The 288358-nt window shown below is 46.9% G+C and overlaps 2 protein-coding genes across 3 annotated transcripts; both read right to left on the minus strand.

The window, feature by feature from the left end:
* Positions 1 to 43023: 43023 nt before the first annotated feature.
* On the minus strand, positions 43024 to 56411 carry HSPB8 (heat shock protein family B (small) member 8). 2 transcript variants are annotated; one of them, XM_045506387.2, is made up of 4 exons: positions 56259 to 56411; positions 55645 to 56024; positions 49445 to 49508; positions 43024 to 44058 (listed from the first exon to the last, which is right to left on the minus strand). In XM_045506387.2, the coding sequence occupies exons 2-4, from the start codon at positions 56009 to 56011 to the stop codon at positions 43899 to 43901; spliced, it is 591 nt and encodes a 196-aa protein (XP_045362343.1). In that variant the 5' UTR covers positions 56012 to 56024; positions 56259 to 56411; the 3' UTR covers positions 43024 to 43898. The 2 variants fall into 2 exon arrangements, with proteins under 2 accessions (XP_045362343.1, XP_074212880.1); XM_074356779.1 differs by having other exon boundaries at positions 56172 to 56390.
* Positions 56412 to 68997: 12586 nt separating this feature from the next.
* SRRM4 (serine/arginine repetitive matrix 4) lies at positions 68998 to 215443 on the minus strand. Its single transcript, XM_010969559.3, has 15 exons — positions 215217 to 215443; positions 111541 to 111687; positions 108274 to 108360; positions 105864 to 105935; positions 102995 to 103021; positions 102140 to 102190; positions 98892 to 98990; positions 95662 to 95818; positions 82341 to 82645; positions 80754 to 80957; positions 77829 to 77939; positions 77136 to 77276; positions 73686 to 75394; positions 71233 to 73468; positions 68998 to 70871 (listed from the first exon to the last, which is right to left on the minus strand). Exons 1-13 carry the CDS (start codon positions 215345 to 215347, stop codon positions 75109 to 75111), a joined length of 1818 nt encoding a protein of 605 aa, XP_010967861.2. The 5' UTR covers positions 215348 to 215443; the 3' UTR covers positions 68998 to 70871; positions 71233 to 73468; positions 73686 to 75108.
* Between the last annotated feature and the right edge of the window lie 72915 nt (positions 215444 to 288358).

Raw genomic sequence — 288358 nt, forward strand, 5'->3', positions numbered from 1 at the left:
TTTGGGGAAGAACTAACAATAGGTACGTTGTAAATAAAAAACAAGAGGCAATTACTATCTCCAGGAAAAATAAAAGGTTAGAAAAGAAAGAACATGTAATCATTGTACAATACTTAGCTAAGGAATGGACATTATTTACATGGTTCTAATAATGCTAACACTAAATGCTGGTTTAAACAAAAATTGAGATAGTGTATGGAACATCCTATGTGAAATGTATGGGGAGGGAGAGAGAAACTAGGGTGGGGGTGTCATTACATAAGAGAATTAAATTCTTATCTTCCATAATAGAAATATAATAGATACTGCTTACAATTGACAACCCAATAAATAGCAGTATTAGTATGTTACTTAAAATATGGAGATAAATACCAGAAAAGACATCCCCAAATAGTGAACGTATTGCAGAACTGGGGAGTGACAATGTATGAAGAAGTGGAGGGGACTGCTGAAATTTTGTTATAACTTTTATAATAAAATTTGGCTTTTAGTTATATACATGTATTATTTTTTGTCAAAATAAAAAAATAATTTAATTTAAAAATATCCCCTCCAGCCGTTGTAGAGACCAGAGACTGGGGGGGGGGGGGCAGGGAATGGAAGGAGAGGAACCAATATCATCACTCTGAGTATTTTACTTTGCCAAGAAAAAGGTATAATCTCTGAGCTTTAGTTTTTGTTGTTATTGTCTTTGTAGCTTTATTACTCAACTGGGAGATGGACATTACAGAATGTATTAATTTGCTTTTTTAACAGGCTCCGTATTCTGCCACCTCGTTCAAATCTGGGATCCTGCCATTAAGGAGTTTTCTCCTCTGTTACACTTCTCTCCCATTCAGCAAAGACGCCTGCACTGTGAGCAGGAGGAATTGAAATTCCACTCATGTGTCTCTCCTCAGTTCGGTCTGATTTTCAGAAATTGCAGTAAATCAGTGGCACTGAAAATTGCCCAGTTTTTTCCGGGGGTGTTGGTTTGGCTTGATGAGAAAGCAAAAACAAATGGAGTTTATAAATGTAACTAATCAGGAAGTCAAAGAGAGGTTAAGCCTAATGGATTAATCAAGTTCCTCCGGGAAGTGAGAAGAAAAAGGTGGGAGGGAGGGAAGGAGGGAGGGAAGAAGGGGGTGATGGGGCAGGCTTTTGTCCAGACTGATTTAATAAGTCCTCCACTGGAGTCAGCTCTTGAATGTCTGGGGCTTTTTTTTTTTTTTTTTCCTCTCTCTCTCTCTCTGTCCGTCCTTTCTCATTAGTGAGTGGAGAGCCACCCACTAGCAGTCTGGTGTGCTGAGTAGAGAGAACAGGGGACAGGGAACTAGAAGATTTTGGCTGTGATTTCGGATTCTGCCACTTACTAGTTGTGTGACCTTAGAGATGCTCCTTCCCTCTTGGAGCTGATATTATGCTCATCTGTAAAATGAGGTAAGTATTCCAATTTTCCCAAATTATAAGGCTTGTAAAGGTCAACAGAGGTAACAGAGTATCAGAGTCAGAACTGGAGAGGAAGAGGGCAGACTGACCAGCACTCACAAGGACCTTGAAAAGGGAGGCACATGTCCTGGGTTTAGAGAGCAAAGGGGTCAGTGGTATTAGAGGAAGCTGGCGGTCAGGGCTGGAATGTGAAAATCAGTGCAGATGACATTAAGGATTTTCATCTTTACCTTGAGAGCTATGAGAAGACCTTGAACAATTTGAAAGATGGCAAGGAAGTTCGAGATGATCAGATCTGTGTTTTGAGATTATTCAATTCTACATATTCTTCATATGGACAAGTGACTCTCAAACCTCTGGCTCTTGTCCAAGCCTTTTTCCTAAGTTTCATACTTGTATATTCAACTATTCAACCTATTGGACAACTCTCATAGTTGTTCCCCCAGGCACTCAAACTCAGCATGTCCTAAACTGAATTCATTATCTTCTTCCCCAAATCTGACTACCCTCTACAACCCCCTCCACCTTCATCTCTTTGTCAGTGGAATCTGTGGCAGAAACTGCTAGTTGCCTCCTAATAACCATTCTCCTTTCTTAGTAACAGAATCTTGAGCAATCTGCCTAGGAAATCACAGTATCACCCCATTTCCCAGCCTCCCCACAGCTAGTTGTGGCTATGTGACTGAGTTCCAGCTGATAAGATATAAGCAGCAGCTCTGCTTCCAGGAAATCTCTTTAAAGGGGCTCCATTTTGTACTTCCACTTGTTCTCCTTCTTATATCCTGAAATGCAGGTGTAATGGCTGGAACTCCTGCAGCCATTTTGTGCCCTGAGGACAGAACTACTGTGACAGGGGGGTAGAATAGATACAAAGAATCATGCTCTCTAAATATTGAAGAAGTACCAAACAGCCTTGGACTTCCTACTTTCTCTACTTTCATCTAAGAAAGATTCTTCTTTCTTGTGTAAGCACTATATTTTTGAGTTTCCTGTTACTCACAGTTGTACCTAATTCTAAGTGACAGCCAGAGTCCTGGGATTTCTTCCCTACATCTAATCTTGTACCAAGCTCTGTCTCCCAGCTATCCTGGCTCCAATCCTCTCTCTTTTATTATTCTTGTTTGAACCACATCATCTCCTACCAGTATGACTGCAATACCTTCCTGACTCCCTGCTTTTAACCTACCCCCACTGAAACCCACACCCAAAGAATTTCCATGTTTTCCTTAAGTTATCTTTCTAAAACTCAAAATAGCCTTGTTACTTCTGAAGAATCATGGAATTACAGATGCTTAAAATAGAGACCTTAAGAGGCCCTTAGAGGTCATTTCATCTGGATTTGTGAAGTTTGTTTGGCTTGATGAAAAAGGAAAATCAAATGGAGTTTTCCACGGGGCCTTTGGCAATAACATATAAACTATTCCATATATAAAATATACAAGCACACATTTCTGGAGGAGACGCAAAATTGTCAGCACCTTCTCCCAGGTGTTCACCAAAAGCTAACAATCTCTAAGTCTGACCTCCTCATTTTACAGATGGGGAAACAGGCCCACAGAAGTTAAGTGACATGTCCATGGTCACAGAGAGATTCAATGGCAGAGCTGGAACATATCCTCCTGTTCTTTTTTCCAAACAAGGGTTACCAAGCGGCAGCCAGTATGGATGCAGAGGCCTCCTACCTCTCTCCTTGAGGACTGAGTGTCCATTTTCACTCAGACTACTTAGATGAGACTCACATTGATGATGAGGGCCAGGGTGTGATTTGTACCAGTGAATACAAGGACTCTTAGCAGAGTTATTAATTACATACATTTCTGTTTACAGGAGAATAATACTCTTAGCCCCATTAAGCACCATTATCAATGCATGATCTAGTAATTTCAACATAATGAAATTAATATATTTCAGAGGAATGGAAGGAAATATCTATATGTGCCACAAATGGGATTATTCTGAGCTAGGAAGTCCTTGAGTCAGCAGTAACTGTTCTGATTTTCACCACACCTACTTGGTACAGTGCTTTACACTTCACTTATCATTTTCACATACTTTATTATCTTCTTTTATTCTTCCAGAAATTTGGAAAGGGAGTAGGACAGAGAAAACAGTGTACCAATTGGGAATATGTTGGTTGCAAGCAACAGAAAATACAAGCTCCAACAGCTTAAGGAAAAAAGAAATTGGGAGGGATGGTAAGATTGTTGGCTCAAGTAACTGAATTGCCCTGGAATATTCTGCTTCAGGAATGGTTTGATCCAGGAGTCTATGCTATCACTAAGGCTCTGGCTTTGTTTCTGGACGATTCTCTCTGCTGCTGTGTCGGCTTCACCTTCAGGTTGACTCACAGTGGACCCCTGTTCTCACATGTTCACGTCACAAAGTCCAAAAGGGAAACAGATGGGTTCATGTGGCAGGTTTCCCAGAGGGCAGAGCATTTGTCTGTCCCAGAAACCTTAGAAAACCTCTCCTCACATCTTATTGGTGTGAAATGGGTCAGGTGCCCACCCCTCAACCAATCATAATGGATGACGGATATAGGTACTTACTGATTTGAACCAATCGGGGCCCACTCTAGCACTGAGGGCAGGATCAATCCTGCCAGAAAATGACAGAGCTAAAGATGGTAGGGGTGGAGTCACCTGCAGGAAAATGTAAGTGAATGCTCTTGGTGGAAAGAGGGAGGTGGTTTGGAGAAACAACCTACAGTGTCCATTGCACGATGGGTGGGAGAGGTGAAAAGGCAGTGCCCAAACGACACACAGATTCTGACCCGTAGAACAAAGACATAAATTCAGGGTTTTTGTGTCAAATCTTGTACCAGCAACACCAGCTTCTCTAGAAACCTGAAGAATTTCCCTACCAACGTTTATACTTATCCACCCGCTCAGTTCTCAGGAAAACATTGGAAAATTCATGACGATCGTGCTGAGCCAAAAACTTCCTGCCCACGCCCAAACAAAACACAGAGCCCCAACTCCAGATAATAAAGGAAATGAGAGTGTACTTGGCATTGTCCTGAGGAGTAGGAATTCTCTTCAGTGTTGTCACGGGAAGTAGCTGGACAGAAGCAAGTTCCATTTATTTGTATCATGACCCCACCCTCTTAGAAGTCAAGTTGACTGAGGTTTAAGGTCAGCAAGTCAATTTTTTAGGTGGCAAATCAAATCACAGTGACTGCCACCTCCCCATCCCACTGCTTCTTCCAGGATTCCAATTCATTTTAACAAGAGTCACCTATGACTCCAGGGCCTGGAACTGGCCAATAATACATCAAACTTCCTATGAGGTAGGCAATACTGGTATTTCTGTTTTATGAATGAGGGCATTTCGACCCAGGTAGCTACAGCATTTCCTCCAAAGCCAGTGTATTATAAAAACTCAGCCTTTCCCTCCTGGGTGTATTCTTAACTACGCACACAGGATGCTTCATTTCTGACACTTCTGGACATCAGATGTGTGTGGGTTTCTCCCAATTCTCCATGGCACCCACTGGGCGCCCTACAATTTAACTCAACCTAACACTGTCTACATGGAAATAGTGTCGATCCCGCAAGTAAAGGTGCAGTCCCACAAGACTGTTCCTACCCACTTCGATGCCAGTCAACAAGTAGGTTTCCAGGTTACCCAGAACTTCGGTCAGACTTGGCTATGAATCAGAGGTTCCCATGACTCTAGTTGGCTAGAGCAGCTCACAGAACTCAGGAAAACACGTATTTACCAGCTTATTAAAGGGTATGATCAAGGATAGAGATGAACAGTCAGATGAAGAGATATACAGATGGACAAAGTCTGATAGAGCCTGGAGGGAGAGAGTGTCTGTCCCCATGGAGCTGGGGTGTGTCATCACAGGACGTGGCTGTGTTCACCAACTTGGGAGTTCCCCCAGATTCCATACTATTGGGATTTTGATGGAGCCTTCATCACGTAGGCATGACTCATCATTAACTCCATTTCCAGCCCCTCTCTTCTCTCTGGAGAAAGGGGTGGGGGGCTAAAAGTCCCAAGCTTCTAATTATAGCTTGGTCTTTTTGGTGACCTGTCCCCAACCAGAGTCGCCTCATTAGAACAGAAGATGCTCCTAGTTTTCTTATCACTTAGGAAACTACAAGGGTTTTAGGAGCTTCTGTGCCAGGAACCAGGGGCAGAGACCAACATCTGTTTTCTAGCATCTCACACTCAGCTAATAAGTGTTGAAGGCACTTCATGTGTGACTCCCACATGCCACCGTCTTCTGCAGGCACTCGATGCAAGGACACACTGTGGTCTCATTTGGAAGCATGTGGAAGATGTTGGGTTGGACAGTTCTCTCCTGCCTGGATTTGACATCAGAGCCCCTTCCCCATCACCCATCACTCACATCTGGGAATAAAAGCCTTGACTGAAAGGCTTGTAACAGGGCCCCCTGCTCAGGATACAGAAAGTACCAACAGGAAGCATCTGCTCAGGAAACATCAGTGCTTCTGTTGATTGCAACAGACAAATGGAAAAGCTCCCCGAGTGCAGGGGACATTCCGAGCTGAGGGGATTGTGGTGTTATCAGCCACATCCTGCACAGCTAGAAATGGGAGAACTCGGGAGATGGGACCCTCTTGGTCTGAATAACAACCAATCGCTGATAAATACTGTCCTGTGGAGACCCTTGGAGGAGCGCCTGGGGTGTTTTGTCAAATGAGTAATTGAATTCTCTCTGGGAAGAAGCAAGCATGGCTTGGCTAACCCGTTTTTGGGTGGTGGTCCCCAGGTCAACTTAAGGCAGAAAAGCCAAACCCATGGGGCATTTTGACGTGTGCGCGCTTGTGAGCACTCTGACTGCGTATAGTTTTATGTGTACGCTGGATCGCATCACAGAAAGACTGCTCGTTTCACGCACAACTTTTCAGAAGTCTCCCTGAAACCCTGATTTCCCTCCAGGTACGTCAAACAGAATTTGAATCACAAAATCAATTGGGGTTGATTTGTCTACAGACTTCCTTCGTCTTCTCCTCCTCCCTCCTCTCTCCCATCCTTTCACTTAACAAACTTCAGCTGAGCCCATTAGGGGCCGGATCCTGTGCTGGCTGTTAGGAAGTCAGAGATGAACAAAGCTTGGTCTGGAGGGTGGGGAGAGGTGGTTTACAGCAGTGGCTTTTAAACAGGAATGATTTCCTCCCCCTTGCCGAAGGGGACACTGGGAAAAGTCTGAAGGCATTTTTGGTTGTCAGAACTGGGGAGGGAATGGGGGCGCTGCTGGCATCCAGTGGGTGGAGGCCAGGGATGCTCTCAACATCTGAGAATATGCAGAACCAGCCAGAACAAAGGATCATCCAGCCCAAAATGTCAGCGGTGCCGAGGTTGAGAAATTGGATCTTTAATATGAAAGAAAGAATGAGACTCACTATTCATTCCCGGCTCTGCCTGTTGCTGTCAGAAGACCTGAAGCGAGTCTGTTGGCCAAGTCCCGTGACCTCTTTGAGTCTCAGTTTTCCATCTGTCGGAGGGGATGAACATAGTTCCCTCTTAGTAATGATGGAAGAGTGTCTGGGCATGAATCAAGCTGTTTAGTACCTGGCACAGAGCAGGTAGCTAAGAAAGAACAGCCACTTGGCTTCTAGGGTCTACAAGCTACTGGCGGGTCCTGGTGAAATTCCAAAGGTACATTTATTTATTCTGAAAGGAAACACAAAGGGATTGCCACTCTCTCTTCCCTTCCTGATATCATCATGACCTATAGCTAGACACGGATTTGTGCATTGAATGGTTTAACGCCCCAGCCCCTGGTTGACCACCAACTCCATCAAGGTAGGGACTGTGTCTTCTGTTGTCCCTTTCTGTATTCCCAGCACCCAACAGCATCTGGCCAGATGGTATCTGTTCACTGATTGGAGCCAGAGGGTCTGAGCTGAAATCCTGGCTTCTCCACTCACTGGCTGTGTGACCCTGGGCTAGTTACTTAACCTTTCTGTGCCTCACTTTCCTCCTCTGTAGAGTGGGGATAGTGTCTACCACAAAAGTTGCAGTGTGGGTTAAATAAGCTACCATGTACGTCTAGGGCCTGGCACCTGGTTAGCGATGCTAAGAGTTTATTGTTGTTATTACCATTATTGCTTTGTTGTTGTTTTTAATCTAGTGAATGCCACTCTGTCACCAGATACCAGCACACAGGGGTAGACCCGCCTCTGCCTTTGGGAAGTGTCTATTTCTGTGAATCGTTTGGAGAAAGATCTAAGTGTGCAGAGAAGCTGGCAGCTCATCTAAGCAGAAAAGTAGAAACCAAAGTGATTTCTTGTGGGAGTTTCACAGGGGCCCCCTGGGTCACCAAACAGCCCCTCTCTCTCACCTGGAAGAAATGAGAATTGATTGGAAGCTTGTCCCATCTGAAAAGGTCTGTTGGCTGTCAGAAACGGTATCTGAATGTTGTCAAGGATGCTGTTGGTATTTGGTCCAGGAAGCAAGTGGTTCAGGATGATTCGCTGCTCCAGGAAGTGAGCCAGACTCTGTGGAGACACAGAATGAGGTCCCAGACACCTGCTGGACTACACTGCTCCCCCGTGTAGCGGGAAGAGAGGAGAACCAAGGCGCGGATAGGGACTGATAAATAATGAGAGGAGACCCAGAAGGAACCAAACCAGGGGGTAAGGGGAGGCTGGGAATAGGGGGCAAAGGATGAGAGGGGATCATAAAAGGAGGAAGAGAGGTTTAGAGCTCCGAAGACTGAGAGCAACTGCAAAGATAATACCAGTTGCCGGGAACTGAGTGCCTGCTGTGTGCCGCGTACTTTCCACACCCGCACTCAGGTCGTGCTCCTGATGACACTAACCCACGTGTGTCAGACCTCATCAATCTGTGGCTGATAAAAAGCTCACACTTTTTGTATTCATCCGTACACTTACTCATTCACTCAACAAACATTCACTGAGTACCTAGCATATGGCGGGCACGGTCCTAGGCACCAGGGACTCAGCAGAAAAGCAGACAGACCATCAGACCATACTTCCTGCCTTCAAGGAGAGGACATTCTCCTGGGCTGAGGGTCAGTCAACAGTAACAATTATTTCTAGCCTGTCAGGTGGTGAGGAGGGCCAGGAGGGAAAGAAAGCATGGGATGGGGATGGTGAGTGTAGGGGTAGGGCAAGGTTGCAGTTTTAAGAGCGGTCAGGAAAAGCCTTTTTGCAAAGGTGACATTTAAGCAATGACCTGAAAAAGGCTGTATATGAGTTCCAGTGTCGGGTGCAGCCGAGGTGACAGCAGAGAACGTTGCATACAACATCCAGCAATTCTTGTCCATCAGCCTGGTGTCCGAGAACTGAATGCCAGGAAATAGCATCAGATTCCACGGGTTGAGAGTTCAGTCCCACAAGACCCCCAACCCCACTTCAGATGCCAGTCGAAAGCTTCAGTTGTTACCTGTACCCATGACTCACTGGTTATAAATCAGAGGTTTCCACGCCCTCCTCCTCAGATTCGATTCATTCCCTAGAGTGGCTTAAAGAACTCAGAACTCACTCCCTGGGTGCCAGTGTTTGACACGGGGTAAATACTCCATATATGACACTGGCTGTTGCTGGGTGGGCAAAGGAATTTGAGTACAGAAACAAACTGGAGAATTCTGCCTCAAGTCCCCTTTGCCTGCAGCATCGGTTTTAGGGGACAGGGGGAGCTCTTAAGGATCTGGATGTGGGTGCTCTGTCTCCAAAAGAGTTGACAGAACTCCTCAAACCACCTGATCCTTTAGTTTCTCCAAATGCAGGAATGTAAAACCCTCCCTGCTTGCTAAAGACTTGGCAATTTCATTTTCTCAAACAAGGGCAAAGCCTGCTCTTCAACTCCAATGCCTATGGGTGACGTATAATACTCTAAACACTTTTCTAGGTGATGAAAGTAATCGAGTTTCTCAAAAAAACCCAAAAAAGTGAGGTTCCTGATGGAAGTAGGGAAGGGGTGGGCATGTTTTGATGATAAACTAGAGTACCTGAAATCCTTGTGAACGAGGGGGAGGGTGGTCGGTCTCCCACCATCTATCCACTCACCAGACTGGAGTTGCCTGGAAATTCGGGGATCTTGAGCTATTATCTCAACAGACTAAACTCACCGAGGCAAGAGAACCACACCTTTGAAAACTTCTTTTTCCCAGAGGACCTTGAAAATAGAGGCTTGTGGTAGAGACAGGCAGATTCCTGTCAATACTAACAGCTCATGTTTATTGAGTACTTCCCTATTCCAGGAACCACACTAAGGGGATAATAATCACGATCGCAGTAAATCCTCAAAACAAAACAAAACCTAACCCAGATGGTAAGTACTACCACTAGTATTTATTATTATGACCCTTTAATAGAAGATAAAATGAAAGCTCAAAGAGGTTGAATAATTCAGCCCAAAGTCGCGGAGTTCTTAGACAATAGAGGGGATTTGAATCCAGGTATGTGTGACTCCGTTCCATTGTTCTGACACTATGCTGACCTTGGGGTCAACTAGATTTGGGTCAGAGCGCCGGCCTTCTCTTACCAGGTGTGTGACCTTCAACAAGTCACTTAACCTCTCTGAGCCTTCCTTCCCTTCCCTTTGGAAAAAGTATAATAAAACATCTGAATGGTTGAGAGGTGAAAAAAGATACAGAAAGTGCCTGGCTTTGTGTCTGTCAATAGAGACGCTTGATCTTGCCAACTCTTACTAACAATTCATTGAAAGAATGAAGATTTCCCCTCCTTAGCATGCAGAGAGTTAACTTGGAACCTCGGGCCGTCAGCACTTCTCTGATCTTGGCACTAATTAGGTACAGACATAATTTTGCCTCTGTCACGTATAATGAAAACGATTGTACAGAAATGAGATTTCTCATATGTGTTATGAGAGTTTTCTTCTTCTTTGAAAAGACTACCTCACTTTCCCCCACTTTTCATTTCCCACTTTCCTTGCCAGATAATCAAATACAGAAGTGATATTAACCTCCCAACCACTTCAATCAAAATGCACATCCCAAATTTGAAAACAATTAAAAAACCTATTATCTTAGATTTAATGTTCTCTGGTTTTGTGTCTATTTTCTGCCGCGGTGTGAATGGCAGGTAATGTTCTCACAGTAGGTGCCTTCTAGAAAAGCGACGTCTCCTCCTCTGCTTGTCAGTCCCGCGGCTCCCCTCCCGGCACAGGCCATATTAAAAACCCACATGCCCTGGTGTACTTTTGTCATGTACAAATGCATTCAAATAATTGATTGGTTTAATGAGTTCTCCATCTGTCTCTTTTTCTTTCTTGACTCAGGAGTGGGTTTCAGAGAGAGGAAGGGACAGACCCCCTCTTGGGAGGTCATGCACTGAAAGATGGGAGACTCCCTGGCTTGGCTCTGTTGCCCTGGGGTTCCACACCCCCTGATGACGTTCGAAATGGTTTCCCCACGGAAGAGCATGCCCTGAAGTGTGTTACGGTGCTGTGGTGGCTGCAAAGAAAACAGGACCCCTAGACATAGCTCAAGAGAAAGAGGACACCTCAGTCACTCCTTGTGACTTAAGTTGGGGTCAAACAACAAGTATGGAGCTCCTGTTGTATACCAAGACACCATGCCAAACAGTAGAGATACTGAATCTACCAGATCTTGAAGACTATTAAAACAAAAAACAACTCCTTGAGATTCCTCAAAAAACTAAAAATAGACTTACCATATGATCCATCAGTACCACTCCTGGGCATATACCTGGAAAGAACTCAAATTCGAAAAGATACATGCACCCCTAAGTTCATAGCAGCACTATTTACAATAGCCAAGACATGGGAGCAACCTAAATGTCCATCAGCAGATACTGGATAAAGGAGTTGTGGTATATTTATACAATGGAATAATACTCAGCCATAAAAAAGAATAAAGTAACACCACTGGCAGCAACATGGATGGACCTGGAGATCGTCATTCTAAATGAAGTAAGCCGGAAAGAGAAAGAAAAATACCATATGATTTCACCCAGATGTACAATCTAGAAAAAAATACAGTAATGAACTCATCTACAAAACAGAAACAGACTCAGACATAGTAAACAAGCTTACGGTTAAAGGGGGAAGGAGGTGGGGGTGGGAAGGGATAAATTGGGTTTTTGAGATTTGCAAATACTACTATATATAAAATAGATAAAAAATAAATTTCTTCTGTATAACACACGGAACTATATTCAATATCTTGTAGTAACCTATTATGAAAACCAATATATGTATGTATACATATGACTGAAACATTATGCTGTACACCAGAAATTGACACATTGTAACTGACTATACTTCAATTTAAAAAAATAAAAATAAAATAAAAAAAACTCCTTGGATCAGACACATTCATAAACTACTGGTGGAAATACAAATTTTTGCAATCCTCCTGAAATATAATTTAACAATATCTATCAAAAGATTTAAGAGATATGCATGCCCATTCACCCAGCAATCAGCCTTCTAATCACTTATGATAAGGTGATAATCACTTACGTGTGGAAGGAATTGGCTATGGCTATGTTCTTTGCAACATTTCTAAAAGCAAAGGGAAAAGACCCTTGAAAAATCTAATTGTCCAATGACAAGGAACTACATAAATGAATGGCATAGCCTTAGAATGCAACACTATGAAATCATTTAAAAGCATATTCGAGAAAAATATATATATTACATATATTAAATATCTATTAGAAGTCTATGACTGAATTTTGTTAAAGAAACTAGACAGAATACCATATGTCATGATCTAAACTTTATGGGAAAAAAAATACGTGGCTATGACTGCACGGGGGAAAAAAAAGACTGGAAGGAAATGTGTTACTCTGAGAAAATGAGATTCAGGGTTCTTTTCATACTCTCTGAGCTTTTTCTGCTGCAGTATTTTTCCTCCAGTGATAACACATTACTTCTTCTGTTCAGAAAAGAAAAAGTTGTTTCCAAAAGGGAGACCTGGAAACTATAGCCGGAAGTAAAGTGAGAACATCTGGGAATTAAAGCAGGTCTGGGGACTAGCTCCACAGGCATGACTCCTTTTCTCTGTAGGCTCACTCCGCTCTCTCCTGAATCCCTGTGCCTTCTGCTAACCCATGGTTCTGCTTCTTGAAAACCTTGTCCTGCTCTGGGTCCATCAGAGCCTCACTGACCGGAGGTCAGCCTCCACACCCCCGCTACTTCAATGGCAACTTCTGGCCACCTAGGTGTCTTGAGTATTCCGTGGTCCAGTCCTCGTCCAGGAATACTCACAGTACACCTAGTCCAGGCAGTCCACCCCAGGGAGATGATAGGGAAAGCTTCCTGGGCACCCCATGTTGCAGCTAATGCTCTAGCCCCTTCTGGCTGTCTCCATGTAGTTAACCCCAGTCCTCTCCCTGGGTCTGTCCTCTGAAGCCCAAGTTTCAGCACCAGACCTCAGATGTGTCTGGGGCCAGGAACTGCAGCGAGGTGGCCCGGACCCTGTGTGCTGGTCTCCTTCTGTCCTGCCTGCTGCATTAGAGCTATGGCCAATGCTCCAGTAAGACCATACCCTACTTGGTCTCTTGGCCTTTGCATATTCTGTTCCTTTTTCCTGAAACACTTTTCCATACCTTGTTCTGTATTAACAACTCACCCATTCACACTCTTCCTATAAAAAGAGATTCTGTAAAACTGGGTCATGTGTTCCTTTAGGGCCCCCAGCTCCCTGTACTTATTTATCCATTTCATAGCATCTTGCAAACTGTATTAGAGTTTATGCCGCCATTGCCTCTCCTTACTACTCCATTAAGTCGCAATGATTGTCATCACGTTCCAGGTGATGAAACAGAATTAGGACAGTGGAGTGTGTTAGTCAGGGTTCTCCAGAGAAACAGAACCAAGAGGAAATATAGATATCATAAAGAGCTGATTCGCAGAATTATGGAGGCTGAGAAGTCCCCAAACATGCAGCTGGCAAGCTGGAAACCCCAGAGAGCGCATGTACAGTTCCAGGCTGAGTCTGATAGCCTGAGAACCAGGAGAGCCAGGGATGCACAGCCAGCCCCCAAAATGTTACACTCGAGGCCCAAGAGCTGGTATTTCAGTTCAAGTTCAAAGGCTGGAGAAGACCAATATCCCACCTCAAATGGTTTGGCCAACGGGCAGGTGAACAGACCCTGGGTGCAGGAGCCCAGCCACACACCGCCACCTTGAACAGGGCAGCTGGCACCGGATCTAGACTTTTCTTCCCCAGATGCACAGGGGCTTGCTGGGTCTGCTGTGCCAAGTGGTAGAGTTGTTCAGGGGATTTGTATCCTTTTTCTTTTCCTTTCTCTCTTTCAATCTCATCAGCTGTCGCTCCTCCGCTCACAGGAGGCAGATTCTGAGCCTCAGACAGGTGTTGATATTGACAGAAGGGGCCCCACAGCCCAGCAGGGGATACGGTTTCAGGAGAGAGGCTGAGCCAGCTCAACAGGATGGCTGCTCAGCACCCTTCGGCAGCCCCAGTTACTTGGTTCTGAGCAGTGTGAATATGGATCAGTTAGAGGAAGGGGGCTCACCTGGATTAGGTGGGTTTTGTTTTTTTTTTTTAACACAGAGACAGTATCAAAGACAACTCCAAGGTCACTAGTTGCATAGTCAGAAAAACCATCTCTGCCCTTTGCTACCCATGTGACCTTGGGCAAGGGCATTCACCACTCTGAACCTCAGTTTCCTTATCTATAAAATGAACATCATGATAATCAATGACTCAAAAGTAACCTCTCTCTTAGGGTTACGGTGGGGCTCCCAGGAGATGCTCTTCATGAAGCACTTGGCACAGTGCCTGGGACGTGAAGGGTCCTGAGATGGGTCTATTATTATCTCCATTAGTCTTTCTGGCTCTGCCTTCTGTGGTTTGCAGAGATTCTAATGTGGACCCTTTGGTTCATTTAATAACAACTAGCATTTATGGGGTGCTTATGCTGTCTCAGATTCTATGCTGCTTGCTTTATTTGTATTAATTTATTAAATCCTTATGCCAACCTCTTAGGAGTGTATTTTTACACCCCTCCTCATTTTACAGATGAGAAAACAGAGGCACGTAGGGTTAAGTAGCTTTCCCAAGGCTATAGCTGGTGAAGACCATGCTGGGATTTGAACCACGAAACTCTAACTCCTGAGAGGCTCTGATCATATCTTTCCCAGCCTCCTAGTTTTGTAGTTCATGAAACTGAGGCCCAGAGAGGCTGAGGGTCTAGCCAGAGGTTGCACAGCAAGTCAGGGGCAGAATCAGGGCTGGAACCTGATGCCAAACCCAGAGGGGTTTTCATTCCCCTACAACCCTTCGCTACCAGTGCTAAGATTTCCAAGGCTCTTACTCAATATATTTGTCAACATCTGCAACCAATTTCCTAGGCACAGACAGGCAGGAGCCCTGGGCAAAGTCTCTTTCCTTTTATCCTCTCTTTATCTTCTACTGCAGGTGAGCAGCTCACTTAAGTCTTATACTCGCCAGCCAGCTCCCTAGAGCTCTGGTGGAATAATTCATGCAAACATCTTACTCTCAGGGCCATCTGCATTCAAGAGAGCTGCTGGGAGTGGGCAACGCTTAACCCAAAGTAATGAATTCCTAGTGGCAGGATTTAAGGCAACTGTGCTGGAGATGTTTCACGGTGGGGCTTGGATCTCACTGGCACCCCTAAACCACACTAATGATTTATTCTCTCTGGTTTTATTCATTCAGTGATTTGGTCAACTTGCTGGTCACTTTCAAGGACCAGGGACTTTGCTTGGTGTTGGCAATACAAAAGTAAAGATGGGTGAGGGATTGTCCCCACCTTTGGGGAAGGGAACAGATGACTATAGTTGTGATGGTGCATGTTATGTGATGATGCCATGGAAACGCATACCTCACTACCTGGGCCCATCAGGGTAGGCTTCCTGGAGGAGGTGTCATGAATTGAGTTTTGAAGAACTGATACAATGTCGTCTCTTCCACTAGAAACTGAGCTCCGTGAGAGGAGGGGCTTTTGGTGCTTTTTTTTCACTGCTTAGTCCCTAGCAGTTAGAAAATGCCCAGCATTGTAGGTGCTCAATATATATTGGGTAAAAGCATGCAGAGGAAAATAAAGACCCAGGAAAGGAATCCAGGCAGAAGGAACAGGCTGTGGAAAGGCATGAGATGCAACAGGGCAGAGCACATTTGGGGATGGCAGGACGCTCACTGTGGCTTTAGCACAGGATGTGTAGGGGGGATAGATGAGCCAAGGCTGACGATCAGAATGTGAAAGACCTTGAAACCCTAGGCTGAATTTGGACCTGTGAATGGACTTGGCCCTGAAAACAATGGGAGGTTACGGATGGGTTTTAAGTAGGGAGGTGGCAGGATCACCTGTGCTTTAGAAAGATCATCCTGTCTGTTGTGTGGAGAAGAAAACGGGGGTGAAGGAGAGATGGGGTGTCAGAAGCCCAGAGTAGCATCTGTTCAACTAGTCTGCATGAGCACTCCTAGCAAGAAGGCCGCACTTGACTGAAGGGGTGCACATGGGGCGGCTATCGAGGCTGGAGGGAAATCTGGTCCCTGCTGCACCTTCCCCGACCTCCCACTGGAAGGCACGTGGGCCTGCGGAAGGCCCTTCACCATCCCACCAAAAGAAACTTCCCCTTGTTAAAATTCTGGGCCATGGGGCCTTGTATTAAAGCTGATATTAAGCCATAAAATGTAATATGTTATGACACCATAAAATGCAGTGTAATTGCTATAAAACCATAAAATGTAATGTAACAGGCGCCATGTCCATTACGCCGCTTCGCAGTCTAAAACAGTTAGCGTCCACTCTGCTTTCAGACACACAGACAATTCCTATTCATTGCCACCTCTGGAGGAAGGTACGGGATAATCAACCCAGATAAGCCTGAACTGTAAGGCCAGCGCCGAGGCAGGATGCAGTGTGGTGTAGAGGCCATCCCCAGGCTTTGTAGTAAGACAGAACTCGGGTTCCAACTTTGTCCAATAATGTCTAGATCAGGACCCCGAAGAGCTGAGCCGAGGATGGGGACTCAGGCTAGGTTTCTCTTGTAATCACATCTGCCTAGCTCCTGCAGGAGGATCGTGAAGCCACATCCAGGTCTGGCCTGGGAGTTGGAGAAGGAAAAAGAGGACCTCTGGCTGGAGATGGAAGAGCCACGGGCCGGTCTATTGCCCACAAGCCCCCAGCAAGGTGAACCACTGGATCCCTGACCACAGGTGTGAGCTGCAGCCACGCCCGAACTTACGTTGAGCCTCCGAGCACTGACCGGGCTGGCTGCTGCTTCCCACCCACCTTCCAAACTCACCCAAATTTCTCTTGTGGCCCAGTCGAACGCACAACCCTCCAGGGGAGGTAATTTTGGGAAAAGGTTTCAATTTAGCTAAGAGGACATGATGTCAAGTGACTGGGAAGGGAAGGCAGAGGGAGTCGGAGTGGCTTCACAGCTGGTGAGCGCTACGGAAGGGGAAGGGGGGCTGTGGGTGCTCCCCCAGTGGGGGCTAAGGTTGTCTAGGAGCTCAGGAAAAATAGAAGTGATGGGTAAGCTGAAGATTTAGCCAGGCAAGACGGGTGTGGTAGAAGAAACTGGTGGAGGAGAGAGAGAGAGAAAAGAAGAAGGAGGAGGAGGAAGGGAGAAGAGGGGGAGGTGGGGAGGGGAAGAAGGATGAGAGGGTGGAGGGAAGGAAGGAGAAGCTGATTAAGAGAGAAGGGCACAAACAGGAAGAGCTGATGAAAGAAGGAAGCAAAGAGACTATGAGAGAGAGGGACAGAGGGATTGGAGAGAATTAGGATTATAAGAGCACGTGTTTAGAATACAGAAAAGAAGGATGGTGTGAGGTGGGCTGGAAAAATAAGCAGAGACCAATAACATATAAATACACAGAGATCAACACACACATCTATGTAACCTGTATTGTATACACTTAACAGCTCACCCACTCAACACACAAGACGCCTCCACGTCTGTCCATCCAGAGACCTGCACACAAACACATGTCACTCCCTACCAATTCCCCTCCATCCCCTCATGCCCCAGGAGGCAGCAGAGGTTCCTTCCAGTCAGATCCCAAGCAGGGTCTTAGAGGATGTTCCCCAGGATCCCGTGTGTGGTGTTCCCCCCACTCGCTCAGCTGGTGGTGGGGCGGGTGACCACAGCCATCCCACGGCAGGGACCCCTCCTCAGGGGAGAAGTGGTCCTTCTGACAGGACAGCAGAGCCTGACCGTGCCAAGCTTGGGCTTGGCTTCTGAGGGCTTCAAGAGGAGCCCTTGTTTCCGCTGCATTTTACAACTCACTTCACGATGTTATTAATGAATGTAACAGGCCCATAAAAGCGGGGAGGATATGAGGCAGCAGAATGTCCCCGCTGTGAATTCTGGTGAGGCGCCCAAAGAATCACCGAGCGGGAAGGACACAGAGCCGGAGGCCAGGGAAGGGTGGTTGGGAGATGGGGTTTGAGAGCAAAAAAGAACAGAATGGACAACCCAAGGACCACTCCCCTCCACCTCCACTCCCCCTATGGCTTAGCTGTCTGCGTGTGCCTGAGCACACGCTTGTGAGCAAAAGCCACGCGCACGCACACCTAAGGATGCCTGTTGGGTAAATACCTGTGTCCAAGTAAACAGGAGAGGGAATCTAAAACCCCAGGAGCAGACGCTCAGGTTTTCTCAGGCTAGGGGAAGACATTTTCTCCTGCACCACTCTGCCCCCTGCTATCTGTGTATTGAGGGCATTTTTGGGGGGAAGGGAGAATCACCACCAAATTTACTGTGGGACAAATGAAAGGAAAATCATGATTTCAACATTTCTGCTAATTCTTAGTGTGCAGATGGAGACCTGGGCTAGATGCGTCTTTCTTTTGTGAGAATGTACCATCAAGAATTTTGAATAATGCCGAGGATGGTCCTGGAGCTTGGAGAATTCGGAAGATATTCATTTGCTTAACAAAATAAAATCATACTTTGCAGATATCCTCTGGCGGAGGAAGTTGGCAAAGTAGGTAGATTGGGGGAGTGAGAATGCATAAATAGAAAAGCATCAGGCAAAGGACGGAAGGTGGAAGTCAGTCTGTGAGAAGTTCCCTAGTGAAGGAGCCTTCAGGATGGAGAGGGTGCGTGTTACATTTTAAGTTGTTTCCTATTCCACACTGTGCTGGAATTCACTCCTGATATCCCTAAATCTTCCCTAAAAGTCTGTGCATTAGTTGAGGTAAAGGTTAAGCTGCTGTAACAAAGAACCCCCAACTGCAGTGGATTAAAAGAGACATTTATTTCTTATTTGTGAAGGAAGGCGAGCGGTCTGGTATAGGTCAGACTCTGCTCTTCATCCTTGCTCAGGGACCCAGTTTCTTTCCCCAGCCTTGTCCTCCTCTGCATGGTTAGGCTGCCTCCAACCACATCTCTCTGCCTTTGGATAAAAGGGAAGGGAGAAAAAGAACACCACGCACAATTTTCTTTTAAGCGAATGTGGCTCTATGTAACACATTGCTTTTGCTCACCTTCCATTGGTGAATTCCATCTTGCCCCAGAGGAGGCTGGGAAATGTAGTCCCATAAATCCATTTAATAGATTTCTTAATCTATTAAACACAATTTTGTGCCACTATGCTCACCCAGTTTTGAATTTGTATTACCACAAAAAACTTTATCTTAGTGGTTGACTTTCAGTCCATTCTGAAAGCAACATCCAGAAGTGCTGCAAAAACATATTGTTTTCTGATCAAAATTCTCTAGTGGCCTCCCATATGCTCCAAGTAAAAGCCAGTTTTTAGACCACATACCAAGCTCTGTATGATTCCCAGCCCCACCCACTTCTGACCTCAGCTCTTATGACAGACCCCTTGCTTACTCCCTCCAGCTTCTGTCTTCTTCAAACATGCCTACCTCAGGGCCTTTGCACTTGCTGAATCCTCCGTCTGAAACACTCTTTCCCAAGATATGCATGTCATGTGGCTTATACTGCCACTTTCTCATCCAGGGCCTTCCCTGACCCCACCCCATTTATATGGCAATTCCGTCCCTTGATATATAACAATGATGTGTTTGTGTGCACATGTGTATGTGTATGGTTTATTTTATTGTCCTTTTCACCCATTAGAATGTAAGCTCCAGGGATGGGGATTTCATATGTGTGGGTGTTCATATGTGACATATGTGCATATCTACAAAAACTGTTACCTTCCTTCCAAGGGCACTCTCCAGGTGGGGGGACTCTAGTCACCAAAGGTGCAGAGGTGGGACCACACAAGGGATCATCAGAGACTCCAAAGAGCTAGCCTCCCTTTTAGGGAGTGGTAAGAGATGAATGCAAAGGAAGGTTTGGGAAGTTCTGCTGTTACTTGGAGCCCAGATGCCCCGCCCAGGGAACGGAAACTTCCCTGGTCCCCCATCCCCTACTTCAGGGCTGGTTCTTTTAAGTTCCAAAGGAGAAAACAAACAAAAGCATTCCCAGCTAGTCCCCAGTTTTCTGACAAGCAGTGTCACAATATTGATGGAGCAATTAGATTTTCTGCTGAACAGACATAAGCCCTAAATAAGGTTCCGGTTAGAGAGCTACTATCTGAGATGCTGCCTGCACCTGCTCTGTCATACGTCATGTATTTCATTAGGCGAACAGAGCCAAGGAAGCTGGAAAAGTTCAGGATCTGAGCACTTTGCATCCTGCAAGAGGGGCCACTGGGGTCCAGCAAAAAGGGCTTTGGATCTGAGCTTCAAAAGCCAGACATCTGGCCAGGAGCAGCAACTCACTGTGTGACTTTGGGCAAGACATTTCCTTTTCCAGGCCTCAGTCACCTAATCTGCAAACCAGTGCGGGAGGGAGAATGTTCACTGGTCCCTAAGGGCTCTTGAATATTTGCAATAGCTTTTTTAATGGAGGGCTTATGATGGGCTGAGCACTTTACTTAGATGATCTCATTTACCCCCAACAAGAATCCTGTGAGGTGAGCATTACTATGCTGTTTTACAAATGTGGAAACCTGAGGCTCAGAGAGGTTAAGTAACTTGTTCCAGGTGACACAGCTACTAAGGGCTGGGTTGGGATTTGAATGTCAGGACGGAGCTTGCAGTCGCAACCATTTTGTTTTAGGTTTCTTACCAACACTCTTGAGGGTTTGGGCTATTTTTAACCTTACAGTCTGGGGGAAGATTATTTATCCAGGGTCGCATACAGTTAGGTCTGCACTGCGAAATGTCAGTCTGATGGCGGGCTTGCTCTCCCAACCCCTGGGCTGTCTTGCCCTTGGGGTGGAATCGTGCGTGGGACTCTGCCGAGGGACTTGATTCTGACAAGACTTGGTGAAAGTTTTATAGACATGTCATCCTGGCGAAAAGTCAGACTGCATCCTGCCTCAAGCTCCTCTTGGCCTCCACTCAGATTCTCTGCAGCTGAAGTCTGCGGAGAGACGGCCAGGCCTGGGGCTCAGAGGCTGCAGCCAAGGTGAACTTGATCTCCTGCTCCCTCCCTAAACAGCTAGGTACGGGGCAAAGCGGGCAGGGCGTCCCTGAGCACCTGCCACTTGCTTTGGGAATCAAACAAACAGAAGAGGCCATGTGGTTGCCTGTGAGCCTGGCTGGAGTGTCAGTGCTGGTCAGGGTGCAGGGAGAAGCGCTCTCATGCTTTCTGTGGGTTTGGCCGCTCTTAAAAATGTCCATGACCTTGTTGAGGAAGGCCTCATTGAATATATAAATATATTTGCATAGAAACAAGACTGAAAGTTTAGCCACTGAGCAGCGGTTGTTTTTGTATGGTGAGGTTTCAAGGATATACGTTTTAAAATTAATAGACAAGTTGGGAGTCATTTCAGAAATACTGAGAAATTGAGTGGGGAGGGATAAATTAGGAGTTCAGGATTTGCAGGTACAAACTACTATATACAGAATAGATAAACAACAAGGTCCTACTGTATAGAACAGGGAACTGTATTCAATATCTTGTCATGGCCTAGGGAGAAGGTATAGCTCAGTGGTAGAGAGCATGCCTAGCATGCATGAGGTCCTAGGTTCACTCCCCAGCACCTCTACTAAATAAATAAACCTAATTACCTCCCTCCATTAAAAAAAATTTAAAAATTAAAAAAAACTTGTCATGGCCTATAATGAAAAAGAATATAAAATGAAAAAGAATATAAAAAGGAATATACATACATATGTTTAAATGAATCACTATGCTGTACACCAGCAATTAACACAACATTGTTAATCGAATATACTTCAATTAAAAAAAAACTGAGTGGAAAGTACAGTGTTCCCATAAGCCTCTCAGTTTGTGATCATTTGTTATGCAGCAACAAATAACTAAGACACAATATAAAACAGGTATCTGACTTCAGATTCACCTCCTCACTTGGCTGCCTCTATTTCCCAGCTCTGTGGTCTTGGGCCAGTTACTTGTTCTCCCAAAGTCCCAGTTTCTTCGTCTACAACAGGGACATCACAATAAGGACATTATTCCTTATTCATAGGTTGCCATGGGGAATGAGAGGGGAAATCAGAGGACCCTCTCAGCATAGCACCTCGATCTTGGAAAGGCTGGGTGGCCATTCAACAAAAGTTATCTTGCTACTGAATGTCATCACATCTGGAAGGGCACGCAGGTGTCACGAGAAAGCAACAAGACACATGGCTCGTATCGAACAAACGGGGAGTCTGGAGATGGAGGCAAAACTCCTTTCAGTCCCCCTAGGATTCCACTCAGATGAGGTCCAGCGGGGTGTGGTCTTCTCTCCCCAGTTTTTCTCCATCTTTTCTCCCCATGTTCATATTCTCTGGCCTCCTCTTTTCCCTCTCCCCTCCCATGTCCCAGCTTTACCCTGGATCAGCACAAAAGAGGACAATTTCAAAATGCAAAACTGCCCTTGAAAGTCCCTTAAGAGGCATCATAGTGTAGAACTACACATTGTCTGTCACAAAGTCTTCCTCCAAAATCAGAGTAGGTGGCTGTTCCTTGGCTTTCTGTTTAGGAATCATGTTGATCTCTTTCCTTCTTTCATTCTTTCCTTTCTTCATTCTTCCCTTCCTTCCCTTCCCCTCCCCTCCCTTCCCTTCCCTCCTTCCTTTCTTTTCTTTCTTTTGTTTTCTTTTCTTCTTTCTCTCTGTCTAAATCTATCAAGTATCTTTCTACATAGACCTATCTATCTGAATGGATATATTATATGCATCTGTGTACCTCTAAACTCTAGAACTACCCTCAGTGTGGCAAAGATGTTCCCATGCTGAGAGATAAGTGGGAAATGACAGCAACAGGAAATTCACTAGACCCACATTGTCTGTCTCCAGCCTATTAACACCGGGGCACCCACTTACTGAGTGGAATAAGGGAGCAAAATTACCAGCATACTTGTGCTGATGTATTTCTCTTTTAACTTTTTTTAAAAAATATTTTTAAACTTTTTGAGGCTCCCACTAATCCTACTGCCTCAATTCAAAGACGCACACTTTTTCTGATTTTAACATTTCTGAAACTGAGATGCATTTTACAGTTTTGTTGTTGGTCAGCCAGCAGGTGTGATGTAATTTCACTCCCTGTGCCCAAGCAAACTTGGTCGTGGCTGTTCAGACTGTCATTACTTCAACCGAGTTATGCATACTGCCCAGCCTCCACATGCTGATTTTAATTGTCACTTAACATGTCCCCAGAGAGATGCTATTATGATGCAATGGCACTGAATGGAAAGTTTCTGCACGCACGGAAAGGCCCCCAAATAGAGCAGTGGGGGTGGAGAGTTGATATTAGTGAAGCAAATCCCTCTCTTTGAGGGAAACATTCCAGCTCCATATTTTCTTGCTGAAAATCTTTCCTGAACACTTAAAAAGGAGGAAAGCACAGTAGATGAAGCTGTATTGCATTTTGTCACGTATCTCAGTGACAAAACCCTTGTCATACACCAAGCCAAGCAGCAAGAGGCAAGAGAAATTGCCAAATCCCTCGGAATAGACGGAAGGAATTTGAAACAAGGAATTAGTTAAGGTGTTGAAAAGGACTTATGAACGCATTGGGTAGTAACTTAGTTGGAAGAGCTTTTAAAAATGTATTTCTTAATTTATACATAAAATAATGATATATCTTAAAATCGACGAAGTTCTACCTTTAGTGAAAGACAGTTGAATTCAAGGTAGTTAAATACATGTGTGCGATGCCAATTTAATGATCAATGAACCCTCCCAGTACAACACAGGTGCGTTATTATATTTTAAAAAACCTCTTGACTACTCTGTCTTTCCAAAAATCTCTTAAGGATTTTTGGAGAATCCTTAAGGAAAGGGAGAAAAGAAACCCCTTGATTCTGACAGTGAAATATATATGCATGTATTTTATGACTATGCAATAATGCAATGCCTACCCATTAATGCCGAAATCTTGGCTCTAGGAATTTACCTTAAGAACAAAAGCATGACTGGGTACATTTAGTTACCAGGATGCTTGTCTCAGGTTTGTTTCCAGGAATGAAAAATTAGAAGCAATTCAGATGTGCATCAATAGGAGTGTGCTTAAATAAACTGTAAGACATCCATATAATGAAAAATAGAGTAGGCAGACATCGAAAATGGAGTCAATGTCTATCAGCAGTGAAGGATGCTCAGAATATATGATAATAGAAAGGAGGATGCAAGCCAAGCTTGACAGCCTTTCGGTAAAATAGTAATCATCATCATCATCAAATAATAAACGTCTCTATATACTTAACACGTGAATGTTGAAGAGAAAGAAACAAATGAAATGCAACAGCAGTTATCTCTTTTTCTGGTTTGAGGAAATGTGGGTGGTTTTTATTTTCTTCTGAGTTTCCTGATTTTCCTTGCATAAAACATTTTTATGGAGTTAAAAAATCTTAAGATTAAGGGGGGAGGAAAGGAATTGATGTAGGTCCTGTGAGAAAAATGAGGAAAACCTGCCAGTGTGAGCTTCCTCTGTGGTGTTTCTTTAGATACAACAGGCTCCTTGCTCCAGGAATGACTTTGCTGGGGGGAAAAAAAAAATCCTAACCAAATGACTAATAAAAGCAAGTATTTTTTTATTCTAATAGGTGAGGTATGAAATATACCTTCCAGTTCCTGAAAAATGTAACTTTACACTTCCCTGCAGGCTTAAATCTGAGCAACTTACTTGGAAAAAAAAGAGTCAGTTAAGCTGAATGAATATTTTTGCCCAAATAATTTTCTGCTGACTTCTGGAATCATAGGTCTTCTTCTTTTTAATTTTTTAATTAGGGAGAAGATAGTTATGATACATGTGAAACAAACCAAGAAGACCGTACATCTATTTAAAAATGTACTTAATTTTTTAACTACTAAGCCGTGGTAAGTACTGTGACACGTGATAGTTGGAGGGAAGGACCACATAGTCCTTCTGGAAAAAGCACTGGCTTTGGACTTGTAAGACTCAAGTTACAGCACAGATTCTAACAACATAACAGTGTGTGAACTTGCATGGAAACTTTTATGAATAATCGGTTTTCACACTTGCAAAACAATCTCCGTAAGACCTTTCATCATCTGACATGGTAAGAAGTCAGATGTTAAGTATTACATGTAATAAGGTATGTGAAGGCATTTTGCATACTGTAAGGTACTATATACTTTCTCAAAAATGTTTCTTGCTTACATATGACGATAAAAAAGTTTGTCAAAGAAAACATGAAATACGAAACTTCACTAAAAACGAAAAAAAATTCAAATCACTAATAATTTTTACCATATAGGAATAGTTATTTCTATTTCAGTGTGGAACTTTCTAGCTTTTCTTCTATGCATTTATGTGTGCATATACATAAAAATCTTTTTAAATTTTAAGGAAAAAAGTAAATATTTTTAGTTCGTTAAACTAAGACGACAGGGGTGGAGTCTCCGGTGTCTGTGTTCGTGTGGGAAGTCAGGGAGAGCTTAGCCGAGTTTCTAAATATCTGCTGCTGGGGTGAATATTTTTTTTTCTTCTGTCTTTATTTTCTATCCGTTCTTGGAGTGAGGAAGCTTTTGTTTTCACCACCAGCAGTCTCCTTCTCAGATGGGGTGTGGATAGTAGAATTCAGAGCAGGGACATGGTGACAAGTGAAAATGGCTCTGTTATGGCCGGAAGGTTTGTGTCCCCCCAAATTCATACCTTGAAGCAGCATTAACCCCAGGTGTGGCTGCATTTAGAGATGGGGCCTCAAAGGAATAATGAAGGTTAAATGAGCTCATAAGGGTGGGGCCCTAATCTGATAGGATTAGCGTCCTTACAAGCTCTCTCCCCCTCTGAGTAAGCCAAGGAAAGGCCAAGTGAAGGTGCAGCCAGAAGGCAGCCCTCTGCAAGCCAGGAAGAGACGATGCACCAGAAACCAAATCTGGGACACCTTGACCTCGGTCTTCCACCTTCCAGAATTCTGAGGAATAAATATGCCTGTTGTTTAAATCATCATCCTGGTTTTGTTATGCCGACGAATATGGGCTCCCTCCATGTGAGGGGCTCCAAGTTCCCCACCTGCTATACAAACAAGAAGCCTCTCTTATACCTTGTTTGACTGAGGGAAGGGAGTCAGGTGGACCTGGGTCCAAATCCTCCTTCTGCCTGGCTGCGTGACCTCAGGCAAGGCCCTTAACATCGCTAAGCCTCAATTTTCTCATCTGTCCAACAGTGCCGAGAGCTGCCAATCTGCCTCATTGGGATGTTGTGAGAATTAAATCAGGGGAGGCACCTGCACCCAACGTGATCAAATCATTCTCCTGCTTAAAAATCTCTTTGGGTGAGGCCACATAACATAGAAATAATGCTGGCAGAATGCCTGGCACACAGTAGGGGCTCAACAGAGATCAGCTCCCTCATACCTAAGGCTTCTTCATGAATTCATTTACTTAATGACTCAGTAAATAATTGTCCTTTGCTGCCTCACTTTTCTCATCTGTCAAAGAGGGATGCTAAAAATAACTATCTGGTTGAACCATGTGAAATTGCTAATATTTGATTGTTTTGGACCCAGGAAAAGTGGCAGTCTCATATGGTGCCACTCAATACCTCCTGGGTCTGTGGTAAGGATTTAAAAAAAAAGTTAAGACCTGTAAAATGATCGTGCAGGAAAATATGAACCCAAATGATGGCCATGATGACAATTATAATGATGATGGTGATGATGATGATGATGCTTATTGGATACAAGGCTTTGAACTATGCCCTGGAGATGTTATGGGAGATAAAATACCATTCTAATCCCTTAAGAAGTTCACAGTCTAGTTGGGGAGAAAAAGAGGCGTGGATGACTCACTGACAGGTGCTTTGATGTTTATCAGCTCTTCCCTGGGGACCATGGACATTGGCTAAGATTCCAGAAGGAAGCAGAGTGCTGGTGGGTGAGGGGAGTTGGGCAGATGAAGACAAAAGTTAGGGCAGGTCAGTATGTTTTAGAGGGAGCATGGGATGTCTTCCAGGTAACCTCACGTCAGTTCCGGCTGCCTCTCTCTGAGGCACTGGTCTAGGGAGAGATGATTATTCTTGAATCACTACCCTACATGCTCAGACCTTCATCCCTGGGGCCCCTCCTGACACCCTCACCTTGATTCTTTGTTCCAGTCTCCCTCTTAGTGCCAAGCATGTTCTGGCAAACCAAACTGAGCATCCTGACTGCCTTGCTTTGCTAACGCTGGTTTCCTCGCCTGGGGTGCTCCCCTGCCTGCAGCCCACAGCAGTCTCCCTCATCTTTGCTTCATAAGGTCTGTCTGTTTTGCCCAACAAACACTCCCACCAGTCTGCTCCTCATTACAGTCCCAGTGTCTAGCAAAGCACATAGGAAACACTCATTACATATCCATTGTAGAATAAAGTATCTATTGTAGAATGAACAGATGAAGATGAATGGGCAACCCGTATTAAGTGCCTGACACATAACACCCCTAGATTCCTGTGCCTTCTGAAATAATCAAATCCAGCCATTCTCAAACTTACTAGTCTCTAGACCTCTTCACACTCTTAAATGAGGATCCTCCCCAAAGTCTGGCACTAAGCCAGCACTTTATGTGATCATCTCTTGGAATCACCCATGTACATCACTCTAGAGTTGGACCTATTTTGACCCTTGTCTACACAAGAGGAAGCTCAGAGAGGTTATATCAGTTGCCTGAGGCCACACAGCCAGGAAGGGGCAGAACTGGGATTCAAAGCCAGAGTTTTGTGTTTGAGTTTTGGCTCTTAGTCCATTATCCCTATTCCTGGAGCTTGTGAGTTGAAAAGAATGAAGAGGACAGGTTTCTCTCAAAATGTGGGCTGCCTTCAGAGCCCAGAGGTTGGGGGGTGCCCTGGAGGGTCAAGGGCAGAGCTGGAAGACCAGGGCTCCAGTCAAAGTTGGAGGCAAATCTTGGTGGACTTTGCCTCCTAGGAGGCACTCTCAATGTCCTCCTCAGTGATCTTTGTGGGACTTTGGCCAATTGACCAAAAATCAATTCCCTGATATATACTTCTTTGAAAAATCAAGTTGCTGATGACCAACTGCTCAAATTAACCAACTCTGCCAATTTTCCAAAGCCTTATTTAAGGAAAATTCTTATCAAATAGAATTAATGAATATCAATATAGTCCTCTTGCAGATAGGCAATAACTTACATTCTTATACATGGGTTATTTTAATATGTTCAATAATACTATTCATTGAATTTATACTTCTTGAATACTCTTATCCCAAAGTTTATTCAGGATATTTTAATTACACTCAAGATTCTGTTTAAGATATTCAAGAATATATTCTTCATTAGAAGGTAGTCATAAGAAATCTAAACAGCCCCATATTTAGCTTCAGACAAATTGAGCTTAAAATGCTGCTGAGAATATATTCACTGAATATTTTCAAGACTAATTTATTAGGAGGACCATATTCATACTCACTGAAAACATTCAAGAAAGCTAGTAAGTAGTCTTTAAGACATTTTTGGCAAATTGAGAAGATTGGTGAGTTGGTGGCCCGGCAATCAGCCAGGTATTGGTCTGAGGCCTCTTGTGTCAACGTGGGGGCCACACTCCTCTCAATTCTGTGGGGGATGTTAGACAGACATGTCTTTTTTTTTTTTTTTTTTTTTAAGTTGCTTCCTGATTTGGATTTTTTTTTTTAACATTTTTTATTGATTTATAATCATTTTACAATGTTGTGTCAAATTCCAGTGTTCAGCACAATTTTTCAGTTATTCATGGACATATACACACTCATTGTCACATTTTTTTCTCTGTGAGTTATCATAACATTTTGTGTATATTTCCCTGTGCTATACAGTGTAGTCTATTCTACAATTTTGAAATCCCAGTCTATCCCTTCCCACCCTCCACCCCCCTGGTAACCACAAGTCTGTATTCTCTGTCTGTGAGTCTATTTCTGTCTTTATGCTTTGTTTTTGTTTGTTTGTTTGTTTTTGTCTTTGTTTTTTAGATTCCACATATGAGCGATCTCATATGGTATTTTTCTTTCTCTTTCTGGCTTACTTCACTTAGAATGACATTCTCCAGGAGCATCCATGTTGCTGCAAATGGCATTATGTTGTCAGTTTTTATGGCTGAGTAGTATTCCATTGTATAAATATACCACATCTTCTTTATCCAGTCACCTGTTGATGGACATTTAGGCTGTTTCCATGTTTTGGCTATTGTAAATAGTGCTTCTATGAACATTGGGGTGCAGGTGTCATCCTGAAGTAGATTTCCTTCTGGATACAAGCCCAGGAGTGGGATTCCTGGGTCATATGGTAAGTCTATTCCTAGTCTTTTGAGGAATCTCCACACTGCTTTCCATAGTGGCTGCACCAAACTGCATTCCCACCAGCAGTGTAGGAGGGTTCCCCTTTCTCCACAGCCTCTCCAGCATTTGTCATTTGTGGATTTTTGAATGACGGCCATTCTGACTGGTGTGAGGTGATACCTCATTGTAGTTTTGATTTGCATTTCTCTGATAATTAGTGATATTGAGCATTTTTTCATGTGCTTTTTGATCATTTGTATGTCTTCCTTGGAGAATTCAGACATGTCTTATTAGAAGGCTGTGAGTTGCATTTGGACTCTCTGAGGACAAGAAAACACTGTTGTGTCCCCGAGTACCACCCCAATGCTTTGGTCACCTTCATGAGAGGAAAAAACAGGAGAGAAAAGGGAGAAGTTGAGACACATTTCCAAGGGCTTTGTAACCACTGAGGAGTTGATCATTTTTACTGAGGAGGATGGTGAGGCTCAGACAGGTGAAGTGATTTGCCCAAGGTCACCTAATTAATCAAGGGAAGAGAGGGGATTTGAACTCAGGCAGTGTAGGAAGTTGAACGTAGGCAGGGTGTGATTTGAACTCAAGTGATTGAATTTCAGAGCCCAGGGTCTTGGCTGTCAGACTGTACATCTCACCACAAAGATGAGCTTCAATGAATCAACAAACGATCGTTGAGGTTGGGACCTCCTAGTGGGGACTGAGTGGATGGGGCATAGCTGAAAGGGAGGAAGAAAGCCAGGAGCTGTAAGGGAATTTGATGGCATACCTGCTTGGATATTACAGGGTCTGTCTAGGTAAAGCAGGAGAAGGAAATAGTGAGTCACAAAGACAGGCCTCTTTTCCTTTCTCTATGCCTTGCAGAAAATAATGGAAATTCTGATGATCTACCTATTTGTTCCATAGTCATGTGGTTGCTTAGAGCTCAGATCTGGCTATACTATGTTCCCTGAAACACAAGGGAAAAAAACAAACAAAACAAAAAAAAGAAAAGAAAAGAAAAGAAAGAAATCTATACACAAAGAACCATGGGAGAACAATGCTAGCCATTGACGTAGGCACTGGCACCGTTTTGCCACAGCAACTTTACAGAAGTTTTCCAAAATATTCACTTCATTCTTTCTTTTGAGGGGAAAATAAAGCTTTTATTTGGTTCTTCATTTTCCAAAGAGGATGCATACCACATTGCTGATAAATCAGAAAATACATATAACCTAAAATAATAAAAATCACTCAAAAATCTTCCTTCCTACTCCAAAAAAAAAAAAAATCATTGGTAATAGTGGGTATATGTATATATATCCCAGGGCTTTGGCTTTTAGGCAATTTTTAAATGGGCTCATCATATTGGACATGTTATTTTGTGACCTAATTCTTTAATTTATCATGATTTTATTAATAAAGTCAATTTCACAGTATGCGGATTCTGTTGATGATTTACTCCCAGGAACCAAAGAGGTAAGAGATGGAGAAGGCTTTGGGGGATATTTGGGGTCCTGGCTGCAGGCTCAGGGGTCCTCCGACAGGACTTAGGAGAGTTTAGGTGAGCGGGTCTCTGAGGAGAGGCCAGTCAGGACTCAGGAGACTTCCAATGGCAAATATTTGGGGAGGCCTTACAGTAATATCCCACCAATGGCGTGAGGCTGTGGGCACGTTCTCTCACCTTCCTAGGCTCTTCTGTCAAGTGGGGTTGTCTTGAGAACTGTGTGACCTGAACCTGCCAAGTGCCCACCCAGCACCTCCTCCTTGTCCCTCTCCACTCTGTTTATCTAACACAGATACCTCCACAGACACAGCAGTATTCTGTAAACCTCCCCCGTCCCCCCAAGGATGACAGATTTTAGGAGCCTTCATTCCACCAATAACATTTTGTCCGGGCACGGCAGAACTTGGCAGGACAGCGTAACCGGGCTGCTCTGAACGCCAGGAACTTAGCTCTCAGGACACGGTGCCCTGGACCTCAGCATCCTTCCCCTTCCCACGGGCTGGCTTTTCCACATTCTCCTCTTCTGCTTCCTGCCTGGTCGCCCTTCCCTAACCCCAGCTGTCTCTTTTTAATTCAGAGTCCCAACCACGGAGAGAAGCTTGATGTGAATGTTACTGCCAGTGATGGTGGGAAGTTGGTGAGACCCTTGGGAGATGACTTGGGCTGGACCACCTTTTGTAGATGTGATTTAAGGCTTGAGAATAATTATAAAGAATAGACACACTCAAAGGGTCATTTTCATACATAACAGAGACTTAACAGTATTTAAATTTTAGCCAGTTAGTGAGATAATGTATATTTAAAAAACCACAATGCCTGGCACATAGTAAGCACTCAGGAGATGCTAACTACTGCTATGATTATGGTCACTTAAAACCGCATAGAAAGCATCAGGACCTTGCATCTGGGTGACCATGAGGAGTCTGAAACAAACACCATTCCTGCAATGAGATGCTCCCTCCCCTGCCCCCAACCTGCCTGGGGCAGAGTGCATGCTGGGAATATTTTCACACCCCATCACCGCCTGAAGACAGCCAGGGTGTCACCAGGCAGATAAATGCGCTCATCTTCTCCCGCTGAAATTGGCACATCCGGTGTGGCACTGCGATGATTTATTTCCCAGTGACAGTTCCGCTCTGGGGTGGAAGTGCCCTGCTTTGCTGAGTGGTCCATTCATTTGTCTTTGTTGGCAGTACAGGCCCGTGGGATCCCCATCCCAGCTCCCACTGATGCCTCATTCCTTCCATATCTCGCCGCTGACACTGAGGAGGCAGGTGTGAGGGGCTGGAAGCATGCTTGCCTTCCTGGCTACAGAAGAGCCCTGTGTGGTCTTTTTCAGATAGGGAGGTCCCCAGGGATGGTCGTGGGGGTGGGGGTGCCAGCTTATGTGGCCTTAAAGAAACCCCATCTCCACGATCATGGCCCCTTCCAAGATGCCACGGGAGCTGGATTGCTCTCGGCTCAAATGCTGTCTCTGCTACTTCTTAGTTGTGTGGCCCCAAGCAAACGGTCTGACCTCTCGGCTCCTCAGGGTCCTCATCGGTTATGGGGGAATAATCACAGCGGCTTCCTGCTCTCTTGTGAGGACGGCATATGTAAAGCACCTGGCACACAGTAACGTGAGCCTGACACATGCAGGAAGCTCTCAACAAAAGCAGCTGTTACTCGCATCTTCATCCTCATTGCCATTCCCCTGGGCTCGGAGCTGGTCCCTGGAGAAGGCAGAGCTTTCTCTTACGCTTATGAAACACCAGAGCTAGAAGCAACTTACAGAGTCAGACAGCTGGGTTGAGGCTCTGACTCTGTAACGCTTTCACACCGTGTGACTGAGAGGCAAGTTACTCTACCTACTTGGACCTTAGTTTCCTCATCTCTAAAATGGAGATAATCAAATGAGATACGTCATGGGAAGTATCTGGCCTTGAGGGTACTCCGTGAAGCTCAGGTTCTTCCACCCCTTCTTGATTGCACGATGCTTAACGATTTACACAGGGAGGTGACAGTCATCATCTGATACGATTCCTAACGTGACACCCACCATCCCTGACTCACAGATGGGGAAACAGGGGCTCAGGGAAGTGCACAAACGTGTCCCAACTCATAATCATCCACTTAACAAGTATTTCCTGAGTGCCTACTGCACACCAGCCACTGTTTTAAGGTACTTCAGATATACTGATGAACGCAACAGGCAAAAAAAAAAAAAAAGAAAGAAAAAGCCCATCCTCATAGAGCTTGCATTCCAGAGATGGGGTGCAGACAATAAACAATGGAAATAATAGATAAACCATATAATATGTTAGAAAGTGACAGGTGCTATGGAAACAGTAGATCATGACAAGAGGGATGAGGAATGATGGATGGAGGGGAGGCAGGTGGCAGTTTTAAAGAGGGTGTTCAGGATGAGCCTTATTGAGAAGGTGACAGCTGAGTAAAAACCTGAGGGAGATGAGGATGTTAGCCATGAAGATGTCTCAGGGCAGGGGAAAGCATTCCAGGCAGAAGGAAGAGCGTGTGCAAAGGCCCTGTGGTATTCACAGAACAGCAAGGAATAGAGAGTGGAAAGGGATGAGGTTGGAGAGGCACAAAGGTATTGGAGTGTGTGTGTTCGGAGAGAGAACCCTTTAGGGCTTTGCAGCCATAATAAGGACTATAGCTCTAAATGAATCAAGGAGCCATAGGAGGGTTTAAATAAACTTGTGCGATGGTCTGGGTAATATTTTCCCAGGATTGCACTAGCTCTTGCAGACAACTTGACGTGGGGTGTTCATCAAATGAACATATAAACAAAATGTGGCCCACCCATACAATGGGATATTACTCAGCCATAAAAAGGAATGAAATTCTGACACCTGCTTCAACAGGGATGGACCTTAAAGCCATGACGCCTAATGAAAGAAGTCAGACACAAAAGGACAAAGATTGTATGATTCCACTTCTATGAAATGAGCAGACATTCACAGAGCCAGAAAGGAGATGAGAGGTTACCAGGAACCAGGGAGAGAAAGGAAAGGCAGGAGTTATTGCTTAATGCCTGCAGGGTTCTATCTGAAATGATAAAAGTTTTGGAAACAGAAAGTAGTGACGGTGACACAAATTGTGAATGTAACTAACATCACTGAACTGTGCACTGGTAAAATTGGTGAAAATGGCAAATTTTGTTACATATTTTACCAAAATCAAAAAGAAATGGACTGTGGAGACAAGGGTAGAAAGAGCCTACATTGGAATGTAGGCCCAGATCAAGGTGGATGCAGGGGAGGAGGAGAAAGGGGCTCAGGAGCGGGGCATACTTGGGAGTTAAGACCAGGTGGGGAGCCTGGGTCTCCTGAACCTTCCCCGGACCCTGGACCACACAGCAAGTGTTCTGTGCTCACCGCAGGCCACCACCCTCCCTGTCTTCCAGTGCTTCCAGCTCCTCATGGCCCTGCCAGGACTGGGTGTCAGATTCCTCCACCCCGTCAGGAGGACATGGCGCTAACTATGTAGAGGGGAGGTTCTGGGCTGATGCCCTCGTGGACGTCAGCACCCCCTTGCCCCACACACACCTCCTGGGTTTGCACCGCCAGTCCTGCCCGGGGCAGCTCAGCTCCAAGTTGGCAGCTCCACCTGTGTTTGCTACATCACCCTGGTTGTCTGGGAGATGAATTCCAAGGTCACGAGCCCAGATTAGGAACCGGGTGGAGCAATGCGGAGCAGATGAGCTCATGAACAACACATCGTTGTTTGCACCCTGGGGACCTTAGTAACCAGAGACACTGGCCCAAATCTTGCTCCTCCGGAATCCAGGAATTGGACAGAGGGAGTTCTGGAGGACCTATCATGGGCTGTGGGCTCAGACAGCCCTGGGTTCAAATCTGCTTCCTAGTTTCTATGTGACCTTGGGCAGATGACTTCCATTCTTTGATTCCTTATTTCCTCCAGTCGGGATGTTATCACCCGCCCACTGAACCTTCTGTAAGAGTTACTTGATAAACAGATGAATGGATGCTGCAAAGCGACAAGTGCTAGACAAGCAAGAGGACTCGTGTGACAGAGGACCTCAGAGTATGAATGATGCTTGGTGACAGGCTGACAAGGACAGAGAGAAATCTAGGAGAGTTCTGGGTTTTCTGGGGGAGGGGCGTGTGCTGATCCATGTACTAAAGTGGGGGAAGGGAGGGAGCGGAGCAGTTTGCAGGAAGAGATTGAATTCTGTCTTGCATACAGGGAGTTTGAGGTGCCCTTGGGTGGAAATGTTTAGAAGAGATTTGGAGCTCCAGAGAGCCGACCTGGACTGGAAAGAGGCACTGGGTGTGCCGGCTTAGATGGCTACTGGGGCTATGCAATGTGTGTGATGATCCCAGGGAGAAGCAAAGGGGGCGTAGGGCAGGATCCTGAGCCCCACTGCATTCCTGGGATGGTTCCAGGAGATGGAGGAGCAAAGGGAGACGTGGGAGGACTTGCCCAAGGTCACAGGAGTTATTTGTTGAGCTGGATTAGAACTCAGGTGTCACTTGATAGGTGGCGTGGGGATGCTTTTCAGCCCACCACCTGTCTTTCTCAAAAAGGATGTGGTATAGCTCATATAACTGAAAGGAACGCTAAGCAGCGAACCCCAGGAAGGACAGGAAGGGGACTGCTCCAGGGATTGCGGGAGTAAGAAAAACGGTCATCTCTTCAGGGCATGGTCGCTGGGATTAATCAGCTTCGGATGTTCCCAGTCCTCCAGTCTCTGCAAAAGGTTCGCATTCTGAGGAGAGACCCTGATTGGCTGAGCCTGGGCCGCGTGCCCACCCTCGGTGCAGGAAGGACAGGGCCCTGTGATGGCAATTCCCAAGGAAACCACACATAATAGCGAGGATGCCCCAAAGAGACATTAAGGGGTTGTGACCAGAGGAAAAGGACATGGAAGCTGCCAGGCAGACGCCACAGGTGTTTCCCACCCCACCCCCGCACAGGGCTCTCAGGAGCTTCCGAAACCAGGTTAAAGGGCATTCCCTGGAGGAGGTTAAGACTTGCGAGTGGATGACTGTGATTGGGCAACCTGATTCATCCGTCACTACCCACTTATACCTGGCAGGATCCCAAAGGGATGCGGCAGAACAGAACAGCTTTAATGAGAAGAGGAAGAGCCTACCGAGATTGTAGCCGTTCAGACTAACTGGGGTGAGGGCGGGGTAGGGGAAGGTAGGTCTACCCTGCCAAAGTGCTTTCTACTTGCCAGGAACTGCTCTAAGTATTTCACATATCTTGACTCATTTACTCCTCAACACAACTCTACAAGGCCCTCTGTCATCACCTCTGTGTCATTGCCAAGGAGACGGCGGCACAAAAAAGTTAAGAAATTTGCTCAGGGACACCTGGCTAATAAATGATGGCACAGAATTCCAACCAGGGCAGTCCTGCTCTGGAATGTGTGCATAACTACCACACTCGACGGCCCCACAAACACCACGTTGCAGGTAGGGAAGTGAAATTTGCATCAGGTAATATGTTATATCAAAGGGTCCCTAATGAGACTCAAATCTCAGATTCAGCAACTAGGTTTATATTTCTCATCTTAAAGGCAATACCTTCTCTAGGCAGACTCTTCAAACAACCCAGTGATGCACAATGGGAAATAAAATAACTTGAACACTCACCTTCTTAAAAAAATAGTGTCACTTTAGAGCAGCTAAACTATAAATGCAAATTTATATATATATATATATATATATATATATATATATTTAAGATGGAACGTCGTATATACTGATGATTTGAGGCCAGCTTTCCCCGTGTTCTGTGACAAGACATCATTGTCTGGAGCATGGTAGTTAATGGCTGCATCCTTTTTCCCATGTAGGCAACGACCATCATTTGTCCAACTAATTCCCTACAGTTGAGCCATTTTGTCATTTCCAATTATCCCCGAGTAGAAATGCCGCAGACACTGCCGGCGATCTGCTCAGATCTCCTCATGTGCCTTTTACATTTCCGAGCAGATCTCCCCTGGCTTCTGGGTACTCTTGTTTGCACGGGTTTGCATCTGTGACTTGTCTTTGCAGAACCACCCTGGGACTCCCGCAGCCACAGGGTCAAAAAGCCTGATGTTTACCTCCTCGCGGGGGAGTTTGCATCCCCCACTTCCGTCCCTAGGGCAGACCTTCGCCAGTGAGTGTTGGTGTTGAGTATTAGAGCTCAGATGTCTTGCCTTGGGCCAGAACAAATTCTGATCCACTCTGTCCCTCTATGGGAGCACTGTCCAACAGCACAGAGCAAAAGTGGTGTCATGCCATTTCCATGGACAGATCACAACAAACTGACCGGGCTTTTGTCTCAGGCTCTCTCTTGGATCACCTGCTCCAAGGGAAGTCAGTTGCTATATCATGAGGACACTCGAGCAGCCTTATGGAGAGACCCACATGCTGAGAGACTTAAGGCCTCCAGCCAATAACCACAAGAGTGTGCCTAGCAGCAGACCCTCCAGCCCCAGGCAAACCTTTAGATGACTGCAGCCTGGCTTACATCTTGATTCAACCTCATGGGAGACCGTAAATCAGAACCACCAGCTAAGCCTCAGCCAAATTCCCAAACCTTAGAAATTGTGGGATCTTAAATGTTTATCGCTTTGTGCCACTCGATGTTAGGCTGATCTGTGAGGCAACAAGAGCGACCAGCTGTATCTTCTCAGAGGTTCACAATGCACATCATCAGATGGAAGAACGGTTAAGTTCTAACCCAGGACTTCCCCAAATTATTTGCCTGCAGAACCCAAACCACTCCCTTTACTTTGTACAAAACTCATTTTGGGAACAGCTAACCTAGTGAGCAGTCTTGGACGTACCCAGAGATTCTCAGTTTCTGGCACTTTGGCAAAGACCTTCTTTGTCCTCCAACAACTGTGTCTGTGCTGGCTTAGATCTGAGGTCTGCGTGGCTGTGTGTGTCTGTGTGTGTGTGTGTGTGTGTGTGTGTGTGTGTGTGTGTGTGTGTGTGTGTGTGTGTCTGAATCACTATTCTGTACACCAGAAACTAATACAACATGGTAAATTGACTATACTTCAATTTAAAAAATACAGCATTCAGATTCCAAAGTTGTATTTGCAAGTTTTTCCTGATTTACAAGAGGTCATTCTTGGGCAGGGGGAGGGGACTGGGCAACTAAGATTACAGAGATGTGGTGTCAGGGTTACCTCTGGATCTCTGACAATGGAGACCGAAACCCCCTCAAAGCCCCTAATTCCCACTCTTCTTCTCCCAAATGGAGACACTGAGAATTGGGAGGCAGCCTCAGTTCCAGGTACAGACCGTGGGTCCTTGGTAGAGCCTGGGTCCAGCCTTGCAGGGTGGGGTTGGTCTGAGCCCACCCGCTGTCCCCTATTCTCTGTGGACTTACTCTGTATCAGCACCTGTGGGCTGAGCACTTTGCACAGCCATGTGTCATCCTCAGGCCTGCTCTGTCTTGCCATCACCCTATTTTGTGGATACAAAAACAAATGCTTGTAGAGGACAAGTGACAAGGTCACTCCCAGGGCAAGCAGAGAGCTGGGATCAGAACTCAGATCCATCATGGCCTTGATGATCTCAGAGCCCACAGAGTCCTGCCCTGGACTCTATCTTCCGTGTTTACCCACATCCAGCCTGAGACCCCTGTGACATCCTCAAAGGCTGAGACTCCCATCTGTCTTGTTCTCCAGGGCCCAGAATGGTACCTGATACACAGTAGCCCTGGGGAAGGGGGGGCTATATTCAAAATCTTTAACAACTGGTAGGACCAGGGCACTGACCATTCAGAGTGACCACGGGTCCAGAGGCAGCTGCTGGTTCCTCGAGGGACTGGGAGAAGACAGAGGGAGGAAGGTGCCTAGGTTATTCAGATGTGGCATGGTTAAAAGATCAGGAGATGACTGCCACTGAAAAGAGAGCTCGTTACACTCACAGATCCCCAGAGGAGGGGCCTAGTTGTCCCACGGGGATCAACCAGGGAAGCACCACGGTTGGTCAGAAGGCAGAGGGGTAGGGTGAAGGGAAAGTGGACAACAGCCTCTACTGCGGTTTCTGTAGGAGGAAACAGGTGAGGCAGGGGAAACAGGCGTAGAATGGGCTGGCTGGAATAATTTCAGTGGGCTCTGGGGCATCGGGGCTGTCCCAGGTTGTTCGGTACCCAACCTTGAATGATGAGGGCAGGTGGAGAGTGGCTCAGAGTGTAAGAGTGTGAAAAAGGATGTGTGTGGAGTGTGGGCTCTGGATGGCTTTTCCCAAGAAAGGGGTGCTCACAGGCTATCTCTGGGAAGGGCAGTCCCTCCAGGGTCAGCAAGGTCCCAGGTGGTCAAGGCATCAGAATAAAAAGATGTGCTCAGTCAAGGCTGGGACACTGTGGGCAGCTCAGAGGCAGTGCTATTTACCAGGTGGGACTTAAGTATCCCAGTATTTGGACACTCAGCACAATTGTACCTGGGCTACAGCTGCATCAGTGTGGAGCCTAAAGACAGACACTCAGTAAATAGACACTGAATTGCTAAACTGGGGGTGGGGCTGGAGTCTCCGCCCCTCGCCTATCGCAGTTATCCTTGGAGAATGACCATGGCAATGCCCTTCTACACGGCAGCCCTTCCCTGTGCCTCAGCAGCCACCAGGTAGCCCACAGCTGCTCCCATCTGGGAGGACTTGGAGCCACTGGTTGGGTGGACTGATCTCACTACAGACAGGGTGATTGAGACAGCCCTCGGCCACCAGAGAGCAGAGCCCACAACAGGCCTTGAGGCTCCCACCCCTTCTGACAACTCCTGGGCCCAGGGCACTGGGCGGGGGGAGAACTCCCAGCAGCCCTACACCCCGCCAGCTCCAGGTATTGGCTCATTTAAGAGACAGTATTGATTTTCACATTAGGATGCACAGCTTGTGAGGCACTGAGATGGGGGTGGAGGAGAAGCCAGCCACTGATTCCCGGAATTTATTTTGAGACACATTAATTTGTTTCTTCCCTTCAAGGTCAAATCAAGTCATCTGTATATATCACCATGGGCAGCGGCTGGCGGGCAGGCAGTCGGGAGGGGGGAACGGGCTGAGGATAAAACTTTCCAGGGGGCCAGGTCAAGGGAGTGGAGCATGGAAGCAGGTTCTGGGTACCCCCATCCCAGAATCATCATCGAAGGGAGTACTCCAGAATAATATTACTCTGTCATTTGGTGGGAGATCTCTGGGGAGGGGCTGAGTCCTCTAATTTGATGACATGGCTCATCTCTTTAAGCTGGAAGCTCTCAGAACTGATGTGAGCTGAGTTTCTGGGGTCTGAGATCATGCTTTTGGTCTAATTTCCAGGGTGACACTCATCATTCATTCATTCATTCATCCATTCAAGACATCTTTATTTTCGGTGGGTGGGCTCTCTTGGGGTCTCCCCATTCAGCAGCCCAGAACTGGAGATCGTAGAAATGAAAGCTTTCATTTTCTCTTTATCTCACCAAGCTCTCAAAGTGGAAAGAAACGGTCACCTGACACCCAGCACAGTGCCTTGCCCTTGGTAGGTACCCACTCAATATTTGTCAAATGTCAAATGAGCTGGGATTTCCCCCTTGACTTGAATGATTTCTCCTCCCGTCCGTGAAAGCCAAGGCGTTAGGATCAGTTTGGTGTTTACGACTGTTATTATTGTTTATTCTGCTACACAAATACCTAAGCTGTTACAGGCTGTGCTGTGTTGGGATGGGGGTCATCGTGAGGGGGCTCTGGCCAGCCTGGTGGGAGTCTAAACTGAGACCCCAAAGAATTAACCAAAGAGGGTGGAGGAGTAGTCGTTGGCGAGAGACAGAACAGTGTATTCAGAGTTCCGGAAGCAAGAGAGAGCCCGCCTGGTTAAAGGAACAGGAGGAAGCTGGGGTAGGGAGCTGAAGGGCGAGGGTAGGGGTTAGGGTAGGTGGAGAGAGGTAACCAGGAGAGATCCCATAATGCCTTGCAAATCTTGCAATGTAGCTTGGACTCAATCCTTTGAACAACAGGGACCCAAAAGACGGTTTTAAAAGGGACATACATACCTTTCGCCTCAGCTCATGTGTATTCTTTTGCCTGTGAGGCACCTCCCCTCTCCTAACCCTGCTTGCTCACGTCTACAATGGCGCTTACCTTCAGTGGAGTGACCCCTCCTCGGATAACTATCTCTGCCCCCACTCCCACCCTGGCAGAGCCCCGAACTGAAATATCCCTTCTCTTCCCACAAGCTGGATGGACTCAACTTAAGACGCACTTACATTTTGCTCTGTTGAGAGAAAGGCAGAACAGGGCAACAGTTAAGAGTGAAGGTCCTGGAGTCAGACTCCCTGGGCCTGTTGCTTATTAGGTGAGTGATTTGAGGCAGTGCACTTAATCCTTCCATGCCTTAGTTTCTTTATCTGTAAAATGGAAGTAAGAGTTTAACCTACCTCACGCAACAAGCAGGACCCTAAAGGGCCTCCCCACCGCCCACCATGCCCTCCACCTGCCTCTTGTTTGTAGTAAAACTTTGGCCTCCCAGGCTTTCCCTGAGTGCCACAGAACAAATTTAATGAGAGAAGTAAGAAAAGACAGAAACAAAGGAAAACAGTCAAGCAAGATACAATAATAGTTTAGCCATTAAAGTCAAGGACTTTCAGTTCTTTCTCAAGGGCTATAGATAATATTCTGGCCCAAACCCTCTGGGCTGTTTTGCAGACACTGAACCCTCCACCAGGTGGAAGAAGTTAACTGTACGCCGCTCACAAGACCCCAGATGGGCTGGAACCAGGTTGGTGATGTTAACTCCTGATTACCTCACCACTAACCAATTAGAACGTCCATGACCTTATCACAAGCCCCACAAAGCCCCCTCCCTCAGCCTGTCTTTAAAAATCTTTCTCTAAAAGCCATGGTGGAGTTCAGGCCTCTTGAACACTGACTGTCTGGACTCCCTGCAGTAAACGCTGCATTTTCCTTCACCACAACCCCGTATCAGTAAATGGGCTTTACTACAAGTTTGGTCTGGTAACACTGATAGGATTTAGGGTAATTAAAGCTATTAATACACATAAAGCACTTATGCCGGGGTCTGGCACACAGTTTAGCGAGTGCCAGGCTTTCTATTACCTGCCCGCCTGTTACTGGTGTGCGGGCAACTCCTGGGCAGGAATGGCGGCTCACCGTTTGCTACAGGCTGGCTCTGAGCACAGGACCAAAATAAGCCAGTGCTCAGGCAATATTCACTGACTTCCGCTGTAATTTGGGGGGTTTGGAGGTGCTCTGAAAAAAGCAACCCTGCAACGCCTCACTAACCCTTCCAAAAGCAAACATCTAGGTGCGAGTTCTACGGTCACCACAGAACTTACCCCAAGCCACTTCTCCGAGACGCGGCTTCTTCATTGCAAACTTAGCATCGGCTTCGCGGGCTGCTGCTGTGAGGATGAAATGGGATTGGCTCCAGGGATGGAGCATGTGACCCAAGCCTGACCAATCAACGCACTGATTTCTTGGGCTGTGATTCGCTCCGGGATGGTCATGTGACCCAAGCCGGTCCAATAAGAATGACTCCCGGGAATACAGCAGAAGCGATGGGGAAAGACTGGCTTTTCTCGCAGGGGAGTGGAATGTGGGAGGACGTGGGGCTGTAGTGATTGCAGCTGTCCTGGGACCACGGGGACACGTGGATCATGGAGGGCTAGGAGCAGCGGAGGTTGGGGGATGACAGGGAGGCTGGGGGTGGACCCAACACCGCAGGACGAGGAGACAGAAACAGTTCTATGAACTGTTACCAGCGTTTATCCCGGACTTCTCAGCTGTGTCCAAGAAATACCCTTTTTTGCTTAAGTCGGTGTGAGTGGGGTTTCCTAGCACTTAGCACATAAATGGTTCTAACTGATGCCCTGTGCCAACAGCCCTGCTCCCTCCCATCCTGCGTTCAGGGTTCTGGGCTCCCCAGAAGCATGAGTGTGTGGCAGCCACTGCATTGTTAACTGCCCTCAAGGCTGCTACTTCCCTTCCCTCCTACCTAACAGAACCTTGTTTTTTCAGGCAGCAATGTTCCTGGCCTCAAAGGACAAATCAACATTGGTCTAAGCCCATCCCTTTCCCTTTGCCAGGAATTGGCTTCAGGGTACACATGACACAGAAGACCCAGTTTTAGTCAATGAAATAAAAGAAAGAAATCTGCTGAGGGAGAGCTCCTGGCAAAGATCTTACTGAGAGAAAGCCAGGCGAGAAGATTTTTTCACCCTTGCCTTCTCTTGGACCTTGTCATATGAGGCTGAGATGCTTCAGCTCCTGCAGCCATCGTGCAAACATGGGGACAGAACTTGTAGACTTGTCAGAGGGGCAGAGGAAAAAGATAGAAAGACTCTGGGTTCTGGTGGCATAACAGCTGAAAAAGTAATTTTGAAATCACTCATATCTGTACTTCTGATAAAGTTAGACAGATGTTTGTATCATTTAAGCCACTATGCACTGGGCATTATTATTGGCAGCCACAAGCATCCCTTATTGATATTGCATATGCATTTAGTTCCCATCAAAACAACACACAAGGCTAAGAACATCAGCTCCTTTATTATTGTTGTTGTTGTTGTTATTATTATTATTATTATTAACTATTATTTTTTCCTAAACAACAGCACAATTCAAATAACAATGACACACACGTCCCACCCATATAAATAATACCACTAGTCTGCCTGCCAGGCTGTCTGGCCTTTGCTTGGTTCCTGGTGGAGCTGTCTGGTGACAGCCCCCTCTGTAAAAATCCCGACTTGGACATAGGAGACATGAGAAAGGGGGGACTATAGTCAGAGAATAAACTAAGGGGCTTCCAGAGTCCTTGGGGAGTGCCAGCTTGGGAACGTGCTATAAATGCCTGGGTGTAGGGCAGAAGGCACTGTTTGTTTTCATGTGGCTTTTGGATCAATCCCACGTGGGGATGTAAGACCTGTCTATAGCCCTCTGTAAACCAGGGCTGCAAAAACACAATGGAGTGAGCTACTGGGCTCCATCAACAAAACCACAGAGCAGGCATGGACATTGGGAGCCCAGCATGGGAATCTGGGTGATGGGGAGGTCCCCAGAGAAAAGCAACTCTTGCATTAGCTGCAAGGTAAGATACAATGTGAAATGTTATGTCCCCTTTTATCTGTTTGGCAACTATAGAATGTGCAGCATTTTCATCACAATAGAAAAGGTAAACTCTCAGCATTTTGGCCTAGTGCAACCGAGCCTGACCTGCCAATTGCTCCATCTTGCAGGAAAAAAAAACTAGTAGTACACTATCCAGGGAATCTGGTCAATACACCCTGACCCCCCCCCAAATTTTAGTCACACTAAATCTATGAATTCAGCTAAAGTAATGTAGTCTGGAATCAGAGATGCCCTGGGGTTGAGGAGGGAACAAGAAAGGACCAAGACTGAGGTCTCAGGTACAAGTGACTTCCTGGCTGTCTTGGGGAAGCTCATTGTTGAAACTGCTCTCTCCAAATGGTGAGTAAGGGGGGACCTGGGGAGCTTCGATGATCAGCAGGCCTTCTGGGGAAAGTGAGGCAAATACGGTCGCAGGATCCACCTCTGCAGGAAGCCTAGGATAAACACAAGATTCAATTTTTATTTTTGTTTACAGCCAAGACATTCTTTTATTCATTCAAAAGAAAAGACTTGTAGGGGGGAGTAATTAGGTTTATTTTTATTTATTAACGGAGGTACTGGGGATTGAACCCAGCACCTCACGTGTGCTAAGCACACACTCTACCACTGAGCTATTCCTTCCACCCAGAAAAGGTTTTTGATAAAAGCTTTAGGGGCATATGATGCTGGGCTTGAACCCTGGCTCTGCCCCCTTTCTATCTGTGTGATCTTGGGAAGGTCACTCAGTTTCTCCGAGCCTGTTTCCTCTTCTGCAAAACAGGGACAATAATATTAAACGTATGCAGTATTTGATGCTCTAGAATGAGATGAAGAATCTGAACATGGTTTGCAAATGGTAAAACAATGGTCCGATGGTAACTTTAAAGGGACCTGTGGGCCCAAGTATTTGGTCCTTGGTTGAGGTCTCAGAAATCGCCACCACCATCAATCATCCCTTTAGAGAACATAAATGTCACAGCAGGTGACACATTTTCATTTGTCACGTGCCTGCCAGAGAGCGCTTTACTACGAAATGCATTGCTGGTGGAAGTGACAGTGGAACAGGCAACTTGACAGATAAAGAGGGTCAGCTGCTCAACGGCTAGACTTCAGATGGCACCTTAGAGATGCTTAGGATGAGCCTTGATTGGGTCACATCTTAAGTATCTCTTAGCAGGTCATAGTTTTGTTCCCAAAACACATTTATAGGCATTACCTGGTTGGAGCTTTATAAAGAACCCAGAATGGTTAATAGGTGGGAATTAATGACTGTTGCACAATACATTTACCAGAGACGTGGGGAAATCAAATACCAGGCTCAGCAAGTGAAAAAGCATCAAAGACGGGGTTCCTGAACCCAAATCTGGTTCTAGCTCTGAAGCTATTTTTATGATTCTGGGATTGTTTGGGGGTGAATGAGGCTATCCGGGGCATGGTTTCATCAACAAACTACTGGAATTGTGAGAACATGTTAATGACCTCGTTAGGATTCCATTATTAATGAAAATAATGAAAACTGCGACCGTCTGAGCACTTTCTATGTGCCAGGTGTTTCACCTGGATCATCTCACTTAGTTGTTAACAATAATCCCATCAGGCAAGCTCTATGACTAGCCCCAATTTACAGATGAGAAGATTGAGGTCAGAGAGGTGAACTGATTTGCCCAAGGTCACACAGCCGGTAAGCAGTAGATGGGGATGGAACTGCAGTCCTGGTCTCCAAACTCAGAGGAGATGCTCATGATGCTCTACTGCCTCCCTGGCACCAGACTTTTGAAAAAAGGTCCGTGGTTGGGAAAATCAGAAGGTTCGATCACCATTGGTCTTTCCACCGGTCCAGGCTGGCTTTGCCTGTTGTAAATGCAGGAATCTTGAGGCAAGAACCAAGATATTGGGTCATGAGCCCATTCCGGTCATGGGAGGGATCCTTCCTGGAGGGGTTGGGGAGTTTTTTTTGCTCTGTCTGAAAAGCAACCTGGAGCTGCATGAACTGCATCTACAAGGTGACTCCTTCCAAATGGGAGTCCCGGAGATGAATGAGGGGTCAGCAGGGAAGGACAGAAGAGAAAGGGGACATGGACAGTTGCCAAGTCAAACTTCTGTAGTAGAGAGACAGCCAAAAGTTTGGACCTCCAGCTCTCTGCTGGGAGTGGGCTGACTCTGTTTAACCCTTTGCACGCCAACCCATGTGATACAATGTGACAGGGCAAGCCACGGTCCACAGCAGGCAGCCCTGAGTTCAAATTCTTCCTCTTCCTGACTGTGTGAATTTGGGCTAGTGAGCTCGCCTCTCCAAACTTACTTCCTTACGGGAAAAGAGGGTTAAAAGAGCATCTATCTCTTAAGGTGGTGTGAGAATTGATGTGGGATGACGAAAGCAAAGGCTTGGCCCAGTACCTGGCATACAGTAAGTGCTCAAAACGAGGCAGCTTCTACATTGCTATTGTAGGCATTGGCCGTACAAGGAGGCATCCTGACCAGCGTGACTATCTTAGCAAGATCATTGAACCATGAAATGTCAGAGCCCAAAAGGATCTCAAATGCCCACAGCAATGCTCTCATGTTCCCCATGGGGAAACTGAGGCCCCGAGATGGGAACAGACTTGTTCAAGGGCTCTCACCAGGTGACCTATGTGTGGAACCCACTCGGTGGGAAAGTTAGTCCTCCTCAATTTTCTTTCTGTCCTTACATTTACATCCAGCTCAAAATCTCAGCTCAGTGTTAACATGCCTTTAACACCTTAGCCTCTGTCTCTGGCTATTTTCCTTTTTTTTTTTTAACAAAGAAAGGGCTGACCCTTTGGCAGGCAATACGATCTAGTGAGAATTTAACCACATTTTGCTTTCAGTGGATTTATTTTATAATTGCCTTCCTCAGTGAACGTTTTACTGATGAGAATTTAACCTTATCAAAAGTGAGTTGATCGAAAAGAAAAAAAAAGTCATAAGCAAATGATAATATGGGAATGTAAGCACAGAAGGCAAAAACGTAGGTGAAGATGGTATGTGAATGATTCATTTTATCCCCCTGAACCAAGTAGGAAGGACATGGGCTTTGAAGGAGAGACCTGTGTTCAAAGCCCAGATCTGCTCGTTCCCTGCTGTGTGACCTTAACTGAATCCCAACATCCTCCGTTTCCTCCTCCGCAAGGTGAGCTCAATGATATCTACTCCATGGGAATCTTTTAAAGATGAAGAATTAAACCTCTAAACCTTTTACCATGGCTCTTAACACACCAGTAAATGGCAGTGTCAGTAAATGGCATATCAGATACCCGGGGAGATGTGGAGCAAAGCCAATAGAACCCTCCCTTGATGACTTCCTGCAGCCCCTGTCCTCTCATCCAAGTTGAGTGTGGAAAAGATCCCCTCCACTGTCTTTGCCCTGCACCCAGCCTGACTGGCAAATCCCAGTACCTCTCCCTTGCTCCCTCATCTGGTCCAAATAGGGCCTTTCACATGGGGATGGATGTGTTGGCAAGAATTTCTTAGCTGTGGCTAAGGCAAACAGCTGGAGCATCCTGTCTGGGAGGAAATCTCCAAGGACCTCAGCCTGGCTGAAGGAGCTTCCCTGTCCTCTAATGACCAGAGTTTTTCCCTGGGAGAGGCAATGAGGTCTCTGAGATTGGGCCGGGGCCATCCCAAACCCCAGTCCTCTCCTGGGTGTCTGGAGTCTGGGCCGGGCCAGGAGCTCCCAGGAGTCCCAGCTGCTCTTGTGTGACTCCAGCTTTGTGGAGTCTTTAATAATATAAGTTCCCACGGACGGAGCACTGAGTCTGTACACTGTGTGAAAAGTTTTACACACATGCTCTCATCCCCCATCATGAGGGGATGAGGGAATACGGGAACGGAAGCTCAGAGCAGTTTCTCTAAGTTATCCACTCAATCATGGAGCTGGCATTTCCTACACCCAGAGGTGAGATTCAAGATATTTAACCACTGGTCCAGCTGGACATCGCCCAACCAGAATGGATGGATACATGCCATAGTGATGGAGGAGGGTCCTAAGGACCCTTTAGTTGTTGGGATGTGGGGAGGTTTGGAGGGTCCCAGGGACAGGGTCAGAATGGCTGGTTGACTGAGGACAGCCTCTGAGGGGCTCCTAGTCCAATATTATAACAACCAGCCCAGCTCGACTGCTGAACAGCAGCCCTGCCTTCAGCAGCTTTAGGCATTTCTATCTGGTCAAGTAACTTCCAGCAAGCTGTTTTCCCAGAGGCCTCAGAGACGCGAAAGCCACGAAAATGGCTGTCTTTCAGAGATGATTAATTTGCTGACTTCTTTCCGGCTCCATCCCTTTCACAGCTTTGCCCTGCCTGTGACTCCATCCTGAGACCTTATTTCAGTCTCTTAAAAGAAACATCAGCTCCCTCCCTCCCTCTCTTCCTCATCTTTCCCTTCTCAGCAAAGTCTGATCTGCCTGCTGTTCCAGGGAGAGGTGCGGGTCTCCGGACGGCAGGCAGGTCAGAGAGCTCAGAGAAAAACAGTTTAGCATTTGCCATTATCAGGAAGTGTCTTTTAAGTACTCTGGAGGCACCGGATGGGTGCAGAATGGGCACATCGGGGGAGAGACAGGAGGACTGCAGGATCCCAGAGCCGAAAGAAGAAAGAAGCCTCAGAATTCAGCTTGGGCAATCTCTCCAGACACACGGACACCTTTGCCAGGGCGATGGGGAGGAGTTAAGATTCAATAACAATAACAATAAAAGTAAGAACAAACCGCCACTTCTGAGGACCCGCTGTGAGCCCATCACTGCCCTGGGATCTCATTTTGTTTCCAGCGGGTAACTCCGCAAGGCTGGAATCAGCATCCAACCCCTTTACAGATGAGGAAAGGGCAGTCCCTGCTCAGAGAATGAACACTGCGAGCTCAGGGTTCAAGGATCTTGTTTGGGGCTGTTCTAAATGCTAATTTTAAGGACCTTGGATGTGTTCTTTCACCTCTGGGAGAGTTGAGTTTCCCCATAACACAAGGAGGGGAGTGTCTCTTCTCCCCACGGCGTTACCTTTGCTGCAAAGGCTAATGCAGTGACAGCTGGGAAAAGACTTTGGAGCTAGAAGTGCACGTGGTGCAGTGATGCTGATTGGGGGAAGGTGTGTCTGTGAGCACCTGGTCATCGGCACCTCTCGACGACTCTCTTCTCCCCACGGGCACTGTCATTAGGGGCTCAGCGTGGCTTTGATGCACTGGCTCAGACTGGTGGTCTTGCTGCTGTTCACGTAATTCCCCAGCCTCAGCCCTCCTCGCCCACCCCCCAGCAAAACCGGCTCTTCCTTTATCCCAATCTCTCAGCCTCAAAACCCTTCTCGTAAGGAAGTATTGATGACGCCAGGACACCTTTCAGCTAAATTCTTATGGATGCTCTAGGGAAGGTGCCCATTCTCCTGGCTGTGGGAGACTTAGAGCAAGCAGCCTTCGAAAGGTTCTAGTGGGGAACTGGGGGCATCAAAAAAGGGTCTTTTTTGATGGTGATGGAGACTCTCTCTCTGCCATGTCGTGTGGGTAGGTGAGTGCCCCAATTTTGGTGAAATTGTGGACTAGCCACTTTGCCTCTCTTATTCTCGAATTCTTCATCTATAAAACGGGGTTGTTAACACCCACCTCGCAGAGCACTGAGCAGATGAGACGACATGATCCATGTGCCCCTGCCCCAACCCCTTCTGGGAACCTACTGCAGGTCTGCTGAGATACCGTCTCCCCTTAGGTGCCAGGGTCCCATTCTCTGCCCCCTGGGAAGTGGGCGTCTTGAAGGAGAGATGCCCAAGAGGGCGAGACCCCAGATCCCAGGTACCCCACCCGCATTCCAGTCCTACCCTGAAATCCAACTGCCAGGTACTTACTGGATTTTCTTTGTGAAGTTCTTGGAAACGATGCCGCCTTCTTGCTGCTTCTCTTCGTGTTTACCTGGAAGGGAGAGGAATGGCACGTGTCAGTATCTGTGTCCCCTGGGCATCATCTAAGACTCGGGCTGGGGTTCGAATCCTGCCCCTGCCTCGCTGTGTGGCTTGGGGCTTGGTCTAGAGGCCCCAGTTGCCTGAGCCTCTGGTCCCACATCTGCTAAGTGGACCCACTTGAAACCACCTCCCAGGCTATTATGAAGATGGAATAAGACAATGGGCCAGTCAGGAGGCCTTGACTGTGGTTTGTAGACGATTATGAGTTAGACTTAGGACACCACAGAAACGACCTCCTGTGTCCCCTTAGATGCTGCCCTGCATCCCCTGAGTCTTGCATCTCATCCTTCTCTCCTCACCAGCCAGGAGAGCCCTGAGGTTAACATCCCAGAATGGGTAATAGGAAAAAAGTGGGGCTAGTCTGCCACCCAGCTGGCTGTGTAACACACAGAGCCCTTGCCCAGCTCTGGGGATGGGCTTCTTCCTCCCTTGGTTACTGATGTGAGAAGTGAGGCCCGGGGATGAGTCCAAGGTCACCCAGCAAGTGCACGGCTGCCCTGAGCTGAGAACCAGCTCTCTCTCTGAACCTAAGCCAAGGGCTCGGTTCAATGCCCCTCGGCCTGTTTTGGCTTCCAGTTAGTTCTTTGAGTCACGTTATCTGTATCTAGTACTGAAAGAACCACCCGGAAATAATGCTTCAATCTGCTAAAAAAATCAAAAATAAAAACCATCCAGACTCTCCAAAGGGGGCTCTCCCTAAGAAATGACACATGGGACACCACAGATGTGAAATCCGACCTGCCCCTCTTCCTCCACGCTGGCAAGCGAGGGCTTTTTTTCTTTCCTTCGGAAGGAAAAATACGAAATTCCAAGAAGGCTTAACCCCAAACTGGCTGTCATCTTGCCATTTATATAACAAATTCTGAGCCTTTTGGCCCCTCCCCATTTTTTTTTTTTTTAACAGACAGAGTGTCTCTAATTTCTCTTTAAACAAATTGGATTAGTGCCCAGCAGAGCCACTGGGCTCCTATTATTAGTCACTCTTCATTTGTGGGGCCACATTCCAGGGCTAAGAACCCTCATTTATTGGAATTCAAAAATTGCACCTCTTTGAGAAGTGATGGAAATGTTAGCTATCTTGATTGTGGTGGTGGTTTCACTGGTGTATACATCTATCAAAATTTATCAACGTGTACGCCTGAAATATGTGTAGTTCACTGTACAGGAACCATACCACAATAAAGGTGTTAAAAAAATAAAGAACCGTCGTTTATACAAGGACACCCTTCCGAGGGGCTTTGGATTCAGACTGGAAATAACCTTGTGTGACAGAGTGTCGTACTGTGGTCCAGATTTTTTTTAAATTTATAGGTGACAATTTATAGGTGACTACCTTATTAATTACTTTTTTATAATTCATTATTCTTTTATTAATAACTTCTTTCGGATTACAAAATAACTGATGTGTATCTTTGAAAATGCAGAAAATAAAGAAAAAAGCAATCAAAACCGTCCATAATTCCATCACCCCAAGGAAACCACATTTTTTGTACACGTTCCAGACTTTCTTCTGTTACTTAGAAATGCATATATGTTCTAGAGTAGCGATGAATATCAGATCAAATGAGATCACATTGTCTGTTACTCCTGAAACTTGTTTTTCTCTCTTGCGGATGCGTTATAATTGTTTTTCCCATATCCCAGAAAATATTCTTTGACAACATGGCTTTTAATGGCTATAGCGGGTACAGAAGTTCATTTAGCCAATCCCCGGCTTTTGGGCACTGAGACGGTATCTGACATTGGAAAGAACCTCACTGTACTGACCGTTCTTGCAGCCAGAGCTTCACCCCTGGCCTGATGACTTCTCTAGGATAAACTCCAAGTTCTAGAATGTCTAAGCCTTGATCTATATTACTAAATTTCCCGTAGGAAAGGCTACATCAATTTAGTCTCCCACCAGCTGGGCAGAAAGGGGTACATTTACAGGAATTCATTTTTAAACTGGAGTGTCTGGCTAACCAGAACATACTATTCCGTGAACGTGCTGCTGCTGGGAGCTCGAAGAGTTTATCTGGACCTGCCAAGTCCAGGAGCACCGGCAGCCTGGCTCTAACACGGGCCGGTGGCCAGAGAAGCACTGTCTGTCCCCGGGTCCCCGCCCCAGAGCATGGGCCTCTGGAGATCTGCCTCCCCTGGGGACAGGCCAGTGCCTCTGACTCAGCTCTTTTGCACACTTGGTGTCCTGGCAATAATAATCGAGGAGGAGACGATGCTGATGGTAATAATAACAATAGCAACCACTTACATGGCGCTTCCTTGGGGTCCGTCAGCGTCTTAAGCACCTGACCGATAGCAACCTTAGTTTTCACAAAAAGCGTAAAAAGCAGGTGCTTTTTTTATTACCATTTTGTGGGTAGGGCAATGGAAGTTCAGAGAGGTGAAGTGATGAGGCCTAGGTCACACAGCTTGGAAGTGCTGAAGCAAAGACTCCAAGGCAGGGACGTGGGTTGGGTTTGGAGTCCCTGCTCTGACGTTTCTCAGCACATCCCTCCTCTATCCTGAGCCTCAGTTCACGCCTCTCTACAATAGCAGCAACAACTTCTTAATCACTGGGTGACTATGAGGCAGTGATGTGAATGAGTCACAGAATTGCTTTCAAAGTTGTAAAGCTACCCTGAGAAGGTTAATGCTTGTGGTGAATTTGGATATTTGGGGAAAGAACGGATCATCAGAAGCTAAACTTCCTGTTCATGCTCTGAAAATAGGGTATTGGGGTTGTGGGGTAAGGATCTCGGAGCAAGGCAGCTCTGTAGAGGGTGGCTTGGGGAGGGGGTTAAACTGGGTGGAAGGGGGCGTGGTTAGAAGGCTCCTATTGAAGCATAATTTGCGTGATATTTGAATACCTATTGACAAGGGCAGCTTCAGGATCATAACTGATTTTTAATTCCTTATTTTGCTTTCCTATCTACCTTGTAAATATTTTATTTTTGAAAACAGCAAAAAGTAATTATTAAGATTCTTTTTTAAAAAAAAAGAATTCATCTGGAGGCCAGGGGAAGCCAGAGGCCCCTCACAGCCCCATTTGCTCAACATGCCAGAGAAATGCAGGTGCCAAGAAGCAGGCATCAGCATTTTGGGGAAAGCTATGGGCCCAGCTAAGGAAAGAAGGTGCTGTTTCCAGGGGAGCACAGCACCCTGGGATTAAGGAGAAGGGGCGGAATAAAGCCTCGGGGCTTTCCAGTCCCTTCCTCTGCCAGCGCCTGGCCCAGTGGCCCATGACAAGAACATTTCTTGGCTGGTGGCTGCAGGGTAGGGGAGGGTGTGTGTGTGAGGCATGATGGAAATCATTTAGTCTAGCATTTTCCAAACACTTCCCTGGAACTGGATGCTTTAATGTGGTCAGATAAGACAGAGCCACCTCTCAGAGATTCATAAACTACACTAGCAAATTCAAGGCTCTGATAAGTCCTGCAGTGAGAAGACCTATTAATAATTTTGTTTCCTCTGGTAACTTCGAAAATCCTGGACTCCTCCACTTCCCTCCATGTATCAGATGCTAGTAATATCATAAAACACACTGTCTGGCAAATACGTATCAACCCTTCATTAGACCAATGGCAAAGCAGAGGCCCAAGAGGTGGTAGGATTTGCCCTGGGCCACTCAGTAAGAAGCAGATCCAGCTATCCTGACTTGGAACTGTCTAAGCAGGCCCGGCTTTGAATTTCAGACGTTGCTATGGAGAAGCAGGTGATCTCAGCAGAGTTACTATCCCCAGGCCTCGGTCTCCTCGTCTGTAAAATGGGCGCAACCCACCTATGTATATTTCCTTGGAAGTCCACGAGGAATCCATGAGCCAAACCGTGTTGGTGTTTAGCACAGCGCCTGTGTCAAAGGTGTGTCGTAATGTGCAATCAGATGGGAGACTGCATCTGACCTCAGACATCCCCTGAAAGCTGCTTTTTAAATGGAGCCCCTGATAGCGATCTGATTTTTAAAATCCCTATCACTAAAGTCTCTGTATGTTCTCTAGGGGGATTTGGATTTTGTCAAGCCGAGATTGCTAAGTGCACAGCTGTGAGGCATTTTCAACCTACAACAGCTTTGTCTGTCTTTGTTTTATGTAACCCCCCGACAAACCCATTTTACAAATGTGGAAATGAGGCTCTGTGACTCACACGCCAAGCCTCTGAATTAGTAAGGTACTTAGCTGGGATCTCAGCCTGCAGCTGCCGGACCCTACTTGTTAAGAAGCACCTTGAAAGGGGGAGAGTGTACAAAGCCCTCCAGGCTGGACAGAGGTCTCCTGGAGGGACCACAGGGTCTGGGAGACCCTCCACCCTGGGGAGGAAGACTCTAGAGTCCTAATTAAAACAAAGATGGCAGGTGTGGTGATAATAATCACCTTGTTCGCAGAGTGCCAGACGGACACTCTGCATTTATCATTATAGATTGTCTGTACATGTTTAATCTTCCCTGCAGCCTTGTTGGGAGGGTACTAGTAGGATCCCCCTTCTTCACATGGGGAAACTGAGGCTCAGAGTGGTGAAGAGCTGTTTCTGTCCATATCCATCCAGAGAATAGTGGTGGTGTGATTTAAACCCAGGTCTCAAAGAGCACCTACGATTGATGATTTATCGGGGCCTTACCATGTGCCCGGCATGTAAATAACAACAACCTTGACAACAGTAATAATACTGATTTCCTGTGTTCCAAGAGCCATGTATGCACTTTACCAGCATCACCTCATTTACGTCAAAAATCCTTAGGCGGTGTAGCCGTTTGAATCCCAATTTCCAGATAAGGAAACAAAGCACAGGAAAGTGGTTTCAGATGCCTGGCTCCCCAGCCAACTCGGAAAGTCCTGGCTGACCCCCTCCACGCAGGCACATGCCGCCCCAGCGTGCCTCCCCGCCCGCCACACCCGCAGGAACCTCTAATGTTTATAATTCTGCCCTTGAAGGCTTTGAAACTCCCCCTGAAGGCTGCTCTGCCGGGGCCTGTCCCTGCCTAGCCTGTTTGCACCGGCTTTATTGATTTTCTGGCCGGTAGAGCCTGCCAGGAACACACTCTTTTTAATGGAGCGTTAATTGGGAGGGCTGGGACAGAAAGCTCGTCCCTGCTGCCCTGCTTAACAGGAACTGAGCCTCTGTCTCCTCTTTCCTTTTCTCCAGAACATTCCCTCTCCCAGGCTGGGATGTGGTGGCAGGAGCCCTGGGCCTGGAGTCATGGGCAGGCCCAGTCTCTAACTGCTGCTGACTCACGGCGTGACCTCGAACAAGCCCCCACCCAGGCCTCAGCCTCCTTGGCTGCAAAATGGGACTAGACACCTCCGCTTCTCAGGGCTGGAGGGAGGGCTCATTGAGAGCAGGAATGTAAAAGGTACACCCTAGCCCTCGGCACCCGGCAGGTGCTCAAGAAATCATCTCTTCACCTCTGGCCTCTCAATTCCCAGACAGCCTGGGTTTGAATCTCTGGTGGTGCCCTCAGGCTAGTTAATTTAACCTCTCTGCGCCTCAGTTTCCTCATCTCTAAAAAGAGGAGGCAGACAGGACCTACCTCTTCTGGTTGTGTTCACTGACATGCTACAGGTAAAGACTATAGAATGGTACCTCGCAGACAGTAATCACTCAACCAAGGTTACCAAGTTGTACCCTTACAATGACATTTATGCCTCGGTTTCCTTACCTGGGACAAGGGCAGGCGTTTCTCTTGAAACCTGTGCTAGTCATTAACAGTCTGATCACACAGCATTAAATACCCCCCTGTCGGACTGTGTTATGATGCTGTGGTGCGCGGACCCCACTTCTCTGTCTTTTCACTCCTTGTCTATTTGTGAAACTTTCATTCTTTATGTTAAATTCTCTCTGTCAAAACATGCGACGTGGTCTCTATTTTCCTGCTGGTTCCCTGGGGGATGCAGTGCCCAAAGGCCCCCCAACAGCTAAGTCAGGTTAAAATTTTTCCTTGAAGCCTGGAGAGGAGAGCTTTTCTGTAAAGAGAACTTTTATGGCCTGCATTCCTGAGCCCTGAAGTCACCTGTGTCGTGCTGTCACAGCATTCCCTCTAAGGGAACATTCTGGTGGCTATTCCAGGGCCGAGGTCTACACCCCCTCCCCAGCTTCTCCTTCCCTCCTCCACTCACCAGACACCTCCACGTATCCATCCTTCGTTTTTACCATCAGCTCCTCCGGCTTAAAGCTGTGCACGTTGACACACACTTTCCAGGGCTCCCCAGGGAAGGGAGGGGGGCTCCTGCCCTCGGCAGGTACCCTAAACCTGCCCCCGGAAGTGGGCCCCCGGTGCACCATCCCTGATCTCAGGGTGCCCGGCCAGGCAGAGGAGATGCGAGGCAGGGCCCAGTCAGGCCAAGGGGCAGTCAAGTCGTCAGGGAAGGGGTCCATGCCAAAGCCATCGTCCAGCAGGCGGGAGGACAGGGATGAGTCTCGGAATGGGTCCCGGCGCAGGCGACTTCCATAAGGGCAGGGGAAGGGCATCTGACCATCAGCCATGGTGGCTGCTGAGCTGGAGGAGAAACAGAGGCTCAGAGAGAGGAAGCCACCTGCCCAAGGTCACACAGCAAGATGATGTGGGTCGGCTGGCCTTCCAAGCTTATTCTGCAGCTTCAGAAAATGCTGAACCATCCACTGCCAAGGACAAGGAGGCACGCACCAGGCTGGGGTCCCAGCCCCTAAGGACACTCCAGCCACCAAAGGCGACCTCTGGCTGGTGGTACAGAATTCTCCAGCACAGCCTCACCGGAGATCAGCCAGCCACCGTCCGCCCAGGCCGTCCAGGCTCTCAGCCAGAGCTGCTGAGGTCCAGAATGGAGCCGGGAGGTTAATAAACCCGGCAACCAGCAGGCCTAGAAACTTCTTGCTTCTCCTGGGCTGGGAGACTCCTATTTATTGCTGCCAGGGACTGGGGGCGGGATTTGCAAGCGCCTCCTGTCACAGGAGTATTCGGAGGCGATGAACCAGCCCCAGAGAATCCGCTGAGGGAACAGCCGGGCTCCCAGGGGGCTGGGAGGGACCTTAACATCCAAGTTCCGCCAGCCTCTCCGGACACTCTCCTCCCCCACTCGGCTCAGCTCCGCCCTCCCTCCAGCTCCTTCTCCGGCAGCCCGCCCCCCGCAGGGCACTAAGGCCCGGCTATTAATAACCCATGCCTGGGTGAGGGCTCAGGTCACCCTCTGCAAATACCTCCCCCAGAGCGAGCTGCATCCTGCCTCCACGCTGGGGACCCGCAGAAGCCCAGGGGAGAGCGGGACCCTGGTGGATGGGCAGGCACCCCTGAGTTGCAATCCCCACTTGCAACTCTACCCCGTACTTAGCCCTCGCTTTCCCTGCCCAGTGAGGGGAGTCACGTTCCTCCCCAGGCAATCTGAGCTGTCAGTTTTCCCACCTTTAAAGTGGACGTAATAGCAGACTCCCCACCGATGTGTCAGGGGGAACACATGAGGTAATCTCCCCTAAAGCACTTAGCAGACCGGCACTTTCAGATGTTCAAGGTTGATTCTCAGTGATACACTGCGCACTAGGGGCCAGACCCGGCTGTAAACGCTCCACAAACACTAACTTCCTTTTTTCCTCCGCAGCGGTCTCGTGAGGTCGGGGTGCTACGACTGTCCCCGTTTTACAGATGACGAAACTGCGTAGGAAGGGTTAAACAATGGTAGCTTCTATTATTATTATGACAGTGATAATGCTAATTACCTAAAGGCAGGTTGTCTGGTTGGAAACACAAAGCCCAGAGAGGACCTGTTTTCTAGACCTCCTTGCCCCTCCCACGTAGCTCGGAGAATGAATTTATAAACAGTTCTTTGACCTCAAGACGCCTTGAGCTTGAGAGCCAGCCTGTGCTCTGCCCCCAGCAGGTGTGCAGTTTGGGGCCCTCCCGGATGGGCTTCAGGCTCTGAGCCCTGTCTTTCTCCTGGGGTGGGGTGGGTGGGGGTGTTAAGGAATCCATTGAGTCATTGCTTGAGAAATACTTTTGGTGTTCAGCAGGGCCCCCATGAGGCACTTTGCTAAAAATAATAGTACGGAGGACCAGAGTCACCATCGGCTACATCTCCTAGGTGCCTGCCACGCGGTGAGACCCTCGCCACTGCCGTGGGGGGTGGGGGGAGTGCCGTCGCCCATTTCGCAGGTGAGAAAACCGAGGCACAGGGCGCAGTCCGTGCGCACCGCTGGGGGCCTGGGTCGGAACCTGCGAGTCTGTGCTGAGGCCCCGGAGGCACCCCCATCCCGAGTAACTGGGGTGAGATCATCAGGCTAGAAGCTTCGGGCTGACGTCACGCCAGGCACCGAGGCTCTCTCTGTAATTAAGGCTGGGGCGAGGCCGGCTGGTTTGGAGCCAGGCGGGGCAGAATCGCAGCAAGGCTCAGAGAAGAAAGCGGGCCCCGCCTGGGAGCTGGGCGGGGGCTGGGAGGGGTTTCTCAGCGGGTGGGACCACATGGCGGGGGTGCGGCTGCGTCCCGAGTGAGTTTATGCGTGGATCTGAGTGGGTGCAGTGGTGTGTGTTTACGTGCTGATGGGGCTGCGCATTCAGGGGCCGGTCTGCTGGTGGGTGTGTTCTAAACGACCCTCCTCCCCCTTCCTCCCAGGCTTTCCTCCCACAGCGCCTGGGGAGGGGGTGGGGAACACACCCTCCACGACCTCATCCACTTTCTCAATTCAAGGGCGCTTGCAGCATCCAGGACCCCGGGAGAGAAGTGGGGCTGAGAAGCTAGAAAGCGGAAACCATCAGCATTTATCCAGCACTTTCCAGGTGCCAGGTTCTGTTCTAAGCACTTTAAATGTAAGTGTATTGACTCAGAATCCTCCCTACAGCCCTGAGAGGAAGGGACTCTTATTATCCCCATTTAACAGATGTGGAGACCGAGGCACAGAGCGAGGCTATGACTTCCCCGTGTCTACACACCCGTTAAGCGGCAGAGGTGGGATATGAACCTCAGAATTTGGGCTTCTGACTCCTCTGCTGCTCTGCCTCTGGTAATCCTAGTCACTACCCACATTGATTGAGCACTGAGTGTGTACCAGGCCCAGCACTTTCCTTCATGACCTCATTGCATCCTCATGGTTCAGAGAGGTGAAGCCACCTGCTCCTGGCCACGCAGCTGGCTAATGAATGAAACCTGAGCCAGTGGGACGTGGGAGCCCACGGTAACAACCGGAATTGGACAATATTGCCCAGGCTTGGTCCAGTGTTCCGTCCGCCTGCCTGCTGTCCCTTTCGCCCTGGATGATGCTTGCTGTGTTTCTGGGTCAGGCCAGCCTTCTGTTTTGGGAATCTGAGCAGGGAGACAGCTGCTGGTCATGCTGACGGGGCCACCTGGAGAGGCGTCAGCGAACACACGTGGAGAGTGGTCAGTAAACCCCAGGGGCTGTCAGCAGGCAGGGGACAATACGGAGTCAGCTCCCAGAAAGGCTAGGGAGGGGAAGGGGCCTCCAGGACGCCTCTGAGGAAAGGAAAGACCCTGATGGAGCCCGAGAGGGGGATGTGAGACCCCAGGTCCCGGAACAAGGGTTCTCTTGGCAGCCACCCTCTTGGAGCTTTCACATGGGAAATGCCACAATTAATCCTCGAACAGACAGCTGACGGGGAGGGTGGCATCGCCCTGGATTCCGGGAACTGGGGCCAGGGAGGAGAGAGAGCAGCCTGAAGTCACACAGGTAATGCCAGCGCCAAGACGCAAGTTTGTCAGCTGCTCGATTCTGTGCTTTTTCTTTCTACTGCAGTAAAAAAAACCCCAGTTCTCTCCCTCCCTGGCCTCCCTTGTGCCCCTTCCCCTGCAGGTCCAGCCATAACGGACTGTGGCAGGGGAGGGGGTCGGGGTGGGTCTGCGAGAGCCAAAGGGAGGGGCCCCGGGGATCCCTCCAAGGCCTGGCTCTCAGGGTGTCATTTTTGTCAGATGTTTTACCTGAAGTTCCAGGGCTTTGGAACTGGGGTTCTGGTGGTGGAGGCAGACCCTGGCGGCCTCCCACATGCACTCAGGCTCCGGGTCCAGGAAGACCCGGCTGGAGTTCCCTCTCTTGGACACCCCCAGAGCCAGCTCATCCAACAGCAAAGAGGGAGTGAGGACGCACATATCTTTTTTCCTTCATTTTCTCACCACTCCCCCCACCTCCCGTGGATGACACTAATGGAATTTCCAGCCCCCTTGGCTCCATGAGGGCAGGACCTTTGGGTATCTCGTTCACAGCAGCATTCCCTGTGCCTAGAAGGGTACCTGGTGCATTATAGGAGCTCATTGTGGCCAAGTAGATGTCTTATGATTACTGTGTCCGAGCTGCCTGGCTCACATACGACAGACTCTACACAGGGCATATTAACTAAAAATTCCTGAGTACTTAGAAGGTGCCAGGCACCAAGCTGAATGCTTTCCAAGCATGTTTTTAGTTAATCTTCACAACAGCCCCCCACTGAGAGGTTTGTACTACCATCACCCCTTTTTTTTTAACAGATGAGGAAACTGAGGTTTAAGGCATGACATAACTTGCCCAAGGCCACCCGCTTGTGGGTTCTGAACCCAGCTGTGTCTGAACTTCAAGCCCAGTGCTTTTTCCGCCGCACACACATCCAAACACTGATGACTGACAAACAAAATGAAGACCAGTTCACAAGTTCCCTCCCTAAATAAGTCTATGCCCTCACAATCCTATGCAGGTAATGTTTGTTTATTAAACTCCAGCCTCCTCCTATTATTGGCTCCAAAATTCTCTCCAAATTGCTTCTGCCCTAACTATCTCTATAAGTAGTTATAATAATCATAATAACAGTAAAAATAGCAAACATTGACATTTTGTACCAGTTGTGTTGTATATATCAACTTACTTAATCCTCACCCAAATTACTCTAAGATCAGTATGATTATCTCCATGCACAGATAACGCTATTGAGGCACAGAGAGGTTAAGTAACATTTTCAAGGTCACACAGTGACTAAGTGGCAGAGCTGATGTTCAGATGCAGGCAGTCTGGCTGCAGAGTCTGTGGCCCTAACCACTAGCTGATTCTGTGAATGACAACAACCAAAACAACAAAACAGAAGTGCTCCCCACCAGGATTCAAGACCTACTATGTGCTAAGCTCTGCTATATGTCCTGTATGTCTTCTCTTTTTTCCATTCTCACAACAGCCCAATGAGGAAGTAGACTATTGTTAACCCCTTTTTAGGTTGAAAAGTCTAAGGCACAGCATCTGATCTGAAGCCTGTACTCTGAGCTGCCCAGTGAGCTATGTCACCTGGTCCCCACTGTGTGCCGGCCAGAGCACCAGCTCTCCAAACCCAGATGGACCCAACAGACTGCAGCTGACTTTCAGGTCATGGTTCACCTTTCCCTCCACCTTCTCACCTTTTTCTCTCAAACCTCTCTCCAGCTCTTCTAGATTTTCTCAGCAGAACAAATGACACCAGGGCACACTGACATTTGGGAGCCTAGAGGCTGCCTGGGACCAGCCAGCCTGGTGTCAACCAGAGGGAGCCTTACGTGACACTGTGAAAGCCGCTCAGAGCCAGCGCAGGTGCTCGTGGGCTCCAGCACCGAGTCTTCCCAGGAGAATGGAGTCAGGGTCAGCTCTCTCCACCCCAGCTAGTGGCTCTCAGGGCCCCTTTACTTATTCCTTTATCAGAACTTCTGACACTTCCTTTTATAACTCAAATAGTTATTCTGAGCCAGAAAACTAATATCTCAACTAACCAGGTTTTTTTAAGAAGTGAGAGTGTCAACATTTACTGCTTATAAAAGACCATAAAACATAGTGGGTAAGAAGGTGAACAGACCCTGTTCTGTTAGCTGTGCTGCTCAGGGCAAGTGTCCTAGCCTCTCTGAGCCTCTGTCTTGCCAGCTGTAGAAAGGGGATAGTAATAGTACCCATCTCCCAGGATAATTGTTGGCACAAAGTGTGAGGGAGACATGGTTGGGGAAGTGGGCACAGGCTAGATGACGTAGGGCCTTGTTGACCCCTCCAAAGAATCAAACTTAGTCCTGAGCGCTTTGAAGATCCATTAACCTGTTTGGATAGGGAGGGTGAGGTGATGAGATGTGAGAATCTAGAAAAATCACCAGCTGCATATGGAGAGTGTATTACAGGGCAAGACTCTGGGGAGACCAGCAAAGAAGATCCAGGGAAGATGGTGGCCTAGGCTAGGTGGTTGGCTGAGGAGAGGCAAAGGGTGGACATAATCCTTGATATATTAAAGGAGCAGAAGCAGTTTGACCACGTGCTTGGATGGGAGGGGAAGAGAGGGTTGCATCAACAGTGTCGCCCAGTTTTTAGACCTGGGCCACCGGGTGGATGTGAGCATGTGAGGACGAGCAGATGCGGGGGAGTGATGAGACGCAGTTTGTTCATTTACTCACTCATTCATTCACTACTTACTTATTAAGTTCTTATGTGTGAAGCACTAGCCTAGGGGGCTGGGGACAAAGCAGTGAATGAAGCAAAAGTCTCTACTCTAGCATTTACCCATAAACGAATAATCAAATCAACAGTTTAAAACCATTTTAGATACTGGAAAGTTTTAGGACAGAAGGAAAGGCTCTTGGCTATCCTTCTGATCTGATTTCCTGCTCCCATCCACCTGCTGCTTCCTGAGCTTAAGTCCCAGTAGCTTCTCTTCTGCCCTTCAGACAGAAGAGCCACACATTTTTCCTGTCCGAGGACCCTCCCACCTGCTGTTTCCACTGCCTGTGACACTCCTCCCCCAGACCTCTGCACCTCTGGCTTCTCACCTCCTTTGTGCCCTTACTTAAATTTCACTCACTCAGCAAACCTCCAACTGCTTGATCTAAAGTCACATTCCCTCCCATTCAGCTGGTTTCTTTTCCTTCATAGCCCTGGCCGCTGGACTGATTGCTACATTATTTGTTTTTCATCTCCCTCTTCCCTCAGAACGAAAGCTTCACGGGGGCTGAGGGTGGGGACTTTTGTCATTTAGGGCTCTGTCACTGACACTTACAACAGTGCCTGGCACGTAGTTGGGAGTCAGTAAAATTTGGGGCACTTGGTAGGTAACAACGCATTCCCTGATGCCACTGTGGTTGGGAAAAGCCACGTGACTAGTTGTGGCCACTGAGCTGTGAGCAGAAGAGACGTCTGTCAATTCCACTTCAAAGCATTTCATGTAATAGTGCAGGACCCTTGGGTGGCTTCCCTTTCCTTCTGCGCTGCGGTCGCCAACACCATCAGTGAGTGGGGTACCCTTGCTGGCCCAGTGGACACAGATAAGAAATAAAAGTTTTTTCTAAAGACTCTGAAATTTAGGGTCTGTTTGTCAGGACCGCATAACCTAGACTACTGTCATTGTTATTCTCCCCCATCCTGTCCTCTTGTGGCTGTTGGTATTGCTTCAAAAGAACTTTCTCGGTGCTCATATCATTCTGAGGGGTAGGTCATTCTAACTCCTCTACCAAGAGACTGGACTGGGAAAGTGGTACCCATTCCTCCCAGCCCGGGATGTTTACACAGAGCGAAGCACTTACGTGGAGGGTAGCTGTGACATCTTTGGGGGAGAGAGAGCTGGAATGTCTGTAATCTTGAAGGCCCCTTTCTCAGATATCTCTGAGGTCAGAGCAGGAGCTGGTTCGACCTGTTGGTGACCATGACATCAGGCAACTGGAAACAGGTTTTTGTTTTGTTTTGTTTTGTTTTGTTTTGTTTGTTTAGGTCCAGAATGACAGCTCTTAGGAGGGCTCGGCCTGAGAGGGTTCTCACGGTTTGTGCTGGGAGGGTGTGGAAGGTTGGAGCCACTGGGGAGGATGCATGGAGATAGACAAGGAGAGATTTAAACAAGATATCGCCGTCTCAGGACCAGCTTGGTTTCACCCTGAATATGAGTTAGGATTAGCTTTAGCTGAGAACAAGAGAGAGTCAAATAACAGTGGCCGAAAGAACAGAGAAGTTTATTTTTTCCTAATATTAAAGTCTAGAGACATTCTGACTGTGCTGGTGTGAAGCCCAGCCCCACAAACTCCTTAGAGACTGAAACCCTTCCGTCTTCTTGCCCCATCTGTATGGGATCCATCCCCAAAGCTGCCTCATTCCAGCCATCAATCATGTCCACCTCCAGCCAGCAAGAAGAAGGAAGGGATGAGGAAGAAGAAAAAAAGCACATAGCAAATCTCTTTTATAGAAATTTCTGGAATCTACCATGCAAAAATTCTGCCTTTTCTTGTTGGCCAAAACTAGCCACATGGCCACCCTAGCTGTAAGGGAGGCAGGGAAGTACAGTCTGTTCTGGGTGGCCATGAACCCAGTTAAAAATTGAGGGGAGGATGTTATTACTATGGATCGAAGGACAATGGCCATCAGGGGGCAACTAGAAACTCTGTCCCATCCAGAGAGAGTAAAGACAGATTTTGCAGATGATTCCTTAAAGGCTTGAAGTTGGGTTCCTTTGAAAAACTGGTGGGAAATATGTACTTCCCGGCACCAAAATGTTGATATTTTCATACACAAAAACTTTACGAGGGATTTCAAATTGTTCACAGACTTGCTGAAGCCCAAGCACAGAGGCCATGGATTCCCTTAGGTGAAGATTGACTTAATCTAATACAGATGGCCAATAGGCGCCTGAAAAGACGCTCAACGTGGCTAATTATCAGAGGAATGCCAATCAACGCTACAAGGAAGCAGCACCTCACACCGGTCACAATGGCCATCATTAAACAGCTTACAGGTGACAAATGCTGGAGAGGGCATGGAGAAAAGAGAACCCTCCTACCCTGTTGGTGGACTGTAAATTGGTGCAGTTGTTATGGAAAACAGTGGGGAGGCTCCTTAAAAAGCTAAAAATAGAGTTGCCGTATGATCCAGCAGTCCCACTCCTGGGAATGTACCCAAAGGAAACAATAATTCAAAAAGACACCTGCACCCCAATGTTCATAGCAGCACTATTTACAATAGCCAGACATGGAAGCAACCTAAACGTCCATCAACAGATGATTGGATAAAGAAGATGTGGTGTATATATATACACAATGAAATACTACTCAGCCATAAAAAGAATAAAATAATGCCATTTGCAGCAACATGGATGGACCTAGAGATTATCATACCAAGTCAGACAGATAAAGACAAATACCAACCAATATCACTTACATATGGAATCTAAAATATGACACAAATGATCTTATTTATGAAACAGAAACAGACTCATAGACATAGAAAATAAACTTACGGTTACCAAAGGGGAAAGGGGGTGGGGGAGGGGGAGGGGTAGTTTAGGAGCTTGGAATTAGCAGATACAAACTAGTATATATAAAACAGATAAACAGCAAGGTCCTACTGTCTAGCACAGGGAACTATATTCAATATCCTGTAATAAACCACAATGAAAAAGAATGTGAAAAAAAAATATATATATATAAAACTGAATCACTTTGCTGTACACCAGAAAGTAACACAATATTGTAAATCAACTATATTTCAATAAAATATATATATATAAAATGACTTAGTCTAGAAATGGGGTTTGAGGCGAAAGAGACTCCAGGGACAAAACAAACTGTGTGTGTGTGTGTGTGTGTGTGTACCCAATCCAGCCCCTTTCCATCTGGCAATATGACTCTATCTGATGTGGTTGCTGTTGTTTATTTTGGTTTTGGATTTGAGATTAGATAGTCAAAGGGACCCAGTGTTACGCCTTGAGAAAGCCTTGGACGAGTTTCACTGGCAGCAGAAAAAAGACCAAAAGAAAAACTGGCACCGGGTCATCTGGCCACAGGTTGGCCGTGGTTGCAGAGCAGTGGAGAGCCGGGAGTCTGAGGGCATGGAAACCCCTGCTGCTCTGGGTGGGAACGTCTGAACAGTGCCCCATGTCTTTCCTCTAGGGGATGGATGTGAGAACCACCCTGGTAGAAAATGTGGGTGAGCGTCAGGGTGGGGAATGTGCGTGGGGAGATCGCCAAGTTCTTAAGAGACTAGATTCTTCTAAGTGGAGGAGGTATTTTTGCAGGGCGGCAGCTGGGAGTGCCTCTCTTGAGAATTCGGTGTTCCAAGTGATGAAAGGTGAGAAGAGAGGCTGTTCGACCTTTTGCCAAGGTGACCTGGGACCCTCCCGGAAACTAAGCATGAGCCTATCTAGGCAACTGGGCCAGCCTACCCACCTCCCAACTTTTTTAGGATCAGTAGCCATGACACTAACTCAATCAGGCACCGGGCTAAGTGGTTTAGACGCATCACCTCTGTTAATTTCCATGGTACCCCTATGAGACCAAGACTTTCATTATCTCCATTGGAAACATGAGGCACCTGAGACTCAGAGAGGTTAAACCACTTACATAGAGACACACAGCAAAGTCAGGCTCAATCCCAGGTTTTTCTGACTCCTAAGTCCTCCCTCTTAGCCTCGGCCTTTAAAAAACACATTTTTTTCAGTCCCAGGAAATATCCACCAGAGCCTCACATGCTGCTGATGAATAGCTGGCACTCATATCTGTCGGCCTCACTCCCAGGGAGGGACACAGCCCCTGGTGGGCACAAGAGATCCTGTGCGGGACCTGTCACTGCTTTGTCACAGTCCTCCTAGCCACATTCCCCACCCCCGACATAAAGTAAAAATTAACCGGCTCAAAAACGCATGGGAAATGGAAGGGTGCAGAGCTGGCAACCCTAAGCAGATTCAATTATTTGACAGCCAGCCAGGGCCAGGGGTGGCACTCCCTGCTGGGCAAAAGGGGAAGGGGATGAGCCAGGCAGATGAGGCTCCTTCCTCGTGGAGATGGCTGCAAACAAGTAAACACACTCACCATGGGAGAGGACTAAGCGCTCTGGAATGAATGTGCAGGGTAGGCGGAGGACAGGCAGGTGGAAGTCATTCCTTGGGTCCTGTACGTGTGCACTCGCCCCTGCCTGGGATCCCTGCCCCTCCCTCCTCCCTCCTCCCTCCTCCCTCCTCCTCTTTCCGAGCCCCCTAGTCTGGGGGTGGGGGGTGGATCTCATTTCCCCAGGAAAGAACCTACATGTCAGTTTCTCTGACGCCTCCCTTGAATCCCCAAGGCAGTTTTAGGTGTCCCTTTGGACTCCCTCTCATTCTAGCGTCTAGCCTCCAGCTGTGCCACTTACTAGCTGTGTGACCTCAGGCCACCAGTCCAGGCCTCCGTTTCTGCATCTGCAATGCTGGCATAAGAATAGTACCTACCTGATTAGGAGTCCTGGGTCCTACACAAGCTGGGGTGGTGCTGCTGCTGTGTTATGAGGACCACGAGGCGGCTTGTACCACCCCGTGGGGTACCAGATCTGGGCGGCAGGAGACATACTCGGTGCCATCTAACTCAGTGGTTCTCAATCCTGGCTTCCTATCAGAGGGCCCTAAGGAGCCTTTACAAGTGCTGTGGTCTGGCGTCCACCCTCGGCAGTTCTTATGTGGGGTGGGTGGGACTCCAGTGTGGGTGGCTCCGGGAAGGTCCCAGGTGATTCTAATGTAGAGCCAGGGTTGGGATCCGCTGGTCTAAGCCCACCTCTTTCAACAGGTGGAGTAACTAGCGCCCAGAGGGGGCTTGACTGACTTAGGTCATGGAGCAAGCTAGCGGACCCTGCCTCTTGGGTCGTTTTATTTTCTGATGTTCCCCCCACCTTCTCTGGTCTGACTGCCTTAGCCCAGTGAAGTGCCGAGCGTGCCCCTGGGGCTGCGGAAGGTGAGGTGCACGCTGCTTCTGCCTCGTCCCTGCCAACCTGGCCGGAAAGAGGCGCCTCTGGAAGAGGGTCCATCTCCCCGGAGACTGGGAGGGGGTGCGGGGCCTGTTCAAGCCAATCTCGGGAAGTACAAACACCAGGATCCCTGTAACTGGGAGCCAGAACACACATAGCAGGGCCAAGACCTCCTTCATGAGTCACCGACGGGTGGCTGGCTGGCGTCACAGGGACCACCTCCTGGCAAATATGCTCTCCCGGAAAAAGTCATCAGAGGCCCTTATGGTGGGAGGGCCAGCTCTGAGCTGAGGGGCTCAAACCATCGGAGGTGGAGAGCTGCCGCAGAAGTGGCCCTGAACCCATGGACCTAGGTTCAAATATCCACTAGCTACGTGGACTTCTATGAGCCTCAACTTTCTGCTCTGTCAAATGGGGCTAAATGGGGTTGTTACGAAGAAAATGAGTTAATGTATGCAAAGGGCTTGGCACATGAGAATTGACTCATAAAAGGCGGCAACAGCAAAAACAACAACAACAATAATAATATTGTTTATTCATGAAGCCTCAAAAGAGGACACTGATTGTTGCCTTAATCAAGCCACTTTGGGAAGACAGAAATCAGTGTGTAGGGGGAAGGGGAGGGAGGGGTGGGCGATGGCACTGGATTTACCCCCAGGGAGGTTTCTCCAGGGAGCTTTTCAAACGTGGGATGGTTGTAACCTGTTTTGTTTGATCTTTCCCCCTTAGCTAATTAATAACCCACTTAGCTGTAAATTAGGGGCTGAAACAGCTTCCCAGGAGGCCTGGGGGTGGGGGTGAGGGTTGGATTGAGACACCTCCTCCTGTCTGGCCCCTGGGATGATGTATATTACCTCTGTGTGTGTCTTTACAATTTTGTTTTGAGCCACAGTGTTTAAAAAAGGAATGAGTTACGAACATTTTAAAAATCAGGAAATTCTATCTAAAAATTCAGGTTCTCCTGAGAAGTTGGGAGACCCCGAGCTGAGATTTCTACCTGGCAATGGTAGAATGGGCTCCTCGGATCGCCAGAGCCCTCACCCTGTCCACTTCCCTCACCTGGCTGCCCCCGTGGGTATTTTCAATCCCTGTCCTCTACGGCAAGAAACTTCCACATTCGACACCGAGAGGCCTCTGCAGGGTCTCAAAGGGCCCCCGTGTTCCAAGCCAGCTGCTTTAGGCTGTTTCATGAGCATCCCTGCCATAGCTCAGCCTCTGGTTAGGAACCAGGAATCACGCTTACTGACAGTCACCGAGTGGTTTCCATGCATCACTTTTTCTTTTTCTTTTTTTTTTTTTGAACCTCCATTCCATGAGTTCCCACAGCTGCCCAGGGAGGTAGCTGTCACTGTCCTCATTCCACAAATATACAAACCAAGCCCCAACTGGGTGTGGTCCTTGCTCCGTGGCACCCTGCTGTAATGGCAGGGTCCAGATTAGACTCCAGGTCTTTGAACTCCCAGTTCAGTGCCCTACACTGAACTTCCTCCTGGGGTCTGGAGTCAGTCTGCCTGGATCCTGTCATCCCTCCGTGGCCCTGGGCAGGTGACTCTGCTCTTCTGGGCCTCAGTTTCCTTCTTGGTAGAAAGGAGGTCCTAATACCTCCACCTAATACAGGGTTGTGCTGAAGATGAAGACAATGCGTGTAACGGGCTTAGGGAAAGGTGGACGTTACTAATGTGTATCTGAAACCAAAATGCTTACAGGTCTGTTTGGAAGAGGGAAGGAGTGAGATGAGCCTTGTGACGACCCGTGGCAGGTACTGCCTGGCTGCTCTCTGTCCCCATCTCCCCGCCCCACTCCCTCCGCTTCTGGGCACCCTACACAGACAGAGGACGCTGGGCTGCGTATGAGAACACCATACCATGGGACCTTTTATTGGAACAGAGACATGTTTCGTACAGGCTGAAAAATCGGAAACCTCGGGAAGGTTATGCTTAGCCGTGGACACCAGATATCAAACAAGCCGTGGCCGCTGTGTCGCTGGGTAGAGGCCAGGGTCCCAAGATGTGGGAGGACAGAGGAGCTTCTCCCCCTCTGTTGAGGGTGTGTGGGCAGAGGCCGGCCGCTCAGGCTGAGCTGGGCTGGTGGTGGGTCCCCTGGTTTGGGGTTTTCCAGGTGCGAGTTCCAGCCCCCGAAGTGGAGAAATGGTCCCTGCGTGCACCAAGCCTCCTGGGCTCATGTGGTAGATTGTACCAGGTCTGTGGCCAATGACTGCTTGAGGAAACAGCTGGGAACTGGGAGAGAAAAAAATCCAGCACAAAGAGAAGTCCTCACAGCCTGGGACCGGCAAGAAAGAGCCACCTAGGAGAGCGCGGGGCACAGATTTGGGCAGATCAGAGCTCAGGGGAGCCCAAGCATGTCAGTTCCCCCTTCCTGGGCCTCAGTTTTCTCATCTGAAAAATGGCAATATGACCTACATCACTGGCTTGTATGAACAATTGTACAAAATATGGCCCGACACGCTACATGGTGGTCCAGAGCACAGTGAAGCCATCCTGGTCTTTCCTCTGATGATGCTGGATGGCTGGGCTTGGAGAGAAGCTTATATATACGGCTTTAACCCAGGCCACAAGAGCTACCAGCTGGCAGCACCCAGAGGTCTCCCACACCCGACTGTAGCACTCAGCAACTCCCCCGGCTCTACAAATGAAGTCCATGCCCTACATTTTTCTTTTCTTCCTTGGGAGACACCCTTCAACCTATAGTCAGTGGAAGACACAAAGGACCCTACATCTGACAGTTTGGAACTCCCAGCATCAGAGTTAGAACCCCCTCCTCTCCAGTGTAAGTCAAGCCCCATTTTACAGACGATAAGACTGAGGCCCAAGATCCTCTCCATTTCACCCAGACACACACACACACACACACACACACAGGCAAGAGAATCGTGAAGGAATGCTGTTCCAGTCTCTTTGGCTCAGCTTGTTAGAAGATGAGGCATAGCTTTTCTTGGCCAGAGGAAAGGAATTATAATTTTCGTGCTCTTTCTCTCTCTCTCTTCTTTTTTCAAGGAGTTGTGATTTTTTAATAGAAGTTAGTTCGTGCACAGGCATTTTATTCCTCAATTAATTTCCATCGAAATGAGGTTTTCCCGGAGATAACCAGTGTTTTAGTTCCATTTGAGCTTAATTTGTATGACTGAAGCCTCCGTTTCTGCCAATTCCAATTTGCTGGGTGATTCTAACCCTCATTACGTGGGCAATAAATGCCCCCACTGCAGCCAGCCACACCCGGAGCGGAGAGATGGACCCATTTCCAATAGCAATTGAAGGGAAGAGGTGGGGGGGGAGGTCCCTCTCCTCTCCCAATTTCACTCAATAAATAGGAAATAAATTATTAAACAAGCCACGTTCTGATGAGGGGGTCCCCCCCATCATGGTATTTACAATGCAAAACCACTACCACCAAAACAAAACAAAACAAAACAAATCTAAAAAGAAAGAAAGAAAGAAAGAAAGAAAGAAAGAAAGAAAGAAAGAAAGAAAGAAAGAAAGAAAGAAAGAAAGAAAGAAAGAAAGAAAGAAAGAAAGAAAATTAACTCAAAACAACAGCCACAGAGGGTAGATGACAACTCCATCAAGGTCGCCGGCTCGTGGGTGCAGAAGGGGGAAGGAAGAGGTTGCAATACAACATTGCTTGATGATGCTGTTATCGACTGTAATTTCCCAGCTGGACACAGTTGATCAATGGAGGAGAGGGTGTGGTTTGACGAATCCTGTTTTGTTTTGAATCAGACAAAATTTTCTATTCAGCTGGAGAAGAAAAAAAATGAGGGCGAGACACATGCACGTGCAACTGTTTTGAATAGTCGTGGGAAGGAATACAGCAGAAGAGAAGATTAAAGCGGGACTTGAGAAAAGAAGAAACGGGCTTTCAAACCGCTGGGAGCCCCCCAAACGTTATCCTGTTCAAGCAAAGCCTTTTGGGAAGGAGGAGGGGTCTGGACACCTGAAGGGACAGGGGCTCTCTGGGACTGAGACCCTCGAGGCTTTCAAACATCTTAATATTCTTTTGCTTCTGAAAGACTGACTTCCCTTCGGACAAGGGGAGAGAGGGAGCTAGGAATGCAGTCAAACCTGGATGAAGAAGAACGTTCCTGGGTGGGGGCTTGAATTAGCTTTTCTGAATCAACTGGAGTTCACATTGTTGCTTTTCCGTGTTACTCTCAAGATTGAGAACCTCCTAAAAATGTCTGTGGATGTTTTCCTTTTTTCTCTGAAGTCTCAGTGAACTCGCTCTGTCTCTGAAGAACTGCCCAGGCCTTGGGTTAACATTCTGGGTTGTATCTCAAAAACTCCTCCACTTCTGAAAGGGGGAGACTTTGGTCCAGAAAAGGGGGGCAGCTTTCCCAGCTCCACTCACCTGGGAAACACCCAGGAAGATCGAAGGGCTGCATGTTGCTCGACCTCAAGCCACATCTCCCTCCCATTTTCCATACTGGTTTTAGAAACAGGTCCTCACCATGAGCAGTTTTCAGGTGATCTGTCTCACTCCCTGGGAGCAGGAGCGTAATGGGGCGGAAGTGGGCGGAGGAACAGTAGTGCCAGGGATCGGGGGTTCTGGTTAAACAAGGTTACCAGTGCCCCAACGAGAGTTTTATTTTTGGATGGGGGGGGGGAGAAGGAAATGTAAAGGAAATTATAGAAACACACCAAGTGACAGGGAGGGACAGAGATCCCCCCCCCCCCCCCAGGAGGCATGTAAGCTCTTGCACACTCTGCCCAGGCTACAGGCACTCCCTCGATCGGGCTGCTTGGGTGAAGGCAGAGTAAAGTCACATTGCCAGGGAAACAACCAGGAATGTTGCAAAAGTCTCACCAAACCCAAAGCTGGTCCAGGCAAACTGGCCGTTTCAAGGCAGTAGATCATGACTTTGGAAAGGGCAGGAGCCGTCGCCAGCCAGCAGTCAGAAGACACTGCTAGTTGGTCAGAGAGGCAAGACTGGTGAAGACTTCAGGATCCTGGTTCCCAAGACAGGTTCCGAAATGACCTTCTCGGTGGTGGTGGTGGTGGGGGGAGAACCTCTGGCTGCTCCTTTCATCTTGTTTGTTTTCTTTTCTCATTTCAAAATAGCTATGTACTCTCTCCCGAGATCATGGCAAAAGGCTTCAGCTTTGGGTTCGTGTATCTCTCTCCCAGGATGGGTGATATCTGGTCACAAGGCAGGTGTGTCCACAGAAGAGCCTTGAGATCTCAGAAGGGAGAAATTAGCTAAGGGAGAGTCAGAAGCATGTGTAGCTTGCATCAAACCAATGAGGTATGCTCAAAAAAGCAAATGATCTCGCCCACTGATATATACTCTGGAACAAGTGTGAGATTAAGATGTGCACATCTTGTGCCTCCCTAAAGGCCTTTCTGCAACTTTTGCCTTAGATGCTAACTTTAGACTCCAAACCCCACATGAGCTGTGACTCCATTGTGTCCGTTCAGCACCTTAGCACATAAGCCTCTTGGCTGTTCGCACGTTTTTGATACGTCACGTTTTTGATACATCAGTCAGGGAGCTGGTGCGCCAGATGCTGGGATGCAGACCTGAACTTCACTGGATGTGGACTGAGTCACGAACTGAAGTGCTTCTGGTCCACCTCCAGGACGTCCCGGGGTTAGAGCCCTGTGGGTCTCGCCTTTAAGGAAAAGGGCCAACATCCCCACCCACATCCAACCTCTCAAATCCCATCCATAGAGACGTGAGGAAGACAAAAGAGAGTTGCACAAAAATCATCTGGGAGTCCTCCCTCCTCCCCAACCACACAAACACACATACGCACACGCTCTCCATATAAATAAATAAATAGTTGAATACTGCTAATGGCAACCGAGGGAGAGAGAGAAAGAGAGAGAGGTTACATAAATAAATAAATAAAGATAAATAAATAAAATAAATAAGAGGTTTGCTAGGAGCGCCAGGCAAAGCGGTCCCCTGGAGTTGCTCGAAGGAAGGCAGTCTGGGTAGGAGGCTCTCAGGCCTCTCACTGCTGTCCTGCTAAGGAGGCTCTGTGGCTCCGGAAAGCCTTTGTCTCCATGAAGGGAGACTGGATTCCAGTCTGGGTTCCTGGGTGGGGAAGAGGGTTATTTACAGTTGCTGTACATGCCCCCCCAGGGCACCGGCCCCGTCCCAGGCACCTGCCATCAGGCCTTCTGCGGCGACAGCACTGGCATCCATTAGTCTTGGCGGGGGAGGTGGGGCCCAGGTCTGGGCCAGAGAGCATCATGGAAAGACCAGGTCCTCCACTGCTGCCGGCACCTGGTTCTGCTCTCCCGATGGAGGAGGAACTTTCTCGGTGGCTGCAGGGCAGCCTCTGGTCCTAGGGGCTGATGTGATGGGAAAGACCAAGGAGGGGGAATGTCGCTGCTTCCAAGAAAAAGGATTTTTTTTCACATGTTTCCCCCCTGGGGTGTAAGGTATAAAGAATGTTTGGTCCCTGCTTCCCAAAGCCCCAGGATCCAAAGCTGGGAGCTGTCCTCTCTCGCTCTCTCTCCCTCCCTGCCCTGTCCTGGCTGCTGTTGCCACCACAAACTTGAAACTCACCCGCAAGGCCCCGGAAAGCCAGTCAGCTGGTGAGGGGGATGCCCAAGAGTTTATTTTAAGGATTTTCTCCCTCATGCCCCTGTTCTCAGTGCCTTCCGTGGATGAAGCAGCTGGTGGTATTTGTGTTTTAGAGATCAGCTTACCCTCACTGCCCAGCCCTGGGGAGGGCGGGGAGGTGGGAAGTGGGGTGAGGCAGAAATGAAGGCGGGGCTTTCCCAGGCTGCTAGGAAACTCTGGAACCAGTGGGAGCTACAGAACATTCAAGCCCCTTTCCCCCCAGACTCTCTAGATTTGGATCTTTCCCCCCAAACCTGAGCTGCTGTGCCCCATTCTGGCAAAATTCCTGAGAGGCAAAGGGGATGACTTAGGCTCAGGGTGGGTGGGTGGGTGGGTGCTTGGCTGCACTGGGTAGGCTCCAGGGCGTGGCAGTCTGGGCCATGGGGAGGGGGCAGGCAGGCGCCAACCGGAGGGTAAGGCCAGACTGGCTGGCGCTGGGGCTGGCAGCTGGCCATGGCACTGAGGAATGTGCAGCAGATGGTCCCGTGGAATTAAGTGGGTGCCAGCTAATGGGGCTGAGGCAAATTTGGGAAGTGGGGCTACAGACCAAGCTGTCCTAACCGTCCACTGTGTCCTTTCTCAGAGGTCACAGGGCCCCTGTGAACAGCCAAAAGGCATTTTGTGTAAGTCGTGTGACGGCCTCTCCATGGCTAGGAACTGCTGGGCTCTTCTTCCTGGAGATGCTGAGACACTGGGAGCAGCAGATTGACCCCCCTCCTTTCTGCTTCTGTGACTGGAGAGTCCATCCCCCATCTCCCGACACCTCCCACCAACTGAAATGTCCATGTCCCCTGCTCTAGGACCCAACAGCCGTCCAGCTTTTGCTCCGGCCTAAGTGGGGAAGTGAAAGGCCTGGGCCCCTCTTCTGGGCCAGAGCTGTCCCTGGCCTCCTCTCATCTCCGTCCCCTACCCCTTTGGGGGTCCATACACGTGCAGCCAGGAGACTGGATGAGGGGAGAATGAGGGCAGATGTGACGAATTACCACTGGCCTTTGAATGCCTCCTGCGAGCAGTGGGTTAGAAGAACTCTCTACATTTTCCTGGCCAGGCCCAAACTTTTGAATCATGGGCCCATTGCTTCTTACAAACCTTTGAGGTTTTTTTGGTGCCAACAGAAGGTGGTTCTGCCCATAAGCTCAGGCCTGAACTGAACCCCAGGGTGGTGCGGTGGAGGCTCTCAGCAGCTCGACATAGAGGCTGAAGCCCTGATACCCTCTTTTTCTCCTCCCCAGGAGCGCAGGAAGGACGGGGCCCGGGAGCCCTCAATGTCTGTCACCAGGGAGAATGCAGGGTGGGCAGGGAGTAGGGGAGGCTGGCAGAGAGAAAGGGGCCCCTGCAGGCAGTTGGCTCAAAGGAGGGCCGGTGCTTAGCGCCTCGTGCTGGAGTAGCTGTCCGCAGAGCTGTAGCTCCCGCTGCGACTCCGGCTGCGGCCGCGGCTGCGGCTGCGGGAGCCCAGGCTGGGGCTGCGGGAGCTGCAGCTGCTGCTCGTGCGGGTCCGGCTACGGCTGCGGCTGCGGCCGCGGCTGCGGCTGCGGGAGTAGCTCCGGCTGGCTGAGCGGCTGCTGCTGCTGCTGTACCAGGAGGAGGTGCTGCTGAGGCCACTGGACGAAGAGGGGCTGGGCCGGTAGTAGGGGATGGGGCGTTTCCGGGCACTGCAGAGACCAGAGGGAGAATGCATGAGGGCAAGACTCCTCCCAGCCTCAACCCAGGGAGCACCAGCATCGTCCCAAGAGGCACTTCCCAGTCCCTTAGGAAAAAAATTTCCCCTTAGACTTCTCTTGTGGTCCTGAGAACATCAAGGTGGTCTCAGTCTAGGGCTGGTATGCTTTAAGTGATAGTCTCCCTTTTTTAACACAGCGAGGCTGGGCTCAGAGAGACCCTCCAGCTGGCAACAAAATCTACATCTAAACTTTAATCATAGTTTTGTTTTGCTATTTTTACTTTTACTAGGATATTCTATATATGGCAAATGGCTGATTTTCCATTTCCTGTAGAGAATCAAGTTTCCTTTAGAAATAAATGTATGGACCTCTAAAAAGGGGCATTTCTATTTAAAGAAAATTAAGTAAATAGTACACTTAATAAGCAGAGGAGGCACACGTGGTGGGTGACTGAAGTCTGGGAAACTCTGAATGGGTTCATCCATACGTACTACTTGGGGCTGAGGAAGGAAACCAGAGTCTTCTGGAAATGCCACTCTCTTTATCTCAGCCTTCCTCCAAGTTCACCCCAAGGACACCTCTGAAAGTTAAGGCAGTGGGTGTAGGGACTCCCTTCTGTGCTAGGCCAATGCAGGGTATTGTGTGAGACATCTGAGTAGATGACACCGTCACCCTGTCTCACTGTCTTTTTCCTCCTCCTGGTCACCTCCAGGGAGGAAGCACTGGGCAGCCAGGTTCCCCCTTTCTTTGTGGGACTCTGGACTGAGTGACCCTTGGAGAGCCAGGAGGAAGGCCAACTGATTGTCAAGAGCCATTTTTAAGGCAGCACTCAGCCATTCTCTCCATTTCAAAGCCTGAGAAATTTGTTTCCACTCAGACCTCAGGCTTCTCTTCTAGGCTCTTCTCATCTAAGACCCCACGCGTTATAGACACCTTTTCCACCTAGTATGACCATTCAGTCCCTCACGATGGCACACAGTGGGTTCTGGTGCATTCATATCTTTGTCCCCTTTCATTTCGTCCTTGTGATACTCCTGGGAGTTATTTCCTCCAATAGTTCATGGGTGAGGAAACTGAGATTCTGGGAGGTGAAGAGACTTCCCCAGCTCACCTGGAAAGTGGCACAGCCAGGACTCCACTCCACGGCATGCGTTCTCCCTTACCCACCAGGCCTCCTTCCAAGTCCTTCTGGCACCTAAACAGCGCTGTCTGCCCCTTTACACTTGGTTCTCGGTATAATTACACATGGGTCTTCTTAAGCCTTGCATCTGGGCGTGTGGGTCTGAAGGTGGAGGTCTGTGGCCATTGCCTGGCTCCACCCAGAGTCCAAGTCCGGTTCTATTCCTTGCTTTGGCCCCCGCTTCCAGGCCAGACCTCAGTCTATGGCCCAGCTCTGCCTCCCTGGCCCCAGCCGCATCCATTTTCCGGCCACACCTTTCCCGCCACTCCGGATTCCTCAGGCTGCTCCCCACCCCCTCCACACAGCAATCCCACTCTAGCCCCGCCCCACCCCGTCCTAGGCCATGCCCGCTTCTCCCAGGCTGGTGTTCGGGGTGTTCATTCAGACAGAGGCTTCGAACAGAAACCTCTTTTCAATGGTTGGGGAGGTCCCTGAGTTCCCACAATACTGAAATCCAGCCCTAAGGAGGCCTGGGTAGAGCTTGAGGCCGGAACGTGTGGGAAGAGGGCGGCAGTGAAGGTGGAGACGGTACCCCGGCCCACCTGGCCTCACCTCGTTATCCTCCGCGCCTCCAGGTGGCTCGGGGAGTCTCTCCGGCGCTTCCGCATGGGCGAGTAGGACCGGCGTCTCCGACGAGCTCGCTCGCGCTCCCGCTGCTGCGAGTCCTTCTCGCTGTACTTGGGGTCCCGCTCCCTGAAGGGGTGCGGTGAGGGGGCGTTACTAGCGAATTGGTGTGGGCTGGCTTTTCCGTGTGAGCGAGTGGGAGAGGGGCACTCACTTCTAACCTGTACCCTCCACCCGTCTGTAGCAGGGGATGCGGTCTGCGTGGGGCTGAGGTGAGGGGGTGCGGCTGGGCATGTGTCAGGGCGTCGGCCTTTGAAGGTGGGTATTGCAGGCGTGAGGATGAGAAAGTTAGGTGGGCCCAGGTGCAGAGTAAGAATCAGAACACAGGGATGAGGGGTCGTTTTAGGTGTGTGAAGAGGCGCAGAGCTGGGGATGTGAATTCTGACGTGTGGCTGTCGGAATATTTAGAGTGAGGACATTAGGACTCCAAAGATGTGGTTCGGGCCTCACTGCCATTCCCAATAGGACAAAGGGAACCACTAGGGTGCTTAATCATCTCCCCATCCGTAGGGCTTGACTTGCGAGGAAAGGGCGGGGCTTGGGAAATGCTCCAGAGAGGCGAGTCGGCGAGGCGGAGCCTAGCCCGAGGGGCGGGGTCAGTCCCGGGGGGCGGGGCGGTACCTGCTGGGGCTATAGCGGGAGTAGCTGGGGCTGCGGCGGGATCGAGAGCTTCTGCCAGGCGGGCTCCTCTTGCCAGACTTGGAGGAGTAGCTGGGAGAGCGTGAGGAGGACCTGGAGGTGGGGAGACAGCCTCTGCCGAGCCTGCTGAGCTCCGCAAGGGTCGTCCTGTCTGTCTAGCGTTGTATTCAACCGGTCCCCAGGCCTTTTTATTTCTGGAGGCCAGGCACAGGAACCAAGCCCTTACCTGAGAATGAAATCCCCTCCCTTTTGGATGGTTAATAATAATACGACAGCTTCCTCCTGTTGAGTTCTTACCATCCTGCCCACTCACAGGCTGTGTGACCTTGGGCAGGTGATGTCTCTGTGCCTTTGTTTTCTGATCTGTAAAATGGGCGTGATGGTACTTACCCTATAGAATTGTAAATTGTCAGTAAACTAGGGTAAATCATTTAGCATCTTGGCACAGAGCCAGCACACAGGAAATGTTAGCTATGATTGTTAGATATTTACTATGTGCCAGACTTTGAACTAATGTTTTGTGTGTATTACCTCCTTTAATCCTCAGCAGATCCTAGGATTAGGTACTGTGATCAATCCCATTCTATACATGGGAAACAGAGGCACAGAAAGGTGATGTAATTTGTTCAAGGTCACTCAGCTGGTAAGGGATTTGAACCCAGGTCTGTTTGGCTACAAAGTGCTCCTGACGTCTGCTAGACTATGTTGTTGTGCATCCAAATTACTATTGCAGTCTTCTTCCCTCTCTGCTAATGCCTCCCACTTTTAGAAAACTACTCCCTTGGTTTCTCTACCGGTTTCCCAGGAGTGTCTACCCTTCTTTCTCCAATAGTTTCATCTCACATATGCTATTTGATCGGGTAGTAGTTACTGCCAGGACTGGGAGGGATTACATGGCCACGTGCTCAGTGGGAAAGAGGGCTGTGATGGATTAGCAATGTCTGCTATGGGCACAAGAATGAGCAGGAGGGACACTCTCTCATGCTCTGTTTTTGTCAGCTTTCCCTCCCAGGAACACTAGCAAAATTTTCCTATCTACTCCTTTCAATCTGAAAAGAATTCTTGCTATCAACTGCCCTCACCTAGGTGTTCCTGAGTCTTCTCCTGCTTTCTTAGGTGATCATAATAACTATGCCCATTAAATACTGCCCTGGGACTCTGTTCTTACATGCTGCCCAGGGTGATGAAAGGAGTCTGGACAAGGAGCAGCTCCTCCAATCTTAGTGCCCTGGGACAGTGGCTATGGCCCCTCGAAAATTTGCTTTTGCCAACCTGCTCTTTGGCTATACATTGAGAGATGTTATAAAAAGAGTCAAGATGAAACATATTTTTGGACACATTGAAAGGATATCAGGCATGTTTATCCCCTACACCACATAGTGTCCCTTTTCTGTGGAGCCATAGGAGGCAGTTTTCATACTTAAAAATCAGAAATAACTGCTCTTCCAAGCAACTGGTTTCCAATTCTATCTTTTTTGTTAACAATGTAACGGGGCAATCTCCCTTTTTGCTTTGTCTGCCGGGGAGCTCTGAGTCACATTTGCAGCCCACCTCCAGAGCAACTCTAGTCATCCCTTGGTATCTATAGGGGATTGGTTCCAGGAGCCCCCGAGGATACCAAAATCTGCAGATGCTCAAGGCCTTATATATAATGGTACAGTATAATGAACATATTGGCCTTTCATAACCAGGGATGTGAAACCCACAGATACAGAAGGTTGTACAGAATGGTAGGACAGGCCTCTGGCACTTAACCTTCCTCCTGATTTAATTTTATTTCTCTCCTATTTTTCCCTGTTAACTTAATTTGCTCTTCTATTTATACATCTACCATGTTGAATATTTCTGGCAGCTTCCTTGCCTCCTTATTTGAAATGAACTGGCTTTGAAGTAATCACCTAAGTAAGCAACTCTTTTTCGATTGCATGGTTGCAAAAGAGGAACAGCCAGGGCGCTGTTGGAAAATTCCTGTTTATAGAGGGAAGCTGGACTCCATGAAGCCATGAGCTGATTAGATTGGATGGAATCTTCCAATTCCTGAGATCTCACATCTCTGCATTCTGCTATATCATTATTCCAGTTGGGAAAATCAAGCAATAACCAATGGTTATTGGAATTGAGTGGTAAAATGCAAAAATGGGCACAATCCTTCTCTCTGTATCCATGCTCCTTGTGATGTGACATTGCAGCTCCTTCCATTAAGAGGAGCACCCCTTGCTTCTATCTGGGTTGTGATCTTGTGACTTGCTCTGGCTAAGACAGTGGCAGAAGAAGTCATGTCTGTTCCAATCCTAGGAATCCCTGCATACTACTGCTCTCTCCTGGAGCCTTGTCATCACCATGTGAATAAGCCCAGACAAGCCTGTTGGAATACGTGAGGCCACATGGAGAGAAATGAATCAGCCGGGGACATCCAAACCAGGCAGCCCCCAACCAACCACCAGCTGATGGAGGAAACAGGCATGAGTTCAGAAGAACCACTCTGCTGAGCCCAGCCCAAACCACTGGCGCACAGAATCAGAAACGAAGTAACTACTTATTGTTAAGGATGCTGAGTTTGGGGGTGATTTTTATGCCCTGGAAGATAACTGATGCACATGAGCTCATCCTCATGCCAATAAAAACAATCAAAATTGATATTATGTTCCAAGAACTGATCTAAATGTTTTATAGTCCTCAGAACAATCCTTCAGGGTAAATATTGTTATGGTTTTCAGGTTTTCATTTTGCAGGCAAGGAAATAAGGCTCAGAGAGGTTAACTGACGCACAAGGCCACCAGCTAGTGGCTAGTAATGGACAGAATGGGTCTTCACACTGAAGTCTGTCTTGAAAGGACATCTCCAGTCACTCTAACTAGCTCCCTGAGGAGGGAAGTGCTGCAGGGCCAAGGTCAGAAGTGCGCTTACCTTTTCCCAGAGGAGGTGGATCGGCTCCTGGTGTACCTGGGGGAGGCCCGGGGGTTTGGGGATCGGGAGGAGTGACTGGAGGAGTGGCTGCTGGCGTAGGAAGAGCTGCGGGAGCACCCTCTCATGGGGGAGCTCCGGGCTGTGGATGGAACCAAACTGGACTTCTTCACCTCGGTGCATTCCAGACATGGTGACTGAAATCCTCTGCAAGGGGGGAGAACGTATGTTAGCACTGGGTGCCCGCTGGTCTGGGGGCATCTTGAGCTGATACTCACCTCCCTACCTTTGGGAGGTAAGTCTGGTTGGGGGACCTCCAGTGTGTTATCACAGCCCCCAGCCTCAATGCCTCTCCCAACCCTAGACGGCTCAGCTGGTTTTATAATTTTGCCTCTTGCTCCCCCAGACACTGAGCTCCTTGGGACCAGGACTCATGTCTCTCTGGACACTGTTTCCCAGCACCTAGGACAGAGCCTGATACACACATCCTAGGTCATCCATAAACAGCTGTGGAATAAACATGTCGAGCCTCTAAGTGTCCTGGGCGCTTCACAAGCATCATCTCATTTAATCCTCCCAACAACGTTATGAGGTTGGCACTTAATATCCTTTATTTACAGAGAAGACTCAGAAGGGCTAGCTACCTGCGCAAGGCCACCCAGAGTCTCAAACTCCCATCTGTCCAGCTCCAAAGCCCATGTCCCTGCTACCGTGCCAGCCCCTGCCTTCACCGTTTAGGGACCCCCTGATTTAGAGCTGCCGTCTCTTCCATTCCGCCCTCTGCTCATAGCTGACAAGACATAAATAGCCATGGATTTAAAGATCATTTCTATTTCAAAGTGAAAGGCTGGGTCTGAATTATTTAATTTGGCTGTCCACGTAGATCAAATTAAACAGGGAACTGCTCATGCCATGCAGGCTTAATGCCGGTTCTGGAGATAGATTTGTGTTTTAGTCCTGGTGCGCCAGCATCTCATTAACTGAGTTTCTTAACTACGCGGAGCCTCAGTTTTCCCATTAGCTAAAAAAGAGGTATAATAGTACTAGTCCCGTAAGGCTTTATAAGGAGTTTAGGAAGATTATCTAAGGAAAGCATTTGGCATAGTACTGAGCATTTAGTCAGGGCTCCGTAAATAGTAGCTGCTATTATTATTGTTGTTGTTGTTGTTGTTGTTGTTGTTGTTGTTATTGCTGTTCTCAGTACTTCCCGCAGATTGCTCTGAAATATATCAGTACATATCTGGGAGTATCACTGCCTGTTTCTGGAGACACTGATGTTTGCTCTGATCCAGCCCTGGCTCCCAGCCAAGCTTGGGTGTGACCTGAGCCAAGGATGTCTGGAGACAGGCAAACCCAAGGTCAGGTCCATGTGGGGATGCCAAGCTGTTTGTGCAGGACTGAAGCGGGCTATGTGTTGTGGACCAAAGGTGCTGTGCCCTGGAAGAAACTTTTAACTGCTTTAGTGCTAAGCCTTTGACCAGCTTCCTGAAACTGTGGCCGGTACGAACACACTACGTGTGTGGTGCACAGCGCCGGACTGACATGGCGGCGCCCAGGCGGGACCCCCTCCTCCTGCCCAGGCGCACTGACCTTGACTCTCTGCCCCTGCTGGTGGGGGAGAGGTTCTCCAAAGTGGCCCCCTTGTTCTGGGGTGAGGAGGTGGTGAAGGAGTTCCCTGAATCCGAGGTGTTGCCGCTGTTGGGGTCCTGGCTCTTGTTCAGGCCCCCACTGGGGCTCCCCTTCTCCGGACCCCGCGACCTGGCTGAGCTGATTTGCGTGGAGGGTGGCGAGGAGGTGTCGTTGCCTGAGTCGTACTCCTGGGAGCGTCCTCGGGAGGTGGTGAGCGGGCTGGCTGTTTTGGTCAAAAGGTCAACAGCAGACCCCGACCCAGTGATCTGAAAGCAAAAACACCCATTGGACCCGGCTGAGCGCCGGGCCTGTGGGCTGTGTCTAAAAAACCAAGAAATGTTTACCATCATGATGCACTGTAACGAAAGGAAAGAGAGGAGAGGAAAGAAGAGACGCCAAAAAACAAAAGCACAAATTCCTGAAAGAATACCACAGAAAGGAGATCTTTTTTTTTTTTTACCCCCTACTAGGATAACTGGAAGGTTTAGGTATCATGCAGAGAAAAAGCATGCGATCCAGATTAAACAAAAGAAAAAGGAAATTATACAAAATTTAATTTCTAATGAATTAACTCAAACAAAAGAGACAACTTAAGAGAAAGGGGGGGGGTGTAAACACCCTTAATCTAAAACAATAATAAAAATAAACAAAGAGGGTGGGGGAAAGAAAGGAGACTATGGGCCTGAAAAAATATATCTTGGAACTTAAAAACAAAATGAAACAAAAAAGGAGATAAAGCCAAAATTTTAAATATCAACCAAATCCTCAACGAATTTGACTTTTCTTTGTTTAAAGAAAAAGTCGCCTGAATAGAACCCTGAACAAATATCACATGGGGAAAAGAAATGAAATAAAGATGAGAGGTTTTTATTTATTTTTTTAATATAAAGTCAAGGTCATAAAATAATATTTTAGTAGTTTTCAACTAAAGGGGAAAAGAAAGGTGGGGGGACAAAAAAAAATGGAAGTCAAATTGTCTGACTGAAAACAAATGAAAAAAAAGCTCTCTACAGATTTTTGCGTGTGTCCTTTTCCCCCTGGAGAAGGTAGCTAAGGCTCTTGATTGGCTTCTAATAAATTCTCTCATGTCTTTGCGGATTATATCCACTTACCAAGCAAGAACTCCTCCTTTAGTAGGTAGGTAAGGTGTAAGAGAAAGGGAAGAGCGGGCAAGGTGAGTCCATCATTAGAGTCGCAAATGACAAGAAAAAACACACACCTTTCTGTACATCCTCACACTTGGCCCTGAGCTTTGGGTTTTGCCTTTTCAGTGTTCTTGACAGGTGAAGCATCACTTCCGGTTGGTTTCCTCAGTCAGGGGACCTCAAGCCATCAACGCTAACCTCGTCAGTCCCTTCACACCCAAGCTGGATCAAGAAACCCTTGCTGAAAACGCAAATGGCGGCTGGAGTTGGCATCTATCTTAAGGTGTCAAGACCAGGGATGGGGGGGAAGGACAGACACAGGGAGGGTGTGCTTCCAACAAATGGCTCTGGGGGGGCTTTTGGGGTGATTGGGAATGAGGAGGGGTCTCCAGGATCCTGTGTGGGGCTGATCTAGGACAGATCAAGGAACAAAGGAGGTGATGGAGAGCCAGCCCTCGGGAAGGCTACAGTGGATTTAGAAGCACAATGGATGGTTTTCTTTAAACATTCAGACCAGTCTTCTGGCTGGGATGACATAGAGGGTTTGGTTCTGGTCCCCACCAACAGTACCACAGAAGAGGGACCTCTGCGCTGGGTGTCCTCCAGCGATAACCATCTCCAGGGGGTGAGAAATTTGTGGGGCTAAGAAGGCACCACTTGGAAACTACACCCCCCCGGCACCGAGATTACTCTCTGGGTACCTGAAATCCCATCATTCTGTTCAAATGGCCCCTGAGCCCGCTTCCAGGCTCATCCTTGGATCTGTTCTCCCAGGGGTAGACCATGCTTCAAGTGCGCACATCCCTAGGGGCAAGCATGGCCATGTGAACAGAACTTGGGTGTTTGGGCTGAGGTGTCCACGTGCACGTGTGGGAGGGAGGTCCATCACCCTGTTGGAGGGTGCAGGATGCGGGGCAGGGGAGAAAGGGAGGGGCCAGGGCTCCAGGGCAGATTCTCCCCACACTGCCATGTTGTGGCCTGGCACTCAAGGGGTCTGAGATTCTAAATCTAAATCTGACCTTCCAGATCATTTCAAAAGTATGTTTGCCAAGATAAGGGGACGTATGTCATCTAAAGTTTGCTGGCTTGATTTATAAACATTTATAGCTATAGTATGTGGCCCTCTTAGACGCTTGTCCCAGGCCCTACAAACGTGAGTGCGGTCTCACCATCAAAAGCCTGCTTCCCCCAGCCCAGTTTCTCCCGTGCTCCTTGGGCCTAAAGAAGGGGGCTTTTTGGGCTTTCTTAAGGAATTTTTTCTGCCTTCTCAGCAGTCGTTCATGAGGGGGAGATACAGAAACACCACAACTGTGAGAATGACCGAGACGATGCCACCAGCTCAGGACGTCAGTTCCTGGAGCTGGGGAGGCGGGATTTCCTTTGTGGATTCTCCCAGGAGGCTCTGCACACAGACAAGGTGACGATCCAGCTTTACCAGGTTCCACCCAGCACAGTTACCACTGTTTCTGCTTGGCAATCTGCCTAGCTTTGCTGTGGGACAAGGGACTTCAAAATGACGTTGCCCAAGTAGGGTTTTCTAGAGTGAGACTTCTTTAAAAATTAAGGTAAAGGCCCTTTGTCCCGTTCAGCTCCTTTTGGTCTTCCCGTTTGCAGGTTGGATACCATATTTTTCCCACCTCTGGGAGTTCGGTGGCAACATGTGCATTTCCATCGCCTCTGTCGGGAGAATGAGGAAGCATCATGCCAGACAGTTGGACCCTGGGACCTGGGATCTCAGGCTGGGGCTTGATCTGGGGATGGGCTCATGGAAGCTTTGCCTCAGAGATGGTGAATGTTTCGTAGCCAGTATATCACGAGTGAATGAGGCAAGCCGTCCTGGAGGGAACCAGGCTGGACTATAACTCGAGTGAATGGGCCTATGAGTATGATGATTTCCATTATCTTGTGGCTGGCTGGCTGGCTAGCCCCTAGGCTAGGCCGTTCCCACCTTGACTACTAATTTCACAGCATGTGCCCTGTTGCACCATGGGTCCCCAGGGGCCAGGATGTCCTGAGCAGAAGGCTGCTCGGGGCTAGTGGATATAGAAGGGGATTTTGCCTTTTTCACGTCCTCAATCCCACACTCTGAGCTCATGGGGCCACTTTCAGAGTGTCCCTACCTGACTGTGACTACTCTCCACATGTAACTTGTGTGATTTGAATTGAAAACTCCATAAAACATCGTGCTTTTCCATCATCACTGGCAAACAGAGACAAAGGTACTAATGAAATATTCTCCTTGCGTTGATCCTGGTGCCTGAAAATACCATCTTCTCCTGCTTGTTCAGAAGTCTCATTTCTTTGGATGGATCTAAATTCTTTGACATTTGTGACAATGCCCTTTACAAACCAGCCCTGCATCCTCCACAGACCTCATCTCTTCCATACACCTCCTGGCCCCCCACAGCCTTAAGCCAATTGACTGGATAAAGTTCTCTTGGTTCCGCCATTACAGCTTGCTCTCCCAACCCCAGGCCATTTGCACATGCCACCCCCCCATCTAGAACATTTCCTCCCTCTTCCTCACTTCACATGGCTAAAGTTACTCACCCTCCAGTTTATATATCACCTCCTCTAGAAAGTCCTTTCTGAGCCCCAGGCCAGGATAGCATAAATCTCTTTCTTCCATTTATTCTTTCATTCATTCACTCATTCAAAAATGAGTGGCTTCTGTTTGCCACAGTACTGTTACTCCCTGAGGTAACTGCTTGTTTTACCGCCTGCCTCTGCATCTGGGTGAGAGCTTGTTGAAGGTAGAGACCATGCATGACTGGTTCAGTGCTCTACCCACCAGTACCTGGCACAGAGAAGGTGCTCAGTAAATCTTGCTGAATGAACAAAGCTGCTTAGAAGTTTGAGCTTGGAAGCCTGGACCCATCCTAACTTAACTCATTGGTGGAGATAGCTGGGTGACCAGGCCTTGTTGGGGTCCAACAGAGTGAATGCCAACTTGGGAAATTAAATGGATTTTAAAGGAGGAACTGGCCTCCAGCACACTCAAGATAATTCTAGGAAAGTAGGTGGGCCCCTGGCTGGAAAATTGGGGTCTTGAGAGCAGCTCAGGGCTGGGTATGTGAGCCAGAGAGAACCTCTAGGATCAAGTTTTGTGTCCTGGCCTGTGGCAGAGAGCAGGCTCTTCCTCCCAGCCCTCCTCAGACCTAGGGCCCTCCGAGAAAGCACACGGGGGCACCATCAACAGATACTCAAGTTCCAGGCTAAGGTGAGACGTTCCAGACCTGAGGACCCTTACAGAGGAGCCAAGCGGTGCTGCGTCTCCTTCCCGCCTTTGCCACCCTCAGCTGTTTCGGGAGTTCAGGTTAAAAGATGCACTGGGTCTGGCCACTTGCACATCACAGGGCTGCTGGCCCACACAGTGACTTTGTTCTGACGCTACAAAGGTCTCCTCCTGGATCAGGAATTAGGAAACAGCACCCCCTCTGGCCAATGAGAAAAAAGACAACACCTTTATGTGGGCTGAAGCCGCCCCAAGTCAGTTTTCTCAGCTGCATTGACAAAGGGAAGGTAGGTGGGGTTTAACTCTAAAGCCAGTCACCCCTGTACGGGGCACAACCAGCAGAACATAACATCCCAAGCAGGTGCTGGGTATGCAAATCTTCTCACTCTGTTTGACTTGCTTAAAGGATTATTTTGAGGGTCGGGGCGAGAGGTGGTGGCCTGATGACATTCACTCCAGCTTCTCCCAGCTGAGCTCTACTTGGTTTTGTTTTGACAAGTCTTGACGGTCTGTGTCTATATTTCCAGGTGGTAGAGACGTCTTAGTCAATTCAGTAGGGATGTCTGGATAGTTTAATAGGCTCTTAGCCTCAGACTCCACTTTCTCCAGAGCTCTGCATTCACCCCACACAGAGGAGGAAAGATACAATCGAGGGGAGCCGAAGGCAGACTGTGTGTGTGGGGGTGTGTGTGTGTGGGTGTGATGCCAAGACAATGCAGAGCAGATCTTCAAGTCAAGGACATCATGACAGGCAGACAACAGAGGCCTCTGTGCTCTTGCAAGAATTCTTGCCCTTGTGTCCTGTCCCTGAGTGTCTCCTTCCTAGTCAGATACTCACTCCCACTCCACCACGTAAGATGCAAACTGCTGCCCACTGGATGCTGACCTGAGAGCACGGCTCGCCCCTGCTCCTCCCTGTCTCTCAGAATTCATCTTTGAGGAGTTCTTCTTCATCCGTTGGGAATTTCTCTTCTAATCACATAACTGATCTCCGCCCCCGTATCCCCAGCCTAGCTGCAAAAGGGTCCTCAAGACGCCTGCTGGGAGGAGTCATCCTAGACCCAGCGCTGTCCAGGAACAATGCCCTCCTGGTACCGGGGACCCCCGTTTAAGACCTGGGACCCTCAAACCAGGGCTTTCTTCTTTGGTCCACTCTGACCCCTTCCTCCAACTCAGCCTTGCCCTTCCTTTTATGTCTTCACAAAGGCCTATCGGTGGGGGGAGGGGAGCTTGGCGTGAAAATTCAGTTCCTGTAAGATTGGCTTAATCACCAAGTGAAATAACACCTGTCTTCAAAAGGATTCTCCTAGAAGCTGAGACAGGAATTTGGATGCTAGCAGTTTGAGGTCCAGTAGCCTCTATAGGGGAGTGAGGCAATGAGATGGGGGAGAGAAGGATCCAGATTAAGATCTGTTATCAAACCAGCTGGAGGACACTTGGGAACCAGTGCAGAACTGGCTTCAGAGTTAATCCCAACCAAGGAGGGAGCTGGGGTATTGATACATCAATTCCCCACCGCTCATGGGTTAAAGGCTGCTCCCCGGGGGTGTCAACTCTCTAGTAGGTCCAAGCTGCCACACAGCCCAGCACAATGGTCTCTGGCAGCCAGAGAACATTACCCGGTAGCTGGAAGTCGGCAGTGTGTGAGGTGGGGAGGGTGAGGGGATATAAGCAGACAGCATCTGTCTCAACACTCCAAATCACCATTGGAAAACTGGCAGGCTGTGTTACACTTTGTTTCAGATACGCTTTCTTTCACCCACTTAGGAGCTAAACAAATTCATGTTCGACAGTAAATTTGAATGAACTGTCAACATTACAGAGTGGGGCAGATTCACATAACAACCCTATTTCTAGTTCATGCTGAAAAATAGGAAGATCTGGCAACACTGAGTCCCCATTCCTGCTTGGTAATAACTGGCTGTGAGTAATTGCAGCTGCCCCTGTCAGGCAAGGCACCAGCATTCCTGGCCCCAGGCCCCGTGCGGGTCCCTGCAGCTTACATCTATCAGCTGCCTGGCCCCTGAGACATCTTCGTCTGCGGCCCTCTGCTCTAAGTGCTCGCTGCTACCTGGATCTCTCTGAGAGCAGCACAAACATGGTGCATCTTGTGTGTTTCACGTCTCCCTTCCAGAACCAGGAAATGGATTGTTCCATCCTCCCCATTTCTGCCCTTTCAATCCCTCCAGGACGGTGTCAGGGAAAGCCACCAGGAGACCAGAGCCATGAAGCCGTATCCAGACCCCAGAGCTATTACAAGTGCTTCCCTTCTGGGTCAGGATCACCAATCTCAGATATGATTTTTTTTTTAAAGGAACAAACTGCTTTTCACAAACTCAAGGCCACTGGGAGAAAACAAACATATACGTTCCCTTTATTCTCCTGGCCCCCTCAATGTGAAGCTCCAGTTTTTGTTTTTGTTTTCTTTTGAACTCATAAGCTTGCCTCATTTCCTGGTTCCTTAATATACTCAGTGTTAACACTTGGGTTTTTCTAATAAGTAATTAAATCCCCCCACCACGAACTCCAGCTCCCAGTGTTTCACTGGGAGTCTCTCTCAGCCCTCCAGGGAAGCCGGCACTGTTATTTATTGTTTTCGTTTCAAATCATTATTTAATCAAGAATGGGGAAAAAAAGGCAACCTCTCACTTACACTTCAAAATTTAATTTCAGCTGAATTCCGAGATCAAGAGGCAGCACGGCCTAATAGGTTACAAAAATACAATCAAGAAGAGAATTCCAATTAAACTGAACAAGTCCATTTACCGAGCTTCAAATGGCCCCATGGAGAGAGATGGCTATAAATTTTTTTTCCCTCCCTGCCATATGGGGGACTGGAAATTCTCATGTGAACGCAGCGCTACATGGCAGAGCTTTTAGCTAGAGGGTTCTGGTTATTTCTTCTTTTCTTTTTTTAATCCTTTTGTTTCACAAAGACATTAAGTTTATTTTCCTCTCTGTTGTTCATCTTCCTTTGCACACTAATTTGGAAGACAGCAAATGAATGGATTCATTGACCTGTTAGGAGTTCATTTGAGAGGCGGCGGTGGGGGATGGAGAAAGACAGGGAGATCTGCTGAGGGTGGCGGAAAGATGCTGAAGTTCTTGGGGCTAGGTGGGCCCCCAAGGGGCTGTGCGCTGAAGCTGACCTTGGACCCAGGATGAGGTCTGGCCTCCTCTCTCCCCTCCCTCCATCGGGAAGCTGAAAGGGACTGGCAGTTTCAGCCTCGCCATTTCTCCGAAGCCCCTCCTGATGGCCCTCAGCCCACTTGTTCTCGAAAATTTCCACATGCATCCTGTTAGGCAAACTGTTCATCAGCCCAAATAGAAACCAGAAAAAAAATAAGTTCAATGGAATGGGGTTTTCATCCAACTAAATGCATTTGCTTTTAAAGCCTCAGCCTTTCTTCTGTGTCTGTTCCACCATTTCTGCTGGAAAATGTCCCTGTCATTAGAGAAAATGGTGGTTTTCTTTTTTCTGTCCTTGCTTGGCAAAAGTGAAAGTGGGCAACGCTCTTCCATTTTTCCATCGAAAAAGAAATAACTGGCCCCACAAATCCCCAAGTCTCACGCCCCCACCTTCTTCTGCATTTTGGCCCCTTCTCTCAGAGACAATGGACAGCACTGGAGGTTGAACCTCCCAGTTTGAGCAAGAGCCCGAAGGCTTCTGCCGAACGTGCGAGAGCCTGGGTCAGAGGTCGGAAGGCTGGACCATCCAGAGCTGCTCCCTCAGCCTCATTTTCCCTGTTTGCAAAGTGGGGAGCATACCTCCATTCCGCCAGCCTCCCGGAGCTGTTCTGAAGCTCCCCTGAGCCCTTGGATATGGTAAGCTTTCTGGGGCCAGAGTTACCTCAAAAACACCATGTCTGGGTTTATTTGGGACAAGTTTAATTAAGCCACCGTGATGACACAGAACAGCACTAGCAATAGCTCTATGTGGAGTGTTCCGTCCTGAGCCTCGGGCTAAGTTTTTCTCACAGAACAGAAGCTGCCTGAGGGCAGGAACCTGGTCTGTCTTGCTCACTGCTGTCCACCCAGTGCCTGGCACACAGTAGGCGCTTAATGACTATTTTAAAAATGAATGGATACCTTATCTCGCCCCCTCCTCCAACCACTCTAGGAAGTAGGTATGATTATTTGTTCAAGGTACAGGTGAGGGCACGGAGGCCCAGCAAAATCAAAGGACATGAGGGAGGTCAAGTAATTAAGCCCGTGGACTCTGAGGGCAGACCTTCTGGGTTCGAATCCTAACTTCTCCATGCAATAGCTGCCTTTTACTTCATTTTCCTAGGCTGTGGTTTCCTCACTGTAAAACGAGGATGCTAGCAGCAGCTCCCTTGGAAGACTATTACAAGAAATCAATGAGATGACACAGGGAAAGAAGTCCGCCTAGCACCTGGCATGCAGTGGGTGCTCAGGAAGCATGAGTTGCTGCTGTTACCCAGCCTCACAGGGAGCTGAGCTCGAGAAGTCCGGGGTGTCCCGATCTGCTCCAGAGCCCTGTCTTCACTGCTATCCTCTGCCGCGTCCTCCTGGTCACACATTTCATGAGGTCCTCTTTTATGGAACCCCAGTTCTACTTTTTTGGGGAGTGGCATCTGTGCAGGGTTTTGTTGCCAAGGATTCTGTGGCAATTGTTGGCTCAAGCTGGAGGCAGAAGGAGGGGAAAAGGAGCCTGCCCTCTTCTGGGTCCAGCTTCAGTCTTCATCAGCCCCTTTTAGGTTCCTTCTGCAGTTAGGGCAGGCTTAACAGAGAACCCCATGCTACAGGGAAAGGGCTTGGCCAAACCTTGGGGCTAAGACCTCTCTATCATCCAGTTGGCCCTCTGGCTATCAGACTAAGCTTCTGAGATACAAGCCATGATTCATACCAGCTCCCCTTTCTAATTGGGCTACCTAACCCACTTCACCTCTCTGAGCCTCAGTTTTGCCATCTGAAAAATGGTCATAATCATTGCATCTATCTAAAAGAACTGTTTTGTCAATCAAATGAGGGGAAAAAAAACCCGTGTAAAGTATGTGACCGTGCCTGGCATATAGCAGTATTTCCCTCTCCCTTCATTCATCAGTCATCTCAGTTGGGGGAACTCCTATTCAACCTTCAAAGCCCAGCTCACATGTTCCTTTATTTGTAAAGCCCTCTCAGACACCAAGACCTCTTAGACACTGTCTGGTCCCTCCTCTGTGGTCCTACTACACATTGTACTTGCTTCCATCACCACCAGGGGTGATACACAAAATATCCAACAATTGGTTGAGTTGAGGTACTGCCCCATCTGAAGGTAGCTGGTCTTGGCACTGAAGGGTTGTCAGGTAATTACTTTTTAGCTGGGTGGGGGTTACACCCCCAACTAGGGTGCGAGTATTTGAATATTTTAACAACGGAGGAGGTCCTGGTGCTCACTGACTCAGTCTCAGCCCTGATGGCAAGACTTACCCTACTGTACTGCAGCCTCCTGTTGACGACTAGACTGTGAACTCTGGAATTCAGGAAAAGTGTATTTTCATCTCTGTGTCTCCCTAATGCCTTGAGCAGAGATGACAGAGTGTAGATAAGGAAAGAATGAGGCCATGAAGGGTTGACCCTTTGGGACCTTCCATTTGGATTTGGGCTCTGACCAAGTGAGAGGGCTTCAGGTTATTTTTAGCTCACCAACTAGGATTTCAGCGAGACACAACCCATATTTGCATATTCATATATGCAAACAGGGCCCCTTGATGTAATGTACCAGTCTTAGACTTTTTAAAGAGCTGTGCATATGAGACGCATCTAATGGAGCATGGTAGGAACCAGGGCATAGAAGACCCTTCACTCCCGGGAATTCTGTTCACCCCTGGAACCCCATCTCCTGCCCTGGAATTCTACCTCCATCCCAATTGCAGTCTTCATTCCCTGCTTCCATTGGCTAGTTTCTCGGTTGTTGCCTCCTCTGCCCTAACCTAACCCTCACCCTAATTCCCTGCCCTGCTTGCTGACCTCCTATCCCATCTCAGCATTAACTGTTGTGCACTTTGTTTTACAGTTTTTACTTCCTTATAAGAAGGTACAGACTGTTTCTTATTCACTGGATCTTGAGAGTCACGTCAGAGCTGACCTTTTACAGATGTTCAGTAGATAACAGGTCGATCTCAACAAGTGATTGAACAGGTGACTCAGTGACAATGATTTTGCTGTTCTCTTTGGCTGAGAGTTTGGCAAAATCTTGGGGCCAGGACTCTTAGAAAACCTTTGGTCCAACCTGGCATCCTCCTCCCTCCCTGCCTTTGCAGGAGAGGGGATGAGAACAGGCCCAGCGTGGAGAGTGCTCCGAGGACCAGACTGGGTTGGGGCGGGGCATCCAATGTCCCCAGGAGTCAGGGTGAGGCTAGCCATGTGGGCTGCAGCTGCCATCCAGGACGGAAGGGCTGAAAGCGGGGGAGGCAGGGGTCCTAGCTCTAGTCTCAACTCGTGCACTGACTAGCCTGGGCCTCGAACCATCCTACTAGGCCGACCACTCCACTACCAGGACTACCATCACTCCAACAGCTACTGCTTTTATCGCTACTATGATTTCCACTGCTAACACCCCTGCTGCGACTGGCCACGGCCAGCCGCCCTTACCGAGCATCTCTGTTACACTCTCAAATTTCTACTTCCATTAACTCATCACACCCACCCAACACCCCTCTATGAGGTAGGTCTTATGACTGTCCTCATTGTGCAGATGTGGAGAAAACTGAGGCACCGACACTTTATGTAACCTGCTCGAGGTTCTACAGTTGGAAAATATGGAGCCAGCCCCTGGAATGTCACCATCGTAAAAACCCGCTCCTCTGCAGAGTTCTGTCCCGTGCAAGCCCTGGGCTCAGCTGTTCACAAAACCATTTTGCTTTCGTCCCAACAACAAGGCTTTTGAAGAAGAGACTTATTATCTGCATTATTTTTTTGTGACAGATGAGGAAACTGCAGCTCCAAAAGGTTTAAGTAACTATCCCTCGCTTGGAGCCAGGATTTGACCACATAATCCTAATCCCGTGTTTTTAACAACTCTGACTTGCTGCAGCCCATAGCGGTAATTTCTTGTCTGTGAGTTCCGGATCTCTTTTTGAAACTGGGGCGTTGAGTGAGTTGAGCTCTCAAGGCTTCTGCCTTCGGGGTACGAATGAGTTTTCAGCTCTTCTGATAGGATCTGGGCCCACAGTGGACATCACCACTTTAAGAACCAATAGCCAATCTGGTACCTCACTAGCTGTGGTTGGAAGGACCACCTTTTTTTTTTTTTTTCACATCTTGGACCTGACTGATTAGGAAACCACCCCAGACACAAACCCACTGCTCCCAATGGTAGTTTTTAATGAGGGTCCGTTGGGGGCACCACATGGGCTGCCACAAATACCATGACCGGGGGACCGGGTGGCTTTTACTAACTGAAGAACATTCTTCTACCTCTCATGGCTCATATTTCAAGTTGATTTCTACCTTTGTAGCCATTCCCCTGGGAGACAAGTGGGCTAACCTTGTTCATCGTCCAGCGGAGGCTGGAGTGGTAAGAGGATTTATCCAGCCAAGCCAAGACTTGAACCCAGGCCTCCGGACTCTTTGCCTTACTGGGAAGAACTTTCATAGGACATTCGGGGAGGGGAGAAGGCAGGTGGGCACCTTCCATCTGCAAATATCAGCAACTACAGGCAGCTCTACAAAGGAGGGGCCTGGGGAGAGTTGTGGATGTGTTCAGCGAGGCAGAGGATTTGGGCAAAATTAGACCTTGGTGATACAGGGTGCCTTGGCTGGTATAGAAGAGTTGCCCAGAATGCACAGCAGGTAAGAACTGTTACGGCAACCAGACCCAGCTCGTAGCCACCGTCACCGTCTGTCGACCTTCCAGTGAGAGCCCCTGAGCTGCTCCTTACACCCACCGCACCCTTTCAAGGGAGCAGCTCTCTGAGCTGCCAGCCGCAAGTGTAGGCTAAGTCAGCGTAGACTCTCCTCCTGCCTGTGCGTCTGTCCCTCTAGAAGCTACAAAAGGCCTTTATATATTTTACGTTATTGGATACCCCGCAACAATCCCATATGGAAGTGGTCTTATTTCAAATTCACCAATGAGAAAACTGAGTTTCAAAGACATTAAGTGACTTTCCCAAAGTCACACAGCTAGGAAGTGGCAAAGTTGGGACTTGAGTTCAGATCCGACTCCAAATCCCTTGCTCAGGAAACTTCCTGGCATCAAACCCTCTGAAGTCACATCCCAGCCCCTCCTCGGTGACCCAGGGACCATTGTGTGATCCCATTCAGTGCCGGGTTGTGAAACTGGATTCCCTCTTGCTTTGCTCTGTGGCGTCACCCCAGACCTTAACCTCTCTGAGTCTTGGCTTTTCTGTCCCATCCGTGGAAGGGATGAGTGAGGGCAGCTGTGCCCTCAACTCCTCGAGACCTTGCATGGACACGAGAGGACACAGGTCAAGTGCTATATGAGCTCCTTGGAGGAAAATTCTCGTCTACATTCAAGGCTGTGTTTATACAAGTGAAATCAAATCCCAGCTGCAGCCTAGCTGGCGTCAAAGATGCAGACTTCACTGCAAAGCTGGAGCGCCTCTGTTACGTCAAGGACCCCTCTTTCCTTCCTCCCCAAAGAAACCGCCTACGGTGTCTGACATGTGCATTCCTGTAGATGTCACTCTGGAGACCAATATATATTTTCAACATTTCCCTGATAAAAAGCCCCCCCCCCCCCCAAATCCCCAAGCCAAGTGCTGCCAAAGGCTGGCGAATGACCATTTGGTTAATCAATGGGGAGGTCTGAGATGGGTGGGGTATTTGCCCGAAACTGAATCAAAATGTGTGGTAGGCTGCCCTGAACTTGTGCCTCCACCTCCCCCCAGCGTCATGGCCAAGACTGGCAGAGGAGGCTGTGCGGAATACTTACTACACCCCTGGCCGACAGGAAGCTGAGCATCTGGAGGGGCTGGCTGGGCGGGGGGCTGGACCGGGCCTCAGGGCTGGCCTTGCAGAGGGTCTTGGAGCAGCGGCGGGAGTGCCTTCGGCGGGACTTCCGCCCTTCCTCTGGGGACCGGCCGCGGTGCCTGGGTGTAGGGGAGAGAGACCTGAGGGTCTTTTAATGGGGAGCATGGCACAGAGGTGGCTGAAGGACCAGCAGGATCTGAAGACAGCAGAATGTGTTTGGGTGTGTCTGTATGAACTACATGTGCATCTATCCATCCATTCATCTATCCATCCATCCATCCATCCCTCCATCCATCCATCCATCCACTTACCCATCCATCCATCCATCCATCCATATATCCACCTACCTGTCCCTCCATCCATCCATCCATCCACTTATTTGTTCACATGACAACTGTTTATTCACGCACCTGGCACTGCCTGGGGGCTGCAGATGCAGCTGTGAAGACAGGAAGGGTCCCCATTCAGTTTACTGTCCTTTGTGTGCTTGTGTGACTGTCTGCCTGCCTGTTTGTGTCTGTTATGTGACTGTGTGTATGTCTGGGTGTGTCCATCTGTGTTTTCATGTGTTTGTCTATAAATATAGCTGCGTATATCTGTGTGTCTTCGTGGATGTGACTTCACCATCTGTGAAACAGAGGCATCTTATTGACTGTCACCCAAAACTTTTGGAAAAAAAAAATCTGACAAAAAATGACAAAGATGCCTTCTGTGAGCTTGTCGGATCTAGATTTGGTTGTCCGTCTGCAGTGGAAACCAAAGCCCTCTCTGACTCCCTGGAAAGGGCATATTTGGACTCTGCATTACCCATTAGCTCTGAGTCATAGCAGTAATAAAAATAACACCTTACGGATTTGCTTGGCACTTGTAAGCCCCTCTGAAGGTGCTTTCCCAGTCCTCTCTACAACTTGAAGCCCTAGGGTAGGTATTACTTTCTGATCTTCAGATGAGAAAGTTGAGGCTCAGAGATGTTTAGGGACCTGCCTGAGGTCACACAGCTTGTAAGTGGCAGAACAAGGGCCCCTGTGGAAACCAACGCCTCTGGTTCCTGAGCCGGAGTGTCCCTCTCTGCCCTGGGACCTCCAGATCATTTTTCTATGGAGTGTGTGGCCCAAGGGCCAGCTCCCAGGTTGCTCCCATGCCGGCTGGAGTGTCCCCCAGCCCAACAGGCACTGAGGAACTGGGGCTGCCACTCCAGCAGGAGATGTGGCAGCAGAAGGAGGGCTGCAGCTGGGGCTGCAAGGTGAGGCATTTCCCTGAGAGGTAATCTCCGAGAAGGTCAAGTGCGGGGCACCGAGAGTCTGCAAGCAGGCCCTGCACCATCCTCCGGCTAGGCTGGGCTGGAAGTGAAGGGCTCAGGTTTAGTCATACAGACCTGGGTCCCAGTCCCAGCTCTGCCAGTCACCGTGACCTTGCTCAGACCCCTTTGCCCACCAACCCGCAGTGTTCTCCACTATAAATGTCAGAAATGCAGCTGAGCTCAGGGCACCAATGCCCTCCAGACAAAGCCCACTGGGAGTGCGCTGTGGCTGAATGAGCGAGCATCTTTATGGCTCCCTGCAGGGACGGAGAACACACACCATGGGGAAGTGGAGGATGTCTTTGTCCGAGGGTGTTAGAGAGAACCCAGGATGAGCGTGTGGTGGGTGCCTCTGGGGAGCATTTAAAGAACTGGGGCTTTGTTCTGGATTGGATGCTGCCAGAAAGTGGAGGTCATTCTCTGACTGGGTGTCCTCATAATTATCCAGAAAGAGGGCAGACTGACTGAGGTCCAGGCTATAACTGGTAAAGAAGCAACAGTCACTCATATCCACCAGGCTAGAGAGAGATGCTGGTCTCTTCTGTGTTTTGGACAAAGTTTCTGTTTCATCTGGGCTCAGATCTGATTCCAGAAGGATCTTGTTTCTGTCTTGATCACATAGGGTCACAGAGCAGCCTTGTCTGAGGGGGACATTCTTTGAAACTGTCGCTGTTCAGTGGGGACACCAAGGCCCCCCGGGGATGGTACCAGACGCCAGGGGCTGCGTCTCCTTCTTAAATGCCTTCACTCTCGGCTCCACATTCACCTCTCCGGCGAGACTGAAAGATGTCTGCTGCCTTGGCCCCACCCCATCCAGCTTAGGTCAGAATGTCAAGAGGTGGGATCCAGGCCCTGGCATCTGTAACAACTTCCAGGTCGACCACAGCGCCGCCAACGCGGAGAAGCCCTGGCCTAGCGCGTGGTGCTGTCCGGAGAGGAGGAGAGAGAACGCACTTGAAACCAGGCACAGTGGCTGCTTCGGAGTAGAATTTAGATAAATACTTCTCCTCCTCCTTCTTTCTCTAGACATTCTGATTTAACTGGGAGGCGCCGGGACCAGGATAGTGAGTTTTTTTCAGTCTCCCCAGGTGACGTGAACATGTAGCCAAGTGTGAGAAACACTTAAGAAAGAATGAAGGAGCCTTTGGCTTTGGGAAGCTAGCCTGGTACCATCAACGAGACCTGGGTGTTCCCGCCGGACACAAACAATTTCAAATGTCAACGTCAACAAAGCCCCACCCCCTTCTTCTGCTTTGTGTTTTTCTCATCCACAAGGGCTTCCTCCCCCTTCTCAGGCCGGGAGAGCCAATGTGTCAGTATAAAGAGAGTCTAGGTTAGGAGAAACCTGACTCAGGAGGGCCTCAGAACCAGGTCCTTTGTGCTGTGTGGCTTTTCATAGGTTGCTTAGCTTCTCTGTGCTTAGAAGCACCCTAAGAGTGCCAAGCCCAGCTCCCCAGTTCCGTCCTAGCTCTGTCACTCAGTAGCTAAGTGACTGGCAAGTTCCTTAACCTCTCTGTGCCTCAGTTTCCTCCTCTTTAAAATGAGGATGACAACAGTGCCTGCTTCGTTGGGTTGCGAGGGGGTCATGCCGTGGACACTGGAGGTACTTAGCACCTCAGCAGGGCGGTGCTAGTGGCACCTAGGAAGCATGTGTGTTAGCAAGTCCTGTTACTACTGTTCCTAGAAGTCAAGTCCTTCTGTCTGTTCTGCCTGCAGCCCTTTGTCTACAGGGAAGTGACGACAGCTTCTGAGGGTGGGGCAGGGGGCTGTCGCTCTGCTGGGAAAGCGGCCCCCCCAACAGTGACAGTGGGAGGCAAAGCTGATGGAGACAGTGTCTTAGGCTGGCCCTGGGTTGTGGCTGGGCTGAGGAGGCACCTCAGGGCGGGGGTTACCTGCTGTCACAGCTGGAGGAGCGGGAATCCGAGCTCTGGGACTGCGAGGGGCAGTGGTGGTGGCGGCGGCGGTGAGACTTTCGGGGCCGGCTTCGCGATCTTGGGAGGAGGGGAGGTGAGAAGGAGCAAACCAGAGGAGAGAGAGAGAGCTTTTCATCTGGTGACACACGTTTTCCTCTTGCACCCAAGTTACTGTCCCTCCCAAGTTATGCGTCTCCCCCCACCTACTCCCTGCACCCCACCCCCTGCCTCCTGCCTGTGCATTCCGGGTCTCTAACCAGTTTTTCTGAACACAAGTGAGTGGAAAGGGGAGATGGCCTGACCCTCAGGGCCCTCCCACTCTGCTGGTAGCAGGCCTGATGCAGACCACACCGGGGACAGAAATGCCACCTCTCCCTCAGCTAAAGAGGAGTCTCAGTTCCAGACGGTTTCGAGAGTCAATCAGATACCATAATGTGTGAATCAGTCGGGCACTAAAGAAAAATACGTCAACCGAAGGGCATGGGCTAAAGAAAGTGGCTTTGCCTCCCGAATGACGGCATGGTGCTGGGTCTTCTCATTTCTCAAGTGAATGTAGAAATAGAGATTTTTTTAATGTAAATTATTCCTATTTTAAATGGAAGCTCATTTTTTTTTTTATTTCTTAAAAAAGACAGTGTTTGGGGCAAACAAAACACATTTGCAGAATCCATTAGGCCTCTGGGCTGCCAATCTGTAACCTCAGACCCAGAAAATTAAGTCTAGATTCCTCATACGGAGTTACAAACATCATCGACAACAAAGATTACAGTACCGATAATTACTACCACTGCCATGGAAATTGGTATTATAACAGGTCACTGCAGCTCTCTCTGAATAATAATAATGACTCAGAAGTAGCAGTGGCAGTGGCTGTGGTCACTGATATGATGTACACGGAATATCAATGTTTTGGGCCAAGACAGGAAGCCAGTGGGAGTTAGAGATGATTCTATCGGGAGATAGCTTGGTTATCCCAACAAAGGTCTCAGAATTCTTGCAATGTGATCATCAGACTGTATCCTTTCCCTGTTTAAAACTCTCCTGCTGTCCTCATGTCAAGTCCAAACTCTGACCTTGAGCCCCAAGCATCCTCAGGAGCCAGCCCCTGCCTAGCTCCCCAGTCTCCTTGAATTATGTCTACAGCCCTGGTCAGAAAGGCTCAAGCAGGCCTGAAGTGCTTGTGTTCTGGCTCACAACTTTCCCAGCTGATGATGTCCCGATGATGATGCTTATGGTGGGGGGGACCCGTCTCTAACACACACAGTGTGCTGGGCACCATGTTCTAAGCATTTGCCTTACATAGATTCATCTATTCCTCGCAACCTACAAAGCAGGTTCCCTCATTCCCACTTCACAGATGCAGAAGCCGAGGCACAGAGAGTTTCAACCACTTGCCTAACTTGCAGCCTAGAATGGTTACCTCCATCCTTACTCCCAGCCTAAGCGCCTGGTCCCGCAGGAAGCCTCCCCTCACCACCAAGCCCTCTGTCCTGCACCAGGGCTCCCACCGCGCCCTGGGCTTCCATCTCCTGCTGCTGTGCTGTGACCTGTCCCATGTCTGTCCCCGAGTCCCGCTGCACGGTGCGCTTCTCAGGCTGGGAGGTATGTCTGTCTAGTCTCCGTCTTTGAGCCCCGCACAGGACCTGCCACCTGTTAGGGCCTCTCTGAGGGATGCTGAAAGAGAAGCCAGGTCACTCCAGTGGTCCTTTGTTTAGAAGCTGCCCTGACCATGGGTCTCGGCAAGAATAACCACCTTTCTCTTAGGGGCACCTGTTTTTCCTGACTCCGTTTTTTCTGGCTTTCATAGCCTTCCTTTACATCCTGCTAGCGGTTTCTGAGACATATCCAGCTGCGCAGGCTGGCCACCCTGCTGCCCTCAGGCCAGCAGTCCTCACCTCAGTGAGGATCCTCCCGGGACTCTTAGGGTCTGGGCCCAGCCCTGGCTCATTGACTGTCGATACTGCAGCCACCCTGGACAAGCGATGCTGACGTCTCCAAGGACAGGCACTCTGTCTGCGCTTAGCGTGAACGTACACTCAGTGCCCGTGAATGCCTCTTGACTTGAACCGAACCAGCCTGATGATTGGGAAGTTCTTCCCTGAGCTAACTCACAGCTCTACTGCTTCCTTCTGGAGCTTTCCGCAGCCTCCTGTGCTGGTGCCTGAAATGCCCTGTTTCACACTGACCTTGGGTGAAGGGGCCCTTTGGGCCAGCAAAGCTGAGCACCCTCCCTCTGAGCCCCGCCTCCTCTTGTCCCTCCCCCAGCAGCCGGCTGACTTTCATCCCACTGCCTGTGAGTCTCACTGTAGAAGCTTCTTGGCGGGAGATAAAATATTAGTTGATTGGAAAACACACGCAATAACATTTGCAAGGGTATAAAGTAGGTGGGTTGTAACCAAATTTACTTTTAATTTGGCTGGGAACTGAACTCTGCAGGCAGCGCTGGCTGATTTGAATTTCTACTACCAGCTATAAACCGTGAACCAGCTGGGGCCCGAGACCAGGGAGCTCCTCTGATGTCTCCATGCCCGAAGCCCAGCAGCCGGGGCTGGGACTCACATGCCCACACGAGCACGCACGTGATCACGCCCGCTTAATCACTCATGCACACATAGCAGACACATGTGCACAGGTGAAAACCGCCCCATGCCCTCCGTATGAGGAACGCACACGGATAAGTAAGCAGTGCAGATGCAGAGCGCATGGGACTGGAGCACAGGCGCAGACAGGGCGCCTACATGCATACTGATCAAGTTCATGGTCACACAAGCACGGGCATACCTAATGCATTTGTGTGAACACAAGTATACACCATTGCACACACACACACTCTGTCCCTGCAGTGCACACAAATGTTTGCACGATAGAAAAATGTACAGATAATTACGAGCAATGTGCATGATACACATATACACGTCACGTACAAATATTACATGACGCACACCCAGGAGCACAGAATTCACACACAACGGGCGCACCAGGCACACACATGCACGCTGTTCACTTCCCTGCACACACAGACACACATGCATACACACACATCACACACACAACTTTGTGCCCTCACGCGTGCCATACCCACAACTGCAAGTCTACACACAGTGCTGTCTTCCCCTTCCTTCTCCCCTCTCTCCCACCCCTCCACCCCCTCCCCCTTTCCCTGTTCCTTGTTCAGAGACCAGGTCCCCCTCCTCCTGAAAAGAACATTCCAGGTGGAATCTGCTTACTGTTTTTTGTGCCTCTTCTCTTCCCTTCTTTTGCTTTTTGGGCTAGAGGAGCTGAACAAGAAAATGGCCAGTTAATTGAAAGATGCTAACTGGTCAGTTAATTGAAAACTTCAGCTTAAGTGAAAAACAAAGCAGTTGCAATGCTTAACACATGGTGGCCACACCCTCAGGCCACCTGAGAATGGACACCGATTGTTTCTAAGACTAGAGTGGTCACTGCCAACTTTCTCACCCAGCGGGTTCAGCTAGAGACACCAACCCACACATACAGACTGACAGTGGGGTCTGGAGGAGGCCCGGGTCAGCTTTGGTGGCTTAATACTAATGGTAATAACATCTGTCACCTTTTGAGGGTTTATTAGAGGGTCAGCACTCGGCTAAAACTTTGTGTCAACAGTCTCATTTCATGGTCCCTACTACCTATTGGGTGGTGGCGCATTTAACAAGCAATCATTTACAGAAGGACTTGGCCTGTGTCCCTTGGCTAGGATCTGGGAAGGCTTTGCTGGGGTGACTGGGGCTGATGTTTTTCTGTGTGCCCCAACGCAAGATTTCAACCAGCGGTAAAATAAACAGACTCTGGCCAGGGCAGCAAGACTTCCCAGGAAGGTGGACCGATAAGGAGCTGGTCCAGCAGCAACCGTCCGGCCTAATGGAATTTGAAAGCTGGCTTGGAACTTTCAGGGAAACCAGCCTGTGGCTTTCATTTTGGAGGAAACTGAGGCCCAGGAAGATGAAGGGGGCATGCTCAAGAACACAGAGGTGGAGGCTGAGAACTTGACCCTAGAAGCTGCCTAAAACCTGGTCAGGAAAGCATAAAGGCAAGCAAGCAGCCAGGGGCCACAAGGTTCTTACCTGTGCCTTCTCTTCTTGGAGAATGACCTGCTCAGGGGGAAAAAAGGAGGAGACAGAGGGAGGGAGGGAAGGGAAGGGGTGGGGGAAGGAAGAGGGAGGGAGGGAAGAGAAGATGGGGAGGGGGAGAGAGGAAGAAAGGAACAGAGGGAGGGGAGAAAATGAACATCAGTGAGTCTGAATTTCTTTTCCAGGGACGAATGTGTCGGTGCACTGGTGGCCATGCTACCAGGGGCCTGCGACACCTAGTGAATCCTCCTCCTCTTTGAGATCTGATTGATTGATCGATCGATTGATTGATTGATCAACTGATTCACTTATTCCTCCTCTTTGAGATTTGAGGCTCATACGGGAAACTCTGGTTTGCATTTTGAATTTCCAGGTCAACACCTACCAGTGCTTCAGTCCTCACCCAGATTTGTCAGTAAGCCTGTCCTGGATGAGGTGAGATGAGGGGTCCCCGAGAGAGTGCCCCTCTGCCTCCTCTCTCCCCCCAAGTCTCATTTTAATCTTTTCTCTCTAGTTGTGGATTCATCTCCCTCATCGTTTTCATCTTCCTGGGACAACTGGCTTCCATATGTTGGAACTCTTACTGGGTACCAGGCTCTGTGCTAAGCATCTCTCACACACAGTCTCATTCCATCTTCCCTCAAGACCTATGAAGTACCACTAACCACCGATTCGCAAAAACACAGAAGCTCAGAGATGTTAGTTAAGTCGCCCAGGGCCACACAGCTTCACCTGTGTAACTCCTGCTCATGCTTCAGAGCTCCACTCAGATGTCATCTTGTAGCACTTTTCAGGCCCCTCACCTCTTCTCTGTTCCCACAATCCCTGGGTGACTGAGGGCTCAGCCTTCTGAACTTAGCCTTCCTGTAGTACAGACCTCTGCGTAACAGGATCACCATTTTCCCCACTAGGATGAGGGCAGGAACTGGGTTCTGGTCCCTGTTCTGCTCCTGAGACCCAGAGTCCTCAATCATGACATGTAATGGGTATTTAATAAGTAGATGTGAAAAATGTAATTTAAAAAAACCCCCAAACCCTGAGGCCTTGTTAACTGATGGGAGAAAAAAAAAGCTCAGTGTGTTCACTACCCTTCGCTTCTATCTCCAAAAAGTCAACCATCATTAACCAAACATTTCAAGAACTTGGAGAGGACAGACTAGAAGTAGAGCGGGCTCAGAAGACGAGGGTTTGAGAAGAATCAGCAATAGTGTCCCCCTCCTAATCTCCCCTTTTACGGTCCCCCTTCCTTCCGAACCTCCAGCAACCTCTGGGCTAACAGTAGCCAGCAGGGAAAAAAAAGCCTGTTTCTAACCTTCTGGTATAGTCTCTTTCTCGTGAGAAGAAACCCTTCCATGAGAAGCCACTTGGCTTCCAAAATCTAGATAAAGAAAAATGTTCCCCCTTCCCAACCACCCCCTAAACTGGGACAAATTGCTCAGCACAGCAAGGTGACAAGATGGTGGTCTACAGTCATGGGCAGGCCCCTGCCTCTACAGAGGACTCCCTGTGGGGAAAGGTTCCAAACTCCAATTTTACAGCATCTCACTAATTGTTTGGCCCACGTCTTGTAGTCAGCACAAACTCACAGAGCATCGACTGAAGCATGTGGGCGGGTAGGAGATGTAATGGGTGGGGACCAAACTGAGCTGACAACACCCTGGCAGCATTGGCTGAGATGTGACCACACTCCCGGATTGGGAAAAGCCATGTGGGGACAATGTGGAACCACGGGTGAGATGCAGCGGGGATAGGGGTGGGGATGGGGGCCCAAATGACCTCTTACCTTTTGTTCTGTTGTGATTGTTTAATTGCCCAAGTAATCCACCACTGATGTAGGAAAATTGGAAGATACAGATAAGCAAAAATAAAATGTAAACCACTCTTTCCCTGTCATCCACAGTCACCACAGCAAATATCTTCACTTACAAAGACAGCTTCAAACTCCCTGCCCCCAGGGGCCAAATGGGCCTTGCAAATGTGTGCAGATGTGGGGGAGCAGGCTAGGTGGGGACAGTGGCAAATCAGAGCATCCCTGCTCTGCCTACATACACAGCAACTCCCCAGCTCCAGCCGCTGGCTGCCTGTGGGAAAACTGGTCCAATGAAGAGGGAGCTTCTGATTCTACAGAAGAACTGGACAACTATGATTTTTGCATTGCAGAATTCTTCAACTATAAAATGTTGGCTTGGACCATGAACCACGGATTTGAGACCTCTGGTGTATATCCCTGTCTTATTTTTTCCCATAAATATACACGTGTGTGTGTGTTCATGCATGTGTGTCCAGTGAGCACCTTTTGGAATGTGTGTCCAGGTCATAATGCCCCTTAACTCCTGTCCACAAGGGTGCACTGGTCAATCTCAGAAGCCCTGTTTTACATGACCCCATCTGGACCATGTAACTGGATGCACAAAACTGGACCAACCAGAAAGTCCTTTCCTTGGGAGTTTGAAATAAAGGAACAAGACAGAGAGATTCAATATTTCCTTGTAGCTGGGTCTGCCACATGAAGGAATGGGAACAGGGTGCAGGGTCCCCCCGTGTGCACCAGGGAATTCTACTGGGCTTCTATCAGCTTCCCACTGATTGCTTCTAGCCTGTCACTGAGGTCCGGCTGGTCCCTGAGACATTCCTGTCACCTGATAACAAACCCTGCTCTGGCCGGAGTTAGCGTTAGTAGGCTCTGGTCCTTGCAACTAGAGTCCCAAGTTATGTAAGATACAAAGACATGACAATACATTAGATGAGTATTTTACATACATGAAATGATGAGCTTCCAAATGACCTTTGGGTACCATCCCCTTTCGCCCCAACCCCCACCTCACCGGGCGCATCCCTGTTCGCAGAGGAGGAAGGACAGTACCTGTGTCGTTTATGCTTCTTTGAACTTTTTTTCTTCTTTTTCTTGACAGGCGACGGGCTATAGGATGGGGACCTGCGTGGAGGGGAGACACACTTCAGAGGGAGGCTTTTGAAGGCCAGGGTTGGTTTCACAGACAGGGCTGCAGCTCTCCCAGTAACACCCAACACGGATAATAACTGGTGTAATTCGTTTGCATTTGTTTTAAACGCTACCACGTGTTTTACATGTATTATCTCATTTAATCCTTCCAACACTTCTTAGGTCGGTACAATTGCTACCCTCCCTTTTCAGATAAAGAAAGTGAGGTTCAGGGAGGTGGAGTGACTCGCCCAAAGACACACAGCTAGGAAGTGGAAGAGCTGAGATTCAAATGGAAGCCTCTCTGATCCCAGGGGCTTTGCTCTCAATCATACCCAGCTATGGGTAGCATCCCATAGCTGCCCTGCTGGTCAGGCCGTAAATATTTATGTTCGTCTGCCGCCCTCTCCCCAGTGCATATACTTTGGGTCTCTCCTCTGCCCTACCCTGTTGTCTTGCTGGTAAGACCAAGCCCCTGCAGGAGGTCTTGCCAGGATGAACTCACACGGGTGGTACCATCAAGGGGTTACCTGGGAAACAGAGCCACCCTGGAATCGTAACTACGACTCAAGGCTGAGGTTTGGGTGACCCGAGTTCCAATCTTGACTCTACCATTAATTCACAAAGTCACCTTGGGCGTGTCACTGCTCACTCTAGGTCTCTTATTCCGCCACTGACAAAATGCTAAGGTTGAACCCTATGAGGACTTGCAAACTCAGTGCCAACTGAAGCCTGCCTCCCAGATAGTGCAAAGGGATGCTGCAGGTTGGGGGTAAGACAGTAGGGAGTGGTGGGGCCTGTGGTGAACCAGAGAGCACCTGACTGAGGAGGATGGCTGCTTCTCAGATCAGCTGAAGGCCTCACGCAGGAATGTAGGTCCGGGTTTCTAGAGCGCCTGCCTTTTCAAAAGAATTTGCCAGAAAAACATATTTTCATATGAAATCTGGGTTTTAAAGGTTGGCTACTAATTGAAAAGACAAAAAACACTTTGCAGGCCAACTGAACACACTGCATGAATGAATAATCGGAGCCTGATGCCTGTGGTCTCCTTCTTTGAAATGTTCTCCTGCCCACTCCTAGCATCGGGAAACTCACGCCACTGACCCCAGTTCCACCCCTCACTTGAGAATGGCGGCAACTCTGGGTCCTCCTTGGGCCTAACCTCTGAGAACCAGGCTAAAGGGGTGTAGAGGGAATAAGGTCCCAGAAACCTTGCAGTTGGGACCCGAGTCATCCAGACTCTGCTCTCTGCTGCCCCCTGCAGGCTTCTTTAAATACTGCCTCTGAGATTTGCTGGGATTTTCAACTTGCCCCTCCACCAACGTAGATCTAATCACCCCACTGGGTCAGGAGTCCTGAACCTGCTTTTAGCCTAGGGATTGACAGCCTAGAAGAAAATCTGCAATATTTTTAAATACAAAAAAAAATCAAAAGGAATTGTACATAGAAACATTCATAGGGAATAAAAGAGAAAACAGCTGGCAAAAAAATATCAAGTCCATTATCCTTGCCATTTGTATGTGGTGGAAGCAACTGAGAAGCCTCAAATCAAGTGTCTATAGGTTCCATCACCTCCTCTCTGAGCCTTTATTTTTCCATCTCTAAAATGGGGATAATAATTATAAGAGAAATGAGTCACAGTGACTATAGTTAACAATACTGTATTGTATATTTGAAAGTTGCTAAGAGATTAGATCTTAAAAGTTCTCACTGCAAAAAAAAAAAACTGTAACTAAGCAACTGTAATTATGTAAAGTTAACTGTAAACTTACTGTGGTAATCACTTGGCAATAAACACATATATCAAATCATGAAGTTGCACACCTTAAACTGACACAATGTTATATGTCAATTACATCTCAATAAAACCGGAAGAAAATTTTAAACAAAAATAACATGGGGATAACAATGCTTGCCTGGTATATCGTGGCCAAGGGTAAAAGAGATCACAGAAATCACAGTGTTTGGCACAGCCCCTCACACAAAGTGAGTTCTCCAAAAACAAACAAATAATAAATAAATACTCATGGTCATGACTATGCTTCGGATTAACTGGTCATTTACTGTGTGCCCAACACTGTAAAAGCTGCTTCCACATCCATTTTCTCATCTAATTCTCACAAAACCCCAAGAGGTAGACACTGTCACCATTTTATAAAAGGGAAACAGGCTCAGAGAGGTGAAGTGACTTGCTCAAGGTCACACAGCTAGTAAAGAGCTAGAGAAGGGATCTGAATCCAAGGGGAGTCACTGTTTGACTCTGAAACCCTTATTACTCCAATTTTGTCCTTTTCTCTGTCTTCAGGGTTTCATCTCCCCTTGGGGCCCTCACCTCCTTCTCTTCTTCCGCGTAGATTTCTTCTTTTTCTTCTTCCCCCTGGAGGAAGGTGGTGGCGTCAAGTCTTTGCTGCGGGAGGCACTGGGGGGAACACAGAATCGGGCATTAGAGGACCCAGGGTTCCCCACGCCCCCAACTAGGGCTGTTGTAGCTGGGATGGGATCCAGTTCCTTGGAGGGTGAAGGACCCACCATGAATACCTAATAACCACCTCATGGCTGATTTGGTTACACTTCAGATTAAATGCCTCAAATAAGGAGTTAATGCTGACCTAATGAGACAGACGCTATACGTTACCCAAACACTGATTGATCATTTAAAACAGAGTGATAGAGGTTAACTGCTCCTTAATAGATTTATTATTGAATCTGCAAATGGTTCACCTTGGTAAATAAATCAGTTTTTAAATAATTAATTGGCAGTTCAGCACCCTCCATCCCCAATATATCACGTCTGCAGTTCCTGCTGGAAATTAAATAGGAGGTGGAAGGTATGTTAAGTAGCAGCTGATTATTAAAAGTATATTTGCCAAGGTCTAATGTAACGAGATACATATCTTATATCGCCTCACAGAACCTCAAAAACCTCCACTCTTCAGGAATAATTACTTCCAGTTCAATTAAATTCAAATGCTCAGGCTGCAGTTAAATGAAGTCAAGTTATCTACTCTTATAATTGGGGCAGGCTCCAGGGATTTTTAGAAACACTATCCCATGGCAAAAAGAGGTGGTTTTGGATGAAAAATTGCTTGGGAACTGAAACATGCCAACCCAGTTGAGCTTCACTGGGAAAATAGAATATTATTGTCATGATTAGTAATAACACAACTACCATTTACTCACTTATTATGCACCAAATGTTTCATATACTTTGATAGTCACAGAAGCACTCTAAGGGTACTATGATTTTTATTGTCATTCCACAGGTGAAGAAAATCATGCTCAAAAAGTTATGTTGCCTTGCTCATGGTTGCACAGTTAGGACGTATCCAAGCTGGGGTTTGAATCGAAGCCTGTGTGATTCCTATCTTGAGAGCTTTCCCACAAAACCAGATGCCTTCTCAAACTTGTTTGTGTGGCTAATCTTTCGGAAGTTACTCAACTCTTTACAAAGCATCATAAAATGCTGCCAAACTTAATTCCATTCTGAGAATCTAGATCATGACAGCTAGTAGAAAAAAAATGATACAGTGATCAGAATGAATATATGTTAAGGTCTCTGCATTGCCAGGAAATAAAGATCACATAGCTATACTCTAGAACACTGTCAAGAGAGTCATCTTTAGCAGGTTAAAAATAAATATCATAGAGATTAAGAACCCAGCCACTTCAGTGCACTTACATGTTATAAATCACAAAGTACAGCACACATATCCAGGAAGCAAGTGGGCCTCTTGTGCAAACATGGTACACCACTTCCAAATTTTTCCTTCAACGAGGGCTTGACACAGGGTAAGAGCCTGATAAGCATTTGTTGAGTGACCAAATGAGGGATGAATGGATGAAATAATTTGGCCACTTGTTAAATCATCTCATTTCATATAGACACTTCCCAGGGTAATAGCTGCTAGAAATTTGGAAAAAAAAAAAAAACACCCAAAATATTTAAGGGACAAATGCTTAAGGAAAAAGTAAAACCCTTTTAAAAGGGTGTCTTATAAAGCAGAAAGATCTCATTGTTTCAGTCAGTTACTCTCATTTCATTCTGGAACTCCAGGGTCTCAGGAGGGGAGGAAAGTTTGGGAACCATGGTCCTAAACTCAGCTTTAAGGGATGAGGTAAAACCAAAAAGCCCTTGGATCTGATGTCTGTGAGAGGGGATAATCAACCCCCTCCGTAAGCGCCAAACGCCCTTGCCCAGGTTGGTCTGCACTGCCCCTACTTCTTTATTTTCCGTGCACCAGTTCTCCTGGGTGCGCCCTCACACAGCGGGGGTGGAAAGGCACGAATTATGGTTAAGTGCACCGCCGTTACACGAGCAGCAGTTAACTGTGCAGCAGTCAAGTACACAGTGGTTCCATAGACAGTGGTCAGCTGTGCAGAGGGTGAGTCTGCAGCGGTAAAGCACGCTGGTTCCTGAAACTGACACACTTGGATTTAAAGTCCTGCTCCATTGCTTCCTACCTGGGCGGCCCCTCTGAGTGTCATTTCATCATCTGTAAGATGGGAATAAAACGAGACATACCTGTGTCCTAAGTTCGCTGCAAGGAATGAGGGAGCTCACTCGTGCAGCGTGCTCTGGGCCGGCACAGAGGACGTTCCCAGTAAACGTAGTGTCTGTTATTATGATCATGACCTTGATGGTCAGTGGTAATATGAGTATCATCAATATTGTGGTTTTTATCACGTCAGAGAGCAGGCTGCAGACAGGAGAAGGGGGCAAGAAGCCTTGACATTCCACAATCAAACGGACAACATGGCATCACTTTTAGATTGTCATGCCCAGAACCTTCTCTTGTGGCTCCATGAGACTCCATCTAACACTTTAAGCATCTTCTGTATTCTAGGTCCACTGTCAGGATGTGTACACACCTGGTCTGATTGAATCCTCACCCAACCTCGAGAATTAGATCTCAGTATCCCCAGTTCATAGTGGTGAACACTGAGGCTCACAGAAGAAAACAAACTTGCCCAAGGTCACTCAGTAAGTGGTGGTGTCTAGGTTTGAATGCAATTCCGACAACACACTAAGTCCCCTTTGACTGGGAGACAACGTTTGGGAAGTACAGAAACCGTCCACCCTCACCATCTCCCTGCAACTCCCTCAGTCTCTACTGGAAACAACTCTTTTTTTCCTGTTTCTTGGGGATAATTTTCCAGAACCACTGTTGAACTTTGCTTCTCCAAGCTGAGATGACTTAACTGTTTCTCCCTCACTGAAATCACAGCCTAACTGACGAAAGCCTGTCGCTGAGAGGGTGGCCTGGGTGGGGGGAGCAGACTTCACCCGTGAAAGCTGCTCTGGCTCCCCGAGCTGCTTCATCAAAATTCAGGTTCTTAGCTAGAGACCCTTGTTCATCAGCCCCAGGGTCCTGGTGCACAGATTTTGGAGAGTGTTCTTGGAGCACATACGTTATTCCAGGAGACAGCACTCACAGCTTCCATCTAATCCTCCGAGGGGGTTTGATTTGATTTTAGGGTCAGAAAGAGGAACTGGCAACAGAGAGAGGGGAAGAGCAGCCAGAGAGACAAACTTCATTTCTCCATCCTCAACCTGGCCTTCCTCACGGGACTGAAGAGGGGGGCGGGGGCGGCGCCTCACCTGTGTGCTCTGGCGGGACTGGGCTCCCGGCATGTTTTGTCTCTCTCCCAGCTGTTGGTGCCCAAGGCCTGGGTGGCCAGATGCTGGCGCAGCTTTTCCGAGGCTCCATCCTGAGCTGGGACCACGGGGCTGCTCTGGGGTTCTGTCCTACGAGGGGGAAGAAATAAGGAGGCAACAGTGATAGGAAATGACAACGATTCTTTATGTTCATCAAACATCCACAGATGTCCTAATATTTCCAACTTCCCTCGTGGTTAGGCTGGGGACATGAGACTATTTGGGGCCAATGGTCTCTGAGTGGGAATGACAAAAATTGTTTCCAGTTCCAGGCGATAAGATCCGTGTGCCATCTCCAGTTCTCTCTCCCTCTGTCACAATGACTTCAGAGGCCACGTAATTCCTAAAGTTGAAACTATTTGATAGAGGAGAGATGCCTGAACCGCATCAGACTTCGCATGACAGAGATAAGCCTTACTTAGGTTAAGCCACTGAGCTGCAGGGGCTTACTTGTTACCGCAGCATAGACCACCGTAACCTGACTGAACCACAGGGAGACGCTGGAAACCAGCATTTCACTTCCTTCCTCAAGACTTAATTAGAGGCCAAAGCCAGATAGGATTAGCTCAAACTCCCCAATTTCCATTTCTACCCCATTTTGTTTCCTGCCAAATCTGTCTCTGGAACAGAGACACCTTAATTCAAACACCATCTTCACCATTTAGTAGCTGTAGGTCCTGGGACCAGTCCCTCAACCTCTCAGACTTGCAGTTTCTTCAACAACAAAAATAGGAAATAATGTCAATCCATACACGGTTGCGTGGGGTGTGATGGTAAAATGAGATAACATAAGCAAACAGAAAGGCCTGGAAAATCTCAGTTCCCTTTCCCTTTACTTCTCTGTGAACCAAACTTCCCACTGGGTGTCCTTAACAGGTACGAGGTCACCTACTTGGGACAGCAGTTCCCACGGAAGCCGGAAGTTCCTTCCTCTGCCTCCAAGGTGAGGTCCAAACAACGCAGAGAAATGACCTGCATCCCACCTCCTCCTCCAAGTCCCGGGAAGGGAAAGGACGTTGCCTACTTAGTCTTTGATGAGACTGTCACTCAAATCTCCTGGCTCCTAACCCAGGAAGTCAGGAGTCTGAGGGTCACCGGTAGATCTGGAACCATCAGCAAGCTCACCCTGCCTGCAGATCCCAGGTCAAGGACTAATCGAAGGCATTAGCATTTCTCCTGCATCAAGCTCCTGCAGCCAGTGTATCAAGATTGGTTTTATGACTTAGGATGAATGCATCTGATAAGCCCCCTGCTCCTTAGGGCTGCCAGGAGAGCAGGCCAAGCCTGGTCAATATTGAAGGGAGGGCTGCAAAACACATCCATCTCTGTCAGCCGTTTATCGGTGCACATTTAGAAGCAGAGCTGGGAGATACCTCAAGTCCAGGAGGGATGGAGGTTCTAGGCAGGTGTGCCCAGCCCTCCTTACTGCCAACTCCATGCTTCCAGAACATTCCATGTCCATGCCTGCCATCCCTCCAGTCTCTCTGTGTGGCATGCCACCTTGGCTCTTTTCAGATAACTCAAAGCTCACAATTTCTGCTCAGCCTCCAATACGGTTTGCCTCCTCCCATACTTGTCCTAGCCTACGCTAACCTAAAATTCATTCACTCCAATCCCCTGAGTGCCTGCAATGTGTCAAGGCCAGTTCGAAGTGTGGGGATGCAGTGAACAAGACAGAGATGGCCCCTGTGATCATGGGGTTTAGATTATAGATGGAAAAGCAGGTAATAAATGCATAAGAAAGGAATAAGATGGCTTGTTCAATGGTAATAAATTATAGAAGAGGATAAATCAGTGTAATGGGGCTAGGAAATGGGAGGGGGTGACTTATTCTGTATAATCAGGGAAGGCCTTTCTGAGGAAGTAACAAGAGAGTGGAGACTTGAAAGATGAGGGACTAACTTTGCAGTTGGTGCTGGTTTTAAAATGAGTTCATAAATTCTTTGCCACTCCCGCCATCAAAAGCTGGCACCTAATCGCCGCCCCTCCCCCGTGAAGTGCTTAGTAGTGGCTCACTTTTAATGAATAGAAGGCAGTAGAAGGGATAATGTGTGACTTCCAAGACTAGATCGCAAAGGCAGCGTCCACCTCTTTCTCTTGGGCTGATCGCCCTGCGGGAAGCTGGCCGCCATGCTGTGAGGACACGCCAGCAGCCCCCGGGAGAGGCCCAGGGGGAGACAAACTGAAGCCTCTTGCCAGCAGCCAGCACCAGCCAGCGGTGTGAGTGACCCACCTCGGAAGTGGATCTTCTGGCCCCAGTCAAGCCTTGAGGTGAGACTGCAGCTGTGGGGGACATCTGACCACCAGCTCAAGGGCGATGGTGAGCCAGTCACCCAGCCAAGTTCCCGACTCCCAGACACCGTGAAACGTAACAACTGTTTCTCGTTGTTTTAAGCCACAAAGATTTGGGGCATTTTATTGCTCAGCAACATGTAACTCCTCCACGGGCATCTGCAGGAAGTGGGAAGGATGTTCCAGGCAGAAAGAAGGGCAAGTTCAAAGACACCTGACACAGACAAGGAATAGCAAGCAAGGGTCAGAGTGAGAAGAGGAGAGACCCGAGATGAGGTCTTTGTAGGTCATGGGAAGACCTTGGGGTCCCATGTGGCTGATGGACTGGCCTGCATTTCAGAACAATCACTCCACTGGCTTAGGACACTAGAAGGTGAGGCGGGAACAACAAAGACGGGCAGAGTTTTGCAATCGACTGGTCTCAGAGCAGGGTGGCAGCAATGGAGGTGGTGAGATAGGATCAGATACTGATGTATTTTGAAAGCAGAACCAGCATCCTTGGCTGCTGGTTAAATGTGGGTGGTAAGAGAAGGAGAAGAGGAGGGGTCAAGGTCGACTCCAAGGCTTTGAGCCTGAGGAACGAGGAGGATGGAGTCACCATAGAGAGGGTAGAGATGGTGGAGGAGGGAGCAGGCTTTTAGAGGACGTCTAGCCCCTTTTTGAGTATATGATAGTCCCTTTACTACCCTTACTGCAGCTCTTAATAGTATGTGTTGTGGTTACCGTTTCCCTGTCTTCTCTCATACGAGGCTATGAGCTCCCACAGACCAGGATCGTGTTTCACTGTCCCAGAACCCCCTGCCTGATAAACACTCAGCAACATTCGTTCAGTGAATAAATGACAGAGCAAAGGCATCAGCTAAGGAGAACGCGTATTTGTTTCAAAAAGTTAGAAAGGGCTTTTAAGATGCTAATCCCTTCATGTTACACTGGGTGGAAATAACCCAGCTGGTGCCTCCATCAACTGAGACGGTTCAATCAATGCCTTTTCTATTCTTCCTCATGTTTCCCTTAGAAAAGTCATCAATCAGCTTATCAACGTCTGCGTACTGCCCAGCGGAGTCTTGAGTTGGGGACACACACACACACACACACATATATATATATAAGAATGGAATTTTGTACTTTCTAGGGGCATTACAGAAAACCAAGACTCAAATCTGTACCGGAGGCAACCCCATAATAGGCAAAAGCCGAGAAGTTTTGAGAAATCTGGCAGCGAATAAATATTTGACACACAGAGCTGGCACTGGGCGGAAGCTCCCAGTGACTTGTGCTAACAGAGGCGTGGGTTATCTCCAGCGTTCGGGAAAGCTGGTGGATGCCCCTGCCAGGCACAGGCATACTAGGCTTAGGGCGAAGACAGTGGCTCATCCGTCACTGCCAGCAGCAGGGTTTGGAATCAGGGATGGGGCAACCCTGACACGGTTTGATGAGGAGAGGTATAATGGAGCTGCTGTAAGCGATAACGTGGCACTCCCCGATGTGGCAGACTGCTCTTTTTGCCAGTGGCACTGGCTTCACCTTCCTGGTGCTGGGTACCCCACCTGGGGTTATAACACAAACAAAACTGTAATTAATTCTACTAGGCAGACAAGAAGCGGTGACGGAAGGAAGAAAGGAATCCTCTATAATACAATGTTTGAGATTTTTTTCCAACATGTTCTAACACTTTGCTTCTCAACTTTTTGAAAACTCAAAAAGGCTCAGGGAGCATGGAGCCCAGGCTTGGCCAAAGCTGGCACAGGATCAGAGGCCCCCAAGGAGCTTTTAAAAAAAATCCAGATTCCTAGCTGGAATGAAACAGGGTCTCCAAGGGATGAAAACAGGGGAACCTGCATCTTAACGAAACATCCCAGGTAATTTTGGGATTAGCAGATGCAAACTACTATGTACAGAACAGATAAACAGCAAGGTCCTACTGTGTAGCACAGCGAACTGTATTCAATAACTTTTAACAACTTACAATGAAAAAGAATGTGAAAAAGAATATACATGTATACCTGAATCACTATGCTGTATACCAGAAACTAACACAATAATGTAAATCAACTCTACTTCAATTAAAAAAAAAAAAGAAGGGAGGAGGGTGTAGCTCAAGTGGTAGAGCGCATGCTTCGCAGGCACAAGGCCCTGGGTTCGATCCCCAGTACCTCCTCTAAAAAAATAAACAAACCTAATTACCTCTTCCCCACCAAGATTTGAAAAAATATAATAATAAAATATCTTTTAAAAAAGAGAAAGAAACATGCTGGGTTATTCTGCCTTTTATTGGACCAAGAATAAATCCAAACTGATTACTGGGATTAAAAGGCTCTGAAGGGTCTGGCCTCTGCCCCACTCTAGACTCCAGCTCCTGCCTCTCTCCCCGCCCCTTACTTTGCTCCAGCCACATGGCTTTCTTGCTGTTCCTCAGATGGAACAGGGCCTTTGCTCAGAGCCTTTGCTCCTTCCGTTTCCCTCCACTTGGCATGCTGTTCCTCCAGCTCTTTGCATGGCTGGCTCCTTCGTTTCATTCAAATGTCACCTTCTCCGGGAAGCCCTCCCTGACCCCCTTGTGTAATCTTGCTCCTCTCATCACCCGCCTCCATCACAGTGGCCTGCTACGCCCTCCTGCACAGCATTTGCAACAATGTGAAATGACCATTTTAAGTGTTTACTGGCTAACCGTTTGTCTTCGGGACTAGGACGTAAGCTTCCTGAGAGTGGGAGCTGACTCCCCAAGGATCTAGTGCCTGGCATAGTGTGCCTTTTCGCGCAATAAACATTTGTTGAATGAGTGAAGGAATGAACTTACAAATGAATTCTGGTGACCAGTATCACGTGCAAACCACGAATCAGACTCAACCTCTCCTCACACATAAAGAGACAGAGGTCCAGAGAGAAGGACCCGTCTGAGGCCACACCGGACTGCAGCGGACGCAGACTTCAGTCTCTCTCTCTCCCTTCTCCCTCTCTCCCCCACAGCCCCACCTGTCTCCCTTCCTCCTCTCCAGCTTTGCAACCTTACAGGGTTTTAAGAAAAACTCTGTGTTCCATCACTGCTGAGGAGTACCGGCAGCTGCCTCGTTTTTTACCACACAGTCCTTTGATGTTGCATAAAAAAAATACTTAAAAGAAGGCGAGATCTTCGGGGGACAGCTAAAACAGCGAAGTCAAGGGCTGGCACACTCCACTTCACAGAGGGAGGGAGGGAGGGAGCCAGGAGTGCTGAATTCCTCAAGGCCTCCCGCTTCCCTTCCTGCTAATCAGCGACCCGGAGCTTAGAGGCGGCTCTCCGTAGTCATGGCAACCAGCAGATTCCCAGCCTCTGATAAGAGCGCTGAACTCCGCAAAACTCTCCAAGATTGCTTGGCTCCCTAGCTGCTTCCCTGCTTCCCCCATCAAAGCTCCAGACTCCAACAAAGTACTCAGCCTGGGCGGGTGCAGACCCCTGTGACTCAAGACTAGTTTGAATTAAACGCCCGTTTGGGGAATCAGAGGCAAACAGTGTTGGAGGGGAGTGAGAAGGGCCCCAGCCCTGCCCACCTCTGTGCAGAGTGGGCAAACTGAGGCCCCATGATGCCAAGGGACTTGCCCAAGGCCACACGGTGACTCACAGCGGAGCTTCAGCTTGAACTGTGGCCTTCTGACCCCCAGTCCAGTGCTCTTTCCACGTCCTTTGATTGACAAGATTGACAAGAGCTACCATTTGTCAAGCACCTACTCCGTGCAGGACACCAGGCTAAACACTTCTCAGGCATCGTCTCATTTAAGTTTCCAAGAAACCCAGGAGCCAGGATGGCCATGCCCACTATACAGATGGAGAAACTGAGACCCGAGGATAGTAAATGGTAAGAACACCAGCTGCCCTGCCTGTTTATAAGAATCAACTGAGAAAAAAAGGAGAGCAATCCAGAAAACACTGTTAGGATATAAGGAAGTAGTAAATGGGGGCCTAGGGTGAATCTTGGTAATTTCCCTGTGAGACAGGGATGTGCCTTATGTGTCTGGAGAAGGGGCTGTGTAAGGGGAATAGGGGCAGGTGGCCGTGTAAAACCTTCTAAAAGATGCACGGAAATTGGTCATGTGCAAACGCTGGGCAAAGAGACTCAGCAACGGACTTTGCGTAACTTCAGAGGAAGCAGTAAGTTGGAAGAGATGGTCGGGGTGGAGGGTGGAAGGTAAGAATTGAGACTTCCTTATTTCATTTAGCATAATGTCCTCAAGGTCCACCCATGTGGTCACAAATAGCAGTGTTTCCTTCTTTTTTATGACTGAATAGTATTAATTTTATCTATCTATCTATCTATCTATCTATCTATCTATCTATCTATCTATCTATCTATCTATCTATCTCCTGTCTATCTATCTGGCTATCTATGGCTATTAGATAGGCAGGTAGATCTCACATTGTCTCGATCCATGCATCTGGTGATGGACACTCAGGTTGTTTCCATGTCTTGCCTATTGTGACTAATGCTGCAATGAATGTGGGGGAGCAGAGAAAAACAGGAGTTGAGACTAAGGAGGCAGGGGCGGGAATCTTCAGGACCACGTGGACAGGTGCTCCTTACACCTTCACATGTGTGTGATCTTGTCCGAATGCAGGTGCCGATTCAGTGGGCCCGGGCTAGAGCCTGAGCTTCTGCATTTCTAGCCAATTCCCAGGTCATGCTGCTGCTCTGCGGACCAAACACCGAGAGGCCAGGCTTCAGGTTTTACAAAGGATTTGGACTCGATCCTGAGTCCAAGCCCAGCCTTCCAGCACCCTCTATCCCCAGGCAACTGATGAGAATGGTCTAGTTCAGTTCTCAGGGCTGAGCGCATGTGAGGGCGTGAATGTGTGTGTGTGCACATGTGTGTGTGTGTGTGGTAAACACTCTAGTATATCAACAATTTGTCCAGCTCCCAAGTTCAGGTCAAAAGACGAAAGAACCATATGGAGAAAAATCAACTCAGCATTTCTTACCCAGCTCAGCCAAGAAGGTCAGGCCCCCAGACAGGGGTGTGGCCTCTCATCACATAACACATCCCCAGCTGTGCTCCAAACCACCCCAAACCCACCCAGTCATGCCCCCCTTCACAGGCTGGCCTGCTGCCTATCTGCCTAGTGCTGAGAGGGGGGCTGGGTTGGATCCTTGGGGCTGTCTGAAATGCAGGCTGCCCCCAACTTGGGAAAAGGCTGAACATCGTGGTTTTCCACTTGCACACGTTGCGAAGGGTAACGAGGCGATGCCGGGCAAGTGCAGAGGTCCTGCAGAGTCCTACTGACCAGGGTTCAAGCCCTGATTCTACCAAGCTGTGTCACCATGGGCAAGAATGACACTTCTCAGTCCAGTCCAGGGCACCTTCAAGACCTTTCTATCAGCTGCAATTGCAGACAGGGTTTGGATTTCTCCAGGGAGGGTAAATTACTGATGAGACTTTCTTGACCTGGGAGGGACCGTGCTGGGTGACTCTCTTTTGAGGATCTCACAGACATTGCTGGAGGTGGCACCAATTAAGGAAGATCTGCTGGGAAAGAGGGCAGAAGCCCTTGGCCTCACAGGGAACCTCCAACCCAGAGCAGGCAGAGCTTTGGTTCAAGAACTGATAAAGTAAAAACTGGCCCCAAGAGGTGCTGCCAGGGGCCCTGCACTTTTCATTCAGCCACTGAGGCCACAGGCATTTACTGAGCACCTGCTATGTGTAGGGCATGTTCTAGGCACTGGAGACCAAGGAGAGAATAAGACAGAAGCAAAATCTCTGCCTGATGGAGACTGCATTCTACTGGGATGGACAGAGGGAGGAGAAGAGCAGAAACTCAGCAGAACTGACTGGTAACTATGTAGCATATTCGAAGGCAGTGAGGGCTCTAAAGGAAAGAAACGTAGCAGGATGGGGAAACTGGGGATGCCACGAGGAGGGGCTGCAGTTTTAAGGGGGGATCAGAGACTGCTTCACTGAGAGGGGGGCATCTGAGCAAGGCTGGAAGGGGATGAGGGAGTGAGCCTCGTTTGTGCCTGGAAAGGAGCAAAACAGGCAGAGGGCACAGCCCATGCCAAGGCCCTGAGATTGGGACGTACCAGGTGCACTGAGGCTAGACGTGAGTGAGCAAGGGGGGGGGGGTTGATGTCAGAGAGGTAACGAGGTTGGATCGTGGTCTGGTGGGCTGCTGCCAGGACTTGGCCTTTTCTGTGAGTGAGAGGAGCCGCTGGAGAGTTCTCAGCAGAGAAGCCATGTAATCTGACTTAGGTTTTAAAGGGTCAGCAAGGGAGCTGGGATCAACGCAGGAAGACCAGGGAGGAGATTACTGCAACAGCCCACGTGAGAGATGACAGCCGGGATCCGTGTTATCGCGGCTGCAGTGGTGAGAAGCGGTCGGATTCTGGACAGATACTGAAGTGGGAATCAACCAAGTTTGCTTGTGGGGGACTCTAAGGTTTTTCGGTCTGAGCCACTGGAAGGATGAAGATACCGAGGACTGAGCTGGGGTCAGCTGCAGCTGCAGAAGGGTGCTTTGGAAGGGGTCCCCAGAGCTCATTTCTGGACATGTTAGTTTTGAGATGTTAGTTAGACACCCACATGGAGATGGCAGGGGGGCAGCTGGGCACATGAACCTGGAGTTCAGAGAAGACACTAGTGCTGGGGAAATGTATTTCAGTGATGTGAGCATCTAGATGGTATTGAAAGCCAGCAGACTGCATCTTCTGGGGAGTAAGATAGAGCACATGGCTAGAGTGAGGTGGGAAGATGAGGAGGTCGGTAAGCTCTGAAGGTGTTGTGTCAGTGGGGTTTCAGAATAACAAGACAGTTCAACAGAAGTGCCCCAACCTCACATGCACCCCAATGTTCACAGCAGCATTGTTTACAACAGCCAAGACATGGAAACAGCCTAAATGTCCATTGACAGATGACTGGATAAAGATGTGGTCTATATACACAATGGAATTCTACTCAGCCATAAAAAAGGATGAAATAATGCCATGTGCAGCAACATGGATGGACCTAGAGATTATCATACTAAGTAAGTCAGACAGAGAAAGACAAATATATGACATCACTTATATGTGGAATCTAAAAAAAATGATACAAATTTTATTTACAAACCAAAAATAGACTCATGGACATAAAGAAAACAAACTACGGTTACAAAAGAGGGAAAGTTAGGGGAGGGATAAATTAGGAGTTTGGGATTACCAGATACACATTACTACATATAAAATAGTTAAACAACAAGGACCTACTGTATAGCACAGGGAATTATATTCAGTTTCTTGGAATAACATATAGTAGAAAAGAATCAGAAAAGAAAATTTACATATATGTATAACTGAATCACTTTACTGTACATCTGAAACTAACATTGTAAATTAGCTATACTTTGATAAAAAGTAATAAAAAAAAAAGTGTCCCAACCTGGTGGACTGGCTCTTAAAATATACTCTTACAATGTCTGACTCCTCGAATTCATCCCTTTAGATGCAGTGATTTATTTAATCGTTCATGCATTCATTCATCCATTTATTCCTGAGCTATTCGTCAATTCACTGATTCATCTTTCATTCATTTGCTCATCTGCTAAGCATCACTTTACTTTCCAGTGGACGACATTCCAAGATGATCCAGACATGAGTCTTTCCCTCCAGGAGCTCACAGTTCAGAGGAAGACACGGGACACGTACATCAGACACCCTCCTATGGGTGAACATGACCCAGGAAAGGAAGAGTCCTGCATAGAGAGAGGACACTCGTGCCTGGAGGAAACAAGCCAGGCTGTGCAGAGGGGGCCGAGTTGCTTGTCAGGGCAAGGTTGCTAGGGTGCTGTGGCTACACGTCCCGGGGGACTCTGCCCGGGGGACTCTGCCCGGGGAACTCGGACCCGCTGGGCGAGACCCTGGGCAAGCCTCTTCGCCTCCCTGGTGAAATCACAAGCTGTATGCACCTCACAGGGCTGCTGTGGGGATGACATGACATGACATGAGGCGTGTCCAGCACTTAGCTTCCGGCATGCTGCGTCACTTTAAATATCAGCCATACTTTCCAGGGAGAGATCACGCTGTGCTCCAGCCTCACTGCTGATTCTGATCCCCTTTCCCCCAACAGCTCAAGACAAGGGATTCTGGGAAGGGGCAGGGCAGGGAGGTCAAAGTGCCCTTGAATGTCCCTGGAGATCCTCCCTCCACAGGCGCCTCGGCTCCCCCACCACCAGGCTGAGTCTACCCATTCCTTGCCACGTCTCTGCTTTTCTCTCTCAGTAGCCCAGAGGTGAATTTCTCTCTCCCTGTCCTCCTGGAACAACCCACTGGACCCTTCCGTCAGCTAGACCTACAGATGTGGTGGTGGTGATGGCGGGGGTTGGGGGCTTCTGAGAGTGCGGTGTAGTCAGGACTTTGTGTTCCTGCAGACACACCCACCATACATGTCCCCTCTTCCTGCAGCTGAGGTTTGGTAGAAAATTCCTAACAAGCAGAGAGTTAAGTTGCCGCTAAAATCTGCAGAGAGGACACAACAGACAAGCCACAAATCTCGATGGCAGGCAGTGAGCAGGCAGCGAGCTCCTGAAGTCTGGCCTCGTTAGTTTTAAAATAACACAGCAGAGAAACGAGATAAAGGGCTTCAGCAGGGGAAGCTGTCAGACGCCTCACCTTACACCGTGGGAGCCACTGGAGGGGCCGTGTCTCTCCACCTGGGTTACAGAAACAGGGACTGCAGTCTGGGGCAGTGGCTGTGTTGCTAGGTCATGGAGGCAGACTTTGTCAGAGCTAAGACAGCCCTTGGAGGACATGGAACACAACCCAGGGGAAGCCGAGGCCCAGAGAGGGCCCAGCACTACACACAGGACCACTCAGTAATTTAGGGACTGAGCAGGGAGCACCGCCTAGTTCTGCATTTGCAGAGGGTGCTGCTGGTCAGATCTTAGCGGCTGTGAGTGGTGGCTGCAAATGCATCACAGGCTCCCCTTCCAGAAGGTTACGTCCAGCCCTGGGGGGTGGCAAGGCAGCCCATAGCTAACGACTAACTGACTTATCAGTACAGACGTCCTTCTCCCTTGCTTCAAGGCAGGGCTAATTCTATGGTGCAACTCACACTCCAGAGCTCCCAGTGGGATCAGGCTGAGGCTAGCCACCAGCCGAAATGACATCTTTCCTTAGCTTTGCACACTGCCCTAGCCTGCTTTCTCGTCCCTTTCTTAAGTCTGTGCACCAAAAATTCCTGTCTGAGGCTTCATTTCTTGTGAATTCCATCAAAGAAAGACCCAGATCAAGTTGTCCTCTATCAAACTACTAAATGCAAAACAATAGTTAAGTACTGTATTGTTTGGAGCCAAACAGACATGGGTTGGAAGCTCTGCTTTGCTACTTCCAGGTTGCATTGACCCAGAGGAAGTTACTTAATACCATCAAACCTTAGGTTTCCCATCTGAGGATGGGGAATGTTAACGGGGATGTTGACCTTACCTGCCTCATAAGACAGTTGTAAAATGCTTAGCACATTTTCTGGATGCATAACAAATGCTCAATATATGTTATTTGATGATGGTGGTGGTGGTGGTGGTGGCAGTAGAATGAATGGACAGGTTGGTCCACTGCAAGTCCACCAATCAGCAGAAAGCTCTCAGAAGACTCCACCTCTGAAGCTCCTGCACCAATCATCAGCAAGTTCTCAAATTACGTCTTTCCCCTTCATCTTCCCTTAGGCTTGCCCCAGAGTTCCTCTCCTTTGCGGTTGTCATTCTCCTCTGACAAAGGATTCCTGTGGGAGGGAGGGATCACCGGAGAGACCAGACATCTGGGTTATCCGGAAGTGACCATTTCTCCGTGCTGGCCCAGGCAGCCAGCTGCCCCACCAGTAGAAAACGGCTCCTCCACAGTCATTCTGACTAAGGAGCTGATGGGAAAGGTCTGTCCCTCCACTGGGACTTTTATCTGCCTTTTAAAAAGTCAAACACATTATCGCAGGATTGCGAGTTTATTAGAGAACTTTATCTTTATTAGGCAGCCGGCTTCATGATTACCTCCCACCACCTCTGATGGGTTCCCCTTGGCTCCAACTTGGAGCTGTGGGAGGGGGCTTGTGGCAGGAACAGACTAGGAGATCTCAGGACAGCCCCTACCACATGGGCAGAGGTCTTTTTTGGCTCTGTGGTTGACAACGGACGGTGCCTGCACAACCTGGAGCCACCAGGAGCTCTGGAATCAGGCAGACTAGAGTTTGAAAGCTGGTTCTGCTGTTTTCAAGCTGTGATCTTGGACAAGTCATTTCATCTCTTTTCTGCAAAATGGGGTTCATGATAGCGTCCAGCTTGTAGAGTTGATGCACATAGTAAAGTGCTTAACACCATTCCTGGTGCAGAGCGAGCACTTAATCAATGTTAGCTGTCATTGTAACTGTAATTATTCATTGGAAATAGCCTTTGGGGCAGAGTCGCTCAACTTCACTGTCTGCTCAAGCTGATCCCTCTGCCCGCAGTGCCCTCTCTTCCCTTCTCCGCCAGGAAAAGCCCCACTCAGCCATCAAGGCTCAGCTCAACTCTTTCTGACCACCGGCCCCCTGCCCCCCCCCCCAGCCCCACCACTGCCGAACTCCCTACAGGAATAAATTCTGTACTCAACCGCGCTCCAGCATCTCTTTGCAAATCCTCCAGGATATAGCAGCATAACCTGGACCAAGTTTCCTCATCTATTTAAGCCTCAGTTTTCTCATTTTTTAAATGGGGATAATACCTTATGTATTGGGGTAATTGTGGGGAATACATAGTCATTAAGCTAAGCACAGTGTCTGACTCTTGTAATTATAATTGCAATCATCATTGAAAGAGGCTTGGTAGCTCCCACAGGAGAAAGAATTTCTGCTTGGTGAGGAGCCTTAAGGATTATCCTTTCACAGTCATCTTGGAGGAGTGTATGGCTTTCAACCTGCCTGGAACAGCTTGGGACCCTGAAAACAGGCGACTGGCCCCAGTGACCCCTGAGAAGCACGTCCAATTCAAAGATTCGTGTGAGTCAGATCCTCCTCTGTGTCTAAGTTGTCCCCGTCTATCTGCCCTTGTCTGCACACAAGCCCAGAGCCTACCAACATGGCACATTAGCCCCTAGTTTAGGGATGAGAGTCGTCACCTCTAAGCACAGCATCTGAGTTCACAGGCAGGAGCACGGGCATACCAACTTCTCCAGCTTATTTTGTTAAAGGGACCTGACATTTACTGAGCACCTAATATGTGCCAGCACCTCATCAGATATTTAAAAGCCATTATTTCATTTAAGTTCCATAATAAGTCCTTGAGGTGAGAATTGTAAGGACTGTCTTTAGATGAGACAATATAAGCCCAGAGAGGTGTAGTGACTTGCCCAAGGACAAACAGCGAGCAAGTGAGAGAGCTCAGAGTTCTCAGGGAACTGTAGCTGGGTGTCCCTGGTCTCCAGACTGAGTGTGGCCACACAGTCCAGCTTTTGGGGTCACTGTGTCTCTTTCCACCGTGACCACGTCTCCGCCTCCCCAACACAGACTGGTGTTCTGACTTCTTCCTATTTGCTCGCCTGCACCCCGGGTCCCGGCTGCTGTCTGCGCAGTCTATTGACAGAGACAATCAATCACCCAGCTTGCTCCGACAGCTAAAAACACCCCATCGACCAATTTTTCCCTCTGGCGCCTTTCCTCGGACCATGAAACCTCACTAATTTGGAATTTGCAATGATTTCTGACACAGAACCTGCATTTCTCATTCCGGTAAAAAAAAAAAAATCTGAATGAAATGTTAGCCTGTGGACCCCTGGGGGCTTCTGAGCAAGGCCCTGGCAGTCAAGAGGCCCTGTTTCCACTCCTCCCCTCTGTTTGTCTCCTGGTTTCCTCCACCTGCATCCATTTCTACATTGGATCGTAGCCCACGGCACGACTACAAATGCTAACACCACCAACAATAACCGTGGATATTCACGGGGCACCAGCTAGTCTAAGCGCTGTGCATTTGTTTCTTCTAATAATCGTCACCACAATTATTTGAGGCTGGAACAATTATCAACCCCATTTTACCAATGAAGAAACTGAGGCAAGAGGCAATCCTGATCATAGGTGGTGGAGATGGAATCTGAAACCAGGCAGCCTGCCTCCAGCACCCACGGTCTTCACCCCGACACCATTTGTGCCTCCAGGGCTGGGCACTGTGGGGGCCACTTGTGGACATGATGTACCCCTATAGTGCCTCCCACTTTGGGCCTCTGAAAGCATCAGGCCGTGGGACAAGACAGCTTCGTGTCCCCTCCACAGCTGGGTGGGCATGTAGAGCCAGGGACTAGAAGTCCATGGAAAAGCTGCCTCCCGACGTCTGTCACCATGGACTCAACCGAGTGAGAGGCACAGAGCCTTCAAAGGGAACTGGTGGCAAGTAGTTTGAGAAGCATCCTTCTTAGGTTCAAAATCCTGTTTGAGAGTGTGGATTGCCCATAGGGCCCAACCGTTTAATCAAAGCCCTGGTTTCTTTCTACACATATTTTGCTAAATGTTGATAACAGAGATGAGAAACCCAACTGGAAAGTTACGTGCTGTCCCACTTGCCCCTTTCCTGTGCAAAGGCCCTGTGGCATCCTTTTACATGAGCCCACAGTAGACCTGCCTTTGTGGATTTGCAGTGGGGCATCCTCCTTTTCATGGAGGGGAACACTTCCTGTTCGGGTTGCTTTGGAATATGGTTTGAATGGAAAAGAAAGGCCATGCCATTAAAAAGAAAATAATTAAAATGGCTTGATTCCACCCATTACCCATTTGGTGGGGTATAAACAGGGCCTTGGTTCCCTGTACAAATCTCTCTGAGCCCCTTGCGGTGGAACCCAAGGCCTGAAACAAGTGTGGGGGGCCTGGCAGGATTGAAGTAAAGGCCTTTAAACTAGTCCAACATCCCTCAACTGCAGTGAAACTGCCCTTTCCTCCTTCCCCAGACACTTCTTGAGCTCCGGCTCTGCCAAGCATTCTTGGGGTGGAAAGTTGGGCAGGATGCTAAGGTCCCCCAGGCTAAAGCCTTCTTCCTTTAAAGCTCAGAGAGGGGATGTGACCCGCTTCACGTGAAGTGGTGGAGAGTTAGCAGAACTCTGGGCCCCTGGTACCTTGTGCTGCAGACTACCCTGATGAGGGCTCTCCCGCCCCTCCTGCCAGAGCCGCTTCCCCTGGCTGGACGCCCAGCGTGGGGCTGGTGCAGGGAGGAGGAGGTCGAGCAGGCTGTTGGGTGCAGGGTTGGCAGCCAGTGAGGGCTTCGTCCCACGACAGCCTGGGGCTGAATCACCAGCCAGGCCGACTTGGCTCAGCATTCCAAACACACCAATAGACTCAGGAAGAAAACAGAATGTTGCCTTTTGTTGCAATTTAAAAGGAGGGAAATCATAGACACCTTCTCCCTCTTGCCGGAGAGTGGCCCATTTGAGAAGATCGATCAAATGTTTTCAGCCAAAGCCCAAACAGGTCCACATCTTCCCAAATTACAGGAAAAGAAGATGGGAGAGATGGAGAAAGGGGTGTATGTGTGTGTGGAATTAGCCACAATGGAGAGGGAGGGGCGCCACTGTCTGTCTTCACACACAACGGAGGAAGCGGCCGGGGACAGAGGCTGGGCTGGGTGTGGGGCTCTTCTCTTCGTGGAGGGTCTTGGCTCGTGTTCAGAGCCCTGCAGAAAAGCCCCCTATTGGGAGTTCAGCCCACTCTCAGTAACTCTTGCAGAATAATGAGGCTGATGGTGAGACCCACAAGCCAGAGCCAAGGGATGCTCCCAACTTGCGGGACAAATGTCTCCTTGCAGAACAGCTCAGCGGTTGTCAGCCACAGCGTGACACTGACACAGCTGATCTGTCACCATCAGCTGTAAGCTCTGTCATGGGTTTGTTGCTGGTGATTATTAAAGATGAAAGTTTGGAATGGTTTCCAATTGAAATACATACGTGAATACGTGAATCTTCATCCTCCCAGTTAAGGGCAGCTCCTTTCAAGGTGTAACCTTGGGTTGTCCTTGACTTCTCTCCCTCAAACCCCAGGTCTGACTTATCAGCGAATCTAGCTGCTGATATATCCTTCAAAACACACCTAGAATGCAAACACTGCTCTTCTCCCATGTGGCCGCCACCTCAGTCTAGGCCCACATCATCTCTCATCTGCAATAGCCTCCTAATAGGCCACCCTATTTCCACCCTTGCCATCCTGCAGCCTTTTCCCCAGGAGGCAGCCAGAAGGATTCTGCTAAAACTCAAGCCAGAGCCAGGCGCTCCTCTTTTCAAAGCCCTCCAGTCGTTTCCCCAAAGCCAAACTAGTCACAAGCCCCACGCAGCCTGGTCCTTGTTTATCCCTCTGATCTCACTTCCCACTCTCTTCTCCTGCTCTCTCTACTCCTGCCCCATTGGCTTCCTTGCTGTTCTGCCGATATGCCAATTATAATCCTGCCTCAGGACCTTTGCACATGCTGTCCCCACTGCCTGGAACACTCTTCCTCTGAATATCCACATGACTTCCTCCCTCATCCTTGTCAAGTCTTTGATCAAATGTCACCTTCACAGTGACATTTTTTTCCCAAGAATCCTACATAAAACCCTACTTAAAATTGCAACCCCTTCCCATTGTATGATGTTCTTTTCCTGATTTATTTCCCTCTTGTACTGCACATTTTGTAATATAACCAGTTACATGTTTATTTTGTATACTGTATGATTTCCCCACCTTCCACCAGGACCTAAGTTTCATGAGGGCAGGGATTTTCTTTTTTGTCTCTTTTGTTCACAGCTATTTCCCCAGACTCTTGAATAGTGCTGAGCACAATGTAAGGGCCCAATTAATACTTGTCAGATGAATAAGTGGATGGATTCATGATTCCTCCTATAAGAGAGTCCTTTACCCTGAGTTGTACTCTGTTTTCTTGAGTGGAAAAGAAAAGGTGTGAAATGAAGTTTGTGCACTGAGAATGTTAACATTATGTGATGTTGGGTGTATGTAGGGGGCTGTGTTGTATATGTGAACATCTGTCATACGTCTGGGCTGTTGAAGAAAAGAAGGCTTAGAACAACAGGACTAATGAGCAGACTGACAATACTGCATGGCTCTCAATTGCTATCCGGCTTTGAAGAAGTGGCCTGCCCTTTCTGAGAGACAGCCGAGGAACAGTGGGACGGTCATCACACCCAGGGCACTCTGACTCAGGTCCCGATTCTGCCACCACTAGCTGAGTGACCTTGACCAAAGAACTTAATTTCAGAAACCTGTTTCCACGTGTCCAACATGGACAGAAAGAAGCCAGCAGGTGGGAGGGACAGCATATATGAGGGTGAGTTTTGGAACTGAGACAGGACTTGAATCCTGGCTCAGCCACGCCCTAGCTGTGAGCTTCACATCTTTCCTTTAAATGGGAATAACCCAACCCCACAGGAATGTTGTGAGGGTTAAATGAGTTACTGGATAGACCATGATATGGAAATACTAATACGTGATAGTTTCAGCACTTATAATCCAGTCTTCCTTCTAGGTTTTTATAGATATACAATGCTATGAGGACAACATTGTGACTCCTTCTATTTTAAACACAAGGAAACTGAGGCACAGAGTGGGCAAATAATTCACCCGAGGTCACACAGCAGAGCTGGGTTTCAAAGGTCTAAAATCAGCCCTTCCCCCCTCCTCCTGCTCTAGCCCTAAACAGAACCACCTGAGTCCTTAACATGCTCTTGCGCCAGCTAACAGAAGGTGGGGCTTAGGACCAGCCGACATCCCTGATTCTCTAGGCATGGCCCTATGTCTTTAAGCATCAGAGTTCTCTGGAGCATCTCGTGGAGAGGTGCGCCAGGTAGCTGAATTCGTGTTGATTAAATCAAGGACAAAATCAATTAAATTTAAATAAAGAAAAAAGATTGGAAATCAGGCACAATGCCTTCTTAATTACAGCACCTAATCACTGGCTGAAAAAAAAATAACTACAGAGCATTTCATTTCATATACAGCCTTGTGTATCTGAAGCGAGAGGCTCCTAATGAAATACACATTCCCCACTTGACTAGTAATTGACTAGGCGATCCCGACAGTTCCATGGGTGGAAATGATCAGGCATAATAGCCAGAGCTTTTAAAGGATGTGACAACACAGGATGCTTTGGGGGTTTATTGAGGGGTAGTTGACCCCAAGGTCCCCTTTCCTTGCAGTACAGCTCACAATTCTCCTGACAAAGAATGCGGCCACTGGGCAGGGCCAAGTGTGCAATGCAGCAGGCAAGTGTAATGAGATGGCTTTTCTCTGCACAGTTCGGAGTCATTGCAAACACACGGGGCCAGGGAAGATCGCCGGCAATCAGCGACCAAATGCCTCAAAGAAATTACTCTGACAAGTACCCCTGCCATTCAGATCCTGGATTATAGCCTCCTAATTGGTCTCCCTGCATCCCCTTCCAGTCTTTCTTGTCCACTGCAGCTCGGGGCATCTGTATAAAGCACGTCTCATTGAGTCTCTTCCTTGATTAAAACCCTTCATTGAATTCTCATTGAAATTAGAGCAGTTCAGGCTTCCAACCCCGGCTCAGGAGACCAGACACGATCTGATTCCAGCCCATCATTTCTCCAGTCCTTGCTACGCCTTCCTGCAGCCTTTGTTCCAAGCATACCGACCCAGTGGAGTTCTTCCAAACCTTTCAGGCGCTCATGATTTCATGACTTTGCACGTGCAGTTCCCTCTACCAGAAACACCCTTCCCTCCTTTCCCCGCAAGACTAGCTCCTGCATTACATCCTCCAGAGCCACTCCCTCACCTGGCCAGGTTTGCTTTTCAGAATCGCTTTCTCCTATCATGGCAAACATTACTTGGAATAATAACTGTCTGTGGGCTCAACAAGGGCAGGGTCTTAGGTCTGCTGATTTGTTTTGTCCCCAGAAACCAGCACAGTGTCCAGCCCTGCTTAAGGACCTTGTTGGGCGAGTGAGTGTAGACTTGCCAGAAATGGCTGTGATAGTCCGGGTGACACACAGCCTCCTTACAAGGCAAAAGCATCAAAAACCTCATCTCTTATCCGGGATCCTCTCTTGCCTTTTCTGACTACAAGTAAGAGTGACGAGGCACAACGTTCGCTTGTTCTTCTGGCCCCTTTAGGATGTGGGAGCAAGTGCTCTGAGCCCTCGGGGACATCACTCACTCAGTGATTCAGTCGGCCAGTCAACTAGCCCCCGTTTATTGTACATCTACCACCGCCCAGCACTGAGCTGGACACCTGAGTAGAAGAGCACTAAGGTGAGGTATCTGAGCTGCAACAGCTCAGAGCTCAGTGCACAACAAGTGTGCAAAGTGGGTGCTTACCTTACACCAGGATGTAAGCAAGGGATTCCCACAACAGCTCCTTGCACAGAGCAGGGGACTGAGGCACAGTGATGTGCTATGGCTTCCCCGAAATCACAAACATGAAAAACATACATGCCACCCGCCTCCCCTCAGGATATCCACGGCATGCTTAGGTGAGGGGAGAATCTTCCATGCTACCAAATAAGCCAGATCCAGTGGAGTCATCTCTCAGATGGGTAAGCCTGAGTGCATCTGGGAGCAGATGAGGTTCAGAGTAACATCGGAGTCAGTGATAGACACAATGACTCCAAGAAGTGAAGGTCTAGAGACCAAGAACCCTATACACACAGTGTCAGCTCCACATCCACCTTATGATGTCAGAGAGAAGTTCTCTTAAAAAATCTCTCCGTAGTTTGTGGAAGGCATGTGTTGAGCCAATCACTGAATTCATTCATTAATTCACTGAATACCAGATATTTAATATGAGCCTGTCAGTATGCTAAGACCTTTGCAGACATTTTTTCTCATTTAACACACAACCCTTGAATGAAAGCTGATTTTAAGGCATCATTCTAACTACTTCTCCTTTGTATCTGTGGAACCCAGAGTCAGAAAGATGATAACTTGCCCAGGTAGTTATAATGAATAATAATGATACCAGTTAATATTTGCGGATCATTTATTACATGCCTGACATGGTGCTAAGTTAATATGTCAATTTTAATCCTCACAACAAAGTTATAGGGTAGGTGCCCTTAATGCCCCATTTTACAGATGAGGTGACTGATATTTTAAAAAGTCAAGTAATTTGCCCAGAGTCAACAGCTGGTGCATGACGGAGCCAGAATCTTAAGTTGCTTGAGTATTAATCAAGGTGGTTCGTGGATCACCCACATCCAAGTCAACTGGAACAGTTGTGTGAAATGCAGAATGCCAGGCCCACCCAGCCCTCCACTGAGGAATGGGTACTTGATACAAAGTTTCTAAGTGATTCCTATACTGGCTGAAGTGCGAAGACTTCGTTGTCACCCTGCAGGTAGGGGCCCCGCAGCTTTCAACAGAAAAGAAAATACTCCATTTGACTTTCTCACTCAGTTGATTTGGAAAAACATAATGAAAGGAAGAAAATCAGTGAAACTTCCCCTCAGTCCCAGCAGGGCTGCAAGAGATATAAAATGAAGACGGCAAAGGCATTTTGATGCCAATACTCCAGCAGATGTGTTTACGCAAGTTGGTTTGATTACAGGTGCTAAAAATACCCCCTTTAAATTTAGGAGCCCAGATCATTTCCCAGTGCTTTACCAAAAAGCAGTTTTTAAAAAAATTTTAATTCATTCCTAACTCCAACCTCCTTCAACTAGTTATTAGTATTGATGCTGGAGTCCTAGAGTTTGTTATCGAGAATTATAATGGCAAATCACGAAGACATTTTCTCTGATTACACAGATTCTCAGTGTAGTTGGCTCCCATCTCCCTGCCAGCCGTTCCTCTGAATCAGCAAAGCGCCAGCTGTACTCTTTGACTTCCTTGGGGTGGTTGAATACCAGACCTCGACAACTTCCCAAAATAAATCTTCCATCCAGGGGGACCGCCCCCCTTCCTTCCCTCCAACTTCTCTAATTATGATTTTCTATTTTACGTCTTTGAATCATATATTGTTAAGCCCTGAGAGGTTCAAACACTCAGTTCCCAGAGAAGGAATCTGAGGCACAGAGAGAAGGGAGTAATTCGCTGGAAGAGGCAAAGCATGTGGGTGGCGGCGCCCGTCCAGAACCCAAGCATCCTGCCTCAGGGTCCGGGCTGCTTCTCCTGGAATTCTGATCTCCATCACTTACCAGCTTGTGACCTTTAATGCAGGTTACTAACCCTTTCTGAGTCTCAATCTTCTCATCTGTAAAATGGGAATAACTATAGTACTCATTTCAAAGGGCTTTTGTGAGAATTAAATGAGTTAATCCATGCCGAGTACTAAGCATGGTGGCTGGTCCACAGTAAACCCTCAGTAAAGGGCAGTTATCAGTGTCATCATCATTGCCATCATGCAGTCCTCCACACAGACTGATCAATGATGCTTATTAATATTAAAAATGTGATTGTGATTTGATCGTGTTTTTATCCTGCTCATTTTTTTTTTAAATAAGAAGAAAAAACGCCTTGCAAAAAAACCCCAAAAACCATAGTCAGGTGTTCGATAAATATCACTTAGATGTTTTAGGGATGGATAAGAAAGATTCAAAATTACTAACCTCGAGATCCGACCAACTCAACATTTACTTCAATTGGAGATTAGGGATGATGATCACTGGTTAATCTTCCCATAACCCATCAGCCCCCAAAGGAGGGACACTGGCCTTCATCACCGTTTCTCCTTCAAGACTCACTCAAATGCTCCCTGCCCCCCGACCTGTCCTCAGTCGCACCTTCCTCTGAGCTTCTCCCACATGACGTGGCCTCAGAACACGCTCTCTTCCATCTCATGTGGGAGTTCATTATTCTCACTCTCCCTGTGTCTAAATACCACCAAGGCAAGGACGGCAACTTCCCTTGCGCTTGGTGGGCCGTTTACATTTGATGGGGTGAACTAGGTGGCTCATTTGCGGGAGCCTCCTAGCCCACTCTGGTCCCTCTCCCTTCTAGACCAGTGTCAGGCCCTACAGCACAGAAGAATCACCGGGTGGGGCAGGCAGGGACAGCTCAGTGGTAGAGCATGTGCTTGGCGTGCATGAGATCTGGGGGGGGGGGGTCCAATCCCCAGTGCCTCTGGGGGGATGGTGGTGGAAAGAACAGAAAAATCACTAGGGAGCTTTTTAAAACTGTTATTGTTGAGGGCCACCTCAGATCAATTAAACAGCACCTCTAGGGCAGGGGCCTGGGCATTGATATTTTTTAAAAGCACCTCCTTCCTCCCAGGAATTTATTCCCCTACAGAGCCAGAGAGGATAACTTCTGCTTTAGGCCATAATCAAATACATATACATTTGATTCTCTAGCCCACCTGTCTGGGAGCCCACTGGGGAGTAGGTCCTATTCTTGCATCTGCCGCCCTCACACAGGGATTAGCAAGCACTTAATAAATGTTTATTGAATTAGGTGGCAATAACCTTTTATACGAAACACCATGACCCTTGTAGGTTCATAAAGATAGTGTTTCTGATCTATTTAATCTCTGAGTCTCAGTTTCCCCATCTCTACATCGGGGGTGAAAATAATACCTATTTCTTGGAGCTATTTATGGTGGGCATCGAATGAGATCATTGGGTGAAGTGCCCAGATGGAGCCAGGAACATCAGACACGCTCGCAAAATGTGATTTTCCCCCCCTTGCTAGTCGTGTGGCAGTAGTCGGAGGAAAGGAAGGGAGCTGCAGCGTTTAACCTAAGTGGGACATGTACATGACACCTCACACCACCACACCCTCGCCATCAACACCATCACCAGCGGCAACAGTGTTATTAACAATGAGCCCAAACTCTGTGCTGGCTTTTTTTTTTTTTAAAAGAGCACTTTACATATATTATTTCCTTTAAGCCAATGACAACCCTATAAGGTAGGGATTAAGATGCCACTTTTAGATGAGAAAATGGAGAGTCCAAAAGATTATATGAGTTATCCAAGGTCACACAATTAAGTAGTAATGCCAAGGTCAAATCCAATTATTTTTAACCACCTCCCTCATATTCGTCACTGCACTTCCTGATTTTTCAAAGACAGGCAGTTCATTTTGCAAACTAGCTCCCAGACTCCTGAAGTGTCATATTCTTTTCTCTGTGTGACACATGTCTCTTGTCTCATGTGTTTGCTCAGATCACCAGACGATGGACAAGTTGGCTGTTGCTGGCCCCATCTCACTCCTTCCCTCTGTTTTGGAGGCAACCATAATAGTGGGCACTTTGAATCCACCTGAGCTAGATTTGATTTGGAACTGTGACTAGCTCTGTTGACTTTGGGGCAAATGTCTTAAGGTAGCTGAGCCTCAGTTATTCCTTCTCTACAATGGGGCTGAGAATAGTGGTCAACTCATGGGATGATTATGAGGATTAGATGAAATAACACATGCAAAGAGCCTGGAAACTAACGAGGGCTCGAAACAAGCTAGTGAGTGATAGTAACAATAGTTGTTGTTCCTCTTTGGAGAAGATGGTCTAGCTGCCCAGAGGCTGGCCACCTGCCTGTAACCAGTGCCCACCGGCTGGCTGGCGGGTCCTGGCAATGTCCAATATCTCCGTTCAATTACCTCCATCTGTGGGGAAAACAGCCCCTGTGTAATGGACTGATTAATCTCCTTATCGCATGGAGCACACAGTGTAATTACATCAGAGAATTCAGATCCCCAAGCGCAACATCAATCAACTCAGAGAGGGCAGCGGCACCCTCCCTTCCCTCACAGCCCGGGGGAAAAATAATATGTCTTCCATCTCTGCCTTCCTTCTCATCCTTCCCTCGAATGTGAGATGGGGACTGAGGATGCCTCAGTGAAAGGCTGCCTGGGAGCAGGTAGGGAAGGAAGATAAGAGGAGGGGAACTATTTTTAGGTGCGTTACGGCTTGGGTTCTGTGACAGCTGCCACTCCCCATTCCCCTGTAAGTCTGGTTGCTGCTTGAGTCTGCAGTGAACAAGTGGGGATACTGGTGATAGGGTGCAGGTGGGAGAAGTCCTTTTCTTTAAAAAGGATGACTGGACAGAACAGTAATATCAACTCCTCATAATTATTTATTAAATTTTTTTTTTTTACTGAGTTCTTCCTAGGGTGCCTGCAAATGCGTGATCTCCTTTTGTCTCCGAGCAACCTGACGTGGAAGGTGCTATTACTGGTCCCTGTTAAGCAGATGAAGAAACTGAGGTCTGGAGAAGTGAAAGATTGCCCAGGGCCAGGGATCAAAGGCTGGTGTGTCTGCCTCTGAAACCTGAGCTCTGATTCTGCTCCTGTTCCCAACCAGAAGTGCCGGGTCTGGACAAGAGGGCACCTAGCACCTCACTTCTCTGAGAGTACAACTCAGCCACCCTCGGCCCCTTGTTTCTCACCTCAGACTCGGCCATCCACTCATCAAATCACTTATAAGCACCTACTGTGTGCCAGACACTGGCTAGGCGCCAGGAAGACAAAGACCTGTACGCTTAGTGCCCACTCTCAAGGCGATCTAAGTCTGATGGGAGCGTGCTCGCCAGAACTTCGTACCAATGGCGGCAACGCCATGGATGAATCCCACGGACACCATGCTTTACGAAGAAGCCAGACAGAAAAGATGGAGGTGGTGCAAAGTGTGATTCTGTTTCTCTGAGGTTCTTGAACAGGCAAATCTAAGCTCTCAGGAAAAGCCATCAGGATGGTCATTACCTCTGGAAGTTGGGGACTGACCAAGGAGAGACTTGAAGGAATTTTCCTGATAGGGTGTGGGATCCCAGGGTGTGTGCTCCCAGGGTGTGTGCATTTATGAAACCTCACTGAATTGTACACCTAGATGTGTACATCTCACTGTAGGTAAATTCTCCCTAAAAAAGTACTATGAACAAATATCGAAAAATAAGCAAGAAGAAAAATGGTGGCCATTTGTGGTGTGCTCAGTATGTGCTGAGCCTTTAAAAGCATTAATAAATTTGACTCTCATAACAGCATTACTGAGTCTCAGAGAGGGTAAGCAACTTGCCCAAGGTTACACAGCCAGAAACGGCCAGAGCCAGGATTCCACCCAGATCTGTTTCTGGCACATAAATCTGTGCTCCCAACCACTAAGCTAACCTGCCTCCCCTTGCTCATAGTGCTCATGCTGAGATTCACTTATATTTATTTATTCATTCACTCAACCAACAGATGTTTGATGCACTGTGTGCCAAGGTCAGGTTCAGAACGACATGACTAAAATTCACCCCAGGATTTGAGCTAAAGGAGCTACTAGACTTGTAAGAGGGAAGAAGACCTGGGAGCAACTGTTCATATAGCAGTGCGGTACGGTCCATCACGGAGGACCTGAGTCCTGCGGAGGATGTACCTGAGTCCTCTTGGGAGAGGTGCTATCCAGTCGTCCTGCTTCCTCACAGCCCGTTTCAGTGCCTTTCCCCTCTGTTTAATCTCTGAGCCTCTGACAGACACAGAGGGAAGAGGGGGTGCGTCTGGTTAGAGGGTCAAGTCCCAAGATCCCACCCCTGACCACCACCACTCAGTCTCTTACCATCGGTTCTCATTCTAGGTGTTCGGGAGACATTGTACAGTCAGACCGCAGGGAAGTAGTGGAGGCATGGGCTTTGGACCAGAAGGAGGGATGATCTGAATAGGAATTAAAGCAGTGATTTCCCAGTGGCTTCTAGCTCTTATGAAGCCAGGAGATGAGGCTTCTGTTGATGGCTTGGTGACCGACTACTTGTGTGTAATCTAGGACATGTCGCATCACCTTTCTGGTTCCTGGTTTTCTCACCTGTAGACTTAGTGGCCACCTAAAATCTCCCCACAAGTAAAGCAGATTAAAATGGAGCTCTTCCCTTTGAAGCAGGGTTGGTAATTTGGATACCTGGCCAATGAACCTTTTCGTTCTTCAAGGCAAACCCGAAGACGGCTCCGCAGAATGCAGTTTGGAAACCACAGATGGGACGTCTTCCACAGGTGGGGACATCCCAGCTCTGAAATATGAGGAACCTATGACTCAGAAGACTGGGGTCTGTCTGGTTCACAACGGCATCCCCTGTTCCTAGGACAGTACCATGGCCCAGTAAACACATGGTGAGTGGACAGGTGATTCCAAAGTCAATTTGTTTAGTGGACAGGTAGAAGGAAGCCAGGTTTATTTTTCCCCCTCCCCTGTTTGAAGAAGCTCCTGGAGGGAAGAAACCTGGCAGACACGTTTTGCTCGTGCTCCACAGTACTTTCAAACACTCAAATTCACTGCCAACATTTCGAAATCAGGCATTTCATGTACAAATTTTAATTTGAAGCAAGATCAGGATTGGAGGCAAGAGACTTGCACTGCTCTCCCAAGGCAGCCATCAGACAGATCCAGGCAGCAGTGACCTCCTACCTCCTCTCAGTCCCAACCTGTCCCAACCTCAGTCCCAGCTCAAAAGTGTTGGGAGTGTCCAGAGCTAGCCGCACCTGAGTCCAGCATTGCCAGGCAGCCATGACTTGGGTGGTGGTTGGTAACCCTGCCCCTGATGGTTTTCTAGTCCAGGAACCTCCTAAGAAATACAGTGGACTGTAAAAGGCTGGCCAAGAAAAACCAAGGCCCACCCTTTTCTCTTCTAGCCAGGAAGGGAGAAGGTGGCTTCACATCTCACTGGCTGGGGGTGCTCCAGGAACTGCCCACATTGGTCCGCACCCCCCATCTTCATTTCCCTTGTAGGAAAGAAACCACCAGCCTCACACTTGTTCCCTTCTCACGAAGAACTCTTTGTTCCCAGTTTTCAAACTGCAGGCTGAGCCTCGATTAGGTCTGGCGTGTGCCATGAAGCGGACAGGGTGGTCTCCAGCTGCTGGGATTAGATTTCAGCCATCAAAATCCAAGGTTCCCAAATGTGCGTCCACAGCCCATGCTGATCGGGCTAGTTTAGAATCACAGAAGGCACTTTCTGTACATACAGGTTTCTGGGCCCTGCCCTCGGGGATTCTGATCTAGTAAGTTTCAGGGGAGGAGGGGTAGACCCCTGTATTTATATTTATGGAAAGCTCTCCCAGAGGGCTATTTGAGCGCCCAGCCAAGGGGTGGGAGCCGTAGATAACAGGCTGAATCACTCTTTGTTCCACGTGCTCTGCCTGCTTTCCATCTCTTTAAATGCTGACTTTTCTATTTGGGGCTCTCCTGTTCCTATTTTTGCCTCACCTTGAACTTCCCCCCAAGGAAATCTCCCTAAGCCTGATGGCTCTTCCCCTGATTTTCTCCTTCAGCTACCCTGATTATATCCTCTGGGCTTAGCTCGGACCCCCTCCCCCAATTCCTAGTTCCACAGTGCTACCCAGGCAGGAAAAAAGACAGACACCCAGAACAGTATCTTTGGGGAGAGGCACCCCCCCCACAAGCCCTGCACTGGGACTTCTTGTTGCTCCTCCCTGCTATCCCCCTTCTCTCCATTTCTAAGCCTCCCCTTCCTTTTAGGATCAATTAACGGGGAACAAGTGCCGTTTTATCTCTTGGCTTTGGAAATCCATCAGCTGCTGCCAACACCTCCACGGCGGGTACTTGGGGGAAGTCAGTCCTGAGCTACAGCGATAGGAGCTCCGTGAGAGCCGAGCGGGGATTACCGCGCCCAGGGGTCCACCGCGGATGGGAGATAATTATCTAAAACTCCCAAAGCCACGGAAACAGTGGCTTTTCAAGGTGATTTTGTGCACACACTCACACACAGATACACTAAAGGAAGAGAGTCTGGAGTTTGGATGAGGGCCCTGCCCCCACTGAGGCTACCCAGTCTTTCTGCTTGTGGAAGGGGCTGCTTTAGAACGGGGAGGGGTGGACAATGAGATAGGAGAGAGGATTTGGCTGTGGGGAAAGCTGTCTGCACAGAGCCGGCTTTTTCTCCATTTTTGTCCTCCAGCTCCGGGCTGGCCACAATAGTGACGACGGTGGTTATGAGGATGATGACAGAGAACAGGTATTCAGTGCTTGCCACATGCTGGTTCTGTTCTACGTGCTCTGTTTGCTCCTGGCAACAGCTATGACACAGGTTCTAGGTTACCACTGCTGGATTACAGAGAAGACTGAGGCATGGGGAGGTTCCAACACTTGGCCAAGCTCATGGAGCTGCAGCCTCGTGGGGGGGAGGTGGAGAAGCCAGACGCATCTCAGTCTTAATCTGGAGCCTGACCCGTCAACGCCAGGCTATGCTGGCTTTGGTCATCCTAGGCCCTGTCCTGTCCCCACTTGGACATCCCTAGTGGACTTGTGTTTTGTGAACATCTGTTAGGTGAGGTGTGTGCCAACAGCCGTTTGAAGAACTGGCCATATGGCTGGAGAGGTGGCGAGGCTAGATTCAGGAAAAATGGATCTTTACCCCTGGTATGCTGGTCACTATGCCAAGAGCTTTATAGCACAACCTCATTTAATCTCCCAACTACTCTATGACCCGCATTTTACAGGCATGGAAACAGGTTCTGAGACATTAAATCACACGCCCCAGGTCACACGGGGTGTGGCGGAGGAGCTGGGATTCAAATCCATGCCTGTTGGCTTCTAGAACCCAAGCTATGACCCAACAAATGCATGAAAATGTAACAAACCATACTAGGGTAGTTACAATTAAGGTAGAGCGGGACACAAAAAAATATTGGGCTCTCGAGTCTTCTTTGTATAGATGTTTACTGAGCACCTACTATGTGCCAGACACAGTTACTAGGCACTAGAGACAGGAAGTTGAGAAAAACAGACACAGTTTCTGCTCTCATGGAGATGACAGTCAAGTGGAAGGTGCAAAAGGTATGTAATTAAATGCAAGAACTAAGAAGGAAAGTGGAGAGTACTGGGTGGACCTGCACTCGGGGACCTGGAGCTCCCGGGAGTGAGCGAGTGAGAGAGGGTGAGATGAGACCGGCAGGGCAGGCAAGAGCCGACTCGGCAGAGCCTCAGAGGTGATGAGTACTGTTTGGACTTGGTTCTGGGAGCGGTGGAGAGCGACTGATGGTTTTTAGGCAGGAGAGTGACACGGTCAGCTCCAGTCTTTGGAAAGACCCCTCTGGCTTCAGTATACATATGAGATTATGAATACATATTATGAACACACGTATGAATGTGTGGAGCAGGGGCCAGAGTCAGTGGTCGGGAGGCAGGTGGGAGGCCCCTGCAGGGATTCTGACAAGAGATGCAGGTGGGCTGAGAAGAGAGGGAGGCACTATGTAACATGTTCCCCAGCACAAGTTCCTTCCCTAAATCCAATCAGCCCTGCTGGTCACAGGCAGCCTCAGGTGAAGATGTGTGGATGATTTAGAATACACGCCTGCCTGCAATCTCAGGAAGCAGCCTGTCTGCACTGGGGCTGTGGTTCTCCAAGTGGAGTGTGCGTCAGGAACACCTGGAGGGCTTGTTCTAGCTCAGACTGCCAGGCTCCACTCCCGGAGTTTCTGGTTTGGCTAAGTCTGGGCCAGGACCCAAGAACTTGCGTTTCTAAAAACAAGCTCCCACGTGATGCTGCTTCTGGCTCAGGTGAGGACTATATTTTTGAGAACAAGCAGTGTAGAATGGAAGAAGCCCCCAGTTTTCAGCTGCATTCACTCAGAGCTGAATCCAGTCTCTGCCCTTGTTTAACCTGGGTAGAACTGGATTACCTCTCCAACATTCAGGTTTTTTTTTTTCCACCTGTAAAATGGAACCAATAATATCAATATTGTGAGTCTGGTGGGTATTTATAGTATATCAAGTAAAAGGCTTATTAGAGTACTTGGCCCAGAAAAGAGCCAATTACAGCCGTTGTTATTACTGCCCAGAGAAGAAACTTAAACCAGCACTTAGCCAGTGACACATTAGGAGTGGGACTGAACAACGCTACCTTCAATCAGCATACAAAACCTGGGGCCAATGAAGGGACAAGTAGCTGGTGTCCGTGAATAATAACACAAACTTGGTAACACATATTGAGGGGTGACTCTTTGCCAAGCAAGACTTCAAAGGCATCCAGGAAACAGAGATATTCATGTTTGCTGAATCAGCTTGTCTATTTATCTAGTAAGTGGGAAATCTCTTCTTTATTTCACCATTTTTCCATCCATCCATCCATCCATCCATCCTTCACCCATCCAACCATTTACCCATAGATTTTTATAAATCCTTATTTTGGGCAAAAAAAAACCTGTCCCAGGTAAGATAAAGTTCAATGGAAAAAACTCGCCGTCAAACAAGACTATAAAGACCGTAACATTCAATGGAAAAGAATGTTCCAGTATTCCAATCGGCTCCTGTTTCCATGTTTTACCCAGGGAATCTGACTCACCCAGAGCAGTCCACACCCTGGTGGAGGTGGGCAGGGGGCAGAAAAGAGTAGCAGGTCCTCAGCTAACATGGAAACCAAAGGAGAGAGGCGGCTAAGAATTAAGGCCCCAGAAACGGACCGATCTGAGGTCAGTTCCTGACTGCTGGCCCTGCAACTCATCAGCTGAGTGACCTTGGACGAGCAACCTCTGTGAGCCTCAATATTCTTCTCCAGAAAAATGGGAGTGTGGCTAGTGCCCATCTCATGGGAGTGGTTGTGAGATAATACATAATACATATAAAGAGGTTGGAATGATTCCTGGTGTATCTTAATTAAATGGTAAACAAATCACAACCATTATTGTTAGCAGTGGAGCAGGGGACATAAGGGTTAATGGGGCAATTGGCTCTGATCAACGTCTTCATTATCAGCTGAAGTCAAACTTTGCTTGGGGTTTTCCCTGAGGCTATAAACCCCTCAGAGACAAGAAAATGGCCTTTTGTGCTCCTTTCCCACAAATTTCTGCCAGGTAAATCAGTGTCTGGTTTGAGGAGTAAGGAAGAAAAGCACTCATCAATGTATTTAAGTCTGATATTGATAAACACTTCCTGCATTTCCAAAGCCTGTTTATATCTTTGCTCTCATTTTATCCTGGCAAAACCCAAAGCCTTAAATAAGCAAAGTTTTCTTGGCCTCATTTTGAAAGGAAGGAAGCAACCCAGGGAGGTTAAGTGGCTTACCTAAAGTCACACAGCAGATTAACAGCACGCCTCTGGCTAGTTTTCTTAAATGTTCTTTCCACGACACCACATGACAACCTGAGTTCAATTTCTTGGTTCTATGTCTTTTAATAAGTAGGAAATCAGAGGATTTTGGCTGACTCCTTTTTTTTTTTTTTTTTTGATACTCTAATGCCATCACTGGAAAAAATATATGTATATGCATGCATTTTTGGCTATTCTGAATTATTAATAACAATCTCTTCAGTGTGTCAATTCCATTCCTTTGCTGGAAACATTCCTTTTGGCATTGGCAACAGCACTGAAATAAATAGTTTATTTGCCAATAACATAGCTTGTTAAATTTTAATCAAATAGAGTACTGTAAGCATGTAGCTACTGGGATATACCCCTTGGGAGTGAAGGAGATCACTTTAGAAATGAATTAATAATGGAGACTTTGGAAGCCAAAATGAAATGGCCAGTGGAGCCCTAATGTGAGTTATCCCTATTTGAGTTGTAAATCAATGGAGCTGGTCTCCCCCGACTCCCATTAAAATTTCCTTGTTAATTGTTTTCGGAAGTAATAGGAAGAACTCAGTGTGAGGGTATTGTTTTGCTTCTTGTTTTCTTTTGAAAGCATGAGCTCTTCTTACAACGTTTTCAGCATTTAGGCTAATATCATCGCATGTTAAATCCTGGGGATCTGATGTGGTGGCTTTAGGGATGGAGATGAGAGGCCAGACCCAGGACTTCCATTAATTTCTCTCTCTCTCTTCTCTCCTCTTCATGCTCAGGAGAACACGATATTTTGTGTACAGTAGGCAGAATCTTACTCACAATGCCTCCCTTATGGACCAATGGCAAGCACTTGGGAAATGGCTGTGTGGGAGTTATTAGAGCTGTTAATTAACATCCAAATCCTTCTCTCAGGCACACAGTAGGATTGCACTTATCCTCCCCCTTAAATTTAGGCATGATGCCATGACTTGCTTTGACTAATGGAGAGAGAAAGGAACTTATGTGTAGTAATTTCTGGATAAAAGCCTCTAAAGGCAAGTGTACAGTTCACCATGGAAGTCACATGCATTTCTGACCATGCGATCAAATTTGGGACTTCTAGTTCTTTGGGGAAAGAACTTGTTCACCTTTGAACACACATTGCCTAGCAGAGTGCCAACTATTTGGTGGATACCAGTAGTGTTTTCTGAATGAATGATTTAGAAATATGGCAGCACAATCTCTGGAGTTAAATGGCTGAGATGATGATGACGATATCATGGCAGCAGCCACCTTATTGACATACTAGCATCTATCGAAGGCTCGCTATGTGCCTCGCACTATGCTAAATAAGTTAACAAGGAATATATTATTCAGTCCTTACAGTAAGCCTGTTAAGTTAAATATTAATGTTATCTTCATTTTGCATGTACCAAGAAGTAGGTATGGCAACTGACCGGGGCCATTAATAAGTGGCAGGACCAGGAGTCAAATCCAGATACATCTATTCCATAGATTCTCAGTGAAGGTGGAAGATTTTGCCCTCGGGGGGCATGTGACAATGTCTGGAAACACTTCTCATTGTCAGAACTAGGGAAATAAAACAGGCACCTAGTAGGTAGAGCCAGGGATGCTGCATGCATCCTACAGTGCACATATACAGGGAAGTTCCCCAGACAAAGAGTCATCTGGCCCAAAATGCCAATAGTGTCAAGAACCCTTGATATATTCTTAAGATGCTCCTAAGCACTAAGTTGCACTGTCTCTGGGCATGTCTATCTTTTTAGAAATCAAGGAGACCAAAGCTTTGAGATTCCTACCTTATTCTCCTGGAAGACTCATTGGAGATTTTTTTTTTTTTTTAATGAGGGGGAGGTAATTAGCTTTCTTCATTGATTTCTGCTCAGAAGAGGTACTGGGGTTTGAACCCCTGACCTCTTGGTGCTGAACATGTGCTCTACCACTTGAGCTATACCCTTCCCCTCTGGAAGACTTATTGGAAATAAATACATGTGTTTCTGATTTGATCACATTATAGAATATAGATTTATATAAAACTTTTCAAGAGCAAACATTCCCCATAAAGTGAGAGTCGCCTGAAAGGTGATGTAATTAGTATGTTCAACGGGCAAAGATGTCGGGAGTTGCAGCCAGGTAGTGTGGTTCATGGTTGGATTCACTGCACACTTAGGTTGTTGAATCAGCAGTCGCTGTCCTCGGTGCTGAACCACTGTCAGGCTCTCAGGGACATGAATCTGCAAAGCCCCTGGGTTTGAGCGGAAGTTCTGCCCACACGCCCAAGTGCTCATGCAGGACTACATCCTTTTCCTTTTCTAGCCTCCACATTTCAAGGACACTCTGCCCCCACCTTTGGAACAAATTAATTAGCATGTGGGAAACACTGCTATTTTTGAGTCCATTTTGAAGAATTTTCAGTCTGGGGCTTGACAAGGTGGCGATTGTTTCCCTTCCATTATTCATTCCTTCAACCTTCAAGGACTTTCCTGCCACTGAGTACGCAGCCCTGCCACACATGCTGATGCACGTACACACACACACACACACACACACACACACACACACACACACACACACACTGCACATTAAGAGATGCCGGGAGGGAACAGGCATGCTCAGATGAGACCAGGAAGTAGGGTGTCAGAAAGGATGAGGCTGGGGAGGGAAGTGATGGAATACAGGGCTTCATTGTGAAAGCAGACTCACCAGTGACCAGGATTTGGCTGGCAGGTGAGGATCATGTTCCTTCCTCCCATCTTAGACTATGAGCCTCATAAGGTTGATAAGATGTTTTATAAAAGTAGGGGTGAGCAGATCTCATCCCAGAATCCTGCTTTGGAGGTCATTATGTCCTTCAGGAAGTTGGAAGACTTGGAATGTGAGATGTGGAGGATCCAGCATATGGGAGTAGTTTTCTGAGGCTTAGGATGGGATGGAAAGTTGAGCGTTATGGAGCTGAAGTCCCTGTCCTCATTCTTGTGCTCCTTTGGACCATTCTTGGGAGGGACTCTTGCCAGAGAAGTTACAGACAATGCACAGAGGAAGCTGACTATGTCCCAGCCAGCTAACTCAGACCTCGCTTTCTTAGTCTCTGCTGAAACCTGGTCAGATACCTTAGGGCCTGGGATATTCTGCATCGTATAGGTTCCAAAAAATACAAGGACTGATTCTTCCATTTGTGCGTACATGTGTGTGTACACGCCAAACCTGGATACAACTACAGAACATTCACAGAGCTCTGACCCCTGTAAAGAACATTTGAGGTACAGAAAGATCCTCAAGGATGAGGGTGTATATGAGTGTGCATGGATGTGGTTACCTATGGCATGTAGAATGTGGGAATGTGTGCATGGATACATGGGAAAATGTCCATAAGTGTTTAACAGTTTGGGATAGGAGTGTAATACCAATACGAATTTCTCCTTTGGGCCCATGGTTCCCCCGGGCAGTTTTTTGTTTGTTTTTTGTCTATTTATCCACTGAAATGGTTAATTCCAGGGGAGAGGTGTTTTTGCATCCTGGGCTGACATGTGAAATGTTCTCAGGTCCCAGTCATCTCAGATTCTGTTTTATTCTCCTTTGGTACCCATTACACTCAGTGAATCTCAGAACTGAGCTTCCAACCACTTCAATGTATACGTGAAGGAGCTGAGGTCCAGAAAGTGAGTTAACTCTACACAAAGTCACACAGCAGTCAGGGTCAGTGCCTGGACTGAGCCCACTCTAGGGCAACTTCCACTCTCCTAACTCGTGTTTCCTCAGCACCAGGGCACTGGACTGGCATCAGAACTGACTTATGATCCAGGCAGCTCAAATCTCCATCTGATTGCTAACACGAAGGGACCCCGCACCCACTCTCCTTTCCCCAGAGATGCTGGACACTTCTGTCCTGGAATCTGGTCTGCTCTCGGCTACCAGGATCTTGACCTGGTAGTGGACAAAGATCCCCTGGGAGAAAGATGCAGGAGAGAGGTCAAGAATCAGGTTGGCACTGACAAGACACACGGAAGATGTGGCTCCCACTGCCTTTAGGGTAAGATCACACCCCAGTGATGCTCGGGAGGGTCTAACCCCTTCTTTTGCCTCCCCAGCTCCCGCTCTGTCAACTCCCATCTTCCACCCCACACTCTAGCTAGGGTGGCATTTCCCAAGACGGGCCAGGCTCTTTCCCACCTCAGTCTTTCCACATATTGGAGACCCCTTCCACTAATTCTCTTCCCTTTCCTGGCTAACTCCTGCTTATAGCTCAAGTTCTGACCTAATCATTACTTCCTCTAGAAGCTCTCCATGGCTCCCCAAGTCCTTAATAAATGTCCCTCTCTGTCGCCCTATCACCCAGAGAGAGAGAAACAGGTAAGTTCTTATCTGGCATCTGTATCTGGTTGGCTTAGCATTATAGCCCCAGAGTCCCACTCAGTGCCTGTCAGAATGAATGAATGAATGAGTGAATGAGCAAATGAACAGACATCCTTCTGAGTCTCTTTAACAAAAGGTGGTAAGGGACTGAGTGTAAAGCAGAAGCCCTGGGGAGTGTGTAGAGAAGAGGACACTTAATTGGTAGAATCAATGTTTCTTAAGCCAAGACTCAAATAGAAGTGATTTCAGGGCTGAAGACTGCCCCAGAGGCTCTGAAATGCTGCTCTGTTGTTCACGGGTCTTGTGCTTGCTGGGCACGCAGGAGGGCCGGGCAGAGGTGTCTCCAGCTAAATCGCTACAATCTAGGGAGAGGTAATTGCAGGATTTGAAGGCAACTTTTCCGTGTCTGGCTCTGCTCAGGGCAAGAAGAGATCACAGGTGTCTCAATTGGAGAGCCTGCCAAGGATCAGAGACACCTGCTGGTGGGGTGGATGGTACTGAATTTGGCTGCTAAGGGCAGTGACGACCTTAGAGAGAAGGCGAAGGGTGTTAAGGGTACAAAGTCTCTGAAAGAAAAAGGCAGGAAGGAGGAAGGGAAAGGCAGAAGAATGGGGCTGGAGGGTACACTCCAAGGAGGAGAGAGAGGGGCTGGCTGCTCTCCAACTCTAGAGAGCATCAGAAGAGGAGGGGAGGGAAGAGAGAGTTCTGACAGCAGCTCATACTTCTGAGGAATGCTCACATCATTATTTCTGGAAATTCGTATCATGATGGACCCTCTTCCATAGAAAAGCTAGAGAAGGGGCGAGATGACCAGCAGGTTATGCACTGGGGCTTTCCACTCAAGCTGCCTAGATTCAAATTCTAGCTTTTCCACTTAATGGGCTGAATGACCTGAGAAAGTTATTTCATCTCTTTAAGCCTCCACCTATCCCTCTGTAAAATGGGCACAACTTCTGTACCAGTCTCAGGGAGTATCTATCTCATCATTATGAGGATTAAAAATGAGATAGTCCAGTGGGGAGGGGATAGCTCTGTAGTAGAGTGCATGCTTAGTATGCACCAGGTCCTGGGTTCAATCTCTAGTACCTCCATTTAAAAAAATACAAAAATAAATAAATTACCTAAATACCCTTCCCCCTAGCCCCCCTCCCCATAAGGCACTTAATACAGTGTCTGGGACACAATATGGGCTCAATAAAGATTAACATTATTCATGTCTTATGTTATTATTTGCCTATGTATTCCTAATGGACCCCCCAAATGTCTGGCACATAGTCGATCTCAAGAAAATATGGCACAAATAAATGAATGGATAGATAAGTGAATGGAATTAATCAAGGAAATAGTCACTATATGCTCAGTGCCTGCAATGAGGCAATTATATAGATGCCTTGCACCTGCTGTTCTCTCTGCATGGGACAACCTTCCCCATCTTCTTTCCCAGTGACTGCCTATCTGTAAGTCAAGATTCAGCTCAGAGAGTCTATTTTCCAGGAAGAGGCCTTCCTGGCGTCACTAGGGATGGGGGAAGGGAATCATGGTTGTATCTCTGTTCTAAAAGTAGTTGTGAAGGGTAGAAAGAACCCTGGACCGGGAGTCTGGGGGCTTGGGTTTTTGACTCTGTTCTGTTCCTAGCCCTAAGAGTGACCTTGGAAAATCCCTTGATACTTTTTCAAATGGACATATAATTGATTTACAATACTGTGTTTGTTCTGGGTGTACAGCATAACAATTCAGTATTTTGGCAGATTATATTTGTGTCTCTATCTTGTCATCTGTCAAATGAGGATGTTGATGTTTACCACATAATATTGTTTTCAACATGTGTCTCCTTCAAAAATATGTATTGAGCTTTTCTTATGGACCAGGTTCTGTTCTGGGCTCTGGAGAAAACTTAGTGAACAAGACAGGAAGATCTCTACTATAATGGAGCTCAAAATTTAGCACGGCCAACAGACACTAAAGAAACAAGGGTTCTGAAAAAATATATATAATTTGTGGATGTTCAACAAAGGAAAGGAGGGGGATGGGAGAAACTAGGAGACATGCTTGAAATCTGAATGGCAGGAAGAAAATGAACATTTAAAAGAGAATTGAGTAAGAGCAGCCCAGGCAGACAGAGCAGCATGTGCAAAGGCCCTGAGGCAGAAGCGGGCACTTGGGTTGGGGAGGGGTGGGGGGCTGAAGAACTGAAAACTGAAAAGAGGTGGGAAGGACAAGAGTAAATGGGGAAGAGGCAGAGAGGAGAGGAGAATGATAAGGTACAGGAACCAGGTCTGGCAGAACCCTGCAGGCCACAGTAAGGATATTATAAGTGAGACATGGGATGCCACCTCTCTTAATAAAAGGTGAAGCTGCATGGAAATGACCTCTCCTTGCAAGTGAAGTCAAGTGACATCTCTACATGGCAGCATACCATACCTAAGCCTTACTGTGGCTGCACCAGGCACCATGGCCCTGGGTGTGCCAGCCCTCAGACAAGGCTGAGCTATTATCAAAGGGGAGGAAGCATCCTGCAGACTGTTTTGGAGCCATGATGTATGTGGCTATTCTGGGCCTGGTGGGAGGGAGGCTGGGAGGAGGGGCCGGCCGGAAGAGCAGAGTTATTTCAGGACGTTGCAGCAGGCAATTTGTAGCCTGCGTGTGCAGAGCAAATCTGGACAGACTGGAGGGGCCAGAGACCCTGAGTTGCTGGAAGCTAAAGGACGTCCTTAGACGGCCCCAGAGGAGACATGCTTCCCTTGTAAGGCAGTATGGCATGGGTCCTGGAGGCAGATGGAACTGGGATGGATGCCCACTGTGTGACCTTGGGCAGGTGCCCACTAGGTGCTAGGCATGTTGCCAAGTGCTTTACATGCATCAGCTCACTGTGTCCTCCCAACCACCTTATGACATAGCCTCTGGTAGCTTCCCCTTTTACAGATGAGGAAACTGAGGCTCGGAGAGGTTAAGTGACTTGCCACAGTCCTGTTGCTATTAGAGGCAGAATCAGGATTTGTACTCAGCTCTCCAGATCCCAAACTGCCTGTCCCCTGTCTTGTTACCCATGAGAGAACAGGGTTGTCAGGACAACTAAATGAGATAGCACATGCAAAATGCTCAGCGTAGCTCTTGCCATGTAATATCTTGGCACGTAGACATCTTGGTAAGATGTCACCGGATTTCACCTGTGCTCTTTGAAACTGTTTATTTGAAAGTACACAGCAAATGTGCAGCACTTTATGCTTGTGGGGAGGTAAAGGCACGTCTTAAAAATCCAGCAGCGACTGGCTAAATTGGGATTCTGAGAGGGATCCTAGCTATTTGGAAAGTAAACATAGATTAAAGTGTGTGTGTGTTATAGAAACCATGGAGGGGAAAAAAAAGCTGCAATGTTAATTACATGCATAAATAACATTATTGCATGTGCCTTTAAAACAGTCTTGCAAAGTCTGATGGCAAGAAGTTATTGTCCCATGGAAAAGCTAAAGACTTGGAGACACATTAGGGTTTATGGGGTTGTCCAAGGTCACAGAGCAAACCAGTGGGGGAGAAGTGATAAAACCCCAGCCTGCTCTTTCCTGGAGGCCTCCAGCCCATGAATCTTCTCAATGAAGATTGTAAATAAGATTTCATAGTTTTCCCCGCTGAGCATCTATTCTCTGCCATCTATTCTCAAAGGACCATCTCCTTCTCTACTCTCAAGCCATCTCATTCAGGCAAAGGTCCACGATGAGCCCGTGAGCCAGTCCTGGCCAGTCAAAGCATCACATGCCCCTGGCCACGGTGACTCGCTCATAAATGGGCACCTATCCAAACCAGGCCAACTGAGCCAGTGAATACTCAGTTTTGGGACTTTTACTGAAACTAGTGGGAAGGGACCCTCCTTCCTAGAGGCTGCTTGAAAGGATAAGATGAAAGCTTGGAGCTCCTGGTAGCCATCCTGTTACCCTAAGAGGAGGGATTGCCTAAGAAATGAATAGGAAGACAACATTGTTTAAGCTCCTGGATCTAGCCAGACCTGAAGCTATTTAACTTTTCAGTTATGAGAACCAACACATCCTCTTTATTACTGGAGCTACGTTGGTGCGGTTTATGTCCCTGTAACCAAAGGACTCCTAAGTAATGCAATTGCTCTCATCATCAACAAAAAGTTTTATTGTAGGTCTATAAAATGTCGAAGCTTCTGGTACCCATGAGAGTAGTTAAGAACATGCATACTAGAATCAGGCTGCCTGGGTCTAAGGACTGCCTCTGTCTTTTTTTAGTTGTGCAACTTTTGGTAAATCACTTTACCTCCCTGTGGCTCATCTGTAAAGTGGGAAAATAATATCCCTCACCTCCGTGAACCACTGGGAATATTAAAGGAGATAATACTTCGCTAAGGCTTCGAACGGTGCCTGGCACAGAGTAAGTCCTCAATAAATGTTATCATTGGGATGCGGATCAGAAAGAAACTGTCTTACCCCAAACCTGGGATGCTTAGAAGCACCATGTGTACAAACTGCCATCATGGTCAAAAAATAAACCCAGTGAGGGCTGTCACTTTTTGAGCCCCCTACTATGTGCTTTATATGACTACTTCACATCAACCATGTATGATAGGTAATTTCCTATCCCCACTTATTTGACTACACAATTGAGACTCGGAGAGTCAAAAAGCTTTACTCAAGAGAACACAGCTAATATGGGGCGGAGCTGGTGCTTGACCCAGACTTGCTTTCTCCAAAGCCGTGTCTCCCTCAAAACATGTTCCCTAAACTTCAGCTGCTCACACCAGACCAATCATGACTTTTGTCCATCTATCCATGTGTCTCTTATACTCATACTTGCTTAATATTATTCTTGAAATTGACTTGCTTTTTAAATTTAATACCTTTAGTTAAAAAAGAGGCCTAACATCACAGCTGTAAATGGAAAATGAGTGTCCTGTTCAGAAGTAAAAGATAGCCTTAAAAATAGACATGATGAAAACAAAGAACATTATTAAATTCTAGCCACACACTGCCACCTGCCTTGGGCTCTGAGCCTGACACCTGTTCCCTCTTTTGTTAAGAAAAGAAGATGAGCAAGTGTTGAAAGGTGTTAAAAACATAGCAGTCCCAAACTCAGACAAGTCTTTGACAATCAGAAGGATAGAGAGTGATTTGAAAGGGTAATTGCTTTCTCACTACGTCATTACGTGTTATTTCATGCTGTGTCTGCGGGGCCACCTAAAATATTTCAGACAGATAGCCATATGGGTCCAAAACTTTGGAAAACACAGCATCCCAAACTCGAATTTATCTATCATCTAAGGACCTTCCCTTTCTGTACTCCATTGCGTGCTCCCTCCTCTAGCTCACAAGCTGAGTAGGCTAAATGATCAAATCTTCATTCAGTTCACAAGGGTCTTTCCCCAGGTGAGTCCTGGAAACACTACACTGCATGCTGACATATACACTCACCCAATTACCCACCTGACAGACGCATATGGTCCTTACCAGCTGAAATTCACTGCCCTGCCCCTTGATTTTGGAGGAGCTGGCACCCACCCACTGATACATGGGCTCCATCAACATCCACACAACAGCAGCAGCCACCGTTGCCATGGTGACATATTCCAAACAAGGCAGGTGATATAATTCTGCTGGGGTATGTGGCATCAAAGAGATGACTGGGGTGCACTGCTTCTGATTCAGACTCTTGAGGAGAAAGACTTCACATTGAATCGAATATACTCCCAAGAGTCAGAAAGAGTAAAATGATACATACATGCCTGCCAAGCTCTGAGATGTACATCGTAGCTGTGCAGCCTTGGGTAGGTCATTTAGCCCAGATCCAGACACACCGAATGACTCCAAGCACCGGAACTTGCCCACGGTCACAGAGGTAGTCGCAGGAGTACAGACGGAGGGGTTGTTTGATATTTCATTCTGCGCCTGGCTGTGCTTAAAGCCACACTTACCAGCATGTGTTCCCGTGAAGATATTTGACATGAACAGTTACTTGCCCCTCTAAAGTGGCATGGGGATGGGACTGTCTACCCAGACGGGATTGAGAAACACTGGGTTCAACAAAAAGAACCAGGCCTTGTTGCTGCAGGATTTCTCACAGCCTTTAACGTGTTGAGTGCCCCGTGAAAGCTCAGGAAGGGACTGTTTCATGTGGCCTTTCTCAGAAATGTGTGGCCACAGAACCTTTGCTGGATGCTCTGGTGGGCCAATACTCCACGGAGAATTTGGGGAGACACAGCTCCATGGAGTCAACTCAGTCAGAGTATCTTCGGTGAGGGGAAACTCACTCCTTTCAGGCACTCTGATGGTTAGAGAATTCTTCCATCTTAACTGAGAAAAAGCAGCCTCCTGTAGGCTGCACCTTCGGGCTCCATTTCTGCGCCCTTTTGAGACGTAACATTTCTGAGCCTTGCTCTTTCTTCCAATAAACTGGGAGTGATTCTAGTCCTAATTATCTCCCAGAGTTGGAAGAATTACATGGGACAGCTCAACTTTTTAAAGTGTCAAATGTGGAAGAGCTGTGAGCGGTCGTCCTTAAAGCAGAATCACAAGCTGCTTCAGGTAGAAACCCTTAGGACCAGCCCTCGTGGAGACAGATACCTCAGAACAGGGTTTCTCAGCCTGGGTCCTATGGTTTTGGGGGACCGTCCTGTGCACTGAAGGATGCTGGCCTCTATCCACCAGATACCACTGGCAACTCCCCAGCTGTAACAACCAAAATCATCTCCAAACATTGCCAAATGCCCACTAGGGGATAAAACTGCTCCCGACTGAAAACCACCCTTCTCGATCGGCAGGCTTTCTGTACGATGGGGACATTCCGTACCCTGTACCTGTTCCTTTCAGTATGGCTGCCACTCACACATGCGGCTGTTGAACACTTCAAATGTGGCTAGGGAGATGGAGGAAGTGGATTTTTAATTTTAATAATAAATTTAATATTAAATAAATAACGCATGTAATGAGAAAATTTAATATCATTTTAATGTTTAATTTAAATAAAGGTGGCCACAGGTGGTGAGTGGCTACCATACTGAACAATGTAATTCTAGATCATGCAGTTTGAGGTCCATCTATTATTATATAAATATTTGTTGAGCACCTACTACGTGCCAACCACCATGCCCCTTGCCGGATATTTAGTGAAGAAGGACAGATGTGACTCCTGGTCTCACCACACTTGTGGATACCAGCAGGAAAGCTAGCATACAGACAGTGTGTGCTTTGGGCTTGCATGCCGAAAGGTGTCTCCTCTAACGAGCCTTCCGCCCTGCCTAAAATCGTACCACGTGGACTCCACTGAAGTGCAAGGTCTCCAAAAGACACATACGTTAAGTCAAGAGGAAAACTTCCTAACACCCACTGGTGTGTCAGGATGGCTTTGTTTACGGGATTAGTTACACAGAACAAGTCCCTGAAATCAGGGCCCCGCCTTGCCCACCACTGTCACCACCCCCGGGCCTGGCACACGTGGGTGATCGGCACATCTGTCTTAAGGGGGGATCCAGAACAGCCTGCTGAAGACAGGGAAGGTCCTGAAAACCACGTCACGTCGAGAACAACTGACCGTACTTGCTCAGGACGGAATTCCGGTACCTGGCACCGAGTATGTGCTTCAGAAATGCTTGCTGACCAGACATGTGGGGGAGAGGGGCGGAGAAAAGCTCAAAGCCTGTGTCAGCCCCTGAGAGGTGCTGCTCAGATCTGAAAAGCGTGTGACTGGGAGATCCTAACTGGGCCAAGAAGAAGAAGAATGACGTGTTATTACACTTTCATTATTACTCTTTGTAATGGGCTGAATTGTGACCCCTTCAAAATGCCTCTGCCGACGTCCTAACTCCTGGTACCCAGAACGTGACTGTATTTGGAGATAAGGCCCTTACAGGGGTGTCTAAGGTTAAGTGAGGTCACGTGGGTGGGCGCTCACCCAACAGGGCTGTTGTCCTGATAAGAAGAGCTGAGGAGAGGACACAGACCACAGAGCCGGAGGGATGACCACTGAGGACGCAGCAGGAAGGTGGCCATCTCCAAGCCAAGGAGGGAGGCCTCAGAAGAAACCAAACCTGCCAACACTTTGATCTTGAACTTCCAGGCTCAAAACTAGGAGGAAATAAATCTGTGATATTTCAGCCCCCTGGTCTGCGGAATTTCGTTACGGCAGCTGGAGCCGGCTAAGACATCACTGATCATTAAAAACATATCGGGCTCTGCACTAAGGGCTCCATGGGCAAGATCTCCTTACATCCTGGCCCGGGGCCCCTTAGGTCTGCTCTTTGCCCCACACCTGAGTGGCCCTTTGCAGTGGGAGTCAGATCGTGTCACACACCTCTTTACAAATCTGGGCTTCCCACCTCAACGTGTACACCAAGGTCCTTGTAATCACCAGAAATCACCGCACAGACTGGCCCCCCGTTGACTCGCTAATCTCATCATTCTCCTCTTCTCTCAAACTGCTCCGACCGTGCTGGCCAAGTACTTTCCCACCTCACGGCTTCGGCATCTGCACCGCCCGCCTGGGGTGCTTTCCCCCATGACGTCACCTGGATTGTTCCCACGCTTCCTTCTTTTTCTTTTTTATTAAAAACATCTTTTTTTTTTTTTTACTTTTTTTTTTTAATTGAAGTAGAGTCAGTTTACAGTGTGTCGATTTCTGGCATACAGCACAATGCCATGTGATGTAACTCATACGTGGAACCCAAGCTTCCTGCTCATCCTTGCTCAAATGTCACTTCCCAGGGAACTACATTCAATGTCTTGTCATAGCCTATGATGAAAAAGAATATGAAAAGGAATATATATATATGTATAAGTGAATCACTATTTATATGAATGTATAACTGAATCACTATGCTGTGCACCAGCAATTAACACAACATTATAAACTGACTATACTTCAATAAAAAAAGAATAAACTTCACATCAGCCATGTAAAAAAAAAAAAGTTACTTCATCAGTGAGGCTTTCCTTAAACACCAGATATAAAAGGTAACCAGGACACCTGCCTAACGCCAGGCTTTCCCTCACTGCCTTTCCCTGATTCATTTTCCTCCCCAGCACTTACCCCCAGCCATCACAGTGTGTATTTACTTGCATGTCGATCTATGGCCTCTTTCCTTCCACTTGAACTTGGGCTCCACAAGGGGAAAGGCTTTCTTACATTCACTGCCGTATCTCTAACATCGGGAATGGTGCCTGGCACACAGTAGGTTCCCGCTAAATATTTCTTGAACGAACGAATGGGTCCTCACAGCTTCTTTACACAGTAGCTATTAGCATCATGTCCATCTTACAGGTAAGGAATTGAGGCTCAGAGAAGTACAACGCACATACCCAAAATCAAATAACAAAGCAACGTGCAGGTGGGATTTGAGCTCAGCCCTCTTAGCAAGCAGTTCCCGCGCTCTTAAACACCAAGAAGCCTTTGGAGAACCCTCCTGTGGGCAGAGAGTGAGCATGACCCCAACAGCTCACACGTCATGCTTATTTATGCTGCTCTAACTAGCTCCCTCGCCTCCACCACATGGGCAGGCTGAATACACCTTGATAATTTGAGTCTAGAAAGAAGAAGAAGACAGGTAAGGGCCACTGGGAATTATCGCCTTCCGTGTGACATCACGGACCCAGCCCTGGTCTGGGATTGACAGGGGGGTGTCTGTCTCCAGGTATGCGAGCTGGGGCAAGCTCCGTCTGTTACTAGTCTGATCTCCAGTTTCCCCAGCTGTAAAATGGGGGTTCTAATTCTTGCTTCACAGCACTGTGATGAGGGTGACATACAAGAACATTTGAGAAAGGGAAACTGTGAACACTGTAAAGTGTTACGCACACATAAGGCAGTGTTCGTTCTCAAACGACTGAGTTCAAACATTTGTCTAAGAACTGCTGGCATCTGTTGCATATTGTGGCAGACTGTATTACTGTCCTCCGTTCTTCCTGCTTCCTTGTGTCCACACCCCCTGTCATGGAACTTTGTAGTTCTTCCCACTGGAGGCAGGTCTATTTCTCCACTCCACTGGGGTTGGGGTTGGCCATACAACTTGCTTTGGCCAATGGAGTGTGGGTGGAAGTATAGTAAGCCAGTTTCGAGGTTAGGCCTTAAGGGGCATTGTGTATTTCTGTTTGTCTTTCTTGCCCTTCGCCCATCACATAGGAACTTGTGCTGGGTAGTCTCCTGGTCCAAGGAAATGAAGGCATGTGAAGCAGACCTGCACCCAACCCCTACTGGACTCAATCTAAACAAGCTGACTCCCAGTCAACCTGCAGATGCATGAATGAGAATAAATGATTAATGTTTTAAGGCACTGAGTTCTGGGGGTGATTTGTTACATAGCACTATTGTGGAAATAGCTGACTGACATACATACTTGCTAAATGTCACATTATCTCAGGAAATATGTGATAGACTCCACGATTATTCCCATTTTAAAGATAAGGAAACTGCAAACAGATGGTTTCAGAGGTTTGCCCATAGTCTTGAGAGAAAATGTCATAACCAAGCCATAAAACACGGAACTGTGTGAGAATAAAGCCCCCACATTTTATACCCCCAGCTATGCTGTTTCCTTTCACCTGTGAAGTAGAAGCCAAATTGTATTCAGATTATTCAGGCTGAAGAAATGCCATCTCATCAGTGTTCTGGATATTTCAAGAGAGATTGGATAACAGAGTTCAGGCACAGAGGTGAAATTAAACACACACAACAACAACAACAAAAGCCCCAGTAACAACAGATCCCAAAGAGGCCTGAGTTCTGATCCCAGTTTCGCCACAAACTGTCTGTGTGTTCTTGGTCAAGTTCTCTTCCTTCTCTGGGCCTTAACTGCATGATGAGATTGAATTCTGAACCATTTATGAAAATAACTTGTCATCAAGCTCTACCAATGTCTCACAGGTTGTCACATTTAATCCATCTAATGATCCTTCCAGGACACAATGACAACCTAAGACACAGGGAGGTTAAGTAACTTGGTAAAGGTCACAAACACAGCTGGAATTCAAAGGCAGGCCTCCAGACTTCTCCCAGGGCTCCAGAGTCCCCTTCAGCTCCAAGGGCCCCTGGGTGAGCGTCACTGTGGACAGAAGCCAAGAGATCTCCTTTCCCTGGCTGAGGGGTCACTCTCGCACTCTCCTCCTGCAGCCCGAGGGGTATAACGGAGACTCTGCTTCCCTTTCACTCTGTCCAGGCTGGGCTGGGAAGAGATAAAGGTGTCCTGAAAACCAGCCCTGGGATAATTAACGATGCCCGAAGCAGACCTCTTTTCCCCATCGGTGGGTCACTGGGATTGTTAATTATTTTCTTTACGAAAATAATTAGCCCCAATCAAGACAGGAGCTCTTCAGGATTATAGCTCATTAGCTGTGAGTCTATTTTCCATAAAAAGTCTGTGGCACTGATGAAAATTACAGGTGCCTGGAATCAGCATTAGAAAAAAATTGAGCCCATGTTCTCAGCCGATTACCATGAGTGACACTGACTTGGCTTCTGCCACTGACTGCAGACAGAGATGGGCATGTGTCTGTGTGTGTGCCTGGGTGTGTGTATCTCTGTGTGAGTCTGATGGGAGGCAGTGACAAGGGCCTGGAGGTTCCAAAGCCTGGACTGCAACACATTCTGCTCTTTTTCCGTCTCAAAAGGAGGCATCTGCTTCAAAGAGGAGGCTCGGGGCTAATTTGGCAGGACAAGCTGCACAGTGCTGGGTGGGGATGGGACATGGGTTGGAGATCTTCTCCTCTGGAAAGTGTGGCCATGGGGGAAGATTCTTCACCAGGGATTCTGGAACCTTGGGACATCTTAAGTAAGCAGGCAGGTCTCGGTTCAGATCCCAGCTGTACACCAGCTGCATGTGACTGTGGGTGCGTCTCCCTTTCAGTCCTCAGTCCCTCACCCCTCTAGCTGAGCCCACTGATACTAACAGTGAGAACTGGCCTTATCCCACACCTACTATGGATCGGACCCTGTCCTAAGCATTTCTTCTATGTTATCTCATTTGATCATTGGGAACAAGCCAATGAGGTAGGAACCAGGGTTGTTCCCATTTCACAGATGAAGAAACTGAGGCACAGTAAGGTAATTAACTGGCCCAAGGTTGTTAATGGTAGAACTGGGATCTCGACCCAGGCATTCTGGTTTATAGGGTTTCTGTCATAACCACAGTGCCACACTGCTGTTCTCAAATTCTAGCTAAGGGGAATCTTTCCAACTCTGCTGGATGTCTCAGTGCCCTCTTTCATTAAAAATAAAAATCACAATCCATCAAGCACTTTGAATGCACCAGGCTTTTCTAGATGACTTTCCATATATTTTTATCTCCGTGGGGTCTCACAGCAACCTTACAGCACAGGACTAGCTTGATCTACATTTTGCAGAAAGTGTCGACTCAGGGAGCTGAATGGTCTTGGCCAAGTTCACAAGACCGGGTCTGTTTGGGTCCAAAGCCTGTGTCCATAACCGCTGCATGACACAGCCTGTTGTGGGGGCTCCAGCTGTGATCTGGGGGGAAGGACAAGCAGCCTTGGACGGTCAGCTTTGCTTCGACTCCGTTCTCCTCCCTGGGCCCCACCTCTCCATCTGAGAAAGACTCTGGGTCCTTGCAGCTCTGAGATGCTGCTAGTCTGCGTCTCCCCAGTCCCGATCTCCTCGCCACCCCCTGTCATGCAATGCGGATAGCACCAGTGACCTCCAAGTGTTTCCTTCTCAGGGGATTGGAAAATAAGCCAGGGGGTGGCCGGACCTTGGTGCCACCCTAGTGTCAGGAGTCAAGAAAATGTCCAGCCAATGGGTCCTCAGGGTATCAGGAGATGCCTGTGACATAGCTCTCTCTCTCTCTCTCTGTGTGTGTGTGTGTGTGTGTGTGTGTGTGTGTGTGTGTGTGCGTGCGTGTCTGCAGCTCACTGTTCCCCTAGACTTTCTTTTCTCCTCCTTGTCCTCTCTCTCATGTTTATCCTTTCTTTGCCTCTCCTTGGCTCTGAGCATCTGTACTGTGTCGCCTTCGACGTCCTCGGTCTCCCAGGTCTTCCGGACCCCCCCTTTGCTGTCTTTATTTTTCCTCTCATCTCTTCCGTCCCCCAGTCTCTCCCTGCCCCTCCGTCTCCCTCCCACCCCGCTCATAACCACTTGATCTCACCTCTCTGGCTCCAGTCTTCTTTCTTGCCCTTTAAATCTTTTCTCTCCATCTCTTCCCTTCCTTCGGTTCTTATCTCTCTCCTCCATCTCTCTCCTCTCTACCTCCCTCTGTCTTCTCCCTCTCTCCTCCTCTCCCCTCCTCTCTCCTCTTCCATCACCCACCACCACCCCTCGCTAGGGGCTGTGGCTTGCTGCTGTCTGTCGGCAGCGTCCTCAGTGGGCGGCGGATCACACACATCGGAGGTTCGAATCAAATCAAACTGTGACTGAGTTACACTAATAAACCAATTAAATGCCTTTCAGAAAGTAATTTCCGTAGCATCCCTCGTATTTATTGCACATCCTGTTTCTCCATCATGCAGTCTTCTCTTGTTCCCATCCCCCCCTTCCCTCACTCTTCTTTCTCCTCCCTTTTTTTCTTCTCCACCCTCGGATGCTGCTTTCCCCTGTTCTCTCTCACCAGGTTTGCCTGCAGCTCCTCGCCCACCCACCCCACTGCACAACCTAGGATTCCAACTACACTTGTAGGCAGCTGGTCAGAAGAAAAGAGAGCTGAACTGGGAGTCAGGAGACTTGAGTGCCAGTTTCTGGCTGTGCCACTCACTGCCTGTTCTGGGAAAACCCTGAGACTTTCTAAGCTCTCATCATCTGGTAAACAAAGGACCAGGTGATTTCCAAGGTCATTCCTAGCTTCTGATGCCTACTGTTTCACGACCGATGCTGGCAGACACACCAATGATTCCTAGAGTTGAGGGTCCTGGAGAGACCATCTGGTCCCTCCCCACTGCCTTGAAGCAAGACCCTGGGTGGGGCCAAGCCAAGGGCAGCAGGTAGAGATCAGCTGATTGTGATGGCCATTACCCACTCCCTCTCCTTTCACTGAGGCCGCGCTTCATCCTCTGACCACCATCCAGAGCATCTAATCACCTCTGTCCTGTTAGTCCTACTTTACAGACGGAAGTCTCCACACCAGATGATTTTCAGTCGAGAACCAAGTGAGGCACTGGGTGGGAGTCATCGCTACACACTGCACCTCAGATCCCTCTAGAAGCACAAAGGCATCCTCAAAAAGCCAAAGAAAACAGAGGTTTTGGCCTGGGGACAGATTTCACCCTATCACCTTCCTCTCCTCGTCTGAGAGTGCGACTCAGAAATGTCTAACACTGTTTCTGGCACTTAAGCTTCCTGAATGAATTTGACTCAGTGGGAAGCAAGCAGGAAGCAGCTTTCTTCTTTCTTCCGCTAGAAAAAAAAATTAAAATTCAAAATAAAAATGTTGATGGGCTCTCTACTACAGGGCTGTCTTTTGAACTTGTATGGTTCATTGTTTTACTCTTGAATTGACATATCATTGATATCCCAGAAATTATATAAAAATAATTTATATGAGTAAGATTATGAACATACTTTCACAGCTACCATTTCACTGGATCTTCATAAGATTTCTCTAAGATTAGTCAGGGGATATAGTCCTCACTTGGCAGATGAGGACTTGGAGACAGAGACACATTAAGGGCTCAAGCAAAGTCATAGACATTTAGATTTGGGACTATGACCCAGGTCACCTAATTAGACCCAGACAGGATTGGATTTGAATCCCAGCTCTGCATTTACTAGCTGGGTGTCTTAGGCAAATGGCTTCACCTTTCTGTATCTCAGTTTCCTCCTCTGAATGATGGAGATAACATGAGTACCTCTCATAGCATGAGGATTATCATGAAGATCAAATCAGCTAATATAAGATGCTTAATATGATGCCTGGACCACAACGAGCAATCAGGAAAGAGCAGCCCCTGTTACTACTGCTGTTCTTGCTGCGAATGATGTTGTGACAGGTGCCTCTTCCCCATCCTCACACCAGTGCCTTGCCCCTTAGGGAAGGTGGCTTCCACCCACTCTCCCTCTATTCCGATAAGGTTATAAGGAGCATTTACGGCCTCCTCTCCAACCCTATATTCGCTCCTCTCTGGATGACTGCTGTCAGTCCAATTGGGCAGAGTAGGGAAATGACCAGGTCATGTATATATTGTCGGGGGAGGGGGGACAGGGGGGGTCACTATGGACAAAGACAATGCACGTGCTTTATAGGCTGTCTCCTCCCCCCAGCACCTGATGGGTGAGAAAAGCTCACACTCTCCAGCCACTTCTGTAAAGGTGGTTCTCGAGGTCCAGGACTTAGTTCAGGCATCAAAGATGAAAGTCTTAATCGAGCCTCAGACCCAAGACTCATTTTTCTACTGCAGCTTTCCCCGAGTTCAGCACGGAATATTCAGGTCAGTACTTTGGTCTTCATTCGGTTATGCACCTGCCATATTGTTTACACATCACATTGGATGGATGGCCAACCATCTTGGCTTGCCTGGGACTGAGGGGAGTTTCCTGGGACAGAACTTTCAGTGCTAAAACTGGGAAAGTCCTGAGCCTGCTGGGACTACTTGGTAACCCTGAACATTGGTTCAAACTTTGAAGTGATGAGTGACATACTAAAGCCCTTAAGCAAGCAAAAAAATACTAGTCATACTAGTGGTAAAACATGAAAATTATAGGACATTTGAAACATGCAAAAAAAAGAAATTGAAGTCACCCACACTCTCATCACTCAGGGACTCCTCTAGCCAGGACCACCAGGAGACGCTCTCGGGTGCACTCAAGGGCACATCTTTTACACAGGCCATGACAGAAACGGGGCCATCTAGGCTCTGTGTGGTGTGTCACCACTGAGCACAGCAACACCGATCTTGTTTTGTGGCCCCTTCTCCTGTGTTCTGAGGGGAGCACACAGCAGGACGTGAAGTGTCTGCTGTGCTAGTTGGTGATGAGAACCGATTTGAATCACCTGTGAGAGTGTTTGAGCCTGCTGTGTTTGAGCCGAGTCCCATCCCTGACTGCCTTAGCTTCTTCGGCTTCCTGTTTGGGGCTCTTGTATTGGGAGTGTTGGGAGAGAGGACTGAAGTGGATGAAGCTCTGCTCTCAATCATTGATACTAGTCATCAAGAAAACAGCTGGACATCAAAGGCCAGTTCATCTCCTCCTTTCCACCCTCTTGGCTCCTGTCTTCACGGAAGGTGAGTGGAAGTGAGGGAGAATCGTAATGGGATTCTTTCCAGGGAGAGCCGATGATGAACTGGGTCTTACGAGGCAACAGGAGTTCCTATTAGCAAATTCCTTGGGACACCACCCCCTTGGAGCATTCCAGAAAGACATGCAAATGAAGACGATAAAAGAAGAGATGCAGAGCATGAATCCGGGATGCTCGACATTATCTAATAAGAAGGAGACCACAGAGCACGCAGAAATAATGAAGAAAACTTTGCTGAGTTGAAGAACAACTTCTGTTGGCAAATCAAACAGACTCAGCAAATTCGAGGAACAAAGAATGAGAAGATAAACACCTAGAAATCTTGGTAAACGTTTTGAACGACAAGAATAAAGAAGCAAGGATACAGGCAAGGCAGGAGAGAAAGTTTAATTATCTGTTCGGCCACTGGACAGCGAGTGTAGCAAAGACAGCGATGGGGCTCACCTTAGTCACAGCTGTGTCCCAGGCACCTATCAGAGTGCCTGACTCACAGTAGTTGCTCAATAAATGTTTGCTGAATGAGTAGGTAAATGGATATAATAGCATTATTAATTCCTGCCCAAGTTAGTCACTCCTATAGCATTTCAGCCACAGTCATACCTCACTGACCCACTGGACCAGCAGGGAATACCACTACCCTCATTTTACAGCTGAGGAAACTGAGATTGAGTCAGATGCTGCTGCTGCCCGAGTTTACTGTATCCAGCAGTGGATGGGGCTGCAATGAGAAGCCAGGCGTCTCAACTGGCAACCCCAGACTCGGGTTTTGAGGCTCAGAAGCAGTCCAGATACCTTCTCATGCCTTTCTTCTCTTTCTCCTTAGCGAGTGTATTACAGGAGTTTTACCACGTGCCTGGGCAACACACTTACAAACCAGCTGTCCCTGAGGTGATCACAGTGTGGAAGCCCTAACAGACACCCACAGAGTTCACGTATACATAAATCAGCCATATGTTGACCCGTAAAGAAGTTCCATGTGATAATGTGGCCCTTGGCAACAAAACCTTGATTTGGGCAGCTGTTTCCCTTGGTGGGCCTGAGATAATCTTTCACCCAGACTGTAATGCAATGGGGAGGCAAAGAGACGTCTATAAAACATTCCACAGAAATCCAGTTTTCATTCTGAAAGGTTGGTGGTGCCCTCTCTCACTCCCTATCCCCTGGTCTCCCCTCCAGTCCCACCCACAAGACCTCTGCTGTCTGTTTTGCACCCGGGACAGAAAAATCTATTTTCTGATAATGGTCCTTAACTCCCATATGGTACTGTATTGCAGTCTGGGTGGTATTAATTCTTAGATCTGTGTGTGTGTGTGTGTGTGTGTGTGTGTGTGTGTGTGTGTGTGTGTGTGTGTCTCCCTATTTCTCTCCTACCCTCCCTTTCCTCTTCCCGCTCATCCTCTCATTTCTCCCCAAGAAATGCCACACCACTGACCTACCCAAGAAAAAGAGGTGGAGGTATTTCTTGTTTTCACCAGCAGGGGGCGAGGATATCTGCCTTGCCTTTGATATCTCCTGTTGCTCCCACCACAACCCATTTCTAAGACCTTTAAAGAATGAGACAAAAAATTCTTTGGGTGCCTTCTTTCCCCAGAAGATTGGGTGGCAGAAGTGAAAAGCACCAGCAAGGAACTCACCCAGAACGGCACCCTTAGCATCTATATGTTCTTCAAATACCACTGGGGGATCTGGGACCATCCTAGGAACCCTGGACGCAGTTGGATAGAGCAGTGGGAGGTATCAGAAGGCACAAGACAGCATCACAGACCATTCTTAGGGTCGCCCTCCTTTCTATCCTGTGTCGTTTCCCTTCTCTTCCTTGCCTTTCTGCACTCAGCTGCTTCTTTCCCCCTTTCCTTCTCCTTTACACTTGGACAATTATTCGCGTGGGCACTATTCAGAATCAAACTGGCAATCAAGAATTTCCCAAAGGTGTTATCCATCTTCCTCCTCTTGTGGTCCCCAAACTGCCATTGAGATGGCCAAAGACTACAAACACAGAGAGAAAATTACGCTCTTCTTTTTATTTAACCACGAGACGTTCTGTCTATGCTAGAAGCTGAGAAGGGCAATCCTCACAAGCCAGAGGAAAACTGAAGAGTATCCGCAATGTACAGGGTTGACAGGGAAAGCATGGAAGAAGGCCCGTGCTCAGCTACAAGCCACTGTGTGCTCAGAACAATGGGTCTGGAAGCAAAAGGGAGAGACCTTTTTTTTTTTTAATTGAAGTACAGTCAATTACAATGTGTCCATTTCTGGTGTACGGCATAAATGTCCCAGTCATACATATACATACATATATTCGTTTTCATATTCCTTTCTGTTAAAGGTTAGGAAGACATCTTGACTGGCACTTACAAACATCTACTGGAAGCCAGGGTGGGCCACAAAGTCACCAAGGGATAGTTTTGGAACCTACTGGTATCTTTAGAAATTGAAGTGGAGCCAATGGCCACACCAAGTGGAACCTACTGTAGCGCTGACCGGTACTTGGAACATGAAAAAAGGCAGAGCACTGCTGGGATCTCACTGACCCCTTCTGGCTTCCCCACAAACAAGAAAACCTTTCACACAGACAAAACTCCCTGCCAAGGATATCTCTGGCCCAGGCTGCCTCTCTTATCTCTGCAAGCAGCTGAATCCATGAAAAGGAAAAGAAAAATCACAATACAAATCTCAAGGTTTCCCTTTTCCCTTCATTGGGCTTGATATCTCCAATCAAAGATCTACTAAATACCTCTTGGAACCCATGCAAGCTCCCAATTTAATGATAAGCGTGTGCCTTGCTCTATAAGCATGAACAGACAGAGAACACTGTTTGGCTAAATGAAAAGACTCAAAGTTTAGAAAAAAGATGATAAAGAAGACTCAACAATACAGAACTACTACAAGAAGAAAAGTTTGGAAATTTTCTTGATAAGAGATGAAAGGGGGTGTTGCATCTTTGTAGCTAGAAGAGATCATTGGAGAGGGGTACCTAGATCTGGAAAATGCCATGGAAATGAAAAACATGTTGGCTGAGTTAAAAATAAAATTGACACAGAAGCATTAAAACATTAAACATTAAAACATAAAGCATTAAAACAGTAGGTTGCATATTACAGAGGATCAAAAAAAATGTACAAGTAAGCTCAAGAAAATCTCCCCTAATTCAGAAACATGTAAATGAAAACAAAAAATGAAAAGACACAAAGAATAGATCCACAACATCCAACGTGGTAGACTGAGGAGAGGCAAGAGAATCCAAAGAGGACATCGAAATGGCCAGTGGGCCCATGAAAAGATGCTCACCATCACTAATCATCAGGGAGATGCAAATTAAAACCATACTGAGATATCGCCTCACCCCTGTCAGAATGACTAACCTCAGGAAGACAAGAGGCCACAGTGCTGGCAAGGATGTGGTGAAAAGAGAACCCTTATACATTGTTGGTTGAACTCTGAGTTTGTCCAACCACTATGGAAAACAATGTGGAGGTTCCTAAATTTTTTTAAAAAAATAATAGATCCACCACACAATCCAGCAATTCCATTTCTGGGCATATACCCAAAAGAAATGAAAGCAGGATTTCAGTGAGATATATGCTCACCTTGTGTATTGCAGCATCATTCACAATAGCCAAGATATAGGAACAACCTGAATTCCCATCAATGGAAGAATGAATAAAAAAGATGTGGTATATGTAATAGACCATGGAATACTATTCAGCCATGAAAAAGGAGGATATCATGCTATTTGCAACAACGTGGGTGAACCCTGAGTATGTTATGCTACATGAAACAAGTCAGACAGAGAAAGACAGGTACTATATTATACCATTTATATGTGGAATCTAAAAAAGTCAAACCTATTAAAAAAAAGAGTAAAATGGTGGTTACCAACGGATGGGGTGTGGGGAGATAAGACTGATGGTGTTTGAAGGTACAAAATTATAATGAGTAGTAAATACGCCATAGAGATCTAATGCACAGTATAATGAATATAGATAATATTGAACTATAATTATGGAAGGTGATAAATACTGCTTTAAATACAGCAACAGTAGTACAATATATAAACGTATCAAAGTAGCACACTACACACTTTCAATTTACAAATGTAACATGTCAAATTTACTAAAAGAAAAAAAAACTTTGCTGAGCTAAATAATTACTTCTATATGCAAACCAGACTTTGGCAAGTTCCAAAATAATAGTAAAAATAATAATGAGAAGAGACAAACACTTAGATATGTTGGTATCATTTTTTTTTCAATTTCAATGATAAAAAAGCAATTCTGAAAGCAAAGCAGGGGAGGAAGTTTACTGCTAAGAAACAAAAAAACCAAGCAGAACTCAAACTTTTCCTCTGTAACATGAAATATAACGAACAGGGCAGGTCAGAGGGGAAAATACTATAATCCAGGAAATATATAACCAATTAAGCTAATATTCCAATTGAAGAGGAAAAGAAGTCCACATTTTTTAAATGCAAGGGTTAAATTTTGTAATTTACATACTCTGAAAAAACTATTTAAAAATATACTGCAGCCTTATACAGTGCTATATGTCAGTTATACCTCAACGAAACCAGAAGGAAAAATAAATGCTGCAGTCATATAAGAAATTAGTCAAAAACAATGAATTATACAATTCCTACAGTAAAAGACAGGAAATGAAATAAAGATTAAGATAAGATATAAAATAAGATGTTATATTGGTGATGACTATAATTGTAAAGGAATTAAATTTCATTATTAAAATACAAATATTCTCAGCTGTGGGTCAAAATTAAAAATCTAAATGCACTGTATGCTTTTTATAAGAGATACAACTTGAAAATAACACAAATGATTGAAAATAAAGGTATGGCCAAAGACATATCAGACAAACCAAAGGGAACCAGGGGTGAACGTATCAGTGAACACAGAATTCAATGCAAAAGGAAACTATGCAGAGGGTGCTTTGCATGGGCAAGAGATTGAAACTATGATGAAGATGCAATATTGTGAATATTTATGCACTGAATGGCACAGCTTCAAAACGTGTGAAGGAAAAACTGTAAAAATATAAAAATAAAAAGCACAGGGAGAAACAGTCAAATTGTAATTTCAGTAGAATATTTTAACACTTCTCAACAAACTAAGTAAGTTAAAATTAGTAAGTTTGAGTAATATATACGTATTAGGTGTCTAACCTTCTGAATAATAAACATGATTCTTGAACACAGACGGATGATTTATGAAAAAATAAACCCCCAAACTTAGAAATTCTCCAACTGTGGTGGAGGCTGGGATGTCCTGTATACATTTCACCTTTAAGAATGAAAGGTGCGTCCTCCAAGACCCTGGGGGGTGCCAGCAGACAGCATTTAGCTGCCAGCCCCACCGGGGACCGCCCCACACTGCAGAGCCAAAGCTCTGCCTCTTCCTAGGGCAGCCTGTGTTCAATGATTGATGTGGGAGATAAGGGTCCATCCTCTCTCCTCCAACTCCAAATAACTCGAAGGGTCCCCCCTGCTTCAGAGCCCTCTGTGTGGTCAGCTGAAGTCTCCACTGAGACTTCTTTGCAGACCAACTTCTCCCTCTGTGCAATCCTGCTTCCTACCCTTCCCTTTCTTTCCACAAGTGTCACGACCCCGAGGTCACTTGCTCATCAGTCCCTTGCATCTAATTCCATCTCAGATCCTGCTTCCTAGGGATCCCAACCAGCCAAACAGACCTGTGACGGGCTTCTAGCAGACAGAATATGGGAAGAGTGATGGGCTGTCATGTCTGTGGCTACATTACAGAAGAGTGTAACCTCCATCCTGCTGGCAGACCCTTCTCCTTCCTGGCTTTATTGAAGATGGCGGCTGTGCTGTGAGCCGTTCTATGGAGAAGCACACGTGGCCGGGAACTGTGGGAGGTCTGGGGTCAACAGCTAACAAGGAACTGAATTCTGCCCGCAATCACCTAAATGAACTTGGAGGCAGATCCTGCCCTAGTCAAGCCTTTGAGTGAGATCTCAGCTCTGGCTTACACCTGGCTGGCAGCCTTGTGAGAGATTCTGAAGCAGAAGAGCCAGCTAAATCTGATCCATGGAAATTGAGCTAAATAATAAATAAATAAAATGTAGGTTGTTTAAGCTGCTACGTTTGATCCGGTTAATTTGTTACAGGGCAACACATAACTAGTGCACGAGGATTTACCATAAGAAAATCATCGTGGATTTGTGCACTGATCTAGCTACAAAGAAATTCACCGCAAAATTTTTATAATGGAGAACATTTGGGAACAGTCTAAATGTCAATGAATATCAGGCTAGAGAAATCAATTACAATAGAGGTGAACCATATGAAATTGCCATTTTTATAGGTTAAAAAAGGTCAAATATCACTAATTTTATATGTCTCAACCTAATGTAATCATATAATATAGACATTAAGAAATATTCTCAAAAAATAGTTTTCAATAGGGGGGAAAACCTTGTGAAAATTTCATGACATTGTTAAGTGAGAATCACAGCTTATAAGCTATGGAAATATGATTTTAATTTTGCAATATTGTTAATTTTGCATAATATTAATATTGCAATGTAAATTTGCAAATGTACATACATGCGTGTGAAAAAAGACTGCAGGGATATCAATAAAAAGTTAACAATATTTATCTTTAAATTACGGGGTTTGGAGTGATTTTTATTTTCTTCCTTTCTGTACTTTCTGCAACAGACACATAGTATTTTTTTAATGATCGGAAAGCAAGGTTAATTAATACAAGTCAACAATGGAATAAATTCCTAAGCCAGAACTAAGCTTTCTGCTTAGAACACAGTCCGTGGTTTCTCACAGATCATTCTGCCTGATTTCCTGGGCTTACAGACTCACTGAGGGGGCATCTGTAAGATGCCATCAACAGCTCTACCGGATTAGCTTGCTGGTTTCTGGAAATTTGTCATCCTCCCTTGTGGATAGATTCTTTCTCATCCGATGGTATACCCTAGGTTCTTTGAGTTGCTCTTTGCAAATCCCTTGGCTTCTGACATTTCATGATGCTGGGCAGTGGAGGGAATTTTGAGGAAAACATGTATTCTGAAAGAATGCAGAAATTAACCATGTACTTTTCTCTCCTGTTTCAGTTACCTCTGCCCTTCTGTCACTGCTGGGTTTCATCTGTTACCCAGCTAATGACCCTATTAGGAAGCTGAAACACTCCCCAGCTTTGTCATGAATGGCTGATGGATTTTCTCTCTCAGACCCCAGAAGTGCCTTGGGACAGCTGTGTGGGTCCCTGAGGGATGGGCCATTAGCAGGGAGGTCGTCCTCACTGAGAAACATAGTCCCCTACATCAGCGTGTGTTCCTACCACATTTACTAGTGCAGCCTGTTTACTGTGGTCCTGACCATGTCGTGTCTGCGTTTAATCCAAGGCTCCCACTCCCCAGAGGAGAAAGGGCTCTGAGTGATGTGATTTTGGCATATTCAGCATCTTTTATTACAATCAAGGCATATGTTGTCACTGTGGGAAGAAATGGGGGCATAGAAGGGTTTGTTGGTGACTATCCACATTTTCTCTCACTGCAAGGGACTTAAAACACTTTAACTTCAAAATGACCTAAGTTTTAACAAGATGGATTTAGGCCAGACATGAAGACAAGACCCACTTCTGTTCAATTCACCGAGCACCTAGGACCATCCCTGGCACACAGCGGGTTCCTAATGGATGGTTGTTGACTGGCTCAGTGACTGGATTAACGGATGACACCAAGAATTGCTAGCATGCTCTTTCTTAATTTGGAATTTCTACCGATTGCTCCAACTTCTAATCTTGGCAACCACAGAATAAACCTTCTCCCTCCTACATATAGTTTTTGAAACGTTTGTTCGCAACGCTTGTGTCTTTGTATCTGCATTGACTATTTCCTTGAGGCTTAACAACCCTGGTGGCTTCAATCACAGAACATTATCATTTTTCAATCAATGACAAAGGAGAAATCATTTAATGCAAGATAGCATCCTTCGCTTTGATTAAGAAAATTAGAATGGGAATAAGGGAGCAGGTGCTGGTGGGAGCATATCCTAGCCGTGTAGTTCATTCTCACTTGAGGGAATGAGTGGGAATGGTGTAATGCCCACCCATCCCCTCTCGTGACAAAGAGGATATTGTAAGTTGTTCCTCACCTTTGCACATGGGGCATAGTATTTTCCCACCTGTGTTTACCTTTCCCAGTGGTGGGGTCCTTAATCAGTCCCTTCCTGCCTCTGAGAGCCCTGCCCTTTTACTACTCCAGGATATGTGTTCTGCCCAAACCCCCCTTTCATGGAGAATCCCTAACTATGCGTTCTCCCTGCAGTCCCTCCCACTATGTAGAAATCCAAGGCAAGAGTGTCTGCACGGCTAGCACGTGCCAAGTCCAGTGTTCCTTTGGTCATGTCTACAGCCTGGGATGGTCAATTTAAATTCATTTTTCCAAGGTTTCCTCCTCCTCCAGGAAGCCTTCCCTGAGCGTTCCAGCCCACCATTTTCTTTCCTCCTGAGTCTGATGCATTTCTATCTTCAGGATGCATGATGCAATAGACAGAAGGTGGACTTTGGAGCCAGCTCAAACCAGGCTCAAACCCTAGGTCTGGCACTTACTCTCTGTAAGTAAGTGTAGACAGATGAGTTTTCCCAGTATAAACCAGTTTCTCCACCTGTAAAATGGGGAAAGTAATCCCTCCTTTACAGAGTTATTCTCAGGCAGAGGCCATTACGGTGTGGTTCTCAGACATTCCATATCAGCTGGGGACTTGTTAGAAACGCAAATTCTAAGACCCGCCCCGCTCCACCTGCTGAATTGGAAACTGGGGATGGGTCCCAGCAATCCGCACTTTTAACAAGTCCTCCAGGTGATTCTAACGTGCACTCAAATTTGAGAACCACTAGGATCAGCAATAACATGTGCAAAGCATCTGCACATACGTGTTTAACAATCCTGACTATCACCGTCCTGTACGCACACCACTCGGTTTGATGCTACCTTGCATTAAAACCAATGTCAGGGGAGGCAGGACAGCACAGTGGTTCAGAGTACAGGTTCTGGAGTCAGAAAGCCTTAAACTCCACTTACACCAGCCTTGCGATTGTGGGTGAGTTAGTAACCACTCGGCGCCTCCATATTTGTAATATGGTGACAATGCTAGTAACAGGAAATACCCTGCTGTGTGAGGGATAAAATGTGATAAGGTGTGTTGAATACTCACCCCATGGCCTACCATGTAATAAGTGCCCCTTAAAAGCGATCTATTATTCTAGTCTCCAGTTATGTTAATTCACCTTCAGTTGTATCACAGATTTTTTTGAAATCAGGGCTAGCGTCTAGGTCACTTATGTCCTCCACGATGGTCTGCATCGTACAGAGTATACAGCAAGGGCACAACGAATGCCTACAGATCTGAGTCTCACTGCCCCGTTTATGGATAGCACAAGAGGATGAGAGCTCCAGCTTTGTCATTATCGGGTGGTTTGAGTTGGCATCAAAGAGGAAAAGCGCCATTGACAAAGGAAAGTGATCTGGTAGGAAGACGCGGGATTGTGTTCTTACTCCACCACCTCCAAGTTACGTGACTTTAAGATTCTATCCCTTTACTGCACAACAGGGAGAAGGCACTGTGTGAGTTTAGAAACAGAAAATCCTGACTCAAACTGGTGCAAATCATAAAGAAATATGTGGTCTTAGTCCCAAGAAGTCCAGTGGTCAGGAGGGCTCCAGGACTGGTTTACTCAGAGACTCGATGATGCCATTCAGAGCCCAGGTTCCTTCCATCTTTTTGCTCTCCCCACCTGACACGTGAGGGCTGTGCTCTCAGACTTCCCTGTCTTGACCGCAGGGTGGCTGACAGTCCCAGACATCCTACCCAGACACCAGAATGTCCAGAGAAAGAAAAAGACTGTCTTTAAATGTGACTCCTGCTTAAGAGGGAGAAATCTTTCCAAAAAGCTCCCCAGCAGGCCTCTCATTATGTCTTACTGATACAGATTGGGTCACATCTAAAAACATCTTACAGCAACTGCAGGTGAGAGACTGGGATTAGTTTTAGGCCCATCACCTGGGGTGGTGTGGCTGCACTGGGGGCGCACCAATACCACCTCTTAAAACCAAATTTACCGGGTTGTTGTGGCAATTGAATGAGACCATTGTACCATACACTGTATCCAGCACACAAATGACCTTGATGGATGTCCCCCTCATCCCCTGTCCCTTCCTCTTTGAGTCTCTTCTTCCACCCCCCACATACGACCAAGTTCTAAGCATTCTGCCTCTTTAATATACTTCCAATTTGTCCATTTCTCCATAGATCCCATCACCCACTCCGCCCCCGCCACCAAGTCCAGGTCAACGTCATCTCTTTCTTGAATCTCAGCAACAGCTCCACCCCACCCTTTCAAAAATATACTATTATTTATCTCTTCTTACCTGTCCTCTCTACAGCCACCAGAGTGATTTTTTTTTTATAATATAAATTGGTTAAAACCTCCTACGGCTTCTCATTCTCCCCAGAATAAAATCAAACTCAGATGTGGCGGTCATGAGAACGTATCTCCCAGGTCTCCAACCAGAGGGAGCGTTACTGACTGAAGGTCTCCAATGCCGAGCTCTGACCTTTGTGGAAGTTCAGTGGCCAGGATACCAAAGCAGCGACACAGGGGACTCCTCTGATGGCTGCCGGCTTTGACTTGAGAGCTCCCCAAGAGCCTTGCTGAAACTTCCTTAGGTGGCACGGCAGGCTAGGATGCTTCCACTTGACCTTGCTCCCTCCCCTTTCTCCTCTGTTCAAGGTCTGATGCTCTCCCAGCCTTCCCCGTCTCCACCCACCCCATTTGTCTGTCTCTCAGGCAGTTCCTCTAGCGAAGTCCTTGTGTGTGTAATCCTGTCTCTGGGAGGACCTGGACTGACAGAGTTACCACCTCCACGATCTGGTCTAGCCTCATCTCTCACTGCTGACCCCTCCCACGAGATATGCCGACCACACTGAAATACAGACAGCTCCCTCCTGGTCTTGCATGTGCTGTTTCTCTGCCCCAGCAGCACCCCCACCTCTACACTCCCTGTTTGACTAAAGTCTCATTTCTTCTGGAACTCTTTATCTTCTGTCCCCTCCTGCCTTCCCCCACCCACCCCCAAAACACACACACCAAGGTTGTATGCCTTTGCTCTGGATGCCCAGAACACTATTCCCAAATCCGCATCACTCCTCAGTCTAGTTTTTAACTGGTGACTCAGGTGCCCTTCCATATAGAATGGGGCAGGACTGCGTTTTTCATTCTCCTATTTGTCCAATACCCAGAACAGGATGTGCCATACAGTGCTTATCAGCTAATGGTCCTTTCTCCTCCAGTGGCCCCAGTATATGGCTGGGAAGACACAGAGAGTCCCTGACAGAGCCCGGAAAGACACGTGTGTTACTTCCCCAACATCAGCCTGGTTGGGATGTAGCGGGATCAGAAAAGATCCTATGGCCCCAAGACCCAGCTTAGAGAGCTGGCCAGCCTGGATGTCCCTTTGCTTCCACAGGAGCAAGTCTCAGCCCCAGGGAGGATCAGTTTAAATGCACGTCAATCATGCTCTGGTGAATCCTGGATTAAAAGATCAAAGCTGACAAGCTGCTTGTTTGAGGAGGGGGCCAGCCAGGACATAGCAGGAGATACTGGATGTAGAATACACACAGAACCAGGGCTTGTGAAGACCAGGGCATCCGTGTGTGTGAAACGTGGATTGCTCAAAGGAGCCCAGCCTAGGGGACTTGTGGGGCTGAACCCAGCCCCAGTTCCCCCAACCAGCCCATGTGCCCTGTTGTCAGGCTGCATCAGGCAGAATCCAACCACCCAGAGAGGGCACCTCCGGTCCCGGTCCCGGCTCAGAGATACGCCAGAGGCAGCAGCAACCCTGAGAGAGGAGGGGCCAGACTCCGGGCAGGAAGTGGAGGCTGCAAGCCAGCCCAGTTGGGTCCTGGCCTTTGTCAAGCCCCACTACACTGGAGGGCGCTAGGCAGAGCCCCCCCGCCCCGCCCCCTTCCCAGGGCTTCAGGCATTGTTTCTGAGTCCCCGGACGGGCAGGGCATGGGGACTACAGCTGAGGAAAGAGAAGGACAAACAGCCCTCTTGGAATTCATGAATAGATGGTGAAGACACATAATCACCTAAATACATCAAAACAACCACGATAAACGCTGTGAAGAAAGGTCGAGAGCTCTAGGAGGGAGAATTATGGCGGGAGGGCGGTTCATTTGCGAGAAGAAAAGGAATTAGGAAAGAAACACAAGTAGGAGTTAAGCAGAATGTGGGTGGGGGAGAGGGGGAAGTAGAAGCTTGGGCTTGGGGACGGCACATACCCACGCAGCAGATACTTAGCAAGTACCTATGATGTGTGGGGTCTGGAGTGACGGAAAAAGAGAAGGAAGTCCAGAGAGGCAGGAGCAAAGGGAAGAGGGGGAAAATGGAACGAGCTTATGCGGAAGGTGGAGGTTGGGGCCGGATCATTTAGGGCCTTGGAGGGCAAGGTAAGGATCTGGAGCTTTCCTCTGGGAAGAAAGGAAAGATGTTGGAAGGTTTTGTATGACATGATCCGAGCAGCATGTTGGGATCACAAGGGCCCTCTCGGGAGACCGGAGCCTCGTGTGCACTAAGGGCGCGGTGTCCGCGGGCGACTGTTGGGATGATGCTGACGACGCTAGCTCTGCGTCCCCAAGACACAACAAGCGGCCCTGGGCCGTGCGACCTGAGACCCCTTTATCATTTGGCTCTCAGTGGGGACCAGAGGGGTCGCTGTGCCTTTTGGGATCCTGGCTGTCACAGATCTCCCAGCTAGGGACACCACTGGTCTGGAAGGAGTGAAAGAAGGGTACAGACAACCTTTTCACCAAATACCAAACTGTTGGCAGTCTCATTCTTTTGCAAAGGCACCCAGTTGCTCTCCGCTTTGTGATCCGGGAATGTGTCCTTGTTAACCAGAATCCTGCTTCTGTTCAGGCATTTGGGCTCGGGGAAGAGGGTATGCCTCATTAGGGAAGGCTGGGCCCGTCTGCAGAACTAGAGAATGAATCTTGATTGACTCAAGCCATTCAATCAAAGTCCATTCTCCTCGTCCATAACTGGCTAAGATATAAGCATGTGATACAATTCTGGGAGGCCTCCGGGGAATGCCTATTGTGCTGCTCCTAAAATAGTGCATGAGAGAGGATGCTCCGTCTCATTGCGTCTGCATGTAATGGCTGGAGATGCTGCAGCCTCCTTGCAGTGTTGAGGGAAAATATCATTAACATCCCAAGAATGGCAGAGCCAAACCTGAGGTCTAGTTGAGTTGCAGAATTAACCTACCCTCCTCAGGACTTCTGTTAAGTGCAAGAATACATTTTCCTCATTATTTATTTTTCCATTTTGTTTTCTGGGACATGCAGCTGAACACACTTAATTGGCACAGGTTCTCTGGGCCTTCATTTGAGATATATATATATTTATTTATATATATATATATATATAAATATGTAAAACATACCTTATAAATTTCAAAATCCAGTATTAGATAGGCTATGGCTAGCAACCCAGCTCGATGATATAGAAAATCTATGTCCAGTAAACCTTCCCTCCCTCACATCAGATAGACCTTCACCTAATGTGCAGTCAGGAAGTTCTGCTTGGCATCTGGCTTACATTTTTACTGCTGCCTTAGGGCATCTCCCTGTGAAGGATGTCCCATGGAGATCATCTCCTTGCCTTCAACAACCACCTAGAATCTTGCCCCCTGGGGTGATACCCTTAGCTGTGGTTGGAGCCCTAGCATTTAGACCAGTGCCCAGCACAGAGTGGGTCTTAAAAAAGGTTTTTTTTCTAAATGAACAAATAAACATGAAATCTTCATCAGAGGCTGGAGCGGAGGCTTTGCTGTAAGAAAACATTCTCCTCTTTTGATTGAGTCACAAATAAATCCCTTTCTACCAACTTCATTTTGGGCCTGGGGTCCCTGGTGGGGATTTCTCAGGCCTTTGTGAGAGGGATTTAGCATCAGTGGCCCCTGGGGAGCAGTGGGGTATGCACTCCCTCACCTGGTTCGAGTCCCTGGCAGGTTCTGGTCTGCTCAGCTGATCCAAGGTGTCTCTGGGGTCCTTATCCTCTGATGAACATGCACCCCTCCCCTACCTACAAACCCACTGATCTCTCCCGACTGTCATTCTGTCTCTCTTCCCTAACTCCTCCACTGTCTGCCTTGAATGATAGGTAGTCATTTGCCTACAGATTCCATCTCCTCTGTGAGCTAGTGAGTTAGTTCTTTTCCTTTTTTTTTAAGTAAAATAGAACAGATTTGCAGAGGAGCTCCCAGATTATCAAGGTAGATCTCAATGCATTTCCAGCAGATTAAAGGAACAGAATATTCTGAATACTCAGAGGCTGTCCCCCCACTCCCCACCCCCACGCTCACTTCTGGTCACTCTCTCATCTCCCTTTCCTGACTTCTAGATGAGTTTTGCCTGTTCTTGTGCTGAAAATTGTCCAGAAGGGGGAAATTTCCCCCTCTACCTCTCTTCAGTTCTTGCAGCTGGACTAATAATAAAACTGATGCAAAACAGATTAACAGGAGAAAAAGGAACAAATTTTAATTTGTCCATATAGCGGTCTCCTAGAAATGGGACCTTAGAAGTGGCCAAATCAGGCAGCTTTTATACTCTTTAGACAAAGAAGCAATAAATTTGTGAGGAATTGACAAACTTAGGTTTGGGGTGCTCAGTTAGTGATGAATCTAAACAGAGCTTGGGCTCGGGGTGGTCAGTTAGAGAAGTGACAGGGTTTGTTTACAAAGCTTCTCAGCCTAGTGAATCTGGTGATAAGGATGTCCCTCTGTCTCCAGCTACATTGAGTGTGCCTTTCACATGGAGATTTCTTTCCTGCTTCCAGGGAGACAGAAAGGAGGGTCAAAGTGTCCCTCGTGTATTGGCCATTTCTTAAATAATTTTAATTCAAAATAATCACCATGCCATTGTGGCATGTTTTGGCGTGGCCCGTCTGGAGCCCCAACAATATAGATGGAATCATATAGTAGATGCCGTTTTGTACCTGGTTTCTTTGGTTCAACACTAAGTTTGTAAGATGCATGATTATTGTTCCCTATAGTAGTTCACACATACCCATTTTACAGATGGGGAAACAAAGGCTGAGGAAGAGGAATTACAAGCAAGGTCCCCCAGATGGCCCACGGAAATGACCCCTCCTCTCTACTGTCTCTGAGTCACTTTCTTGCCACCGCACCAGTGTCCCTCTGGGGTGGGAGTGGGGGAACCAGTATCTCCTTTCCCTGTTCACCCAATATGACTATTTCTCTTTGAAAAAGACCACCTTCACCACCCTCCTTATTCCCAAAAGTCTTTCCTCATTCTTGGCTCCAAGATAAAATCCTCTTTATTTTCCCTGTTCTTTCCTTCTTATGTTCTCAACATAAAACCTTTCGCCAGCTCTGCTTGCAATCACCACTGAGAGAAATCTCATCTATTTTGGGCAATTCATTTACACTTTCACACCGGGCCTGTCTTTAACACACCTGAGTGAGCCTCTTCAGGACGGCCCTCCCTACCTGAGCCGCACCTTTTCAACGCCACCAGCCCCGACTTGAGCCCCCTCCGACCCAACTCTTATCCTAGCCGTGATTTCATTCCTTGCACTGCTGGAAATGGATCATTCAAACCCAGACGGTGCTGATAAGACTAACAGCTCTTCCCTGCCTGGGGCCACTGGGTTTACCAACACTTCAACGTAGGTGTCTACTACAAGGATTTAATTTAGATATTTAGACGACAGATTTTTGTCTACCACACTAGTGACATTGCCTCTGAGCCCAGTGGGATAGTCAGTTGGCTTTAATCAGGAGGTAGGTGAGAGGGTCTGTGTATGTGGGGTACAGGGTTAAAAAGGCTGTAATCCAATTCAAATATGGGCAGAAGACCTAAACAAGCCATTCTCCAGTGAAGACATACAAATGGCCAACAGGCACGTGAAACAATGCTCAATATCACTAATTATAAGAGACACGCAAATTAAAACTACAATGAGGTATCACCTCACACCAGGCAGAATGGCCATCATTCAGAAGTCCATGAACAATAAATGCTGGAGAGGGTGTGGAGAAAAGGGAACCCTCCTACACTGCTGGTGGGAATGCAGTTTGGTGCAGCCATTATGGAAAACAGTATGGAAATTCCTCCAAAAACTAAAAATACACTTACTATATGATCCAGCAATCCCACTCCTGGGCATATATCTGGAGGGTACTCTTAAGTTGAAAAGATACATGCACCCCAATGTTCATAGCAGCACTATATACAACAGCCAAGACATGGAAACAACCTAAATGTCCATCAACAGATGACTGGATGAAGAAGCTGTGGTGTATTTCTACAATGGAATACTACTCAGCCATAAAAAGAATAAAATAATGCCATTTGCAGCAACATGGATGGATCTGGAGATCGTCATTCTAAATGAAGTAAGCCAGAAAGATGAAGAAAAATACCATACGATAATACTCATATGTGGAATCTAAAAGGAAAAGAAAAAGAAAAAAAAGACACTAATGAATTATCTACAAAACAGAAACAGACAGTAAACAAACCTACGTTTACTGGAGGGGGAAAGAAGTTGGGAAGGGATAAATTGGGAGTTGAAGAATTGCTAATATTGACGACTATATATAAAGTAGATTTAAAAAAACAAGTTTATTCTGTATAGCACAGGGAACTGTACTCAATATCTTGTAGTAACCTATAATGAGAAAGAATATAAAAATGAATGTATGTATGTATATGTATGACTGAAACTTTACGCTGTACACCAGAAATTGACACATTGTAACTGACTATACTTCCATTAAAAAAAACGAAACTCTCATCCCAGGTACCCGACTCCCCATCTGACCTTGAGACCGTCACTACCCCATCTGAGCCTCAGGATCCCAGCAGTAAAATGAAGGGGGTGTGCACTAAATTGGAGAAGGGGTGATTAAGCCGGGCGTTCACACAGAACCACCATTCTCCATTATGCAAGTTGCTCCTTGCACAGGAATACCCCGTTGAGAGACTAAGTTGAAGGCTGAAGTCCACCCAGAGAAAGAGGTTCCATTCCCTAACGCAAGGTGCCCTGCAGGCAAGGGCAGCCCTAGCGCTGTTGTGCATGCACGATTTTTTCTGGGAAAAGAGTCCATAGCTCTCCAACTTCTCAAAGCACCCCAGCCCCCCTGCAGGATTCAAAGCCATGAGATTCCATGGTCTCTCTAGCCCCTTGCTTTCCTGCCATTCTGTGAGTTTGCTGGTACTTCCCTCCCACTTCAAATACCCCTCCCAGCTTCTAGCTCTGAAATGATCAGTAATCACAGAGCCCTACTCCTCCAGTAAAACAGCTGGAGAAGGGAGGTCTGGGCTGGGACAGTGTTTCATTTCTCAGTGAAGCAGTCTGACCCCAAGGAGACTGAAGCACAATGCTCGCGGGGAGGGGAAAGGGCTGTTATCAAGAGAGGTAAAAAATTAATAAAATGTCTTATTTGGGGGAGGAGATAATGGTGCAAAGGCAGGTGCTATGAGAGAAGGCAAAAAGCAGCTCCATTGGGGGTTTGGGGCTGAAAGTGAAAAATGAAAACAAACTCAGTGGAGGCGGGTGGATGGTGGGAAAATGCTTGGGAGAATTCAAACCCTGCAAAATTTCAGGGGTGACTTGATTGGGGGGAGGAAGAGAACAAGCTGAGATCTGCAGGCAGCCCCACCTGCAGAAAACCTATTTCAACCCAGGGATGGCCAGTGTGTCTTTGATTCGGGCTTCATCGTTCACATCGTTCACATCGCGCAAAAGATTTTGTGCTCACTTTTTTTAAGCCCCTATTAAATATTTAAAGAGCTGCTCCCCAGAGCATGTAAATTAGGATTTGGTTTACGTCAAATTGATTTACATATCATCTTTGCCAATCAGGTCCTCTCTCCTGGGAATGCGGAATTGGGGCAGGAAAGGTCTGGTACCTCAGTTGTGGGGAGCAGACCTGGAAGGTTACAGAGAGCTGAGGGCTCAGTCTGGCCATTTGGAGCAGCTGGGTTCTGGGGGATTTCTCTATGATAAACTCCTTTGTACTTGAGCTTCACGAATCATTTTTGGATGCTTGCAACCAAACTATCCTTAAGGAGACACAGACCTCAGCCACCACTGGGGGCCAGTGAGGCAGCACAGATGCTCTAGAATTGGGGTCCTCATGACTCCTGGGTGGCTTAAGAGTAAGTATGCCCCCACTTTAAATCAATCTAGGATATAAAATTCCCAGTTACCCCCAAAGCAAATTAGAGTGATTGTTTCCATTACTCTAGAGGATTGGCTACAGGATTCCTTCTCAATACTGGTGGCCACCCAGTATTTCCAGTTAAACCCACTCATTCCAGTTCTCACCCTGAACGCACGCATTTCTCTCCCTCCCTGTCACTCTCTCTGCTTCTCTTTGTCTCCTGATAATTACAATGCCTGTCATGCTTGGAGCTCTTACTATGTCCTAATACGGCACTAAGCCTTCTACGGGCAGCATTTTAATATTCACCACAATGTGCTAAATTAGTTCCCTCACGTTCGTGATGAGGCGCAGACAGGTTAAGTAACTTGCTGGAGGTCACACAGCTGCTGAGTGGTAGAGTCAGGATCTGAATCCAGGTCAGTCTGAGTCTAGAGGATGGGACAGAGCAGAGCTCCCATCCTGCTGGCAGGTGGGAACAGAAGGGTTGGCAGGAGGGAGGCAGATGAGGTCATGGGTGAACTGACTGAGCCTGTGGACCATGGGAAAGGGGAATGTCGAAGGAGGGGCCTCTGCTAGAGAGAAGCCAGCTGGACCCCTTCCGGAAGGATGCCTGAAACTTTCCCTCTTGATCTTCCCTTCAATGGGCTCCACTCCTTGTTTGTTGCTTTTAAGAATCTCCGAGTCCCAAGGTTCTAGTCTCTGTTTCATTAGCAGAGACACACTCACACACGCGTCTCCACCCCTGCTTCCCAGAACCCCTCTTCTCCTGCCCGCCACCCTCCCACCTCTACCTGCTTCCCCCCAAAGCATCCTCCCCAGCTCAGGGAATGCAGCAGCTGCTGCCCACTGAGCACATGCTGGATCCTCAGCCCAGACACCAAAGTCCACTGTCTTGAGGGAGAAGCTCTAGAAGATAGTATCCAGAGACAGGGCAACATCTCAGCCAAGGAAGCAGGGTTCTAATGTGCCATTTACGGCACAGAATCGGGGACCTTTAGGACTGGAAGAAACCCTAGAGGGGTGTCAGTTTCCAGACGGGGAGACCGAAGTCAAAAGGGAGAATGACTTGTCTACCATCATGCACTTAATGGGTGGAAGAACTAGGTTTCTTTCATTCATTCATTCATTATCCAGAATGTATCAAGCAGCTATCAGGTGCCAGTCACAGCAGCTGGAGATACAAAGTGGAATAAAACAGCCTTGAGGAGCGTGTAGCCTTGGCTGTGGGTAGTATGGCTCCCATCTTAATGGATTTTCTAACTCATGAGGATTTTAAAGTTGGCTATTTATTTAATAAGCATAATAGTACTTAGCATGTTCTAGACCCATAGTATTTACAAATATGATCTCATTCAGTCCTGAAAACCACCCCAGGAGGTAAATACTAATTTACGTCCATTTTGCAGATGAGAAGACTGAGGTACAGAGATGTGAAGTAACTGAACTAAGGCTACCCAGCTGGTAAGTGACAAGAGCCGGGATTCAGCCATGGGCTGCCTGATGCCACTCTGTCTTTCCCAAGAACTTCCACAATAGGACGTTATAAAAAAAAAAAAAAAAAAAAAAGAAGCTACAATGTGCTACTCAGAACATAGTAAAATAGGTAAAAATACAAATAAAGAATGCAAAATCAGAATTAAGAAAAAACTAAATGACACCCAGTAGTCCAGGGTGATGGAGCAGGAAAACAGAACAGGGATCCGTAAGGCATATGTGTGTTACGTGTATTCTTTCCCAGGATTACTCGTGTGGAACCACAAATTCGGGTGTGAGTCTCCTAGCAAACAAACAGAAAAATAACTCTGTGTTATATTACATTTACAATTCCTGATTAGAAAGCCTAGTTTCTTCTGGGGAAGTACAATAATCTATTATTTTTTTTAAAATATATATATATAATTGAACCCTGAACTCCTGAGGGCAGAGCCCACAGCCTGCTCATCTCTGTGAAGGTCCTCTAGCAGAGCATCGTGAAAGGTGTTACGTACTGAGCAGGTGGGTGTATTAGTTACCTGGGGCCACCATAACAGTGTGGACAAACCAGTGGGCTTCGAACAACAGACATTCTGTCTGTCACAGTTCTGGAGGCCAGAAGTCCAAAATCAAGGTGTTGGTCAGGACCATGCTCCCTCCAGCTCTCTAGGGGAGGATCCTTCTCTGTGTTTCCCAGCTTCTGGTGGCTCTGGCTTCCCTCGGCTTGTGGCCACATCCCTTTGATCTCCACCTCATCTACACGTGGCTCTCCTCTCTCTGCGTCTGTGTCTCTTCTTAGAAGGACACGAGTCATATTGGATTAAGGGCATGTCCTACTCCATGGGGACCTCATCTTAAATCACCTCTGCATTGTCCCTCTTTCCAAGTAAGGTCACACTCAGAGGTTCTGAGTGAACTTGAATTTTAAGGGGGGGACACAATTCAACCCACGACAGGTGGTAAGAGACAGCCTGTCTGAGGAGGCGACATTTTTGCTGAAGTCTGAAGCATGAGGAGGACCTGGCCATGGCCACATCTTGGGGAGGCACAGTCCGGCGTGAAGTGGGAAGGTCTGGGATGAGCGTGGTACGTGGGAGGGGCAGCAAGACCACCTGGAACAGCACGGGGAGCGGAAAGCAGGGGGAGCGTGGAGAGATGAGAGGGAGCTGAAAGGAGTTGGGACCATGGCCAAGAGCTTGGGATTTTATCCGCAGGGCTGTGGCCAGGTTGTGAGCAGAGGAGTGACGTGAACAGGTTGGGGTTTTAAAGGGTCACCCAGGTGGCTGCACGAAGCACAGCATGGAGGGGCGTGAACAACTGAAAATGGCAGTGGGAGACTTGGGGGGCTGTCCCTGGGAGTCCAGGTGAGAGATGATGCAGCTCTGACTAGTTCAGTAGCTGTGGGGATGGAGGAGAAGAGACTCAGCTGATAGACTCCAGCTGATAGGCTTGCTGATAAATCGATTACACGCTGGAGAAGCAAAGGATGGTCCTGCGGCCCTAACTAAGGGTTCCACTGCACACAGATCCACCTGCACTCAGCAGACACCCGGCTCTTCCTCCCATGCCCGAACTTAGAGTTCAGCCTCACTCCTTTCAAAGGCTTCACCGCCTTCTGTATCGGGGCGGTAGATCACAATGCGTTATTCATAGATTCCCCCGCCGTTGGGCACTTAGTTTGTTTCTGATTTCTCACAGTTACATCAAGGCTGCAACAGACTGGCCCAACCACTCATGTCGTCAACAGATTCCTGGGACAGAATTCAGGCATGCGTCTGAGGGCTTCTCCAGGCTAGATGGGGCGTAGCTGGATTGCAGGGTATTTTCTCTCTAACGGGATTATAGGCTTTTGCCAATATATACTCCCATGGGTTCAGTGGCCACAGATGTGCTGGTTCCTCACTAAGAAGAGACAGCCATCCCTTCCCCACCTTCTGAAGCTGAACTGTCTCGGAGGAGTCCCCCCACTGCCACCTCCTCACTTCCTGTGCTTTCCTAAATTTAAAAATTGCAGGGTTCCTGCAGGCCATATGCTACCTTGTGTCTGGTCTTTAAAACCATGAAGTGGCATTTGGGGATGGGACCAGGCTGCCAAGTGTAGCTTGGGTCTGGGTAATAGCCAGCTCCTCCTTGCAGAGGGTTTATCTTTCCTCTAATACGTGCCCTCATTTGAACCCAGGTCCAGCAGGAGGAGAGGAGATTCTCACACCTGTTCTGACTCATAGTTCTCCATCTGTTACAGCAAAGCATTCTTGGTGGAGAGAGAGGCTTAGGGAGGGAGACAGAATCTAGCTTCACTTTCTATCCTTTCTCCAAAAGCTACCTATGATTTTTTTTGTCTGTTCTGAATCTCTAGCCTCATCAGAAACAAACAAACAAAAAGCATAAGAGGTAACACACATGACAGATAGAAGAATAATTTCCTTAATACGCAAAGAGCTCTTACAAATTAAAAAAGAGGAAAAAATGACCTAATTAATTTAAATGGATGAAGGACACAAGGAGGTAAAGCAATCACAGGAAAAGCACAAAACAGCCAACAAATATGCAAAGATGTGCACCTTCATACATTCTTAAAGGGAAATTAGAACAGGCATACACTACTTGCTAACGCTCAGAATGATGTTGATGAAACAGCTTGATCATTCCCCATCGTGTAAATGTCAGGAGAAAAGACTCTCGTACCCTTGGGAAGGGGGCTGCGAATTTGGGGGAGGCAATAGGACAATATCTTCTGCTAGGAAGTTTAACAATTCCATTTTTAGGAATTTATTATAGATAGACAGAGAGAGACATAATTTCCAAAGTGGGCAAAGATACACCAAAATGCTTATTGCAGTATTGCTTTTAAGGCAAAAGTTCTGAAAACAACCTGATTGTGAATCAACAGGACAATGATCTAAAATAAGGATGATACATCTATACCATGGCAATTAAAAAAAGAACAGGGCAGCTCTAAATGTAGTAATATATTAAAAAAAAAAAAAAAAAAGCCCAAGCTACAAAGTTCGGAAGGAAAGGCAAGAAAAGTTTCCCAGCATAATGTATTGCATTTTCATACGAAACATTTCTGGGAGAACGTATAAGAAAGCCCAGCAGTGACTGCCTCTAGTGGACAGGAGTAGCAAGTTAAGACGAAGAGACTTTCATTTTTGTGTACTTCTACACTGCTTTTTATAAACTATGACCATGTATTGCTTTTATGATTAAAACTTGCTGCAGGATATTTAGCAGAAAGCGGATGATCCAGTACTGGACTTAAAATCTGTAAATTGGAACATCTGAGTCCAAACCCCGGTTTGTGTTCTGTTTACAGCTGTGTTACAGTGGGTTCATGCTCACCCTCTCTGGGCCTGATTTTTTCATCGCTGAACTGGAGATGCTACAGGTTTCTTGGTGGTATCACTGTTGATGTTCCTTATGCTGCTGGAGGGGCAAACTGGTACAGAAAAGCAAGCCGCTTCATTGTTTGGCTCCAAACTTTGTTTTGTTTGTTGCTCATGTGCAAACAGCAATTTGATATTCTTGGAGATCATGTCAGTTACTTTGTTAAAGAAATAATAATGATGCTTTCCCATCATGAAGGCGTATCTGGAGATGTCAGAGGGCGATCCAATTTTCACCTATCCTTCTGCTAATTCCTCCTGTAGCCTAGTGCATGCTGGGAGTAAATAGCTTCACCTCCCGGGTGGATGTAAAACACCTGGCGAGATTTTTCTCGCCCGCCTTCCTTCAAGTTGAGAAGGTAATTGGGTCATTCTCCCTGTCTTGGGTAGGAGTAAATAAAGACACAGTAAATGTCAACAGGGGAAATCACTAAGCAAGGGAGATATTATTAATACAGACGAGAAAACTGGAAATGCTTAGGTGAGAGGTAACTGACAAAAAACAAGAAAGGAACTTGGCAGGGTCATTGCAGAGAAATAGCAAAGAACTGTGGGGGAAGGAACAAAGGTGGAGGCCACAGTAGGGTTGAAGGAAGAAGCTGGTCGAGTCAGCAGGAGTCCAGTTGGAGAAAGAGGGAAGGGCTCCGTCTCAGACAAAGAGCATCTTGGGGGAAGTTCGTTGGTTGATTAAAAAAAGGAAGGACAGACAACTTGAAGACCAGGAAGAATAAGAGAAAACTGTTCTTAAGATTGTACTCAGTTCACCCTACAATGTGGAAGACGGGTTGAAAAGGCTGAATACAGAGGCAGGGGAGAGGGTTCGTGGAGAACCGTTCAAGGGAAAGCTTTGTCTCTGAGGAGTGTTGCTAAGTCAGAGGATGTCCTCCTGGGAATCATATCATGGGAAACTTGGTTAGAGAGACACCAGGGGAGTCCCAGTTCAGATGCCCTGTGACAACGGAGCGTTGGAGCTCCCTGTGGGCGGGTCTCTGTGTTTGATTCACATCAATCCAAAGGAAGTGGCCCATAGTGAGCCCATGGCAAATGTTTGCTGTACCAATAAATGAACGGTGCCCTATAGGGCAGACATCTGTCCTTCCAGGGAGGAGAAAAGGAAAACACTGACCCTCTTCCCCATGTACATACCCTCGACTTACATCAGGACGCTGGCTCTTGTACAGCTTACAAACGTTGCCACCCTAAGCTTCGCAGCCACCATCACTGGGCACTTCGCCGCATCAGGACACTGGGAAGTATTTGTGGACATTACCCCACGTAATCCTCCAACCCAGCCCAGAAGGTGGGTACTCTCATCAATCCCCTTCCACAGATGAGGAAAGAGCTTAGAAAGGAGAAGAGGCCTGCCGGAGGGTGCCCGGTTGGGATCTGAACCCAGATCTGTCCATTCCAAAGCCCCAGACATTCGCAATAAGATGCTGGAGACTGACAGTGGTCGTGTGGAGGAGGCCCTGGTCTCCCTATTCTGTAGATGAGAATGTTGGGCCCACTGATGTCCTTCAAAGTCCAAAGACCCCCATTTCTGGGCTCTCAGATGTCTGACACTCTTTGCTGGGCGTGTTTCCCCTAATAAACTAAAAGCCCCAGGTAATGCCTACCTTCTCCGAGTCAAACCCCACCGCCCTTCACGGACCCTAAACCTCCTACCTCACCTGCAACCAATCAGAGGCTTGCACACAGACCTATCAGGCACCCTGTGACCCGACCTTATAAAAGACCCTAACAACGGACCCTCGGGGCTCACACAGGCACCCCTCGTCCGTTGTCTACGGCAGCACACCCTAATAAACACCTTTCTATTACCACACTTTATCTGGTAAATTCTTTTACGAACCAGGGTGTCACCATGTCACTAACAGACTGCCCCACTGTGTCCCACAACAGAGGAGACTAAGGCCCAGGGAACCGAAGTTCAGATTGTCAAACTCCAATCCCGGGCTCCTTCCGCCCTGCAGTCTGCGCCTCCCTCATCCCACGGAAGGGCAGGAGGCATGACTCAATGGGGCTTTTTTTTTTTTTTTTAATTTCCAAAGCCTTCCAAAGTTGTCTGAACAGTCCTGATTTTCCAACCATGTCGGGTTTTTCTGCCTGGATCAGTGGGTCTCAATCAGTAGCAAATTTTGCTCCGCAGGAGACATTTGACAGTCTGTGGAGACATTTCTGGGTGTCACAACTGTGGTTGTGGGTGGAGATGCTGCTGGCATCTAGCGGGTACAGCCAGGGACACTGCTAAACGCCCCACAGTGCTACTTACGTGTCCTGTACCTCGTCTTTTTTTTAAAAAAATTAATGTTTATATGCATAACTAATACAAGGGAAAATCTTGTAATTTATGGAAAACCTTCTCACTAAGTACACAAGCCACAGAGATAAAGCTAAATATCCACCAAACTCCCAGTCCCCCTCTTCTGTGGTGGCACTGCCATCGGCAGATGGTGTCCATCCTACAGTGCACGGGACAGTCCCCACAATGGGTTGGGGGGGACTCTTTTTGAAGTGGATAAACCCCTCTTTGGTCGCCCCGGTAAGGACTAGTAATTTTCACCCTCAATTACTTAATATCCATAGGATGTCTGAGCGATTCATCTCAGAGAACATTTTCTGAGCACCTACTGTGTGCCAGGTGCTGCGCTTGAAGCTGTTCTGATACAGAGAAAATATACTCCTACCGCAGTCAGGAAATATCAGAGCATACAGCCATGGCAGTGACATACACCACCTCAGGAACTAGGAAACCGAGGGGAAGAATGGTCTGATGGACAAGAGAGGGAGGGCAAGCAGCTGGAAAAGTTGCTTGAAGCAACTGGTATTTGGGCTCTATTCATGCTTTTTTTAAAAAAATTAGTTGCTTTCCTTGTTTATTGTCAGTATCTCCCCCAACCCCATCTGACCTAGGTTCTCTTGTATCTCTGACTCCTAGCATAGCACGTGGTATGCAGCAAGCGCTCAATAAACACATGCTCTTTGAATGAATGATGTCATCTGATTCAACAACCTCGTGAGTTGGTATCACTGTTATCTCCAATTTTACCCAGAACATCACGGCTCAGAGAGGCGAATTAGTTGGCTGAAGGTCACACAGCCAGCAAGGAGCAGAGCCAATTAGAACCCAGATGTGCAGAATCCAAAGTTCTGTTCTTGACGCCAGGCTTTAGAAGGCAGCCCTGATGGCTTAGTCAGTGAAAGTCATGCAGATGGATCAGGAAAGGATGGGAACTTTACCAAATCTTTTCTTCCACCTCTGGGTTTGAGAAGGTCTGGCTCTCTGAGGCAGGGATCAGCGTGTGTCTCCTCCGCCACTCCTCCCTACTAGCTAGTGCCTCTCATGCCTTTCTTGCTCCCGTCCTCTTATTCAATTGTCTCTCTCTCGGCCTGCTTCCCTCTTCCCCATCTCATCCAGTCCCCCGGGGCTGCCAAAGATGCCATTCGGTCAGATAATTAAAGTGCCCCTCCTGTTAGCATCCCGCTCCTGAGCCCTCCCAGCAGCTGTTCAGCTGGAGCGGGTCTGGGAGCGCCACACAAAAGCTTTACTAATAATTGTGTCTACAAGCTGCGTGCCTGCGTGCGTGCATGTGCGCGCGCACACGTGTACACGGCCAGCAGGCCAGGTCTCACCCCACCCCCTTGGGCAGGGGCCACGGATTCATTACCGATTTTTCTTGGTGGCGTTGAGAGGAGGGAGGGGAAAGGGACCAGATGGCAGACAGGCGGGTGGCTGCCGGCCCTGCCTCCTCCTCCTCTCCCGAGCAGATGCCCTGGGAACAAGGGCCCCGGAGGCAGAGGCAGGATTAGAGGGGGGAAACTCCGTATCAATTAGTGTCAAAGGCCCAGAGAGCTAGCGGGGGAGGGGCGGCCAGTTGGCTGTAGCTTGTTGTAGCTGGAGGAGAGACAGCACTGATGGGGGCGGGGGGCCCAGACCAGCCTGCTGCCCACAGGGGTTAACATGTATCCTCACAAGGAGCTGGGAGTGGGGAAATAATCACCTTTGGAAACCAGCAAGGGCAGCACCCTTCTTTCAGATGGGTAAACTGAGGCCCAGGAGGAGAAGGGACTCCCTGGAAGTCTTAGAGCTCCTGCACTGGGGATACTAATATTATTAGATAGTAGATAACAGATAATATTAGATATTAGATAATAATTGCAGATATTAGATCATATTAATACTACTAATAAAATTATTATCTTATTAGTAATAATACCAAAAATCCTAGCAGCAATGAAATTGTTCATTAGCCTCATTGCTGAGCACTTACTATGTGCCACATACTTGGTGGACGATTTCTTATCTAATCTAATCCTCGAAATGACCTGATAAGCTAGATCTTAATCGCCTTGTTTTACGGATGAAGAAACTGAGGCTCAGAGAGGGGAGTGAGGCTGCCCAAAGTCACACAGCCAATAAAAATGGGCTGAGATTCTAACCCTGAACTGAGCCAACTGAACTGTCAACAAGCAGGGCTTGTCTGTACTTCCCCTTGGAGTAACGGTTGGGTCCATTTTGGTTTAGAGGAGCAGCATGCTTAAACCTCACTTCTTTTACCTGAAAACAGAACTGAATTTCAAGTCCCAAGACCAAAATTCAAGTTCAAGCTCGTATTTACAAGCTGTGTAACATTGGGCAACCCCTGAACCTCTCTGAATTTGTTTCCTCCTCTGTCCTGTGATGTCATCCAACAACGGGGGATAGGTAAGTTACTTTTGATTAATGCCTGTAATGGAATAATATGCAGGCTTTTAGAAAATGATGAGGTAGATGGTGTTTACTGACATAGGAGGATACTCAGGCTGTATTGTTAAATTAGGGGAAAAAAGTCTGAAAAAATTTTTAAAAGGCCCAATATTATCCCATATTGATTAAGACAGGGAGAGAGAAAAAGAATGAAAAAATGAGAGAGAGGGAGAGAATAAAAGTGAGCTAGTGAGTCGAGAAGGATAAACTCCTAAATATTCACAGTGATTGTTCTGTGCAGTGGTATTTTGTTGTACGTCAATACTGACAAAAATTAGCGATAATACAAGCGATAATATTAACAGGGTGTTCTGTCATCAGTCTTGCCCAGCCCTGGGTGTCCTGAGGACCAAAGAGTCTGGCTCTGCACACTGTAGATGTCTCACGTCGGAGGGATGGTTTGTCTCCTGGGGTGGGATAAGACGGGGTGGAGAGAGATAAGATGTCGTCCAGGGTCTCGGCCGCAGCCCAGACACCCAGCAGCCTCTGTGGGTCAGGTCAAAGTCATAAAGATCCAGCGTCTGAGGGCTGCTGGGGAAGGAGGGGTTAATGTGCAAATCCATAAAGCTGACCCTGGGGTGGCCCACTTAGGACACCATCTGCCAGCAGGCCTGCAGCTGCCAATCCAGGACGGCCCTGCCTTCTTCCAGGCTCCTCCCCGCCCACACAGCTCGGAGCCGCCCAGATGCCTCTGCCTCGGCTCTGCCTCCAGCCGGGCGAGCTGGCCTGGCAGAGGCATCTGGTCTCTCTCCTCACTCCCAGCAGCAGCAATGGCATCCGAGGTAACAGAGGTTACAAACTTCCCCACTTGATGGTCTCATTGGACCAGTAGACAATGAGGTGGTGGCCTTCCCATTGTACAGCTGAGGAAACTGAGGCTCAGATGCAGCAAAACAACTTGGCCAAGGATGCAAATTCTTGGGAGTCGGCCCAGGTTCCTGGGGGAAGCAGCAAACCCCATGCTCTGATACTTCCCACGGCACTAGCTTCTCCAAGAGAAGTTGAGGGGCTAGATGTGGCCAATATTCCAGAGCCCATCACCAAAGGCTCAGGGCAATGGGCAGGGATGGAGGTGGAACAGAAGAACCCAAGGTGGGGAGTCCAGGAAGCTGGGTTCGAATCCCGGCTCTACCTCTCCACTCTGCCTCTTCTGCTGGTCTATCCAGAAAGTCTCCTAGGAAGAGCCTCCAACTCTTCCATTTTGGGGAATCCAAGACCTCTGACTACTTCCTGACCCCAGGAAAAGAGTAAGATGAGCATCTAGTCCCACACCAGCCACTCTGAAGTCAGTCAGTGGTCCTGATGGACCAAAAGAGGGGAGAGAAAAGAGTTAACTTGAGGGGCAGATGGAGCGGGGACAGAATCCTCCCTGGAACTGGCCCAAATGTCAGACTGAACAGCTCAGGACTGGCGGCCAAAGGAGTCAGAGAGAGACCCCAAAACTCCCAGAACAGATGGGCCAGCCAGGGCGTGAGGGGGGTGAAACGGCCGTCATCTTCTTAATGTCTCAGATTCCTCTGGTGCATTCTTGTTTTCGAAGCTCATTCAAATCCATTATCTTATTGGAATCTCACGACTCCTCTGGACAGTAGACAGCCAGGGGCTGTGAGACCCATCTGTCAAGATGAGGTAACTACACTCAGAGAGGTTAAGAGTTCTGCCCAAGGTCACACAGCTCATTTGCTGTCATGACAGTCAAAAAGAGAATCAGATCTCCTGAATCCTAATTCATCCATCAGCGGACTTGTGATTTGCTTCCCCCTTTTCCCAAACTGGGAGCTTGAAATCACAATATGAATAAAACAGCAACAACAGTAATAAAACCAACATGCACTGATCACTGAGAATGTGATAGGCGCTGCCTGAAGCACTGAGTGTATATTATCTCATTTAATTCCCACTTTGATCCTGTATGTGGTAGATATTACTATGTGCTCCAGCTTAGAGATGGAAGAGACAGGCTCACATGAATGAAATCACCTGCTCAAGGATAAAGTTATAAAACAGTGCAGCTAAGATTCAAACGTAGATCTCCCTGTCCCTTCCCCGCCGCGCCAGTGGTTCCCAATCATCGCTGCACATTAGAGTCACCTAAGGAATGTTTAAAAAAATCACGACGCTCAGATACTACCTTGAATCAGTCAAACGTGAATGTCTAGACGTGGGGCCCAGACATCAATAGTTCCTAAAGATCCCCAAGTGATTCCATTGTGCAGCCAAGTTTGGGAATCGCCACGCTACATTCTCCCCAGGGACGATTCCATTTATCGCGAAAGAGCTCGGTGACAGCTGAGTTTCTCTCAGTTTCCCCATCTGTAAAATGGGGCCCCTTCTGCTTGGACAGACTGGGATCCATGCTCAGGGCAGGAAAGTGTTAATGCCCCCGAGCTTTGAGCTGAAGAGCTCCAGAGGGTAGTCTGCTCCCAGCTGTCCCCACTCCTCTCCCCTAGAGTCAGCTAGACTTTGGGGACCCTACACCCGACTGAGCCTGTCGTAAAACTTTTATTATGTTTGCTTCAAATTAGGCTTTTGTGCAACTGTGACCACAGGAATCTGCAGCCACAGGGATCGTGATGCTGCTAGCTGCATCCTTCGTCTTCTCTGGGTGGACCAGTTGGGGGCCCCCGAAATATAGCGAAATCATAATGGAAGAAGGAGCCTGGGCTGCCACCAAGGGAACAAAGAAAAACAGATTCTGGAAGGAGGGGCTGAGGCTCTGTGGAAACTGGGACGTTGTGATTTCCCAGACTCTGGAAACTGTCTCCACTCCTCTGCTTTTGAGAGCATCCCCCGGTTCTGCCTCAGCAGGAAGCAAAGTGCCTTCTCTGAGCTTGCTCTCCTTTCTGAGTCCAGGGGAGCGAAGCGCAGAGGAAGGGTAGTCTCTTCCCTGGGTCTGAGTGAGTCCTGGCTGTCGGCTGACTTGCTGCGTGGGCCAATTTCCCTGCCTGCAAAGAAGGAGGCTGGAGCCTCTCCTGACCTTGACCTACCCAGTTCTGTCATCAGATCTGTCCGCCGCAGGGTGGCTTGTAGAGAAACCCAAACGCAGGTAGACATCCAAAGAAAGTCGGGCCGCCTCCTTCTCCGAGAGTTCTTTGCTGGATCACCCTTTCCTCCACCGGGAGCAGGTGCCGCTCAAAGCTGCAGTGCTTTCCTGACCTCTCGGAACTCACAGTCCTGGTCCACAAATGCGCTGGGCTCAAAGCCAGTACTTCTAGGATTGTGAAGTCCTGATGAACAATGTCCCAGAGGGGGTGGTAGTGACCCTAAAGGGCTCCACTAATGACAAACCTTGGATCTGTGGGACATAAGAACCACAGGATTGCATGGTCTCAAAATCTTAGAACTAGGGGCATAACCAGGTGGGTGGGGCCCAAAGCTTACACAGCTAGGGGACCTTCCTTAAGAAAACAGCCTGATGTCCATCAACAGATGACTGGATAAAGTTGTGGTATATTTATACAATGGAATACTACTCAGCCATAAGAAAAGAATAAAATAATGCCATTTGCAGCAACATGGATGGACCTGGAGATCGTCATTCTAACTGAAGTAAGCCAAAAAGAGAAAAAAAATGCCATATGATATCACTCATATGTGGAATCTTAAAAAAAAAAAAGACACAAATGAACTTATTTACAAAACAGAAACAGATTCACAGACATAGAAAACAAACTTACAGTTACAAGGGGGGAAAGGGGAGGGGAAGGGATAAATTGGGATTTCGAGATTTGCAGATGCTAACCACTATATATAAAACAAATAAACAGCAGGTTTCTTCTGTACAGCACAGGGAACTATATGCAATATCTTACAGTAACCTATGATGAAAAAGAACATGAAAAGGAACGTACGCATGTATATGTATGACTGAACTACTATGCTGTGCATCAGAAATGACACACGTTGTAAACTGACTATACTTCAATTAAAAAGAAAAAAGAAGCCTGAAACACTTCCAACATATTTTATTCCCTAGACTTTTTGGCTGGATCTTTCGATCGCCCCTTCATATGACCATTTTGTAATAGCATCATCTAAAGGGAGAAGAGGAAGATAATTCAGCATTTTCTCTGTGTTGGGTGCTGAGGAGGTCTTGGGGACCTTGTTGAGAGGTCCAAAGGTCCCAATGAGATGTGAAATTGAAAGGGATCCAAGACAGTGACTGGTTTCAGGTCACTATGGCAAGCCCAAAAGGGACTTGGGAGGACAGGGACGTCCCAGTGTCCCTGGGCTCTTCCTACTGCCCATTCAGAGGGCTTCCTTTTGGAGCTGCACTAGGAGTAGTGTCTGAGCCACGCTGAGCTATTCATGCATAGAAGATACCTCATTTGTAGCTGGTGACCTCCCCTCGTAACTGCTACCAGCTCGCCTACTTAACGACCACAAACCCTTGAGGGAAGGCAAGTAGAGGAAGTCAGAATGGAAAATATATACAAAATTGCTTTCATTGTTGACAGTCAGAGATATACACAATTGCTGACTTCAATCTTTTTGCAGCATGTCCCTGAGAAAATCAAGCATTAAGGATGCCACAGAACCCTGAGGACTGGGGCTGAGGACATGCTGGAGACCCTGAGGGTACAGAGCTCTGAGGGTTAGGGCTTCGATGGGATGGTGCTGTTGTTGGGGGTGATGGGAGACAGGGAAATGCAGCCTGTACTCCAAGCCTAGCAAAATTTTCTCACATTCCCTTTCTCCCTGGGACCCGAGATGACGGGTAGCAATGTGGTCTAGTGATTCAAATCCCTGATTCATTCTTTACTAGCTGTGTGACCTTGAATGAGTGCTCTCATTTCTCTTGAGTTCCAGGTTTCTCAACTGTAGAATGAACATGATGAAAATGTGCCCACTTATATAAGCAATATAATTCGCATACAGTTCTTAGCACGGTGTCTGGTGCTGGGTTAAACACTCAATAAATGCTGGGTGTTACTATTCCTGTCCACTATTTCTCACTACCACAGCCCAGTGAGAGTCCTCTCCCTTGCCCTTGATCCCCAGGAAGGGCTGAGACTGGCTCTCCTAGTGACTCCCTGCACCAGTCACAGCATCTCAGATAACTGAGAAGCAGGGATTTGTGTCTATGGCAGCCCTAATTGGTATGCGAGTAAGCTGTCACGATATGGGAAAGGAAAAACTTCCTGGAAAAAGCCTAAATAAAAATATTATAGGCCTTTATACCTGCCTACTGATTAGATTTGCCCCATGAATGGGAAACAGACCCTTCCAATCAACGGAATTTCTATCCCAACTGGCCAGTCAGACCCCAAGTTTCTAACAACGCTGGTGCCCTTTCTCAGAGTCTCTAAGAATTTGGGGAGAATAAATCCATCCCATATCTTAACTCTGCTCCTTGAAAGCAGAGACTTTATCTAGGTCATTGTCACTACCCACGCGTCCAGCACCAGGTCTGGCACATAAAACACATTCGATAAATATCTTACTGAATATGTGAGGGAATAAATGGAATGCTAACTTTGCACAGGAAACAACAATCAAAGGAGGTTACTTCCCAAAGATCAAAGAGAAACCTTCTGACAGCTGAGTATTTTTCCTTGTTTTCTTTTTTGAAACCAACATTTAATAAGCATTAATGGTGGGCCAGGCTCTGGGCTATCCCCGCATTTCATCCTCCCGATGACATCTGAAAGCTGCCCTTCACGCAGGCAGCGTGGTCTAAGGGTGAAGAGCACGGGCTTTAGAATTAAACTGATGTTCGAATCCTGGCTCCAGAAGCCTCCCGTTGTGTGCTCTTGATCAATTCCTTCCCCTCTCTGGGTCTTTCTGGTCTATAAAGTGGGAAGAACAGTACACACCTGGCAAAGTTAATCTATTAAACATGCCGATGCATGCGGAGAGCTTAGCACAGTGCCTGGGTCATAGAAACGCTCAATAGATGATAGCTGTTATTTTTCCTGCCCTCTTCCTCTGACGTGGAGAAAGAGCTTAACAGAGAGGCCTCAGATGCTCACCCCAGGATGTGACTGCAGGAATGAAAGGCGATTCCTGTGTGTGGGAGAGGATGGCCCCAAATCCGCTTCCCTTTCCAGCCAGACATGCTGTTATTACCCATCCAGCCCTCGTCACCCAGGCGGGACCCTGTCACCAGCTTGCGCCTGCGGGGTGTACGCAGAAGTACTGGGTCCCTTCAAGGTGGAGGCAGTTAAGAGCAAGTGTGGCCTCTCCACCCTGGTTTACTTTCCTCATCTTCCAGCTGCATCTGGCCACATAATCCTGCAGCCATGCCACGGAGGTAGACTCCCGCATGGCGGTGTGAAGCAAAGCCCCCCCGCCAAAGCACACGGGACTAAGAGAGGAACAAGGAATACATGATCGGAGCACGTGAAGCCGCCCTAACTACACTGTCTTCATTCACTGACCTTCTTGTGACACCCAAGATGGTATCTATTCTGCATATTCTTTGAATGTAAATGGTGTGAGTAGCTAGCAGACGCTCTCTCATGGTGAGAGAGTATGTTCCTTGGACAAAAGGAGTGCCGGGAATCGATTCTTGTGTCTGAGGGATTTATAAGAAGGAAGATGAGATGTGAAAGAAGCCCCGTCTCGCCAGCGGCAGTGCCTCCCAGGCTCCCCCATTGGTCACAATCCCAAGACCATGGAGAGTGCTAAGCTCCCACGGAGGTCTGGCTTGGGCACAATGCCTTCACCTCTAGCTGTTTCTTGAGAAAACTCAGAACAAGCATAATTACAGCCCACTGGTACAGCTGTCCATGGCCAGATGACTTACAATCACAAAATCCAGGTTCCAATGCTTAACACATTTTCCGTGTTCTTCTTTTTGACTCTATTTTCCTAGGGATGTTCCTTGGACCTAGAAACGGTTTAACCCAATTCTGGTTAAAGTTCTGGTCTGGCTTTGCCCAAATGGAGACCAGCACCACCATGATTTTTAATACAGGACCAATCGCTGGACACACGGTTCACCAGGGTTAACTATATTGGAGATTTCATGGCTCTGGGCCCAGGTCCCTTCCATTCTAGCGACTAGCTGTGCAAGGGGCGAGAAGAGGATACTAAGAGTAAATGGTGCTCCGGCTCAGTTACAGATGACCACGCTCACCCCCGCCAGTCACCTCCGAACGGTTCATCCCTGTCCTTAAAGAGAAGCAGCCAGAACAGGTTTGCTCGCTCCTATAAAATGGTAGGCTCGGAGGTGTGTAGCCAGAGGTTTGCCCCTCTCATAATTTTCATGTTTCTAGGTGTGGCCTTTTCTTTTTCACTTAAAGGAGTCCCTGTAACACTTCTTGTAAAGCTGGTTTGCTGGTGTTGAACGCGTTTAGCTTTCGCTTGTCTATAAAAATTTTGCCTCTCTGATGTGCCCACCGGATGTGTTAGGCTCTAACTTATTAACTCTAGTGCTCACAGTGACCTTGGAAGAAAGTTATTTCCCTCATTTTAGAGATGATAAAACGGAGGCTTGGGGAAGTGAAATACAGTATGGTGCTGGGTTTATTCTGCCGTGCCAGTCAAAGTATCGTATGTCATACGTACCACACAGAGCACAGTACGGAGCAGAAAGTACCTTTCCAACTCCAGGCACCACTTCTGATGTAGCAAAGGATGTTTAGGAAAAGAATACCTGTTCCACCCACTTCACAGTCTTAGAGCGCGAGAGCACGGCTCAGAGGTGCACACACACATAAAATAGCCAGAAAACGTAAAACACTACATAAACGCAAATTATTAACTGATAAACTAATCAGTGGATCGACAAAGAAGCTGTATAGCATGGAGGTTAAGGGCGTGGGCTCTGGACTCAAAGAGGACCAGGTTTGGTGAAGTTCTGACCTCCCTGAACCTCAGTTTCCTCTTCTGCAAAACAGAAACAAGAACATTCCCTGTCTCATGGGGCTTTGTGAAGCGTTAGTGAGTTGGTAAAGTGACTCACACTCTAGTTGCTGTATTTATTGTTGTTTTTATTACAGAAAACTCTCTATTAGTCCTAGTTTTTTCTTCTGTGAAATGGAAAAAATAATAATAATCCTACCCATCTTACAGTGCTTTCATAATTTGAAACTCTTTTAAAAATGCAATATGCCAATTTTGCTGATAAGATAAATTGCCCCCAACTTAACAGAGGCTGGACACAGCTGAGAAAAGATGCGGGCAGGATAAGTCTGAGCTCCCTGAGGCCAGCCCTCCCCACTGCCTCCAGCCTCTGCGTTCCATTCAGGGGCTCCGGGCGAGACCTGCCACTTTTCTGACTGAGGTCCAGAGCCCCACCGGCAGCAAAGCCGGCTCCTGCAGCCTCCTAGCATCCTGCCGGCAGAACACAAAGCCAGAAATAGCTCTCTTGGTGCAGGACACACCCTTCTCCTCCTCATCCTGCTTCAGCTCCCTGACTTGCCTGAGGAGATCATGAAATGTGTCCGCTCAGCTTGGCATCTGGAGGATCTGCGGGGGACAGGCTGGTCCTTGAGCCCTGTCTTCACCAAGACCGTCCTGTCTTCTGAATCCCTCCCAGGAGCCAACTCCTCTAACACTCGTTGATTCCACAAATGTTTATTATGTACCTAGTTTGTGCCAAGCACTGAACTAGATGCTCTTCCATTAGTGGCCAGCCAAATCTCTCCACTCTCTAAATTCTTTACTCTCCAAACCAACCCACCCCCACCCCGAGGTATATAAGGCAATGCCTGTTCACAGTTCTAAGTAAATACAGACTGGGTATCAGTTGTGTCCTGGGTCCTGTGCTAGTTGCTGGGGACATGGGGATAAACAAGACAAAGCGCTCTGGCCAGATACATACATTCACACACCCATTAACAGGTTCCCAGGATTGTCTTCTATTGACATTTCTATTCATCAACCTAATGGCTTATGTATTTAACAGTAGTTATCAGAGCTGGTTAGCCACAGTCTAGCTTCTTTAGCCTTGGGCAAGTGACCTTACCTTTGCAGTTTTGTTTCCTTATCTGTAAGATGGGGGGAGGTGGTGTTTTGTGATGAACATTAATTGAAACGATGAATGTAAAAAGCATGGCACCAACAGCATAGTAAGTGTTCAATGGTTGATACTTGATCTGACCCTTCCAAAAGCTGCAGCATTCCCTTCCTGGGAAAAATAAATCTATAGCACGCATACTGCCACCTTCCTTCCCTGCACCAATGACAGACATCACTAATCGATCACAGCACTCTTTGTATCTCATCTCAGATATAGCCCCAGAAGCCGTCTCAAAACAGTGCTTCAGGCACTAATTGACTGAAGCTGTTGACACTCTCTATAGAACTGTTTTTGCCATCCCGCCCACTCAGTTGCTGAGGTCTGAAGTTTAGCTGACAATCTAATGAGTATCTCTTTCCTCTCTGAACTTTATTCTTGGGTGTTGACTGTAACTTCCTTAGAGACAGAACTACATGGGCACAGGCCCAGAGGCATGCAGGAGGTAACCATTAAATGTAGGTACTGATTGATATGCCTCTGATCAGCAAACTTGGCTCCCATTCTGACTTGTGGAAAGATCTTGAGTAAGTCACTCTTTGTCTCTGGACAATTTTGATAGCTTCTTCTTCTCACAGGTAGTGTGTCAGTAGAACATTGTGACTCCTGGGGCCTTACAAGCTTGGCTCTGAATCGTGGATCCAGTTCCTGGCTGTCTTACCTTGGAGAAGTCACATAATCTCCCTGAACTTCACCTTCCTCATCTGCTAATTGGAGATAATAATAGTACCCATCTCAAAGGCTTCAAGGGCTTAAAGGAAATACCGCATGGAACTGGGATAGTATTTTGAGACACTAATCTACATGTTTTTTCCTCCCTGTATTTTCCCCTTTTCTCTTTTTTATCATTTAAGCAGATCATGGGTTCTACCCTCATTGCTTAAGGGGAGGCATGTGTCAGGTCTGAAAACAGGAAGAATATGAGTGTTGTTAGCTTTCGCTTTTTTGGAAAAGTCAAAGCCTTTCAGGGAAGGGAATTTATGGACTTCAGAGAGAATCCTGAAGAAACACAAAGGGAGAAAAATTTCTCCAGAGTAGAATGAGATTGCCTCTGTTGGGGAGGGCAGAGGAGAGGGAAAGAGAGGAGAGGGGAGGGGTGGAGACCCACCAGAGAAGAAAGGTTCCACTTGGGCAGGAATGAGGGATGTCTCCATGGTAACACGTGTGAACTGATGGCCAGTGGCCAGAGTCCTGCCATGCTGGGCAACCTTGGGCAGGTAAAATAACCTCTCTGGGCCTATGTTCTCACAATGTAAGGCTGCTTTTAATCACACTGCAAGTTTAGCGCAAGGAAGTGGAAAATCTTGGCACTTAATCCATATCTATTCCCCCATGTCCTTCCTCAACACCAGTGTTTCAGCTTGTTGTGGTCCTCTGCATTGCCATCTCTGAGTTTAGCTCTATTCAAGAAAACACACGATTAACTACCAATATCTCTTGTCTCCTCCTCTTGAAGAGTTATTGCTGTTGGTGGATGGTTTGATTATCCTCTTGTTGGGAAGAGCACTTCTAGCAATGAATGGCACGTCCTGCTGGCTGACTCTACTTCTGAGTAACTGCCCAGTGTGAGAAGGGGCCATCGCTACCCCAGGCAACCCCTCACTCAGCCCCACGAGGTCAGCCTCACTGCTGGGCAGCCCCTCTCCCTCGACCTGTGCCCAGTCTTTGGGTAAGCGTCCACTGGAGTGATCACCCAGAGACTTGAAAGCAGAAGAACAGCCAGGAGCGATAGTTTGTGCTCCGTATCTTGCCTCTGGGGAAGGAGGTGTTGGGTAGGAGATAAGGCAGCGTCAGCGAGCACATCTGGGCCATAATCCTAATTCTGACCCTTACAAGGTGGCAACCTTGGCCAAGTTGCTTGAACTCTCTGAGCCTCACTTCTACCATCTACAAAATGGGGACAGTGGTACCTACCGCATAGGACTGGGGTGTGAATACAGTGACATTATATCTACAAATGGCCCAGCACAGAGCTTAGTTTATGAACAGGAGATATCTAAAATCGCATGGCATTACCAGCTAACTTGTATGACCTTTGGCCAGTTGCTTTACCTGTTCAGATTTTAACTCTCTTTTTGACAAAATTAACTCCTGGACTGCCTGCTAATTGCTAGTTATTCACAGACATGTCTCTCGAATGTAACCAACTTGAAAGAAGAGAAAATTTTATTCATTATTATGCTTAGCATATAGTAGAAGCTTAGTGCTGGGTGAAGGTATGAATGGATAATCAGAAGGGAGATGTGAAATCCCTTTGCGCAAATTTTTAAAAAGGATCATGGCAATTGTGATTCTTTGTTTCTGATAAGAATGAACATGTACAATCATTTAAATCTCAATAGCAAAAAGGCCTCAAAGAGAAAAGAAACAAACCTAAGATGCCTAAATTCCTTGGGACCACAATGCTTTAGGTGTCCTGGAAAGAACTAAGTTTGGGAGAACAAGTCCAACCTGTAAGTTCTTCGAAAATAAATGATCTGAGCTGCTATTTCTCATCATCTGTTGGATGAAATTAATAAACCTTACTTTACCATGACTAAAGGAAAATGGTGAAGAAAGACACAAAGTAGATGCTCAATAAATGTTGGTTGGTTGAGTGGATGGATGGATGGATGGATGGGAGGAGAAAAGTTAGAAAAAGGATGAATGAGCAAATAGCTGGGGAATAGGTGAACGGGTGGATGAAAAAATGAATAAATGAATTAATGATTCCTTGATCAATGGATAGATGTAGGATGGATGGAAGGATGGATGACTAGGTGGTGGATGGATAAATAAATGGATAGAACAATAGCTGACGAGTGAATGTATAATGTGTCAGTCAAGTTCTCAGCAAGCATGAAGTATTGTGCCTATAAAGAGTGACCGTGATTGCATAACGGATGCACCTAAATGGGTCAGCTTGGGGCAGACAATGCAATTAGAAGCCCCAGATTTCTCCCTCAAGAAAAACTTAATCTCCTTGTTTCTCTCTCTCTCTTCCGTAGGGAAACTTGCTTCCAGGAAAGCTGCTTCCTTGTAGCATCAACTCCTTCAGTGAGTTTGCTCACCCCAAAACAAAACTGGGCGGTACTAGTGGGCATACATCTTGAACTATGTTCTCTCTCATGCAGCACTGTGGCACTGGGATGGAGCAATGTAAACGGTTTGTCAAGAACTTCCTTGTTTCCACATGGTGCTCTTAATTTTTCTGATCTTTCCTTCCTATGCCAGGAGATTGCCAGAGCAGCTAATTCCAACAAGAGTAAGTAAGAGTTGCCAGCACAGGATTCAAATCACCTCTGACATTACCTAGCTGGGTGAGCTTAGACAAGTTACTTACCTCTCTGATCCTTAGTTTTCTCATCTACAGAATGGAAATCATCATACCATCTAACTACCTCAAAGGATGGGTGAATAGGTTAGGAGATATACTGCAGATAAAGCATTTTGCTCAGCGATGGGCATATAGTAAGTACTCAGGAACTACTTATTGTTAAGAGCTATTATAAAACTTTGGCAGATAAAGAAGTGGAAACATTGACAATCACGAGGTCAATGAGAAGTGAACCCTGGGAGTCAGGAGACCTGGGTTCTGATTCACTGTTTTACTCTGGGTCAGCAAATACCTTTTCCTTTCTGAGCCTTACTTTCTCCATCTGTATAATGCCTGAGATTTAGGGTTCTTGATTGAGGGTATTATTCCAGTGTCTTTTTGACCTCCCCTTCTAGCAAACTGATTCTCTTCTGAATGTGAGCCTGAATGCTCAAGGGCAACCATTTCAAATAGTCAAACCAGGAATCAGCAATCACCCAAGTTGGAGATTTCCGATGCTGTGTTAGAGATGAGGGCACTGAGGGTCAGGGTAGCGAAGAGACTTGCCCCAAATCATGTAGCTGATAGATGGTGGAACAGATTTCAAACCCAAGCTTACTCACCACAGAGCCAGAACTCATCCAACTATGCGACACCTCTCCCTTGGCATACGTCACAGTCGCATTTGCTTGGTGAATGGGAGTCGATGCCTTCCTTAGGGTTGGATGAGCAGTGGTGGGGTGCGGTGAGGGGGTATGCAGAGTACCAAAGTTTTCCAGACAGAGGGAAGGCAGCAGAGTCCTTGGACCAGGGTGGGGATAGCAAACAGCAGGTAGCTTTGATGGCATCTTGCCCAAGCCACAAGATGGGAGTCCCTGTGTTTCTGATGGAAGACATTGAAGGCATCTGGGAGCACTTAGACCAGTCTAGTTGCCTGCACTCAAACCACCACTGGGGATAGTGTGGGAGTGGATTTGCTAAAGGGCCATAAATGCTGTAGACCCAGGGTGGAGCAGCCAGCATTCCAGGGTGCGGATGGGTGCAGGCAGCGGGTGGCAATCCTGTTAGCTCTTCTTCTTTCTTAGAACCCATGACTGCTCTACAACGAACCCAGAGGCTGTGGATTAACTTTTGTGAGATCTTAGGCAAGTTACTCAACTACTCTGGGCTGGATTCCTTCTATAAAATGAAGTCATGGAGGGTGGGATGCAAAAACTCTTAAGGCCACCCCTGACTCTCCTAGTGGCAAGATGTCCTTTCTTGGAGGATCATACACAACCTTCCCCATGGAAAGAAGGTTTCCAGACTCATGCTCCTCCCACTGCAGTCTGGGGCCTGTTGCCCCTCATCGGGCCCTGCAATGATGGGGTATATTTCTTCCCAAGGCTCCTGGGCTCTAAGCCCCTCTTGCAGTTTTGGGGTCCTACTCCAATCTCTCTCCTCCCCCGTGGCCATTAAAGGGGATGTCACTCTAAGGGATGTCTCCATTTAGAAACAAGAGCATACACTAGGGCAGCTGAAAAGATGAGGCTGGTACACTCCGTGTAGAGAAAGACGGGGGTTTTAAGGGGGTTCACACTGGCAATGCAGCCTGGTCAGTGACCAGAGATGGTCATGCTGTTCCTCCCCTGGCCTGTGGATCCATGGTCAGTGCACAAGCTCCTGGGGTCAGAGAATTTGTCTGCAGTGGGACGGGGACACTGAACTTGAGTCAAGAGACCCAGAGTTTATTCTGGGTCTTTATAAGACCTGGAGGTTCAGTTTCTTCTTCTGCAAAATGGACATAAAACTGGCACTTACTATTGTGAGAATCAAATGAGATCAACAGTAATTGTTAAACCACCACTACAGCAATAATAACGTATCATTATTTCATGATGTGACTTTAGGCAAGTCATTTTATGTCTCTGAGACCCACGTGCCCTATTGGTAAACTGGGAATAAATTAATTTTTCTACCTTCTTCTCCAAGGAACTCTGAGCAGTGTGGTGTCTTCGAACTGGGTGTCAGGTGACCTACATTTCAGCTAAACCTCTGGCATTCACATTCGGGTGCTCCATGAAATGCCCTGTGCTCTCTCTGCCTCCGTCTCCCCATCTATAAAATAAAGAGGCTGTATCTGAGTCCCTTAAATGTCCCCTCTGGTCCTCCCATCCTGACCACAGATGAGGGGATGCTGATTTCTGAGGAGCTGGTCATTGGGATGCGCTACCATGATGACGGTTTCCTGATAAAAATAACTGTCCATGTGGTGGATCCTTGCCCTGAACCTACCTACTCTCTGTGGAGTGGGCTGGGCCCCAGAATCACTTGCCACCTGGCCTTGGAAGGGAGGCTGGGCAGGAGGCTGGCCAAACAAAAGCTTCCTTATTGGATGAAAGCTCTGAAATATGATCCTGGGAACAGCCAGAGCTGTTCACCTGCTCTGCTAGGCACAGATGGACATCTCATCAGGGTCCCCAGACCAGGCTCTGGGCAGCATATGCCACAAAAGGTCTTTATGGGGCAGGATGCCATATCTCACAGTGAGGGGCAGGGTGGCAAGAGAGAGCGGTGTCTGGTGTCTTGGTCACAGCAGGGAAGCTCAAACACAAACCTGGACGTTGGGCCAACACCAATTCCCTGAACCCAGAGCTCACCCAGGCTGACTCGGGCTACAGGCCTTAGGCAAGAGCTGCCCCTCTGGGGTCTCAGTCTCCCCATCTGCAAAGTGAGGAGCTGAGTTATGTCAGTGGGCCCTACAGGTCTTTTGATCTCGTGTCTCTCTAAGAAAAAAACCCTTATATGAGTGTATTTATTTATAAATTATATATGCAGCCTGTTGTTCCAATACATTATGAATATTATAAAACATATCTCTCAGTCCTCCACATGTAAAATGAGGAGATGTGATGATCTCTAAGGTCCCTTTAGCTACAAAATTCTGATGATGTTCTTCTCAGGTCTCTGAGTTTCCTTACCTGGGCCATGTGCTTATACCTGCAAAGCCTTGTTAATTATTCATTCAACAAACATTTAACGATTCCCCAATCATGGGTCACTGTTCTAGGTGCTGAGATAAAGCAAGGAATGAGACAGACATGGTCTCCACCCTCGGTAGTTCAAAGGGTTCACCTGTGAATTAAAGGAAATAACACTGCCGTTTCTTGAATATTGGAAATTCCATGCAGTTCAGACTATTAGGTGTGAAAATGATTTGATGGGGGGTAAGTATTACAATTCACGCATTCAACCGACATTTGTTTGGCCCGCCTGCTATGTAACAAGTGAAAGAGATACACCAATGAGCAAATAGACACAGTCCTCATGATACTCTCAGTCTATTAGGAGAGGTACACTTTAACCAAGGAGCCCACAAATCAATATAAAATTACAAATGTGTTGAGAATCAAGAAAGGTATTGTAGTGAGAAGAAAGTTTATAATGCCAGGTGTGACCTAGTCTAGGGCATTGTGGGAGGATTCCCTAAGGAAACCACACTTAGGCTGAGATCTTAAAGTGGACTAGGTGTAAATTAGGCACCAGGGGAGAGGGAGAGCTTCCCTGATAGCCTGTGCAAAGGTCCTGTGGCAGGAAGGGCATGGAAAATTTGAGTAACTAAAAGGAATGGGATGCAGCTGGAGCAGATGGAGAGAGGGGCAGCATTTGAGAAATGATCTTGGGGAGGTGGGCAGGAGCTGAACCACAAGGAGACTCTAGGCCTTGGCAGGGAGTCAGCCAAGGCCTAAATTCCTACAAACCAAGGGACCATGATGAAGGACTTTAGATGGGGGTAGGGAGGATGTACATGGTCTGCTTGCTTTTCAAAGAGGTTCTTCAGGCTCAATGTGGAGACGGGTAAGGAGGGTAAGGACAGAGGAAGACAGCATTACTGAGAGTGGTGTGAGATGAGCTTACAACAGTGGCAACTGCCTAAGATGACTGGACATAAAGTAAGATGATCAAAACACAACAAAATACCCATGACCTGAAAATCCAAACCATGGTGACAGGATGTACCTTAGGGAGAGAAGAACATAGTTGTCATTGGGCAGACCTGATTTTGATCCTGGTTTCATGCTTACAGACTATGTGACCTTAGTCAAGTCACATTTTGCCTCCCTGGTCTCAGTTTTTCCTCTTCTGCAAAGTCTCCTTGACTAGAAACATGTCAGTTAAGAGCTCTGGGCTTTTATCTCAATTACGACTCTTAGCAGCCATGTGCCCATGAGCCGGTCATTTCCACTCTCTGAGCCTCAGTTTCCGCACCTGTAAAATCCAGTCTTGAAAATACCTCTCCCCTAAAGTTATTGTGAGGATGGAATGAGAGAACCGATGAAATGTGTTTAGCACAGGGCTGGGCACATAATACTGCAGGGAGCTCAGCACACATCTTCCCACCATGAGTGAGCACGCACACACGCCATGAACACACACACTTCAGGCCCAGATGGCACCTCTCTTCCCGTAGGAGTGGTAACTGTCTTGTAAAATTCCAGCTCACTTGCCTAAGCTTAACTTTTAATGAAGCCAGAGAACAGGGATCTGTTGGTGTTTCTGCTCAGCGAAACTGTGAGTGGGATGTAAGCCCTGGGAATCCAACAACTAGGGGATTCTCCTGATGAGAAACATTTGCGTCCAGAGGATCTTAATATTTGTTTTGAACAGACACACGGAGATGTGAATTACTTAATGACTGTTTTAGGGTTCGGCATTGTTCTTGTATTTGGTTTGGCTTTGTCTCTATGACATCTTAATTCCGTGTTTCATTTCACGGAGCTCTACGTACAGGCTGTGGCATATGGGAGATCCCTCAGCAAAATCTCAAATGGAGATGGGGGGAGGGAGGGAAAGAGAGAGACAGCGAGCAGACTGTAGCTCCAAGGGTGTGCAGTGAATGGGGGGCTGCCGGGCAGCAGGGATAGCCTACATCTGCACGCATGGATAGGAGAGCTACTTGACCAAGCCTTCACTGTCATGGGAACAAGATCTGCCACTGCTATTTGGAAGTCTATGCAGTGTCTTTTTCAATTTCCTAATCTGATTAATCACAACCAGATAGATTGTAAATTTCATGCTTGTCCACAATGCATGGAGGGGCCCAGCTAAGCTTCTGACACTGCTGTTCAACATCATCCCTGGCTGCATTAGAGTCAGAAGAGAGGAGCCAAGAGAAGCAGATCACAACCAGGACCCTGACTGACAGGGCAGGAGGCCCCCTCAGACCTGCTCCCCAGCCCAGGAGCTGAGGACCTGCGAAGTCCTTAAATGTTTTACAAGGCCCTGCTTGATCTGTTTCCTGCCTACATCTGGGGAGTCATCTGCTGTCAGTCTCCCCCTCACCCGCTCTGCTCCAGCCACACTGTCTTCCTTGCTACTCCTCAAACACACCAAGCATGCTTCCACCTCAGGGCCTTTGCACGTGCTGTTCCTTCTGTCTCAAATGCTCTCCCCCCAGTTATCCTCATGGCTGGCTCCCTCCCTTCTCCAGGTCCCTGACCACTCCATCCAGTCTCCTTCCTCACCCTCTACCCCATTCCCCTGCTTTAGTCTTCTTTAAAGCACTTACTATACCTGATCTTTTATTATTTATTTCTTTGTTTATTATCTTTCTCCCCATGACAGCAGGCGCTTCGTGCTGTTCACTGCTATATCGAGAAGGAGCTCAATTACATTGCTGAATGAATGAAAGCACAGCTTTGTTTTTCAGCTTTTCGCGGCTTTTTCTACTTTGTGCATTCATGCCCCGTGGTTTATTTTCTCTTTGACATGTACGGGCTCACTCTGGTCTCCCCACCACCAGTGGTTGCTCAAAGAATGCAGACAGGATTTCGTTTTAGCTGGAACTGGACCATGAAGGACAGGAAACCTAATGGCCCACACCAGAGTCTGTATCCTTGAGCCTCCGCCAGGGGAGTTGGGAAATTTATATAAAAAGTGCAGTTCCTTTCCAGAGCCTTCCCTCATTAGCAGTGACTAGGATCCCCCAACAGATAATGCCCCCTCCAGAGAGTTTAACCTGCTTTTTCTTCTGGGAAAAGAGATCTTTCTTGAGACTCTGTTGGGCATAAAAGGCCTTATTCATTCTGACTATTCCTTGCATTTGTAGGTAAAATGGATGAAATAAAAGAATCATTCCATTTCACAGATGAGATAACTAAGGATTACTATGTGCCGGTAAGCAAGGGACTCCATGCCTCACTGCGGGTCTCCCCTTCCTCTGGCTTTCCACATCCCCATTTCTTTTCTCCTGCCTATATCACTGTACTTAAGATTGCCTCGTGTCCTACACGCTCCTGTTTAAGTCTCCCGTTGCCGCTAAATTCCGAGGCCCTCAAAGAGAAAGACCGCATTTCATTCATCTTTTCCTCCCTGATGGGCCTGGCATACGGTAATAATAAAAACTGTAATTCATTATTAATAGGAAGCGCTAACATCGATGGAGCCCTCACTGTGTGCCAAACAGCACTTTCCATAAATTAGTTCATTCAGTCCTCTCAACAGCTCTTGGAGGTGGCTGCTATGATTAACCCCATTTTATGGATGAGGAGACTGAGATGGAGACGGTCGAGTTCCTTGCCAAAAGCCACGGAACCAGTAAGCGCCTGCAAACAGTAGAAGGAAACCATTCTTTTGATTAGACTGTCTTCGGGGCCTGTCGGATTTTTAAAACAGCTCTGTCCAAATCTCCACTGGCTCTTTAGGGAACTGCAGTGAGAATGATCTCGTTACAACCCCGTGAGATGGGTATTTTACCACTGGGGAAACCGAGGGGTAGACAAGTGGAATGACTGGCAGATTCCAAAGCTAGGGCGAAGCCCAGCACGATTTCAGCCGGGGCCGATCTGACTTCAGAGCCCAAGCCCTTCACCGCTCTGCCTCTTCCAACCCCGGGAATATTCTCTCCGCTCAGAGAAAGTCTTAGTAACGAGCAACTAAAGGACTCCGGTTTTGTTAAGCCCCTGCGAACTTTTCCACCTCACAGGAAGGTAAGTCCAGCCACTCTGGAAGAAAGGCTATTGTAAAACATGTAATGTGCCCCCATGGCTCTCCTGAGGTGCTCATGGGACAGAAGGTACATGACCCAGGCTTCTCTCCTCATCCCAGCAGTTAGGCTTTTGGGGATGTACCCCCTTTTCTGGCAGCCTGGAGTTGGGGTGAAGTTAACGGAGACTCCCACAGACCTGGAAAGCACTTCCAGGTGGCATTAAGTTCAACCTCCTGCCCCCATACCAGCCGACATGTCTACTCACCCAGCCAGACACACATCTCTATCTAGAGAGCTTCATTCTGACACTAGCGAGAGTCAAACCTATTTGCTATGTGTGTGTGTGCCTCCCGGGTTCCACTGATCAGCATCCTTGGCATGTCAGGACAGGGGGTGGGGCTGGGAGAGGGCTAGTCTGATGCTGGATCTGGACCATGCGTACTCATTCAATTAATGCATCCAACTTTCACTGAATATGTCACCTCAGCCCAGGTCTCTGAGAGCACTGCTGTGGAGTGAACACAGCTGTGTCAGAAATGATCCCCTCACTGACCCTTGTACACCATTCAACAAATTTCACCTTTCAGAAGGAGAAAGGTTTGACCCAAACAATAACACTCCCTTCCCAGAGAAAATGTTCATTCATTGCAGGGCAAGCATTTCCCTCCTGACCCTCTGTCTGCTGGCTTTTAACCACAGACTGTCAGGAAATCACCTCCCAACAGCCCCTCACCCTGCTCCCAAAGACAGAGTCAGCACAAATGTGCTAACTGATCTTTTGGCACAAAGGGAAGTCTTGAATTAAATGGTTCAAAGGCATTTTTTTTCCTGCCTTACAATTTGGCCACCTTTCCCTTTATGCAGTAAAATCTCTAATAGTTTGGAATTTATGACCCTTTGGACAGGGACTGGGCTGAAGTCTGCTTCTGGACTCTTCTGCATAGAAAGGATTTTCGAAGAAAATTAACAGCTTGCCAAAAGCATGGTAAACGGAACACTTATTCTAGATAATAGGACCACCTCTCTAACCCTTTACGAACTCTCATGTGTCCACAAACGATATGCTAATTACAAATGATTTTTACATGTTCGTTAAGTCCTCCGCTTCCGTTTGTCGATATGATTACTACAGTTTGAGCTGGCCTCAAACACTAGGTTTTCTACTTTGAGTCTAAACTTCCCTGGTACAAACTTTTATGGACTAAGCAATTAACAAAGAGAATTAATCCCGGGAAGATGATGATTCTTCTTTGGTAGGGACAAAAGAGGGGGTCTCTTACACTCCAAGTTTCTTTTTGATTCGCGCTGGCTCTCTCCCAGCTGGTACAGGATGAGGTTTGACTACACCCTACATCCTGGTTTGCTTGGGATGGTCCCTGTTAGAGCTTCCATCCTGGAATAACCACTCCCAGGCAACCCTCTTCACTTTTGATTATGAACTATAAATTACATAGTCACTCTAGATTTGATGAACTAGAGGTCAAAACTGTGGTTTTCAAGGAGTTTGAGCCTGCTCTAGACTGGCAATACCTGGTCATCTCTACACAAACCAAAAGAACATTTCATAAGGATGTTGTACCAATTAATTCTGAATCCGGATAATTCTTCACCAGCCCTCCACCCCTGATGGAAAGTCAGATAAGAAAGCAGCTAACCTGCCCTCAGGGAAGGAAATATGGGATCCCTCCCACCCTACCCACCCCGTCTCAGTGCAGTTAGTTGCCAGTCAACAGTTGAAATCTCACAATTTTTATTGTCAACATTATTCGGGAGAGAAATGGGTAGGCATGAAAAACACAATACTGGAAGGCACTGTTGATTTCCCTTGGCCATTACAGCTCTGAGCTGTTTGTTTTAGAGGCAGTGTCTATTAAACAATCACTATGCCCCTCACACCGTGGGAAGGGCTCTACCCGGCTCAGGCCTCCTAACTCACAGCCTGCCATGGCTACTATTATTATTCCTATTTTCAAGCTGACAAAACGGGCTCAGCAAGGTAGAGCCACTTGCCCAGGGTGCTCCGCTAAGATGACAGATCCAGGACGGGAATCCAGGTTCGTCTGAAGCTCAACTCTGAGCTCTTAACCACTGTGATATACTGCCTCCCACTCTGCTACACTGTTCTGATATTTGAGTCAGACATCTGCTTGCAATTTGATACATTATAAAGATATTGCCTCATCGAGTATGCCTCACAGAGGGGGAGAGGGAGGGAGGGGCTAGGGGATGTTCTGCTTGGAGTGTGGCTGTATGATGTATGCATGTTGCTATGAAATCAGCGAATTGAATGTAAGCTTCTATCCTGGCACTAAATTATCTTCAGAGATAGACTTAAAGTATCCTGGGGAAGTTCATCAGGGAGAAGCCCTCATCTGTAAACAAATATTAAGTGCATAACCAGCAGGACTGGCTGGTGGTTCATCCTCCTGTACACAGTTACTTGGGCAGATCTGCTGACTGTGAACTGGGCTTGACTCATGTAACTAAACAACATTTCTGATGAGAGCAAGTCCCCAGACGGCCTGGAGAGAAAGTGCTGGGGCCCAGTGGATGCTATGCCCCAGCCTCTGACCCTTTCCTTCCAAAAAACTCTGCTTTAGAAACATGGTACTTTCATCCTTAAGTAAATATCAAACATAAAAAGGAGGCAGAAACTGACCATTGCTGGGTGTAGCTGGCTTGGGTGAGAATGGAGATGATTCAGGCTTTACATCCAGTCTGTTAAAAGGCAACTCAAACCCAGCCTTTCCTGAAGACTTGAATACAAATGTTCCCTGCTCACTCTCCACCCCAAACAAGGAGTAACAGCTATGAAACTGGAATCTATTCTACAGAGAAGCCACGCCTGTTATATAAGTATTATTGAAGAGGATCCTTTCAACATAAATTAGGGCCTGTATGCTCACACTTTTACCTCAGGAGTGGTTTTCAGGGGGAAGGAGACTCGGATGTTGGAAGACACAGGGGGTGAAATGATACCTCGGTGCGGAGGGCTGGCTATTGTAAGAGTCTCATATGAATTAAGTTAGGGTTTGCACAAAGCTACAGAAAGCATGAGGGTTGGGAGACCTTGTGAGCAATTCATAAGACTGAGAATATGACTAAGAAAAAGCCATCATAGTAACAGACTGGCAGGCAGAAGGTGGCGGTACCAAGCAAGGTGGACATCAGGCAAGCTTTTCTGAATTAAAATACCACCAGGAACCTGCTCTCCCCTCTCCCCTCCCTGCACCCCTGGAATATATGGACGACTCTGGACCAATTGCCACACTCCTAGTTTCCAATGAAATTTCCTCTAGTCCTTTCTGCAAGGGCATGTTCTTTGGCCAACACAGCCCCTGATTTGCCAACAGTAGGTGCACTCCAAAGGTGGAACGGATGGCAGAAACCCAGGAGGATAAAACCGCTGTTGTCAAAGCTCTCTGCAAAGACCCTCCTTCCAAGCAGAGCAACACCAGCTTTTGGTGGCATTTGGTGTTACCGTCCCCCTTCTGCAGCCTGTGTCAGAGGATGTCCCCTCATCCCATCCACAAACACTGGCTGCTGCTGCTGCTCGCAGCCTGCCACATCCTGCTGACTGCTCATATTTCTAGTCCACCCATTTCCAACACAGGGCACATATTTTTCTAAAGACCTGTATGAGCCAGGTCCCTATCAGACTACGAAAAGTTCTCCAGTGTGAGTTTGATTCTTCAGATATGATTCCCTGTCAGTCCTCCACCCCACACCCACTAGAAAGTTCAAATTCAGTTGTGCTAGAGCAGCTGTTCTGTCCGAAGAACTTTCCCAGACGTGTTGTCAATCTACTCCCTAATGTAGCCTGCCAGGATTAATAAATCCTCCAGTAGTCTCCTCTGCCTGGTCCACTTCTTTCTTTTTCTGCCACCAACCACTCATTCAATACCAGCAAAAGATGAGTTTTTATACAGCCTTGATTTTCCCTGAAAGAGGGCACAGCTTTCTTCTTTGCATTCTCAAAAGCCTCTAAATTGAATGATTTATGAACAGAATTGGGTTTTCTCTGTCCTGGAACGCTTCTGTTTTCCCCAACCTCCTTCCTCTCTGTTTTCACCCCACATCCTCTTCTCACTCTTTCTTCTTTTCTTTCCTTTTTGCCCTTTTCCTCCACCCATCACACTATTTCCACCACCATCTAAGGAGCTCTTATGCCTGACTTCAAAGCAATCAGATTCTTTTCGAAAAACCAAATAAAACTCTTCCGAGGCATCTTCATGATCTTGGAAGGCTCCTCCCTGACTCTTGAGCTCAGAGTCCTGGTTTTGGAGGCTGGAGATGAGATAATTCAGCAGCAGCCAGAAAGGCGTGGAGGAGGGTGCTGTTTAGGGTGTATTTGAGGGAACAGCATATGGGCTTTTGTCAAAACATTCAGAGCTCGCTAGTTTCAGAGCTGAGTATAGAAATGTGCCGCGCTCTCTGAACAAGGCTTGAGCTAGTTCAATCCTCATCTTCTCTTCTTGTACGACACCCCCAACCACCTCAAAACCACCATTCCTTCACCCCCAACCTCTGAGCTCTGTGATACCAAGAAAAGTTTCTCAGTCAAGTCGTCTCCCACCTACACTACACCGCCTTCCCTGGAAGACAGCAAAACCTCTTGAATAGCCCCTGCCAGGTCAGCTGCTGTAGTGTTGCTCCCCCTAAGGGCTCTCCGTCCCTTCTCAGAGCTTCCACCTCAGACAAGCAATTAGTTCCCATGTTCCAGCGGGAGATACAGAGTGGTGACGGGAAAAGACAGGCGCCCTGGCCCAGCTGCCTGCATCCACCCCTCAGGGCTCTGGGGCACAGGCCAGAAAGGGGGACCCTCGGGGTCTTCCCTTTTAAGCACGAGGTCATTACCTTGGCAGCGGCTTGCGGGCCGTGATACTGGCGACAATGATGCTCTCAGGACGCGGAGTGGCCACGGCTTTAAAGGTTCCTCGCCAGAACTTCTCAAAAAGCTGTTTCTCTCCTTGCTGAACGCTCGCCATCGCCAACCCAAAGGGCCCGAGGCTCCCGGGCGCTGTCCGAAGTGCTGAAACGTGGATTCCAAACGGGCACACCCGCCTCCGGTCTCTGTCCGCGTGAAACCGAGAGGGTTGGAGTGGGAGAGATCGGGGTTCAGGGCGGGGGATGGGGCGCCTCAGCCCGGGCAGGCAGGGGAGAAAGAAGGCTCGTTGCCGGCTCTCTTCGCCTTCTGGGTTGGCTCTGGGCTGCGCTCTGAGCTTGCGGAGCCTCCGCGCCCCAGGAAGGGAAGAGAGGGTTGGCTTTCTCGGCAGAGCCGGAGAGAGGAGGCGACGGGGTCGGCGGTGTGTGCGCGCGCGTGTGAGCTCCGGCGCGCCCGGGTTTTGTCTCTCTCACAATGTGACGTTGGAAGAGGAGGCTGGTCGCGCGAGCTGCACTTTCCTCCCCCTTCTCCGTCTCTCCTCCTCCCCACAACTCCCCCCTCCTCCGTCTCAGCCTCCTGCCGCCATCTGCATAACAAAAGCCCGCAGGTCTGGGGAGGAGAAAGGGCGGGGCGTGCGCCTGTCACCAGGGCCCCGCGGCTACGGAGTTGCAGCCCTGACCCTGAGAGGAGCAATCCCGGAACCCGAATTAAACCAGGCTGGAGATCCTGCTTCCCACCTCCTTTTCCTCCCCCACCATCGCAAGATTTCCCCCATCCTTTCTCGCGTGCCCTCTGGGCCCGGCCACCTCCCTTCCCAACCCCTTCGCAAGTCTAGTAGAAGATCTTTTATTGAGGAGAGGAAGAAAAACTTAATCTATCCGCCTCGGCCAACCTCCCCCGACACCACACTTCTGGGAGGGACCATCTACAGCAGCGGGGGGGGCGGGGGTCCCCTGAATTCCACTTTGCGCCTGGGCGCCGCGAAATCCCCACCACCCAGAAAGTGCCATTTGATGGACAATCCGTCACCAATTCGGCCTCTCGCCATCTGCCGAGCCGGCCCCCGCCCGCAGAGGGGTGCAGCGTTACATCTGTGCATGCGGCGCTCTAAGGAACATCTTTTGTGCCTCGCAGCCAGCTAGCCCAACGTCGCCGGTGCTAAACCCATCCAAAGGAGGAATGCCCAGATCCCAATCCATCCACTTCTGGGGAACGCGGCTGCAGCCACTTTTTTCTTAATACAGCTTGTCTCAGGAGATGCGTCCTTTTTGGAAAACAAAGCTCTTAGGAGTAGGGGCTTGAGGGGGAAATCTGCAGATTATAGAGGGGTAGTTACTTTTCTGTCTATCTCTCCCCATCTTCTACTCTCTCCCAGTCTAACCCTAATCCCAGAAAGTGGAAGTTTAGAATCACAATAAAATCTAGACTCAGAGGATCTGGGCAGAATTTCTCTACTTCATCTGCAGGGTTTTTGTTAGGAAGCGAGATGAGGGACCCCTCAGCCCATCTCTCCGGTGGAGGGAGTCCTTTCATCTCAGCAGAGTTGCTACTCCCACTCCTCAGATTGCACATTCCTGGAAGGAGGCTTCGCCAAGTCTTAAAGGCCTCCGAGCACCTAACACTGGGTCTTTGCCACAGCGGAAATAAAGTGATGCTTCTTGCTAATGCTGTTAGTGAAGGGGACCCAAGGGCATCAATGTGAATTTCAGAAATTCTTTGAAAGGGGATGGGGGTAGGGAATAGGAGAGAAAGGGGAGGAGGAAGGCAGAGGTAACTCTGGAGTAACCGAGTATCCATCCAGAAGTGTATCTACCTTTGGGTATGTGTGTATTTGGATATTTACGTGCCTGCTTGTGTGAGTGCTTAAAAGCGCTGCTCGCTCTGCAGTGACCCCTTCTGGTCAACAACAAGAGATGCATTTGCTGGCCTGCCAAGAGGTGGAGGTAGGGATGGGGAGCTTGGAGGTGGAAAAGAGTGCAGACTAGGCTTGGATGTGTTCCCTTCTCTCCCTCCTGTCTCAAATTCCCCACTCTCTGATCACTCTCAGGCACTACTTCCCACTCTGAAGTTGAGGTCATTTTTGAATGCCATTGAGAATTGGCTCCTTAAGCAGCCTGGGATATTTAAAACCATCCTTAGTCATGACATTTGGGGTCTGAACTGAGTCAATTACTTGCAGTGGAGAGGTAGTGGAGATCCCACCCCAACAAGATCAAGCGACATTTCCCTACCTGTTCCTGTTCTGAGTTCTTAGAGTGTTGATAAAGTTTCCATTTGTACAAAATTGCCTCCTTTGAACCTGAATAGTAGCCAGGTGAGGAGCCAGGGGAAGCTGTTCTATTGTAATTTAAAGGTGAGAAAGTTGAAGTGTAGGATGGTCAGGTGACTTGCCCAAGGTGATTCTACAGGGAGCAAAAGAAGCCTGTACAGAATACAGTTTCTGTTTTTGCTGGGGTGATGGGGTCTTGGGATGGTGTGAAAACTATCAGATACCTAAGGAGTCATACACACACAAACACACACACACACACACACACACACACACACACACACACACACACACAGTGTTGAGATTTCTAAGTTGGGAGTCTTGAGTGATACATTCAGAGCCTCAAAGCCAGACTGCCTGGGTTCAAAACCCAGCTCTGCCATTTCCTAACTGTGTGATCTTAGAACAATGACTTCACTTGTCTGTGCTTTGGTTTCTTCATCATTAATATGAAGATTCTATAAAGATCGAATATCACATGTGTAAATGGACTTTAGGTCTGGCTTCTCCAATATGACTCAAACTCCAATTCCTCCATCACTTTATCAGTATATAACCATCGTGTTCTCTTTCCTTCAGGATATAGCTCTCTGTTTTCCCAGGTGCAAGCAGCCCACCTCATAAACTGAGACCTATCAATATGCTGGTTAATGTCACAGACATGTGGCAAAGTTGCTGCCTATTCTCTGTGCAACGCTGGTGACAGACATCACTAGTCCATCACAGCACTCTTCCTAAGACAATACCTCAGAATCCTTCTCAGCACATTCTTTAGATAGCCACTTTAGCTGGTTGGAGTTGGCATTCCAATTAAAATCAATTTGCCTGCCACATCAACAGGGAGCTTCCTTGTCCGATTGGCACTGCTCTCTTATTAGAAAAAGGGGAGACCAGGGAGAAGCGACTCTAGGATTTAGAAGCCCAGGCACTCCAGACCAGAAGCTAAAGAGATGCTTATGCATCCTTCTCCCTGATGGTCCAAAAAGGCAGCACCACCAGCTCAGGGAAACAGCTACCCCTCCTCCCAAGGCAGTTCAAATCCCACCTCACTAACACTACTGTGCTACCTGGGGTAAACCCCTTCCTCTCTTAGCCCATATCTTCCCTGAGTACAATATGGCTAATCATTATCTACCATCATCAAGGGACATCAGGGTCTTTGACAGTCTGTACCCATTTCCAAAAGGCCAGTGAACAGTGAATTATTCAAATAATTACTGAGATAATGGGAAATATGGTAATGAGACCAATTCATCTGTCTTTGTGCCCTTAAACTGGATCATGCTAAACTACTCAAATTACAAGATTCTATATTTCTTCATAGAGAATTTTGGGGAGAAAACTGTTCTACTCAAGGTTTACTAATTGAAAGTTACTTCTTGAAAATTCTACTTTGTGTCTAATCTGAATCCCATTTTGCTGTTTATTGTCCATTTCTCTTCTAGAGTACAGGTATACACTGTTTCAAATGCCCTGACTAACATGGACAAACCAGGAATTCTCCTTCCCTGATTGCACAGTTTCCAAGAGTCCATTAAGACAAATACATTCTTTGATGTCTCGAATAATAATAAGTGTTACTATGTCTATGTTCTAGTCACTACTTGTGCTAAACCCTTGATAAACATTATCTCATTTAATCCTTGCCAACAACTCTATGAAAAAGGAACTATCACTGAATTTTGCAGATTTGGAAACTTAGTCTCAGAGTGGTAAGAGGACTCAGTATGTCCAAAGATCACACATTGGAAAAGAGTTGGGTACATTTAAGGAAGAGGCTGAAGACCAGAGAACATAGTGAGTGACGGAACGGAGGAGAAATGGAGGAGTTAGTGATGGAGGAATGTACTCCATGCAATGAAACGAGAGGACTGCCATTGTTCTGCCCAGTTTTAAAAGCCACTGATACTATATCATCATTTCTCAAAGTCAGGTTCCTTGGAACCCTGGTGTACCCTCCCCAGAAAGTTTTAGGTGGCACCCAGGCAGACGGAGCATTAAATAACATCAGAGAATATCGTCACATATGATGAGAAACTATTCCTTTTATTAACTGTCTTCCTAGGCATTAGGTTACTTCCAGAAATAAATCTCCGTAGCTTGACTTTCTTAAAATGTCTTGGACACATCTCTTAGACCTCACCTTTCAACAGTGAGAAAGCAACCTGAGATTCAGAAGCATGGACAACTAGCACTTAATAATACTGCTTTGCTTTCACTGAATTTATTTTTATAGTTGTCTTCCATTATTGGCATATACTAGTTTTTCATGTCTAAAATGTCCTCTTTAAGTAAACTTGTTAAGTAAAGAGGTGAGTCGCTTTATTTTTTTTATTTTAGGGGGAGAGGTAATTAGGCTTTTTTTAAAATTACTATTATTATTTTTTTTAATGGAGGCACTGGGGATTGAACCCAGGACTTCATGCAGGCTAAGCATGCACCTTACCACTGAGTTACATTCTCCCCTAGGTGAGTCACTTTTAAACAACTTTTTACTATAGAAAATTTCAAACTTATTAAAAAGTAAAGAGACTAGCATAAAGAGCTCCTGTGTACCCATTTCTAAGTTCAACAATGATCAATACTTAGCTGATTTTTTAATCTTACTCTGACCCACTTTTCACACTCCTAAATTATTCTGAAGCAAGTCCAAGGCATCGTACTATTCATCCTGCAGTTGTAAATACTGCAGGATGTATCTCAAAAAGACAGAAATTTCTTTTTTTTAGTATAACTGCAATATCATTCTCACACTAGCTAAAATGAACAATAATTCCTTAATATCATCAAATAGTCAGTCAATGTCTACTTCTCCCCAGTAACCTTTCAAGTGTTTGGATTTTTGGTGTTAGTGTTCATTGGTTTGTTTGAACTGGGATTCAATAAGGCTCATTCATTGTGGTTGGCTGATGCCTGTCCTTAAGTATGCTTTGTAAGTTCCCTTGACAACATTCACGCATATATACCTACACACATTCCATTCCTCTTCCTTCTTTATTTTTGATAAGAAAAATGGTTGTTTGTCTAGAAGAATTTCCCATAATCTGCAGTTTCCTGATGATACACCTGTGACATTGAGAACATGTTTCTCTGTGGCCTCTATTTCCTGTTAAGTGATGGTAAAAGCTAGAAGTTTAATCAGATTTAAGTTCAAAAGAAATTCCACCAGAAGGTTAATAATGTATGATTTTTTTTCTTTTCTTGTGATGCCAGCTGACTCTGAAGATCTTTGCCTAATTTATTAATGTATTAGGGGTTGCAAAAATGGTGGTGTTTTAATCTATCATTTATGTATTGGCTAGAATCCTTCCATAGAGAAATATTCCTTCATCAACTATTTGGGCAACTCAAGGTCCCATTAGCCTAGAAAAGGCAAAATAAATAGTTGATCCTTTCCCTTTATTTACTAGTTTAAAAAATAATGAGTTGGTGTACTAACATTCTTAAAAAAGTACTATTGAATTTTTTATCCTTATGATGAATTCATAGATTTAAATATATTTGATTGCTTCAATAATCTGTTGTTATTATCCTTATGAATGCTACAACTGTCTCACTTTCAGCGAGGAAAGTCTCTTCAATTGGTTCCTGAGTCCTGTGACATGACCCTAGAAGCCTTTGATGACTTTCTTGCTTTCTGCTAATGTCAAGATGTTCCAAACACAATTTATGATATCTTCTGCCCCAGACCTGGAATCAGCCATCTCTCCAAACAGCACTGGTACCTTTGAGTCAGTGCCAAGGTTGCCCATCCCTACTGGGCTAGTCTGTCATTGCTTCTAGGACTTTTTAATGTACAGACCTAGGAGATTTTCTTTTAAGACAAAAAAAATATCATGAGTTTCTACCGGTATCTCTAGCTCAAATAAGGGCTGCGGGTTTTTCTCATAAATCATACATCTTACATTTTTGTATCTCCTTTCTGACAGGCCAAAAATCCAAGTTGAGTGACACCAACATAATTATTCATTTCCCTTACTCCACAATTCACGCATTTTACAGCAACCATACTTAGACCATCACACATAATATGATTACTGTATTATCAGTTTCAGATGGTTTCAATCTCTCACTTGGGTGTACATTCAAATTATTGTGTTTTAAAGTCAGCTGGAATGAAATCACAATGAGGTTTACTTATTTACTTTCATGCTTGATTTTTAGAAAATGCTCTTTAATAGAAATTTATTTTTTCAATTATGTAAAATATTTACTTGGTTCTGAAGTCAAAACGTCCACAGAGTATATTTGTACAACTCTGGATAGCCTGTCCTGTCCACTCTCTTTTCTCCCTCTCCAAGATAATTTTAAAATTTTTTATAGTTTATCCTTCCATTTAAAAAAACATTCCTCATTCAATTTTTTTTTAAGTGCCAAGAGTAAGAAAGATGCAGGTGAGACAAAGATGCTACAGAAACTCTAAAGCAGTATTCAAGGGTGTCATGTCCAGGGCACATCGTATCATCTATCTGTGTGTAACAGCCTGACTTGCCTTTTCCAGGACTAGAAAGGCACACTGCCAGCGTTTGACTCAACGGCCTTTCTGCACAGAGTTGTGTAACACAGCTCCTTTATTTACAAGCAACATGTATTTGGTTTTCGTTTGTTGGTTGGCTGGTTTTTTTTGCGGGGGTGGTAATTAAGTCTATTTATTTATTTTAATGGAGGGACTGGGGATGGAACCCAGGACCTCATGCATGCTACGCATGCACTCTACCACTGAGCTATACCCTGCCCCCATAAGCAACACGTATTTGGCGTATGTATATGCTGGCATCTCATCAACTGAATTAAGCAGGTGTAAAATTTAAATGTGGGCACACAAATCCATGTTCTTCTAAACAGGAAGATGAGAAAAGAACCTGCCTAAGAGAATCCAGGTTTGCATCTAAAAGCACTCATCCATCTATCAGGATGGCTCGCCTTATTGTGTGTGTGTGGGGGGGGGGGTGTGTGGGGTGTATGTGTGTGTGTGTGTGTACTACATCTTGTCTCTAGTGCCTCCTGCTTTTAAAGATAGGATGCAACTTCTGAATGTAGCTCGCTTTGTCTGGTTTGTTACTTATTTTCTCCTGAAAGCAGTACAGAATTCTCTCTCGGAATGCTCTGAAGCAGAAGACAAAGGCAACCGACCTTTGGTTTGGGGGAAGGAAAAAAAGAGGACCAGAAAGAGAAAAGCGAGGCTGTTCCACATGCCCTGTGTACTGCAGATCTGAAGGCAGCCGGGCAGCCGGGAACATCCTGCCGCCAGGGACTTCGGGGACAGCCCAGCAGCACCCTCCCTGTCGCCTTGCTCTGGGACGGGGTGTTGCAGGAATAATCACCTAACAAAGCCATAATTGGCGTTGTGATGTAACCACCGTGGTTGAGGGATCATTTTCCTCCTGGAATTTTAGTTTGCCTTACAGGCAGGCGGGATTCTAAGCAAGCTCCCAAAGCCTAGAGTAATTTCCGAAGCATTTAATCTTTCCTCTCGGTGCAAGAACTTGATGAACATTTTCACGTTTACCTCCCGCGGTGACCCTTGGAAGCAGGCTCTGTAAGAGGCAAGGGGCCTTGCCTTACCTGAGATTATACAGCCAGAACGTCTAGGGGGCACTTCCCTTTTACATTTCTTGGGGTGGGGGGCATAATTAAAATTAATTAATTAATTAAAATAAATTTTGTTTTTAGAAAACAGATAAATGCTATTTTTGAAAAATCTCTCAACTAGACTTTAAGAGGATTCCCTAGGTCTACGGTTCAGGAATTTGAGCAACAAGCTTATGACTCTCAGCATCACCTCTTTCAAGGGGGCTTTAGATGAGGTTGGGTAGTGCACGGAGGACTTAAAGGGCCAGTATTTCCATCCTCATCAAACTTTGGCAACTAATTCCTAAGCCTAGCCTGTTTTTCTTTCTGTGAAATTAGAGGGTTGGGCCCTCCGACATCCCAAACTGGCAATCCACAGGATGAATTTCTCGCCTACAGATGTGTTGTTTGAAATCCACAAGGTATTCAAAAGTAGAGAATTTCAGTGAGTACAGGTCAAAGGTAAATGTGCTCCTTTTTGCCACAGACCCCACCACTCCTAACTGCCTCTCATCCAGACTTCCTCGGGTGTACACATTCCCCCCTCGACTCTGTGACAGCTCCTGGACCTGAGCATCTCTAAGGGCCCTCCCCGGGGTGACACTCTATAGTTTCTTCATGTTTTTGTTTCCTTACAATAGTCATAACAATAATTTTAATAATAGAAGGAATTTAGCATTTGGGTCGGGTGATTATTAATCTGCCTTTGCATTGAATTAAGCAGGAATCATCTTGTTCTCCCATAACAGCCCAAGGAGGAAGTGATGATTGTGATCCATCCTTTGCATATGTGGAAACGGAGGCTCAAAGAGATGCAGGGCTTTGCCCAAGGTCACCCAGGTGGTGATGAGGGGAAGAGCTGGGATTCAGGTTGTCTCTCTGAGCCTAGGAGCAATATTCAAAATACTTAATCAGAACAGCATGGAGCTGACTAATCAGATGGACGTTGGGCAGAGGGCAGCCTGGGTCCCCGGGAAATGGAGGTAGTGGCCAGGACAGCGCAGACAGCGGGCCCTGGAGGGGGATGAGAGGAGCAGCTACATACTGAGGTGAATGGAAGGACTTCAATACTAAACGTCCAGTGTGACTGGAACAGTGCTTTGTGACTTCATGGCTGGACTGTTCTTAACCACACCACTCACCCCATTTCATGATGAGTCAGAGGCACCTGAAGTATCTTCAGAACCTGTGTTCCAGAAGCACACAAAAACGGTGCTGACCAGAGGGCAACAATGCCAGGTATTTTGGGGGGTGGACAGGGTCTCCTGAGAGAAGGAGAGATGTGGAAACAGAAATACTAGCCAGACTCCCTGCTTTCAGAAACTCAGAAATAAGGAAGGGAGGGGGAACTGACTTGGAAAGACAGTTCTGTGGGTTTCTATGTGAGCTGAAGGAGGCTAGAGTTAGTATTAGGGGGACCACCTAATATGGCTCTGGTCCCAAACCACAGAAAGTGTGACTGACTCTTAAAAAAGTAATTCAAGTTATGTGTCCTTTCTAATTATTTTAACACATTTACGAAATTTATTGGGCACAGACTATGCGCCAGGGATTACACCAAATGCTGGGGTTTCAACAAGAAGTAAGAAAGTACATCTGCCTTCGATAATGGGGTGGAGGGTGCGGCAGAGACAAGTAGACTGGCAATGCCTCCTATGGTGCGATCTGTGATATTACAGGCTAAACTCAGGGGGCTGAGGACGCATACAAGAGAAACTCTCTTCTCTGTGCTGGGGCAGGAAGGGAAAAACAAGAGCCTGCATGTAAGTTATCCAGGCCACGGAGGCAGGGAAAGGGAGAGGACACTGCAGGGACAGAGCTCTCATGTACAAAGACCCAGAAGAGGACAGACCTCAGAGTATAGCAGCGACTCACTGCGTGGAGTCCAGACCACCGCAGCAGCATCTCCTGGGACCTTGACAGAAATGCAGATCCTCAGCCCCGCCCCAGACTTACTGAATTGCACCCTCTGGGAGGTGAGACCCAGCAGTCTGCTTTGACAACTCCTGCAGGCGACTCTGATTCAAGTTCGAGTTTGAGAAACACAGAGAACAGGATTTCATTGTGGTTGAGTGGTCAGAAGTTTGGTTAGAGAGGAGGGTGGGGCTTGGTCCCAAAAAGCCACTGGGATCAAGGTTTTATCTTTCGGGTAATGAGGTGCTTTTGAGGACTTCAAGAAGAGCAGTGACATGACACTTGCTTTTACTTACATAAATGTTCCCCCAAACTGCTGAGCTGATTCCTACCTCTAAGCTTTTGCATTTGCTGCTCCATTTGCCTACAACACTCTGCTCTCAGATTTTAAAAATATTAATTCCTTCTCATTATTCAGATCTCAGTTCAAACACAGCTTCCTCTGATCACCCAACAATAAATGGTCTTTCTGTTCCCCTCTCCTGTTGGCTAGTTTTATTTTCTTATAGCTCTTATCTCCAGCCATCAATCACCTTGTTTATCATGTGTTTATTGTCTGTCTCCCTCTACTAAAATGTAGCTGCAGCAAAGGAGGAAACCAGTCTGCCTTGTTCACGCCTATCGCAGCATCACCCCCGGTGCTGCGCCCAGCACACGGTAGGTGCTTTCAATAACTAAACTCAGTGAGTGAAGGAAGCATGGAGCCCATGACAATCATGAAATTCCCACAGTGGGTCCTCAGCTACAGACATGCTGACGGAGCTCAGAGGAGAGGACCGCCCGACCAGGTGGGTTTACCTGGGGTGGCTTCCAGAAAGAGGCGGGCTTTGAATGTTCCTCAGGACAACAAGGCGAGGTAAAGACAAAGGAGGAAGCAATTTGGAAAAAAAACCCCCGAACAAGCTTGGAGGCCAAAATAGGCAAGTTGAAGGCAAGGAGCCCCAGGGGATGAAGTACATTAGTGCAAAACAGAGAAGAAGAATAAGGAAGAAGGAGGGTTGGGAGCAGGAAGGCAGGTATGAGTAGAGGAGGCAGGGATCCTCTTGAACTTGACCCCACTTGACCCCACCCATGAGTGTCCCTTCTCGGCCACTGCTCAGGATTCTCTTGTGCTATCCGTCCGTCTGTAGATCCACCCTACTCTGACTACTGGCCTCTTCTCCTTTATTTCCTGGGAGTTGTTTGTCTTTTTTTGTGGGGGGAAGGGAGTGATTAGGTTTATTTGTTTATGTTAATGGAGGTGCTGGGGATTGAACCAACGACCTTGTGCAGGCTAGGCATGTGCTCCACCACTGAGCTATATACCCTCCCCTCCTTGACCTCTTCTAAGTTAGAAATGAGTGTTTCTAGATGTTGGGCTTCCACAAACAGGCATAACTTTAAAAATACAAATAAATGAAATAAACAGGGGCTGTCATTTTTGTCAAATGTTGATTGACAGCTTTTTAAAGAATTGACTACCATAAATTACCATGATCGTTTCACAAAAGGAAGACAGTTTACACCAAAAATGTAGGAAAGAGAAAGACATTATCTTAGAGTGAAGAATTTACTCCTAAATTGACTAAATTTCACTTGCTATAAAAACTCATAATATTGTCCCTTTTGGATATTTTTTTTCTCATTTTGCCACAGACTGGTGGAAAAGACCCACTTTGGAACCCTGCCCTGGATATGATACAGCCAGACCTGGGTGGGTATGAGGTGAGAATCATTTAAAATAAATAACAAAATCAGTGGCTTCTGACCCAGCCTGGAAAGTCAAATTCACAGACTCACTAACCTTACAGATCCATCTGTCCAATCTCTTACCCATTTTTGGAGTACTTTTTATTGTGGTAAAATATACATAACCTAAATTTCTGCATTTTAACCATTTTTTAAGTATACAACTCAGCATAGTTAAGTACATTCACAATGTTGTATAACCACCACCACTATCCATTTCCATTTTCATCAACCCAAACAGAAACTCTGTACTCATTAGATAATAACCACCCTCTCTCCCATTCCCAGCCCCCGGTAACCTAAATCCTACTTTCTATCTCTATGAATTTGCCTACATACCTCATATAAGTGAAATCATACAAAATTTTCCTCTTGCTTCTGGCTTATGTTTTTAAGCATTAATATTTTTAAGCATACTGTTTTTAAGATTCATCTATGCTGTAGCATGTATCAGAATTTCATTTCTTTTAAAGAGTGAATAATATTCCATTTTATGTGTATGCCATCTTTTGTTTCTCCACTCATCCATCAATGGACACTTGCTTATTTCTACCTTCTGGCTATTATTGCTACTGTTAACACAGATTTACATATGTCTGCTTGAATCCTGTTTTAAGCTATTTTGGGTACATGCCTAGGAATGGAATTGCTGGATTATACGGTAACTCTATGTTTAACTTTTCTAGGAACTCACCCCTCATTTTACATGTCAAGGAATTGAAGGCTGGAGTGAGTTCAGAGTATGCCTACATTCATATGGCACTGAGTAGGTGGCAGGCTTGTAAATAGACTCCTGGGCTCTCGATCAATCCCAGACAACGGAGGGCAACAAGGGAGAGGAGAAACCGGAGGGTCACGATCAAGGAGAGTGGCAGGGGTTGGGTATCCCTGGGGCAGAAGAGTCCACTCTTGGCAGTCAGTTTTTCTAATACTGACTAGCATTTTTTTTAAGCTCCCCAGGTGATTCTAATGTACAACCCAAACTGAAAAACAGTGTGTTCCAGTGTCTTGTAAGAATCACTTTGGGATCTTTTTAAGATTCAGATTCAGACTCAGTAGGTCTGAAGGAGGGCCAGAGATTCTGCATTTCTAACCAGCTCCCAGGTGATGCCACGGATGCTAATCCCCAGACCTCACTCTGAGTAGCAAGGTTTCAAAAAGCCTACTGCAGGTCTAACGGGACCCAGATTACATGCTTGGTAAATGTCAGGTCAGAAGTAAGAACGACACTCAGTGGGTTCTGGAGTAAGCGGGTAAGCCAGTGGTTGTAAGTCAATAAACATCCTAGAAGAAGCAAGGGGGCCTGTTGCCTCAGGGTGGGGTTTATTTGAAGTGAATAACTCTCTGGAGTAGCTCCTGTTGCTCACAGAGATGGGACTTGGAAGGCTTGAGTGCAATGATAATTGAGAACCAGAGTCCCCTGGCTGGAAGTCAGCTGGAGTCCGGGTTCGCACATGCAGGTTTGGGTCACACAGGAATCAAAGCTTCAGCACTAGGACGTGAATTTTGGGGACAAAGTGGAGGGCACTCCTTTAATTTATTCCAGAAGTATTTACTGAACATCTCCCGGAGCACAGCAGTGTACCCAGCACTGAGGTCTCTTGATAAGCACAGCCCCTGCCTTCAAGCAGCTCGCCAGCCAGCAGGAGAGGGGCAACCACCAAACAGGCAAAATCCAGAATTCAGAGCGATCGGTGCTCTAATGCGCAGAGCTTTTGAGAGGGGTCCTTGGCCCAGCCCAAGGGAGTTACGGGAAGATTCTCAGAGGAAGCAGTGGCTGAGCTGAGCCGTGAAAGATGAGTAAGAGTTATCCAGGAGAGGAGGTAGGAACGAGAGCGTCCCAGGCTCAGGGGAGAGATGAGGCTGAAGCGGGGAGGTAGGAGAGAACAGGGCCTCTCCCCAAAAGCAGCTCAGTTTATGGGCGTCGGGCTGGGGATGCAGCCAGAGAAGAAACTGGAGGTGCAGAAAGGGCATGAATGCCACACTAAGGCATTTGTTCTTCTTTTTGAAGCCAGAGGATCCATGGAGATGGGATCCGTGAAGTCCATGAAGCTCTCTGAAAAGTTTGTGCTTATGTATCTAAGTGCATTATCCTGGGATAAAACTGTTGGGTCTCCATCAGACTCTCCAGGAGATTCCAGGTCCCCAGATAGGTAGGAGTCCCTGGGAGCTGTAGATGAGATCTAAGCTTCCCAATGGTCAGGGCTCATTCTGTGCAGGCCAAGGAATGTCACAAGGACTGGGATGGAGGGTCCAGAGATAGAGGAAGAAACCACCACCCTGTTCTTTTCTTCCCTCTTGCATCTCTTTGCACATCAGTCCTCTCTGCCTGGGACGCTCCTCTTCCCCACTGCCACACACGTCTCACCTGGTTAAGTCATATGCATCCTTCAGCTCTCAGCTCAGAATCCCCCCCTGTCCTATGAAAGAACACCTGACTTCCCCCTGAGGTCATCACATACACCTGTAGCTCCTTTGAAACAACTGCCACACACACACTGTGATTATATAATAAATAATATAAATCGTCACTCAAAACTATTTGCACCCTTCCCATCTACCCTCTTTGTTAGAAGACACCATCCGTCGTGTTCATAATTTCAACACCGTGATTGGGTCCTGCCACATAGTGGGGACTTAATAAATACAACTGGGTTGTGCCATGAATATTTGAGTGAATGAATTGGTGACTTCACACAACTGATCGCTACCACCTGAATTCTTTGCCCTCTCAACCCGAGCCCTAACTCCCACCCAACTCTTCATTGTGTATTTTTAAGCCCTTCCCCTTGCAGTCCAGCAGGTACGGCGGGAAAGAGGGAATCGGTTGGACTGGGCAGGTTCGTGAAGCCTGCCCCAGTGGCTTCGTGTCGATGATTTTCGTCACTTAGTGAGCAGATGCAGTCTATGGGTGAGAACCCAGGGACCTTTCCAAAATGGTCAGCCAACTCCACCACTGACCAGCACCCCCATACCATTCACGTCTGTTATTCTGAAGATCCTGGTATCTATTTTCTAATGAGCAGTTTGCCTTATTTGGCTTATTTCTTATAAGTTGTCAGGAAGGTGGGAAGACTTCCATTTGTTCTACATCACCCCATGTGAAGAGAAGAAAAATACCGACATTATAATAGCAGTTGGGGTTTAATATTATTGGAGTAAGGATGAGTAATTCCGAAGGCAAAGAGTGCAACTAGGGTGAATCAAGAAAGTCTTCCAGTGGGTGTCAAATTAGCAGCATTAGACTCCCATTCTAACTCCTCCCCAAAGCCTTCACTTGACCTCATCTAGTCTGAACCTCTGTGAGCCTCAGTTTCCCAACCTGTAAAGTGGGGAGAATAGCATTTATCTGGTAAGACTGATGGGAGGATTATATGAGTTAATAGATGCAAAGTGTCTGCTTCTATACTTCCTTCTCCCCCAACACTGGCCCCCACTTTTAAGGAATCTTAAGATTAAGATAACTCTAGGACCCTAAATTCTAAGCAGCCTCAGCAATACAGAGGACAAAAATGTGAAGCTCTAGGGCAGAGGGCTTGCAGAAAGATGGGAGAACAATAAAGAAAGAAACTTTACAGAACAGCATTAGGTTTCATTGTCCCAAAAGGTTTGATTATACATCTTTAACTAACAGGGAACTTTCTCTGTCTTTTCCAAGCTGGAAGCATTTTCCCTTCAAACTGTCACTTTTTTTTTTCTTTACAGCTGATGGAATAGGAAGAAGGGAAAGAAGCCACTCTTTTTTCATTTCTTCAAAGGCAACCCAAATTTGACCCCCTTAGTGAATGGCTCAAGATAAAAACTCCACTTTAGTCTGCTTTATGTGATTAAACAACCCTCTTGTTTGTCAAATAGCAGGGAGAAGAAAAGAAAGGGAAGCTCTTGTGGCTGTTAAGTGCTCTGAAACTGTACTCCCTCCCAGCTGCCTCTGGTTAGGAGCACCGATGCCTACAATGGGGTTCTCGAGATTCAGCTGCCTAGAATAGGAGAGAAAATGGGGGTGGGTGGGAGGCCCTAAGAAGCCCCCATGGGCCTGGGGAATCCCCAAGTTGGATGGGCTGGGACTCTTGAGTCTCCTTACCTCCTCCCTCCCCCTGCTTTCCTTTTAAGGACGTTGCAATATTTGAAATCAGTCTGCTCCACGACATTCTCCATATAAGAAATCATACTATTGGGTAAAACTAATAGCCTGCCCTTTCTTTTTTGGGGGGGTGGAGGGGGCTAACTTAAATCCATCGCACATCCCTGAAATCCAGTTTCAGCTTGACAATATGAGAACTTGAGTTTCCATGGGAAGCGAGAACTTTTGGCTCAAAGCGCTCTTAGGCTCTCTAAGTTCTGGTTGGAATATAAATGTAAATGTGTTGGTCTGTTGATAAAGTGGAGAGATGCAGCCAATAAAAATATAGGGTACCCAGTTAAATTTGAATTTCAGAGGAACAATGAATTTTTTTTTAAAGTATAAGTATGTCCCATGTAATGTTTGGGATAGACTTACACTAAAAAGGCTTCATTGTTTATCTGAAAATCAAATTTAACTGGGCATCTTGTGTTTTATTTGGCAACCTTAACCGTTGGCAATCTAACCCAGCTTGCATTTCCTGTCTCATTTCCTTATGAGCAGCATCAGAAGTATGGATAAGAGTGGTGAGCCACTGAAGGCTTTCTGAGGAAGTTTCCAGGATGGTTAAATTCCAGGTTTTGGATTTGGGGTTTTGACGTCAGGCAGGGCTAGATTCAGACCCCACGTCTGCCTCTTACGACGTGATCTCCAGCAAGTGACTCCCTACTGAACCTCCTTTCCATATGATAAAATGAAAATCGTAGTATTCTCTTTACAGAGTTCACTATAGAGTTGTTGTTAAGACTAAAATGAGGTGACATTAAAGCGCCTAGCACACCAGCTCCTGGATAAATGGCAGCTCTTACTGCCACGGCTGTCTACCTTTCCACAGGCAGTTCCTTCCACCCAGAACGCCCTTCCTCAATTCCTCCTCACCTAGGACGCTTTCTCCATCTTTCTCTTCAACACACGTAGCTTTTCTGTCTAAACTGCTAGAGATACCCATGTGTTCTGAGGCATTGTATTGGAATGAGCATCACTGTTCACAAGTGTTTTCCCCCTCAAGACTGGATTTTCTTGGTCATCAGATACCAAGCTTCCTTCATCTCCACAGGTCCAGCATTTAGCACAAGTCTTAACACATAGGGGGAGCTTGATATTTCCTAAATGAACATGTTATGAAACCACTAACACCTTAGCATAAATTACTCATGACTATAGTTTCCAAATGGTAGTACACACACACACAAAATAAAGTCAGAGTAGGGAACGTTTCTCAAAAGCTGAAATTACTCCATTTAAAGGATTGCCTTTATAGAAGGCTATTCTTGCTTCTTTGTTTGGGGGTTGGAAAAAAATGTCATTTATAGGGTAAGTTTTTAAAGGTATTTATTTGACAAAAATAGAGAGTTGGCAACCTCCATGTTGAGATAAATTTATATCTCTATCTCGACAAGGAAGTTTCAAGTTGAAAATGCCCTAGCACTTGAAATTCAAAAGTCTGAGGATGACCACTTTACGAGGTAACAGAGTTAAAAGCCAAACTGGTCGGAATGCAGCCCATGACTGATAAGTTTTGACGGGAATGGGCGGAGAGGAAAGAACCACGGGGTGACACCCAACCATGGAGGTATATTTTATCTGAATAAAAAGGCCTAAAGGAGTTTGGGGGAGCAAAATGGTGACTGAAAAAAGCAAACAGACTCCACCTACTTCCTCACTTACCTAGGACATAACCCCACACCCCAGAGTTCAGCGCCTTCATTTACTCAAGTCTGAGGTCCCTCCCACAACTGCTCAGGTCAACAACCTCCTTCAAAGGAAAACAATACAGTACAAGGAGGGATGTCCATCCCATTTACCTCCAAGGACCCTCCTGCCTTTGGAATCCAAGTCAGACCCCTCCCTCTGAATGAGACCGGCCGTGCTAGTGCCCCGTGTGGATTCTGGGAACTTGCCCTTGACTTGGCCCCAGAATCACATTTCTGTCAAGACAGTTCCTTAAACCTCTGTAGCTGCATTGACCATGATTCCAGGCATTGTTTGGTCATTGCCCAGCCCTTCCTCCCTTTGTCCCTCCCCTCTTTGTCCTATCCTAGTTGGACACATCTGTTACTTTTAAGTCCCCACTGCTCATCTGTCATGGTCCACAACCAGGAAGAGACAAGGGAAAAGGCCAGATGAATGTTTTGCCACTAAGAGGAAGACTTGGATGTTTTAAAATTCTCCATCTCTCAGGGTAATCATATCCCCCACCTCCAACTCAGAAGTAATAATAATAATAATAGTAATTTCAACTATTTAACTACTTGTTGAGGGCGCACCATATGACAGGCATTATGCCAAACCCTTTACAGCATTATTTCATTGAATCTTTACAACAAGCCCATGGGAGAGGTGTTATCATGTTACAGATGAAGAAACTGAGGCTCATGAACTTAAACCACTTGCTCCAGGAGCTTGTCACAGCTGGTAAGTGGCGGAGCTGGGGGTTGGAAAGCCAGCGTTCCTGATTCCAAACTTCTGTGCTTAACCTCACTTAATACCTCCTCCACTCAACCACCTCCCAAGACCCCTGTCAGTCCACCCAATGGAACTCAAAATTCTGAAGAATTTGGGGCTCTCAGGACCCTGCAAGGCTTGGTCTCCATCTGCTTCCACAATCTCGTCTCCCACCAACACCCTCCTAGAATCCTCCACGGCAAGTACTTGGGAGTCCCTTTTACTTAAGAAGTCTCAGAACCGAGCCTGTTCCCACACCACGCCTTCCTCCTTAGCATGCTACTTCCCTACCCCACACCTACCCAGGCTGTGCATCCCAGCCTTTCCCAGAGTACCAGACCCAATGAGTTCACCTCCATCTCAACTTCATAACCCTTAGGGTCTGGTGAACCACGTAGCCCATCCCACAGATGACCCTGAGTTACTATGTAGTCGGCCCTCATGTGGGTGTTTCATCTCCCCATCTTGACAGGCACCCACAGGGAGGAGCTGTGTCACAGCCCAGGTGGCTCCTGTATTACCTTACTGGGAACACAAGTCATGTCCAATCAGTGACTGATGACCAATCCCCTTCTCTCCTCTTCCTTTGTCATCTATATTCTTAATTTCTTCTTCCCCCTCTCCTCCTCATCCTTTCCTCTTAGCATTTCATTCTCTTCTTTTCGCTCCCCTCTGTTCCCCGTGGCATTTCTAAGTGTGGTAGGGGTCTGCAGCTGCTGACATGGCTCCCAGTGATCTCTGCCTCCCGATACTCACAGCCTTGGGTAACCCCCTCTCCTGGGTGCAGGCTGCACCTAGTGACTTGCTTCTAATGAACAGGCTGCAGTGAAGGCAATGGTATGTCACTTCCATGATTTGGCTACAAAAGCCTGCGACTCTTGTTAGCACTCCCTTGTTGGCACTCTCTTGCTCACTCTGATGAAGGCAGTTCCATGTTGTGAAATGCTCTACGGAGAGGCCCATATGGCAAAGAATCAAAGAAGGCCTCTGGCCAACAGCTCATGAAGAAGTGAAGTCTCAGTTCAACAATCTGCAAGGAACTGACTCCTGCCAACAACTGCATGAGTCAACTTGGAAGCGGATCCTTCCCAGTTGAGACTTCAGATGACTGATGACTGCAGCCCTGGGCCATACCTTGATTTCAGCCTTGTGACAGACCCAGGGCCAGAAGACCCAGCTAAACCATTCCTGGACTTCTGATCCACAGAAAATGAGATAATAAGTATGTTGTTTTAAGATGGTGACTTGTTAAGCAGCAAAGATAACTAGTACACTAAGTATCCTTTTGCTTGAACATTTGCTGAGCACTTAACATGGTGCCCTTGTTAAATGAGGGGAAATGTTGACAAGCCAGGCATGGCTCTCAAGTTTTGAAAAGCTCTAGCCTAGTTGGAAGTTGAGACAAACTGTCAGATCACTGAACTATCATTCCATTTAGAGGCCCAAATAGGGAAAGGAAGAGGAACTAGTAGGGACCGAATAGAGATGTGCTTCTGCTTTGGAGAATCTGATAAGGCTCCAAAAAAGGTGAATGTTGAGCTAGGTCTTGGAGCACAAATAGGAGGTCATCAAATTGTAGGAGTTGGCTGGGGAGAGGGTACCATCCCAGGCGGCACCATGGATGAAGAAATAGTGGCACGGATGGCTCGTTGGGTAATAATTGTGTAAACAGTGAGAAGTTTAGCATTCCCTATTCTGACTCTTCTGCAACAAAAAGAACCAATATGGTTTGATTCAATGTTCACTGTTAAGTTTTCACACTCAGTAACTCATCGAATTCTTGTGACATTCCTATGAAATGGAAAATCTCCATTCATAGGTGAGGAAACTGAGGCTCAGAGAGTAGAAGTGACTTGCTCAAGGTCACAGAGCAAGTCACTGGCTAAGCTGGGATTTGAGTATTGACCTGTGTCACTCTACAGTGGCCTTCTCAGCCATCCACTGCCTGCGTCACCTCTGTGGCAGGTGCCTTGAAAAGGGGAGGCTTCCAATTTCTGCTGGATAGGACAAGTCTCTCCATGCTTGTTGACCCACGCACTCCGCTCACAGCCTGGGAAGGAAGACAAAGAGGCTGGGACAGTCAGGCTCCCTGTCCATCCTGGGGTGGTAACAGAATGCACTGGATAAGGGCACAGGCCTGGTTCAAATCCTGGCTCCTCCATTTACCAGCTGAGTGATCTTGGGCAGGGCATTTAACACCTCTGTGCCTCAGTTTTCACATCAGTAAAATGGACAGATAATAACAGCACCCAACACACAAAACACTACCCAACACACAGAGTCAATCTGATCATCCACAGGAAGCAGGAGTGAGGGTAGGAGGATGCTATAACGTTGAAGGGCCTTGATAAGTCTGCTCGTGTAAAAATCTAGCAACAAGGAGAATGAAAAAGAGAAAGGGAGAGCCCAGGCAGCCCTGTACATGTCCCTCAGATTCTGATGCCTTTGCAATTCTAATTCCTTCGTATCCTTAAAACCAATAGGCCATCTTCTTTCTTGAGACAGCCTGAGATTGTTGGAAGGGGGGGATGGGAGTATGGGAGGGGGAACACTTATTCCCTAGGCCTCATGTTTCCCTGTAGGGGGACCTCCAGTAGAGGGACACTGCTGGCCTCCTGCCCCACCTAATTGGTGCATCTGGAGGAAGGAACTGAACATGCTCAGCAAGTCTTCCCTGTTTAGGAAGCTGCTTGCCTTCAGAGAAGGTAGACTCTGAGCTTAGCAGAGCAGGCTTTGTCCCATCGGTCTGGCCTAAAGTTGGGGTTGGGGCTAAGTTCAATTTAGAAGAGTATTAGCAAGTTGTGTCCTCCAAAAAAACTCCTTATTGGTAGTAAAGCTGGCACTTTGATCTCCATCTGACTGGCTCTTTCGTGTTTCTTGCAATTAGTCTCGTACCACCTTGAAAAGGTTCCCTCCTCTCTTTTTATGCTGCTCACTCCAACCCTCCATTAAGTCTCCCTGTCAGGATTCCAGATGGCTATCCTAAGCAAACTTTCTGCAAAGATAGCTCTTCCTTTGGCTTTCCTCCCCGCGACGTTCTAGCTTCCCACCCACCCAGGTCCTGAATCAGAGAGCAATTTGGCAGATCCACTTTATACCCATGCCTCACCCTCTGCCAACCCTGCAGACGCCTCGACTCATCCAAGTCTTTTCTAATTACATCTTGGCTGATAACTATTCTAGCAATTTCTTCATGTCTGGTAAGTGTTCCAACTTCTCCAGTTTTCCACTAGATCTTTTTTCTTTTTCTTTTCTTTTTTTTTTAAGAACTTGGTAACTCTGGTATTTTTGAATCATCATTAATTTCAAGCTTGTCTTATTTTATTAGCTGTCCCAAATTCCCTCTGAGATCTCTTTCCTCCTTGATACATTTGAAAACCTCTATGTATTTTCTTTCCTATTACTGAATGCAGACAAGCTGGACTAACTTACTCTAGTGATGTCCTTGCAGAAGCAGCTGTAGATGTAGCCTCAGGGTGGGGTTCCCAGGTGCAGACTCCTGGCACCAGAAGCCTTCAAAACGTCTCTTCCAAAGGCTTGCTGCTCCTCTGTCTGTTCTGAAATACTGTCCAAGAATTATTTCCCTGAACTCATCAGAGGTAGGCGGAGGTCTCCGGAAGGGCGCCGTGCTGTACACATTCACTGAGATCAGCGAGTTGATCAACTCAGCTTCCCCTATTAACACATATGAAGTGATTTTCTTTTCTTCCTCCAGGTAAGCTCTCCTGTCACTGGCTGAGATTTCCCTAGGGGATTTTAGGGAGCAGAGAGGTGTTTCCTGGGGGAGGAGGAGCAGAGAAACGGGGCAGGTCCAGAGTCTCCTTCTCAACAGCACTGTCCAGCAGAATGTTCTGTGATGATGGAAGTGTTCTGTATCTCCATTGCTGATACAGCAGCTACAAACTACATGAAAGATGACATTTTAAACTTTAATTTAATAGTAATTCATTTAAATATAAAGCACTGCATGTGACTAGTGATTGCTGCATTCAACAGTGTGGCTCTACAACATGCTATTCTGGGATTTTCTGGACCTTCCTTTTATAGGAGCCATAGTTCTCTGTGAATCCTGGGATAGCACACAAGAAGACAATGATTCATTTGATGCACAGAATCTGGGGTCAGTGGAAGGACATCATGGTGCTCCATGCCTGGGGGAGCTACACTCTAGAGGATATTTCAAGCAGAGATCACAGATTGGTGGTCCACAGGCTAAATTCAACCAGGAGGCTGTTTGATGCACACAATTTTAAAAAATCAATTAGTTGCTGACATTTAAAAACCAAAAGGTTTCACATAAAGATCTGGATTTTCAGCTTCTCTTGAAAACATCAGAAGACGCCACCTGGCAACCTTCAGATGGAGATGAACAGCAGTGGCCTCCTTTACACAGGACAAGGGTGCTTCAGTTTGCCGCAGTCCCCACCCCTCCCCATGGTCTAACCGTCCCATGCGCGCAGGCATTTGGGTTTGTTTGTCCCTGTGTCATGGTTTTAAGCATGGGTTTTGTCTGGCATCGGACATCCTGAGTTCAAATCCCATTTCTGCCTTGTAACAAGCTGTGTGACCTTGAGCAAGTGACTTCACCTCTCAGAGCCTCAGCTTCCTCATAAGTAAAGTAGGGAAGGTAATAGAATGGACTCCATAAAGTTGTAAGGACCGAGGAAATAGTGCTTGTAAAACTCTTGATTAGAGCCAGACACGTGGGAGTGCTCCATACATATATGGTAGATGTTGGAAGGAAAAGAGGGAGGATGGGAGATGGAGGAAGAAGAGACATAAGGTAAAAGGAGAGAAGAGGAGAAAAGGGGGAAGAAGGAAGAATAGGAGGGAAATAAGAGCTTCTAGTCAGTTTCCAAACACATCCAAGACCAACAAAGAAGGGGGAAAAATACTCTTTCCGCAGTGAAATATTCCCTAACCCCCTACAGCTTTAGCTTCTTTCCAACATAATACAACCACCCACATCGTACGCCCATGAGCATGGGGGTGAGAGAGGTTAAGAAGGAAGGTAATAAAGCAAGGAAATAAATCACTTGGCCCCTGGGACCTTTGCCCTTGGATCTGTAACCTTTTCCCTGAGAACCAGTTCTCCTGCCCACTTCTTGGGGGCATCTGGGACCTTGGGTCAGAAACACCAAAGAATCTGGGCTTCGTAAAACTGATTGGGGTTCAAGTTCCTCACCCATGTCCAGTATCTGTAATCAGAAAAGATCTCCATGTGGCATAGTTAAACCACGTTTATCTGAGGAAAAGCAAAGCCCTTCTAGGACAAGTGCAGGGAAAGTCACCAGCTATCTGTCTGCAAAAAATAAAGAAATGCAGGAGATTTGGCCAAATTCTCAGGGAGTCATGAACTCAGGTTCCCAGTGTTTAACTCCGCACAACTTCTCAAAGTTAATTCAAGGACCATGTAATTCAGAATACGCTGGGAGAGGCACGTCAAAATGCTGATTCCAAGGCCTTGCACCAGACACGTGGATTCAGTCCATTTAAAGGTGGGGCTCGGGCATCTGAACTTTGTAGATATACAAGCTGTTCTACTCACACGACTCACTGAATCGAGGTAGATTAATGCCAGAAAAGCACAGTTAGCAATGGGTGAGACTAGCCCGACAATCTCCCACCTCTGGGAAGCAAAATCATTGCAAATTTGAGCCGTCACATAAGGCTTCTCAAAGGAAGAGAGCCAGTCTTTTGCTGGGTCTTGAAGTATCCAGATGGGGGCCACAGGAGGAGATTAATTCATTCGTTTATTCATTCACCAGATATTTACTGAACATCTGCTACACGCCAGGTTTGTCCTAGTAAGCAAGACACAGAAAACCCTCTGTCCTCATGGATCTAGTTGGTGGAGGCAGGCAATAAACAAAATATGTAAGCAAAATACTTAGCTTGTAAGATGGTGATAAGCACTAGGAGAAAAACAAAGGAGAGAACTTTGGTAGAAACATGCTTCAAGTTTGGTAAGATAACATTATACAAGATGAGTCCTGGTCTAGTGGTCAGATACTGGTAAGAGGCTGCCCATCATGGTGAACCATTACACCTCAAATCCATCCATCCATCCACCCACCCATCCATCCATTCACTCATCCATCCATCCATCCATCCATCCATCCATTCACCCATCCACCCATCTAGACATCCCACCATCCATCCTTCCATATTCTATTCTTTCCTTCCTTCCTACCTTCCTTCATTTTTTAGAACACTGAAGTATAATGGCCCTACAACACTATGATAGTTCCTTCCTTCCTTCATTTATTTCATCTCCTTGGGAAACTGTATGCTAGACCCCCTGTGAAGTTCTGAGGATTAAAAAAAAGAATAAGGCAGACCCTGTTATGGGATGAACTATATCTTCTTTCAAATTCATATGTTGAAGCTCTAATCTCAGAATGTGACTATACTTAGATATAGGGTCTTTAAAGAGGTAATTAAGTTAGAATGAGGTCATTAGGGTGGGCCCTAATCCAATATGACTCGTGTACTTTTAAGAAGAGGAAATAAGGACACGGGCCGAGAGACCCAGTGGACAGGTGCATGCAGAGCCATGACCACGTGAGCACACATGGAGGAGGCAGCCATGTGCGAGCCAAGGAGAGATGCCTCAGAAGAAACCAAACCTACCGACCTTGGTCTCAGACTTCCAGCCTCCAGAACTGTGAGAAAATAATTTTCTGCTGTGTAAGCCACCCGCCTGGGGTATTTTGTTATGACAGCTCTCGCAAACTAACACATACAGCATCACAAAAGCAAGGGTTCACAATTCAGAGAGAGACAATTATAACATATACATCTCTTCGCCTTGCCTGAGAGCCACCAATAGAGGCACGTCCGTTTGGATTCATCATTGCTCTCTCATTCATTCAGCAAATACTTGTTGAGAGCCTTCTGTATTCCTGGCTCTGCACTAGACAGCGGGGATACAATGATAGACAAGGTCGATACATAACCCTTGCCTTTAGAAATTCACAAGCTCCTCTACCCCTCCCTCTAGACTTAACACCGTTCTCCACCCATTCTCAAATAAGGCGGGGCAGTGCCATGTGGCAGATAGGCTCCCAGGCCTTGGGATCAGACAGACCTGGATTTGGGTCCGTGTTCTACCACGAATGGGCTGTGTGGCCTGGGGCAAGCCGTTTAACTGGTCTGAGCCTCAGTTTATCTCTAAACGGCAATAACAATACCCAGCTATGACGGCTGTGAGAATTACAGAAGATCATGGACATAAATCAGAGTAAGCACTCCATAGATGTTTGCTATGGTGATCACCGCAGCCCCTGAAGCAGAGCCAATCAGATGATAATAAATATTATCACTAATATGGAGCACTTTCTCCATACCCAGGAACTCGAAGTAATTTGCATATATTATCACTTTATATCCATGAAGTATCTTCCCTAAAATCCCAGCCTCTCCTAGTTTAATTTTCTGGTTTCTCTTTTGTCTACTTATTGTTTTATCACTCCCAGGAAAGCACTTAAGACCCAAGACAGTCTGAGGGAGGCTATAACCCTGTCTGGAAAGAACTTGTGTCTTTCCCCCGGTGCACGGATCACCCCCCATCTCTCCAGTGTGCACGCTAGTGCAGGAAGAGGTATCTGGAGGGGACGGTGCCACAGGGCTCTCCCTGACAGCTGCAGTCACCAATAACACACTGGATTATAGGTCTCCAAAAAGGCAGTGCAGTTGTCTCGGTACATCATTCCAAGCGGGCTTTGTAGTTAAATTTCCTCCAGCGCCACTGGAAGGTAAGATCCTGTTCCGTTCCGAGGGGCTGGAGATGGGAGACAGCCAGAACTTGTTATCATGGAAACCACGTCTCCCCCTGGGCCCCGAGGGGCACTTCTGGAAATGGTTTGGAATTTGATCACAGTCTTCAAGCATAAGCACCGTGGTTAAAACCTGTTATTTCCTTACTTCTGATAAACGGTTGTCGAGAAGCTGCCGGTTCTGGTTTCGCTGGGGGAGACTGGACTGGGGGAGGACGTGGGGCAGGAGGATGGGAAGCAATGGCAGGATGGGGATCCCAGAGCCTCCGATCTGCACAGCTCCCCAAACTGAGATGACGGTTTGGAGACGGTTCTACCTGACACCTGGTCAGGAGTGAGACAGTCCAAGGGACACTGAGATTAGACAGGGTGAGTCGTGAGTGACTTACTCTTTCAGGCTGGAAAGGAGGCTGAGCCTTAAGTAAGGGACCTAAACACGTAGATAAGAATCATCAACTCTGAAGGTCTTAAAAAAAAGAATTCCAGGTACAGAGGTTGCAAACTCAAATACCTATTAGGCACCAAGAGGAAAACATCATTAAGTGACATTGAAATGAGCCTGGTGAGGCTTTCGGGGCACAGGAGATTGCAGCCCCTCTAAGGAGAGGGTGGCCACCAGCTCCAGCTACCTGCTTACTGGCACAGACCAGCTTCCCACGTTTTCACAAAAAGCCCCAAATCGGGAACTTTGGGTGAAATCTCCTGACAGGGAAACGTGAGGTATGGATTCAAACATTAAAAAAATCACATTGCAGGCCAAATAAAAGATGCCTGAAGGTCAAATCCAGCTCATTCATTCAAGTTGGCAAATTGTGTTATGAGTGTTGAAAAGAAACTTGAAATTCTAGAGGCAGAAGGGAATTTTTAATATAACATCAATTACCGCAACAACAACAACAACAACAACAAAAAACACAGCAAAAAGAATAACTGTAATTTATTCAGTACTTATGTGTGCTTAGCAATTTGTTTCTATTACTCCATTGAGTCCTCACCATGACCCCAGGGATGCAGGAATTTTTACCTCAACTTAGGAAGAGGTCGAGGCTCACAGAGGTGAAGTCATTTGTCGTCCAAGGTCACACTTCGCTACACTGGAGTCTGTCTCTGCAGAGAGGGTGGTCATTTCCCCGTGTATCTTCTGTGACACAGAAAGCCCCAGACACCTCCAAAGGCTTCTTTCTTCTCCAAAATTTTGCCCCACTCTATCCACCAGGCTTGTTCTAATACAGTGGTTTTTAACTAGGGGACAATTTTGACACTTAACAATGTCTCTAGACACTTTTGATTGTCACACTGGTGGGAGAAGGGAGGGAGGGGATGCTGCGGGCATCTAGTGGGTAGGGGCCAGGGAACCTACAGTGCACAGAGCAGCCCCCGCCACAGAGAGCTTTCCAGCCCCAAATGTCAAGGCTGATAAACCCTTGTCTAAAAGGATTAGGGCTCGGGGGTCCCGACGGAGATGAGGAGGAGGAGGAAGAGGAAAATACGGAGGCTGACACTTGCAGAAGCGACTCTGGTGTTAGAGAAGCCGCACGATTTACCGTGTGTTCTCACCGCACTGTTCCACCGGTACTCCATGACATCCCTTTAACCCATCTCCTTACTGCCATTTTACAGATGAGGAGACTGAGGCTCAGAGGAAGAGAGAGGTCTTCCCTCAGGCTTCATGACTGGTATTCCACAAACAATGAGTATCTGGGCTATCCTGGTTCTGGCTGAGGGATCTGCCCCTTTTGCTAACACTTATTAAGTGTTTTCTACCCACCAGGCACTTCCCTAAGACCTTCACATGCGTCGTCTTAAATCCTTCCAACCACCCAATGAAACGAGCACTCTTGCGTGCCTCCATTTCTACAGCTCGGAACCTGAGATTCAGAGGAGCGGAACCACTTGACCAAAGGCATCAGAATCTGAATGCAGGCATTTATGACTTTGAACCCTGTGCTCTTAACCATCCTACTGTCCTGCATCCCATGGTAAGGATCCCACGCTTGTCCAGCGAGGAACCATGTACTGGGTTCCCTGTTTCGAGGAAATTGGAAATACACAAGAGCAATTCCAAATGCATCTTGACTTCAAGGGGCTTACATTCCAATGGAGAGATCAGGCATGTTCACTACCAGCTGTCACACAAGATGCGACGTGACCAGGTCGTAAAGAAGGGTCAGTAAAGCTCTGTAAGACAGGCGTCAGCAAGCGATGGCTCGTGGGCCAGACCCAGCCTGCTGCCTATTTTTGCAAATAAAGTTTTATTGGCGCACAGCCACGCCCGTATGTTTACATACGGCTCATGGCTGCTTTTGAATTGAGTAATTGCTGTAGAGACCACCTGGCCTTTTAAAGCCAAAGGTCTTTACTACATGGCCCTTTACAGGAAAAGTGTGCTGGCCCCTGCTGTGGGAGAAAAGAGAAATCACCAAAACTAGAAATCACCCACTCTCTGCGCTCCTCTCTAGGCCCACTGGTGACTGATTTCTCATAAACATTAGGGTGAGGACCCCTGGAGATGACATTAGTGACATTAACAAACTCCAGATACTGGGTGCAGACTGCGTGCCAGGCAAAGGCCTGATTCTCTCTAGTTCCCTCAAGAAACCCATCGGATAGGTATTATTAACCCCTTTTACACACAAGGACAAGGAGGCTCGGAGAGGTCAGGATGCAAATCCAAGTCCAATCAGCTCTCCAGGGACAGAAGCAGGGTCGAAGGTGGACATGTTCCAGAGCTCGCAGCCTCCTGTGTGTGAAAACACTCGTTACAAGCCCTGGCTCTGAGGAGTCAGGAAACTCTGATGAGTTTTCCATAAATAAAATTGTCTTCTTTTCTTCCTGGACCGAGGCTCCCATCCCTGTAAACTACTGTGGTTTACAGTAAGAAATATATATTCGGTCTTTGTCCCCAGTCCTGGCACAGAGCTCCTAAAACCTTTGGAATTTCCGGTGATGAGAGTGATACAGGTGTCTTGTTATGTCAATGAGGTGACTTTTGGAAAACTGCTGTGTGATCTAAGAATGGAGGTTGATGGCCAGAAGAGTCAATTGGGTGTTTAGAGGGTTGGAACGTTCAGTCCTACCCCATCTGCACCTCTGGGGAGGGGAGAAGGGCTGCAGATTGAGTTCAATCACCAATAGCCAATGATCGAATCCTTGGTGACCAAGTAACAAAGCCTCCAAAAGACCCCATGCTGGTGAACATGCAGAGGTGCTGGGAGGGTGATGCTCAGAGAGCCTGGAAGCTCCGTGTTCTTTCCCACAGACCCTGCCTTACACATCTCTTCCGTCTGGCTGTTCCTGAATTATGTCCTTTCAAAGTAAACCAGTGATCTAGTAAGTAAAATGTTTTTCTGAGTTTTGTGAGCCACTAGAGCACATTAACGGAGGAGTGGGATGTTGGAACCTCCGATCGATAGCCAGCAGGTCAGAGACACGGGTGACAGCCTGGACTTGCAGCTGGTGTCTGAAGTGGGGATGAGGGCGATCTTATGAGACTAAACCCTTAACTTGTGGGATTGGATGCTATTCTCTCAGGACACAGTGTCAGAATTAAACTGAATTGTAGGATGCCCAGCTGGGGTTGGGGAACTGCTTGGTGATGTTGGGGAAAAACCCAAATGTTGGAATTGGTAAGGAGCCCCTGCCAGGCTCAGAAAGTCCTGGAAGCTTTTTCAGCACCGTCTTGTCGATTTCAGGCAGTATCCCGCAAGTCCCAATTTCAGAGGGTGGCAAAGCTGCTACCTCAGTCTCACCTCGGGGGCGCTGCGGCGGCTTCCAGACGGGCTCAAATGCCTTCCCGCCCCCAGCGCTCCCTCCACTGATATTTACACAGCCCTTTACAGCCTCCCTTGGTTGATCCAACGTGCTCCCCGGTCACTTCTCATTAAGCCGACTGTAGCCTCCTTTTCGCTTGTTCTGAATTAAATTGTCACTTTTCCCAGCAAGGGGCTGCAGGTGGGAAGTGAGAGCACAAAGCTTGGGAGACAAGTGAGGGGAAAGGGGACGGCCTCCAGTCAGCTCCCTCCCCCTTTCCCAGGGCCACTGTGACACTGCCACTCACCACCTCCTCCCACCTGCAAGTTAGACAAAAATAAGTCCCAGGGTGTCAGGGAGTTGTAAAAGCTGAGAGTATCTGGCCCAGCTGGTGCAAAAGAATATTCGACTGGAGCAGTTGGGCCTGTAAATATCTTTCTCGGTGTTCCCAAGCTGGCCAATTACCCCAGCTGTGCGGCCAAGGCCCACCCGGATGTTTTCAGCGCAGACGTGCTGCTCTGATGTCAGCTGTCCCCGGTCAGGGAGCCCAGAGCCCCAGCTCCTCCTCTCCCCGGCTTCATCTCAGACCACAAAATCCAATTACCTCCCCGGGGCAGCCACCGACTGACAAACTGCTGCCCCAGCAATGGTGAAGTGGTTACCAGGCCTCCCTCTGGCAGCAAACCCAGGAGCACGCTGTATATTTTATACGGAAAGAATCTGGGTTTAAATCCCCCAACTCTGCTCTTTCCAGCTATGCGATGCTGAGCAAGTGATTTAGCATCTTGGAGCCTCTGTTTCCTCCCCCATAAGATGGGTTGTCACTAGGGCTTGTCTCCAAGATGTAATTAAGTAACACAATATATATTTTTGAAATCGTGATAAAATACACATAACATGGAATTTGCCATCGTAACCATTTGTAAGTGCACAGTTCAGTGGATTAAGTACCTTCATGTTGTACAACCATCACCACCATCCATCTCTAGAATTTTTTGCGTCTTGCAAAACGGAAACTCTGTACTCATTAAACAACTCCCCATTCCCCTTCCCCCCAGCCACCAGGCTACTTTCTGCTCTGTCAGTTTGACTATGCTAGAAAGTGGAATCACACTGTTTTTCCTTTTGTGACCGGTGCATTTCACTTAGAATAATGTCCTCAAGGTTCGTCCACGTGGCAGCATGTGTCAGAATTTTCTTCCTCTTTAAAACTGAATTATATTCCATTGTTAGGTACACAATACAACACTTTTGTTTATCTGTTCATCCACTGATGGACACTTGGGTTTCTTCTCCATTTTGGTTATTGTGCTGCTATGAACATGGTTGTACAAATACCTCTTTAAGGCCCTGCTTTCAATTTTGAGGGGTAAATACCTTGAGTAGAATTGCTGAATCATATGGTAATTATTTTTTAAATTTTTTGAGAAACTGCCGCACTGGTTTCCTTAGTGGCGGCACCATTTCCCATCCCCATCAACAGCGCACAAGAGGTCCACATTCTCCACATCCTCACCAGCAATTTGTCATTTTGTTTCTTTGATAGTTGCTTTCCTGTTGGGTGGAGGTGGCGCTCATCACGGTTGTGGCTCGCATTTTCCTAATGATTAGTGATGTCGAACATCTTTCCATGTGCTTCTTGGCCTTACACAACAATATTTTTGACTAGTGTCTGGAACACGTTGGGGGCCCTACTGCTCATAATTACAAATTCTGTGAGGTCCGAGCCATGACTCCAGCAGAATCTTCTTTGCAGGTCTGAGTGCCTGTCTGCTCCAGGGCTCAGAGCCATTTAGAGGGAGAGAGTTAGCGCCTTCTCCAGCCTCTGCTCTGAGACTGTGGGAAATCACTTAATTTCTCTGGGCCTCATCAAAATACTATGAAGACATATAACGTAAACTCAAAACAACCTTATGGGTGATGGAAAGATCGCCGTACCAGGGAGTCACACAGACCTGGGTTTGTGTCCTGCTCTGCCATTTATTAGCTGTGTGATTTTGGCCAAGTTATCCCTCTCAGATTCCAGCATAAATGGAGCATTCTATGGATATTTATTAAACAGATGAATGAATGAATGAATGAGTGAATGATATCTTTCTCATCAACAAAATTACACCCATTTCTGGAACATTCTACCAACTATCAAATGTGTTTGCAGAATGCTTTGCAGTTTTGAAAATTCTTGGGATACAGTTTGGCTGTGTGGTTCAGAGTATATATTTGCATATTTACAAAAAGACAAATCCCAGTTTGAACCCCAGCTCTGCCAATATGATCTATGTGATCTGAGTTGCTCTGTTTTTAATGTGAGAATGACAGGAATCCTCACTGTGCCAGTCAACCTCCCAGACGACCCCCAATGATCCTTGTTTCTGACAGTCAAGCTCTTATGTGGCCCTGATTGAAAATGAACAGGGCTGACCTACACAACCAATAAGATACTGCTGAAATGATGGAGGGTGACTCCTGAGCCTGCCATAAAAGGACACTGCAGCCTCTGCCTTGGAGGCTGGCTCTCTCTTGGATCAATCACTCTGGAAGAAGCCAGCCATCATGTCACGAGGATTCTCAAGCCAGAGGCAAGGAACTGAGGCTTCCTGCCAGCAGCCAGTACCAACTTGCTAGTGTGTCAGTGAAACACCTTGGAAAAGGATCCGCCAGCCCCAGTCAAGCCTTCAGATGAGACTGCAGCCTGAAGAGACATCCTGAACTAGAACCACTTGGCTAAATCACTCTCAAATTCCTGACCATCAGAAACTATGCGTGAGGCAGTAAATTGTCATAGACGTTTTAAGATGCTAAATTTCAGGGTAATTTGTTATATAGTACAGATACCTGGTACTCTCACCTCATAGGGCCACTGTGAATTTTAAATGCATGTGAAGGATCTTCCTTGCACAGTGCTTGGCCCACAAGAACAGCTCAGGAAGTATCACTCATTATTGTTATTTTGGGCCATAAAAAGAAATTTTTTGCTATCTGCTCTGATTCAACTCAGATGGGGTGTATCTGTAAAAACACGCACTTGAAGAGGCATCAGATGATGTGGGGCTAAGAATAAAAACTTTCTGGTATCTAAGCTAAAAAGAGGGGGGACGAGGCTAATACAAGCGTAAAAGCATTGCAAAGATTTAAGTAAATCAGTGGCAGAGACCCTAATTACATACAAATTACAAGGACTGGAACATTCAGAGCACCTTATAAACAGACATGGTATTATGGTTTCCTGCACTTTAAAGTGTATGAAGTGCTTATGGAATTATCTGTTTTTATCCTCACAGTAAGTCCTGTGGGATGGTTATTCTTATGTCCATTTTATGGATGAGTCAACTGAGACTTAAAGGACTGAGGCAAACTTCTCAGGAACATATAGTCATCAGGTGCTAGTAATGGGTTTCAGACCCAAGCCTCCAGTCCTTTGATTCAGACTGAGCCCAGAGATTGTTCCATGATGGCAAGCTTCAGTGTCTTCCTCTCTCTGAGCCTCAGTTCAATAAAAGTGGAGTTTAGACGAAATCAGTGATCACATATTCAGAAGCTTAACACACAAGGCAGGTTATTAAACTGAGAAAAACAGGTCAACAGAGAGTGATTTCTCTACTGTAAGAAAAATAAGAGCACACAGGCAACAATGCCCAGCAAATGACACCAGGCCTCAGAGTTGGGGAGGCAATAGGGACTGGCGAGGACTCGAACAAATTGAAGATCAAATGTCCCTTCTTGATGGGGTGTTCCCCTTGCTCTATCCAGGGTTTCCACGTAGGAATATAAGTCCAGGGCTTCCAGATCACCTAATTCTTCAAGAGAAGCCTGAATCTGTATTTTATATGAATTCTCCCCAAGTTTAAAAGCTGGCTCAAAAAAAAACATGGTATGAGCCACCATTCAGTGACCTCCAGACTAGGCGATTTGCAAGGTCCCTTCCTGCTCCAGAACATGCTGTTTCTCTTAGCACGCAGCGCGCACACACTGCTTGTTTACATGGGATACTGGGCAGCCTCATACATATTCCAAACCGGTTTCCATGTGCAGATGTGAGCTGTGTCCTCAAATAAATACCAGACTCTCTGAGGGCAGGGACCAGGTCCCTGGTTTCCTGCGGGTCTTTTTTCTGACTCTCTCAGTACAAGGTGCAGCCCCTCAAGGTGAGGGCTCATCCATTGCTGGGGCAGAGGGTCAGGCTGAGTGACTCTCCCCAGGTGGTAGCTGTGGAGAGCTGTGAGCCTCACAGCACTGGAGGAGCGGGGAGCTCTGGATCTTGGGAGGGCAGCATCCATCACTCCCGGTGTTCTGAGGAAGTGAGGCGAGGGAATCAAGGTTAATGACTTCCACTTCCATCATGTCTGCCAGATTTATAAACGAGGCTCCTGCTTCCTTTGGGAATCTTGCCTGCTGCTGGGCAGATGTGGCTGCTTCTGCAGAGGGCACTGCCTCCCTCCAAATCATCCCAAATGAACAGGCAGGTTCTCTACTTGGAGTCCCCGACCCATCACATAGTGCCTAACAGTGTGGATTCTGGAACCATCCTTCTTGGATGTGAATCCCAGCTCCTTCACTTACAAATGAACAAAACTGAAACTGCTTCTTGATCACTGCTGTGCCCATAATGGTAAAGGATCTGTGTTGAAAAATACAACTTACGTCCTCTGCTCTCTGGGAGCTTATAATTTAAATGAGGAGATAGAACCAAAACAGTTACACAGGTGCAATATAGATGTGAGAAACGACGGTCCATGGCAGTAAGTGATTATTAGCAAATGGGTTGTGCAAAATGGAAGCACCATAAGAGCAGGAAAGAGGACAGTGAGACTCATGCAGGAAGGTTAAGGCTTTAAAAACTGTCGGACCTGGTGGGGGAGCAGGGAGCAGAGGGGCAGGCATGCAAGACACTGGTCCCCACTGAAGAAGATGAGGTTGAGCAGTGCTTAGAAGCACGGACTTTGGAGACAAACCCAGGTTTGAGCCCTGAATTTAACCACAGGATTCTCCTAGTTGAAGGTGACAGAGACCCAACTTCAGCTGACTGAAGCAAAATGAGGCTTTCTCAGTTCACAGAGCAGGGTGTAGCTCACAGAATAAACTGGGGTAATTAGGGCAGCTCTTAGGACCTGAGAAACTGCAGGTCACTGGGACTGTCTGGCTCCGCTCATCTCATTTCAGCTCTTTTTCTGCCCTGCGTCACACTCTCCTGCAGCAGACAGGCCTCCTCCATCTGGCAAGGCATATGGCACCTGGAATCTCTGGATGAGGGCCTCTGAGTTCCATGACCATAGAGAACAAGCTATTTCTTCTCTAGCTCCAAGTAGAAAGTCCCAGGGAAGAGCTCTGATTGGCTTAGCTTGGTCACACGACCTTCACAGGTCCTTCTCAGTGGCCACAGAGATGTGCGCTCCTGTGATTAGACAGGCTTGGTCTCGCATGGAGTCCTGTGACTGGCAGCTCCACCAGAACCACAGTAGTAGGGAGGGTGTGGAGAGAGGCTTCCACTAGCCCCAGAAGGATAGGATATTCATCGATCAATGCTTTGCTTTGGTAAAAGGTCTTAAAAATAATCTAGCCCAATGTTTCCCACTCCTGGATGAGCTTGTTAAAATTCAGATTCCTAGGCATCACTCAACATCCTATACTTAGCTGTAGAGACCAGAGCCCAGAAAACTGTTTTTAAACAGCTTTCCATGTGACTCCAGTGACCAGCTAGGTATGGGGACCACTGGTCAGTCTATCTCAATCTCGTGATTTTATTGGGGAAGAAACTGGGCTCAGAGACAAAAACAATTCATTCAAACTCAGAGATCCAGGAAGTGGCAGAAGAGGAATAAGACTTGAGTTTGGCTACCCCGCGGTCCCCTCCTCATTCTCCTTGTGGCTCCTTGCTTTCCCAGGCGGTTTCAGCATCTCCCCAGACCACATAGGAAGGAAGCCCCGTGAGTCATCCTCTCCATGACCTTTCCACAGCTAGACTTCTCTACTGCTGAGTCCCAAACACTGGCCCTCCCAACACACACACACACACACACACACACACACACACACACACACACACAGATAAGACACTCTTCCTCTTTCTCCAACAGCCGTGTCTCCTAAAACACAACTATAATCTGGCAAACAGGACCCAGGGTTGGAGAGGGAAAACTAGCCAACTGGAGACAACTTGACGTGAAGGGCACTTCAGGCAGAGGAACTGGGGAAGGGAGGGGACTGCAGCAGGACTGGGGGAGGCACCCCCACAGACAGCCATGGCTAATCCCATGGGATGCTCCGAAGTGACCACAGTCCTTCAGAGGTGTCCCAAGATGGGTCGAAATGGTCAGATCTTTATACTCTCAGACAGATGACTAATTCACGGTGGTCCGCCCTGGGAAAGGTATGTCTTTGGGCGAGGTAGTTCTCTGCAGCTGAGGCGATCCCCAGAGGGCTGGCAGGTGAGGACTGACTGCCAGTAACACCCCCAGCAGCTGGCTAACAGCTCCTTCCCTGAAGGAGGATCTGGGCAGGGCATTAGCATGTCCACCATATATAAATGTTCACAATTTATTGTAAGTAATATTTACAATTCACTTATAACAAATATAATTTCCAAAAAAGCTTAACATGTTCTTACCTACTAAGCTAAGCACACTGCCTTGTTACTGCATTTAATTGTTACAATAACCCTATGAGATAGATGTTGTTACCCCTACTTAGCAGATGAGAAAGATGAGGTTCAGGGGCTTTAAGTAAGGTTACACAACTTGTGCCAAGCGGGTCTAAGATCCAAATCCAATTCTGTCTGATGTTGAAGAACTACAGTAAAACCCCTGTGTTAAGGCTGCATGAGTCATTCAGGTAATGTAGGGGAACGAGGTTACCGAGAATCGTCAAAGAGGAAACAACTGCTTATGGGGGGAGTCTAGAGACAGAGGAACACGCCCCCAAGCTGCTGAGAGATTCCTCCAGTTGTGCACTAAGGTCCACAAGCAACGTAGCGGTATGTAGTTTCCCAGGGTTTTCAGTGACCTTGTAGAACCTGAGCACACAGGCTGTGGGGGATGTGGGCTCTGACTCGGAAGAAAACACAGATAAAGGAAGTTCCTGACCATTGATTGGGTGGGCTAGAAGTGCCGGGGAGGAAGTTCAAGATAAGGAGCTGGGGAGACCGCACAGGGTGTCCAGAGTCTGGACTAAGAACGCAGTTAGGAAAGTCAGTCAAGGGCAAATTTCACAAATTAACCAAAAGCCAGCCCTGTCTTGGGACTATCTCCCACAAAATGCCTAAAATTAAAAAGGTTCTTGGAGACCACACAATCCAAACTTCTCAGATTTTAGTGAGGGTCTTGGAGACCAAGATATGGCCTGGCTACAGCTTGACAAAGGTTGCAGAGAAAGAGGTAAAGAATAAACAAAACCATAGGTCTCCGGATGGCAGCTGGCACTATTAACACCCCTTTGTTGTCTACCCCAGTGTTGGTCAAAGTTCTCTGGGGAGCAGATGCTGAGAGAAAACGAGTGCAAAAGATTTAGTGGGGGCTAACACCTAGGGAGGAAAAGGGAAGGGAGCAGGACTGGATGGAGGCAGCTGTCAGACTGCAGGACACCCTGGGGCAGTCTCTACCAGCTAAATGGGGAGCCCTGGAGCAAAGACATCCCATTAGAAGCAACTACCCTGTTCTATGCTCTGCTTCCACGAGTCTGACTATTTTAAAGGTCTCATATAAGTGGAATTAGCCCTTCTGTGTCTGGCTTACTTCACTTAGCATCACGTACCAGGAGCCAGGGGCGGGGAGGGGGAAAAGCCAAGGTTGTTGTTCACTTGGTATAAAGTTTGTTACGCAGGATGAGTATGTTCTGGAGATCTGCTGTGTCGATAGTCAACAATACTGTATTATGCACCTAAAATTTTGTTAACAGATTTATTGTGGTATATTTCACAATATACACAAATATCGAATCATTATGTCATACACCTGAAACTAATATCATGTTATATGTCAACCAAGCCTCAATTTAGAGACAAAGGAAACTTCTGGAGGCGATGGGTATGTCTGTTACCTTGGCTGTGGTGACGGTTTCAAGGGTATATGCCTACATCCAAACTCATCAAACTGTACACATTAAATAAACGCAGCTTTCGGCACACCGATTATGCCACAAGAAAACTGTGTTTTAAAGAGTCTGTTCTGGGTGGAAATGGCTGGGCCCTCTTATCCCTCTTGTGTTTAGCCGTTGGCTGGGGCTACCCTCCAAGGGTGCGACTTTGGGAGGCTGTCCGCCAACCACACTCCTTACAGCTGGGCAGTGAGCCCTTTCTCAAAGGGGGATCTGAGCAATGGTTTGCTGTTTCTGCCGCAACTCCCAAATGAAAAGAGCTGTTCTTCTATCTTTTATCCTCCCAACTATATAAATAATCCATATCCGTCGTAAAAAATCTGAACATAGAAAAGTAAATGGCAAAAGGTAAAAGCCACCTAAAACTGCTACTATTCTGAAAAATCCCTCTTGTATGTTTTTATGCATATACATATACATGTATATTTTATGTAAATGGCATCATATAATACATGAAGCTTTTATTGTTGACTTTTAAATAAATATATATGTTATTCTTAACTCCTCTCTACTCCTCCATGCCCTTTCCCAAATAAACAACATCAATAATTCAGTGCATGACCACCTTACGGGCACATAAGAATTTTTAAAAGTGCTTTTACATAACAGAATTTTTTACACCCTTACAAGAAGTACCTTGTCGGATGACAAATGTAAGCTCTGTTTCCTCATTTCCAGAGGAGAAGACTACTGCCTAGCAAGAGTAGGTGGTTATCTAAGAAAGTCACTGAACTTGTAGGTGACGGAACTAAGGCTCAGAGTCCTGGCCTCTCATCCAGAGACGCCCTAAATGCCCTGGCTCTCATCCCAACCAGGTCTTCCCTCTGCTTGACTAGAGGCACCTGACTCCTCTCTGTGACTGGTAACATGTCAGGTAGTGAGCTTTCCATCCTAGGAAATAATCAAACTAAGTTCTGATGGCCATTCATCAGAGTCGTAGGGTTGGGCAGATTCTCATGCTGCAAGAAGGCCCTGCTGCAAAGCCGCAGACGGAAGAGCAGCGTTGTGACTGAGCCAGCATCTATCCACAGACAAGAGATCAGCTATGTCAGTTCCTGGGTTCACAGCACCGTCTCACCCTCCAAAGAGCCGTGTTCAGATAGCAGCTGGATTTGTTTTGTTTTGTTTCAAAATTTCTATTTCACTCTGCGCCTCTGTAGAACTCTGTGGCCCATTAAAAGAGCACCGAGACAAATGACGATATAACAGTAATAGCCCACATTTATAATCCACCTGAGTGGCTTCGGCCAGGCTGTAGTGGAAAACGCGATTGTTAAAACGTGCAGAGATGTTTTGACTGGATTCCCTGGTGCAGACGCAGACGTGCCAAGTCAGCAGTCGTTATCAGAGATAACCAGCCCATTTAGTCAGGCGATTTATTTACAAGCTCTCAAGGATGAGCACTGAATGCAAGGAGCAGGGCTCTCAGCGTCAGCCAGACCTGGCTTCAAATATTAGCCCCTCCACCTCCTGGCTTTATGACCCTGGGCAAGTCACCCAACTTCTCTGAGCTTCCTTGCGGTGCCCAGCACACAGTGAGTGCTTTAAATATTAACTGTTTTAGTTACAAATGATAGTACTAATTCTACTCTCACCCTGCGGCTAGTATTATAAACTCAAGTGCTGCAAAGGCTTCTGGGGCTAGAGGTTCCCCCTAACTCAATATATTAGCTCTCTCCCCACTAAGCAGACCTAAGCCATGGACACAACCTCTGTACACACCAGTTAACTTCATTTTGCTCCGTCGAACGTGTGCACTCTTACCCTAAGACGGTATATGCTTCAGCCCCATATTTCACAAAGTGTAGAAATAGTAGACCTACGGGTATTAATTACTGGAAAAGGGGAATTGGTGATCAAATAAGTTTGGGATACACTTGGTTAAACGTAACGTTAAGCAAAATGGGAACACTTGGTTAGAGATACTCGTTTAAACAAAGTGAAACAGATTTCTTTCCTGCAGGACTTGTCAGAAACTTTTATGTCCAATAGGATTTGTGCCTCTCTAGGAAGCAGATCTAATATTGTATTAATCTTGACATATTTGATTGCCAATGGCAGAAGCCCAGCTGAATTTAGGTTAAGCAAAAAGACGATTTGTGGGTTCATGTAACTCTAAATCCTAGGATTGTATATACTTCAGGGGTAACTGGGTCCAGGGGTTCAAATCATGCCATCCCATCTCTCCCTCCCCCAACTCCCCCTACTTCTCACCCTTGTTTGTCTTCCTCCTTTATTCTCTCCCCATCTCTTTGAATATCTCTTCTCTGTTTGGCATCATTATCAGGCTTTTGCATCTGACAGCAATATTGGTCCATGGGACTCTCAAGTTTACAATCTATGATACACAGAAAGAGAATATTTCCCCCTAATTTACTTACCTTGGGTCATGGGTCTGAAGTATCACTGCTTTAGCCTCCTACCAGGTCTCTCTTGATTCCCTCCCAGCCACCTTCCAGTCAGTCCATTGCCAAGACAGCAGCCAAAATGTACCTCAAAATACTGTAATTTGGTTTTTGTCAGTCCTCTGCACCAAACCTCAAATTGAGTTTCTCATTCACTTAGAGAAAAATGAAGTCCCTGTAGAGTGGCCTACAAGCCCTACATGATTTTGCCCCCATCCCTGCCTGGCATCATCCTCTACCATCCTCCTCCCATCTCATGCCACTCCAGCCCCAGGGGCCTCACTGAGGTCCCGCAAGCACACCAGGCATGCTCCGGCCTCACAGAAGATACACTTATTATTCTCCTTGCATGGGCTGTTCCTCCACAAGCCTTCTTCCCCCACCTCCTTCAGGCCTTCTCTCAAATGCCACTCCCACTCAGACCTTCCCCGATACCCTACTTAAAATGACAGTCCTTCAACACCCTCAACCCTCCTTTCTTATATTCTTCATTTTGTACCATCATACCATGTATTTTACTTGCTTATTCATTTTATTTATTGTATGTCTCCTGAGTAGCCCCCATTCTGAAAAGATAAGCTCCCTAACGATAAGGAATTTTGCGTGTTCTGTTTATTGATAGACTTTCAGTGCCTAAAACATCGTGAGGGGCATAGCAGGTGTCCAATAAATATTTTTCAAATAAATGAATAAACAAATGAATGAGCAAGTCATTTGAATACAAACTGCCTAGTATATAGTAGGCACTCAATACAATTGATTGAATCAGTTAATTAATGAAGCCTGATGATAAGTCTAAATGAGTTTTTTTTCTCTAGCATTCTTTCTCAACCCCCTTTTCAAGTTTGTAGGTCTCCAGCATCCTATTCAACTGTTTGTGGAGTTTTTCTTGGTCTTTGGTGTTTTTGGGTTTTTTTTTTTTTTTGCCACTTTCTGATATGATTCTGTAAATGTCTTCTCCAGTAGCAAGAACAAAGTCAATCAATGAGTAGCTGACAATGAGGGTCATATCCCAACTGACAAAGCCCAGCTCTGTTCAGGAGAGTCTGTCATTCTTAGTGACACAAAGCCAGACAATGTCACAATTCTTTATCAAGAGTTCCCAAAACATTGGACTGGGCGTTCATCTGCAGGCAAAACTAACCAAACTCTTTGGATCCTAGGAGTCTATAATAAGGGCTGGATAGAGTGAAACTGATGTTGAAATCAGCAGGTGAGCCCTCAAAGCACATGGGGAATATATCTGAAGACAAACAGATTTCCACACTTTCATACAAGTAGAGATATGCATAAAATATGTCTCCATTCAATCTCTATGAGACTCAGAGAGAACTTGGCATTAAAGGGTAATAATTAGCATGAACACAGAATTTAATAGTTTGTAATAAACTCTGACGTGTACGATCTCATTTGGGCTTCATGACCATCCCGTGAAGAAGGGAGTATTACGACCTCATTGCGGTAGGCTATATTACGATTCCAAACTACTTGCTGCCCTGCCTGTAAGAGGGTTATATGACCCTGCTAACTGCCATGTGATTTCCACTGCCTCTCTGGGGGAGAAGTGTAACATCCCTGCCGCCACGGCAAGCAGAATGTGAGCACAAGTGAACACAGGAGACATCTGAGCAAAAGCTTTAGAGACGTTGCACGACTACCTCATTCCTTATCCCCTGGGCACAAAACCAAGCTAGTAAGTGGGTGCTCCTTCATCCTGGATCTCAGAATGAAGAATCCACATGGAGAAGAGCCACAAAACCACAGCAGAGGGCTGACCACAGCAAAAATATAATATGAGTGATAAATAAACCTCTGTTGCTGTCAGTCACCACGATTTGGGGGGCTGTTTGTTACCACAGCACAAGTAACTTAAGCTGACTAGCACACCCACTTTACAGATGAAGAATCTGAGGATTAATTAGTGACTGTCCCAAAGGCACTCACCTAATAAGTAGCAGATCCAGGACTCAAACTCAGGATGTCTCACGCCTAAAACCATGTTCATTTTCCCAGATCATTCCAAATAAGGACAGTGGCTCCTTCTGCACATCTCCTGGAGTGATCTGGGAAACTGAGTGGTATCAGACTCCAAGCTGGTGTGTTTTACACCACCGAGAGCCCTTTCCTCTCTGAGCCCTGGCCAAGTCCGAAAAGGGCTCTGAATCTCACAGTTATTTAGGAAAACAGAGTTGGCTCAATCTAGCTGGACTGGTCTCTGGAAACCATCCCAGCCCAGGGTAAAATATGAAATGCAATCACAGCGGGAATTCAGCCAGACCACGAAGCCCCACTGACTGTTCCTCTTGTTTCCTTTTAGGACTCAATTGTTTTTCAGAAGCCCTTGGATGGGTCTGGAAGAGCTCCTGGGGGGACAGGATTAGAACATTAGCTTTACCTAGTTCTTTCATACTCCTGGACCTTCCCTAATGTTCTTAGAAAAAAGCGGGACACCTGGGGACCCGGCAGGCTTGCTACCAGGCTAATATTCCTGATCATGTACCTTCTACACATATAGGATTTGTTCCCTAGGGGTGCAGTTTGGAGCATAAACATTTAATTCCCAGAAACTAAAATCTGGGCCATGGGTATCAAGCATACGAGGAAATGGCCCGCGTCACCCAGGCAACCTGCCTGTCCAGCAATGTTTCCAAGAATTCTACAAAACAAACGTCCTTGGGCCCTCCTGGTAGAGAGTAAAAGCCGGCAGTGCCTGCAACCTGCTTGTGAGGAGGCTGGAGAGAAAGGCTGAAGTCAGCTTGGCTGGCCCACTACCTTTCTATTTTGAGCTCCAGGGCCACGAACAAGAAAGCACAGGAGGAAATCCGCTAAGTCTGGGCATGGTTACTAGTCCAGGAGCTATGCCGGGAAATGCAAAAGAATTTCACCTATTTAATAAACATTATCTAGCATTTACTATGTGTCAGATACTCTTCTAAGCGCTAGGCAAATATTCTTATTTAATGTGGCAGCAATCCTCTGAGATATAAAGTCACATTAGCCCTGTTTTCCAGACAAAGAAATGCAGGCACAGAGAGATCAAGTATCTTTTCCCAGGTCTAAGTGCTAAAAAATGGAGAAGGCAGGATTTGGATCCCAGAATTCTGCTTCTGGAGTTCGCACTCTTTACCTCTATGCAATGATGCTTCTAAGGCATCATGGAAGAATCAGACCTTGGCAAAAACTGAAATTGACTGAATGTCTCCGGCAATGGCACAGTTTCCCGTTCAGTTTGACTCCACTCAGAATGAGAGGGCTAAGATCCCACCTCCCAAGGTGGAGGTTGAATGCAAGACACTCTTCCCATGTCTCATGTCCTTGGGAAACTTCTGGCCTGTGAACTTGCAACGTGCAGGAAGAGAGCCACTCTTGGCACCACTGTCTCCCAGCGTAGTGCCTGAACCAGAGAACTCCCAGTAAGTGTTCGTTAGAGGGATGGGAGGGAGGGTGGAGGGGATGCAGGGAGCTTGGGGAAAAGGGAGGGAGGGAGGGAGTGAGCAGGAAAGAAAAGAAAAAGGGAGGAAGGGAGAGGCTGCCCAGTTCTCCGCCAGCCATGGTCCATCGTCTAATCCCAGGTAGGGGTTGGCTGATGAGAGCGTCAGGTGTTGTTCCTCCTAAGGACATTGAGAGACGCTCCCAAAAGAAACACCTGCGGAAACTGCTGTGACTTCCGTCCCTTCTCATTTGCTCTTTGGCAATATCTTTCCAGATCTTTCATTTACTGCTGAAGACACACACACACACACACACACACCCCTACAGAACACCATTTGTCCAACAGTCAAGCCACGAGAGACCTCATGTTCTGCTATCACTATTTTTTTCTCCACAAAGAACCAGAGAAAAGGACCCAAGAAGGGGCACCACTCTGACCTCTCTGTGTTTTTGGCAGCAGGAATGCCCACAGTTCCCACCTCTTCTCTGGCCACGAGAACCTCAGCTACTAATAGTACTTGGCTGCAGGTGAAATGTCACAGAATCAGAGAATGCCACAGCCCAAAGGGACCGGTTAGATTACCTTGTCTAGGAATTCTCTGTCGTAATTTGGAGGGAATCCATTATTGTCCCTCCAAGGCTTGATCCTTCTCATCACACTACACTGTCTTCCCACTCTCATGTCTTTTCCACTCTTTCCTCAGAGCAACATCTTCAAACAAGGCAGTGTGGCATCTTAGTTCAGAGTGTTCGAACTGGAGGTGGAGAGACTTCAGTCTGATTCCTGGCTCAGCCAGCTACCAGCTGTGAGCCTTAAGCTCATGTCCTGCCCTCTCTGAGCCTCAGTTTGCCCACATATCAAATGCCGATAAGAACAGATGCTACATCCTAGAATTTCTATAAGGAACCAGTGAGATCCTGCACTACAGCACTCAGCACAGACACTAGCACATAGTAAGTATCCAATAAATACCCAGGATTATTCTAACTCTTCATGCTCTGTCCCCACTCCAAACAGTAGCAGCATGTTCGTGATTCCACATGATTGCTCTTGTTTCCACAGTCAGGAATAGCCCTCCCTTGTTAACCTTCATTTGGAAAGCAATTTAACTCTCTGACGTTAAAATTAAAATATAAACAGCCCAGCGCCTGATTTAATGGACAATTAAAAATTAAATTAACACTTTGTAAGTGGTGAACTAATTTTGTTATTATAACCATATTAGCCTCATACTTGGAGGAATATAAAGGGGAAGATGGACTCCTTAAAATAAACATATACATATATATAGAGAAAATATTTACATTTATATATCAGCCTTGACAGATTCACTTTTTGAAGCCACTCGCCCTAAAACTCGACTGTCTGCTATTTATGCAAAAATGTTTAGATGCCAAAGTAATGAGAACTAATGATCCGGTAGAAAGAAAAAGAATACTAAAGAAATATTTTACTGCAAGATGTAAGGAAACAGCTTGGTAAAGCAGCCTGGGTCATCTTACCCCACGCTCCTTGGCAGCCCCTGGAAAGACCAAAGGTTTTCTTCCTTGTCTTCAAATCCAGGGATTTGCTGGATGTGCTAATTGCGAGTCTCCCATGCAACACTCTCTGCTGGGATCCTTACGCTCAGTTCTGATAGAAGGAGAAGGTGGAAAACAGCCCAGGTGACCTGAAGGGGGGGCAGCAGAAGCTGGGGCATGGAAGAACTATACCACCTTCTAAAAAAGGCACAAAGCTCACCTTTCTTTCCCGTGTCCCTTTCATTCTGTGCCCCTTCTCCCCACTTCCCCCAGGGGCACACCGCCCTCAGAGCTCACAGAGTATCATTGCATATGAACGTGTCTGTCCTTTCCTGCGGACCCGTACGGTCCATGAGCGAGCACTGCTTCTATCTTATTTACCTTTATATGCTGGCATACGGCATCATGTCCGGCATGCAGTAGAGAGGTACTCAGTGTTTGTCGTCTCGACTTGATTTAATGTAAATGAGCGAAAAATTTGTTCCATCTCAGATGTTAAAGACCCAAGATGCTGCCCTTTCTAGTGACATTTGCCATTTCAATAGGGGGACTGGAGACAGCAAGGCTGAATCCAAAGAGGTGGCTTCTGCTTGCTGTGATTCCAGGCTTCAAGAAGTGGCCAGAGGCTAATGGGATAGTGTTGGGAGGCGAGGCTCCCAAGAACTCATCAAACCACAGCTTGCGGATACCTATCTGCTTCGATTACATTCTGGTCTGGCTTCAGTGAACAGCAACTGTCTTAGGAGCAAAGAACACCACTCAGCTCTTACGATGTGTGAAGTGTCTGACAAAATACAATCTGATTCTGTTACGAAGTGATCTGAATGGGGCAGCCTTCTGCCCACAGGGTCCTCCTCTCTCTGCTTTTTTGCGATCCCTACTGTCACAGTCTCTGCTCTGGAGTAAAGAACGTTTGCTGGCTGTGGGGAGCCCAGGATCCACACCCTCTAGCTTGAGGAACAGCTCCTTAATTTCCTCTGGGAGATTTCCTACCACTCGGTGTGTGGAGTCTTAATGATACCAACAGTCAAAGCACATTCTAGCTCCCACCCAAGGGGGTATGATTCAGGCGCTGCAGGTCAGCCCTCTCCTGCTGTGACTTTGACTCCTGAGTGGAGGACCACTTGGAGGAAAACTGGTTGCCATCACTTCTTCCAGAGCGACACCTTTCAATGAATGCTGCCCACTAGACACCACCCAGATGCTAGAGTGTTCCTTTCCTTCTCTGAGCCGGGTTCTCCAGCCTTCTCACTGATTCTATGATCCAATATCCTTCTAATACATTTATTTTCTGCCTCAGCCTGAAGCTGTTTTAACATCTTAAAACCCGAGATCTCTAACAGATACCTTTGGGTTGGAGAGTAAGAGGGGAGGCCAAGAGGCCACCGGCATCTGGGCTTCCAAACTCCTTCCCAGTAACACAGTAATTTATCACGTCTCTTAGCCTCTTCTAAGGAAAATAAACCAAATAAATTCAGTATCTAGTGAAAGAAAGGAGGGGGAGAAAAAATGCAGTAGAATCACGAGAAGGACAAGTTCTAGTAGTGGCAAAAGCTAGCAGGAGAGGGCTGCCAGGGGAAGCCAGTCGTTTGCCTACTTTGCTGGCTTCAACCTCAAGTAAATTTAAAGATCCTAATCAGCTTAGCCCCAGGCAGAGAGGTCGGGATTCTGCATGGCCGGCAGGGCTCCAAAGGCCTTCCTGATACAAGCTCCCCCTGAACCTAGTTTCTCTGTCTCATTTCTCAGAGGATCCAGGTGCCCAGCCAAGGGATGCCCCAATTTACCTCTACATAATGGTCCAACCTCAAAGGCCGCATAGACGGAAAACCTCAAGGACATTGTGGGGACACCACATCTGAAAATATCATGGCTTTCCAACGGTTCCGATGTCAGGAAACAGACTGGAGATTTGTGAGGTTGGTCTTCCACCTTTAATTGCCACCAATCACATACCACAGAGGTAATGTCAAGTTATTTTACTGAACCCAATATAAGGGAAGAGGAGCAGAGAGCATCACATTAGGGATGGCATTCATTGCTCCCCACCCCCACACCCATTTAAGGAAAACCATCTACCCCATGTTCCCCATTGCTTCAATCACCTTCTCCTCCTGCCAGCTAACTGGGCCACGTGTGGACCATGTCACCCCAAAATGATGGATCCAAAATATGGTTGATGACATGACCTCTCTGACCCAGGAAGAAAAGATATACTTGGCCAATCAGACTAGTCTGAGATATTGAACATTGTAAAGCTGGGAAAGGGAGATGGCACAGGAGCTGGGGATGAAACGAGACCCTGAGATACGAAAGACAAACCAAGGAATTTTGGTGAAGAGACTGAAATTCTACCAGAGCAGAAACGATGAAGTGTGAGGGGAAATTAGCCAACAGAGAGAAAGGAAGACTGAACAAATAATTGGAGAGAAGAGGAGAGAGGATGAGAGAGAGAGAGTGAAAAAGAGATGAGTCTCTAAAGCAGCTGCGGGTCCTGACAACAGCTTCCTGCTTCTCATCACAGCTCACACTTGCCCTAATCATATACTGTTGTTTTTGAGGCAACTTGAAGGGAGTCTGTTTCTTGTAACTGGAAGAACCCAACTGAAACAAAGGGAAGCTGGGACATAGAGACCAAGGCGAAGACCACGTGAACCAGCTCCAGTTTCCTCCGGCCTTAGCTTTCAAGCCAGAAATGGATCTGTCTAAAGTAGCCTCTCATGCCTGCAACATGTTCTGTTTCTCAAACTGTGTGCAGTATTATCCCATCTGAGCCTTATGACAACTCTGCAGGATAATAATGTCGGACACACATTCATTCAACAAACATTTGCTCCACTCCTGCTATATGTATCAGCAGCCCTCTTCCAGGAGTAAACAGTGGAAAGAAGAAAGGCCAAAGAATCAAGGCTCTTGCCCTAGAGGATGCCAGCTTGTGGAAAGAGGAATCTGCATTGTACAAATGAGGAGACAGACCAAGATCAGGGCAGAGGTGTATTCAAGTTCACCCAGCTAGGCAGTCAAGGAGATAAGATTTATTAGCTCAGGTCTTCTGAACTCACCATCCTTCTAAACTTCTATTACAACAGGACCCTACGTCTCCCACAGCCATGATCTTGTAAGGAGTTGGCAAGCTTTTACTTGAAGAGCCAGATAGTAAATATTTTAGGTTATGCAGGCCATTTTTGGTCTGTCATGACTACTCAGTTTGGCTGTTACAGCACAAAAGCAACTTTAGACAATATGCTAACATATGGGCATGGCTGTGTGCCAATAAAACTTTATTTATAAAACAAGTGGCTGGCGAGGTTTGGCCTCTGGACCAGAGACCACCAACCCCTACTAAATCCCTGCGTGCTTGAAGGGGTCTCCCCCTCCCATGCCCATCATGGGAGCCCTAAGAGCTTTAAAGAGGCAAAGCTGTGTGAGTCAAGTAATGTGCAGACACTTTATTAACCTTACGATGCTGACAGGTTGGGCCACAGGAGGAGACTATACACCACCCCCAACCTGACTTAGAAATGGATCATTTCACATAGATCATATATTTTCTCCAAGAGCCTCTCAAAATCTCGGCTGCCCATCCCCATAAAAACTCACGCTCAATAATGGAAAAGTAGAAGCAATAACAAATAAGAGAAGAATTAAGGCACTGACTTCTCTGGGTATGTTTTGACATTTCAAGATATGTTACTAACAGACCCACCATCGGCGCCTTCAAACATTCTGAATTTCCTGGATCTTCATACTGCAGTAAATGTGTTTGTGTTTTCCTAAAGGCCAGCAGCTGTATACCACGAATCTTAAATTATTTAGATCCTATGTACATTCCAAGAAGAAAACTCGGTCTCTATCAGGAGAGGCAAAAATGTAAAATCAGAGATGACAGATCTACTACAAAATTACCTGAGAGGAGCTAATAAAGACCATTGTGTAAACACAGACAAGTCACTTTTATGCAAATTCCTGGTGGGGCACATAAAGAGGGAGTCAGAATGTCTTTCACATTTTTCTACCCTCGGGAAGAATGCGTTCCAATTCTGTTTGAATGTTAGGCTTTGCTGCGAGTATTGTTATAACTTGTCTCTCATCAGAGTCCATATGATTAGAGGGATGACAGACGGACCTCTAAGTCATACACGTGTCCTTCCCACTTTTTCTGGAGCCATTGAGATACAGGGCTAAAACCCCAGGAAACACTGGATTTCCCTATGGACTAAGATATCTGAGTACACCATTTTTTTCATTCTTGCATCCCAAAAGCCTACTACAGAATGGAGAGCTTGTAAATAATAATCAGACCACTGATTCAGCCAGCCAGCTCTCTACCCAGCCCTCCAGTGTCTCATGAGCCTGGAAATTCTTCAACTGATTCACCCATATTGAATCCCCCAGTTATAGCCTCACCCTTGCACCCCTCCCCACGAAACACAGGTGGGTTTTTTTCACAGATCTGCTCTTCAGAGGGAGGCTTCCAGATGAGGAGGCAGCGATGCCTGCTGGTTAAAGATCCAGACACTAAAGACAGCCATCTGGATGTGAGGTCACAGCCATGCCACTTCCCAGCTCTGTGACCTTGGCGGAGTCATTGCACCTCTCTGGGCCTTCCTTTCCCCAGTGAGGTACACAGTGAAATAATAACTACTTTGCAAATTAAATTGGGTACTTACCTGTGCCATGTGCCAAATGAGGACTTCACGCGTACGCATTATTAATGGTGCTCACTCCACGTGGCTGTTATGCAAACTAGGTAAGTGCTCAGCACAGAGATTAGCATACAGTAAGTGCTCCATAAATGCTACTTACTGCTGTTATTACTCCCCCACTGGGGCCTGAAGGCTTGATTAACTTCTATTTCCTGGTCCAGTACCAGTCTGATACCTGAGACAACTTCCCTCTACCCAAATAGACGGGTGATATTTCCAACAGAGAATAAAAGCTCAGCCAAATAACCAGACGTTGATGCGCTGCATTTGTGAGAATACGGACACCCACATTGTTAGCAACAGGTGTTATTACAATAATACTGAATACATTTGCAAAAACCCCTTCCGGTCTCATGTGAGATAAACCCAACTGTCAGCCCTTACAGCAGTGTCTGCTTTCCTCAGGGATTCACAAGTTAACATACTCACACGCAAAAGCCGTAATCTCCGTCAGGAGGAAATTCTACCATCGAGGTTTGAGAGCACTTCCCTTTGTTTTATAAAAATGTCTGCTGCTGGCACAGGCCGGGCAGATGACCAGAGGCAGGAGCCCCTCCCTACATTACCCATCATCCGGCCCCGACGATGAGCCCCCACGCTCACTAAATTGCTCCTAACCCTTCTCATCTCCTATTGTGCATTACCACCTCCACTACATCGCGGTATTAATTTGATTTATGGCCCAGCCGCCCCACCTGAGGCCCGAGAAGATGGCTCCCCTCCGATCGCTTCCATCAGCAGCATAAGTGGAAGGTAATAAAAACCCATACGTGGCTCAGACTTTCAATTTCAATTGGAAATTGAAACTGTGCAATATGATTAAAGTTTAATCTGCATCATCAATAAACATGTGTGCTAAAGCAACGAGGGCTGCTTCACCTCCTGGTCACAGGCATGGATTTGATTTGATGAGAGCGTGTCCGCCGTCTCTTGTCTGAATGATGGGTTGACTAAGGCAGGGGCTGCACACACCGATATCCATGCCTGGGCTGTGGGGGAGTTGATATATTTGCACAAAAAGATGAAAGCCATCACATGGATATGTTTGGGAAGAAACGGTTGCTCATGCTCAGATGAAACTAGATTGAATCAGTAGCTCCACAAGGGTTGGCTAAGGGTGCAATGGTTTTTCAAGGAGTGCTAATATTCATGCATTCATTCGTTCAATCATTCATAAAGTATTCATTGAGTGCCACCTGTGTGTCAGACCCTGTGCTGGGTCCTGGGGTCACAATTATGAAGGGGAAAAGTCAGACGCCATTTCTGCCCTCATGGAGCTGACAGTAGTGGTTGAGAGGGATGCCAGTCAAATAATGAGGCAATTAAATGTAAAACTGCTCCCGTGTGGAGTGCCCACGATGAAGGGGTTTATAATGCTCTGAGTGCTGTAAAGAGGGAGATGTGACCTATCCTGTAAGGTCAGGGAGAGCTTCCTAGAGGGGGTGATGATTGAGTTAAGGTCTAAAGAGGAGGTTGTATGGGGTTAACAAGGCTGGCGGTGGGGACGAGGTTTGGGAGATGGGACAGACACAAGAGTGTGGTCCAGCCACAGGAGGCTTTATATGCAAAGGCAGAGAGGCAAGAGGAAGTATGGCAGATCTGAGGAAGGGCTGACAGAAGGCAGAGTGGCTGGAGCAGGGAGGAGGAGGCTCCAGATGAGGGTGGAGACTTGTGCGGAGAAACCACACAGCACTTGGTAGGATGTGGCAAAGGGTCTAGATGTATTTTTTCTTAAGTGTGAGGGGAAGCTATCAGAGGGTTTTAAGCAGCGCAGTTATGTGATCTATTTTAAAGGCTGCTATGTAGAGAAGGAAATGGAGGAAGCAGGAATGAGTGGGCAGCGACCAAGGTGGAGGCTATTTCTGTGGTCCAGGGCAGAGGTGAGGATAATCTGATGACAATTTCACTGATGACAGTGAAAGTCAGAAGTAGACGCATTTTCTACAGGGTGGAAGTCAAACACATAATAAATTAACTCATCGCATCTCCATTCTCCTAGCTCATGTTCACAATATCTCCGTTACCTCCATTCCTTCCCCAGCCTCCTACTCGCCAAGAAAAACAGGCCACTCAGCGTGCACTTGGGCATCTTTGACGTTCACTCTCAAACTTACCTGCACCTTTACCCATCCTTACTTATGTCTGTTTCTCCTGTGGGTAAAAGGTGGACCACCTTTGCTGTGGCCCCCAGACCATCACACATGCTGTTTTTCTTGCTAAGAACACTCTTTCCTCACCCCTCTCAAGTCTCAGCTCAGAGCCTTTCTTTCAGGAAGTCTCCGCTGACCCTCACGTAACACCTGGGCTGGAGACCAGGTATCACAGCGACCACACCTGCCTGCTTAGTTGGCTCTTTGCAAATAGGAGACTGTGAAAACCTTGAAAAGATGGCAAGGCCTTGTTTCCCGTTGTATCCTCCAGGGCCCTGCACAGCGCCACATGAAAAGGCGTGTGTCGGATGATTGAAGATTTCCTTCTTCCCAAAGCCAACTTCTGCCCATGCGCTATCGACACCAACTCTTCCCAATTCAGCAGGATCTGTTCCAGCGATCATCCCTTCTGTCTCTCTCATTCTCTTAACAAGCTCCTCCCTCACAGCAAGAAATCCAGGCTTCCCCATCCTAAAGGGCACTTTCGTTCAGTCTTGGCTCCCTCCCAAGAGTAGAAGCATCCTCCAAGCTTCTACTGTTCAAACTTCTAGAAAATAGAGTCTATTGACTCTTTTTACTTCCTCACGCCCTGCTTCCTTTACCATCTGGCTTCCATTCACACAATTCCACCACAATAGCTCTCGAGAGCCCTCGGGACCTCTCGATGCTTAATTCAAGGGTCACTCTTGAGCCTTTATCCTATGTGATCTCTCAGTAACATTCGATGCTGCTGACCACCTGCTTCTGCTTGAAACTCTTCTACAATATTTCCTGGCTCTTCACTTATGTCTTTGTGATTTCTCACTTAATACCCTGTAATGAACTGTCTGGGTTTTTCCCGTGCCATTTCACAGATGAATAAATGAAGGATATAATAAGCCATGTGACTGTGAACATGTTTTTTTCAAAAGTCCTCCTCTGTTGGAGATACTCACTAAAGTACTTTTGAGGGAAATGATCCATCATATCTTGGAATTGCTTAAAAATACTCCAGATGTGGTCATAATTTTTTGTGTAATTAAAAAGGTAAGCATAATTTTAAAATAAAATAAAAAGCTATCTGATCTACACCACCATGATCCCATCCTACAAAGCCAGGTCTCCTTTGGAATCCTAAAACCACTGGCTTTTCTACCATTGGTAGAAGGTCGACACACTTCAGGTGATCCAGGAGAGGTCTTGGAGCAAGCATTCCTAGTGTTCTGCCTGATGTATGGGAATCAGGGACCATGCGTGTATGTTACAATATAGAGGAAGCTTGGACAGGTTGTCAGGACTGGCCCTGCCAGGACCCTTATGTGGAACCTTGAATGGCGTATTTATCCATGCTGAGGTCTCTCTGTATCTGAAAGCATACTTTAGAAAAACCGACTTCTGTAAGAGAAATCAATTTTGGATCTCTCAAATCTTAGAAATGATAACTATCAAAAAATCTGAAATGTTTTGTGATTCGTAAAGAGGGGGCAGCATGGTGCCACAGTGAAGAACACAGGCTCTCGAGTAATAAGAGAGACCTGGATTTAAACCCCTGCTCCATGACTTAAGCAGCTGGGTGAGCTTTACAAGTCACTGGGGGGCTTCGAGTGTTAGTTTCCGTATATATGCCAAAAGGGGAGAGAAATTCCCTACCCTGAGGGGTTATGGAGAGGATTAAAATGTGAAGCCACCTGGAATACAGTAAATGCCTGCCAATCCTTACCTACGGGGTGTGGCGGACCCGTGGGAGGCGGGGAGAAACACCAGCCCTCCAGAAGAACCTGACGTTGGTCCCTCTTCCCACTTCCTGTGCATCTCACTCACTCAGGATGATTTGTAGTTGGTGGCAAATTCAGCCCTGGGACCAGAGATCTGAGACTGGTGATAAAACCGTCAGCCAAGATTTGCTACATCTTTTTTTTTCCACCCTCTAGCCTCCCATTAAAAATGATTTGTCGTTAGGACGAAACATGGGAAAACAAACGTGATTAAAATTTTCCCATATTAAATGCCTGTGTAGCAATGGCAGGCTGGAGCTGTGCTCTCGAGAAAGGCTCTGATTCATCCATCTGGAAGGGGGATGAGCAGCTGGCAGAGTCAGGGAGCAGAGCAAGAGTCTGGGTTTGTTCCTTTCCTGCCTCATACGCATTCCAGCATCTTCCCTTCACCGGCTTGACTTCATCCCGTTGACTCCGCAGGTATAGCTAACCGAGGATTAAAGGTGTCTCGGGCAGGGGGTGGATATCATCATAGCCCTGGGGAGGTAGCAGAGGAATGGAGGGGGAAGACGTGCCCATCTTTTCATACTCTGCATTCCTGGATGTGAAAAAAAAATCTCTTGCAACCTTTGGAAATGTGATAGATCTGTCAAAAATCCATGAGGTCAGCTACATAGGTTATAAAACCTACGTCACAGCTTTTACATCTTTCAAAAACCTTTGCTTCCGTAAGTTCTGTGGGAGGTCAATTGCAAAAGCATCTATAATGTGTCACCCCTCCCTGGATCCATGCCCCATGCAATGCGATTTTGCAGCTCCTCTCATCAAGAGGCAGACTCTCCCCAGGCCTTGACCTGGGCTGGCCTCGTCAGTTGCTTTTGTTAACTGAATGCAGCAGAAGTGAGTGTGTGCCGGTTCCAAGCTTAGGACTCAAGAGACCTTAAACATTTCCACTCTCTCTCGTAACAAGCTTGGGTTACTCCACGGGATGATGAAAGACACAAGACTCAGTCACCACCTATCACCCCATTCAATAGCCACGTAACTTCTAGATATGTGAGTGAGGTCATCCTAGACTAGAAGCCTCCAGTCAATCACAGTCTGACCACGGGTTCATGAGTAAACCCAGCTGAGATCAGCCTATCTTGTCCTTGATCAGTAGAACCGCCCAGCTGACCTGTAGACTAGTAAACAATAATCAGTGTTTACTGTTTGAAGTCACTGATCTTTGAGGTGCTTTATTATGCACTGAAATTAACTGACACAATGTCCATATGGGTGTGACTTTCCACGATCACATCCTCATAACATGTTATCTCCTGCCCACCTCCTTCTGGAAATAACTTTAATCCATTGTGCCCTGAAATTGAAATGGGTGTTGTGTTGGTTTTCTTCAGCTCTTTAGAATCTGATGAAAATCCTCGCTCAGACCGTAGGAATTTCCTCTTGAAAAGGCCCGAGTGTTCAGTCGCTCAAGGACCAGTGGAGAGATAAGCCCCCCTACTAAACCCACCTGAGCCTGATGAACAGGGCTTCTATCAGCCCACCCCAGGCACAACTCGCTGCCCTGGTTTCTTCTCCTCAGAAAACTACGATGACTGTAATATACTTGGTTGGTAAGAAATTTCAGTTAATAGGAGAAAGAATCAAAAGTAGAGGTATATTTATTTAGTCAAACTCGCCATTCTCATAGAGATTTCCCTTCCCTCATTTGATCACGAAAGATGGGGAGGGTTGATCTGGATGGGCCAAATCAAGGATATATAATTGGGCAAAGTTTTCACTGGACCAAGGTTGCCAAGGTGACTTTCAAAACTCTCTTTCTCGCTGCCCATCTTTTTCTTCTTTTTATGAGACTGGAGAAAATATACTATCTCCCTCTTTTTGGGGAAAGATATTTCTCCCACCCCTTTGGAATCTAAGGGGGAACCAGCAGGATTCATATGTTCTCTTAATGGCACACATGCTCCTAATGGTACCCGTAACACACCCACTCCAACTCAAAGACTTTGTCAGGAAATGTACCTCCCAGAGGTCAAACATGAAGGAGGGGGTGCCTAGAAAGTTACTAGACCCAAAAGAAACATAGGTAGAGCTGCTTAAAAAGCTGATGTTGACAAGGAGGAAGGCAGAAATGGCATCGGCAAGGTAGGAGTCACAGTGTTGCAGGTAAAACCGCATCCTGTGGAAATACCAGGATGTAACTCGAGTGTCTGAGGTAGGACTCTTCTGGACACGAAGCCATCAGTCATCAATTGATCACAAAATGGAAATTGGAACATAAAAGAAGAAATTCTTCAAGTGTTTCCCTAAACAGAAAGCTTTCCCCAAAGCAGAAGCCTTTTCTCCTCAAACCCATCTCCATGCTGCAACTCTTAACATTATCAGAATTTTTACTACAAGGCCATTTCTCCATCTTCTGGGCCCTGCTTACCACCACCAACCACATTTCCCTACACTCCTCTTCTTGGATTTTGCCTGCTAGTCATTGTTCCACCTTGGGAAACACTGGGTTAACTCCTCTCTTTATGTCTTTGTAGATACATTGTCTCTGTTTGGGACATTCTTGTCTCTTCTTTCCCCCAATAACTCCTACTCATCCTTAGATGTCCCCTTCTCATAGAATTTGTGTCAGGGGACCTTTAGACAGTCCCGTTTCAGCAGGTGGAGGACCCATGGGCATGTTCCACGTGTTACTGCTTCCTTCCCTTGAAGATACATGGCTGGATAAATTGTCACTTGGGACTCATAGCACCATAAGGCTTGGGCCATTCCATGCCCATGAGATGATTTCTATGAGTCACAACAAGGGAAGAAGCAAAATCATGAGCCTTTAAATTCATCTTGCTTTAGATCATTAAAGTTCTTTGCATGCTTGCTAGTTATTTCCATCACAGTGTATAGGGAGCATGCCCCTCCATGCCCAAATATAAATAAAAAACTGTAATTGGATGTCATCACTGTCAATCATCCTTCTTAGGGAAGGAGCAGCGCAGGAGTGAGCAGGCTGTGGTCAAGGAGTTTGACCTGGACAAATCTTGTTCTGTCGCATCATCCTAAGACCAAGGCAGGAGAGGGGAGATGGAGGAACCTGTATTTCAGTTAGACCCTTGAAATCATTTAAGGAGAGAGCCTCCTGAGCATGGAGTTAAGGAACCAAGCGGGTAATATCTTACTATTTCTTAATGGTACCCTGAGTAGAAAGTAAAGGAGTTCGTTGGGGGGTGGGGGGGAAAGCTGTACTGATTGACTTCTGTTCCTTGGAGCTCTAAACCTTTCCCCTACTACTTTATAAAAAGAAGCAATAATGAATGCACTACTGGCAAGAAGACAGGTGTCCAACCTGTTCTTTGAGTAAGATCAGCCCTAAAATAGAATTTCACTAACCCTGCCAAGAATAGATTTGGGGCTCCTCCTCTCATCCCCATTGATCTGGTGGAGGCTAGAGACAGAACACCTCCCAGAGTCTGTTTCCATCCCCTCTCCCCACTGCCGATTATGAGCTTCTTGAGGACACAAGCTATGCCTTGTTTGCATAAGTGCTGACTGGTTTTCAGAACTTACGGGAACATCAACCAGTGAGTCAGGCCCATGCTCATGGGTCAGTTCAGTACTCCTTCGGCAGCGACAGAGCTAAGTCTCAAGAGAGGATCTGATCACCAATTTGGTTCAGACCGAGGACCCCAGATCAACCAACCAACTACCAGCTTTGGTCTCACCAACTCAACTGACTTAAAGCCAATGATCCTTGAATCTATCAGCTAGTAATTTTCTGGTGAGCAAATGATCCAACTGGCAGTTGACCTGCCTTAGGTATCGAGAACAGAACTGGGCTCAAGTCCCAGCCCTGTCACTTACTTGGGGAAGTTACTGATCCTCTTTGTGTCTCAGTTTCTTTATCTATAACATGGAGATACTGAGAGTACCTCCTCTAGAGAGTGGCTGTAAGGAATTAGGCTATATACACATACACATATAGTCTTTGCGGTACACGGTAGACCTACATGAGTGTTCGCTATGACGACAATGACAGTGATCACACTGTTCACAACATCACCAATGATACTACGCCCGTTTCATTCTTGGAGAGTGTTAATTGGCTGGGAAACATTCCAAACAGGATGAAGAATGGATATGGACCCAATATACATCTGGTCCCTGAGGCAGGCTCAAAGGGAATTAGCACACTTTGGGTAGGTTGACGGGATGTTTCTGTGTCCTTGTTTATGTTCCTTCCCCCTTGTCTCTCAGCGTATGTATCAGCTGGTGATTTGCTACGCGCAAACATTTCCTGCTGACAGGAAAGTTAGGGAAAGTGCAATCTTACAGCTAAGATATTAATTCAGTTGCTCCGAGTCTTGGTGGTATGATTGATGGGAGTTTTATTGCAAATGTAAAAAATTTGTATTCCTTTCTTCCTGTGTTGGCACATCAGTGCTTTGGTCTTGCACAACACGTCCTGGCGCACTGAAGATAACAGCGCTCTAATGTGCTTGATGGCTCTGTTTCAGAGCCGGTCAGTGCACCATCCCCACGACAGAAGCCACGGGATCAACAACACTCAAACCACCCACTGCCTGCTAATGGCAGCACAAACTCCCAGGGCCAGAGACGGTGAGTATTTGCTGGTATAACACTAATTTCGCCAACATTAATGGTGCACCTGTAGGGGTGAGGCTTAAGCCGGTACAATGTCTACTGCATGGGGAGGTGTGAAATAAATTCTTGTTACATAAATCAATGGATGAGCGGAAGTCTATATACTGTGAAACCACTGAGGAATCTATAATGCTTCCTCTTTTGGAAACTGAATTTTCAAAAAGCAATCAAATCCCAAGGAAATTAGCTAGAAGAGATGAATATATGGCAAAACCCCAATGACGTTCGTCCAGCTGCTGCAAAAGTGACGAATACACAAACCCAGGGGAGTGGGTAATGGCTTGGCTGCTAAAAGACAAAAATCCACAAAGAGACTTAACTTCAAGGAGAGCCTATTTGACCACCAGCCACAAGCAAGAGTTGGATCACGCAGATATGATGAGGGTGAGGGAGGGCCTTTGTTTCAGTCTACGTGCTTCAAAAACCTTAATGTCATTCTCCTCACTGGTGATGGGATTACTGTGGGGCTTAGGAGAAAAGGGTTTTTAGTCTTGAGAAGGAGAAGGAGATTCTAGGCTCTGTCTAGAAGTTCTGTCAGTCTTTTTCACTGCTACATCCCCAGAAGCTTGCACGATGTCTGGCACAGAGTAGGTGACAGAATATAGTTGAATGGATGAATGAGGACATCTACAAAGTATACCACCTGTCTCTGTCATGATACAACACATTATCTGCAGAACCACTCAAGTAACATATAGTCTTTAATTTATGTCTAGTATATCTGAGTTACTTTCATGGTTCTGGAAGATAACATTTAGTTTACAATATTGAATCTATAATCTATGATGGAAGGTACCATGATGGAGATGAAGTTGTATGAGCAGCCAGTAGAAAGAGAAGTGCCCTCAGACCTGGGGAGACTGGGAAAGGCATTACGGAAGAGGAGACGTCTAACATTAAGTCTTGCTTGGAGCAAAGGCAGAATCCAGGCTGCCTGGCCACTGTACACTTCAGGCTGAGGAAACAGTAGGAGGAAAGTTTCAGCAAAACATAAATATTGAGCAATGCTTCTCCAAGCACATCCTAAGGAACCATTTACACAAAACCCTCTAGGAATGACAGTCCCCAGCCTCGTGAGTCAGAATCTCTGATGAGGGTTCTGAGTCTGAATTTCAACAGGCTCCCTAAGTCATTCTTACGAGCTACATTTTGGGAACCATTTCTAAAAGGTACCAAGCTCAATATTTTGTTCAATCCTCTGAGCTATCCAAAGAGGTAGGCGTGATTATCCTCAATTTATGGCCAGGGATATTGGGGTTCAGGGAAGTGAAGTAAACTGCCCAAGGTCACTCAGCCTACATGTAAAAGAGCTGTGATTCAAACACAGAACATCAGACATCAAACCTCCAGTCTTACCCACTGCTAGTCACTGCCTCTCTGCAAGGCTATAGGACAAGGTGTGTCACGAGGAGGTCTAGGAAGTGACTTTGAAAGAGTGTGTTCTGATAATAATAGTGGTAGAGATCGATAAGGACAATGATACTATTTATATCTCTTAAAAGAAAGAAAGAACACACCACCGCTCTGGCTGCAGCAGCCTTTATCAGGAGGCTCTGATTAATGAGCAGAGCCCTGGACTCCGCTCCCTAATAGATGCCTGTTATATCACGGGGAGATTTCCATCTCGGCGATACACTGCTACAACGTGCTCGGGCTGCAGCGCCAGCTCTGCCCGGTGTTTGATCAGGCCCATCTCTGTTTTTAAATAAAAAGGTCAATGAGTACACGCATCCCACGGAGGAACTAGTGATCAGGAGATGAAGTTAAAACAAGGGGTTCAGCTCAGCACTGGATGTGAATTGTGTGGCTGGAGATTTCGTGTGTGGCCAGCTAGACATGGAAGGTTAAAACACCCAAGGTCAAAGGTCCAAGGTCATGCATGGGTCCAACTGACCAAGGGAACCCGTCTTTTCTATTGTTCCAAAGCCTCGCTTGCCTCCCAAGCCTACCTGGCCACCCGAAAAGTCCAGGGAGGGGAGGCCATCTCAGAAGGCCTGGTGAATCAGAGGTCTGGCTTGCTCCTCCACTTCCTCCAGTTCCCCACTCAGATGTCAACTTCTGAAGGACTTCTCTGACCACCCACAGGACAAGCATGGCTTCATGCTTTCCTTTGCTTTCCTTTGCCTTTCTTCATGAATCTTAGCGATACCCAATATTATATTATCTAATTATTGCTCTTTTGTTTACTGCCTTTCTCTCCCCACTGGACCGTAAGCTCCCTAAAGGTTAGAGACCTGTCCTCTTCTCTATTTCCTCAACATCCAGGGCTGTGCCTGTTCCATCAGAGACCCTGCCTACATATTTGTTGAATGAAAAAAAAATGTGTTGTCACAAAAGCATCCTCTATTCCAAAACGGAACTTGAGTCCGTTTCTGTTTTCACAAAGTGATGTCATTTAAAATTAAAACTTTTTTTCCCCTGGTCAACTCAACAGCTTTCTTCTCATCATCCCTAGGACAACTTGTAAACTTTGTGATGTGATTTACTAGACCCTCTGGTTCTGGCTGAGGCTTCTCCTCCAGCCCACCCCATGCCCCTCTCAGCCTTACGTCTGTGCCCCATATAGTCTTTCCACTGGACAGCAGTGCCCTGCTTCCCCCCACTTCCAGTATTTTCTACACGCACTCTGTCATCCTACAATATCCTTTCTTCTTCCTGGTTCATTCTTATGCATCCTTCCATTCTCAGCTTAAACTTTCCTTCCCGGAATTCCTGAATTCCTGAACTCTCAGGCTCAACCATGTCCCCTCTTATATTTCTCCAAGGCATTCTGCATTTCCACCTTCTGTCACATTTAAACATTGGAACATTTGTTCAGTGTTTGTCTTCCCAACAGACTCTACTTTGCGAACTCCACCAAGGTGGGGATGGGTCTTCCCTCCTGACTGCTGAATTCCCAGCAGTCAGCACGGTGCTGGAAAGAGTGAGTGCTCAATAAACATTGCCTTTATGAATAAATGCATGCATGCATGAAAAACAGAGCCGGAGAGTTGTCTCCTACTGAAGTTACCTCCCAACCCAGGACAAATGCAGATCCTCGACTCCTGAGACGGTGTTCAGGGACACATGAGTGACTTCAGGTCTCAGTATTGGCAGCAGAACATCACTCACCCCCACTATTCTCCAGGTCCAGCCCATCACTGAGCGAATTAGGTGATCATCTTATCACCTAAGATCCCTGGCCCTCTCCCCTGGAGCTAAAGCCATTCCCAAGTCCACATCCTAAATGGCAAAAAATGTTACAGGGCTGGACATTTTTGCAAATGTATTATTTAAGCCTCTAGCTAAGAAATAACACGCTTGTTTTTTGGAGGTGAAAAATTTGCAACTAACTCAGCATCTCGGAAGCTAGCAAAATTTGAAGCAATCTAGAGAATTGTGCTGAAATTGCAAAGCCAGGAGGCCAAGGGGAAGAGGCCATGCTAGTTTTATATTCACAGAGAACCCCAGAGCCAGGCTGGAGACCACAGGGGAGGAAGAGAGGGGCTGAGCAGGGGAGAAAAAAACACATGGAGACCTTTTACTGCTTTTGTTTAACTCTAATTACAAAAATCATAAACACACGCAAAAATCTCCCATAATTAACCACCCAGACATAACAACTTTTAATTTTTTGTTGCATGCCCTTTCGGTACTGAAAAAGATGGGCTGGAGGCTCTGCTTGTTATTTAATAGCCAGCTTTCTTACTTAGCGATGCAACACAATTATATTCCAATGGGAGGCAGATGGCATCAGTTAAAAACATGGACTTTGTAATCAGATAGGCTTGCATTTCACTCTTGCTGAACCACATACTATCTAGTTCCTTTGCCAAGATGCTTAAGCCTCAATTTCCTTATCTATAAACAGAGGACAAAGTGGACTCAATATTGCTATGCTGAGAAGATTAAATGAAGTAAAATATGTAAGTTATTAACACCAAGTCTGTTGCATAGTACATGTTCGAGCAGCCATCACGATTACTGGCATACCATCAGCACTTGCTTCTCCCTAGCATCATTCCTGATAGCCAAAAGCGCTAGCGTAATTGGATTTGCTTAACCAATCCCCTATTGTTGGACACATACGTTGTTGTCATTTTTCTTTTCTGTTGGGTAGGGCTTTGGGATGAATAGCCATGCCAAGAATCCCCAGGGGAAAAGAGAGCACAAGAAGAAAGGATGGTTTCAGCAAATGTCCTGGTGACAACAAGTGGCAATGCCAATGACAAGTTCCCAAGACGGAAGGGAAGAGCGAGGAGGATGACAGCTGAAATCACTCAGAGGGCAAACAATTCTTATGCTAACTGACCAAGTTGTTTCACCGTATTGAAGAGTGACGGAACAAGCCACAGCAGCCAGAGTGATATTTTAAAATGTGATTCAGACACGCTTTAATGTAATTCAGCCTACAAAGTCCAGGACAAAGATCTAGCACCTGTCTCCCTCTCTGATTGTAGCTCCTATCACTTTCAACGCTGGCCTCCTTGCTAGTCTGCAAATATGCAATGCTTATTCCTGCCTCAGGACCTTTGCACTTGCTGTGCCCTTTGCCTGGAATACTCTCCCCTAGATCTTTGCATGATGCACTATTCATGATGCAGGCCTTCGTACCTCCTCTGAAAAGTTTTCCCTGACCACTCTATCTGCATAATAGCTGCCCTCTGTGCCGCAATCATTCCATCACTCTATAAACTCTTATAGGTTTTGTTTTTCTTCCTAAAATTTACTTTTCTTTTTCTAACATTTACTTTTGTGTGAAAAAATACATGCATTTGTTTATCTCTGGTCTCCCCTCCTAAAGCATAGGCTATGTATGGAAGAGCAGTTGCTGCCTGTTCACTTACGTATCCCTGGTGCCTAGAACACTGCCTGCAACATAGTGGGTAATCACTATATATTTTTAGAAGGTGTAAGTGAATCTCTCAGCTGGCTCGAGGTGCTGGGACTAGCACCTGCCTATGGAGTAAAATAAGTCCACACATTTCTGGTCCATTGTGGTTAAAGGCAGAGATGGAAGCACTCATTGGGATGCTGGCTCCATCACTTCCTGGCTGTGTGACCTTGGGCAAGTTATTTGACCTCTGTATGCCTCAGTTTCCCATATATAAAAAGGAAATAATAATGGTGTCTACTCTGCAGAATTGTTGTGAGAATTAAATGTATGTAAATTGCTTAGTAGAGTGTCTGCTACTTGGGATGGCCTTAAGAAAAACTGTTTCTTAGTGTTCATCAATTAATTCATTAAACCATTCCCCCACTAATTGTTTCAGTCATTTATTCATTCATTCCTCCACAGAGATAATATTATTAAAATGTCCATACTATCCAAAGCCATCTATAGATTCAGCGCAATTCCTATCAAAATGCCAAAGGTATTTTTTCACAGAAATAGAAAAAACAATCATAAAATTCATATGGAACTGCAAAAGATGCCACACAGCCAAAACAATCTTGAGAAAGAACAAAGCTTCACAGTTCTTGATTTCAAACTATAATTAAAAGCTATAGTAATCAAGATAGTATGGTATTGGCATAAAAACAGACTCACAGACAAATGTGACAGAATGAGGAGCCCAGAAATAAACCCACACAAGCACAGTCAATTAATATTTGACAAGGAAGCCAAGAACACTCGATGAAGAAAGGATAGTTTCTTCCCTAAATGGTGCTGGGAAAACTGGTTATTCATATGCAAAAGAATGCAGTTGGACCTCTGTCTGACTCCACCCACAAAAATTCACTCAAAATGGGTTACAGACTTAAAAGAACTGGAATCATAAAACTCCAAGGAGAAAATAGGAAAAATCCCTTTGACACTGGTCTTGGCAAGGATTTTTTTGGATATGACACTAAAAGCAGAGCAACAAAAGCAAAAAGCAGTAAGTGGGACCTACATCGAACTGAAAAGCTTCTACACAGCAAAAGCGACAAAATGAAAAGGAGACCTACAGAATGGCAGAAAATATTTGCAAACCATACATCTGTTGAGGAGTTCGTATCCAGAATATACCAGGAAACTCATACAACTCAACAGCAAAATCACCATTATCCGTGTTACAAATGAACCGAGGATCTGAATAGACGTTTTTCCAAAGAAGACATACAAATGGCCAATAAGTATATCAACAGATGTTTGACATCATTGACCATCAAGGAAATGCAAATCAAAACCACAATGAGATATTACCTTACACCTGTTAGAATGGCTATTATTTAAAAAAGAAAAAAAGGCAAGACTTAGCAAATGCTGGCAAGGACGTGGAGTAAAGGGATCCCTTATGCACTCTTGGTAGGTATGCAAACTGGTACAGCTACTATGGAAAACAGTACAGAGGTTCCTCAAAAAATTAAAAATAGAGCTATCATGTGATCCAGCAATTGCATGCCTTGGCATATATCCGAAAGAAATGAAATCATTATCATAAAGAGGTATCTGCACCCCCACAATCTCTGTGGCATTATTCCCCACAGCCAAGACATGGAAACAACCGTCTATGGAGAGATGAATGGAAAAAGAAAATGTAATAAATAGACACATACACTGGAATATTATTCAGCCACAGAAAGAAGGAAACCCTACCATTTGTAGCAACATGAATGGACCTTGAGGGCATTACACTGAATAACGTATCAGTTAAACAGAGAAGGACATATACTGCACGATCTCACTTATACGTGAAATCCAAACAAGCCAAACTCAGAAACGGGGAATAGACTGAGGGTCACCAGGAGCTGCAGGGGCAGGGAAAATGGGGAGATGTTGGTCAAAGGGTATAAACTTCTAGTTGTAAGATGACTAAGTTCTTGGGGCATCTGATGTGATTATATTAGCCTGGTGACTATAGTGAACCATATCATGTTATAAATTTTAAAGTTGCTAAGAGAGTAGATATCAAATGTTCTCATCACCACCACAACCACCAAAAAAAAAAAAAAGATAATTATGTGAGGTGAAGGATGTGTTAACTAACCTTATTGTGGTAATCATTTTGAAATATATAGGTGTATTAAATAACCACATTGTACAACTTAAACTTACACAATGTTATATGTCAATCATGTCTCAATAAAGCTGGAAAAAACAAATATTCATCCACTTATCGGTTCGTTTTTCAATGGTTTTCTTATTGTTGCACAGTTCATATGTCTGTCTACCCACTGAATCCCATCCAGCCCCATCCACCCATCTATTTACAGTTTAAATTAATACTTATCAAGCTTATCTTGAAGGATTCTGAAGTAACAATAGAAAGATTAGAAGCATGAGGTTATAACAACACCAGCATTTTTAAACACCCTTCTGAACCCAGCCCAATTATGCCTAGGGGCCCACCCCAAAATGTGTCTCCTCTTCCCTCCCCCAGCACCTCCTCATTCCGGCCCAGGCATCCATCCCTCCAGCTGCGGCAGCCTGGGGCTGCCATCCCTCTCTCAGCCTGTATCAGTGTTTAGTTTGCAAACAGAGCTAATGCCTTCTGGGCCAGGGAAGTACACTTCGCCCCAGCCTGAAACACTAGTGAAATCTCTTTATCTCGTGCTGGGATGGCACTGGTCCCCAGGTGCCTAAAACACCCAAAGCTGTGGTCACCTGCCCCCACTCAATTCTAGCAGTCATTCCTAAAGTCTCATTCTTTGCATGCCTCCAGGGTGGGGAGGCCAATGGGGCTCAGGAATGATGATGGAGATAATCATGATGATGATGATGGTACCAGAACCAGTGTCTGAGAAATTGGCTCCTACTACGTGCCAGTTATCAAGAACAATATTCAAACATGCTTATTAACTGGGACAATTCAACCAGTCAGAGGAGATGCTCCCTGCAAATAACTGGCACAGCTATCTCAATGCCTACCAGCTGACTATCCGCCCTGCTTGGCATATCTATTAATGAATGAAATCCCTCAATAGGCCAGGAGGCAGGATTATGAGCCCATTTCTCAGATATAGAAATAGAGGCTCAGAGAGAAAAAAAAAATCACTCACAGAGTAGGTAAGCAGATCTGGAATTCGCTGAGTCCTTAGCTGCTTACTTATTACTCATTTCATATATGTGCGTATTTGTATTTATTATGAAAATATTTGCTTTATTTGGTCAACACCTTAGCTGTTTTTCCCCTTTTTTTAATTTTGAAAAATTTTAAACCCACAGTAAAATTAAAAGAATAGTTTACTGAACACTCATATATGCTTTACCCAGATTCATCAAATTCTTTCTTGCCTTCTCCCCCTCAGAAGGAACACACACACTTATACAGACATTTTTCCTGTTCCATTTCTAATTAAGTTATAACCAACATGATGGTTTGTCCCTGACTCCTGCATTAACTTTACACTGGTAACCACTGCCCCATATGTAATCCTGCTCACACAGCCCGCTACAGGGCTTTTCTTATTTCCTGAGCTCACTCGTGCTTCCAGACAAGCTCCTGAGGTCTGCTGCTGACCTCTGCCCCCTAATGGGAGGCTCCTCACACACTGCTCTGCTGAGTGGACCCCGTCCCCCGACATGGGGAGCAGGGAAGGTCTCTGACCCACCAGGCTCCCAGACATGGGCTGGCAGGGGCCTTTGATTCGGACGGAATGAATCAATCAGATTTTTCTCTCTCAGCAACTTGAACTAAGAGGAGAGGACAGTTTTTCGGGAGTTACAGGCAAGAGAACTTAGAAGGTCATGTTGATTCAAGGGCTGTGAACTTGGAAGCCACGAGGAAACAAAAGGAGAGTGGAGCAGTTGCACAAAAGTAATGTATAAAAATATGATGATAATAATAATAATAATAGCTAACATTTATCGAACAGACGATATGTACTGAGGATGGCGCAGTCATTAACCCAGTACCATTTCCCTTGTTGAGAGAGAGGCACAGAGAAGTGAAGTAACTTACCTGAGGTCCCACAGCGAACAACTGCAGGAGTCTGTCTGCAGCCAGCATCCTGTCAGTTCCAGGTATTCTCACTGCCCTTTCTGAGGCCCACTGCTCTGCTTTCCCTGGATTCCCACGAGGTGTTTCTGCGTCTCACAGCAAAGCCTCAGTTGCACTTGAGCTCACTGGCGTGGGTTTCTGCTGACTCCCATCAAAGGGAGCCTGACCAAAGCCCCTGGCTTTACCTGTGACTGCAACGTTCCTCCACTCTGAGACTGGATTTCCTTAAGAACAACACTCACGCCCACCATGATGACTAGTTGCCTGGAAGTTTGCAGAGATTGGCCCACACACCGGGGAGCCAAAGATGATGCATGAAGATTAATTATACACGACCTGTTATCAATAATTTAACATGCATAACCTATCTTTGATGGTTTCCTTATTTAGATGCCACCTTTGCTTTATGTTATGTAAAAGAAAATTTATCAGGACTCTCACACTTTCATTTGTGACCTTATACAACATAACCCAATTTCTCAGAGAAAATCCTAAGCTTCAGGGATTGAATTTTTCCACCACTGAAATTTTCAGGGAACCACTACTTGCTCAATTAAAGAGAGACTTTTTTTTAAAATCATATTTAGGTAACCAATTTTTTTGAAAATCAGCATTCCTCAAAGTACAGTTAACACTAATGACAGCAAATATAGTTGAATCTCTTTCCAATGATTTAGGAGGTAACTCTGAATGTCACTTCCCTCCTACCAATCCTTCTCAAACTCTTCCAAAAGACTGAAGAGGAGAGAATACTCCCAAACTAATTCTATGAAGCCACCATCACCTTGATACCAAAGCCAAGACACTACCAAAAAAGAAAGCTATAGGTCAATATCACTGATGAACACAGATGCAAAAATTCTCAACAGAATATTAGCAAACAGAATCCAACAACACATAAAAGAGATTATACACCATGATCAAGCTGGATTCATCCCAGGGACACAAGGATGGTTCAATATATGCAAATCAATCAACGTGAATGTCACTTCCCTTTATTTGAGACTGAGAAAAAAAGAAACCTGGATAATAAAATTAAAGCCTTACCTTTGCTTGTTGGAGCTTTCTGGGTGTTACATGCTTGTGGGGCTAAGTCAGACACAGATGTCACATCCAGTATCTTGGACTGCTTATCCGCATCATCTGAGTCACAATGAACGGTGTGGGAAGACACTCAGCTCTACTGTCTGGGGTCGGTCTACTGAGTCTACTGCAGACTGTCTCCACCAAGCTGGTTACATGCCTAGATTAGCTCCTTTAGCAGCTGGACTGGACATTAGCTCTGAATTCCAAGGTGGTGGGGAAAAACCAGGGCGTTTTCATGTTTGGAAGGCAACAATTCCACCTAGCAGAGATGTTTCGAGGATTTGTGATTTACATGTCACGTTTATTATACAGTGTCTTTGCTTAATAAGTGCTCAATAAATAGTGTTATGAGGAAATAACTACTTGAGAGTTTGAAAGGAGCCCAAAATCCATTCTTCCAGCTGTCTCCTGTATTCGTTTTCACAGCAGATGGAAAATCAATTCTGCTCCATTATATTCCTCTTTAGAGAACAATCCAGGCCCCCTTAGTGGAGGAAGACCCAGAGAGAAACAAAAGGGATGCAGGAAGAAGGAAGAGCTTCGAGGAAACTTTGGTGTCATGGAAATTCATGGGACCTGAAGGCAAAAGAGGGAGAATTCGTGTCCCCACTCTGTGCAGCCAGCATTTTTGAAGCAGCCTCTGTTGGACATGGCTCAATACTGTGTCATGTTTTCATGGAATCCACGTCTGTTTCTCTTTAAACTTCCACCTGCTGGCTCATTTGTTTCTTCTTTCATCCAGCAAAGGCGCATTAGGCACCTATTGTGAGCCTGGAGCTGTTCTTGGTACTGAAGGAACACCAGGAAATGAATCAGACCTGGACTGACCTTCACAAAAGGTTTCAAAGCAGAGGTGCAGAGTGAGACAAGAGTGCATGATGGCCTTATCCAGTCTTGGGAGTGGCGAGGAGGAGGTTCAGAAAAGCCGTTACGGAGAAAGTGACCTTTGAGCTGACACCTGGAGGATAAGGAGGAATTAGGACCCAACATTTTCTTTGAAGAGCAGCACAGAAAAAGTCTTTACCTTCCAAACATTTCAGGTCAGCTCTTGGACCTCATTTCCTAGTACTGCCCCATTCTCAGTCTGATTTGACCACACTTGTCCACCCTGAGGATCTCCCTTCTCCCAAAATAACATTCTCTTCCCCCTAGATGACATAACTCTAGGCCCTTTACCACCCTAACTGATCCACCATCAACAGTTCCATTGGTCAAATATCTTAAAAGGGTGATGCCTGATTAGTTTCTATCCCTGGCCACAATGCTATATGATGAAAAATTCTACTTTGATGGCAAAAAGAGGACTGGAGTGTTCTTGTGTGCTAAAAACTCCACATCTAGAATGGCTTTCTTATGTCCACACAAAACTTATATTCAAACGTTCACAGCAGTATCATTCATGATAGTCAAATGGTGAAAACAACCTGAACATCCATCAACAGACAAACGGATAAATTAAAAGGTGGTATATCCACACTGTGGAATATTACTTGGCCCGAAAAAGGAATGAAGTACTGACACTTGCTACAATATGAATGGACCTCAAAAACATGCTAAGTGAAAGAAGCCAGTCACTGAAGACCACATATTATGATTTCATTCACATGGAAGTCCAGAATAGGGAATTCTATTGAGACAGAAAGAACAGTGGCTGTAGGTGGGATGGGCAGAGGGGTGACAGCTAAAGAGTAGGAGGTTTCTTTTTGAGGTGATAAAAATGTTCTAAATTGAATGTAGTGATTGCTTCATATTTCTGTGAGTACATTAAAACAACTGAATTGAACACTTTAAGTGGGTGAATTGTATGGTGTGTGAATCATACCTCAAATAAACTGTTAAAATAAAATTTTAAAAAATGTCTTTCTTCTCTCTGTTTGTTTGGAAGTGTTTTAGAACGCCAATGATGTGCTAATCAATGTGTCAGACACTAGGAGTTTCTGCAAGTTGGGTTTCCTGGGAATCAGATGTCAGGACAGAGTGAGGAATGCAAAAGGGTGACTGGGAAGTTAGCCATGTGAAAGGGCAAGGGGGGAAACTGGATTGGGTGGAAGGAGGCATTGTACCCCAGTGTAGATCTAGTAACATCTCTGAGTCCAACAGGGGCTTTGGAACAAAGACTAGGTAAAATAATCTTGAAAAAGAAGAACAAAGTTGGAGGTCTCTCACTTCCTAATTTCAAAACCTATTACAAAGTTACAGTGATCAAAACAGCTTGGTACTAGCCTGGGACAGACACAGAGATCAATGGAATTGAATTGAAAGTCCAGAAATAAACCCCCATGTCTGTGGTCAACTGATTTTTGACAAGGGTGCTAAGATCATTCAGTGGAGGAAAAGAATAAACTTTTCAACACATGGTGGTAGAAGAGTTGGATAAACACATGCAAAAGAATAAAGCTGGAACTCTACCTTACACACAAAGTAACTTCAAGCAGATTGAAGACCCAATTGTAAGAGTTAAATTAAAAACCTCTCAGAAGGAACCAGAGGTATAAATCTTCATGACCTTGGATTAGGCAACAGTTTCTTATATATGAAAATGAAAACACAAGCAACATAAGAAAAAATAGAAAAACTGGACTTTGTCAAAATCTAAAAACTTTTGCACATGAAAAGTTACTATCAAGAAAGTGAAAAGACGACCTATAGAATGGTAGAAGATATTTGCAAATGATCTATCTGATTAAGGGTCTGTCTAGTATCTAAATACATTAAAGACTCTTACAACTCAATAACACCAGCAAAAAACAAACAAAAACAAACAAAAAACAACCCCCAAAAAACTATTTTAAAGTGACCAAAAGAACTGAATAGACATTTCTCCAAAGAAGATATACAAATGGCCAATAAACACTTGAAAAGATGCTCAACATCATTAGTAATTAGGGAAATGCAAATTGAAACCAGAGAGATACCACCTCACACCCACCAAGATGGCTATAATTTAAAAAAAAAAAGAAAAGAAATAATCAAGTATTGAAGAAAATGTGGAAAAATTGGAGTATATTATTATATATTGCTGATGAGTATGTAAAATGGTGCAGTCATTGTGGAAAACATTTTGGCTGTTCTTCAAAAAGTTAAACATAGAACTACCATATGACCCAGCAATTTCATTCCTAGCTAAGAGAATTAAAAACATATGTTTAGACAAATGTTTACATACAAATGTCCACAGCAGTATTATTCATAACAGCCAAAAAGTGGGAACAACCCAAACATCTATCAACAGATGAATGGATAAACAAAATGTGGTATTTCTAGACAATGAAATATTATTCAGCCATAAAAAAGATGAAGCCCTGATGCATGCTACAACATGGTTCAACCTCAAAAACATGTTAGGCCAAAGAAGCAAGTGATGAAAGGTAACATGTTGTATGATTCCATTTATATGAAATGTCCAGAACAGGCAAGTCCATTGAGACAGAAAATAGACTAATGGTTGCCAGAGGCAGAGGGGGAGGACAGAATGGGGGGGGGGGGTGTGACTGCTTAGCAGGTATAAGGTTTCCTTTCCAGGTGATGAGAATGTTCTGGAATTGGATAGTGGTGATGGTCACACAACATTGTGAACATACTAAAAACCACTGAATTGTACATGTTTAAATGATTAAAAGGATGAGTTTTGTGCTGTGTGGATTTTACCTCAATTTTTAGGAGGGGAGAAGGAGTAAGAAGGGGTACAGGATATAGTGAGAACCATCTAACAGGAGAGTCATGCCTGGTCTGGGGCAGTCACACAAGGCCTGAGGAAGGACAGCTTGTTAATTCTTCTCAAAGTCCATCTGCTGACTTTCAGGTGGTGTCCTGCTTGAGAACAGGGCTACAAGTTTTGGATCACAGGATACACAGGAAATTTTTTTTTCCTGAACAATGGAAAAAAAATAATTTATGAGTTAAAGAGATGGTAGAGTGAGAGTTGGGAAAAGTCTGTGTGACCTCTGGAGCTCTGATGACCCCAGTGTCCAAAAGAGGATGAGCTAGGTGAGGACTTCTGGCCAGGCTACTTTATCTTCTGCAACTGACCATCAGGACAGAACAGAGAAAGAAAAAAGGGAAAAGAGAAAACAGCGCTCAGGCACAGTCCAGGGAGAGACGACAGAGAGAGAGAGAGAAAGGACAAGAAAACATTCTTTTCTTCCTTTTGTCTCCAAAGCCAGGTGACAGAGAGTGGAAATGGGGAACGTAGATCAAAATGTAATTTTCCCTTACAAGCTGCGGGGAGGCCAGGGGCTGGGGAGGTAGCCTGCCCTGGGGAGCTGCTTACTCGGCAATAACTCACTGGCAGCTCTACACAAAAGCAGCACTTATTAAAGGTCAAATGGAGCCAGCGCGGGGTGGGTGGGGGGAGGGAGGGCTGATGGAAGCAATAAAGGGGCACAAGAGGGAGGGGGCCATGGGGGCAGCTGATTCTGATTGAGAAGTTGTCCCAAGCAGGGCAGAGGCCAGTCATTCAAGCCAGCAGGTGATGCCCCTGACACCCACCGGGGTCCCCTGGGCTGGAAAATGCTGCTTTTGTCTTCATGGCCCAAGAATTTCCCTGGCCCCATGCAAAGATCAATGGCCAATCGATAAAACACTGGCTTGTATAAGAAACAATTACCAGCAAGCCAGAAAAAACAGCACAGGGAGCCCTCTGCCAGTAGATGGGAAGGTTGCTAAACTCTTGGAGGTCAGGTAGCGGAAGAATGACCCCAGTTTCCAGGTGCCCAGGTCAGGCTAATTCTTCATCATTATCATCAACATCATCATCACCATCACCATTATAACCATCATCATCAGTGACTTCTACTATCTATCAAACATTCCACACAGCTCATGATCTTATTGAATATTCTTAACAACAAACACACAAGTGCTGTTATCATTCCCATTTTACAGTCAGGAACACT

Source organism: Camelus bactrianus, chromosome 32, assembly GCF_048773025.1.
Source record: "Camelus bactrianus isolate YW-2024 breed Bactrian camel chromosome 32, ASM4877302v1, whole genome shotgun sequence".
Taxonomy (NCBI): domain Eukaryota; kingdom Metazoa; phylum Chordata; class Mammalia; order Artiodactyla; family Camelidae; genus Camelus; species Camelus bactrianus.

Bases quoted from the DNA above. Each gene is read 5' to 3' on its own strand.
- HSPB8 (XM_045506387.2), bottom strand. From the start codon at position 56,011: ATGGCTGATGGTCAGATGCCCTTCCCCTGCCCTTATGGAAGTCGCCTG. The intron at 49,509-55,644 runs GTGAGTGGAGGA...TCTCCCTTCCAG, and splicing joins TGGATACGTGGAGGTGTCTG to GTAAACACGAAGAGAAGCAG. The intron at 44,059-49,444 runs GTAAGTACCTGG...TGTTTATCCTAG, and splicing joins AACTTCACAAAGAAAATCCA to GCTTCCTGCAGAGGTGGATC.
- SRRM4 (XM_010969559.3), bottom strand. From the start codon at position 215,347: ATGGCGAGCGTTCAGCAAGGAGAGAAACAGCTTTTTGAGAAGTTCTGG. The intron at 105,936-108,273 runs GTGAGGGCCCCA...CCCTCCACGCAG, and splicing joins ACGCGGAAGAAGAGAAGGAG to GTCCCCATCCTATAGCCCGT. The intron at 98,991-102,139 runs GTAAGCAGATTC...CCTCCTCCCAAG, and splicing joins GAGAAGAGGCACAAAAAACA to ATCGCGAAGCCGGCCCCGAA.